Source organism: Leptopilina heterotoma, unplaced genomic scaffold (assembly GCF_015476425.1).
Source record: "Leptopilina heterotoma isolate Lh14 unplaced genomic scaffold, ASM1547642v1 Lhet_292, whole genome shotgun sequence".
Lineage (NCBI taxonomy): Eukaryota > Metazoa > Arthropoda > Insecta > Hymenoptera > Figitidae > Leptopilina > Leptopilina heterotoma.
The window spans coordinates 693157-939560 of record NW_025110997.1 but is presented as its reverse complement, the minus strand read 5'-3'; the positions used below and the strand labels follow the sequence as shown (position 1 = coordinate 939560).

At 25.0% G+C, this 246404-nt stretch overlaps 12 protein-coding genes across 20 annotated transcripts; 7 read left to right on the top strand and 5 right to left on the bottom strand.

Annotated features, from left to right (window-relative positions):
• The first annotated feature begins 5277 nt into the window (after positions 1–5277).
• LOC122504338 (ionotropic receptor 25a) lies at positions 5278–32490 on the top strand. The gene is made up of 7 exons (XM_043615406.1): positions 5278–5411; positions 18474–18792; positions 18890–19527; positions 22799–23025; positions 23353–24194; positions 29011–29340; positions 31412–32490. The coding sequence occupies exons 1-7, from the start codon at positions 5285–5287 to the stop codon at positions 31800–31802; spliced, it is 2874 nt and encodes a 957-aa protein (XP_043471341.1). The 5' UTR covers positions 5278–5284; the 3' UTR covers positions 31803–32490.
• A 2194-nt stretch (positions 32491–34684) lies between these two features.
• On the bottom strand, positions 34685–45952 carry LOC122504371 (hybrid signal transduction histidine kinase G-like). Its single transcript, XM_043615454.1, has 7 exons — positions 45827–45952; positions 44565–44832; positions 44048–44450; positions 42261–42608; positions 41730–42147; positions 38586–39234; positions 34685–36391 (listed from the first exon to the last, which is right to left on the bottom strand). Exons 3-7 carry the CDS (start codon positions 44372–44374, stop codon positions 36331–36333), a joined length of 1803 nt encoding a protein of 600 aa, XP_043471389.1. The 5' UTR covers positions 44375–44450; positions 44565–44832; positions 45827–45952; the 3' UTR covers positions 34685–36330.
• Positions 45953–50604: 4652 nt separating this feature from the next.
• Positions 50605–68584, bottom strand: LOC122504370 (death-inducer obliterator 1). 4 transcript variants are annotated; one of them, XM_043615449.1, is made up of 16 exons: positions 68389–68584; positions 67737–67870; positions 67156–67434; positions 66827–67053; positions 66645–66756; positions 66267–66563; positions 65223–65960; positions 63989–64543; positions 61404–61472; positions 60951–61069; positions 60453–60766; positions 60082–60290; positions 59401–59832; positions 57276–57421; positions 54665–57115; positions 50605–51953 (listed from the first exon to the last, which is right to left on the bottom strand). In XM_043615449.1, exons 2-16 carry the CDS (start codon positions 67858–67860, stop codon positions 50958–50960), a joined length of 7068 nt encoding a protein of 2355 aa, XP_043471384.1. In that variant the 5' UTR covers positions 67861–67870; positions 68389–68584; the 3' UTR covers positions 50605–50957. The 4 variants fall into 4 exon arrangements, with proteins under 4 accessions (XP_043471384.1, XP_043471386.1, XP_043471385.1 ...); XM_043615451.1 differs by having other exon boundaries at positions 60082–60287; XM_043615450.1 differs by having other exon boundaries at positions 66645–66753.
• Positions 68585–69074: 490 nt separating this feature from the next.
• On the top strand, positions 69075–73774 carry LOC122504335 (protein arginine N-methyltransferase 7). Of its 4 annotated transcripts, none has more exons than XM_043615402.1 (10): positions 69075–69117; positions 69639–69815; positions 69947–70096; positions 70355–70576; positions 70868–71103; positions 71173–71302; positions 71401–71627; positions 71976–72534; positions 72624–72784; positions 73037–73774. In XM_043615402.1, exons 1-10 carry the CDS (start codon positions 69094–69096, stop codon positions 73287–73289), a joined length of 2139 nt encoding a protein of 712 aa, XP_043471337.1. In that variant the 5' UTR covers positions 69075–69093; the 3' UTR covers positions 73290–73774. The 4 variants fall into 4 exon arrangements, with proteins under 4 accessions (XP_043471337.1, XP_043471339.1, XP_043471338.1 ...); XM_043615404.1 differs by lacking the exon at positions 69075–69117 and adding an exon at positions 69137–69247; XM_043615403.1 differs by lacking the exon at positions 69075–69117 and adding an exon at positions 69163–69314.
• On the bottom strand, positions 73509–74897 carry LOC122504337 (10 kDa heat shock protein, mitochondrial-like). The gene is made up of 3 exons (XM_043615405.1): positions 74772–74897; positions 74064–74237; positions 73509–73868 (listed from the first exon to the last, which is right to left on the bottom strand). Exons 1-3 carry the CDS (start codon positions 74772–74774, stop codon positions 73725–73727), a joined length of 321 nt encoding a protein of 106 aa, XP_043471340.1. The 5' UTR covers positions 74775–74897; the 3' UTR covers positions 73509–73724.
• A 105-nt stretch (positions 74898–75002) lies between these two features.
• Positions 75003–77783, top strand: LOC122504344 (angio-associated migratory cell protein). The gene is made up of 7 exons (XM_043615415.1): positions 75003–75333; positions 75722–75957; positions 76199–76455; positions 76580–76724; positions 76878–77077; positions 77158–77525; positions 77680–77783. Exons 2-7 carry the CDS (start codon positions 75741–75743, stop codon positions 77747–77749), a joined length of 1257 nt encoding a protein of 418 aa, XP_043471350.1. The 5' UTR covers positions 75003–75333; positions 75722–75740; the 3' UTR covers positions 77750–77783.
• Positions 77784–77873: 90 nt separating this feature from the next.
• Positions 77874–80451, bottom strand: LOC122504347 (UPF0598 protein CG30010). The gene is made up of 4 exons (XM_043615419.1): positions 80043–80451; positions 79711–79759; positions 78384–78607; positions 77874–78222 (listed from the first exon to the last, which is right to left on the bottom strand). Exons 1-4 carry the CDS (start codon positions 80208–80210, stop codon positions 77977–77979), a joined length of 687 nt encoding a protein of 228 aa, XP_043471354.1. The 5' UTR covers positions 80211–80451; the 3' UTR covers positions 77874–77976.
• Positions 80452–80565: 114 nt separating this feature from the next.
• On the top strand, positions 80566–94759 carry LOC122504342 (katanin p80 WD40 repeat-containing subunit B1). 2 transcript variants are annotated; one of them, XM_043615411.1, is made up of 15 exons: positions 80566–80865; positions 81066–81196; positions 82892–83236; positions 83579–83766; positions 84056–84206; positions 84766–84926; positions 85031–85155; positions 85287–85337; positions 85556–86102; positions 88839–89121; positions 89338–89517; positions 90093–90169; positions 90268–90342; positions 93403–93522; positions 93677–94759. In XM_043615411.1, exons 1-15 carry the CDS (start codon positions 80832–80834, stop codon positions 93807–93809), a joined length of 2601 nt encoding a protein of 866 aa, XP_043471346.1. In that variant the 5' UTR covers positions 80566–80831; the 3' UTR covers positions 93810–94759. The 2 variants fall into 2 exon arrangements, with proteins under 2 accessions (XP_043471346.1, XP_043471347.1); XM_043615412.1 differs by lacking the exon at positions 85287–85337 and having other exon boundaries at positions 80567–80865.
• Positions 94012–219012, top strand: LOC122504343 (ATP-binding cassette sub-family G member 1-like). 2 transcript variants are annotated; one of them, XM_043615413.1, is made up of 5 exons: positions 94012–94137; positions 108413–108596; positions 109225–109322; positions 109564–109821; positions 216881–219012. In XM_043615413.1, exon 5 carries the CDS (start codon positions 216998–217000, stop codon positions 218768–218770), a length of 1773 nt encoding a protein of 590 aa, XP_043471348.1. In that variant the 5' UTR covers positions 94012–94137; positions 108413–108596; positions 109225–109322; positions 109564–109821; positions 216881–216997; the 3' UTR covers positions 218771–219012. The 2 variants fall into 2 exon arrangements, with proteins under 2 accessions (XP_043471348.1, XP_043471349.1); XM_043615414.1 differs by lacking the exons at positions 94012–94137; positions 108413–108596; positions 109225–109322; positions 109564–109821 and adding an exon at positions 214333–214412.
• LOC122504346 (protein big brother-like) lies at positions 166846–191998 on the bottom strand. Its single transcript, XM_043615418.1, has 3 exons — positions 191529–191998; positions 186885–187076; positions 166846–168678 (listed from the first exon to the last, which is right to left on the bottom strand). Exons 1-3 carry the CDS (start codon positions 191715–191717, stop codon positions 168313–168315), a joined length of 747 nt encoding a protein of 248 aa, XP_043471353.1. The 5' UTR covers positions 191718–191998; the 3' UTR covers positions 166846–168312.
• LOC122504348 (uncharacterized protein CFAP97D2-like) lies at positions 204922–205888 on the top strand. Its single transcript, XM_043615420.1, has 2 exons — positions 204922–205068; positions 205577–205888. Exons 1-2 carry the CDS (start codon positions 204985–204987, stop codon positions 205793–205795), a joined length of 303 nt encoding a protein of 100 aa, XP_043471355.1. The 5' UTR covers positions 204922–204984; the 3' UTR covers positions 205796–205888.
• LOC122504345 lies at positions 208062–210760 on the top strand. The gene is made up of 4 exons (XM_043615417.1): positions 208062–208214; positions 209108–209308; positions 209676–209855; positions 210283–210760. The coding sequence occupies exons 1-4, from the start codon at positions 208167–208169 to the stop codon at positions 210673–210675; spliced, it is 822 nt and encodes a 273-aa protein (XP_043471352.1). The 5' UTR covers positions 208062–208166; the 3' UTR covers positions 210676–210760.
• Positions 219013–246404: the final 27392 nt, after the last annotated feature.

Below are 246404 nucleotides of genomic sequence, written 5' to 3'. Positions count from 1 at the left end.
AAATATTAAATTTGAAGAAATAAATTTTTAAGTTATTTTACACAAATTTCTTTGTCTGATAGCGTACGGGTCGTGGTGCTACTACTTAAAAATTGAAATAAAATTCTCTATTCTTCAAGATTTAGTAGGGCTCGGTCCCTACTAGAACTAAGGTAATTTTCAGATGATTAGAAATATTAAATTTAGAAGAAATAAATTTTTAATGTATTTTTACACAAATTTCTATTGTCTGATAGCGTACGGGTGGACCTGCTACTACTTAAAAATTGAAATAAATTTCTCTATTCTTCAGAATTGTGTAAGGCTTAGACCCTACTAGAACTCTGGTAATTTTCAGATGATTAGAATTATTAAATTTGGAAGAAATAAATTTTAAATATGTTTTTTATCAAATTTTGATTGTCTGATGGCGTTCGGGTAAGGCTGCTACTACTACAAAATTTAAATAAATTTCTCTATTCTTCAGGATTGTGTAAGGCTTAGACCCTACTAGAAATAAGGTAATTTTCAGATGATTAGAAATATTAAATTTGGAAGAAATAAATTTTTAATGTATTTTTACACAAATTTCTATTGTCTGATAGCGTTTGGGTGGTGGTGCTACTACTTAAAAATTGAAATAAAATTCTCTATTCTTCAGGATTTAGTAGGGCTCGGTCCCTACTAGAACTAAGGTAATTTTCAGATGATTAGAAATATTAAATTTGGAAGAAATAAATTTTTAATGTATTTTTACACAAATTTCTATTGTCTGATAGCGTTTGGGTGGTGGTGCTACTACTTAAAAATTGAAATAAAATTCTCTATTCTTCAGGATTTAGTAGGGCCCGGTCCCTACTAGAACTAAGGTAATTTTCAGATGATTAGAAATATTAAATTTGAAAGAAATAAATTTTTAATGTATTTTTACACAAATTTCTATTGTCTGATAGGGTACGGGTGGTGGTGCTACTACTTAAAAATTGAAATAAAATTCTCTATTCTTCAAGATTTAGTAGGGCTCGGTCCCTACTAGAAATAAGGTAATTTTCAGATGATTAGAAATATTAAATTTGGAAGAAATAAATTTTTAATGTATTTTTACACAAATTTCTATTGTCTGATAGCGTTTGGGTGGTGGTGCTACTACTTAAAAATTGAAATAAAATTCTCTATTCTTCAGGATTTAGTAGGGCTCGGTCCCTACTAGAACTAAGGTAATTTTCAGATGATTAGAAATATTAAATTTGGAAGAAATAAATTTTTAATGTATTTTTACACAAATTTCTATTGTCTGATAGCGTACGGGTGGTGGTGCTACTACTTAAAAATTGAAATAAAATTCTCTATTCTTCAGGATTTAGTAGGGCTCGGTCCCTACTAGAACTAAGTTAATTTTCAGATGATTAGAAATATTAAATTTGGAAGAAATAAATTTTTAATGTATTTTTACACAAATTTCTATTGTCTGATAGCGTTTGGGTGGTGGTGCTACTACTTAAAAATTGAAATAAAATTCTCTATTCTTCAGGATTTAGTAGGGCTCGGTCCCTACTAGAACTAAGGTAATTTTCAGATGATTAGAAATATTAAATTTGGAAGAAATAAATTTTTAATGTATTTTTACACAAATTTCTATTGTCTGATAGCGTACGGGTGGACCTGCTACTACTTAAAAATTGAAATAAAATTCTTTATTTTTCAGGATTTAGTAGGGCTTGGTCCCTACTAGAACTAAGGTAATTTTCAGATGATTAGAAATATTAAATTTGGAAGAAATAAATTTTTAATGTATTTTTACACAAATTTCTATTGTCTGATAGCGTACGGGTGGTGGTGCTACTACTTAAAAATTGAAATAAAATTCTCTATTCATCAGGATTTAGTAGGGCTCGGTCCCTACTAAAACTAAGGTAATTTTCAGATGATTAGAAATATTAAATTTGGAAGAAATAAATTTTTAAGTTATTTTTACACAAATTTCTTTTGTCTGATAGCGTACGGGTCGTGGTGCTACTACTTAAAAATTGAAATAAAATTCTCTATTCTTCAAGATTTAGTAGGGCTCGGTCCCTACTAGAACTAAGGTAATTTTCAGATGATTAGAAATATTAAATTTAGAAGAAATAAATTTTTAATGTATTTTTACACAAATTTCTATTGTCTGATAGCGTACGGGTGGACCTGCTACTACTTAAAAATTGAAATAAATTTCTCTATTATTCAGAATTGTGTAAGGCTTAGACCCTACTAGAACTTTGGTAATTTTCAGATGATTAGAATTATTAAATTTGGAAGAAATAAATTTTTAAAGTATTTTTACACAAATTTCTATTGTCTAATAGCGTACGGGTGGACCTGCTACTACTTAAAAATTGAAATAAATTTCTCTATTATTCAGAATTGTGTAAGGTTTAGACCCTACTAGAACTCTGGTAATTTTCAGATGATTAGAATTATTAAATTTGGAAGAAATAAATTTTAAATATGTTTTTTATCAAATTTTGATTGTCTGATGGCGTTCGGGTAAGGCTGCTACTACTACAAAATTTAAATAAATTTCTCTATTCTTCAGGATTGTGTAAGGCTTTGACCCTACTAGAACTCTGGTAATTTTCAGATGATTAGAATTATTAAATTTGGAAGAAATAAATTTTTAATATATTTTTACACAAATTTCTATTGTCTGATAGCGTACGGGTGGTGGTGCTACTACTTAAAAATTGAAATAAAATTCTCTATTCTTCAGGATTTAGTAGGGCTTGGTCCCTACTAGAACTAAGGTAATTTTTAGATGATTAGAAATATTAAGTTTGGAAGAAATAAATTTTAAATATGTTTTTTATCAAATTTTGATTGTCTGATGGCGTTCGGGTAAGGCTGCTATTACTGCAAAATTTAAATAAATTTCTCTATTCTTCAGGATTGTGTAAGGCTTAGACCCTACTAGAACTCTGGTAATTTTCAGATGATTAGAATTATTAAATTTGGAAGAAATAAATTTTTAATATGTTTTTTATCAAATTTTGATTGTCTGATGGCGTTCGGGTAAGGGTGCTACTACTACAAAATTTAAATAATATTCTCTATTCTTCAAAATTGTGTTGGGCTCAATCCCTACTAGAACTCCGGTAATTTGCAGATGATTAGAATTATTAAATTTCGAAGAAATAAATTTCTAATGTGTTTTTACAGAATTTTGATTGTCTGATAGCGTACGGGTGGACCTGCTACTACTACAAAATTTAAATAAAATTCTCTATTCTTCAGGATTGTGTTGGTCTTAATCCCTACTAGAACTCTGGTAATTTTTAGATGTTTAGAATTATTAAATTTGTAAGAAATAAATTTTTAATGTGTTTTTAGCCAAATTTTGATTGTCTGATAGCTGTCGGGTGTACCTGCTACTATACTTAAAAATTGGAACAAAATTTTCTATTCTTCATGTTTGTGTAAGTCCCACTATTTACTACAATATTGGAGATTTCCCGATGAGAGGAATATTTAAAAATTGAAGAAATAAATTCTAATGTCCTGTTTTAATAAATTCCGATTGTCTGCTGACTAGTGGATTGAATTGAAACTACTTAAAAGTTGAAATAAAATAATCTATCCTTTAGGACTGTATACGGTTCAGTTCCTAAAAAAAATTAGGTGATTTGTCGATAAAAGAATTATTCAAAATTCGAAGAAAAAAATGTTGTTGTCTTTATCAAAAAATTTTGATTGTCTGATGATTTTGATTTTCTTTAGTGCTCAATCGCACTAAATGAGCACAAATTAATGACATAATAAAAATTAATTTTTGTGAAAGTGGTTCAGCCAGCTTCACAAATCTTTTTTATTCTTGTTTTTTGGAAAAGAATTTACGTTTTTACATTTTTTAGACAGTTAGTTCTTTTTAACAAATTCAAATTTCGAGACACAAAATATTTATCTTTATCAAACTGAACTAAAACTTTAATACAACAATTTAATTGTCTAAGGAAAAAAAATAGAAAAAAGAAAACAAGACGTACTACATGAAAGAGCAACTTGAGATTTTTTGGCAGACTTTTTGTGTTAGTATTCGAATAAAAGAAGAAATCAAAAGAAATCCCACTTGGAGGGAATAGGAACGCATCCCAAAGACTTATTTCTCTAAGCCGGATAGTTTCTAGTTGGTCGCTCTCTATAAGGCTGAATGACTCTTGAAGTCTCAAAAAGAGCAGCTGAATGAAAGCTTCAATTCGGGAGACATCGAAGCTTGACTAATTTTTAAAACCGACTACCTTTAGCACTTTATCATACCCATCTACCTTTTTGACTTTTCTACAAGAAAAAAGGAGAACAAAAACAAAAAGATAAATATAAAAACGACACTAAACATCTGTCCTCTTTTTTCATCAATTATAAAGTTTCTGCAAAAAAAAAACTCTTTGAAACTGTTTCAGAGTATTTAAAAAAAAAGATTCAAAACTTTTTTCTCTGCAATATGTTTTTCTTGAAGAAAATTTTAATTTTAAATATCGTTATTCAATTAGGGAAGATCGTATTTTTTTTGCTCTAATTAATTTTAGATTTTACTAAACCAGATTTGGAGAGCATTTTTTGTGATATTTTTGCAATTTGATTCAAAAAAGAACAATCACTTATCTATTATCAAATAAATAATTTTTGTACTTAAATCATATAATTATAACTAATCGTTTATTTGAATTAATTAAATTTTTTTCAGTCTAATTATAATGCAAAAAAAATTGGACAAAGTTTTTCTGTCTTTCTCATTTTATACAATTTCTCAAAAATTCCTAAAGGGGAGGAGACAAAATACTCGCAAACTTAATATATATTATTTGTAAAGTCGAAGGACTCGCGAGGGTTGGTTAAAAGAATATCGCACCAATGCGCGAGCTTATAAAGGCAATTTCTGATCGTGTAAATACAAACACATACAGAGCAAGAGCAAGAGAGAGAGGCAATGAACAAGGTCGAGAAAAGAATGGGAGTGTCACGAAATAAATAAAAAAAAAGGGCAGGAGAAAATACATGCCACTTGGTGAGAATTGATTGGGTCATCCCCGCGGCAACCAATGGACAAACACGATTCGACTAAAGCATCATTCTCGGGGGGAGGGAGAAAAAGAACGAAAGAATGTGAAAAAAAAGACATTTCCAGCCACACTCTTTAGTTTCTTTTTTCAAAGCAACATTCCACACGGTACACCGCACTGCCACCTCCCTATTCTTTTGTTTACTTATCAACACAAGAGTAAAGTACATTTGAACACGCGAACAGTTGGCTACCTCAACGCCTGACGGCGCGATGAGGTGCCTCCGGCTTGCCCTAATCATTTTCGGCCTCTTCTTGTTTACCGGAAGATTGGTCCACGGCCAAAACAACTCACCACCAGTACGACCTACTTCTACCAAGTCGAGGCCAGTCAATCTCTGTAGGTTTTTTAACAACTTTTTTCCCCTCTTTTTATATCAATGAATTTTTCTTCTAAGGAAGATCAAAGCGCTCTTGACACAACTTTTCATATTACATAAAGAAGTACTTTAGTACCACAATTTAAATTAGAGAAAAAAATAAAAATTTTGAAATCATTTGCTTTTTTTCAATTTTACATTTACAATAAACCCCGAAAATATGGTATTTATCAATGTGCTCTCTCAATTTTTCTAAGGATATTAAATTGAGACAAAAAACGAATCAAAACGTTGCTTCGCAACCCTTTTGATTCGTTTTTTGTCTCAATTTGATATCCTTAGAAAAATTGGGCTAAATTTAAATTAGTAAAAATGTTTATGTAAGAGTTATTACAAAGGGTCTATTTTTGAATTAATATTTTCGGTAAAAAAATGTGTCTATATCAAAATCAAATAATTTTTAAAACATTCTAGAAAAATATTTCTTCGATGGATTATTTTAATTCTTGATGGATTAAAGCTTTGCAGATTCTCTCTAAATTTAAATTAGTAAAAATGTTTACTAATTGGAAATAGTTACTGACTTTTTGCTTTTGAATTAGTAAATTTTACTAATAGTGATTTTTACCAATTTATTTATTTATTTAATTATTTATTTTAATAACAATTATTAATTTGAATAATAATTTAGTAGTAAAATTTGCTAATTCAAAAGCAAAAAGTAAGGCACTAATTCAAATTACTAAACATTTTTACTAATTCAAATTTAGAGAGATTATATTAATCTATTTTGGTGTTACAATAATGCCCCATAATTTTCTGTAATACTAATTTGAAATAATGACCGACTTTTTGCTTTTGAATTAGTAAATTTTACGAATAAAATTTCTATTTAGAAATTACTATATAATTACTGTAGAAATTACTATTTATTAGTAAAATTTACTAATTCAATAGCAAAAAGTCAGTCACTAATTAAAATTAGTAAACATTTTTACTAATTAAAATTTATAAAGAAAAAATAAAATTATTATTTAAATCATCAAATACTAAGAGTTAGAGTCAAATTAATAAACATTTTTACTAAATAAAATTTAGAGAGCGACTAATTGCTTCTAAGTAAATAAGAATTTTATTGTTTTCAGCAACAAAATTCCCTTTGCCTCTGAGTGTTTGTAATATAAAAATTAATGAATTTTCAAATAAACTGTTTTACCTTTTTTCAATATTAAAACCATATTAACATTTGGTAATTGTAAATTTAATTTAAATTGTGCAATTTTGTCAAAAAGTGTATCTTCTTCACTTAGAATTTTACTTATTAAAATGTTGACTCCCTACTACCATTTTTGCTACAAATGAATTTTTTATTTGCTTTAAATGAAAATTTTATTAAATAAGCAAAATAAAATTTTTATTTGAACCAAATAAAAAGTTAGATTAATTTGATTAAAATAAATATTTTACTTGTGCCGAATAAAAACTATTTAAAACAAATAGTTTAGTAAGCCATCAGAAAAATATAATTTTATTTAATTTAAATAAATTATTTCCTTGATATAAACTTTTTCTCTTGATGCACTTACAATAATGAGTGAATAAAAATAAAATGTACAATTTTATCAAGTAAATTAATTCAAATGATAAGGAGTAAATTTTACTCATTACGTATTAATAAATTCAAATGCGTCAAGACGCTTCGAATCCTTCCATAGTTCTATTTTTATATCAATTGCTATATTCAAAAAACGTTTTTTCTAATTCTACAAAACAGAATTGTTATTCTTTAATTAATTTTTAATTAAAATTTAATTAATTTTTCAGCTATAAAAATCCTTGAAAATTAAAATCTTACTCTAAGGCAAAGAGTGAGCGAAACAAAATTTGCATCCTAATATAATTTAAAATCAATTATAAGTCGCAAATTTTTTATTTTTAAAATAAATTTTGATTTTTCAAAACATTTTTTGGGCAATCCTATCCGTATTAAAAACTAATTACTCATCATAGTTAAAAACTAACTATTCATCATAATTAAAACGTCGAAATCGTAAATTTAGATTCAAAAACACCAGATTAAGTTTAATCTGATTAAATTATGTTAAATATTAAATCATATTAAAAATATAGACAGTAAGTGGAAAAACTTTTAGAAACAAATTTATTTCCTTTAAAATAAAGATTTTTCTCTTACTGCTATAGATATTGAAAATTTATCTCTGATTTAAATCAACCGTTTTCTGAGTATATGAATTAAAATTCTATTCATTTATAAAATAAAGAAAAAAATGTATTACGTAACAAAAATCACTAATTAATAATTTGTTAATGCATATTATTTAGAAAAGTATTAATTATTTCATATTTAAAAAAGTATTAATTATTATTAGTATATGCATTATGATTTTTAATTATAATTATAACGTTTGGTTTTTTAATTAAATTAACAAAGTTTGATATTAGTAATTTAATATTATTCAAATTTTTATGAATAGTAAAAATTATTAACTTAATAATTATTATAATTTAATTATTTTTATTAATTTTAATAATGAAATTAATAATTAATGATATGAAAGTGTAAACTTTCTTTATAGTTAACTAATTAGCTATAACTACAGTTTAGTAAACATGTAATAGAATTAACAGTAAAAGTCAATTCATTTATTTTTATTTATTATTAAGCTTAATTTTTTTATTTAAGAAATAATTTTAACAAATTTGAAAAATAATTTAACGTTTATTCAATACTCTTTTAGTAAACTTTACTAACTGAATTATCGTCTTTTACTCAGAAAACAGTTTTAAATTAACAGATTTTTTTGTTTTTCTCTAGGAACTAATTATTCATAAATATATTTACGATTTTTCCAAATTTTCCATTCACTTTTTAAAATTTCATGTCTTTTACAGGCTATCACAGTTTTTCAGTTTTTACCTAGAAACGCTATTTAAAGAATTACTTTAATTATCACTGAAAGTAATGAAACAAAGTTTTTTACTCTGCTGAGTAAAAATTGACTATAATTCCTAATTATATGCTCTTTAATTCTTTCTAGTTTTAATTCCAGTTTTAACAAAAATAAAAAAAAATTCTAATTATACTAAAACATGTAACAAACTTTCAAAATTTCTTTCTAAATTTAAAATTAGTAAAAAATAACTATAATTATTATTAAAAATCTTTGCTGAATGTTTGTTTTAATAGTTAGCAAAAAACTAACCAATTCTACTTAAAAAAATAATCAATTCCTATTATTATTACTATTACTTGTTATTTATATTCTCATTATTATTATTATTATTATTAATTTTTTTAAAATTTTTATTATTATTACTATTATTATTATTAAAGTCAATATTGTCATTATTTTATTATCCCTCAGAAGAAAATTTAAAAAAATCGAAATCAAATAAACAAAAAGAAATTAATTATTCCACGCTCATGAGAAAATAATAATGTATTTCATGACAGAAATCGCCTGACCGTCTGACGGCACACTGACCTTTTCTACTGAAATTGTCTCATAAAATTGCTTCACTGCACACAAACGATTTCAGCAATCGTAATTAATTAAACAATAATTGCACAAAAGGTCGACATTTTATACAAAAGTATGAAAGTTGACTAATCACATTGCTCATTATTATTCTGTTCAGTTTACGAATGTCGGAAGTTTTCCTTTACGTGTTCTACGTGGTGTAGGTTGCGTTCACCTAAAGAATATAAAGTAACGAGCATGAGCCATGTGCTGAAACAGCATTTTTGAAATAACTGCTTAAAGGAAATTTATCCAGTGAAGAATAAAAAAAAAAAATTTTTTTCTTAAAGAAAATTTTTTTAATGAGACGAAGCATTCTTTTATTTCAATGGGAAAAAAACAAAAAAATTTTTTGAAAAGAAATAATAATGGTAAGAAAAAAATATCAAATATTAAATGAATTGTTTCAATTCGAAACAATTATTCGAGTGTATAATAATTATAAAATTATAAAATTTATCTGATTTAAAAAATAATTAATACTCAAGCCCCGTAAATAAATAATTAAAAATATGACTGCATTAAATTTTAATCTGATCATTATTATTAAAAATATAAATAAAAATAAATAAAAATAAATAAATTTTGGAAAAAAAATTAAAAACTAAAATTTTACTCTATAAATAAATGAATAAGCAAATTTTTCCACACAATTATTTTTTTCCCATTGAATTGTAGTCACAAACTAAAAGAAATGTACTTTACTCTCATTTCGAGTGCAGAAGAAAAGATCAAAGTGCCAGAAAAGAAATACCTTTGGTTCTCGCGTTAACCTTACAATAAAAAAAGAAAAAAATCAGTGACGCAGAAAAGTGAAGAAAAAAAAAGAATCAAGAGTTCATTTGATCTCACAGGATTAACTGTGCTCAGTGAAACACACCAAAAACACTCCAGAAAGAAATCACATTGTTATCAATTAAATTCAAAACAACTTTTTGTATCACTTTTTTTTCAAATATTATTTTTATTTTATATTTATTATTCCTCTATAAATTTTTCTTTTCAATTTTTTATTTGAAAAAAAAAATTTGCAACTCAATTAAATGAATAATAATTATTTGTTTAAATCTCCTTGTCTCCAGTTTTATTTTTTCTTTGGAAAAAAATTTTGAAATTCAATTAAATTAATAATAATTATTTATCACAATTTATTTGTCTCCAGTTTTATCTTTTTCTTTGTAGAAAATTTCAAGTTCAATTGAATTAATAATAATATTAACTAAATTAATTTAATATTATAATTAACTCAATAAATACTAATAAATAATATATTATTAATTTCAATTAACAATTAATTAACGAACAGAATTTTCACGCAATAATTTTCTTTTTTTGAAATTTATTTCCTACTTAAGTGCTTTCTTTTTTAACATTTCGACCTTCTAACATCGTATTACTCTCGAAACACTGGTCTTAAAATGAAAAAGAAAAAATAAAAAAATAAAAAATAAAGTGGGAGAAGAGAAAGCTCGTAAAGTAAAGGCAGGTTCATTGTAGTTTTTGTTCCAAGAGAAACAGGTCGTTAAGAAATGTCGTTCACTTTTAAAGTCAGGGCTTTTTCTGACAAAAAAAGCCAAGAAAAGAAAAAAGAAAGTATGACTCGTGACACTTTGAACAGTGCAATGTCGAAGTTAAAGAATTCCCTTATATTTTAAAGTTCTCGCCTAAACTTTTCCTTTATTACGCAGAGTCAATTGTTACATTAATTATGTAAAAAAAAATAATTTCTTCTAATTATTTACACTTGAGGAAAATTTCATTTAAATTCAAAATAATTTTTATTAATTTTAATAGAGTTGGCAATTTTTAAATAATTATAATTTAATGATATGACATTAAGAAAAATAATAATAATTTTAAATTAGATCCTTTAGACAGTTCATTAAAAATCTGTAAAGTTTACAACGTTTATAATATTATAATATTGAATAATTGAATGTTTGTTAAAATTAAATTCACGTAAAGAATTTTATCAACAAATTTTTTAATAAATAAATTCTTTTGACAAATTTTAATTAAATTTTTAAGAATAATAATTACATTTTTCGTGGAATTCGATTAAAATTGTATAAAAAAATCATTAAAAACCTGCGATGAATTTTATTATTTATGAAAATAATTAAAATTTTTCTAAAATAATTGAATTTCGGAGAAGAATTTTATTATTTAGGTAAATTTTATCAAAATAATTAAATTATTTCAAAGAAATTTATTAAAAATTTTGTAAATAATTGAATTCCTGTGAAATTTTGCCAAGAATTTTATTAAAATTTAAAAAAAAAATTGAATTTCGAAGAAGAATTTTATTATTTATAAAGATAATTGAAATTTTGACGAGAATTTTTGTTTAATTTTTGAACATAATTGAAATTCTGCGAAGAATTTTTATAACTTTTGAAAATAATTGAATTTAAGGAATTTCAATTTTTTCCAGTACTTTTACTAAAAATCCCTGACTTTTCCCTGATTTCCCTGACTAATTTTACTTTCCCCGACTTTTTCCTGAATTTCCTGACCTTTGGCAACCCTGAATTACATTTTCACAAATTTTTCAATTAAATATGTATTTAAAAATTTAACTACTTTAAAAAAATTTTTCAAAAAACTGACATTTTTGGAATTTTTAATAATTAATGTTTTTTAAAATTCAAATTTTCAAAAATTTCATTCTGAAACCTTTTGAAATTCAATTATTTATGAAAATTGTAGACGAAACTATAGTAAACTTAAATTATTTTTGCAATTTACAAATTAAATTATCAAATAATTCAAGTAAAAATTTTTAAATTATTGAATTCAAATTCAAATTTTCTACAACTTTAAATCGAAACCTTTAGAAATTCAATTATTTATCAAAATTATAAACTCTAGTAAAATTCAATTATTTTCAGATTTTTTAAGTGAAATTATTAAATTCTAATTCAAATTTTCTAAAACTTTAATTTGAAAACTTTTTAAGTTGAATTATTTATAAAAATTGAAAATTTAAATTATTTTTCAAATTTTTTAGTAAAATTTGAAACATTACATTTTTTTCGAATTTTTGAGTAAAATTATTAATATTTCTAAAACTTTAATTTCAAACAATTTTAAATTCAATTATGTATACAAATTGTAAACGCAACACAAGAAAAATTAAATTAATTTTGGAATTTTTAAGAAAAAAATTATTAAAATTATTAAATAATAATTAACAATTCAAAAAAATGTTTTGCACAAAAAATAATAAAAATTCTTCTGTTTACAAATTTTTCTGTTTAAGCTAATTGATCAGAAAAATATTTTACACCTTTTCCAAGCAAAAATGCCTATAAAATTGCTTAGAGAAATATTTTTTTTCTAAATCGTTGATTATAAACGTTGTAAACTCCACTTGGAACCATTATTACGATGTAGACAAGTTAAATAAATAAATAACTTTAATACAATAATAATAATAATAAAAATAATAATTATAAAGAAAATAATAATTATAATAATAAAAATAATAATAATAATAAAACTAATAAAAATAGTAATAACTATTCTTATTAAACAAAATAATAATTGATTGTCAATTATAATAAATTAATTTCAATCAAATTTACGATAGAAATTTATCCTGGAATTTTTCTTTTCAATTTCTAAATTAAATATTTTTTTTCCTTCTTTTTCGAAAACTCATAAAAATTGTATAAATAAATAAACAAATAAATACAAGAATTTGAAACGAAAAAAAATGTAATAAAAGAAAGAAACTTGTGTCCATATACAGATAATGGATATTTGAGGAAAAATGAGAAAGTTGAATAAAATATTAGCAGAAAATAATCAACTTGATGAGAAATTGAAAATGTAAGTGGAAAGGAAGACAGCATAAGCTCTCAAAATGGAAAGACAGAAACGAATATTACAGTACTTGTGGCCGGTAGATGAGACAAAACGAAGGTGAAAATGAGAAATTATAGAAATTTTCCCCTGTAGAAATGAGAAAGTTGAAATTTGAAACGAAGACTTGGTGTGAATAATAACTTGGGAAATTTCAATTATATTTTCTTCTCTGACTTTGAAAAATTATTTAATTTCCGACATTGTTTCTTCAAAATAAAAATTTATTTTTTATTTCTCATTTTTAAAATCACCTCATTATTATTGCTATATCACATTCTTTCGAATACTACTTTTTAAATATAATTTCAATAATAATTATAATATAGAATGTAAATATTATTAAATTTTAATAATAATTATAATATAAAATATAAATATTACTAAATTTTAATAATAATTAAAAAATATAGAATTTAATTATTATTTAACAAAATAATAATATTGAAATATAAAATCAAAGATCCAAAATTTCTTAACGTTCAAATGAACGAAATATTTTTCTTATAAATATATCGAAAAAGTACTGACTAAAGAAAAATTAGAAATGAAATTTAAATATTTTCAAAATTTATAATGCAATTTTTTTATATGTGGTGCAATATTATTAACAATAAAATTTTTATTTGAAGAGAAAATAAATAAATACTTTTTATTTAAACGTTCAGGATTTTATGAATATTAAAATCAATATTTCATTATAATATTTTCATAATAATAAACTCGCTTATGAAATGTCAAGATATTATTATTAATATTATTTAAAGTCAAGATAATGAAATATTTAACGATTTTTTCGAAAGGTTAGAATATTTATTTATTGAAAAAAACCTTGACTTCAGTTAAAAAGAGAAAATTTTCAATTTTCTACCTTCACTTTGCCATTTGAAAAAAAAAATTGCCAGCGATAAGATAATATGGTGAAAGACAAACCATTCTCTCTACTTAAAATGGAATTATAGTTTCGCCTGATCATACACCGAGACTATCTACTTATTTCTCCATATATTCACTTTACATTCCCACAATATTGAAAACCAATATGAAAACAAAAAAATAATTCAAAAATAAAAAAAAAAATTATTAGAATTCATAAACAATTTTTTAATTTAAAATATCATTTAAGATTTAGCTTTCAATTTTTCCAATCATAAATTATTAAATTTAAATACCAAGAAGTTAATCAATTTAAAACGAAAAATAAAAATTTTTTTTATTGGATAAAATTCTGTGTTTAATAAAATTAATTAATCGTAAAAATATTTAATCATAAAATTGTTATAATTCTCTTTCTTTGTAGAAATTATAATTGTTTTGATATATTAATTTTTTAAAAATTCTCTTATTCCAAGCTACAGAATCAATTAAAATACTTTTAATAATTTTGAAGAAAGAAATATTTCTTGATGAATTGTGAAATAAAAGTTTAATTGAAAATTTAATCTTTCAACTGAAAAGTGAACAAAGGAGAAACGCTTTTAATTTTAGTAGTCGTACCTTTCTAAATATTTCCGTGAGGCGATGCTGTGAAAAAAATTCTGATTTTCCATTACTCCCTTTGGCTTTTAAAGAAAATTCTCCCGGAAGCTGCGAAATTGTCGAAGATTTCGTTGTTATCATTATTTCCCCCTCGATGAGTCCAGATAGTCTTTTACATTTCTCTTCTGCTCAGCATCATCCTGAAACAATATAAATGAATTAATAATTTGATTTATAAGAAAATTTTTTCAACTCTTGTACGATAATTCTTTTTCTATTTTTTATCACTAAACTATTATTAGAACACTATTTATTTCTCTATTATTATTTTATCTATTAATGGATAAAATCAATATTTTGTAACAAATTTTAACTTTATGATCACTGATGTAAAAATTTTTAACGGAATTTTTCACTATTTGGGCCTATTTGGAAATTTATTGTCATTTGTCAATTTGGAGGTTAGTTTGATAATTTGGTTAAAACTTTGGAATTATAATTTTTCAAGTTAATTATTTAATTTTAATTTTTGAAAAATGCAATATCTAAAATAACTATTAATAAATATTTATTCATAAATATGGTGTAAAAACGTTAAAAACTAATTCCCAAATGTTTATGCACCTTTGCAGAATACCCAGAATATGCTCCGAAATTCGTAAATATTGGAACTATTTTCCGTTTTATCTCGTCACAATTATTATGAAGTACAATTTTATTTGGAATCAATTATAATCTTTTGTTAATTGTAACACAATTTGATTATTATACTTTGCGAGATTTAATAATAATTAAATAATAAACACGAAAAGTTTTGCCAACACTATCTGACTATCGTCAATTCTCGACGAAAGTTTAAGGTTATGTTCGTACACACAGATGAACACAAAATGGCGCCTTGGAGTACTTCCGGTGTGAAGTTGGCCATTTGTGTATCACGTGATGCGCGCGAATTTCAAAAACGACAAATTTCATCCAATGACAACTGAGTTTCTGATGACAAATTCAAATCTCATTGGAGAAAAAAACTTGAATTCAATTTTTATTTTTGCATTCTTGCCCCATTGTTAACAAATAAAAATACTTGAATAATATTAAAAAAAAGATGCCCCATTGTTAACAAATAAAAATACTTGAATAATATTAAAAAAAAGATTCTACTCTATATATTTTCCACCAGGAAAAACAAAAACCTAAACATAATTATTCTTTTAATAAATTGGAAATAATTCCTGGCATAAATTGACAGGATTTTATCAATTAATTTAAGCAAAAAATAGCCATAGGCAATTTGTAGGTTAATTAAATAATTAAAAAATTTAAGTATTAAAAAACAATACTAATATTATTATGAATAAATTTATAAAATGTGGAGTAAAAACTGAGTACGAAATATACCTTCTGAAAAATGCTCCGAAAGCAGTGTAGAAACTGTTTCCTATTTTTTCCCCGTCACATTTATTACAAAAGGGAATATTACATTTAACGAACAAATTCGATGCTAATAGTAACTGAATTGTGATATTTTTAATTATTAAGCATTTCTGATCTTTATATAATTAATAGGCAAAATTTTATCAGCACACTGAACGCACTGAACTTTCAATAAATTTTTAAGGTTATGTTCGTACAAAAGGATGCGCGGGATGCGCATAAAATGGCGCACAAGTACATTTCCGGTTTGAACCGGAAGTCACGTGACTATTGCAAATTACAAAGCGCGCTATTTTCAAAAACTGTAACTTTCCACCAATCACAAAAAAGAGAAAAACCGGACTTTAAAACATAATCCATAAAATAATTTTTTCGATTTTAATTTTACAGAATAAAACCAAAAAATAGCAAAAAGTATTAAATATAATTCTTTTTTATTATGTCGGAAGCAATTCAGATGTTAATTGCGACAATTATATCCATTTTAGGAAAAATTTTTTTTGACAAAAAGATATAGGATAGATTAATGCTAATTAACTAAAATTTTTTGCAATCGAATGTTTATAATTAAAAAAATATGTAACTACACTAACAATAGTAGCATAATTAGTAATATTTGGCAGAATAATATAAAATATTGAGTAAAAATTGCTTACCATACTTTGCAATGATGCACACAATGCACACCGAGAGCCACGAATGTTGCCCGCTAATTCCTGTTTTATCTCATTTATACTCATTGCAAAATGTAAAATATTACATTAACACATAATTTTATGTTTCCTATAACTTAATTTCGACTCTTTTAATTTTTAAACTTTGATTATCATCATAATTTATGCAAAAGTTTAGCCAGCACACTGACTTTTCCAAACTCTTTTTAGGTTATGCCTAGATGTGCACAAAATGGCGGACGTCACGTGACCTTTGAGAATCACGTGATGCGCGCGGCAATTTTCAAAAACTATAATTTCTCTCCAACCACAAATCAGATTCTGGACAATTAAAACGTCATTGGTTAAAATAATAATTATAGATCTTCTGCTCACTTCAGTTTATTTACATTTTTCATTTTGTTAATAACCTCGAAAGTATAAAATATTTATCCGATTGTTTATATTTTAGTTTGTAATAATTAAAAGGATTAAAAGCGTTTATAATGTTTTATTTACAAAATTTTAGTTTCGGAAGAACGGAAATAATTAATGAAGTGATAATAAATAGATGAAGCAGCAAATATGGTTTTGATCAAAATGGAAATAATCGTGGAAATAATTCAACTGTTGGGTTACTTGTATTCATTGAAATGAAAACATAATTAGTTTTAATAAGTGACAACTATTTTAATTTTAATTGAACTATTTCGCTATTTCTTGAGTTTCTATTTATTTTTATTATTACTTTATTATTAATATGATTTTGATTAAACTGGAAATAATTCAACTGTTGAGCTACTTGTATTCATTGAAAGGAAAAAATAAGTGACACTTTTAATAAGTGACAAGTATTTTAATTTTAGTTGAACTATTTTGCTATTTCTTGAGTTTCTATTTATTTCAATTATCACTACTCAAGTTAATGTGTTATGTTTGCCTCGTAAACTATAAAATTACGACGAATTTTAATAGAAAACTTTCAATTTTTTCTATAACTACAATAATTTTATAAAATTTTTCGAAAATATCAATTATTTAAAAAGATTTTTATAAAATTCATCGCAAGAATTAAATTATTTAAAAGATATTTAACAAAGTTCTTTTCAAGAATTAAATTATTTATATAAATAATATAATTCGTTACCGAAATTCAATTATTTTTATAAACTTGAATAAAATTTGTTGGAAGAATTAAATTATTATTGTCAAAATTTTAAGTTTATTATTTTTAAATAATCAAATTCTTTTCTGAAATTCAATTATTTTAGAAAAATTAAATAAAATTCTTGGAGAAATTTAAGTTATTTTCATAAATAATAAAACTCATCGAAGGATTTTAATTATTTTTGATACAATTTTAATCGAATTCCTCGAAAAATGTAATTATTTTTAAACATTTTATTAAAATTTGTCAAAAAATTCAATTATTTAAAAATTTGGTGATAAAATTCTTTATGAGAATTCAATTTTATCAAACTTTCAATTATTCAATAAATTATTTTTTTTTAATTTAAATAATTGAATTCTTCTAAAATTTTCTAATAAAAATTGATTTACAAATGAATTACCGAATAATCGATTTATTATTTATGAAAATAGTTGAATTCTTGCAATGAATTTTATTACATTTTTTTAAATAATTGGATTTTTTTGAGAAATTTTACTACTTGTAAAAATTTTGAATTCTTGCGAAGGATTTTATTAGGATTTTTGTAAATAATTAACTTTTTTTGAAAAGTTTTTTCATGTTTTGTAATAATATTCTTATAAGTTGTTGAATTTCAAAAAGGTGTGAATTTTAATTCCTACGGAAAAATAATAATGATTAAATATTTATTATTTAAAAAAGAAGTTATTGATGTTTTTGAATAATTTTACAATTAAAGAAATTTTTAAATAAATGTAATAGAACATTTTTTTGGAGTATCTAATATATTTAAGAGTGAATCAGAATATTTTTTAGGGTCAGGGAAAAAGTGAAAATTTTTGTCTGGAAATCATGGAAAAATAAAATAAAATATTTGTGGCAACCCTGAAGTTGTAAAGTATTATGAAGTATCAAGTTTTGCATGTTAAAATAAACTCATTTTTTTTCTTTTTCAAGTAATCATCAATGACGAAGAAAATGATGTGGCCAACAAAAGTGTCACCAGCGCTTTGAATATGCTAAAGGATAAGTATCCTGATTATTTGGGAGAAATCTACATTGTTCTCATAAACAATTCGGATGCTGAAAGTACATTTAATCGTGTTTGCGGAACCTGGAATATGACCCTTTTAGGAGGAAGATCTGGATCTAAAATTCCAGATTTAGTTCTTGATATCACAAAGTCTGGAATGGCAACTGAAACTGTTAACGCAATCACTGCCGCACTTGGTTTACCGACCGTCTCTGGGGAATTCGGTCAAAAGGGAGATCTACGGTAAGTTATTTTATTAAAAACACTTGATAAAAATTAAATTAAATTCACAAAGGCAAAAATATTTAAAATATATCCATTTAAAAAAAAAATGTTCCAGACGATGGAGAGAATTGACAGACGATCAAAAAGGATATTTAATTCAAGTAATGCCACCAGCGGATCTCGTGCCAGAAATTATCAGACAATTGTGTCTAAGAACGATAAATAATCGAGCTTTAGATAATAAATCAATAGACAATGCAATGATCCTGTTTAATAGCGATTTCATAATGGACCATAAGTACAAGAGTCTTCTTCTTAATGTTCCAACGCGTCACGTGATGGTGGATATTGAAAGTGATGTGGACAAGGCACGCGAGCAAATAATACGTCTACGCGATTTGGACATTGTGCACTTCTTTATTTTAGGCAATCAGGAAACAATTTGCATGGCTATGAAAATTGCTGAATCACAAAATTATACAGGACGATTTTATGCATGGTATATGATAACTCTCGATGAATTTATGCCATCCTGTGAGGTCAACAATATCACGATAATGTTCATCAAACCGGAATTTCTCAATAAACCACAATTGTCCGAACTCACTTCGAAAGGACTTCTACCTAAGCCGTTGATAAGCTCCGCCTTTTACTATGATTTGACACGAATCGCCGTTATGGGAATGAAAGCGGCCATCGATGCTGGCGAATGGCCTGCTGTACGAGAGCAAATCATCTGCGAAGAATTTAATGGTAAAAAATATAATTTTTACGAAGAATATTTCTTATTTTTTATGCTATTGGAGAAAAGTGAAATTTTCTTTTGATAACATAATAAATAATAATTGAAGGAAGCGAATTTATCATTCGGTGATTAAATATTAAATTTGAAAGAAGTTAACAATTTTCCCGAATCAATCTACAGAAATAAATTAAATATCTTGAATAAATCTCGATAAGCTCATGGGCTTCAATGTATCGACAGCACAGCTGCTTAATTTGAAAAATATAATTGTTAATTATATAATTGTTAACTTCTTTCAAATTTAATAATAAATAATACATAAATAGAATAAACAGAAATAATACATCATTTGCATTTTAAAATATAACGTAAGCTGAATATTTGTTCTCATATTTCATGCTATTGAAGAAAAGAAAATTTTCCTTAAATTTAATTTACAGGCTTCGCACTCATCTGCTAAAACCTATTCGATACTTTTTTTTACAATTTTTAGCTATTATTTGAATACTTTTTGTAGTTTATTGCCAGTAAAAACTACTTTTCTCGAAAATTTGCACCATTTTAGACCCCCAAATTGTTGAAATAGAAAAATTGATATTTATATTCTTTCAAGTAATCATAAATTTCAGGAATCATCAATTTAACTTGTTTACTAGATATACAATAGAGGAAAACAAATTTTGTTACTAAATTAACTTTATAAATCCAAATTAATGTAATCTAATCAAATTTTAGTCGATTCAAATTATTTTATCAATTATTTATTTTTGTAGTTAAATAATTAAATTCTTCTAAAACTTTCTGACAAGAAGTAATTTGAAAAAGAGTTTTAGTAAAAATTTTAGAAAATAATTGAAGATTAAAAAATTTCCAAAATATTAATTAAAAAAAATATAAATAAAGTTTTCATAATTTTATTAGAAAATTCTACAAAATTATTGAATTTTGGAAGAATTACAGTTGTAATTTTTAGGAATAATTAAATTTCAAAAGGTTTTTAAATCGAAATCTTTTAAAATTTTAATTATTTTAAAAAAGTAAATAAAAACAAGTATTTAAATATTTATTTAACAAAAATGATTGAATTCATCCAAGATTTAAGCAGTTAACAATTTTAAATTATTACAGTTTTGAATAATTTAATTTAGAAATTCTAAATTAATGGGATTTTTAAAAAATTGTAATAATGTTTTATAATATTCAAATATTTAATAATAATTATTTAAATATTATTAAATTATTATTAAACATGTAAATAATTCATTTTTAAAAATTATTAATTTATTATTTTTCTAAAAAACTATTAAAATTTTGAATAATTTTATTAAAAAATTCAAAAATAGAATAAAAATGTCAAAAATTATAGTCGTACATAATTTTTACATAGAAATTATTCAAAATTTTAATTCCTATGGAAAAAATAATAGTAATTTATAAGAATTAAAATATTTATTTAACAAAAATTATTCAAGTTTTGAATAACTTAATTTAAAAATTGTATTTTGAATGAATTACATATATAATTTTTAGAAATAATTAAATTTCCAAAGGTTTTTCAATTGGAAGTATTTAAAATTTTAATTTTTATAGAAAAATAAATAACAATCAGTATTTAAATATTTATTTAACAAAAATTATTGAAATTTAGAAATTCTGAAAAAATGAGAGGTTTTTGAAAAATTTTGTATAATTTTACTGATAACTTACAAAAAATAATTTAATTTTAAAAGAATTGCAGCTGTAATTTTTAGAAAAAATTAAATATCAAAAGTTTTTTCATTAAAATTATTATTTAAAATTTTGATTCTCGTAGAAAAATGAATAACTATAAATATTCAAATATTTATTTAATAACAAAAATTAGGTCTTTGAGAAATTGTAATTAAAATTTTTTGAAAATGGTTGAATTTTCGAAAATATTTTTAAAAATTATAGAATAATAAATATTAATTTAATTTATAAAATTATAAATTTAAAAATAAAATTAGAAAATTTGTCGAATAGTTTTAAAATAAATTTTACCATATTTTAAAGAATTTTTTTTTACTTTTAAAAATTATTTTTTATTTATAATCCTATTCTTGAAGAATTCTAACTTAAAATTTGGAAAATTGAATAATAATTCAATAAAGTATTAATTGATAATTAATAATTAATAATAATTAAACTTAAATAATTAAATTTTACAAAAAACAAAAGTTTTTAATTGAATTTATCAGGAGAACAAGGAAAGAAGTTAATATTCTTACTGAAAATCAAGAAAATGCATAATAAAATTCGTTTGATAACTCTAAATAAAATAAATTTCTTTTTTCCCCATTAAATCGACAAAAACGAGTATGTTTAGTCGTCAAATTTAATTTTTCGATAGCAACTTTTTTACTCAACTCCTTTACAGTCTTAAAGCTATTTTTTTCTACTTTTTTTAATTAATTAACGAGTGCGAAGCCCGCTATTGGAAAAAAGAAAATTTTCTTTTGCATTAAAAAACTAATGTATAATTAAAAATCTTGAAATATAATTTACGAGAAATATATATTTCTCCTCATTTTTTCTGATATATTGAAAAAAAAGAACATTTGCTCGAAATTTAATTTAAGAATTAAGAATTTTTATCGAAAACAAATTAAGAATTAAGAAAAAATATTCTTAACAAATTCTTAACAAATTAAGAATTCCTCCAAATTATTTTTTATGTACGTATAAAAAATTATTTTTATAGATTTTATTTTTAAACAAATTTCCTTTCGATTTCAAAATAAGTCATTTCTTACGTATTTCATTCAGTGAATTCCTCATAATTCTATAAAATTGTATATTTTTCTTACGTCATTAATTTTCACTTTAATAAAAATTACCGTATTTTATCAAAATAATGCGAAAGGTGAATGAACCTATTTTTACCACTTTTAAGAAAAATACCAATTTGAATAAGTATATTTTATCAAAAATTATTTTTACAAAAAAAAGGTATTATATTTTTTAATTTCATTCTAAAGTCCTTGAAAAATAATTATTTCTTTCAAATAATCGATTTGTTCAGTTTATTAATAGAATATTTATTTCACATGTAAATTTAAGTTTTGGAAAAATGTTGAAGAGATTTCTCTTCTACATTTTTGCAAAACGTGAATTTATTAAATTAAATTCTCAAAAATAGAGAATTTAGCAAATTTAAAATCTAATGTCTTCTTCTGTATAAAAAATGTTTGAAAAAAATAAGGTGTAATTTCAAAAGATAAAAAGAGCGATATTAATACGGAAAATAACTTTTTTCAGGCAGCAATGTACCGAAGAGAAACTTGAATCTTTTACCAAAATTAAAGGCAGTGACCGAGAGTAAAAGTTTCACTTCGACCTATGCAAACTTTGTTTGGGGCGAAGAGAACGGTGACCATAAAACGGAATTCAACATGACCGTCAACATTGTAAATATCTACAATAAAATTGTCGTATCTGACGAGCCAGTTGCCACGTGGCCGGCCAATATCGATGAGTCCTTGAAGGTATGTTTATTTAAAAAAAATATATATATATATATTTTTTTTTTCTTTAACACCCAAGTATCGCACGCACACCAAATATCGATTGGTTACATTTTTGTTGACTGACGAACGACATTTACACCTCCTCATTTGCAGTTCACCCTTCGTTCCTGCGTGACCTCCATTTATCAGCATCGATACTGACAATAAAAACACAATGACCATCGATTCGCTGCATTCTTCGTTTTAATTTTTCTGAATTTTTTTTTTATTTGGTTACCAGTGAATTTTTGTTGCCTTAAAATTGTCATTATTTTACAAATTCTTTCGATTGTATTGTAAAAAAAGGTAATAAACGAGGGCCTAATGGCGGGTTTTACGCCACCGAAAAGTTACCGTGTGGTTACGGTCATTCAAAAACCATTTGTGATGTACGATAATGTGTCAAGATCATGGAAGGGCTACTGCATTGATCTACTTGATTATATACGTGAAACGGTACCATTTAATTATACAATTGAAGAAGTTGCCGACAAGGAATATGGAAATATGGATGAGAATGGCAATTGGAATGGAATGATAAAGGAATTAAAGGATGGAAAAGCTGATATTGCACTTGGTACATTGGCAGTTATGGCTGAACGTGAAAATGTTGTTGATTACACTGTGCCTTATTATGATCTCGTTGGTATTACGATTTTAATGCAAAAACCAAAATTAAAATCATCACTATTTAAATTTTTAACCGTATTGGAAACCGACGTTTGGTTATGCATTCTAGCTGCTTATTTTTTCACGAGCTTTTTACTTTGGATTTTCGATAGATTCTCACCTTACAGTTATCAAAATAATCGAGAAAAATATAAGAATAGCTTGGAGAAGAGGGAATTTACGCTAAAGGAATGCCTTTGGTTTTGCATGACATCATTGACACCGCAAGGCGGTGGTGAAGCGCCGAAGAATCTTTCTGGAAGACTTGTCGCCGCAACTTGGTGGCTCTTTGGATTTATCATTATTGCATCGTATACGGCGAATTTGGCTGCGTTTCTCACTGTCTCAAGATTGGAGGTTCCTATTGAATCGCTCGAGCAACTTGCATCACAGTATAAGGTTCAGTATTCGGTCATTGAAAATTCCGGCGCCTACACGTATTTTGAGAGGATGTCAAACATTGAGGATAAATTTTATCAGTAAGTTCAATTTTTTTTTATTTTAAAAATTGATTTTGTAATTTAAAAGTTAAAATTTAAAAATTATTTCTTTGAAAGATAATTGTGTTTCTAAATCTATTTTCTGGCTCAAGTCCGCAACGTTTTTAAAAACGAAAACTTATTTTCTCTTGAACTTTTACAATTATTTCTTTGTAACTCAAAGAGAGAAAGTTAAATTCAAAAATTTGCGATTCTTTTCTAGTTCTTTGTTTTTAAAAGCGTTGTTTCATTCTTATTATCTTTACTTGTAGTTGTTTTTTTTTTGTTGACCTGATAAAAAAGATAATTATTTTTTCATCATCTTCCAAAAACCGAAAAAAATTTTTTACAAAAACCTTAACTTAATTTTATTATTTTCAAACAGATTCTTTTTTTTAAATTCAACTAATTTGTCAAATCTGTTTTAATCGAATTATCCGTTTTTGTGTTCAAAGTTTAATTATAATTAATTTTTAAAAATTTTAGTTTAATTCCAGTTTCAGCAAATTTTCCCAATTCACAAGCAATTTTGAGAAATTATGACAATTTTCCTAATTGGAAAACTTAAATTCGTGTATAATGAGAAATTTGGACAAATTACAGGAATTCAAAATTCAATTAAAATTAAATTGTAAATTTAACATTCGTTCCATTTTTTTCATATACATTCGTATGGAATTTTTTTTATTGATCGAAATAAATAATACACGTCATGTAATGACTAGGAAAAAAAACATATTTTTATGTGGTAACTAAATTTGGAATCGAACTCGAAAATGTCAATAACGTAATGATTTCTAGAAATACCGAGAAAAAAGGAAAATATATATTTAAATTAATTATAAATGACTAAAGAAAAAATATTTACAAAGACACTATAATATTTGGTGGAAAGAAATATTTTTTTCTAACAAGTTGTCAGAAATCTATATTAATAATCGTTGTTGTTTGTTTTTTTGTTTTTAAACTTTTTTTTAATAATTTTTCTTTTCAAATATTTTCAAAACTTATTTTTGAATAAATAAATAAATAAATAAATTTTAATATTAATGTCATGGAAATCATTGAATTTTTTTGCAAAGAATTTTATCCAAAAATTTAAGAATAATTTAATTCTTTTGTGAAATTTTATTTAAATTTTGTTGAAAATAATTTGATTTTTACAAAAAAAATTAAAACAGTTTCTAACGAAGTAAGAAAAAAAATTGAATTATTTCGTGAAATTTTATTGAGAATATTTGAATTTTTGCAAAAATTTTACTATTTCAAAAAATAATTGAATCGTTTCGAAAGATTTATTAAAATTTTAGAAAATAATTGAATTCTTTCGTGAAATTTTATTAAAATTTTGTTGAAAATAATTGAATTTTTGCAAAAAACATTTTACTATTAATAAAAATAATTGAATTCTTCCGAAGAATTTTATTATTTATGAAAATAATTGAATTCTCGCGAAGATTTTTATTAAAATTTTTAAAAATCGTAATTAAATTCTTTTGAAGATTTTCTTTCAATTTTTTTAAAATAATGGAGTTTCTTTAATAATTTTAATCGAAAGTAATTGAATTTTATGAACAATTTCTTTGAAATTTTTCAAATATTATATATAAATATATATATATATTAATATTAATATATATATTAATATTATATATTATTATTATTATTATTATTATTATTATTATTATTATTATTATTATTATTATATTATTATTATTATTATTATTATTATTATATATTATTATTATATATTAATATTATTATATATATATATATTAATATATTTATGTTTCGTAATAATTGAAATTTATTGAACATTTAATTATTGAATTTTATTAAAAATTTGAGAAAATATTTAAATACTTCTCAGAATTTTATTACAATTTTCTAAAATAATTTAATTCATTCAAGGAATTTTATTAAAATATATAGAAAATAATTCAATTCTTTCGAAGAATAGATACTATTAAAGGTTTTGACAATAATTAAATTCTTTCAAAACGTTTCATTAATTTATTGAATATAATCGATTTTCTTAATAATTGTAATTATTAATAATTTTACAATTAAAATTTTATTAAAATTATTTGTAGAAAATTAAACTTTTTTAAACAATTTTATTAGAGTTTTTGTAAATAAATTAAATTCTTTTGAAGAATTTTTTTATGTTTCTTTGAGAAATAATGTAGTTTTTTGAATAATTTTAATTGATAATTTTTTAAACAATTGAATTAAACAACAAATGTTTTTCAACTTTTTAAAATAATCGTACCTGTTAATAATTACAATTAAATATTTCATTTTAGAAGTTTATTAAAATTCTATTGAAGAAAATTGAATTCCTGAAAAGAATTTTATTATTTATAAAAAATAATTTAATTCTTGCGATGAGTTTTACTACTTATAAAAATAATTGAATTATTCCAATGAATTTATTAAAAATTTTTAAAATCATCAGGATTCTTACGAAAAGTTTTTAAAAAATTGAATTGTTTCGAAGGATTTATTATAAATTTAGAAAACAATTGAATTTTTTCGAAAAATATTATTAAAAATTAAAAATATTTGAATTCTTTCATGAAAGTCTGTTAAAAATAATTGAATTTTTGCAACACTATTTAAAAAATATAATTGAATTGTTTTGAAAGATTTATTAAAATTTTAGAAAATAATTGAATTTTTTCGTAAAGTTTTATTAAAATTTAGTTAAAAATAATTGAATTTTTGCAAAGATTATACTATTTAAAAAAATCATTGAATTGTTTCGAAGAATTTATTAAATGTTTAGAAAATAATTGAATTCTTTTGAAAAATTTTATAATGAAGAAAGAAAAAAATTAAATTCTTTCGTGAAATTTTATTGAAAATAATTGAATTGTTTCCAAAGATTTATTCAAATTTTAGAAAATAAGTGAATTCTTTCGTGAAATTTTATAAAATTTTCTTGAGAATAATTGAATTTTTGCAAAAAATTTTACTATTTATAAATTATTATTATAAATAATTCTAGTGAAACATTTTTTTGTCCTTTTTCCAATTTGTAGTTTTTTCCCCCTTTTTTTGTAAATTTAACTATTCATTTAATTCAAAATCGAAACAATTGTAATTTAAAATAAAAAAATTATTAAATTTTTAATGTAATTTAATTTGAAATAATTGAATTTGACTTTCACACTGAATCGCGTGTGTATATAATTTGATTTGTTTAAAGTCAATTTACAAACGAATTTAGTCGATAAATCGTTGTCATTAATTATTAATTTCAACTGCTTTCAATATTTATTTTCTAATAATTGTCATTGTAATTCTAATTATTTTTTTCTAATTCTATTATATTTTTTCTAGTCTTAATTATATTTTTTCTAATTCTAATTTCTTTTTTTTAATTCTAAAATTATATTTCAGATAAAGATGAAAAAGGGAAGATTAAAAAAAAAAGAAAAGAGAAAAAAAGGAATGAGAAATTGTAAATTTGGATTTGAAGAAAAATTTATGGGAACAATCGAATGTGTTTGAGAGAAACGAAGTAGCATGAATAATGGAAGTAAATGAAATAGTTCTATAATGTAAATTTAAAATTAAAAACTAAACTTGAAGGCACAATGCAATATGTATTTAGTGCAAGGAACCAATATATAATATGAAATAGAAGGAAATGTATGTAGTTAACATCGGCAGTTGCAAAGTGTCTCTACTTAGCCCTTGGAAAACTATTGCCACAGTGCTGTGCAAACCCAAAATTTATTCCTCTTACGATAATTGATCAAATTGATTAGTACCTCAAGTTTGTATTATTCACAAAGTGAAGTACCTTAGATATGCAAATTCGCTTACCTCTAATAGTATTGTTTCCAAATTGAGGCTTTATAAACTTCATAAATTACACGCGAAAGCTAATAATTCAAATTTCCATTACAAGTTTAAATTACTGACAAAATTTAACTATAATGTCTTGGAAATTTAACCTTCTTTCTTCGAAATTTTACAGAATAAGCAAAAAAAACAATTTTAATCCCTTTTCTCAAATTCATTGATATTTGTGTCGAATATTTATTTTTGACTAATTGAAAATTCAATGATCTGAAAATTCCATTAAATAGAAATTTGATTAATGAAGATGAGATATATGGGATTCAAAAAAGAATGCCCCGGCAATTTAGATATTCGATAAAAATGAATGCCAGAAAATGTAACCATTTCTGTCAATTTTCTGAAATTCCAATTTCTCATTCCTTCCTTGAGTTGAAAATCAATAAGCAATTGTTATCGATTATAGACATTCTTTCGCATCAAAAGTTCATAGCGAGCTAAAATATTATATAAAATAAAAAAAGAAAATTCCAAAACTTTTTACTTAATAGAAATATTAATTAATATTATTTACCCTTTCTTCTTTTCTACAATCATTAGTTTACCCCATTTTTATTCATTTTTATTCATTTATATCTGCCTCTTGTATTTCTTTTTTTTTTTTTTCATTTTTTGTTATTTAAAAACGTGTGGTTTGATTTTGATGTTGTGTAAACATTACTGTGCACTTTTTCCCCAGTAAATGCAGAAAAAAAACGAGAGTAACCAGAAATGTTTACTCAACAATTTGGTCCAACAAAAATCAACTCAGAATAAATTTCACTTGAAACTTTTTTTTTTTTTTTGAAAAATAAACTTTTGGGAAAATATTCAATATTTTGTAAATATAAAAATTTCAACTCCATTAGGAGGTAAATATTTTTTTCTTTACACAAAAGAAATAATTTTTTGTCATGTATGGAATTTTATTTTTATTAATGAAATAATTTTTTTTTTTGCGATTTAGCATCTGGAAGGACATGAGTTTGAATGACAGTCTCAGCGATTTGGAGAGAGCGAAACTTGCCGTTTGGGATTATCCTGTGAGCGATAAGTACACAAAAATGTTTCAATCAATGAAGGAAGCTAAATTTCCGAAATCCCTTGAAGAAGCTGTTAATCGAGTGAGAAAAGTAAATACGACTAATGAATTCGCTTTAATTGGAGACGCCACTGACATTAAATATTTGACGATAACAAATTGCGATTTGAAACAAGTTGGCGAGGAATTCTCGAGAAAACCATACGCTATTGCCGTTAAACAAGGATCACCTCTGAAGGATCAATTTAACAATGCGTAAGCACCTCCAATTATCGCTAATTATCAAATAATTTGATACTTTAACGCTAATTCGATACGAGTTTAATGTTGAGAGTATCTTTACAAATGAAGGATCAAATAATAAATCTATATTAATAATCGTTGTATTCCGGTAATTTGATAGCAGTTTGAATTATATTTTTTATTTTTTTTTCATTAATTAATTAATTTACTATTATTTTATTTATTTTTGTTTTCTTTTTGAATCTTAATTTTTATAATTTTCTTTTTAATGTTTTGAATTTTAAAATTAATGCAATTCTAATTTAAAGCTTTGAAGATTAAAAAATACCACAAAATAAATTAAACTAGATTGTTTCCAATTAGAAATATTTCTTTTATAATATTGAATCTGAAATAATTGAATTCTTATAAAAAAATTTATCTAAATTTTCAAAATAATTGAATTTTTTGCGAAAAATTTAATTAAAATCTTTAAAAATAAGTTAATTCTCACCAAACAGTTAATTTAAGTAATATTAAAAATATTTAAATTCTTTTAGAAAATTTCATAAAAATTTTTAAATGTAATTTAATTTATGCAAAGAATGTTAGAATTACTTTTTTTAATAATTAAATTCTATTCAGAAATTTTATTACAATTTTTTTTAATAATGTTATTCTTTCAAAAAATGTTATTAATTATGAAAATAATTGAAATTTTGTTAAAAATTTTATTAATTATGAAAAGAATTAAATTTTTAAAAAATATTTATTAAATTTTCTTCTTATAAAAAGTTTTATTGATTTTTTTTATCATTATCAAAATAATTCAATTCCTGCTAAGAATTTTATTAATTACGAAAATAATTCAATTCTCATAATCAATTTTATCAAAATTTTTGTGAAGACTTTTATTAAAATTTATAAAATAATTAAATTCCTGCTAAGAATTTTTATTAATTATGAAAATAATTCAATTCTCATGAATAATGTTATCAAAATTTCTCAAAGTAATTAAATTTCTGCTAAGAATTTTATTAAATTTTTCTAAAATAATTGAATGTTTTCGAGTCATTTAATTAAAATTATATTAAAAATATTTCAATTTTCATGAAGAATTTAATAAAAAAATTTCAATGTAATTGATTTTTTGCAAAAAAATTTGTTATTTTTAGGGAAAAAATCAAATTTTTTTCTTATAAAGAATTTCATTAAAATTTGTCAAAATAAAATTTTTGTGAAGAATTTTATTGAAATTAATTAAAATAATTTAATTCCTGTTAAAAATTGTATAAATTATGAAAATAATTGAAATCTTGCTAAGAATTTTATTAAAATTTTCGAAAATTGAATCTTTTAAAGAATTTTAATTAAAATATTATATTATAACAGTTTTATCAAATTTTTAAAAATAATTGAATTCTTTTGAGAAACTTTATTGAAATTGTACTGAAAATAATTAAATTCCTGCGAAACATTTTATTAAAGTTTTTGAAAACAATAAATAATATTTATTAGTTTGTAAATTAGTTAATAATTGATTTTTTTTAGCTTCGAAGTTGAAATTAATATATTGAAAATAACAAATTTTTTTTAATTTGCATAATAATGAATATTAGTATATTTTAATTTTCACCAATTTATCAGAATTTGAAAATTTTCACAGAGAGCGTTGTTCATCTTTATTTTATTCCCGCTGAATGTGATATAAAAAAAAATCTGCTTTATAAATCACAATCAAGTTTCTTTGCTCAGCAAAAGGCTTTTCCAATATTTCAGGCGAGCGAAGAAAATAAATAGCTCTGATATTATTATTGAAAAGTGAAATATTCCATTGAAACTTTTTAATCAATCTAAAATAACATTGTTTTTCAAACTTTGAAAACAAATATCAAATTAACTTGAGGAAAAACAATTTTCTACTTTTATTAATTATTCTTAAAAATGTATTCAACAATGAAAGGCTAAAAATAATGTTTAAAATATTCCGTTGAATAAAAATTTAATTAATCCAAAAAGAAATGGATTTTATTTATATTTATTTATTTTTTTTTATTTATATTTTTTGAATAATTTAAATAAAAATCTTCAATTTTTTCGACAGAATTTTGGTACTGCTGAACAAGAGAAAATTGGAGAAGCTAAAGGACAAATGGTGGAATCGAAATGAAGAGAAAAAGGTTTGCGGTCGGGACACGGACAGAAATGATGGAATCAGCATTCAAAATATTGGCGGCGTATTCATTGTGATTTTCGTAGGCATTGCATTGGCTTGTCTCACATTGGTGATTGAATTCTATTATTATCGATGTCGTCCCAAGGCAAGAAAGACACAGAATATGGATGTTGCGGAGGAAGTTGCTGCCGCTCATGTTAACGATGCCAGTACAAAAATCAAGTCACTCGAACCAAACGTGAAGCCAATCGCTTTTACCTTGCGGCCAGCTCCCACGCAGGCTTTGCATCTTCAAACTCGATACAGATCGAGATTTTAATTCAAAATCGCGGTTTTCTATATTCACGAGAGAGAGAGAGAGAAAGAAAGAGCATAACGAAATGAAAACAAACCAAAAAGTATTTTTAAAAAAATTCTCGTTATCTATGAAAGCCGATACTTCACGCTTTCAGCAACCCTCAAATCCTATCAGATCGAATATCATGATTGATTATCGACTTTAGATTGAGATTCAAAAAATATATAGAGAACGTAACTCATTTTTTTTGTCTTACGAGTTACACTCATCAATCTTGGATCAATCATTAAATCTTGAGGAAATTCCCATTAAGAGCCACTCGTCTGTTTGGAAAATTAAATTCAAATTTCTGCAACTTGGAAAAATTCTCTCACGAGGCAAGTTTTTTCTTTTTGCAGAGTTAGAAACATCCTTGTAGTTTAAGATATTCTTTTTAAATATTCTTTTTAAATGAAAAATATTTTCCGACGGATTTTAGAAACAAAAATTGTATATTAAAAATCGTAAAAAATGACAAAACTTTTATTATCTCTCTGGAAGAGCAAAAAACTTGAAAAACTAGAAGCAATAATCAGAATTCAAGCGACACAAGTTACGAAAAATGTTCCGTCGTGTCAAACGAATATTTATTTTCATTTTTTTTTTTCCAAAAAGAAATATTGACAATCACTTTTTCCGTAAAATCTGTTTTGCAATTTAAATACGAAATATTTTTACAAAAAAACTTGAAATATTTTTAAATGCAACAAAGAAACGTTAAAATATAAATTAGTTTTTCATTTTGAGACTTGAAGAAATTTTTTCATAATTTCAAAAAAGGAAATTAATTAAATTTGTTTCGCTATTTTAGTATTTTTCAAGAATTTCATTTTTTAATTTAAATTAAAATTTAATTAAAGACGAAAAATCATTTTTAACGAAATGAAAAAATGTTCACAAATTGTGAAATATTTTTCTGTACATTAAAATTAAAACATTACATTAAACATTAAAATTATTAAATTCAAAATTAAAATGATTAGGTAAAATTAATGAATAAATATATTATATAAATAAAAATTGCTATCAATTTAAAAATTCGAATATATCGAAAATAATGGGAATTAGTTGCATAAATTAAAAATTAAATTAGAGTAAATAAGAGAATAATAAAATAATAATAATATATAGGTAATAATAAATAAAAAAAAATAACGATTATCTCTTGAAAGTGATTAACAGAAAAAAATATTCTATAAACATTTTTCTTAATTTCTCTACATTCTCGAATACATAGGTGTAATAAAATTTTATTTCTGTTTGTATATTTGATAACTAATATAATTAATTTTAATAATTTTTCTATCTTGAAAGTTAAACGAATTAATAATAAAATATAAATATATTTCAATTACTTAAATATTAAGATATATTTATATTTATAGTGAGAATAAAATTTTTTTATTTTTATAAGAAAAAAAAACTTAAGACAGGAATATTTTCTAATTTTCTTTTAAATAATCTTTTTTTAAATTAATTTAATTTCTTGACACTAATTATAATAGAAATATTTTTCCATCATTATCAAATAATTAATTAATAGTAATTTATTCCTAATGGTTATTGTTCCGTAATATAATCGAAATTGTTTAAAATTAGCATATTATTATTGTTAACAATAATTATATTAAAAGCAATAAATAAATTTTATTAAAATTTAATTTAATTTATTAATTAAATTTAATATTAAAATTAAACATAATGACGACGTTAATTTAACTATCAATTTACAAAAAAAAAAAATGATTTCTCAATTTTCTGTCAATTGTGCAGTGTGTTTTTAAATAAAAATCCATTAATTCTGTTATTCAAAAAAAAATATAAATATATATATTAAAAAAATCATAATTTTAAAAAGTGATTTAAAAAAGGGCTTAAAAATGAAATTACAACAAAAAATCAAGCCAAGATGTGCCTTGAAAAAAATTAATAACTAGTGTTTTTTCAATTCTTGTAAAAAAAATCACAACTTTCTACCTCTGAAACCGAATTTAAATATTTATAAATAATAAAGAAGGAGATTATTAAAAAAATGCTTATTCTAAATAAAATAGAAAAAGTGAAAAATTTTTAACGAGTTTTAAGAAAACGAATTTCTAATCTTTACTGAAATAAATAATGAAAAATATATTTTTGAAATAGGAAAATATTGTCGTCAATGGAGATGATTGAAATTCAATCAATTATTTATGAATAGTTATTTATTACTATCTGTTCAGTAATAATTGTTATTGATCGGTTTATTATTTTACGATCAATTTTGTCAATCAATTAATATTAATTAAGAACTAAATGTTAATTACTGATTAATAAGTAAATATTAATTAATGATTAATAATTAATTGTTAATTATTAATTAATAACTATTGATTAATTGTTAATTAATAACTATTGATTAATTATTAATTAATAACTATTGATTAATCCTTAAATAATTAATTACTCGTTGAATATATAATTTTTGATCGTAAAATAATAAACTATCAATATCAATAAACTTGGAATTTTTTTGAATATCAAAATTAAATTCCAACGAATACTGAAATTCTATTTAAAAAAAAATTCAAAAAAGAAAAAATAATAATGTAACACTCATTTTGCACTGAGTGAATCTATAAAAACAACTTGATTTGCTGTGTAAAAACTAATTTAACAGAATTAAAATAAATCCACAGTAATAATAATAAGAAAAAATAAATTATAAAAAAAAATTTATCATGTAATCTGAAAGATTTGTGTTTTGCGTATAAAAATGTAACAAAAGAAACCTGTAAATTTTTTTAGTTTTATTTTTAATTTAAAAATTTTTTTACTCATTAAATTTGTAGTGGACGAGGATTGAAAATAAATGAATTAAAAAAAACTTGCAGTGTTTGCTTTGCCTTTATTTGGTCACTTTTCCATTTTTGTGTACAATTGTTTTATTTTTCTGTTCAGAGATTAATTTCTCCTTGCACTTTTTAATTACATTTGTCACAATTTTTTTTTCTATTTTTTGCGGCATTATTTTGCATCTCACTTTATATAATTTATTTATTTTTTTTTATTTCTTTGACTGGATTCCTTTTAAGGAACAACTTTGTAGTGATTCAATCACTCTTTCACCTTTCGCAAGGTCTGTACTTTTACAAATACATTTTTTTTTACACGTACGGTTTTTTTATTATTATTTTTTTTTTTAATTATTTTGCACGGGATAAAAATGACGAAAAATATTAGTTGTAATTTTAACATTTTTGATTCAGTAGATTAACAAATATTACAATTAAAGTTATACATTATGCATTAACTGTTGATACAACTATTTAGTTTATTATATTCAACTATTAACTACTTTCAGCTATTAATGAATTTTTTTAAAAATATTTGTCTATTGCACTGAATCAAGTGTGAAATTTACAGCTAATTAAACGACAATTTCTCCGTTGATTTTTTTTTCAGGAATTTTTTTTTTCATTCTTTTAAAAAGGGAAGCGTAAAGGTAACCAGGAATTTGGGATTAAAGGGGAATTGTGTTAATTTTCTAAGGAGTTAAAAATATAATAGGGGAAAAAATACAATTACAATAATTCATTAGATATAATTACAGAAAATAACAAGGAAAATAGAATAAAACTTTGAGTGCTTTTTTTTACTCTTGTCAGCGTGGTGCAATACTCGTTAAGATCGTATTTTATATTATTTTTATTAATTTTTTTTTTTAGTTTCAATTTTACGTGGAATCAACAGTTTTCATTTATTTTCTTTTTTTAAATTTATTCGATATTAATTTTTAAAAGTTATTTTAAATTCATTAATATTCTGCGCGTGGTGTTTTGAAAAATTTTCTCACGTAACGAAATTTTTTCGAGTGCCATAACGAAAATTAAAAACAAGCAATTATTTTAGTATATAAAATACGTGTGTAATACGCTATTTCTTTTTTTCTTAACAAGAGCGAATCAAAATTTCTCAGCATTCTTTTTTTTTAATAAAACGGAAAAGGAAAAAAATTCGTCAACAATAATTATTAATAATGAATTAAAACAAAAAAAATTAATCACTCCTACTACTTTTTTTTTCTTTTTTTTTTTTTTGTCGACGATTAAAAACAAAATTCTCGTCGGACCGAGGAATTAGATATACTATAATATTTTTTTTTGTATTCTTTTACTCTTTTTTCTTTCTTTCGACAAACAAGTTAATTGATAAATAAATCTTCTAAATTAAACTGTATAGTTACAAGTTTCGTCGTATCCTCTTAATGTTTTCTTGACTTGCTTTTGTTTTTAATATATAACTGCTTTTTTTTTATTATTTCCTACAGGAGGCAAGGGAGGTAACAATGCCATCTTGGATTCATGCATAACAAATTCCACATGCCAAGAGGACCCCCACACGCCAAATAATTACAGTTTTGCCCATTTTTTTCTTTTTTTTTTGTCTTATATTCTGACAAATACATAGCTAAAACATAACTTGCCGGTCATAACATGCGTTTCACAACAGAATTTTACAACCCGTTTTTCTTTTATAAAGTCAACGGGCGTAAAGCTGTGAGTGGTCGATAGCTAAAACTGCTACTATATCTCCTGTTAAACAAAAAAAATTTATATTTATATTTATAATCTAGAATAATAAATAAAATTTCCAATATTCATTGAAGTAGATACCTTTCTTTAGTAAACTCCGATTATTTTTATATTTCGAATTTAAATTCAGATTTATTCTAAATCAATTAAAAGTTAAACAGGCCTCGGATCAAAAAAAGTCGTTCATTTAATTCAGTTCTGACTTCTGTCACAAAAATTTTATTTTGTATTTTTCTGATCTTTCACTGATTTATAAATTTAATTATTCAAAACTTGAATAATTTCGTTAAATAAATATTTAAATACTTCTTGTTTATTTTTAAATGGGAATGGAATTTTAAAAATTTCTATTTAAAACCTTCGGAAACTTAATATTTTCTAAAAATTAAGAATTCTCTTAAAACTCAATTATTTTCTACAATTTTTTAATCAAACTTCTTCTCAAAATCAATTATTTTCAATAATTTTCCGAAAATTCTTAGAGAATTCAATTATTTAAATACAAAAATTCAGTTTTTTATAATAATTATAACTGACCATGTTTTTTAAGTTATTAATTAATTTTCAAAAAATTATAATAAAGAAATTCTTAAAATTAATTTTTTTTAAATATTTTAAAAATTCAATTAAAAAATATTTTAATTTTTGAAGAATTTTAATTACCTATCAATATAAATGTGATTTCTCAAAAATTTTAACAAATCTAAAAAAGTAAATTTAAAAAAATTTTAATTTACTTTGTTCAAAGTTAATTGAATCTTAAAAAATTAAGATAAAAAAATTACAAGAATAAATTTTTTTTTTAATATTGTAATGTAATTTTTCAAAAAGAATTGAATTTCTTAAAAGAATTTTCGTGTAATTTTAAAAAAACTAATTTTTTGAAGAATTTTGATTAAAATTTTTAAACATGATTATAACAATCATGTTTAAAAATTTTAATCAAAATTCTTCAAAAAATTAGTAATATTTTTTATTTAATGTTTTTATTTTATTTAATGTTATTATTTTTTGTATGTATTTGAATTTTTGGAAATTTGTATTTGAAAATATTGAAAATAATTGAATTTTAAAAAATTAGAATGCAAAAATTCTAAGAATTATTTTTTTCAAAAATATTTTAATAGAAATTTTTAGAAGCTAATTTTCATTAATTACCTGCCATTTTTAAATTTACACTTAAAGATTTTTTATTAAAATTTTTGAGAATTTTTTTTAATTAATTTACAATTAAAATTCTTCAAAAGTTGATTTTCAAAATTTTTAAAAAACACTGAAAGAAATCAATTATATTCAATTAAATTTTACAAAATTTCAATTATTGAAACTCTTTTTCATTATAAATTTTGAAAATTTAATTAGAAAAATTATTAAAAAATAATTTTTTAAGATTTGTCTATAATTATTTTTCACACTATATAAAAATCCAAGTAAGTTGCATTTTATACTAAAAATTTTTGCAATATTTGGAAGAAAAGTCGAAAAAGTCGTAATTGTTTATTTTATCTATTAATTCACTATTAATTTTCTACACAATTTTCAATTTTTCTTTTGACTTTCTAATTTTATTTTCCTATCAATTAAAATACGAAAAAAACATTTGTTTCTCTCTTTAAATAAATTTTCTTCATTTATTGATAATTTTTTTTACATCACGATTATTGCAAAATAAATAACATTGAGAACAAAAACGTAAGCAAATATACGTGACAAATCTTCAATATATGAAAATTATTCAACATTTTTATGAGTTTCAAGAAATTGTAAATATTTCAACTTTAAAAAATTTATAAATATTTCATTTTTAGTCATAAAATTTCTTTCTCGAGATTATGAAATACTGATTTTTTTCTCACGAAACGTAGATACTTCAATGTTTACTCAATTTTTCTTTCAAGGAAGTTTAAATAAAAATTAAAAAATAAAAATAATACATTAAAAAGGAAATGATAATTTAAATTATTTGATTTTTTAATATATCGCCTATTTTTATTTCAGGAAACAATATTCTTTTAATTTAGAAACAAATTTTAGGAACTAAAATTAAAGAGTACGATTTAAATAAAATATTTGATAGAAATTGAATTAAAAATTTAAATTATAGAATTAAAAATTTTATTTATAGAATAAAAATTAGATTTATGGAATAAAAATTTGACTAATTCAAAGAATGGAAAAATCGTGAATGAAATACCTTTTTCTCTCATTGTGCAAGAGCAAATTAGATTGAGCCCATCCCAATTGTTCCAAAAAGAAACAATCCTTCTCAGTATCATCAATCTCTTGTTTTGCAGTTTCTTCAACGTCGGACGATGAATAATAAACTCGATCTTGTTCCGACAGGATTCTGCGTTTGACCGGCGATCTAATGGGTTCCGTTTGAATTGATTTGTCGCACTGTCTCACACGAAATTTCAATGTGAGATTCGTCGACACTGACGTTGCCGTTGATGAGACAGCAGCAGTATCGCCCTCGCGATATTCCATGTAAGGACTTTCGCCACCAGGGAGATAGAGTAAATTGCCCGAATCACTGCGTCGATATGCGACACGTTCAAGAGCATCATTCACAGGAAACGTTGTGCCGTCTGCCCAATGGCCATCGTCACGAATTGGACGAAAATGAGTGCGTGCCGATGTCAATAAATCTTCATCGGGCTCCTGAATGCTATTCACCTTTTGAGCGAAACGTGCTTCTTTTCCAATTGTCTCATTATTCTTCGATGGTAAAATTGTATTTTCATTCTTCTCAGGACTTTGATTTGCATTTGTTACAATATCCTTGTCCATACTTCGCCAGCACCATGAGCCATCCAATGTCTCTGACCAAGTGACGTTATAATCTGCAAATTTCCCAAAAAGAAATTTATTTTTAAAAAAACGATGTACAATTGTAATTAATAAACAATTTATGTTCTCATTTACAGAGTTGACACAAAAATTTAATTTTGTCTTTTCCTGACTTTTCCCTGATTTCAAGACAAAATTTTGACTTTTTCTCTGACCCTACACTGAAAAAAAAATTTGACAGAATGTGCTTTATAATCAGGCAACTTTTGCCTACAAACAAACACGCAAAGCAATTGTTTCTTTAAAAAAAGCAATTTTTGCCTTTTTTAAAGGCAAAAATTGCCTTTAATATTTAATATTTAATTCGATACTCAAAAAAATGTTTTATTACATTTATTTAATATTTTTAATATTTAATATTTAATTTGATACTCAAAAAAATGTTTTACTACATTTATTTACGAGTTTCTTTAATTGTAAAATTATTCGAAAACATCAATAACTTCTTTTTTAAATAAATATTTAATCATTATTTTTCCGTAGGAATTAAAATTTTTCAAAACATTCAAATTTAAATCTTTTTGAAATTCAACAACTTATAAGAATATATTATTATTATAAAACAATAAGATATCGATTACTCCGAGTCTTCGACTCGGAGTGATCGCTTTCTTCATGTTTTATAATAATTAAAGAAGACCGAGTTATAAAATCATTATTTTACATTATAATGAGATCGTTACTCTAACTTCTTCAAAATTATTTTCATCATTTCAATACAATTATTATTTTTCAGAATTTTAACTAAAATTCTTCTTTAAATAAATTATTTTTAATAACTTTTTAAAAAAGTTCTTTGAGAATTTTCAAATCCATTTGTTTATAATTCAATTTTACTAACTTTCAATTATTCGGAAATTCCTCAATTAAATATATATTAGAAAAATTAAAACTTCAAGTAATTTAAAAAAAATTCAATTATACTTTTTCAAAAAAATTAATTCTACAGAATTTTTAGCTAAAAGTATGAAAAAAATTCAATTTTCCAAAGATTTTTATTTGAAACCTTTCCAAAATTCAATTATTTCTAAAAAAAAAAATTGCGCTATAATGCTCTTAATATTCAATTATTATTTAAAATTTTAACTGAAATTTATTTTTATTTCAATATTTATTAGAAAATTCTACGAGAATTCAAATATTTAAATAAAAAAATAAATAATTTATTGAATAATTGAAGGTTTCTTAAACATAAATTCTCATGAAGAATTTTATTAAATTAAATTGATAAAAATTGATTAAAAATAAAATCATTTAAATTTTCAAATAAATAAATTCTTTCGACGAATTTTAATAAAATTTTTAAGAATAATTACATTTTTCAAGGAATTCGAATAAAATTCTATTCAAAATAATTGAAATTCTGTGATGAGTTTTATTATTTATGAAAATAATTGAATTCTTAAAAAAATTTCATTATTTATGAAAATAATTGAATCCCTGTAAAAAAATTTTATATATGAAAATAATTGAATTATTGCGAGGAAATTGATAAAAAATTTGTTAATTGAATTCCTATCAATTAAACATTAAATGTTTGCGAAGAATTATATTAAGTTTTTTTAAATAATAATTGAATTCTTTGGAAAACTTTAATAAAATAGTAGGTAGATATTTAAAATCATTGAATTGAGGAAAATTTTTGAAAATAAATGGAATTTTACCAAGAAATTTTATTAAAATTTTTGAAAATAATTGAATTTTGTAGAAGTATTTTTTTTCAATTCTCTGAATATATTTTTATTCTTTCGAGAAACTTTATAAAAAAAATAAAAAATAATTGAATTGGTTTGAAGAAATTTAGAAAAAATTGGTAAGTAATTGAATTCTTGTGAAACTTTTATTAAAATAATGTTTAAATAATAGAATTCTTTTGAAAAATTTTATTAAAATAGATGTTAAGAATAATTAAAATGAGGGAAATTTTTGAAAATAGTTAAAATTTTACAAAGAATTTTATTAAAATTTTTGAAAATAATTGAATTTTAGAGAAAAATTTTATTATTTCTAAAGATAATTGAAATGTGGACGAGAATTTTTTTTAAATTGTTAAACATAATTGAATTTCTACGAAGAATTTTATTTCTTTTAAAAATAATTTAATTTCTGCAATTGTGATTAAAAAACAAAAATTACAGAATGTTTTTGTTCCAAAAGAAACTAAAAATTTTTTAACCAAATAATATTATTGACAAATCAACATTATGAACATTTTTACTTGTATTTTATAAAAATCTTTTAAAACTCTTAATTTGATTTTGAATTAAAAATTGTGATTGATTAATCGAAAAACTATAGAATTTCGAAAGGAAAATATTCTGAGAAAATTGAAATGTATAATTTCGATATTTCAAGCAAATTGTAGTAAAATAAGTGTAATTAATATAATATTATATATTGTAGTTAAAAAGTAGTAGTAATATATATAGTTAATAAACAAAAACATATATTGTAAATGAAAAAAAATCGTCGATTAAGAACAACTCACTTGTATTATTTTTGTTAGCGGTTTCATCAGAACAATCCTTAGTGCCAACTAAATCAAGGTCCCAGGGTATAAGCGGTGAGTCGTCAACGATTGATTCCTGAAATGGTGTGTCCACCACGTGTTCGCTGCTTGAAGTTGAAACAGTAAACGATGTATCATTGCCGTCTGTTGGCCAAAGTGGCTTCGACGGAATGGAGAGAGAAGGTGCTGCCCAGATAGAATCAGTGTCTTGTTTATTGCCAGACGCCGTGTCCCAAAGAGCCTCCAAAGACTCGTCAAACTTTGCCGTCAATTGCGCCAATCGAAGTTTATCCAATTCAATTTCCTGCTCCTTCTCATTCTCCCTATCGCGTTCACGCTCCATCAATTTTACAAATCCAAAACCTTCCTTCTCGTCCTCATGCTGCGATTCAATTGTCTATAATAGTGATAAGAACATTTTTTTGTTACTTCTCTTCTCATTTTCATAATATACAGATTTGATGAAAAAGAATGTTAGAATTAAATTTATAATTTAAAAAATTAGCTTACAATGGACATTTTAGTTTTCTTTTGACGGTTTTTGTTGTTCTTGTTGCCAATTCCATTTCTGTTGTTATTATTATTGTTGTTGTTGTTGTTATTATTATTGATGTTGTTGACAATATTTGGGCCTAAATTCTTGTCCTTTCGGTGCTGAAATTTTTTCGGTGTAGCTGGTTGCAAGGCTGGAAATGCTGCATAATATCGTAGAGCTCTGTCCTGTGGTGTGAGAGTTTCCAATGCTGGTTTCGTTGCGACATCCTTCTCAAGATTCTCCTCGTCTGTTTTTGAAGCGCCTCCTTCTAAATCGCGTAATTTTGCGCACAATTCATCGACTAACGTCTCCACACCACATTTCTGAAAAAAAACCAATTCAATCAATCTTTTTTCATTTCAATATTCAATTTACGGAATTTTTTCAGGGTTGCCACGAAAATTTAATTTTGTTTTTCCCTGCCTTTCCCTGATTTCCAGACTTTTTCCTGACTGATTTTGACTTTTTTTCCTGACCCTGAAGAATATTCTGATTCACTCCAAAAATTGTTAGATACTCAAAAAAAAAAAAATGTTCTATTCCATTTATTTTCGAATTTCTTTAATTGTAAAATTATTCGAAAACATTAATTACTTCTTTTATAAATAAATCGATATCTTCATGTTTTATAATAAATTTAAGATGAGAAAATAATTAATGAATTCTTACAATTATTGAAAATAATTGATTTCTTGCGAAGAACTTTATTTCAATTTTTTTAAATAATTAAATTCTTAAAAGAAGAATTGTATTAAAAATAATTGAATTGTATAGGAAAATTTTATTAGAATTGCAATTTTATTAACTAAATCTTGTAAAGAATTTTGTCAACATTTTTTTAAATAATAGCAGATGATAGAATTTTTTAAAAAATTCTATTTAAATTTTTCGAAATAATTGAATCTCTCAGAACTATTTTTTTTCAATTCTCTGAATATATTTGAATTCTTTGGAGAAATTTCATTAAAAATTAAAAATAATTGAATTGGTGCAAAGAAATTTATAAAAAATTAATAAGAAATATTAAATTCCTGAGAAATTTTTATTTAAATTTTGTTTAAATAATAGAATTCTTTTGGAAAATTTTATTAAAATAGATGTTAAAAATAATTGAAATTTTGACAAGAATTTTATTGAATTTTTTGAAAATAATTGAATTCTGGAGAAGAATTTTATTCAATTTGTAAAGATAATTGAAATATTGACGAGAATTTTTTTTTAAACTTTTGAACACAATTGAATTTATGCAACGAAGTTTATTACTTCTGAAAATAATTAAATTTCTGGAATCAGTTGTTCTTAAAAATTCAAATTGATACTTTTGAATTTCATCTTTTTATAAATATTGTAAACGCAACTATTTTGAAATCCAATTAATTTTGAAATTTTTAAGTAAAATTATTCATTAAATAATTTATAAATAGTAATTTTATGATAGTTCTTCAAGAATTAAGTTTATTTAATATATAATTAAGTTATTTAAATAGAAATTATTGTCATAGAAATAGAAAAAAATTGAAGGTTTTGTATTATAATTCTTGTCAATTTCATAGTTTATGAGGCAAACAAAAAAAACTCAAAAATTCAGAATTTTCTTATAAATTCTAAAAATTTAATTTTTTCCAGTACTTTTAATCAAAATCCCTGACCATTTCTAATTTCCCTGTCTTCACTGACCTGTGGCAATCCTGTTTTTTTTAAATACAGTGGGAGAAAATAAATGGGAGTAACTTGATTTTTTTTTTTTTTTTTTTTTTGGTACCTGATCAGCGGCACTTGCGAGGCATTGAACGACAGCACGTTTTTTCTCTTTATCTTCTTGTAGCGGTAGTCTTGTTTTGGGACGTGCACGGGAACGACGTCCTTTACCTTTACCAGTAACGACAACTTCTCCCGGAGGAGTGAGGGCCGAGTCGGGGTGGCGCAAAAAGCTGAGTATAAAACGCGAGTACGCCACTGGGTCTATTCCCAATTCGTCCAAGCGTGTGTCCAGCCACTGGCGCAACTCCTCCTCGGCCATGGTACCAAAGACCCCACCTCCTCCAGGGGACGCCGCTATCCCGACCAAATGCAGCCCTGGATTCCTCATTCCCTCTTCGGGAGTTTCCTCCAGGTTCTTTTTACTCCCTCGATCTTCGCTACTTCCGGGGTGATCATCCTCTCTTCTACAAAAAACAAAATAAACTCAATTTCTCCCAAAAACGTTTCTTTTCTTCTAACTTCTTTCTTTCTTTTAATTTCTCTTATAATTAGAATTATAATTGTAGAATAAAAATTACCAATTTGTTTGATTGAAATTTCTTGTTCCTGGGAATTCGATTTCTTGAGTGTGACAAATCCAACGCTACCGACTTATGTTGCTACGAATATTTTTTTGTTATTGTTGTTTATTATGAGTGTAACAGTATTATTTTAGTTTATTATTTGGTTCCTTTATCGTAGAATTAGATGTCGGGTTCAGGTGCGCTATTGGTGGAGGTGTCGTCGTTGCGAGGATGACAGGCCTTACAGTGGGATAAACAATATTGCCTCCTTCCCATTTTGACTCTGTTGACCAAATACAAAATTTTATTACGTAAACTTCCATTACATTTCAAAACAAAAAAAAAGAATTATTAATTTTGTATACGTCATTCATACACATCGTTTATAGACCAAAGTACAAAATAAAAAATTATAAATCTCTAAAAATTAAAAATAAAATTTTAAAAAATTTTCAAATCACGTAACATAAAAAAACAAACAATTTTTTTCAAATTAATGCGACCTGCATTTTTGTTTGAAACAATATTTAATAAAAATTCTCGCAAAAGTAAAACCAGTAAAACACTTGTCACGCTTTCAATTCCAATTTATTGTCATTGTTAATTTCCAAATAATCGATAAATTAAACGCCTGACAAAAGAAAATTGGAGAACAAACTTTTTTTACACAATCTTCGCCTACTTGTATTAAATCTTACAAAATAGAAACTTTCTACCTAAATTTAAACATTCTATATATTTATACATATACGTCAAAATAAATAAAAATAAACAATAAATCAAAAAAAAGTAAATAAAATTTCGATTTTGCAAATAAAATAGAAAAAGAAAAATTAGAACAAAATAGATATATAGAGCGAGTAGTAGGAATTTTAAAGTTATCGTGTCACTTGCATGACTCTTACGTCAACAATCCTACTCATTATTGACTGTTTTAGGACATGTCGAAAAAACATGATGAAAACAAGAGAATATGTCAACTATTAAGTTGTGGGAATAATAAAAAAGTGTGTCGATTATGTTTGTTGCATTGACAGAGAAAGATACTTGAACTCGACAGCTGCATAATGCAAATAACCTTGCTGATTGCGTTGTTTCCCCTGAGTCATATATAGAATCTATATAGCAAAACCCAACGACAACTGAACGCGTGTGACGTTGTTAGAAAATATTGAAATTTATTTAACTTTACGTAACACTATTGATTCACTGTGAAAATTCACTTTAATATCAATGACATTGTCAAAAATGAGGGAAATTTTTCTTAATTCAAATACCTGCATATCCCGAGAGATGATTTTTCACCCCGGCCTTCTCTTCACACCTTACTCGATGAAAAACATGGCGGGCCACTCAGGGCCACTGAAATTGGCTTCAACTCCACTTCCACACAATTTTTTTTACCAGGACCGTAACAATCATTACTCTAAATTTCTTTAAATTCATTTCATCCATTTCTTTAAATTATATCGTTTTTTAAATTCATTACACTCTAAATAAATAATCTTTTTTCTACTTAATCGATATATGTTGAAAAAATTAATATTCATTATGATAAAGAAAATTCTATTTTTTAGGTTATGACAGTTTAGCAGAGATAGTTAGAGGTTAGAAACAATTGTCAAAAAAATGGTTAAATTCAACTATTGTTTAAGTTCCAATAAAAAACCATATTTTCTTCACTATCGAGATTATTTCACACATTTACCAAAGGATAGTAAAAATTTAAGAAATTTTTTATTATAAACCCCTTCTCTTATGTCGTTCCTGGATTACGTGTAATTGACGCAAGCGCACTGTTTTACCGCGCACGCGCTTTTTTATTTTACCTTTTTTGTTGAAAAATTGTTTACTTTGTTTAAACTAATTTACATTATTCTAGAAAGCTGTAAATCATAATTATATCATTCTCGTGTCACTTAATTGAGTTGTTATCATTCGAAACGAATAAAATTGATTTTTTAATGTTATAATTTAGTAATCAATTGACTCAAATAGTCAAGTTCCGCCCGCGAAAATTTTTTTAAATCTATTTTTAGTAATTTTGTAAAAACAAAATAAAAATTCAAAAAATAAATTGGTGTCTGTTGTAAAACACAAAATACAAGAACATTAAATTAATATTTGTTTATTACTTTGTTTTAATGCTTATTATTATAATTATGTAAATAAGTCTCATGAAAGTAAAACTAATATATTTACAGTTTTATAATGTCCGATATAATATAGATATCGACTGACTGAAAATAATGATTTTTAAATGCATTTTCCGCTTAGAAAAAGAAATTGAAAATATAATTGCAAATTTTTAAATGAAAATATAAATGTTGTAGGCTTTTTTTTGTAATCTAAATCGAAATCGATTTTTACAATTTTCATTTTACCAAAAAAGTAAAAATTTGTTTTCTATGAAACCTACGACTTTCTAAAATGATACATAATTGACATTATACATTTTTTTTATGATAAGAAATTTGTGCACTTTAACAAAAATCTTAATTTTTAATTTTCTTTTTCAAACCTTGAAATTGATTTATTCTTTATGACAATAAGCATTCTTGCGAGTCGCACTACTGAATTAAAAAAATTTATTTTATTTCTTTTTTGAAAATATTTTTACTAATATTAATTAGCACTTTTCAGTGTTTAATAATTAGTGAATAATTATTATTCGAATATAATGACAATAATTAATATTAATAGTAATTAAAGTACCTAATTTATTAATTAATTATAAATTAATTATTATACTTATTGATTAATAATAAATTAATTGTACTTATTAATTAACAATAAATTAATTATACTTATTGATTAAATATAAATTAATTATACTTATCAATTAATAATAAATTAATTATATTTATTAATTAATAATAAATTAATTTTAATTATTAATTAACAGTAAATTAATTGTATTTATTAATTAACAGAAAATTAATTGTATTTATTAATTCATAATAAAATAATTATGCTTATTAATTAATAATAAGTCAATTATACTTATTGATTAACAATAAATTAAATATACTTATTAATTAACGATAAATTAACTTATATTTCAATTTATTATTAACCGTTGTAATTAATAATACATTTATTATTATTATCAATTAATTAATAAAATTTCACTACTAATTACTACATTTACAAGTGACAATAAAATTAATTATAATAAATTACGTCAAATATATATTTTTTTTATATAAAAAACAATTTTTGTTTCAAAGTAAAATTTATAAATAAGCGAAAGAGTCGAAAACGAATGATTGTAAAAACTATACAAAATTTATTTTATTTACAAAATCTTACACATGACTTGTAAGACAAAATTATACAGATTCAATGTTAAATTTACATTTATAAATATAAAAAAATGAATATTCAGTAGTGCGACTTTTATGAATAATGCCTCTTCTCCCTACCATGTAAAGTGAAATAAAATAATCAAAGAATGCTGGATACCAGAATATTAATGAAAACATACGCACACTATTTTCTTTTTTACATTTAAATTCGTCACATTTTAAAATATTTGATGCAAAAAAGAAACGAAAAATGATCCACTATATCTAAAACATGTAATATTTAATTACTTACATTAAGTGTAATTTATTAATTAATTTAAACATTAATTAATTTATCTCTTGAAAAAAAATATAATCTTGAAAACAGAATTTTTTGAATATTAATTTATTAATTAATAATTGCTCAATAAATTAATACTTGATTAATTATTAACATATAAATGAATAATAATCAATTATTAATTAATTTATAAATTAATAATAATTAATTACTAATTAATTTACATATTAATAATTACAAATTAATAATGAATCAAGTATATTAATTAATTTATGAATTACTATTTAATCAATTATTAATTAAATTATAAATTAATTAATTAATAATTAATTACTTAGTTGAATTTAATATTCGAAAATTGTTGACAATGAATATTTACAAAAATCGACGCAAACCGGAGAACATCTATGGCACCAAGCATCAAGCATTCTTTTTTCTTTAATCGTGAAATAATGATGAATTTTCCGTTATAGAAAGTAAAATGAAATTTTCTTAATAAATGGCTTTTTATATGGAAATTTATCGAATTTTTTGTAATTAGTGTTTACACAATAACTATTCTAATAAATGAAATTTACACAATTCTAATCATTCATACAATGAAACACATTCAATATAGTTTCGTGCCAAAACCAAAATTTTGTTTAAAAAAAAGAGGAAAATGTTTCAGACAACATTAAGAATTTTTTCTTAACTTGGCAATGAGTGCATAAGAGTGATTTTTTTTTAATAAAAAATATTTATCTCACCAGAGAAAAAAAAAATTAATGAACACTGAAAATCACTCTTAACATAACGTATTTTAAAAAGTGCCTTACAATTGAATTATTCAAACTCACACGTTCTTTATTTAACATATATAGCAAATTTTAAAAATGGAAAACAATTTATTATTTTACTTATTAATTATTAATTATTTAATATTCAATAATTATTATTAATTATTATTCTTTAATAATTTTTCTGGAAAAAGGAATATTTTGGTTTCGGCTTGATTCTAAAATTCTTAATTACTCTAGCTTTCACTAATATTAACTAATTACGATATTTGTCTCAAAGAAAAAAATAAAAAAAAAAAAAAAATTGGAAAAACAAAATTGCAAAGCTAGATGAACATATAAAAGAAATATTTCTTAGACACGCCGTTTACTCTATTTACCGTTCGACATAATCACATTTTTTTTTTGTTTTAACAAAACATTATCATAGAAATATTTTGTCTTTTTTTGATATTTACACAGCCAATACAAGTGTGATGCTGTGAACGTTTTTTTCTTCTCTCGATTTAAACTCTCTCTCGCTCGCTCGCTCTCCCTTTCGAAATTTCGTAAAATATTTTACACTTCCTAATTTAGATTATTTACATTCCTTTCTTTGTTTTTTTTTTTGCCTGTGATTATAATATACGGTATTAAGAATCGTACTGCGTGTTTCGATCTTTTTTTTCACTTTGGTATTTACAGAAGAGGTGCTTGGATGCTGTTACAATTAAATACGACGAAAAATTCTACATTTTACAAGCCTTATTGATATCTACTTTTTTTTAATTAAAAACAAATTTTCGAATGAACTTTTTTATCTCTATTTTTAAAGTACGGATAGTATATTTTAATGGTAATTGGTTTTAATCAAATTATTTCTCTTGCAAATTTAATACATTTCTGTGTATTTAAATTTGTCAATTGAAATTTTGTTCATTTATAAATTTTTTCGTTCATTTTTTTCTATTTGTGAATTCATTGCTGAATTTTATTTGTAAATTTTATTAGTGAATATTATTTCAGAAGTTTAATTGTAAATTTTATTTAGTTTTTGTAATTTTGTATTTTTTTTTTTATTGTATTTTTTCGTTAATGAATTTATATTTCGTTATGAAACTGAAGATATCCGCTATTTTCTAGCCGCAACTATTATTAATTGATTTTAGAAAATTTCAAATTTACGCAAAAATTTAGATACATTTTTAATTTTTGCTGTAATTTTTTTAAATAATTTAGTTACGGCTACCTTCCGTTTCATTGCATTTTGTAAATCAAAAAAATTTCCCTCTATAAATACAATTTTTTTTTTGAAAATTAATAAAAAAAAATTTACAATATAAATGAAATTTTGTGTATGATGAAAAAAATGTGCAATTTTTTAAATGATAAATATTTGAATTTGTGATTATAGATTAAATTTCCATCCAAACATTATGAAAAGTTAAAAAGCTTTTCTTTTAATTTCAATTTTCGTATTGAACAATACAATTGAATTCAAATTTAAAAAAAAAATCGAATTTCTACAGCAAATTTTACAATTTCCGAAATCTCAGACTAATCTTCTTTCCTATTTTTTTAAAAATAAATAACATATTTTATTATTATTGAATAAAATATGATTGTTTTTCAATTTAGAAAATAGAGATTTAAAAAATGCAAAGTTTGAAAACTTTGGTAAATTTTTTTTTGCTCGTTTCGTTATGAAACTATGTATTGAAAATAAAATTTTAAAAAAACTATAACAACCTTATAATTTGAAAACAAATATCCGTCTTCCGTTTTTTGACAATTTAACAAGAAAATAGTTAATAAAACAAATTTCATTTAAAAACATTGTTCAGAGACGGAAAAAGTGTTCAAATCATAAGAAAAAAAAATACTCTCGCCATTAATTTTCACACCAGCATCCAGAACACCGAGTTTTGTGTTTCTAAAAGTACGAGAAAATAAAAATTCGCAACTCACACGAATTTTCCAATCGTCAATTCGATTCGCACAACAATAATTTGTAAGTCCTGGGTGGGGGAGAAAAAAAGGAAAAATAAACGAAAAAAAAAATCTACTCCGTAGGTGGTGGTTGACCCCACCTTGATGATTTTGTCCTTGGAATTTTGGAAGGCGTCAAATCATTATCGTTCAGTTTTCGTTTAACACTTAGCACAACACCACTTTTGGGTATGAATTTTGTTGGAAGCGCAGATTTGGAAGGACTCTCGGGTGCCTTTCCCGTTGGTGACAAGAAACTTGGTACTTCATCTTCCTCAAGACCAGGTGGTCGTGGCTGATTGGAAGCGAGACTTGTTTTCAATGCATCACCAATTAACGCTGGATAAGTTATTGTCTTATCATTATTATCAGCAGGCGTTTCAGTCACTGGCGGTGGTACCATTGTAATTTGATTTGTCACGAGTGTTGAAACTGGCGACGGTACAATTGATGGTAGTGTCCCAACAATTGGTATCGTTGAGACAATTGGAATTGCGGGCAACGATGGAATCATTGGCACTGTAGTGGCTGCTGGCGGTGGCGGTGGTAGAGGTGGTGGCATCACCGGCGTTGGTGGCGGGACAATTGTCGGATAAAGTGTCGGCGGTATAACCAGAGGCGGTGTTGTTGGCAATGTTTCACTGGCCAATTGTTCGGCGGCTTTTTTAATCAAATCCAATTCACTCATTGAACTGAGTGTGCTGGTCTTGATTTCCTTGACTGGTGATGATTGCGACTCGGAAGATTTTTCACCGCTGAAACGTGTTGAACTGGTTCCTTTGGGGAAGGAGGAATATTTCTCCGATTTTCCTGTTGATCTTGAAGTGTTCACTGAGGTGAGGAATGATGCACTTGGCTTCGAGGGAAGATAGGGATCGATTTTCGATGTTTCCTGACGTTTCACGTTGGCGAGAATCTCCTGGAGATTCGGTGGAATCGTTATGTCCGAGACTTTATCCAAAATTGGTTGTGTGAATTTCAAACCCTGCGGTGGTGGTGTGAATGATCGCGTGTCCGATGGACTGTACGCGTCGTCGCCTTCATTTGTCTCCGGATCGAGTCCCAGACCCTAAAAATTCATATTCTTTTAGTAAAATTGAATTGGAAAAAACTTAAACAAATTAATTAATAATTATTAAAAGTTATTAATAATAAAAAAAAACAATTGGAAGGCACATGATTGGTATTCTGTTAAACAAAAATCTATTTTGTAAGAAAATAAAACTGATTTTAGGTGTACTTTAATTCTTTTCCAAAAGTTATGTATGTTTTTATTCATTTTTCAAACAAAATATTTACAAATTTTCTTTAAATCCAAAATTTACCATCACAGATGTTTTATATTATTCTACTCTTCAATAAATAAAATATTGTCTTGTATTCTTTTAATTTATAACTTTAACAGAATTAAACGAAATCTAATGAGATTAACGAATTCAATTTTTTTAGTCAGAAAAAAAGAAAAACAATTGAAAAACTTGTAAAACAATTGAATAAAGACAAAGAAATTAAAAACTAATCGAGAATTAAAAATCATAATTGTTAACTTCTTCCTTTAATTAAAAGAATTGAAAATTTCAATTAAAAGAGCAAAATACAGAAATATAAACAAAATTGAAGAACGTTCAATTCGAATTAATTTTTTTAAAAAGTTAAAATCTCTTTCAGTAAAAGAAATAAAAAATAATTAATTAGGGATCATTTCTATCAATAAAACAAAATATTTGTAAGTTTAAAGACTAGTTCAACTCGATGATAAAAAAATTCTGGACAAAATGTAAAATAAATTTACAAAATATTGAATTAACGAAATTTTATGTTCAATAATTGACAAAATTGATAACTTTAGAAAAAATTTTGTATTACTGAATAAAGAACTGAATAAATGAACAAATATAATCAATAATCTCTGAAATTAAAAAAGAAAGAAATTTTTTTAATAAATTAATAAATAAACAGTTGAATGATTAAATAAATAAACAAATAAATATAATCGATAAATTTTCTGAAATTTTAAAATAAATAAATAGATGAATAATAAAATAAACAGTTGAATAAATAAATGAACAAATAAATAGATAAGTAAATAAACTTGACAAGTAATCAAAAATAAACTATTAGAAAAAATTAATGAACAAACTTGTAAGTAAAATTCTCTAATTTAAAAAACATAATCTCTCACTCATAACTGAAACAGTTTTGAGGAAAAGGAAATGGAGGATCGAAAAAATTCGTTTATTTAAACCAAGACGTCAAATAATTAACAAGTCGAAGCCTTGGATGATAAGGGTTGCCACAAAAATTTAACTTTGTTTTTCCCTGACTTTTCCCTGATTTCCAGACATAATTTTGACTTTTTCCCTGACCCTAAAAAAAATTCCAATTCACTCTAAAAATTATTAGATACTCCAAAAAATGTTCTATTACATTTATTTAAGAATTTTTTTAATTGTAAAATTATTCAAAAACATCAATAGTTTTACTTAAAATAAATATTCAATCATTATTATTATTTTTATATTGGAATTAAAATGTTCAAACATTTTAAAAAAATTTTTGAAAATAATTGAAAACTGTTTCAAGTATGTTATTAAAATTTTTTAAATTCCTTAAGATAATTGATTTTATGGGGAGAATTTTGTTGTTTATCAAGATAATTGAATTCTTTTGCAGAATTATTAAAAAAATTTCTTAAATAATTGTTTTTCTGCGACGAACTAAAAGTTATTTATGAAAATATTCTAATTATGGCAACGAATTTTATTATTTTATTGAATAATTAAATGTTTCTTAAAATTGAATTCTTTCGTCAAGTTTTAAAATTTTTAATAATTGCATTTTTCGAGTAATTTATTTAAAATTGTATTAAAAATATTTGAAATTCTGCTATGAAAATAATTGAATTCCTAAATGAAATTTTATTAATTTATAAAAATAATTGAATTTTTTTCGTAGTATTGTAACAACAATTTTTTTTTAATAATTAAATTTTTTGATAAATTTTATGAAAATAGTAAATATTAAAAATCATTGAATTTACGAAAAACTTTTGAAAATAATTGAATATTTGGCGAACAATTTTGCTATTTATAAAGATAATTGAATTCTTGACACGATATTTGTTAAAAATTTTTTAAATAATTGAATTTCTTCGAAGAATTTTAGAACTTTTGAAAAGAATTGAATTCTTGTGATGAAAATTTTATTTTTGAAAATAATTGAATTTTAACAAGAAATTAACAAGAATTTTAAATTTTAACAAGAATTTTTTTTGAATTCCTAAAAATAATTGAATTTCTTCGAAGAATTTTCAGAACTTTTGAAAAGAATTGAATTCTTGTGATGAAAATTTTATTTTTGAAAATAATTGAATTTTAACAAGAATTTTTTTTAAATTCCTAAAAATAATTGAATTTCTTCGAAAAATTTTAGAACTTTTGATAAGAATTGAATTCTTCTGATGAATATTTTTATTTATAAAAATAATTGAGTTTTGACAAGAATTTTTTTTCAAATTCTTAAAAATAATTGAATTTCTTTGAAGAATTTTGTTATTTATCAAGACAATCGCGTTAAAACTTTTGAAATAATTAAATAATATTGAAAAAATTCACTCTTGTCAGAAATAGAAATTTTTTTTGAAGATTTTGTATTTGATTTAACGGTAGTTTCATAGTTTATGAGGCAAACCAAAAAGATACCAAAAATTCAGAACTTTCTTATGAATTCTAAAAATTTAATTTTTTCCAGTACTTTTAATAAATCTTTTAAATATCTCACCGGCAATGTATTTGTCACGTCACCAAGAAATGATGAACTAATATTTTGTATTTGTTGCTTTTGCTCTTCAATCTGACGATTCAGCTCATCCATTTTCCTCTGCAATTCACTGGCATCCTTATTCGTCGACAATAATTCACTCTCATTATCCTTTGAACCATCATCAGCACCAACGACAGCAACATCATCATCATCGTCCTCGTCATCATTAAGATTATCCAAATCCTCATCCATTTCGCCCGGACTGTACGGCTCATCATCATCTTCCTCCTGTGTTTTTGCCGTCAAATCAATTCTCGACGATAATTCAGGAACAATTTTCGAAATAGTTGCACTATCAAGAAGCGTTCTTGACATTCCAATTTGCGCCTTATTCAAACTCTCGAGTGTATGCTGAGTGATGAGTTTACTGTCAGGCAATGAATCGGTGATTCCCTTGTGATGTAATCGAGGCGAAGTGGGTGGCGATGGATTCTTATCCAACGGCGATGGAAGTATCAATGGCGGTGTATAACTACGATCGGGATCTTTCTTCAGGATTTTCGTCGATAACGAAGGTAGTGGAGCGGATGCGATGCGTTTACATTTATTGCGGACAATTATTCCCAGGAGAAGGGGAGGTCGTTGTTCCTCGAAACCGGGACCGTTCAGGGGTAGCAGGACATTTGGTATTTTACTGAGATTTGGAAATGGCATTATGTAGAAATCCTTGATGCTGTTTGAGAAATTTCTCACGACCCCAAGACGACTTCGACTATTCAAGTAACTGTAGAGTGTGATATAGGGAATTTTCTCCTCATCATTAGCGGCTGTTAGACGAATGACAAGAATCTCCTTTGATCCATTTTTCTTCATTTTAGAAATATAATCCCACACCGTATCGGGTCCAATTCTACCCACAACATCAACGGTATCGGGTAAATCTTCCATTAGATCGCGAGAATTACCACTAACTTCTTGTGCTGTGATGAAGAATTTCGCCACATCGGGCATACTGACAAAACCACGCCACACTGTCTGTTGTGGACCTCTCGGTAAATCTACCTCTGGTTCCGGTTCTCTCTCCCTCTCAAAGTCATCATTAATATCAGGCGTTTTTATATTCACCGTTGAACTTGGTTCACGATCCGATAGATCGGAATCGACATCAAGATTAACGAAACCAGTCGTTGTCTCGTCGTCAATATGTCGCCAGAGACGATCCTCAATTGGCGGTTCAACTCTAGGGGGTGTTGTTGTTACCTCCTTCTTCTCGATATCCTTCCTCTCCTCTTCCTTTTTCTCCTTCTCCTTATAATCTTTATGACTCTTGTGACTCTTGCTCTTACTCTTCTTATGCTTCTTCTCCTTGTCACGATCTCGACCCTTTTCTTTATCACGCTCACGATCCCTATCTTTCTCCTTCTTATCCTTGTTCTTTCCCGATTTGCGATCCTTACTCCTCTCACGATCACGACTATGACGATGACGATTTTTACTCCTGTCACGTTTCTTTCCCTTCTCACGATCACGCGAACGATGCTTCTCCTTATCTTTCTTCTCCTCGATTTTCAATTTCTTCAAATCGACAATATCCTCCTTTTTCTTCGTCTCTGTCGAATCGATATTATTCAACACTGTCACAATATCGTTAACGGACGATTTTGAATCAACTGGATCACTGACACGATCGTTTTCAATTACCAATTCGCCTTTATGTGTTTTTACCACTATTGACTTTGCCTGCGCCAAGAGATCCAATTCATTTTTCTTAATCATATCGAGTTGATGTTTTGTTTCTTTCTCACGCCATTCGGCTAATTCTTGACTGGCCATTTCCTCGGGACTTAATCTAACAACTGCGTCGGGCGTTAATGATCTGTCGGCAATCTTTCGGAATAATGTTAAATTCTTTGGGTCCTTGATATTAAAAATGAGACTACGATATTTTGCCTTGTATTTAGTACCTGTGTCCTTGAAATGTTTATATAATTCGAGTTCAATATTGAGGGCAAGGTCCTTGATTTCTTCTTGTGTTAATTTTAAATCATCAGTGGCTTTAACTCGTGCAATCAATGCGTCTGTCATTGTTTTACGTACATTTACGCGTATTGGTTCTGTCTCGGGTTTCTTGGCAAGTGTAATCGGTGATTTTATTGGTTGTTGTTTAACTTGAGTTGGTGTTTTTGGCTCCTGTCGTTTTATCACTTTAGGCGTTACTTGTGCTTTTTGTACCGGTGACGCTGGCGATGGTGATGACAATGGTGTCTTTAATATTGTTTGCCTTAAAATTGGAATTTTTTGCGTTTGTTGTACTTTTATTTTTATTGCTGTTCCCATACTTTCAGGAGGAACTATAACCGTTTTCTTTGCACTTGCGGCTAGAATTGTTTGCTTTGAACCCGGAACTTTAGCGAAAACCATTTTTGGATGTAACTGCATTTTTTCACGTCTCACTGGCGATACTTTTAGCTATAAAAGATAATATTTATTTTAACATTTTAAATATAAACATAAATATTTTTGAAAAAAAATAAGAAAAAACTTTTTATTGGTAATAGCGAATTTTTTATATCCGAAGAATTGTTGAAATTATATTTCTTAACTAAAAGAAGAAAGGAGAAAAAAATACCTGTTTAGGAGAATCTTGCGTTTGAATAGCCGTGACTGTTTTTCCAGCGATTTTAAAAGTATTCAAACTATTTGGTCGAACAATTTCGTAGGATGGATTTTCCTTGAGCCAATTTTTGAGATTTCCCGCCGTCGGAGCTCCGGCACCTTAATTAAAAATTAGAAAATCTATATTAATAATCGTATTCCGGTAATCGGTTCGCAGTTTGAAGGTAGTTGCTGTTTTCTAACTTTTTAAATAATTGTTCTTTTTAAATGTTTAAAATTTTCAATACAATTTCAATACAATTAATTTAATTAATTTCTTCGAAAATTTAAATTATTTTTAAAAATCTTGTTAAAATTCTCCGACAAAATTCAATTATTTTAAAAAATAATTGAATTTTTTCATAGGAGTTCAATTATTTAAAGAACTTTTAATAAAATTCAATTCAAGAATTCAATTATTTTCCGAAATAATGAAATTTTCGCTGAAATTCAAATATTTTAAATACAATTTTAATTAAATTCCAGGGAAAATTCAATTATTTTTAAACATGTTTTTTTAAATTCATCGAAAGAATTCAATAGTATTAATAAATAGTAAATTTTTCACAGGAATTCAATTATTTTAAATACAATTGTATTCAAATTCTTGTCAAAAATTCAATTATTTGTAGAAATAATAAATTTTTTCGCAGGGATTCAATAATGTAAAAAAGTTTTAATAAAATTCTATTAAAGAATTCAATTATTTTCAAAAATAATTAAATTGTCGATGTACTAAAAATCATTGAATTCTTGTAAAATATTTATAAAAAAAATTTGAAAAGAATTCAATTCATTTCAAGAATTTTATCGAAATTTTTTTCAATAATTGAATTCTTTAGAGAAAATGTATTCAAAATTGTATTGAAAATAATTTAATTGTTGGCAAAATTTTTATTAAAATTCTTTAAAATGATTGAATTGTTTTAAAGAATTTATTTCAATTTTCATGGAATTAAAGAAGTTTTTTAAATAATTGAATTTTAAGAAGAATTTCTTTTAAGTTTCGAAAATAAGTGTGTTTCTTATTAATTGTAATTAACGAGTTTCCTATTAAATTTTATTAAAATTATTCATAGAAAATTAAATTCGTTTGAACAATTTTATTAAAGTTTTTGTAAATAATTACATTTTTTTTGAAGAATTTCATTAAATTTCGTAAAAATAATTACATTTTTTAAAGTAATTTTAATTAAAAATTTTGAAAATAATTGAAATTTACAAAGAATTTTATTCAAAACTTTTGAAAACAATTGAATTGTTTAGAAAGATTTTATTACAATTTTTAAAAATAATTGAACCTGTTAGAGAAATTTTATTAAAATTATCTTGAATATAATTGAATTTTTTCTGAGAAATTTTATTAAAATTGTTTTGAAAATAATTGAATTTCTCCGAAACATTTTATTATTTATGAAAATAATTGAATTCTTGCCAAGAATTTTACAAGTTATAAAAAGAATTGAATTGATTCGAAGAATTTTTTATCAAAATTGTTGAAAATAATAAAATTTTTACAAAAACTCTTGAATATAATTGAATTTAAATATTTTTAAAAATAATTATATTCTTTCGAGAAATGTTATTAAAATTGTAAAATTGAAAATAATTAAATTCCTCCGAAACATTATACATATTATTTATGAAAATAATTGAATTTTTCCGAAACATTTTATTATTTATGAATATAATTGAATTTCTCCGAAAAATTTTCTTATTTATGAAAATAATTGAATTCCTTTGTAGAATTTTATAATTTATTAAAATATTTTAATTCTTACGAAGAATTTTCTTATTTGTGAAAATAATTAAATATTTAGAATTCTTACGGATGATTTTACAATTCATAAAAATAATTAAATTGTTTCGAAGGATTTTATCTGAATTTTTGAAAATATAACATTTTTTAATTTACAAAATAATCAGAAATGGAGTACCGAGTTCCCCGCTCTAGCGCGCAAATTATTTGCTAGTTGTAAATAAATTTAAAACCATGAAAAAAAAGAAATTCAGAAAATTGTAAGTTTTCCAAAAAATAAAAAAATAATTAAAAGAAATGGTAAACTTGTAAAAGAAAGAAAACGCTACGGATAATTTACCTGAAAGAACTTTTCCCGTTTTTCGATCGTAAACCATAACTCGAGCATCGACTTTGCCTTTGAGAAAATCTTGTTTCGGCGCTTTTGGCGACGGTGTTGTAGCTGGTTTATCTTTGGTGCATGTTTCTTGAGCGTGTGCCAAAATGCAAGTATCAGAACAATAAATACTGGAATTTCTAGCTTCCTTCTTGCAAACGACACACTGCGTTATTCCAGAGCCTTGAGCTATTTTCTCAGTTGACGGTCCATCGGTGGCGGGCAATTTTTTATTCGGCAATCCACTCGATTTGCCGTCCAATGTTTGGAATAGAGCTTCAGTCGATTTACGTTTCGATACCACTGGCGAAGCATGCTTTACTCTCGTTTCTTCAGCTTTTTTCTTAGCACAATTTGGACACACCCATTCAACTCCCTGCTCCTCCATTTGTTGTCCTGAAAATTAAATAATAATAAATAAATATATAGTTTTTTATTTAATTATTAAAATATTAAATAAATTTTTTTTGTAAACACAATTTTAATTAATAATTTTAATTATTGAAATAAAAAAAATAAAATTAGTTTTGATAGGAAACTTTAGAAAATTATGAAGTTAATGGGAAAATAAAATTGACAAAAAGAATTTGAAGGGGAAAAAATTAACCAAAAAGTGGAATATGAAAATAAAATAGAAAAATTTACCCATAGCTTTGCTGACATTGACGCATTTGCCGTGAAACCAATCCTCGCAAACATCGCAACAAATCATAAAGCGATTATTATGCGGCCTTTTACAAATACACCACAAACGATCTGGATCGTCTTCAGAATCAGAATTATCGCCTTCGTCCTCGAATTCGTCATCTAAATCTACATCTTCCTTCGGAATAAATTCACTTAAACTTGATCTGCTAAAAAGGAGAAAAAAGAAAGAAGGTAATTAATTTGCCAAAAAAAAAGAATTTCTACCAATTTTCTAAATATTTAAAATTCAGATAATTTTAAATCTAAATAAAAAAATTAAGAATCTAAAAAATAATTTTTAGGTTTCATTTTTCTTTTATAAAATTCACCTTGGCTTTTTTTCTTCTTTTACGACGATTATTTCCTTTTGCTGGGGTTTATCACCCATGGCTTGCAATTTTTTACTCCGCGTTGCTGGTGCTTCGATTGGAGGTAAAGTTATAACACGCCCACCACGTATTATTTGAATTGGCTCCTTATCCTCTTTCTTTTTTAATTGATCAAGTTGTTGGGTCGCTTTGAAGGGTTCAACTGTTGCCGTTGCAACAACCTTCACTTCCGTCTGTTGTTTCGGCGATAAAACAGATGAGAATGCCGACGGTGACAAAAGTGGTTCGGAATCTGCTGACTGGTCCAATCCAGACTAAACATTAATTAATTAATTAATCAATACAATATTTGTGTTAGAATTTTCCAATACAGTGAAAAATTAATTTTTTCTATTTAAAAAATAAATAAAAGAAAAACTGAATTTGCTTTTTAGTTAATTAATAATAGTAATAAAAATAAAAATAGTATATTAAGTTGCAAATTAAAAAAAAACTTACAGCCAAATCAACGCCGAGTTCCTCTTGAAGTAACAAAGCTTCAGCCAATAAATCATCCTCGTGTTTTGTCGCCTCCATCTCCAACGTAGCTAGAAGCTGTTCCTCTCCTTCGATTCCGGCTAAAAAAATAAAAAGAAATTGTATAAAATAAAAGAATCAAATATCAAAACAGTACATTTTCTATTCTATAAAAAGATAAATCCCAAAAAAGAAAATACATTCAAATAATTTTAATTCACAAAAAACTTTCCAGTGTTGTTTCTAAAATTACATCCACTATTTACAAAATCAATAACTTATCAAATACCAAGAAAGAAAAAGAAAAAAGAAAACTGTTTACACAAGATTTTGTGTCATAGTAGAAATTCAAATACATTTATTTTTCTTATTAAATTATAATTTATCGATCATTGTAAATGACAAAAGGAAAAATAATACAATAGTGAAACTTACTTTGTTTAGGAACAATATCATTTGGAACATTGGGTTGTTCCATTCGTTGGGAAACTCCCTCAGGTGGAACTGTATTTGGTAAATAACAAAAAATACGAGTTTTGCAAAAATAATCATACAATCAACACTAAAGTGTACAACAACCTTTAATGAAATTTTCAATAATAGAGAATAAGCCAGAGTATTAAACTGAAAGAATATTTATCATTCGTATTTTAGTTGAAAGATGAGTCTGCAAAATTGAGTTATCAAAAATTTTGCTAAACAATAACAAATTTTCAAAATAGAAAATTCCAGAAAAAAAATTTCAAAATAATAATTTTCAAAAAAAAAAATTTCAAATAATAAAAATTTTTAGAAGAAAAATTTTAAATACAAAAAATTCAAAAACAGACAATTTTTCTTTAAAGAAAGAAGAAAATTTTAAATACACAATAATAAGCAATAAATGCGAAAAAGAAAAACAAAAGTTCTCCCACCATCGCACAAAATTGACAAATTCTTCTATTCTCATGCTGTGCTAATTACTTGAAATACAGCATTAAAAGTTTACAGAAGAGATCATTTTCATTAAATAAATTTAAAAATTAGATTTCGCTACTTTTGTCTTACATTAAGATTGAACGTAAAGTCTCTAAAAAAATCTAAAAAGTATATTTTCACATTTTCTAGTTTATTAATTTTGAAAATATACTAAATTTATACTACTAGTAATATTAAAATATATGAAATAATATTAAAATTTAGGTTTGATCTTAAAATTTATTAAATTACGTAATTTCAGGGCTCGGATCGACTTTAAGACCCAAAAAAAGTCGCTTTAGTCACATAAATTCACAACAGCATCGATTTAAGAAACATCAATCAAAATTGTTTTTAAATAATTGAATTTTATTGGGAATTTATATTAAAATAATTGATATATACAAATTATTGAATTAAGAAAGTTTTTGAAAATAATTAAAATTTTGCAATGAATTTCATTAAAATTTTTGAAAATAATTGAATTACTGCGAAGAATTTAATGACTTTTTTAAAAAAATTAATTTTTGCAAAAAAATTTATGCAAATTCTATTTTAAATAATTGAATTAATGTAAACATTTTTTTTTTTTGAAAATAATTGAAATTTTGCCATGATTTTTATTAAAATTTTTGAAAATATTTGAATTCTTGTGATGAATACTATTAATTATGAAAATAATTGAATTTTGCAATGAATTTTATTAAAATTCCTCAAAATAATTGAACTTTGTCGAAGATTATTTTCATTTATTTATAAAGATAATTGACATGTTGACCACAATTTTTTTTAGATTTCTTGAAGATAATAATTGAATTTCTGCGAATAATTTAATTAATTTTTAAAATAATTGAATTTTTGTGATTAATATTGTTATTTATGAAAATAATTGTATTTTGTAATGCATTTTATTAAAGTTTATAAAGATAATTAAAATATTGACGAGAATTAAACTTAAAACATCAATGAAATTAATCTCATTTTTAAGAATTTTAATTTTATTTGTAGAAGATATCAAGATAATTATTATTTTTGAACGAGCACTTTTTTTTGGAACAAACAAAAAAAGTGCTCATTCCAAAATTGACAACTGCTCGCACTAGTTACGAACGATATTTTTCATAACAAGGCGCAAAAAAGTGCCCTTTTTTGCACCGCGTTATCAAAAATATTTTATTTGTAGTTATTTTTATTTGCAATGAGACACAAAAATAATTTTTAATCGTAATAATTATTTTTTAAAGGAAAAAAAATACTAAATTAATCGAATAATCGGTTTGATTATTATTTATTGAAAAATTTATTTTTTCTACTATTTTTTTATAATTTAAAAAAAATTTAATAAAATTGTACGCGAATATTTAATTATTTTCATAAATAACAAAAATTTCACAGAAATTAAATTATTTACAAATTTTTTTTATAAATTTCTTCGCAATAATTCCATTATTTTGATAAATAATAAAAAATTTCTTAAGGAATTGAATTATTTTCATAAAAAATAATTGAAAATTCTAGAAAATAATAAATAAATTAAAATGATAAAAATAATTTTAAAGAAGTTAATTGTTACAGTAACAATTTTCTTAGAATATCAAATAATGATTTTATCACTCGGTCATCTTTAATTATTATAAAACAAGAAGATATCGATTGCTCCGAGTCGAAGACTCGGAGTGATCGATTTTTTCATGTTTTTCAAGAATTTTTTATAAGTTGTTTAATTTCAAAAATGTTTGAAATTTTTTCACAAAAAAGGTCGCATTTTCTTAAAAAAGTCGAAAAAAATCGCACAATCCGAGCCCTGAAATTTTACTCTTTAAGAGAATTTGAAAATTTAGGAAAATTAAATTTAGAAAGTAAATAAATAATTAATTAATAAAATAAATAATTTTTGTAAGATTTATTTTTCTAGTCTTGAAAAAGAAATTTTTGTTTCTAATTATTCATGCAATTAATTTTTTCTACTTTCCTTTTCTTCCAAAATACTCATTCTCAAGAAAGCCAATTTATCAAAACAAACGACATGCAAAAATTAATGAAAAACCAAAAGGAAAACTCACCAGGATCTAATGATGATTGTAATTCCTCGGCCAGAGGAACTTTATCAGGACTTTTTGTTTCTTTTGCAGGTTCACTGACTCCATTGTTATCGTTATTAACTTCCATAGATTCCTCTAAATTTGCTTCATCTAACGAACTTGGATTTAATTTAGTCATCGGTGTTGTATTCAAATCGGGTTCAGTTTCCATTGCCATGGAAGTTTGCAATTGATTTACTTCGTCGACAGTTTTTTCCCCAATTGCCTCAACTGCAACGGGCGAAGTTTTCGGAATCGTCATTGTTTCCGTATTTTTAACAGGAGTCGTCGAAGAGCACGGAGTTAAATGCGTCGGAGTAGTCGTCACCGATTGTGATTGATTAAAAACAGGCGAATTAGAAGTTGACGTCACTGGAGTTGTTGGAGTATTTGCCTCCGATTTTGTCTCATTCCCAACGCTAACACGACGAATAATATCGGGCGTGGAAAATAAAGCTGGTCCCAATGCACAAGCTAATGTCGCCGGCGATTTTCGATTATCCTTCTTTTGATGATGATGATGATGCTTTTTTGCAACTGAAACAAAAATTTACTTCCAAATAAAAACGAAAATTAAAAATTTTTAAATCCAAAATAACTCTCGATTTATGTAATTAAATTTGAAAACTTAAATTATAAAACAATTTCTTTATTTTTAAATAATTGAAAAATTAAATTTTCGAGTAATAATTTTAATATTTTAATAAAATAATAAAGCAAATCAAATACAGTAAAAATATGAAGTAACAAAAATATCGTGAATTAAAAACAAAAAAAATTTCAGTGATGATTAATAGGCAAATAGCAATTAGCAGATAGCAAATAAAAAATAAATGTATTTATTAGTTTGTATTAATTATAAATAAGCCTCATATAACTTTTTTCTTTCTTTTACATTTTTCAATACAACACTCAACAAAAATTGAATCTTTAACAACAATTGGAGAAAGTTTTTATAAAACACACACCGTGATAAAATTTCTCTTTATAAAATCAAAAACAGTTTTTTTAAAACTTTAAATACTAAACTAATTCGAAGAAAAATAAATAAAAAATTATTATGCATTATTAAATAAAAGCTACAGATTAAAATAATCCAATTGTCGTTAAAAACAAATGATAAACAATTATTCTCTCAATATATTCAAACAAAATCGACTTCTATAAAAATATCTACATTATTTATATTTATTATATTTATATCTAAAATATAAACCTTCAGGCGTTCCTTTGACATCTGTCGATTTTCCAATTTCGGCAATTTTCATTTCTTCATTAATCTTTAATAAATTTTCCTGAAGATTGTCAGACTTTTTCTTCTCTTTTTTAACTTCAACACATTTCACTTTAATTGGCGATGTGAAAATTTGTATTTTTTGATTTGGAATTAATGACTGTTGTGGTTGTTGTAGTTGTTGTTGCTGCTGTGATTGTTGTTGCTGCGGCTGTTGTTGTAGTTGTTGCTGCTGTACGGAACTTGATTGTAATATTTGAATCGGTTCTTGGGCATGTAATTGACCGAGTGTTACTATTTTCGGTTGATTACCAGGCGTACTGTGTACTATTGATTTTGGTAATATTGGTATCGTTACTAATTTTCCATCTTTTGTTGTTATTTTCGAACTCGTTGGACTTTGTGTTACTTTGGTTTTTGGTAAAATAAGGGGTGACGTCTTTTTCACTTCGAGTTGTTTCATTTCATTTGATTTCATTAAAATTTGCTTTTGAACGAAAATTATCTTTTGATTTTGATTACGACCCTCGCCTGGTTTCGTCAATATCATATCGCCTTTGATCATATTGGCATTTATTAAATTTGCCTTTACTTGATTTGTCGTTTGCAATGGTTTATGAACAATTGGCGACGTCTCAGGTGTTGCTATTGGCGTTATGCTCTCGTCTTTTTTCTTTCCTCCCATCACTCTCGGTTTCTTTGTCTTTACATGCACTTTTTCTGTAAAGCAATTTTATTTTTGAAAATTAAAAAAAGTGTCGAAATCGAGTAGATTTAAATTAATTTAATCGCTAAACTAAAAATAGTTTTAAATATCAAATTTTGTAAATTATTTATTATTTTTATTATTATTAATTTAATTATTCATTTATATTTATTTTCTTTATATATTTATATTCGTTTATATTTATTTCTCGATTTTTCTTTTTTAGATAAATATTTAATTTACTTTTATTTAATTAAATTTGATTTATATTTAGTGAAAATTTTAGTAAAATTTGTGTACTGTTTTCCTTCTTTTCTTACCGGGTTTTTCCTCTTTTTCGGGACTCTTCATGGCATCGACGGCGGCTGCCATTTCTTTATCGAGTCGCCGCACTTGTTCGGTGTCGAGACGTTTATTTGAGCCTCGTCTCCGGGCGGAGATGCTTCCTCCCCTTGTGGTGAGACCCTTGCGTCCTCCTCTTGCTCTGACGCCACCTCTCCTTGGTCCTCGGGGTCCAAAGTCGGAATCATTGTCCGAAGAATCTGATTCTGAAGATTCAGTCATGTCCAATGAGGAATTGTCGTCCTCAGCATCATCATCATTCGTTTTATGACCACCTGGAAACAAAGATTGCTCGTTAAAATAAAAAATAACTTTTTGTGAGCAAAAAAAAGTTTAAGAATTTGTTTTTCTCTTACTTTTATCTTGAAAAGCGTTCGCATTTCGGGAAGCTGCATTCCCGGCAGTCTTTGGCGTCCCTATGAAAGATGCAGCAGCACTTCTTCTAGGCCGTCCCGTCACAGATTTCTTCTTAATAAGAAAAGGGAAAATTATTTTTTTGAAAACAAATAAGAAAAGGTTTTTCTTTCATCCTACTCACAGTTTTTAAATTTCCAGCTGCAGTTGCAGAAGCGGGACTCACTGCCGGCGATGGAGCAGTTGGAGTCGTAGAGACTGAATGTGATTTTTGAATTGTTTCCGGCGATGCTGTGATTGGTAGAGGATCGACAACTTTAGGTTCCGATGGAGACAATCTTGTTGTGTAACAATGATCCAACTCGATACTGTGTTTCAACGAGTTTTGCCTTTCCTCAACAGTCAACATGTCTAAAAAGTAAAAAAGATGAGAAATTGTATTTAAAATTTGTACTGTATTTAAATTTACAAATTCTATTTTTTGGATAATTAAAATAAAAAAAAATAAATTACCTAACATCGCAGTGACATTTTCACCGAGAATTTGTTTAGCCTCTTCGCTCTGCAAAGCAGTTTCTAATCGTTCCAATTGCTCGGGATCCATTTCCATAAAAGGATCAACGAGTCCTGCTCCCTCAGTACTTGAGGTTGTTGTTGTTGTTGATGTTGTCGTAATTTCCGAAGCTACCGTTGTACGTGGTGGATCAACAGTAAATGTAATATCGCCGTTTTCAGCGTCACCTTCCGTTTGACCCAACTTCACAACACTAACATTCGCATTCGCCTGATTCACTGTAACCCCAAAAAATTTAGGAACAAATTTCTTCACCTCGGAATAAAAATTCTCTTTTTCAAAAAACTTTCCACTAAAACCAAAAAAAAAAAAAATAATAATAAAACTCTTTCCAAAGTTTTTTTAATAAAAAGAAAATATTTTATTGCAAGGTGAAGAAATCGATTGTAATGTAATGACAACGTTCAGTATATTATTTGTTCACCTTTTCTTAAATCAAACAAAAAATTAAAATTTACTCACTCAGGAATAATTGAAAAGTATTAAATTAAATGAATTAAATAGATTAAAATATGCTCACTTATTAAATTTTGCAAAGTCTCTTCGTCAACAGAAATTGTTCCGTCATCGTTAACCATAATAATTAACGTGTCATCTTTTCTTGTAGCATTATCCCGAGGTTCCACGATGATTGAACTAGACATCTTGCACTTTCTAAAATCAAAAATATTTCCCCAAGATTGGCAAGGACAAGAAATAAAAATAATTCAAATAACAATAAAAAAATAAATAGGTTATGAAACTACATATGATCAATAACGAAACTTGTTCATATTTCAAATAAAGAAATAAAGAAATGAAAAAATTATTAATTAACTTTATTCACTTTATTAATCAACACGATAAGGGGGAGTTTTAGAGATAAAAAGGAAAATTTATATCAGACAAGAAAATAATCGTTTTAGCACGTTGCTATCAATCACCTAGATCAACTCTTTCCATAGGTCATGTTAAAATGACACGCGACATTAGGAATGGAAAAAATTTACAATTTCCATTAATTTTACAGGGAGAAATAAACTTTTTGTGGTGAATTAATAGCTGGAATGAAATTGCAATGTATATTCGGTGAAAAATAAACAGAACCGCCAAGAATACCCTGGTGGCCATCTTGTTTGATTCGTTAGGGCCAGCAGCAAGCACACCGATTTAGAAAAATGTTTTTCACTCACCTATGACGCTTGTTCGACCTCGAAAAATGTCGTCAATTCACGAACCTCGTCCAGACGAGGATGTTTTCAGTGGATTTTTTATGAAATTCATCAGCCAATTTGCGGAAAACCGCAACTTTTTCACGGAAACATCGTCATAGACGAGTTTATCGTGCGTGCCGGACGCTGCGCATTAATAACTGCGCATGAAAGTAATACCCGCGCCCAATTACAAGTACACCTTTAATTATCTATTTACTTGTCAATTTTTACACTCAAATTTTATTTACAAACAAGGAAAATATTTATTCCTTAAAAATATATTTACTGTTTATTAAATAATTGATGTTTTTTCACAAAAACAGCAATTGATTTCTTTGTTAGAAAGTGAATAAAAATTAAATTCCATATAAAGCAGAAGAGAATTTTTAAATTGTTCGACCAATCAAAGACGAGGGGAGAATCATGGAATTAATTCTGATTGGTCGTTGGATATTTTTTTCTGCACTCACTCCGTGTGTATTGACCATAAGGGAAGAATATTTACAAGAGATTCTCAACCCTGGAAATACAAATGATAATAATTTATACCAGAGATGCCATTGGGCGGAGGAATTTCATCCCCACTCTTGCACCATTTTACATTTAAGTCAATGTAAAATGGCGCAAGAGTGGGGATGAAATTCCTCCGCCTAATGGCATCTCTGATTTATACAATTTATATTTATGAATATTTATTCGAAAATAAATGTAAGTAGAAAAGATTTTAAATAATGAATTAAATAATATTTGACGGGAAAATGTGTAAAAGAAACAAAAGAGAACTTTCAAGTACGTGATTAAAGAAATTTAGTTCGTTTTGTTAGGTTATGTTCAACATGTGAGTGCGTGTATCGTGCAGTTTTTAGATCTAATTTATAAAATAATTAAATAAAATAATCTGTTAGGTATTTGACATTATTCTGTTTTTATAAATAATATACTTTAAATATTCGTCTTTATGACAAGTATCATTTTTGAAAAGTTGTATATTGTAAACAAAGTGAGTTACTTATGTTTACATTTTTCCAGATTTCGATGTTTTTGTTTTGTTAATTTTTTTCGTTAATTGTTAAACACTTCAAAGAAACAGATTAATTATAATTGAACCCATATTTAGTACGCAATTTGTACATATTTACAAATTATAATTTAACCATTATTTTTTATTTTACTTAATAAAATTTATTTTGCAAACTAAATTTCTGATAAATACCGAATTTTCCTTTCAGAATATTGTAAATTTACAACCAAAAAAGTTTTTACCATTTATGAAAATGAGTGTCTTTACACAATGGTTGAATCCATTGATAGGAATTCTCACTTGGGAGGAAAAGCACTCAGACTATGATTATCATCAGGAAATTGCCAGATCTGCGTTCGCCGATATGTTACATGATGAGGAGAGGGTCAGAAATATTTTTATTTCTAAATAACGATTCACAGAAATAGATCATTTTGGAAATTATTTTATTGTCGCTTTTATATTATAAGTATAAGTATAAATCAATTATTTTTAAAATAAATGTTGAATTTTCAGAATAAAAAATATTATTCTGCTCTCAAATCGGCAATTGATAAAAAGCACAAAAACGGAGAAGAAGCAAATGTTCTGGATATTGGAACTGGAACCGGATTATTGTCAATGATGGCAGCAAAATGTGGTGCTGATTCTGTGATAGCTTGCGAAGTAAATTTATCTTTTTTTATATTTAGTTAATTAATTATTATTAAATATTTCTCAATTTATCTAGCTGCAAAATTATTTTCTCTCTCTAAATTTTATTTTTATTACTATTAAACATGAAGATAACAATCACTCCGAGTCTTCGACTCGGAGCAATTATTATCTTCATGTTTTATAATAATTAAAGATGACCAAGTTTAAAAATCATTACTTATATTTTTAATATTTAAAAAAATGTATTTATTTCTAATTTTATTTCAGACTTTTAAACCAATGGCGCTTTGTGCTGAGAAAATAATCAAAGCCAATGGATTTGACAATATAATAAAATTAATACACAAACCATCGACTGCATTGACTGTTGGCAAAGATGGAGATATTCAAAAACGTCCTAATATTTTGGTAGCCGAAGTATTTGACACGGAATTAATAGGAGAAGGTGCTCTATCAACTTTTCATCATGCCAGTCACGTTTTGCTAGAAGTAAAAAATAGTTCTTTTATATATTCTAAAATTGAAAATTATTTAAAATTTTTAAATATTTAAAATATTAATAAATTGAAAATATTGAAAATAAAATTAGTTAGTAATTAGAAAATACAAAAGTAAATATTAAAGTGACTATATTTTTTGGAGTAATGTAAATTTTTGTGAACATAAAGAAAAATATAATTTATAAAATGTTCATATTCCTGAAAATATAGTCACTATTTCATACTTCGTGTTTAATGAAAAGTAAAACATGTTTTTTGTAGCGAATTTGTCATTTCTTAGGAAAACAGTATCGTTATACCGTCGAAAGGCACAGTTTGGATACAAGTAATTGAAAGTGAATTGGTGAAAAATTGGAATAAATTAAATACTATTCGAGACAATGATGGACGAATTTTATTTGAGACAAATTATTCTTTGAACAAATGTTACGGATCTGCTGTTGTTCAAGATTTACAACTCAGTCGAATATCGCTCGAGAGTTTCAAACCCTTATTACCTCCGCAAAAAATATTTCAGTAAGTTAACTATTTTGCTTAAGCTTTATTTTAAATATTAGAATTAATGAGAATTTATTTTATTTTCAGCTTTGATTGGTCTGGAAAAGTACCTTTGCAATTTGATGAAAAAACTTCCGTTCCTGTGAAACCGATTGCAAATGGTAAAGCGCATGCTGTATTTATGTGGTGGGATATACAAATGGATACAGAAGGAGAGGTATAATGTAATTCAATTTTAATTAATTGAAAAGGAATTAAATTAAATGAAATTAAATTGAAAAGGAAAATTAACGAATAAATTTTTATTTTTCGTAGAATATTCTTAGTTGTGCGCCTGTTTGGGAGCATCCTTTTGTAAAATCTGACGTTGAAAAAGGAATAGATCAGGATTTGTTAACTCGGAAAATACCTTGGCGAGATCATTGGATGCAAGCAATTTATCACTTACCAGCAGAAACTCCAATTCAAATGAATCACGAAGTCAGTCTCATTGGATGTCACGACGAATATTCCTTTTGGTTTAATTTAAAAAACGATCTAGAGTGAGTTTAATAGTCAATTTCAAAAGCAACTAAATTTATTTTACTTTTCGTCACTTCGACTATTAATTAACTTGCATTATTAAAAATATTAATCATAAATTATTTAGTTATCAATTAAAAATAATTATTCACTTGTTAATTATAAATTATTATTTAGTTGTTAACTATAAATTATTTTTTAGTTATTAATTATAAATTATGATTTAGTTATTAATTGTAAATTATAATTTAGTTAAAAATTGTAAATTATTATTTAGTTCTTATTCTTATCTTTACTTTTTAATTCTTTTAATTCTTATTTTTTATAATTTTTGTAAGGTACTAACTTAAAAAAAATTCCGTTTGCAGAGTGAACCCCGAGGACTTTGAAATACCCTCGTGCAATTGTTGTCTGCATTTAGCCTACACGAGAAATCGAATTAGTCAATTAAATGACTCGTGTAGAAATGGAAAATACATTGAAATGCTGAGGAGAAAAATTAATTCCAGCACGACGTGTTTATGCATCTCAGAGGGATCTTTATTAGGTATAATTGCCGCTAAATTTGGCGCAAAGAAAGTAATTGTTTTTGAACCAACTGCAATATCGAGAAGAGCAATGGAGACATTTGTCGAAGCTAATAATTTAACGGACCAAATAGAAATTATCAGTTCGTTGAATGATTTTCCCACGGATAGAAAAATTGATTTCATTATTGGCGAACCATTCTTTTTGACTTCCATTTTGCCCTGGGATAATTTGCGATTCTGGTATATTGGGTCAAAACATTTTCCAAATGTGCCAAAATTTCCAGTGCAAGCGACAATACACGCTGTTCCCATGGAGTTTATAGATTTACAAAAAATCCGCACGTCAATTGGTGATTGCGAAGGTTTCAATTTGTCGATATTCGATGAATTGGTACAGGTATTGTATTTAATTTTTTAACATTTCAATTTATAATGAATTTGTATTAGAGAAAAATAAATAAATAAATTATTAAATTGTGTTTTTAGGATTCTAGTGAAAAAAGTGATTCCCCAGTCGAAGCACAACCTTTATGGGAATATTTTGGAAACGCTCTTAGTTCGCCATTCGAAGTAGCAAATTTTGACTTGGCTGAAAATGTTTTAGAAAAGAATCAAGAATCTCTAACCGGAAATATTAAATTCGAAGTGTAAGTAAATATACTTAAATATTTAGTAAAATTATTAAGAATCTTCTAATTGAATTTAGAATACAGATTCGAAATTTAATAATTAAATTATTTAAATTTAGTAAATTAAATTAGAAAGTAAATTCATTTATAAATAATAAGTTTATAATATAATTGTTTAAAAATTATAACTTAGTTTAAAGTAATTTAAAATAATTATTTATCATTGTTTATCAATACACGTTTATTTATCAAGACTTTTGCTTTATTTAGCGATGGATCGTGCAACGGAATCGCACTATGGATAGATTGGAAACTAGACAATGATATAATTATATCCTCAGGACCGCAAGAAATTATAAAACCAGGCGAACCAATAATTTGGGATCAGCACATAAAGCAAGGTGTTCATTTACTAAAAAATACAAAAATTGTAAAATCCAAAGATACACTTTCCTGGTCTTTTGACTTTAAACCAAAAGAAGGATTCATGAAATTCGAATTTCACGTAAACGAAACGTCTTAATTAATTGTAAGTTGTTTTTTTTTATAAAAAAATATACTTTTAGTTAAAAATAAACGTATTTTTTACACTTCAATTTTTTTCTATATTTAAACATTAAAAACTACATGTTGTTGGTTATTTTTTACAATTTTTTTGCTTTCCTAGTTTTGTATAATACTTTTGTGAGGGAATTTTCATTTTTAAATTACTCATATCATTAAAATGAATAGCTTGAAAATGTTTTAAATGCATAAACTTTGGTTATTTTATTGGTAAAAACTTAATATTTGACAGATTCTCGATTTACAGAGGAATTCATGCATGTCGATTTAATTTTTTTTATATATGAAATTAAAAATAACGCTTACAAAAGAAAAATCATATCTGGACTCTAAAATTTGTTCTTTTCACAAAAGTCTTTTTTTTAAATTTAATATAAACAGAAATTAATTGCAATTAAGATTCTAATTTTGCCAAAATATCCAATTCACGGAAAAGATGAAATTCCTTGCCTTCTTCGAGTGTGACTTTGGTGCCTCCATATTCTGGGAGTAAAACTGTGTCTCCAACTTGAATGCTCAATGGAACGTGGTCTCCTTTCTGGAAAAGAAAATGAACAATACTTTCATTTCTAATTTTTTTTTTTAAATCTTTGTTATTTTCTTTTAATTTAAAACATTTTTTAATTTCTTTTAAATTACAAATATTTTTACTACAAATTTTTAAAAAATTGAATTTAGTTGCAAACGATTAGTTTTTTTTAAACCGAATTAATTAAAATTTAAAGATAGTTACTTCGTTTCGGGAACCTGGACCCACAGCGACTACTCGTCCCTTCAGCACTTTGGCTTGTGCTTTCTCGGGAAGTACAATTCCGCCCTTTGTTTGAGTGATTGCTTCTGATTTTTGAATTAGAACTCTATCGAAAAGAGGAATTAATCTCTTAGCAGCAGCAACACCAGCGGAAGCCTGAAACAGAAAAAGGTAATGAACTTTTTTTTTTACAATACTATACATTGTACTTTGTACTTCCACACACAATTACAAACAAAAAATCTATTAAAATTATCTTCGAGAAATTGGCTTGAATGTAAAATATTCGTGAAAGTGAAACAAAAAATAGTTGAATGTACAATACATATCTATTGAAATTTTCTAAATTTACATAAAAAAAGGAATATTAAACAAAGAATATTCTAGAAACTTGAAAACGTAAATTTTGACACCGATTGCAACATAAATTAGGTTAACTAAATTCTCTTCGACAAAATTAAAAATTATCAAAGGATTTAAAGAAAAAGTACTTTTTCCAAAAAATAAATTGTTTTTATTAATTTTTTAGCAGGTTAGTGTCATTAAATGAACGATTTCTGATATGATGAAAATCATTGACAAATGAGACAATAAAAAATACGATGGACACTGTTTGCTGGTTAATATTTATATAAACTTTCTTTCTTTTTTTAAAGAATAAACATTTTTTTACCGGTAATTTGTACTTACCATTTTGTCACGAGGTAATATAGCTCTTAAAACAGGAAGTTAATTTTTACAACACGTTGAGCACGTTGTATAACCAGAAGCCGCCTTTCAGGGTTGGGAATGTGTATGTGAAGGTAGGTTCATACTTTTTAAGGGGCAATCATAATTTTTCAATACTCTGATTGGTCAATTCTGTTTGTCCACAACTTTTCACAATGGGAAATGTAGATATCTAACTTATCTAATCTTCTACCACATGGGAGTTGGAACTGCACCCTAAAGTGAACTTTTTTTGTAATAATAATAAATAATAATCAGTATATTTCATTATAGTTAATTAACAACATAAATAGCAAGTTTCATACTTCTGGAATCAGGTTTTAATTATCATTAACGTTTAAATTATTAAATTTATAGTGAAGAAGGAAAAATATTTGCCAAAAAACCATGTAGTTCGTGCGAGTGAGATAAACGAAACACACAATTTTCGATTTTTATTATTTATGATATCTTTTTAAGAATACAGTCAAAATTTCGGTACTATTTTATTTTAAAATCTGGATACTTTGTCTCTACTTTGAAGGTATGGTTAATAATTATAATTACATTAATTATTATACGCGGACGAAATTTTTTGAGGTTATTTATTCTTGTAGACGATATTTAGTTTTTTGTTATTCAGTTGACCGGACGAAGTTTAATAACTTCGTAATCTAATATAGTTAAATGTCTCATCAGTAAAATATATTTATTTATTTCTACTTTTACCGAAAGTAAACACAGCCACGCCTTTTGGAATAATTTATTTTTTCTTATTCTTTTTTATTGCTCCGATTCCTACTATTATTTTGATCGTTTTAATTAAACATGATTTAATAGAAATATTCTATTCATTCAATTATTCTATATTCTATTTATTTTAAATTTATATTTTCTCTATAGTTTACTTTAATTTTAAATATTTTTTACAGGCATTGATTGAAGATAAAAATGCATCAAAAAAATACTCCGCCTTTATCGCCTGAAATGGAGCAGGAGATTGACGAAAATGAAGTAATTTATTTAGAAGATTTGGAAGAAATAAATGATGTTGAAGATGCTGACATGGAGGAAATTGAAGATATGGAAGAAAATGAAGAAGGCCAGGGTATCAGTAAAGAAGTTCCAGAGAGAAATGATTCTATCTGCATATTTTCCGGACACACTGGTTCGTTTATTAATTACTATTGTGTAATTTATTTTTATATTTTATATTATATTTATTTATTTTTGTATTTTATTATTATTTGTATTTGTATTCGTATTTATTTTATTCAGTTAATTAACTATTTTATTCTCTTATTCAAAAGTTATTTTATTCAATTAATTAATTATTCTATTCGCTTATTCAAAAGTTATTTTATTCAATTACTTAATTATTCTATTCTCTTACTCAAAATTTATTTTAGGACCGGTATTTTGTGGAGCTTTAAGTAAAGACGAAAATCTGGCAGCAACCGGTGCAGAAGATGACAAGGCATTCGTTTGGAATACAGTCTCGGGTGAAATAATGTTCGAATGCACAGGACACACGGATAGTGTAACATTTGCTGATTTTAATTATGATGATTCGTATCTGGCAACTGGCGATATGAACGGAGTTGTTCAAATTTGGAAAATCAATGACAAACAATGCGTTTGGAATTTCGATATGGGAGATATGAGTGTAAGAAAATATTGTCACTTTGGACTCTCGATAATTCGAACTATTGTTCTTATTTTATTCTATAAAAAAAATAAAATCATTTAAATAAATACAGAAACTATAAAAAAAACATTGATTTTCACAGTGGATGCAGTGGCATTTTGCAGCCAATGTTTTACTTGCCGGATCTGTTCAAGGAGAAATTTACATGTGGAAAATACCAGACGGAGATTGCAGGATTTTACCAGGAAGTGGATCTGGTGTCGAGACAGGAGTATTATTGCCAGACGGTATTATTTTCCTCTTTTAATATTTTCTTTAAAATTATTTAAAATTTTTAATTTATAATTTTAATTTACACTAAAATCGCATTGAACATTCAATTTATCATTTAGTGTTTAATTAATATTTAAAAATTATTGTGAGAATTAAATTTTCCATAGGTAAACGACTCGCAGTTGGATATGAAGATGGATCGATACGCATCGTGGATTTAAAATCAAATTCCATTCTTTTCACCGTATCGCAAAATTTGGGACATACACAAAAAGTAATTGCCCTAGACTGTTACGTTGATAATAATTTAATTCTTTCCGCTGGTATGGATGGAAAAACGATCATTAGTTCTTCACAAACTGGAAAGGTAATTTTAAAACAAAAAAAAAATTAAATACTTTTGTAACAAAAAAGCATAAATGATGACTAAATTAAATTATCACTCAGGTAATAACCGTCCTACAAGATCTTCAAGGAGGTGGCAATTCGAATGACGCGAACGATGAAAGTGCACCGGAGGAAAATCAAGGTAATTGGGCGGAAGCAGTGGCATTCTACAAAGATCCCGAGCATCAAATTGCCGCAACTGGAACTATAAACGGAGAAATTTTCATCTGGGACATTTCCAAGAAAATGATTCGTCACAAAATTGAACAAAAATGTGGAATTAGTAAATTATTATGGAAAGAAGGGAACGCTTTACTATTCGCTGCAAGTTTAGACGGTGTTTTAAGAGTCTTCGATGGAAAATCAGGAGAATGCGTTCGATTATTCATCAGTCACAGTGCAGATATTTTCGACCTGTGTCTCTCGAGGTGAGTAAAAGTTAAATATAAAGATATGATTTTAATATTTTAATTATTTCCTAAAAGGCCTTTATTTATTAAAACAAATGAATTTAATAATTTGAAAATAAATTCAATTCAAAAATGAATTTTCTGAAAAATTAAATAACTGAAAATGTTTCAGGAATGGAAAGAAAATTTTAACCACGTCCGAAGATAAAACAGCGAGAATTTTCGAAATCGATATACATTAATGTAACGAATCAATACAGAAATTTTTTAGGCAAATTCCAGCCGTTTATTAATTATCTATTTATTGTTAAGTTTCGAAAATTATTCAATAGAGCAATTATGGGGAAAATTTCAATCGATTAGAGAAAGTATCAAAATAGAATTTATTAAACTTTATATCAACAATTTTACAATTATACAAAAAATAGTCTAAAGCAGTTTTTTTCAAATCAAAATACAAAAAAGTAAATTACAATTTATAGGAGAGTTTCAGTACTTTATCTTTATACCATTCGGTATCAAGATCGTATTTCTTATTTTGCCATAAGAATTGAGTGGGCCCATTTTCTTCTCCATTATCAAATGAAAAATAAGAACTGAATTCAATTGCTAGACTAGATTTTACAAGGCCAATTCCACCAATAATAATTGGTGCTGGATGATAAACTCTGCCAGTTGTAGGATTCATAAAAATTTTTCTCGGTTCAAAAGGAACCTGAAAAAATAAATTTAACATACTTAGATAGAGATTTATATTGTTATTTAGACGCATAATTATCGACTTTTGACATTTAAATTCTTAAATTTAATAAAAAATCGTGATTAAAATTAATTATGCGCCTGATTATACAAAAAATAGAGAGAAATATTTATTACTGTTAATAGTTCACCAGCGTGAGCGTAACAAAATTGTTCATCTGTATTTTGATGCGATTTGTCAGTTTTCTTATTGATAATGTGGGTAAAAACAATTGGAAGATCGTCACATCTTACGAAATTCCTCTCACGACCACATAATGAAACAAATGGAAAGTCTTGTGAATAACGTCCAGTGTTATTTAATCGCAATCTCCGAAAGAAGAAAACCAAAAATTGTTTATCTGAAATATTCATGTGATTTCTAAAAAAATTCTAAAGAAAACTTAAAAACTTAAAATTTACCGATTTCTCTAGAATACAGTAAATTTACAATTATCAAAAACTAAAGTTTAAACGTTAAAATTTATAAATTTAAAGTTTAAACAATCTTGAAATACAATTTAAAAAAAAACAGTTACACACTTGATATCAAAATTTAGATTTAGAATCAATTTAAGCTTATGGCCTATTTTGATAATCGAATTTTTGTAATTTTTCCACGAATTTTGTTCTCTCCTTTTTTTATATTTTTTAAAAATTAAAACTATTTTATTTTTAATAAATCAAAACTTGTCTGAAATAACATATCTGAATATTGAGGTCCAAATTTACTTAAAATAGAAATATTACAAAGTTTAAATAGTTAATTTAAAATTTGTTAAATGTGATAATTTTATTCATTGCTCAAACATTTTTTAGTAAAATAGTTTTTGTTCGTAATATTTTTCATTCTTAACTTTTTAATTACATTTTTAGTTAAATTTTTAAAAAATTTGTTTTCCTTTTTTTACAATATAAATTTTACAATTAGGTACAATAAAACAAAAATTAGAAATAATTACATAGTTGAAAGTTAAATATATCACTAAATATACTAAAAGAGTTTATATAAGTGTTTAGATTAAATTATTGTTATATCTGTCTTGAGTCTATAGAATCCATTGTTTATAAATTTGTTAACGGTTCACTATTCATAGAGCATTCAAATCACAAAACATTCGTAGAATTTATAACTGTTTTCTTAAGAAAATAATAATATAAAAATAATGTAACAATTGAAAAAAATTGTTTTACTTTTATCTCGTTTGTATTTTTCTACTTTATTATACATGCAAACTGAAGGAAACATTCAAAAAATGTTCTTCTGTACATTTATAATTAATAATTAACAATTAATAATGTTTTCTAGACATTTATGTAATTTTCAAAAAATATTTTAAATAGTTCTAATTTTAATTTCAAAATTGTAAAACAAGGAATTACTGCAAAATATTTGTACTAATTTCCAAAAATATGTCAATGAATAAATTAAGATTTGAAAATAATTTTAATATTCTTACATTACCTTTGAAGCAGGAAGTAAAGTTTTTTATTTTCGTGTCATCGAGAAATAACTGTCAGGCATAGAGAATAATTAGTCATTTGTTATTTGCACACAATTTTTTCGTTTGACAAAATCCAATGTAAAATTTAATAAAATGTAGAATGTAAAATTATAATTTCAAAGGTAAATTTATTACTTAAGTAATTTTATTCAAGTTATTTTTAAATTTCAAAGTCAGGTTTCAAAATGTTTGAAAAATCCCATTCCGGAGTATAAAATTTCCAATAAAAGTAAACATTCGTTTTTCGTAAAAAATTGCTTATAAAATTAAATATTTCTTTTGGAATATTCACCATTCCTTGATGATCGATGTAATAAAAATATTCCCGAATCCTGGGCTCTGGAGATTGCCCTTGAATGTAAGAGCAAAAACGATTCTTCACTCTAACCTCAAAATTTGACAGGAAACCATGTGAAGCACGAATTAATCGTGTATTATACAGTAAATATTTATAAATCATTATGAGAGAATTAAAAAGAAGGTAACAAGAATATGTTTAATTTAAAAAAGTAAAATTTTTCTAGAGACACAACAAATTATTTAATCGACACTTAATCATTTTTTACCATTATATTGAAAATTAAAGGAAGAATAATTTTAACACTGACAGTTTAAAGAAAAGATAACTCTATCTTATTTACTCATTTGCAAGAATATTTTAATTTTACATAATTATTGTTGAACAGCTGACTTTTGTTATTGTTGTTGTTCAATTTTCGATCACGTGACCTTCATTATTTCGTTTCGATATATCTCGATTACTAAATGCCTATGTTCACAGCCAATCTTCCCACACGAGAAAGCAGCTAACTTCAGATAATAAAATACAGAAAGTGAGAAAAATATTGAGTATGCATGTTATCTCAATTTTTGTCAAATTTTCGGATAAAACACGAGTTTTGAGTATTATTTATTGAAAATGTGGTTATATTACTGAACAATTAAGGTGTGTGAGAAATTTGAAGGATTAGAAATGTCACATATAAAGTTGGCAAAGAAAAAATCTTACATCTGTAGACGGACACCAATTGTTGTTACTGCCAAATAAGTCCTTCACTTTAGAGAACTTGATGAGCCAAGAATGGCTTCGTCTACAAGAAAATCCTGGAAACTCCGTAAGTATTTCAAAATCTTCTATGCATTTTTTTAACTTTCTTAATTGTACGTTAGAGAAATTATCATTAACCTATTGTAATTGTTTCACAAGGACTATTATCTTGTTATGAAATCTTCATCATTTAGATCCTTTTAAGAGATGATGAATTTGCTGGAAGGGGAATATTTTGTTTTTATTTTCATATTTTCAATTTTACAGAGGAGTTTGTTGCACATTCGTCGATGGTTAATTGTCTCTCATTGGGGCACAAGTCTGGACGTGTTATGGTTACTGGTGGCGATGACAAAAAAGTGAATCTATGGGCAGTTGGAAAACAGAATTGTATTATGGTAAGATGCTATGTTTCTTTGTAATAAGTTTAAAATTAAAATCGGGAAAATAATTTTCTAAATGTTTGTATCTTTGGAAAAATATTAATATTTATAATTAGTTGCAAATTTGTGATGGTATTTAATTTTTTGATAGTATTTCTAATATTTGGTGACTTTTTCCAAATCGATATTTTCTTATCTAGCTCGTGATTTTATTTTAACAAAAGGATTAAGCAAGTTGGAAAATAAATCTTGATATCGTAAATCGCTTCTTTTGAAATCAATGGTCTTATCTGTAAAATTACCTTTGGGAAATTGTGAAGCAATACTTGTATCAATTTCCTTTTTTTTATCTATTTTGTATAAAAATATTTATATTTTTTCCGTTTTTAAACTACATTCTCTATTTTCAATTTTATTTTCTTCTATTTCTATTTCTTCTTCTATTTTAGAAATTTGCCATTTTTTTCCTTTTTTATTTTCCTGAAAAACATTGAAATTTGTTGTTATTATTTTTCGAAAATGAAATCCCGATATTTTATTGACCATAAAATGGTAAATTTATGTTTTCCTTTTTATGTAAAAATAAATCAATGCACAGCTGTTAATTTAAGAGGAAAAAAATGTTTTAATTGCAGTAAAGCAGAAAAAATGATGCGTTTCTTTTCAAGGAAAACCACTTTTCAAATTTACATTAACATTGACCTCTAAAATCTCAATGTTATGAGTAAACTTTTCCTTAATTAATTCAAATGAGATACAGATACAGATACAGAAACTTGATTTTCATTGAGAAAATTTGTTACTTTTAATTAAATTTCTACAAATATTGGAAAAATGTGTTTTTCCTTTTTGCGAAATTTTGTGGAAAATTTTTTTTTTTCTAATTTTTTCTATAAGTCTTCTCTTGTGTATTGAATTACAATGAGAAAATTTTGCATAATGATGCTTGAAGAGTATAATTTACATAATTTCAAAGAGAAGAATTATTGTTCAAATATTTAAAAAGGAGTATAAACAATTCGTGATTATTTTTATTTTAACGTTTTATTTTCATACACGAGACAAGTATATTTTGAAATATGTCAAATATTGATAAATGAGAATAAGATAATATTCACTGGATTGTTCTTTTTTTATTTATAAATATATAAACTTTTTTTGTCTTAAAACTTTTATTTTCTTTATAAGAAGGCTTTTAATTCTTCAAACAATTTCTATTCTTTACGATGTAATTTTTATTCTTTACAGTGTTATTTTTATTCTTTACAATGCAGTTTTTATTCTTCACAGTATAATTTTTAATCTATAGTATAATTTTCATTCTTTACAATACAATTTTTATTTTTTAAATACAATTTTTATTCTTTACAGTATAATTTTTAGACTTCATAATATAATTTTTCTTCTTTACAATACAATTTTTATTTTTTAAATACAATTTTTATTCTCTACAATCTAATTTTTATTCCTTGAAAAAGTAATTCTTTATTCGAACGGACGTTAAATCATTTTTTATTCTTCTGATAACTATTTAATTTTTTCTCTTTATTAATTTAGTTTTCTTTATTTATTTTTTGTCCTATTAGCCACATGTACATTTTTTTCTTTGTCCTCTTCTATTTTTTGTAATCAACATACATTCTTATTTGGTATGAACTGAATTCTTGTTGCGTTGGTTTGAAATAAAATTTCGTAATTGTGTTTTTACAGAGTTTAAGTGGACACACAACACCAGTGGAATGTGTAAGATTTGGTCAAACTGAAGATTTAGTATGTGCTGGCTCACAAACTGGTGCATTGAAAATTTGGGATTTAGAGCACGCTAAATTATCGCGGACACTCACCGGTCATAAATCAGGAATTCGTTGTATAGATTTTCATCCATATGGCGAATTAGTTACGTCCGGAAGTACTGATACTGCTATCAAATTGTGGGATATCAGAAGAAAAGGTTGTATATTTACTTATAAAGGACACAATCGGACTGTAAATAGTTTAAAATTTAGTCCCGATGGTCAGTGGATTGCAAGCGCCGGCGAAGAGGGAATGGTGAAGGTCAGTATCGAATTCTGAAGGTTAAAAAAATGGAAATGCATTTTTAGTTATTGTATTAATTATGTTTTTAGTTTTATATATTTTTTGTTCTTTTATTCTTTTATATTTTTAGTTTTTTGTATTTTTTGGTTTTTTATACTTTTAGTTTTTATTTTTTATTTGCTTTTTTTATTCTTTTAGTTTTTATTTTTTATTTAGTTTTTTATTCTTTTAGTTCTTTAAATGTTTATTTGGTTTCTTTATTCTTTTAGTTTTTTATATTTCTTTGATTTTTTTGTACTTTTTAGTATTTTTTTTTATTTTTCAGTTATTATTTTTATTTATCTTAAAATTATTTTTCAGCTATGGGATTTAAGGGCAGGTCGGCAATTGAAAGAATTTTCGGGACATAGAGGTTCGGCGACGACTGTTGAATTTCATCCACATGAATTTCTACTGGCTAGTGGAAGTGTCGATAGAATTGTACATTTTTGGGACTTGGAGTCGTTTCAACTTGTGTCGTCAAGTGAACAAAATAATTCTGCTATTCGGTAAGGGAAAAATTATCATCAATATTTTTCTTCTTTTAATTTTAACTCTTAAATCTTAAATCTCTTTAATCTTTTAATTTTTCCTCTATTATCTAAATTCAAGGTTGTTACAGGTTTCTTCATTTTATAAAATTTTAAATCCCCTGTGAAATTTAAATGATTCTACTTCAAAATTCTGTCTGTAAATCAAGGAATTTCCAGGGAAAAACAAATTCAATTTTTTGTGTCAAACCTGAAATTATTTACGCGTCTTTTCTACTTGGAAATTAAAATTTTTTTCTTTTTTCAGTTGTCTTTTCTTCAGTTCTGGAGGTGAATGTCTTTACGTCGGCAGTCAAGACGTTCTAAAAGTTTACGCTTGGGAACCGGCGAGAACTTTGGATACGATTCCAACCGGTTGGGGAAAAGTGCAGGATATTGCAATCGCACAAAATCAACTGGTAATTTGATCTACAAATGACTTTTTTCTATTTTTATTTATTTATATTCAATATTCTCTTTTGAAAAACTATCAATATTTAAATTTTACTTTTACGCCGATTTTTCTATTAATATTATTATTATTATTATTATTTATTTATTTCTTTGACAATACAATACATTGTTTCTTGTCTGTTAAAGCCTCATTCACATTTCACTATTTACATGCCAACAATTAAAACGAAGGGATTTTCCATAATAATATGATAAACTATGATAAACTTCTTTTAAATAAACTACAATTCACTTTCCAAAAGAGAACTGATTTCATTTAATATTTTGCAAATGTCTTTGTCTATTTTTTGATTTAACTTATTCACTATTTTTTTCCTCCATTCTTCTCTTTCACTGCCGTTTCTCCATTTCTTTAGCAATTTTTTTTTCTATTAATAATTTCCTATTATAAACTATTGTATCTTTTATGATAAAAAATTTTTCGAATATAAAAATAAAATTTTAATTCGAATAATTTTCATATGAAAGCAAATATTAAAAATTTACTTTTAAATTTCAAAATAGATTGGCGCAAGTTGTCATATGTCGAGTGTGGTTCTCTACGTTTGTGATATTAAGAAACCAGTACCAGGCGGAGATCTCTCGGGTGGATTATCCTTCAGTCATGGAAATTCACTACGAAAAAGTTTTTCCAAAGAAAAGCCTCCTGACCTAAAAAAACATACGTATGTATCCACAAAAAAAGTAGAAGTAGAAAAATTAAAAAATAGATTTTAAACTTCCTTAGAATAAACTTTTCTGACTAATAATCGAAATGGATTTTTTTCAGCTTGAATGTAAAGACAATTGAAGAAGTCAACGATAAATCCGGAACTGATCCTGAAGATGAAGTGACGTACGCTGAAATACCAAACGTTTCGGATTATCAGGACATTTTTCAACCGAATCGATCACGTGAGTTTTGAATTTTACGAAATTGCACAATTTCTTCCAATGTGTGTTTATCCAGCAAATTGTAAATTGTTCTGCTTATTGTGCTTAATAAATGTTTTTTTGTGAATGAGCATGAGCATGATGTGTTTCAGTGTCTCGCACACCGCCTCCAGAAAAAGAGTTTCTTGATCCCCAAGAAATTGGTAAGTCACTTGTGTCGCACGCTTAGATCTCACGAAAATTCCAAAATATTGTGATTCTTGTTTTTTATGTTTATTTTCAATGTTTAGTCTTGTGTTTGTCTCTTTGTAAATAGAATATTTAGTTCTTAAAATATTTAGCTCTTCAATATTTAGTTCTTACAATACGTAGTTCTAAAAATAATTGTCTTTATCTGAAGAAAACCTTTTTTTTATTTTAGATCCGGCGCAACCGCAAATTTTGAGAAATTTGTCCAGCTCAATGTTAGACTTAAATAATGAGGAAGCGGACGATGAGAGTAAATCGAAATCCCTACCACCACCTCCAGTTTCCACGTTGACAAAATCACTACCGGTACGTGTTCATCCGATAAAATCATCACCTCCTTTACATAGAAATGTGATAACTTCCACGAGTCAAATCAAAGCCAATCTCCAAGCTAATAGTCTGGCTGGCAATAGAAATTCTAAGAATCTTGTACCTATTCCACCGATGAGACAGAGTATCACTCCATTGCCTGGAAAGAAAAGTATTCCGAGTGTCACGAATTCATTGCATACAATTGGTTCGTCGCAACCTCTTGGTCCGCAGAGATCGAATTCAACACTAACACCTCGAGTAGCGCCAATGGCCGCCGTTGCACCTGTGATTGACGATGCAAAATTGAAAAGTCGTGTTCCTAGTCCAGATTCTCCAAAGCAGTACCTGAAGAGACAAAGCAGCTGTAAGGAAGGGGAACAAGGCTATGAGAGCGATTATCCTGTACAGTAAGTAGTTTTTTCTTTTTCTTAAAAAGAAGATCAAAATTAGATGACAATTTAAAGTCGTCAAAAATAAAAGAAATTTTATAGCAATAAAAAACCTGAGGTGAAATTTTACAAAGGAGGAAATACTTAGCAGGGTCGACACAGGTTAGGAATCTCAGGAAAAAGTCAGGGAATTTTAGCAAAAGTACTGGAAAAATATTAAATTTTTAGAATTTCTAAGAAAATTGTTTGCCTTAGAAACTTTGAAATCACCACGAATTTTAATAGAAAACCTTAAATATATTTTTTTTTTCTGACAATTATAATTAAACTTGATAATATTTTAACTAGCAAATTTTAAGCTTGAAACATGCTATTCAATTTATTATTATTATGTAAATTACAAAATTCTTTAATTTTAAATATAACATTTTTGAATACATAATTAGAGAATCAACATTTTTTAAATTAACTTATTAAGTACATAATTATTTTCAAAAATTTTAATAATATTCTTCGCAAGAATTCAGTTATTTTTATAAATAGTAAAATTCTTTACAGGAATTTTCTATCAATAATTTTAATAAAATTTAATAGTAAAATTATTAATTACAATTATTGACAAAATCGATTATATTAAAAAAATTAAAGAAATTTTTCGAAAGAATTCAATTATTGCGAAAACCTTTAATAGTATCTATTCTTCGAAAAAATTAAATTATTTTAAATATTTTAATAAAATTCCTTAAATAAATTAGATTATTTTAATAAATTGTAATAAAATTCTCAGACGAATTTAATTATTTTCTAAAAGTTTTAACAAAATTCAATAATTAAATGTTTAATTTCAAATATTGACAAATACGATTATTTTAAAAACGTGAAAGAAATTCTTCATAAAATTCAATTACATTCAAAATTTTATTGAAATTTAATTAAAATTATTAAAGAAACTCCATTGTTTTTAAAATATTCAAAGAATTTCTACAAATTATTAATTCCTTGAAAAATTTAACTTCTTAATTCCAAAAATAATTTAATTTTACTTTAATTGCGTTTACAATTTTTATAAATAATTGAATTTCAAAAGGTTTTTAATTGAAATTTTGGAAAAATTTGAATTTTAAATAATTTGAATTATAAATTTTGTAGAAGTTAGTGATTTGAAAAATTATTATTGTAATTTTTTTAAAATGATTGAATCTTTGAATACATATTGAATTCAAAAATGTTTTAATAATTAAAATTTAATAAAATTGAATTATAAACAGTAGATTAAAAAATTATTTCTGGTGAACTTTCTTTTTTTCTTTGAATAATTGAATTCTGAGAGAATTTTTTCAAAAGTTTTTAAAAATAATTGATTTAGAAAATATTTTAATTAATAAATTCTAGAGAATAATTGAATTGAAGTTATGGAAATAATTTTTGAGAAATCACAGCAGCAATTTTTATAAATTGTATTTCAAAACTTTTCAAATTAAAATTTTAGATGAATTTGAATTTTAAATCATTTTAATTGAAATTCTGAATAAGCCACTTTTTGAAAAATTTTGTTAAAATTAGTTGAAGTTTTGATTTATTTAATTGAAAATTTTTTTAAAATTGAATTGTGAACAACTGGATTTGAAAATTATTTCAGGTGAATTTCCTTTTTTTTAATACTTTAATTCTCATAGAACTTTCTTAAAAATTACCTGTTTATGCAATAAATAAAGAACTAAATAAAAATGATTTAAAATAATTGATTTTGAGAAGAATTTTAGTTAAAAATTCCAGAAAATAATTGAATTAAAATTATGAAAGTAATTTCGGAGAAGTTATAGAATCAATTGTTATAAATAACTGAATTTGAAAAAGTTTCAAATTTTCCCAGCAATCGTGTTTAGAGATAATTTAGAAAATAAATAAATAATTATTTTGTTGGTATTTAAATAATTTCTTTTGTTTTAATTTTTTAAAACTGAAACAAAAAAATGGAAAATTAGTAAATAAAAAACAACGTAGAAAAAAGCAGTAAACAAAAAAACATTTTGCAATATTCACTTTGAATATCAAATAATTTCTTTAGGTTAGTTATCAAAATTCTTTTAAAATTCTAATTTTAAAATGCCTTTTTACAGTGATTATCAGGTATGAAAATACAATTTACATAAAAATAAACCAACTAATTATATAAGACAATTGAATATTGAAATAAATTATTCATAATTTTTGTAGACTTGAACAAAATTCCATGATTATATCGTAAAAATAGTATACAAGAAAATATTTTTAAAAATATTTAAATTTCTCTTTGGCTTTCAAATGACGAATTTTACTTTTGAAAATTTACATTGAAAGCACTTTAGGGAATAAAATTTTGATTAGAGACGAAAAATTTTTAAGGAACTCTTTCCCAAATTACTGTAGATTCCTTGGTACTTGGAATTCAAGAAATTTTTACTGGTATTTACTAAAAGAAATTTGGACATTCATATGGGATCTTCTGTGGAATTTCTGGTAGTCTAACAATCAAGTCACATTCATATTTATACTTTTTATAAACAATAGTGAAAGAAAATTATTTTTTGTTTGAAAGAAAAAATTTTTTTTTTTTGTTTTAAAGAGATTTATTTTTACAATTATGAAAACTTAATAAATAATTTAACTTCTTTAATTTAAATAACTCTGAATAATTTTATAACAGCAATTATTAATTGTATTCGATCAAAATTGATAATGTGGTTTGTAAAATTGTCTTCTATTTGCTTTTAGGATTAACAATATAAGACACAGTCCCTCGGATCCCGCATTAAATAGGCCTAGTACAGCGCAGTCGAGAACGTCGATAGGTCGAAATTTTGTAAATTCTTCGCCATTATCGGCGCGAAATATTTCGACGACGAGGAAAACAAATAAGGCGCAAGTTGCGCCTAATCAGAAGACAGACACCAGAATCGCTCAATTAAGGCCGACGATAAATAACGTTGAGAAGGAAGAATTCGTTCCGATGACAGCGAATAGGCCTTACGGTTTGGATATGGAAACATTTTTACCGGTGAAAAAATATTCTTTCTTCGATAATTAATTAATTTTGTTCGATAATTTATTAATTTTTCATTCAAGACTCTTTAAATTTTATACTTATAATTTATGAATATTTAAATTTGTTGTTTTTTTGTTTTCTTTTTCTCTTTTCTATTTTTCTTTATTGAAAAACGAAGTCTATGTAAGCGAAATGTATAAATAATTTTGTGTGGGTTTTTTTTTCTAGAATAACTATAAAGAAACATCGGCATTGGTTTATTCGCAAGTTGGAGTTCTCGCTGAAATGTCCGAAGCCGAAGTCCTCAGTAGCATGATGAGAGGACACGAATCCATGATGGCTGTTTTAACAAATAGACATCGCTCGTTACAAATAATTTATTCGCTTTGGCACAATAAAGATCTCAAGGTGAGTGTTGCATTTGTAATTATTTGAATTTCTAAAAATATTTCTAAGAGTAATAGTTTTTTTTCTTAAACCGAAAAAGATTAATATTGTGTTCGAAATTAGTAGAAAAAAAAAAAATTAGTACACATTTGTATAATATTTATGTTCCTAAATTTTCGAACGTTTAAAATGAACGACGATATTTTTTGGTACTTCTGTTAATGTACATCTTTCTGCAAAAAATTATTTTATAACGAAATTTTCAAAGTAAAAATTTAATTTTCATTTTTTTCGTTCTAGTCTATAAATTTTAGAAAATATTTACCCAAAAAAATCTCGTTATTTAAACGATCAAAACTTTAGGGAAATGAATATCTGTAGAAAATATTTTTTTATCTAAACATAAGTTTATCGTTTTCTATTTTTGTCATTTAAATAATTTACTTTCAGTCAAGTCAAAATTCAGCAATAAGGACGATTTTATTTTTTTCAGTTTGAATTCAATTTTTTTTTATTGTCACTAAATATTATTAATTATTAATTTATTTATAAAGAGACAAGGGAAAATTTTATCATTACAAATTTTGTCATTACAGTCTGCAATAGACTCTGCAGTTGCAATGAATGATTTATCAGTAATTGTAGACCTATTAGGAATCCTTACATTAAAATCGTGAGTAGATTTTCATCTTTAATTTTACACTTTTTCATTGTGTATCTACATTTAATAAAAACTTCTCTTAATTAAATTTCTATTCTAATTTTTTAAAGGTCGATTTGGAATCTGGATCTTTGCAATTCTTTTCTGATTCCAATCAAGGATCTTCTTCAAAGTAAATATGAAATGTGAGTAGAAAACTAAATAAATAAGTAGTAGAAGTAGAAAAAAAAGGAAAAAAAAGTAATCGAACAATTTTTATATTTTATATTTTTAAGTAAAATTTATAATAAATAATCAATTTAAAATTAAAAATCAAGTCTTAAATTAAAAATCTGACAGTTCGTGGATCAATGTTTTATAAAAGACAAAAAAATATTTATAAGGTAATAAACTAACAATAGAAAGACTTTTGTTTTCGTTTATGGCCTTGGCACTTTGTGTTTCTTTGAAAAAATATAAAAATTCACGATGCCCAACATAAAAATTGGTAATACGACTCGGAAGTTTGCGGTTTCATATTTTCTTCTTTTGTTTCTCAAGCGCAGCATCCTTTCTCATCTGAAAATAATTTTTTTACGACTATTGTTTGAAATTCAATTTCATATTTACTGTCATCTTTTATTTTCAAACAATTTGTCGATTAAAATTACGAAAATTTTAATTTATTTCAAATTAAATTTAAAATATAATCAGATTTTTAAAATTTTATATTTACTGTCATCTTTTGTTTTCAAACAAATTTAATAAATTTATTTCATTGTATACTCTTTTAAAAAGTCTAGAAATTCCATAACAAAACTTTTTTGCTTTTTTGTTTTCAAACGATTTGTTGATTCAAATTATGAAAACTAATTTATTTAAAGTTAAAATAAAATTAAAATAGAAAAATAAGCTGTATTTGATATTAATATTATTTGAAAATTATCTCTAAAATAATTTACATACGTAAATAAAAAACAATATGATTGAATACATATTAATAATAAATTAACAATTAAAGTCAAAAAAAGAACATCAAAATTGGAATAAAGGGAGAAAGTTGAGAAATAAAATAAGAAAATTATTTTTTATTCAAATAGAAAAGAAAATAGTTATTGTAAACATTTTATCAATGGTATTTATATATTTTAATCTAAAAGTGGATAAGGTTCTCTCCTAAACGCCCCTTTTCTAAGTGAACCCTTTTATAAATGCTTTTCACACCCCGCACGCAAATTCGATGGCAAACAAAGTGGTCCGGTTGAGAGGGTACTTGGATGTAAGATCATAATTTTCATGCAGCATGCCGTATACTATATTCGAAAAGTGTATTTCGTGTCATTTGTGTATGGGAATGGCTAATTTTAACTGCGAATTGATCCACGAACGTTTGTACAGTTGAAAGAAGGGTCGCAATAATTAGCCAAGACAATGAAAGACGCACTGACAGATGCAAATTTGCGTTCGATACTCTTCTTTATATTTTCAAATCTATTGTTCAATATTGAAATTCGAACAGTACGAAGCACACATGACACTCTTTAAATTTCCTCCTTTCGATTTTGAATAATGCAAAAAAAAAACTCATCCCCATTCTGTTTTCAATTTTCTCATAGCTGTCACTTTTAAAAAAAATTGACAAAAATCTTTATTTTCTTTTCGATTTTTTTCGCAATGAAAATAATTTTTACTTAATCTGTTTTTTGATTTTTTCTTAATGAAAATAAAATTAACAAAAAAAAAAAAATTTATTTTTAAATATTTAAAATAAAAATTAACTTTACAAGAACAGAATTATTGTCAAAGTACGATTTTTAATAATGATTTGAAAATGAGTAATAATTTTCAATTTATTTCGCTATTTTGTTTGGAATTGGAATCCCTCTTGAAAGTTGGATAATTATCGTTCGTTCGGCAGCTGTTCTTGTATTTTTTTTTTATTTTTCCTTCTCGAGTTTTTTTTTGCTCTTTTACCTACTGTCCTCGGGAGCATGATTCGAATCGAAGAAGTATATAATTTTGTATTTTGTTTACCCTATTATAATATAATTATATCATACGCTGTAGAATTTGATGGCAGATTCAACGTAGCATGTAAATAGTAAATAGCGATGACTTTAGATGAACAGTTTGGGTTTTTAACCATACTCGTCATTTTTACGCTTCGTTCGTCATGCCATCGTTGTAGGTCTCAGTTAGCTCGTGAGAAAAAAATCCAATGAATGTAAAACTATCGTTTAGACGCGTGCCGTTTATATATTCTCTTCTTGAAAAAGAAAAGGGTTTTCTTCATTCTCTGTCACAATTTCTGAAAATTATTAAATATAAATAATAAATTTTTTTATTATATTAAATAATACATTATTTTATTATATTATTAAATAATAAATTTACTAGTTTTTGAAAGTATGATTATTTTTACACTTTCATAATTCTTATTCTCTTATCTTTGATATTTTTAATCTTGGTTAGTGAAAAGTAGTGAGTAGAAAAATTTTTATCAACTTGGCAAATAAATTTCTGATTTGTGGGAATTTTTTTTCTTTATTTAGTTGAAAATCTCGATTGTTTAGTGATTGGGGAAAAGAAGGCTTCGCACGAAACTGAAGAATTTAGCCCGGGTGGTGATTCGATGCGCTGATTCAAATGGGAGCTGACAAACCCTTTTTTCATCGGCAAAGAGAAACGGAGCGAGCCGAATTTCAGCGTAGTTCGCGTGCCTCGTTATTTATTGTGATCGTTATAACATAATAAGGCCCTGTAGAAAATAATAGTCCGTAACAAGATGGGAGGGCAAATTTTTACTGTCCAGCAAAAGCGTTTCCTTTTATGTTATATTCCGAGTTAGAAAAAATTATCGCCAATGATCCGAATTATCAAGCGTGTTTGATTTTTATTATTTATCTGCCCCCCCTGAAGAAAGTCCCGAGATTTATCGCTTTCGGCGCAAAACGACGAGCATTTGTCCTAAAATGTTAAAATTACGACATTTTTATTTTAGTGACAAAAATATTTTATTGGTATTTTTTTTCTTTGTCGACCGCAGAAATTATTTTCGCAAAAATATATTTATCCAACTCTAAAGGAAGAGCGAACTTTAATTTTTATGTCGATCATAAACAATTTTGTACAAAATAAAATTCTTTCATAATGATAGGGGCGAAATATCTCGAGAATTCTATTTTTTCTATTCAAGGTTCAATTGGAAAACAATTTTTTTATGAATGTTTCGATAATTTATTAATTCGATTATATTTTTTATTCAGGTATGTTACTGTTGGATGTTCTGCCCTGAGACTGATTCTTCGAAATTTTGCGCCAGTTATCAAATCAAATGTGGAAGCGCCTCTGCATACGATCGGCGTTGACGTGTCCCGAGAAGAGCGGTAATTAAATTAATGGATTTTTAAATTTATTATTTTTGTATTTTATTTCTTTTCTATTTTTTTAGTTTTCAATTTGAATTTTTTTTTATTTTCAATTTGACTTTTAGTTACTTCTCAATTTGAATTTATTAAAATAAAAAATTTCCACTTTCAGGTACCACAAATGTCATTCATGTTACGAGAAGCTCATGACAATACGAAGTGTGATATTAAAAAAGATCGCATTGCCAGGAAAATTGGGCGCCTCTTTTCGCGAGCTCGACGAACTGATGAAAACAATCGAGTGACCAAAGTTACGATCATGTTCCACTAAATTAAGTCGCCAAATTATTTTTATTACTCCGAGAAATCTAAGCTGTCGGAGATAAAAGCAAACAAAACAAAAAAAAAGGAAAAAGGAAGGAAAGAAGAAAAATACAACAAGTCTGCCAAGAGATAACGAAGTAACGAAGTCAAATCGCCGTATTCCATTGTGTCTGAGAAAGCATTAAATTCGTTCTCTTCGTCGTCAAATGCCATAAACAAAAAGAACCTACGTCGGCGCTTCGCTACAAAAGAATGAACTTCAGGATAATATTCAACTCGTTTCAAAAGCGATCGTTAAACGTATATACGGTAAGATACAAAAACAACAAAAATTACAAAAAAAAAAACACCATTTCTTCATATATTTATCAAAATATTTTGCTCCGAGCAAATTTTTGGTCTTGCCAATTTTTATTAAAAAAAAGGAAATTTAGTCCTAATTAATTTTTTTGATATCTCGATAGTGATAATATCGTGATAATTTTAACGACTAACTACAAATTTCTCATTTTAGAAAATTAAAATCCCTGTTTTTTTTTAATTATTTATCTCACCAGTAAAATCTCTTGAATCGAACTGAAAAAAACTAAAAATATTACTAAAAAAATATTAAACAATCCTAATAATATGGATAAACATTATACTAAAAAAAAATGATTTTTTATAATGAAAAACTGTTCGTTTCGAGTGATTTTACCTAAATTAGAATATTGCGGCCATAACTTAAATGTTCGGTTAAAAGTTATCAATGAGTCTTGGGCGAAAGGGCAATCTCAATAAGGAAGAAAGACTTTTTTTTATATATATATCTTTTTTGTCGTAAAGCTCTCTTTTTATTTTATTTTAGTCTCGAATTTTTTAACTATTTTAATTTAAATATTTGGCGAACTGTTCGGAACAAAAATTTCGAAAGTTTTTTTTAGCAAAATATTAATTTTAATTTAGGAAAATTAAAAATTTGTTTTTGAAATTTACACTCTAGGGGAATGATTTGAAATTTTATTTCGAATTTAGAAATTTTCTTCGATAGAAATTTTTTTTAAAAATTGAATTAATAAATTTTAATTTCAATGAATAAAATCAATAAAATTTAGTAAAATTAATAAAATTAATAAAAATTGATAAAAATAAACAGAAAATCAATTATTAGAGAATTATGTCGAATAATTGAATAAAATCTTTTTATTAATTAAATTAACGATAAGTTTGTTTTTTATATAATAAATTTTACTATTTGACTGCTAATTTAAAAATTTATCCATGAAGCAATGGCTTCATTATAATTTGTTTAAATTTTAACGTATCGAACAAGGCTTACATTTTTTTATTATATACAATTTTCCAAAAAAGAAATTATCGAGTATTGATAAAAAAAAATTTCAGTGAAAATATCTGAAATAGAAACTTCTTTTTTGAAGACACGCCTGATCGATTCCGAGAGCGAATCAAATTGATCGTTCACGTACGATTCACAATGTCTTTGCTCAAAATATATAATTTTTTTTCTTTTCAACTCCGTATTCGATGATTTTGTCCTGGCTATATCTTTTACCGAACTCTTATTTTTCTTTTTGTCTTTTTTTGCACGCATAATTGTTTGGGTTCGAGTAGAAAATGTCAAATGGAATATAATCGGAGTGAAAGATTTTCTTTCTCGTTTTTTTTTTTTATTATTTTTTATTCCAAGAAGTACTTAAAGTTTTCAGTGCATGTTAATAGTTCGATATTTAAGAAAATGTGATTACTCCAAATTAAAAGGAAATAAAATTAATAATGATCGAATTGAATGATCGATGTGAATGGTAAACAATTGTTAATAATTGAGAATGTAAATTAGAAATATCGAGATATTTGGAGGATTGCATTTTGATCAAATCTTGACGTGTATTTTTAATTAGATTTAACATTAATTATGTGGTAAATTTATTGGCGATTTTCTTTGGCAAAATTCGATTGATATTGGAGGGAATAAATTTCAATTTATTGCAAATTTATAATTTTCCATTTGCAAATTCATTTATAAATTTGTAATTACAAATTCCAAATTTATAAATGAATTTGCAAATAGAAAATTACAAATTTGCAAAATTCTTCTGGTTCGCAGGAGCAAATTTTTGCCGAAGAATAAATCGCGAATATACCTTTAAAAAGTGAAGATCAATATGACATACCTCTTTTCACCAATGCGTGCTAAAAAAATTAACATTGTATAATTAAACCTCGAGAATGATTCCGTCCAATATATTTTTATAAGAGAGAAAAGAAAAGAAAAACGTGTGCATGCAGTTTAATGAGCTTTCTTCCACTCGCTAGATACTGGCCAATCAATATTAAAATGAAAACACTAAAAAAGTTAATTAATGACTGGCAATTATAATAATTGTATAAAAGGAGTTGGAGTCACTGATATGGAAAAAAGAAACTGTTTTCTCCGATCTATCATATAAGTCTGAATTGTTAATGGAAAGGGGAGATACCACATTATTATAATAATTATACTATTAAGAATCATTTTTTTTTCAATTGACAGATTTTTTTCTTCTGTCAAAAAGAAACAATTTGGTATTTTTTTTCTTCTTCATCTCGAGACTGATCGTTAGTAATTTTTTGTAGAAAATTTTTCTCAAGCTTTGTACCACTTTTTTTTCGCGTGTTATATCCAATTTTACTCCTCTTCTCCCAATAATTGGAGTTTAGTTTTTTTCAGCGTATTTTTAACGCGCCACCCAGTGAAAAATAAGGAAAATTTGTATTTTTGATTGTAAGAATGATAATTCTTCGATATTATTTGCGATACAAATAATAAAAGAAATGGTCACAATCGTGTTCTCACTTTCGTACACGAATGAAAAAAATCTGATTAGAAAATTGAAAAAATATATTGAAAAAAATCGACAGTTGTAATAATTGGATTTTTGAAAAAATAGTCCAAACTTCTTTCTAGTTGGAAAAATTATAGAGAAGAAAAAATCATCGTAGAAAAGTTTAATAATCTTGGAGATTTTTTCAGAGATTCAAATTTTCGATAAGAGACAGGATTGTGAAAATGATTTTACGCTATGTAGTTGAGCAATTCGTTTTTTTTCTTTATAAATTCGTTAGTTTAAATCGATATAGAGAAAAAGGTACTAATGGGTCATTAGCAAGGGCCAATCGAGCTTGGTGATGATAAACAGCCTAATATCTTTAACTTCCACACATTTACTGCTTGTATGATACACTTGTATAATAGACGAACATTTCTGGCGAATGTACAACTCCTTGTAGTCGACACAATGTCATATCAATTTTACCTCCGAAAAAGAATAAGAGACGATTAATTATCGTTTTATGTAGGAACTAAAAATTCGCTTTGTAAAAAGTAATAATAATGTTAACTGTCGATACTTTATTATTATGTTTCTTCAATGGAAACCTCTCCCATTAATTCTTCGAAACAATTTTAAGTATTTTTTTTAAATACTTTGAAATTGTGATTATAATTAAATTATAATTAGTCTTCATTTGGTTTTTGAATTTTCATTTTATGGGAAATTTCATCTATTTCATTTCATGTTCATTTATTGATTTTTCGATTTTTTTTGTCTGCACTGTTGATGTTTTTTCTTTCATCTGCTTTCGCACTTCTTCATTATTATCCTTTCGTTTATCTCGATTTTGATGTATTTTTTTTAACTTTTTTCTTTCAGTTTGCTTTTTTCCTTTTTCCCCAATTTTTGTGTTTTCTTTAGGCTTTTCCTGTTATTTGCAGATATTCTTTTCGCATTTCTTCATTTTTATCATTTCGTTTCTCTCAATTTTCTTGTTTTTGTCACTTTTTTCTTTTAATTTGCTTTCTTCCTTTTCCCCAAATTTTTATTTTTTTGGGGTTTTTTTCTATTGTTTTCCGGGCATTATTTTTGCAATTCTTCATTTTTATCCTTTTGTTTATCTCGATTTTGTTGTTTTGTCGCTTTTTTCTTTTATTTTGCTTTTTTCCTTTTCGCACAAGTTTTTGTCATTTTTTTGGTTTTTTTTCCACTGTTTCCATTCATTATTTTTGCATTTCTTCATTTTTATCATTTTGTTTCTCTCGATTTTGTTTTTTGTCGCTTTTTTCTTTCATTGCTTTCTTCATTCTCTCTATTTTTATAGTCTTTTTTCTTTTAGTTTTTTTCTGACGTTGTTGGTTATTTTTTTCGCATTTCTTAATTTTTGTCATTTAGTTTCTTTTAATTTTTTTGAATTTTTATCGCCTTTTTTTATCTTTTCATAAAAAAGCTTTCTTCATTTATCCCTAAATTTAGTCTTTTTTCTTTTGTTTTCGTTTATTTTTTTCGTATTTCTTCATTTCATTACAATTTTTAATTGTAAAAAGTTAAAGTTAAAGTTCTCAAAAAGGCACAAAAATGCCTATCCTTATTTTTAAAATTTAATTTTTTTCAATTTCTTCATTTTCTTCTTTTAAAATTATATTTTTCAACTGTTTCAATTTTTGTTCAAATAAAATAAAAATTAGTTTCTAATAAAAATAAATTTTTGTAAAATTGAAAATTTACCAAATTATTTTGTTTTAATATTTAATTATTTTAAAAAAAATATAATTATTTAATTAATCTTAATATATAATTTTTAATTCATTTAATATTAAATTTTTAAGGAGTCAATAAATAGTAATAAAATAAAAAGTAATAAAAAAGTGACAATAATTATGAGAGGAAAAAATAAAAAACAAAAATTGAGAAAAAAATGAAGAGAGTGAACGAGAAAAAATAAATTCCCTTCGTTTCGAAGGGATTGCGACAATTTTTTATTTAGATGTTTTAGAGATTGTAAAGAGTTATTGACTTTGTTATAGTTGCGAGCATACACAAAATCGAATAGGTATGTATAGTGTGAATCGCAGAGCAAATATTCGACACGATCTTATAATCCGTGAAATATCGCGACCGTTTAAACGAGATACGCGTGGCGTGTGTTTGCATCTGGATTACATATTCATATCGGATTATTCAACGAATGTTCGTGGGTAAAAAAAAGGAAAAGGGGTTCTAAAAACTATAACCGATAACTCTTCGTTTTACTGACAGGAAAAAGGTGCTTATTTTTTTTTCTCTCATTAAAATTGGAATTGAATTTATTTTGATTGGAAAAATAATTTTTTTTAATTAAACTTATTCATTTTTATCAAAAATATGTTTTTTACTTGAAAATGTTTTTTTTAGTTATAAATAATTTTTCTAATTGAAAAAATTTCTTTCTAATTGCAATAAAAAATTAATTCTTCTTTCTTGTAATTAATTTCTTTTTCTTGTGACGAGAATAAAAAAACATGGAAATATTGTCAATGAAAATAGTTTTATTCTCTTTTTCCATTTTGAATTAACCAGCACGAATTTAGTTTCATTTATAGTAAAATAATTCAAAAATATCGAGAACTCTTTCAAGAAGAAGGAGAAGAAGAGATTTGCATCATAAAAGATAAAACCGGATGCGCGAATTTTTATTCTCTCGCAGCTGAAGACAGACGGTTTCGTGTTTTTTTGAAACGAAATTATCGCGTGTTTTTTATTAAAGAAAAGGCTTCCTCATGAAGATCTGGTACCAAAGAGAAAAAAAAAAGAAAAAAGGAATTTCTTCAACTCTATTCAAGTATAATTAGACTACCAAAAAGCCTCTCGACTTATTGGAATTCTTTTTAAACAATTCAATGCACTATTTCGAAAATTGGAGTCAATTCTAAATATAAAACGTAAGTGCTATTTTATGAAAAAAATGAATACCAAAATTATTTCCTAAATTTACATCTATTTCTTCTTTTTTTAGTTTCAAGTCCTGTTTTTTCAACAACAAAAAACGAAGATTCTCAAGAAAGAAGCTGGTATATAAAGAATAATGCTAATGGAGGATGATACTTGGGAGATTTTTGAGAGATAGTGATTACGGATCGCAGCAAGAATGGATGAGAAATCTGTCGTTGGAGGAGAAAAGGGGGAGAAAGAGGGAGAGAGGTAAAAAAATCTCAGGGTAAAAAAATATATATATCGGAACAACAGAATAGCTTTTACGTTGATTCACAAAGGAAAAATGCGGAAGAGGGCGTAGAGATTCACGTATCGCTTTCTCTGCCATGGGATAATCCGCTTATGCAGGTCCAGCCTATGAATCTTCTGACGATGTCGTCGGTGGCATTGTTCTCGCTTTTTGTGAGAAAACAGCATTTTCGTCGCTTGAGGTGACGACAAGAAGGGGACTTAACTTATCTCCGTCACAACAGAAGATCCGCTCCTCTTCAAACTTTTTTTTCCTTCAAGATTCGCCTCGATATTATGTACCGAGTGTCCTTTACAAAATAATCATTGATTTAGTCCTTCAAATACTACTGCACCTGACTCGCAAACATTCACCTTAAATGCGGATAAATTGACTGATTTCGAGGAACTCAAAAATTATTTTTATTTCCCAAGTAAGTTTTCTGTTTCTGAACTGATACATTTTTCTTACTTTTTTATCTTTAAAATCATTTTTAGTTATCTAAAATACTTTAATATTCCAAATTCTTGATATCAGGCTTCGCACTCATATCTATTAAAACCTACTATTTACTACTTTTTGTACGTTATGCTACTGTTTGTGTACTTTTTTTAGATTTTAGCCACCAAAAAGGCAAAAACTACTATTTCTGCTTTTTTAGAAAGAATTTCCACTACTTTAAATTCGCTAATACTAGAAATCAAAAAACTATTCTCAAAAATTATAATCAAATTCTTTAAAATGATTCAATTATTTTCAAAAAATATTCGAAATTCAATTCTTTTCAATATCTATAGTATTTTCATACAATTTTGCAAAAGAATTCAATTATTAAAAAAAAATGGATAAAATTCATCCAAAATTCAATTATTTTAAAAAATTATAATTTCCACAAGAATTCAATTATTTAAATTAAAATTTTCATAATTTTTACATAAATTCAATTCTTTTTAAATATTTTAATAAAATTTTTTGCAATGATTCAATTATTTTCATTAATAATAAAACTCATGGAAGAATTTAAATTATATTTTTAGTATTATTTTAAATTAATTAATCAAAAAATTCAATTATTTAAAATAAAATTTTCATAATATTTATTATATTTCGAATAATTTAAAACAATGTTTATAAAATTCTTATGAAGAATTCAATTATTTTCATTAATAATAAAAATATTCTTCGTTAAAATTCAATTATTTTTGAAAATTTTAATAATATAATTCTTTGTAACTATTCAATTTTTTTCATAAATAATAAATTTCGAAAAAATCAATTATTTAAGAAAATTTTTATACAATTCTTCACAATAATTCAATTACTTTCACTAATAATAACATTTTTCATGGACATTCAATTTTTAAAAATATTTTTAAATTTGATAAAATTTGATAAAATTCTAAGCAAGAATTCAATTATTTTCCTAAACAACAAAACTCATCGAAGAATTTCAATTAGTTTTAATTCTATATTAAATTAATTAATCGAAAAATTCAATTATTTTTAAAAGTAACAAAATTTTCCACAGAAATTCAATTCTTTTTAAACATTTTAATAAATTTTTTCACAGTTATTCACTTATTTTCATAAATAATAAAAATATTCTTCGTTGAAATTAAATTATTTTTGAAAATTTTAATAAAATTCTTTGCATCTATTTAATTATTTTCATAAATAATAAAATTCATCGCGTGATTTCAATTATTTTGAATACAATTTTACAGGAATTGCTAAAAAATGTAATTATTCTTAAAAATTTAATTTCAATTCCTAGAAAAAATCAATTATTTTAAAAATTGTTTTTTTTAAATTCTTTGGAAGAATTCAATTATTTACAAAAATATTAGAATTTTTCCCTAAAATTCAATTATTTTCAAATATTTAAATAAAATTGTTCGAAAGAAATCAATTATTTTAAATACAATTTTAATTAAATTTGTTTGAAATAATTCAATCATTCTTTCAAATTTTAATAAAATTCTTCCCAAGAATTCAATTATTTAAATAAATAATTCTTCGAAATAATCCAATTATTAAAGATAAATAACAAAATTATTCCCGAAAATTCAATTATTTTGAGGCATTTTAATAAAAAATCTTTTGCAAAATTCAATTATTTTCATAAATAACAATATTCATCACAAGAATTCAAATATTTTTAAAAGTATTTTAAATTTATTCTTGGAAATTCAATTATTTAAAAAAATTTTAATAAAACCGTTCGCAAGAAATCAATTTTTTTCATAAATAATAAAATACTTTTTAGGAATTCAATTATTTTTAAAAAAATGTAATAAAATGCCACACAGACATTCAATAATTCTCAAAAATTTTAATAGAATTCTTTGTAAAATTTAATTATTTTTAAAAACTTTTCGCAATTCAATGATTTTTAATATCTTCTATTTTCATAAAATTTCCAAACAGAATTCAATTGTTTAAAAATTTTTTTGTAAAAATCTTCGTAAGAATTTAATTCTTTTCATGAATAATAAAAATTTCTCAGGAATTCAACTATTTGTATTAGAATTTGTGTAAAATTAGTCGAAAGAAATCAATTATTTAAAATTTTTTATAAAATTCTTCGCAAGAATTAAATTGTTTTCATAAATATTTAAATTATTTCATGACTAATAAAATTCATTGCAAGGATTCAATTTTTCATCAGGATGAGAAAGAAGTAAATATTTTTTGATGAAAATTAGGAAAAAGTCAGAAAAATAAAATATAGAATGGAATTTTTGTCAGTTTTGTGAAGTTTCAAAACTAATTTTTTTGGTCATCAAGTTTAATTTTTCGATAGCTACTTTTTTACTACTTTTTTTAGTTTGAAATCTACTTTTTGCTACTTTCTTAAATTTCATTATCGAGTGCGAAGTCTGATATGTATTTTAATTTTTGAAACTGAACTTATTGCTTTAATAGACGAAAATACGTTTCTTTTTGTAGGAAATATTCTCTTTCGTATTCTTTTAATTTCGGAGGCACGAAGAAAGAATATTTATTCTATAACGATTTTTGAGTATTTCGTACGTAGCCAATCACAAAATTCATTTCAAGAGGGGAGTTTATTCACATCGGGTTTTGTCGAGTGTTTCACCCCCTTTTTGTTTGAGGGGGAGAGTAAACGGAACCGCGCCTTCATCCCTTAAAACTAGGGGATGAACTTCGAACCCTTGGTGCTCCCTCGAGCTCGGAGGGTAGTTCCCGTTCGGAGCCAATCGCATTTCGAGCACGCCCCATGACATCATTTATTCACCCCTTGTCGTAATTAGCCAATCTGATCTCTATACGAAATGTCCAGTATAATTCACACCCTTTATATTTTATTCAGAGGACAATATTGTCCTTTGAAATTCGAATTTCGTAGTTTTTTCCTTCTTTCCCTTTGCATTTTTTTTGCAAAGAAAATTTTTTTATATAAAGTCTTTGTTTTCTGTTTCGTTCAGTTTTTTCTCTTTCCTTTGCTTTCTTCTTTTTTAATTTTTATTTTTAAATTTCCATTCTAGAAAAAATTTCCAGTATGAAAGTAATAAGTTCGGTCTCAAATTTTCCGATTCTTTAGAAGCAAAAATGAAAATAGAAAGAATTATAGACAATTTTTCTTTTCGGTGGGGCAATAAAAATTTGTAATTTATAAGGAAGAGAAAAATATCGATACTTTTCTGATATATTCGTCACTTCCGCCTTTCAGTGCTATAACGTTTAAATTATACACATATATATGCATATCTTTTGATTATATACTTTAAATAAATTTCGTTTTGTTAAGGATTATTGTTGGAGTGGATGATCAAGGTTTTTGGTGGTAAAAGCCCGGAAGGAAGGAACGATCAGGCCGATCATTGACATTGCAGGATGCAAGGATAATTCCAGGAGGTCACGCACGCGCCAGATGGATGAAAAGAGCAAAAACGTCTTTCAAACTTTTCAAGAAGTCTGTCAGACTTTTACGGGTGCGCTCCTTCTCTACAGCTGGCAAATACGCGCAACACATCTCGAAAAATTTGTTTCGAAAAACTGCTAGAAATTCCCCCTATTTTTTTCTTTTGACTTGCAATTTAACTTGATTGGCAATTAGTGCGCTCAGCTCTCATTTCATGAATCTGTCACTAGAAAATTAGATACTTCCTTTACGGGGTATATTCTAAAAATTATTTTTTATTTAATTCTAGAGTTTTTCGGATTTTTGGTTCTGAATTTTTAAATTTTGCAGAATTTTCTATATTTTAGAACTAATTTTAATTGTTTTCCAATTATATTAGTAGATATTATATTTTCGAATCATAAACCCGGGAAAAAGGTTTTTTTAATTCAAGGAAATCTGTTTCTTAGACTCGTTTTTTAAGTTTATATTACTTTTTTTAAATTCGAAAATTTGTGGATTTTTCTTTCAAACAAAAAGAGTTTTTGATTCAATGAAAAAATTTTTGATTTAAACAAATTGAAAAAAATGTTGTTTGAATCGAAGAAAATTCTTTAAATCAAAGAAAATTTATTATTGTAAATTTTTTTCTCAAACAAAAAAAGAGTTTTTGATTCAAAGAAAATTTTTTTAAAATTTTGTTTTAATCGAAGAAAATTCTTTAAATCAAAGAAATTTTATCATTGATGTAGAGTCAAAGAAATAATTATTTAATTTAAAAAGGAAAATTTCTTTGATACAAATAAATTTATTGTTTTTGTACCAAATAAATTTTCTTTGAATCCAAGAAATTTTTTCTTTGAAGGAAAGAATTTTTATTATTGATATAGAGTCGAAGAAATAATTTTTTTAATTTAAGGAGAAAAATTTGAAAACAAATAAATTCTTTTTGAATCAAAGGAAAATTAATTCAATCAAATAAATTCTCGCTGAATCAAAGAAATTGCTTTTCATCCAAAGAAATTTTCTTTAAATCAAATAAATTCTCTTTTAACCAAAAAAATTGTTTTTCATTCAAATAAATTTTCTGTGAATAAAATAAATTCTCCTTAAATAAAAAAAAATTGTTTTTCATCCAAAAAAAATTTCTTTGAATCAAATAAATTCTCTTTGAATCAAAGGAAAATTAATTCAATCAAATAAAAATAAATTCTCGTTGAATCAAAGAAATAGTTTTTCATCCGAAGAAATTTTTTTTGAATCAAATAAATTCTCTTTGAATCAAAGGAAAATTAATTTTCAATCGAAAAAGCAAGTCAAAGCAAATGATTTCTTTAAATTTCAACAAAAACTTTTTTCTGGGTGTATTAATATTATTTTTGAAGAATTATTTTCTTTCTCACTAGTTATCAATTATTGGCCAATTAATTAATTTCCACAAATTATAAAATTTTTTCTCAATCCGTTTTTTTTCAATCAGTTATTATTATTTCAAATTTGCTACTTTTTTCCATAATTTAATTAATTAGTTTTTTTATAATTTTTTTTTATAATATTTTCTGATTATGGATTCTTAAAATTCAGATAAAGTAAACAGTAGTTTATTATAAGAAAATTTGAAATTTAAACTGATTTTGAGCAAAACGTCTTATTTTGAGAAAAATGAAAACCTGTTTACGAACCGGTAAAACCAAGAGACCTTACATTTACTTGTTTGGAATAGAATTACACTATCGATATCGAATTATACGCCGTCTTGAATCGATATTTGAGAAAAAAATTGTGCGGTTTTGGCAGGCGCGCTCGGGATGCGAGAACAGATCTTTATTTCATTTATTATTAACCGCCTGAAGGAATATTGTCGAGATTATTAAAAATTGCTTTCAGAAATTAAAATTTTCATATTTAGGAGATTGCAAATTTTTTTATCAATTTTATTTCTTTTATCAATGAATATTTTCTGTAACTTTAAAAAGTAGAAAGCTTTGTTTTGTAGAATCTGAAGGAAATTAATTAATTCACTTAATAATTGATTTGATTGATAATTGATTTTTTTTCCAAAAAGGAATTTTTTGAAAGAAACAAGTAAAATGTTTTCGAATTTATTTTTTTTTATCGCAAAACATTCATTTTTAGAAGATTAAAATTTTTTTGTTAACATTAACGGATTATTTCTAAAACTTTAAAAAATAGATGGTTTCGTTTTGAAAAATTTGCAGGAAATTAATTAATTCAATTAATAATTGATGATTGGTAAATTTTGAAAAGAGTAATACCTATATTTTCGAATTCATTTTTTTATCAGAAATTTTTTTGTATTTACATTAACGGATTATTTCTAAAACTTCAAAAAGCAGAGTTTCGTTTTGCAAAATTTGAAGGAAGTTAATAATTGCTGATTCGTGGTTGAAAATTTTTTTCAAAAAGAGTCTAAGATAAAAATTAAGACTAAAATGCAAAAAAATAATCGATATTAAAAGTAATTTAGTAAAATTAAAAATTCTGAACCAATTTATTATCCAATTATCTACTTCTCATTAACAGTGAAAATTCAGAAATGTAAAAGTCGCAAATAATTATAAATTCAGTAAATTGAAGTTCTGACAAAAATACTAGATTAGAAAATTGTTAGATTGGAAATTTTTTAATTCAAAAACAATGGGAATTAAGAATTCGGAGTAATTTTAAAATTAAGAGCACACAGAATTTGGAAATTCGTGCTGAAGGAAAAATTATTTGGAACTTCTTTATATTCATTAAAAAAAGGGAAGCATGATGATTTTTTTGTGAATCCGATCCTGGAAGGTCTAAGTCTCTTGGGTAACGCCCGAGTAATTCGTGTTGGGCAAAAAGTGCCGCGAAGACGTTGCATCTGCAACGGAGCAATATCCTTTGTGCGGTTTTGCGTTCAGCAGGGATGATTGGCGTGCGATGCGCGACCACTGTCTTTCCGCTTACTGCTGTTTTACTCACCATAGTTTGGTTTACAATCACGCATAACGGACCATAGTTATTTTATATACATATATACACACTCTTGTAAATTTAACAAACCAGGATGTTCCTCTCTCAGTTCATTTCTCATTCAAGTCACTAAAGCAACCGTGTAATTGAGATAAACTTCTTTCTCTCTCTCTTGAGATTTTTCAGAATTTTGTCAGAAATATTTTTTTCCGCCCCTTGGCTTATCGGCTTGCCGAAACGAAACAAATTTCCACAAGTTTTGCCGTTTTAGGAATAATATACCTGCACGTGTTTGGTATTTATTTTTAAGCGTGTCCCTTTTTTTCTTCTTTCTTGAAAATTTTTATAGTTTTCTAATTGGATTTGTCGTTACGCTTCGAATAATTGTCGAGAAGATTTCTTGAAAAAGAAACACGTGCCGAATTTTCTTGATGATATAATAGAAGATTTTGTACTCGGTAGGATCATAATTAATTGAATCCAAATTTACTGTAATTTATAATTTTGTAATTTTTATTTTTCTGAATTTAAATGCATCGTTTTTAATTTTTCTTAATTTTTTTCAAAGTCTTCCAAATCACTATTTTAGGTATTAATTTTAATTTAGTTTTTAATTATTGTCTTATAATTTTCTTGTATTAATTATAATATATTTATTAAATTATAATTAATCCAAATTAATAATTGGTATTTAGAAATAATTATTAAACATTATTATTGACAATAATACATTATTTTTTCTTCATTTTTTCAAAACCTTTTAAACTACTATTTTATTTATCTTAATTTAGTTTTTAATTATTGTCTTATATTTTTCATGTGTTAATTATAATGTTTATTAAATTATAATTAATTAAAATTAATAATTAATTTGTATTAAACAATGAAAAAAAAATTTATTTGATTCAAGTAAATATTTATTAGTTAGTTCAATCAAATAAATTTTTTTCCAGTGTATTATAATATATTATTAATTAATAACTATAATTTAAGTTAATATTTATTATTTAATTAAATTTTTTATTTTAAATTTATGATTGGTTATTTATTATTTGTGAATTAATTATTAATTTTATTTTTTCATTATAGGTGTAATTATTAACAGCATTTATTAAATGGAATAATTTATTATTATTTTTATAATTATTATTAATAATTAATTGATTGATAATTGGGAGTTACTTATTGCTCTTGATTATTAATAATTATTATTGCATAATAATTTAATTTAAATGTTAATTAATTAATTAAATTTTTTTTAATTTTCGAAAATAAGAATATTAATAAAAATTACAAGAATAATATTTTTATTTTCTAAAAATTATTAGATTTAATAAAAAATTATTTTATTTTACTGATAATAATTATTATTTAATAATTTATTGTCAAAATTGTATTATATTATTTTTCATTAAGACTAATTTTTTTCTTTTGATTATTCTTAATTATTATTTTTAGTAATTATTATTATTGTTGTTTTTATTATTATCATTATGCATTATATTTATTATTATTATTTATTTGTTGTTATTATTATTATTATTATTTATTAAATTTTTATTATTATTTATTACATTTATTAATATTTATTACATTTATTAATATTTATTTGTTATTATTATTATTATTATTATTATATTTTATCTACTTAATATAATAACAATATAAAAAATTAATATTTATTTGCATTTTACACGTATTTAAGAGCATTTTTTAATTTTCAATTTGAATTTGCCGCCAAAGGTGTATTTTGTAGCAACCAATCAGATTGCAGGAAGAAGGCAGGAGACGATTTTCCATTCTGCGCAAGCGCGCAGCGTCATTCCCAAAGTTGAGGAAAATGGCGATAGGACGCTTGTGTCGTAATGCCGAATTAATCCAAACATCCCGATGAATCGATAAAGAATCGACTAATTAATGAAATGAGGTATAAATTTACGTTAATTGCTTGTTAATTATCTATAAATATTGCCCTGCAAAATGCATATAGAATGTAATTATTGGTATATTGAATATTCATCCCCGACGCCCCGACATTTCCCCCTCACATATTTTTCTTACATTAAATTCGATCATATCTCCCGCATTTTTCGTGAAAATCATATTAAATTCAAGTAACATGTTACGATAAACATGCAATTGTCATTGATTAAAGTAATTTCGGGTCAGATTGTCGAAAGAAAAAAGACGCCATGGGACGCTTTGCCTTTTTGCGCTCCGGCGACAATGATATTTTTTCTCGATTATTTAGTTTTTTTCTATTTGTACATGTCCGGTGGGCTAAAAAACAAGTATTTGAGTCATAATAATGCAAAATATCATTATCGATTGATATCGGATAGCATCTGATTATTGATTTTTTTTCCATTTACGCCGCCATTTTGTATTCCTATAGATTTTCCCCCCACTCCTCCCATTTTCATTTCCTTGTGCATTCGACGCCATGACAGTCTTGGCAAATGTGTAACATGTGTTGTTGGAAAATTCATTGTTTACAGTTAGATTAACCTCTGAATAATTGGTCTAAATTGTCATTATTTATAAAAATGTTGCAGAAATATCGATGAATAAAAAAAATGCAAAAAGGGGAAACATGAAAAGACGATAGAAAAGTGGATATCAGTGAATTGCAGAAAATTCCTGTCAGAGCTGCGTAAGTTACAAAAATTTTACATTTTTCAGTGAATTTTTCCTACTTTCCTGTAGAAATGTCTTCAACATTTCATTAAAATTATGATCATGAAGAAATTAAATTTTTTATATTATAATTCAATGATAAATCTAAATTCATTACTATTTGGTTTTGACGTTCGGTGTCAACCTAACCTCAAAAACAGTTGTTTTTTTCGTACTGCAAATTAATTACTGTAAATTTTTTTTTTTTCTCTTTCAAGTGAAAATATGAAGGCAGCTTTTGGGAAAGAGAAAATTCAAATATTTTAGAAAAGTGGAGTTAAAAGTGACATGGAGAAGTTTTGGATAGTTGGTATTTCTTTCAACCCTTTGTCAGGGAATCAGCGATTCGTAAGACTGGTTTTCAATAAGAGTACAAAGGAAAAAGAAATGACTAATTGAATTTGTCAACTGATAGCAGTTTTTCATCTCTATCACGTCTATGAATCATCGACCAACGTGGGATCGCCGTTAAACAAGTCAGTGATTTTTTTTACTTAATTTCCTTCCCTACTTGAGAAAGGGAAACTTTTTTAACAAAATAGTGACACAATTGACAAAAGTATTACAGTATTTTTTATTAATACTTCAATAATTTTTTTTCGGTTTTATTGTATTGTTTACAGAATTATGTTTCTGTTTTATGCTACAAAATTTCTTTCAGTATTATTATTTTTCGTTTCAATTAATTTTCATTCTCTCAAAAGCAATAATTAAAAGTTATCATGAAGTTCTAAGTGTTCAAATAAACGACGATATATTTTTATTTCTTGCAATTCTAACGGAGAAAAAATAATTTGTGATATTGAAAAATTAATTCTCAACCAAGTTAATATTTAATTTTGATTATTTTTCTTTTTTGAAAAAAAATATTTAAGCAGAAAAATAATTTCATCTGAACGTTTTAATTTAAATTAATTCAATTAGAAATAAATTTGTAACATTTATTTTTACAATATTTTACATAATATTTTTATCATCACGTCACTATGTTGTTACAAATTTTACCTTACGACTTAAAAATTTGTAAATTGATTTATTTATACATACAAAAGGCGCATTTTTTTAACCAAATTTCTATAAAACTTATTCGATTTCTAAAAATTTGGAAAAAAATAAAATTTCTATAGTCTGTTGAGAGTAAATCTTATTTAGTCGATTTAACTAATCTTTTTTGGTAAAAATATTGTCAACATTGACATGATTAATGTAGCACGTGAGCTGACAATATTTAAAGACAGGAAAACGAGGGAAATAGTCGAAAAATTGTTTATCCTCCCGTTCATTGTATAAGAGTAGGCGACGCGTCAAAATATATATACATCTGCGAACTTTAGGTCCTCGAATCCTCAAGGAGTATAAGAGTATACCTTTGAGACCTTCACTTACGTAGATTCTTAAGGGTCGAACTTTACAAACAAGATTGACAAACAAACTGGGTCAAACGACTTCCGGAATGGCACACGCGTCGGCGACTCAAGTCATTTATCTTATCCAATTTCAACTGCATCTGCAGCCGTTGCTGTACTTTAAAGTTCCCTTCGAGTCACGTGCGTGGATAATTAATACACTTGGAGTGATTTTTTTTTTAAATACATTATTACTACACGTTTTTTTTTCACTTTCTACTAAATATGTGTTTTGATAATCAATTATTTATTTTATTACCAAAACAGAATTAGACAAAATTAACATTATTACACTAAAAAAAATTTATTTGATTCAAATAACCGATTAGTTGACTATTATATCAATTAAATATTTACTTGAACCAAATAATATTTATTAGAGTCAATTACATGGTAATTGAATCAATAATTTCAGTACTTGAAGCAAATACCATTTAATTGGCTCCAATAAATATTATTTGATTCAATTAAATATTTAATTTAATTTAATAATTAATCGGTTATTTGAATCAAATAAATTTTTTTCAGTGTAATAATGTTAATTTTGTCTAATTCGTTTTTGATAAAAAAAAAAATAATTGATTACCAAAACACATATTTAGTAATTTTTTTTCAGTGTATATAGTCAAGCAAAAATTAATTTTTGAATTGAACAGATTAATTTTGATTCAACACATAAGTTTGATTCAATAAAAATTAGGTTTAATTCAATTATAAAATACGTTTAAAATCGAAAAATAATTTTTTAGTTGGCTACTTAGTTTTAGAATTAAAAAAAAATTTTTCTCAGTGTTTATAAAAATCATCTCGCTTTATGTTTCGTCTCTCTAAATTTCTCGTGACAGGATTTAACGCGAGAACTGGCTGTTGACATAAGGTTATAACTCGTAATGACAATTTTTTAGGGCACGTGTTTTAATTCCCTAATTCTCTCGTTTTAATTAAACTCGATGTCGTATTTGTGCAAGAGCTCTTTTGTTTTTCTGACGCACTTTTGTACGCCCTCGCTGAATAACTCATTGTTCTCTATAATCAGCCGTTACCTTTTCTTTTCAATTACATGCAAATTACGTCCCTGTCAACTACCATAAAGCTGTACGTGCCAATTTTCAATTTTTGTTTTGCAATAATTACCGCAATTATTAAAAGAATCACTGAACAGAAAAAAAATTTATTTGATTCAAATGAGAATTAATTTATTTATTATCAAATAAATATTTATTTGAAGAAAATAATTTTTATTCAATTAGTTGAAAGAAAAAATATTTTTCAAATAATTTGAATTGATTGAATCAAATACAATTTTTCTTTAGGGTGAGAAATAAATATTTATTTGAAACTGGAATTCACAGGAATTTTATTATTTACAAATTTATTCGCCATTATTCAATTATTTTCATAAATAATAAAACTTATTGCAGAATTTCAATTATTTCTAGTTCAATTTTAATCGAATTCCTTCAAAGTGTTTAATTGAATTTTTTTTATATTATTTGAAGTTTTTATTTCCTAATATATATTTAATTTAAAATATAAAAAAAATTATTATTATAAAAAATTCGAAAACCCGAATTTCTTAAAATTCAACATTTTTTCTTCCTTTTTATGTCATTTTGCTTCATCATTTTTGTGCTCTTAAAAAACGCTTTACTTATTTAATAGTTTCCACCCTTTAGAAAAAAATCAAAAATTATCAATAATTCGAAAAAACGAATTTCTTAAAATTCAACAATTTTTTCTTCTTTTTTATGGCATTTTGCTTCATTATTTTTGTGCTCTTTAAAACCACTTTAATTATTTAATAGTCTCCACCTTTTGGTAAAAAATCAAGAATTATCAAAAATGCGAAAAACCGAATTTCTTAAAATTCAACATTTTTTCCTCTTTTTTATGTCATTTTGCTTCATTATTTTTGTGCTCTTAAAAAACGCTTTACTTATTTAATAGTCTCCACCTTTTGGTAAAAAATCAAAAATTATCAAAAATTCGAAAACCCGAATTTCTTAAAATTCAACATTTTTTCTTCCTTTTTATGTCATTTTGCTTCATCATTTTTGTGCTCTTAAAAAACGTTTTACTTACTTAATAGTCTCCACCTTTTGGTAAAAAATAAAAATTATCAAAAATTCGAAAAACCGAATTTCTTAAAATTCAACATTTTTTCCTCTTTTTTATGTCATTTTGCTTCATTATTTTTGTGCTCTTAAAAAACGCTTTACTTATTAAATAGTCTCCACCTTTTGGTAAAAAATCAAAAATTATCAAAAATTCGAAAAACCGAATTTCTTAAAATTCAACATTTTTTCTTCCTTTTTATGTCATTTTGCTTCATTATTTTTGTGCTCTTAAAAAACGCTTTACTTATTTAATAGTCTCCACCCTTTGGTAAAAAATCAAAAATTATCAAAAATTCGAAAAACCGAATTTCTTAAAATTCAACATTTTTTCTTCCTTTTTATGTCATTTTGCTTCATTATTTTTGTGCTCTTAAAAAACGCTTTACTTATTTAATAGTCTCCACCCTTTGGTAAAAAATCAAAAATTATCAAAAATTCAAAAACCCGAATTTCTTAAAATTCAACATTTTTTCTTCCTTTTTATGTCATTTTGCTTCATTATTTTTGTGCTCTTTAAAACCACTTTACTTATTTAATAGTCTCCACCTTTTGGTAAAAAATCAAGAATTATCAAAAATTCGAAAAACCGAATTTCTTAAAATTCAACATTTTTTCTTCCTTTTTATGTCATTTTGCTTCATTATTTTTGTGCTCTTAAAAAACGCTTTACTTATTTAATAGTCTCCACCCTTTGGTAAAAAATCAAAAATTATCAAAAATTCGAAAAAATTCAAAAATCCGAATTTCTTAAAATTCAACATTTTTTCTTCTCTTTTATGGGATTTAGCTTCATTATTTTTGTGCTTTTGGAAAATACTTTACTTATTTAATAGTCTCGACTCTTTGGTAAAAAATCAAAAATTCGAAAAAATTCAAAAATCCGATTTTCTTAAAATTCAACATTTTTTCCTCTCTTTTATGGGATTTAGCTTCATTATTTTTGTGCTTTTGGAAAATACTTTACTTATTAAATCGTCTCGACTCTTTGGTAAAAAATCTAAAATTATCAAAAATTCGAAAAAATTCAAAAATCCGATTTTCTTAAAATTCAACATTTTTTTCTCTCTTTTATGGGATTTAGCTTCGTTATTTTTGTGCTTTTGGAAAATACTTTACTTATTTAATAGTCTCGACTCTTTGGTAAAAAATCAAAAATTATCAAAAATTCGAAAAAATTCAAAAATCCGAATTTCTTAAAATTCAACATTTTTTCTTCTCTTTTATGGGATTTAGCTTCATTATTTTTGTGCTTTTGGAAAATACTTTACTTATTTAATAGTCTCGACTCTTTGGTAAAAAATCTAAAATTATCAAAAATTCGAAAAAATTCAAAAATCCGATTTTCTTAAAATTCAACATTTTTTTCTCTCTTTTATGGGATTTAGCTTCGTTATTTTTGTGCTTTTGGAAAATACTTTACTTATTTAATAGTCTCGACTCTTTGGTAAAAAATCAAAAATTATCAAAAATTCGAAAAAATTCAAAAATCCGAATTTCTTAAAATTCAACATTTTTTCTTCCTTTTTATGTCATTTTGCTTCATTATTTTTGTGCTCTTAAAAAACGCTTTACTTATTTAACAGTCTCCACCTTTTGGTAAAAAATCAAAAATTATCAAAAATTCGAAAACCCGAATTTCTTAAAATTCAACATTTTTTCTTCCTTTTTATGTCATTTTGCTTCATTATTTTTGTGCTCTTAAAAACGCTTTACTTATTTAATAGTCTCCACCCTTTGGTAAAAAATCAAAAATTATCAAAAATTCGAAAAACCGAATTTCTTAAAATTCAACATTTTTTCTTCTTTTTTATGTCATTTTGCTTCATTATTTTTGTGCTCTTTAAAACCACTTTACTTATTTAATAGTCTCCACCCTTTGGTAAAAAATCTAAAATTATCAAAAATTTTCAAAATTTCAAAAAACCGAATTTCCTAAAATACAAAATTTTTTCTTCTTTTTTATGGCATTTTGCTTCATTATTTTTGGGCTCTTTAAAAACATTTTACTTATTTAATAGTATTAATTTTTTTGAAAAAGTTTAATTGCGAATTTTTTTTATATTATTTGAAGTTTTTATTTTCTAATATATATTTAATTAAAGAATTTACGAATAATTGTAATTTCGTGAAATTGAATATTGTAAACAAACGGATTTGAAAATTGTCAAATAACTTTTTCGATAATTATTAAAAATAATCGATTTTAAGAAGAATTTTAGTTAAAAATTCTTGAAAATACACCCAGAGAAATAGTATATTTGTCTTAGAACCAACTAGACTTTTTATTTATTTCAAATAAATTTTATTTGTATTAAATAAAATTTTATTTGGCTCAAATATATGTTTTATTTATGTCGAATTAAATTTTTATTTAAAACAAATAAAAATTCTAGTTGGTTCTGAGACAAATATATGTTTATTTAACTCAAATAAAATATATTTGGTTTAAATAATATTTTTCTCTAGGTGTAATAATTGAATTGATAATGATTTTATCACTCGATCATATTTAATTATTATAAAACATGAAGAAATCGATCACTCCGAGTCGTAGGTTCGGAGTTATTGATATCTTCAGTTTTATAGTTATGAAAAATTTAATTTATAGTTTTATGTAAAATGTTCTTTTATTTGACTCGGACTGGTTATAATATTTGTGTCAGTAATTGGTCCGTAATTTTTTATTTTTGGTCTGTAAAGTCCGTATTTTTAAATACTTTTACTGGTTCGAGCCCTGATTCCATTAAATGCATTTCAGTTAAATGACTTTTAAGCTAGAAAAATATTTATTCTTTTCGATAACGTATTTTTTTTTTATTTCCACCTCTCTAAATCTGAATTGGTAAAAATATTTACTAATTTTAATTAGTAACTGATTTTCTGCCCTTGAATTAGTAAATTTTACTAATAAATAGAAATTTCTACCAATTAATTAATAAAATTTACTAATTCAAAAGTAAAAAGTCCAAATTAGTAAACATTTTCACTATAATTCATATTTAGAGAGTGCAGTCTTTTATGAATTTCTTCAAGAAAAATTCTAATATACATACTTCGATAATAGACTTTATATATATATTCTCTTTGTATATTCTCATTTTTGAATTGAGAACGAAATCTCCAGACGTAGACTTAATTATCTAAACATGACGTTGCTCTTGGCTGCGGGAGAATCTCGTCAAAGGAGAACCGGGTGCTCTTTACGAGCTTAGATTAGACCCCTTAGTTCATGAGACGTTAATATTCTGCAACGAGAAGTTAATGGAGCTAGGTGGATGTGCAACGTGACTTTAGTAACTTTAGTCGATAACGAGGTTACAACGAGTTGAGGCAATACAATATTGGACATGAAATAGTATGGGGTTGAAAAAGTCTCTCGACACCCTTTAGGTCCAACACATATAATGTGTATGTATATACATATTGCTTTTGAAAACCGACGAGTAATAAACGTGACGGGGACAAATTATCTCGGACAATTCTCTCCTTCCGTGGCTTCCCTTTTGCTCTCGTCTTTCGCCTCGTCGTTCAATGTTTCAGCCAAAAAGCCCTTCTTCCTTGGAGTGATGGATAGTCGCACCAGGTGATGCACCCTCTCATTTTCGCCACCCCCGTTAACATGATCTCAACTCTACTTTATTTCGATTTAAGTAGTTCGTATTACCGTGACTAATTACTGAAAATTCAAAACTAGTCGACAATAATTGGAGAAGGAAAAAAGGGCAAATGTTGTTGAGAAAATAATTATTAATAGAAATTGATTCTCTTTCTGTATTTTTACGTCAAGGATTATAAACATAATCTAGAATTGTTTACTTCTTAGGAGGGTTGCCATCAGGTCAGGGACTTTAGGAAATTCAGGGAAAAGTCAGGAAAAGTAGAATTGGTCAGGGAAAAGTCAGGGATTTTTATTAAAAGTACTAGGAAATGAGAATGTAAAAATTAAATGTTTAGAATTTATAAGAAAATGATGAATTTTTGTGTTTTATTGTTTGTCTCATAAACTATGGAATTATCACGAACTTAAAAAAAACCTTAATTTTTTTCTATTTCTGACAGTAATTTATTTTAAATAACTTAATTCTATATTGAAGAATTGCCATAAAATTATTATTTATAAGTCATTTAATGAAGTATATTTTTTTGAAAAATTTTAATTTCAGATATGTTGAAATTTGTTTCAATTTTAACAATTTAAAAGTAATTCTTAAAAAAAAAATTGAACTATTTCAATAAATGCTAAAATTCTTCCAGAAATTCAATTATTTTCAAAATTTTTTTTAAAAATTCTCGTCAACATTTTAATTATTTTTATAAATAGCAAAATTCTTCGCCGAAATTCAATTATTTTCAAGAATTTCCCTAAAATTTGTTGTAAAATTCAATTTTTTTTCATAAATAACAATATTTATCACAAGAATTCAATTACTTTCAAAATTAATAAAATTCTTCGCAGAAATTCAATTATTTTCAAAAAATGTAAAAATATTGTTAACATTTCAATTATGTTTATAAATGAATAGCAAAATTTATGCAAAATTCAATTATTTTCATAAATAATAGTATTCATCACAAGAATATAATTATTTTCAAAAAATTTTCTTAAATCAATGATTTTTTCAATATTCTACTATTTTATAAAATTTCCCAATGTCAATTATTTTCATAAATAGCAATATCCATCACAAAAATTCAATTATTTTCAAAAATTTTAATAAAATTCATTGCAAAATTTCAATTATTTTCACGATTGTTTCTTAATTCAATGATTTTTAATATTCTACTATTTTAATAAAATTTCCCAAAAGAATTCAATTATTTAAAAATAATTTTGACAAAGTTCTACACGAATATTTAATTATTTTCTAAAATAATGAAAATTTCACATAGCAATTCAATTATTAAAAATAGAATTTGCATACATTTTTTCGAAAAAATCAATTGTTTGAAACTTTTTTATAAAATTCTTCGCAGTAATTCAAAATATAAAACTCATTGCAGAATTTCAATTATTTTTAATACAATATTTTAATCGAATTCCTCAAAATTCGCGAAAGAATTCAATTATTTAAAAATTTGTTGATAAAATTATTTACAAGAATTCAATTTTAACAAACATTCAATTATCGTAGAATTTTATAATAAAAATTGAGTTAAAAATTAATATCAGCTAAAGTTTTAGATAATAATTGAATTTTTAAAAAGTTACTAATAATTGAAATTTTTAGAAATAATTGAATTTTGTAAATGTTTCAAATTAAAATCTTTGAAAATTAAAAATTTTCATACTTTTAATTAAAAATTCTATGGAACTAATTTTCTTCAAAAAGCTTAATTAATTAACAAATGAATTTGAACTTTCTCAAAAGAATAACTTCATAAAAAATTATTAAATATAATAATTGATTTAAAGAAGAATTTTATTTAAAAATTAAATTAAATTGTAGAAAATAATAATCGAATTGAAATGATGAAAATAATTTTGAAGAAGTTTCAGTAACAATTTTCTTATATTATAATATACACGGAGAAACTTTTAATACCAATAATTCTTAAAACTGGTGAGACATTTTAGTATGTTAGGTTAGATTCAAGGGAAAAACGACATAGGTTATAGAAATTGCTATTGAGACTATCAAAAACACTCATTCAGTATATATTTTACAGTTCTTCATAAGGAAACTAACGAAAATTAGTATGTTGTTTTAGAAAGAAAATAATAATTTTTGCAAAGTTGGGAAAGCCATGAATTAAAAAGAAACACAACAAATTAATTGTCTATAGATACTCATAGAGACGATAGTGATACTTGGATCTGATGGTAGATGGCATTAGTGTATGTCACTGTAACTGTAGGTAAATATATTTAACACGACGTAAGAACCTAACCTATATTATTAACGCACACACGCACACGCAAGTAAAGACACGACGATTGGTCACGGAAACCGAAAGATCGCACGATTCGTTAGAAGTACACAGCTGAATCGTCCTTATATATTAAACGAGTGGAAAAATATGTGCCTTCGAGAGAGAGCATTTTTTAAAATAACTTACTAATCAAATTATGTAAATAAGTATAAGTCGTGAAAAAAATTATGTTATATTGAGGAACAGTTCTTGAATTTAATTTGGCATGAGGAGACATTCACGTTTATTAATAAAAGGTTTTTTTCTTTCATACACGTGTGAATTTCAACTTCGAAAACATTAGGGTTAGTTCGCGACGTCAGGTGATGGTCTCGGTGATGCTCGGGCGAAATCGGTTAAGTCCGCCCGCAGTCCTTCCAAAATTGGTATGCTACGTTAGAATGTCTGTTATATATTCTATCTATATGTGGAAAAAAGGTTAGAATTACCGTATTATTTCACAAACAAAAACTAGCATTTTATTCTTTTCTAAAGAAAAATAAGACTATTTCTAATGCAGATAGTAATTTTTGTACACCGAAGGTTGCTTAATATATAACGAACTTATCATATTTTCGTATTAATGTTGAAATTATTAGCACAACGCACGAAAAATCCTCACATTCTAACGTACTTTTAGAATAAACATAACCAAATATATTTAATATTATAAGAAAAAGTTTCTCCGTGTAAAATAATGATTTCATCACTCGATCAGCTTTAATTATTATAATTATTAGAATTAGAAATTTTAAAAATCTTAGTTCCCATCCAAAAATAATAATGATTAAATATATATTTATATTTATTTTATTTAATGAATCAGAATTTTCTTTAGGGTCAGGAAAAACGACAAAATTTTGTTTGGAAATCAGGGAAAAACAAAATTAAATTTTTATGTCAACTCTGTTTAGGTACCTTTAGTAATTCATTTGGTTCATTTAACAAAAAATTTGATTCTTTTGCAACATACATTTCTTGAAAGTATCAAACTGATACCAAATTGGATCAAATTGATACACTGAAAAAAAATTTAATTGATTCAAATATCCATTTAATTGACTATTATCAATTAAATATTTACTTGAATCAAATAATATTTATTGGAGTCAATTAAATGGTATTTGAACCAATAATTTCAGTATTTGAATCAAATACCATTTAATTGACTCCAATAAATATTATTTGATTCAATTAAATATTTAATGGATAATAGTCAATTAATCGGTTAATTGAATCAATTACATTTTTTTTTCAGTGTACCAAAATGGACCAAATTGATACCAAAAATTTGATTCAATTTATGTTTTGATTCACTTTTTTTGTATCAATTCGTTGCAATTTGATACTTTTCAAGTTACAGTGAAATAAATTGTTTTCTGAGTGAATATTTACAATACAATATTAATAATATTATGGATGCAGAAATAATTTTTTGTTTGACAATAATAGAGTCTGAGTCACATTTTTTCCTTTTATACATTTTCTTTTTCGTTTCATAGAAATGATCCTAAAATGACATTTTAAAAAGTTTGGATAATTTTTCACTTCTATTATCGGCATTTTTCTTTCTTTTTTATTAAAAACGCCTACCATGACCTATTTCGCGAACGATGACTCGTGCCTTCGATTTAATCGTCTCCCATTCGTCCCGCTGTCTCTGCGTATGAGGTTCATAAAAAGCGTCACTTGGGGGTCACGCAGAAAAAGGGATGCTGGGGAGCAAAAAAAATCACGTATAAATGAATTCGATTTTTTTTCTAAGTGAATTTTATTGAAAATTATTATCTGTGTAAACTTATTGAAGTTTTAAATAATTGAATTTATAAACAGAGTTGCGAGCTGACCGGGAATCCGCACTCAGAAAAATGGTTTTTGAAAACCAAGTTAAAAACGCTATTTCACATAGTAAAATATCGAATCGTTATGAGATATAATTAGAAAAACTACCAGTTCTAATATTAAGTACTATTTCATGATTAATAGTGCTATTTGTACATAGTAGAAATTACCATTTTTTAAAAATGGTATCTTGAATTATTTTACATAGTTTTTTTAACTATGACGCGTTAGATGTTTTGCAAAGTGTGTAGTTATTTCAGTTAATGCTTTAAAGTATCTTTTACTAAAGTATACAAAGTATGGAATATTTTTTTAAATACATCAAATACAATTTAAGAAAAGGATAAATTATTATTTACAATACGACAATTATGATGCTAGTAAGTCAAAATAGTATCTTACATAACAAAAACTCTTCATTAAAAAGTGTTTTATAACATTAATGCATATTATTTTATGCCATTAGAAATAACTAAAAATGTGTATTTATAATAGCAGTAAGTTCTACGTGTTGTAGGAGTATATGCTATTTCACATAGTAAAAAAATCAATGAGAAAAATTGCCCCTTAACGTCTGAATATAATAGCTGCAAGACCTTTGTGCTACGAGTGGACCTTACTATTTCACATAGTAAAAGATCTTTTACTATGTGAAATAGTACGGTCCACTCATAGCGCAAGGGTCTCAGACCTACTAAAGCAAGTCAACGCACTGATTCAATGAATAACTGGAATTCTTTTTTTTACATGGTGGACATTACCATTTTACACTGTGAAATTACATGTGTTCACAACACAGTACATTTTGTTTGTAATAGAAAGGGCCATCGGCATAGTTTTTAGTTTTAAAAATAGACTTTCTGTATACCAACGTGTACTGTATACATTCAGTCGTCTCTGAAATCTCCAAACTTAAAGACGTTATTCTTAAAATTATTTTAAATTACAATTTTTATTATTTAAATTTAATAAAACATGCCTAAAAAAGTGAAATAAATGTTTGTCTGAGTACTTTTTGATTAATACATGAACATAGTATAGTGTTGAGTGTTAGCGTCATGACGCCAAAAATATCCTGAAAAACTAAAGGCGCTATCGAATTTAAGGTAAATATTTAAAAATTATCGTACTATTTAATTAATTAATTAAAGTTACAAAAATTGACACTGCTTTCTGAACATGTAACTTGGAACTATTAGTATGTCTGTAGTATAAGATAATTGAATGTGTCCAGTGATAAGAAGTGTATGTATTATATTAATAGTACCTATTTCTCTATTTATAGTTAATGCTTGATTTTGATTAACTTTATCCCGGAAGAACATTGGCTTTGGAAACAAGTTGGAGACCGTTTTGCAATCAAATCTTGCAATTATTGCGAACAAGTCGAGTACCAAAAACTCTGGAAAATCAAACTCTTCTTTTAGGCGTGGATAAACTACCGCCAAGTAAGCAAAAATTAACTGAAATCACGTTTTTATAGAAGCGTAGCCCTTAATTTTTTCTGGTTACGCCTCTGATTTTTTAAAAAATATTTTATATATATTTTATTTAATAAATGCTGACTTTAATTAACTTTACAGACGCTCAAGATGCAGTGGTTTTACACCTTTTGTCTACCATGATCATACCAATACAGATGAAGTACGGATCAACAAACGAAAAGCAAAAAACTAACCAAGGTGCAGCAGTTTAGTTTGGAAAAAGTTTATAAATGGTACAGTTAGTCATTTGAAAACATTGAATACATTGCTAAAAAGTGAATTTAATTTTTAAGATGACGAATTGAAACCATTATAATTAAGTGTATTCATTATTTTAAACTTTTACTATGTATATATTTATTTTAGATTAATAAAAATTATTATTGATGATTTAAATTTAAACTTTTACTTTCAATTTATTAAAGCTTTTGTTTCTAGCAATTTTAATTATTCCACAAAATTACAATCCTTTTTTAAAATAGTGAAAATTTCCATGAATCATTATTCTGAAAGCTATTAAACATACTCTCTAAAACTGAAGTAGTAAAATTTGACTAAGAATCAGTGACTCTATTCTCGCGATTTGAATCAGTGAAATTTCATTGAAGATCAGTTAAAAATGATTGAAATTTCAGTCATTTTTCACTGATTGGACAATTAAAAAATAACTGAAATTTTCAATATGTGTGACAGAAATTTTCAGTAGTTTTTTAATTGTCGAATCAGTAGAAAATGACTGAAATTTCAGTTATTTTTAACTGATTTTCAGTGAAATTCCACTGATTCAGATTTAGAGAGTAACCTTTCTAAATATTTTTGCATTACATTTATAATTATTATATGTAGTGGTATTTACCACGTTACATAATCTCAAGACAATTTTACATTATGTTCAAAGTCATTTAGTACTAGCGTCGTGCAGTATTAAAATAGTGGAGTTTACCATGTGGTTCATCGCGCAGTCATTCATTTAAAATAGTGGAGATTACCATGAGGCATAGTGCGCTAGTCTTTCTCTCATAGTGAAGTTTACCATGATGCATAGCGCGCTAGCCTTTCTCACATAGTAGGCTCAAGTATTTTAAATTGTTATACTTTCTAGGCTGAAAAGTTACCCTTACTATGTAACCAAGTTCCAAAAAATGTTTACATAGTTGGAACTAATATCATTAATAATATCAAATACTTTGATACCATAGTACAAAATACTCAATAAAATATTACACTTTACGATTAACTCAATGTGTCACGAAAATACTATGTGAAATAGTTTCAGCTTCTATTTTTAATAGTAATTTTAACTGAAAATTTTTCTCCGTGCGGGAAAAACCGGGATTTTAAAAATTGACCGGGAAATTTTTTTTGAACCGGGAAAGCGCTTAAAAATACAATAAAATTTCTTATCCTTCTGTCTTAATTTGAATCAGTTAAGAATCGTGGTTTTTAATCAGTGACTGACTTTTTGCTTCTAAATCAGTTATTTTTAACTGATTCAAATTTAGAAAGTTCAGAATGTTGTTCAGCAACAATCTAGGTTGTTAACAGTCCATAAAAAATAATAAAATTGAAAAGAATTTAATTTAAACGTCTTTTTATGACAATTATGATCTCCTGCTAGCTAGTATTCGGCTGTGGATGATACTACTTAAAAGCCCTGATAAATCAGTGAAACATCATAGAAATGCAAAATTAAATATTTGCGACAACACTGAATAAAATAAAAGATTTTTTCCACTTTTCTTTTGCGTCTTAAAGTCGATCCAAGGCCTTCAGTTGATAACAGGTTGTTGTACACACATCGAGTGCATATTTTCTCATTATAAAAATACTTTTGTTGTTCCTCGTGTTAGAGATTTGAGTAGAATGAAAAAGAAACAAACACACGTGTCACACCTAAAGACAGAAACAGTATAGTGTAGAGATTCCCCAATTTTGTAAAAGTTAAAAATGTATCTGTGACTGAAGGAATCCCTCGTAAGAATTCTCAGGATGTGATGCCAATCTCGTAGAAAAGGATTGATGTTTCTCGTAATGTTGAAGGGGGGAAGAAAAAAAAAGCTAAAGGCTGTCGCGTTCATCACGCTTCCGTACAAGCGTCTCTGCAGACATTGGCAGAAGCCGCCTTTCGAAAGTCAAACAAACACATGCGAGCATACGTGCTTTTATTATCGACGAAACTCGGATTTTATTACGATGAGCTTGTTTTGCTTGCCGAGCCTTGTCCGTCGACAACGTTGAATGCACGCTCAACAAACGGGACGTAGTTTCAATCTGCTTTGACGAATGCCGACATTTTTCATTACAGTCGGAAATGTCATCAACAATCATGAAATATGAGCACAATATTATATCTAAAAGCTTACGAAAATTAAATTTTATTTCCTTTTTTTATGGATAACTGCGTTATATATTCTTCACGAAAATAAGAAAATCATCTGCTACTGTATAGGAAGTGATGGGTATTTTTAAATTCTGGGACGAAATTATTGTCGACAATAATTTTAGTTTAATTAATTCTGATCATAACGGGGAAATTTTTGAGTGCATTCGATCGAATTTCTATTTATCCGAATACAAATATCTGATAGAAATTTTTTATTTGAACCAATAATTTTGGGATTTTGAAGCATTTACCATTTAATAGGTCCCTGAAGTTAGCGTCGACGCTGAGGGACGAAAAACAATTTTTTTTCGAGAAACTGAAAAGAAACAAACAATTGTTTTAAAAGTTTTCAATTAAAAAATTGTCCTGGACGTTTTTTTAATTCTCTATGGCGTAGAAAACATGAAATTAGTGCTATTTTCATCTTTAAAAACCCCGAATTATTATAGTTTTAGACGTTGAGCGTCGACGTTAATAGTAAGAATAAAAAAATTATTCTAAAAAATTTTGACAAAATTCTTAGAAACAATTCAATTTAATAAAATTTTTTCAAGCGATTCAATTATTTTCACAACATTTTCAAAATTCAATTATTTTCAATGCCTACTATTTTCATAAACAAATTTTCCAAAACAATTCAATTATTTAAGAAAAAATTTCTATAAAATTGTTTGCAAGCATTCAATTAATTTCATAAATAATAAAATTTTGACAGGAATTCAAGTATTTTGAAAAATTATAATAAAATTCGTTGCAAGAATTCAATTATTTTCATAAATAATAAAACTCATCGTAGGATTTCAATTATAAAATTCTTCTCAAAATTCAATTATTTTTATGAATAATAAAGTTTTTCTCAGGAATTCAATTATTTTTATAAATAATAAATTTTTTCTCAAGAATACAATTATTTTGAACAATTATAATAAAATTCGTTGCAAGCGCATTCAATTAATTTCATAAATAATAAAATTTTCACATGAATTCAATTATTTTAAAACACAATTTTTACAAAATTATTTAAAAAATTTAATTATTTAAAAGACTTTTATAAAATTCTTCTCACGAATTCAATTATTTAAAAAAATTTAATACAATTAACAAAAATTCAATTATTTAAAAGAAATTTAATAAAATTCTTCACAGAAATTCAATTATTTTGATGAATTTTAATAAAATTCGTTGCAGGAAGTCAATTATTTTCATAAATAAATAAAATAATAAAACTCATCGTAGAATTTCAATTATTTTCAATACAATTTTTAATTATAATAAAAAAATTATTCTCAAAAAATTTTAATAAACTGCTTAGAAACAATTCAATAAATTTTAATGAAATTCTTTCAAACGATTCAATTATTATTATTATTATTATTATTAATATTTTCGAAATTAAATTATTTTCAGAAAATTTTGTTATAAAATTCTTCGCAAGCATTCAATTATTTTCATAAATAATAAAATTTTTCACAGGCATTCAATTATTTTAAAACACAATTTTTATAAAAATTTCCGAAAGACATAAATTATTTAAAAGATTTTTTAAAAATTTTTCACAAAAATTCAATTATTTAAAAAAAATTTAATAAAATTCGTTGCAAGAATTCAATTATTTTCATAAATAATAAAATTCATCGCAGAATTTTAATTGTTTTTAATACAATTTTAAATGAATTCCTCAAAAAATGAATTCAATTTTAAGAAATATTCAATTATTTAAAAAATGATTTATTTTTCTATTTAAATAATTGAATTCTCGTAGAATTTTTTACTAAAAATTGATTTTTAGTTAAAATTGTAGGTAACAATTGAAGATTAGAAGCGTTATAGTATGAAAGATTTTTATATTGAAATCTTTGAAAATTTAAATTGTTTTTGTACTTGAATCAAATAATATTTATTGGAGTCAATTAATTGGTATTTGAACCAATAATTTCAGTATTTTAAGCAAATATGAATTAAACCATTTAATTGACTCCAATAAATATTATTTGATTCAATGAAATATTTAATTGATAATAGTAAATTAATTGATTATTTACTTTTTTAAAATTAATTATGGAATACGAATCCTGTAATAGACAAGAATCGATTATTTGAATTAAATAAAATTTCTTTTATATTCTAACAAATGAAGATTTGATAAAATGGATTAAAAATTTGCCGAGGAATTTGTTTTTATCAATTGAATTGCCATCTAGTGGTGACTTTGTCGTTCGTAGGTGGAGAGAAGCATCTCCATATTGAATTTCAAGATTCAAATATAAAAGAAAATAATTTCTTTAAATCAAACCCTGTATTAAATGTGGATTTAAATTTCATAGCTAATTTTCATTTTATTGTCAAATCTGAACTGACCATTTGAAATTCAACATCATAAACGCCCATCTCTCGTGTGCACAGGAAAATTGGCAATATTTTGCAATGGGCAGTAGAGTGAGGTCCAGTTGGGAAGGCGGTCAGTTTGTTGGATTTTGTTGAACATTGGAGAGAATTAGTATGGCACACGTTTGTGCATACCTTAAAATTGTGAGAGTATTTTTTGTTTTGTTTCCTTTAATTTCTAAAAGATGGGAGTAAACATAATTCCGTGGGCGCGTCAACGTGTAACTTGGCAGCTGCATCCGTACTTGATTATTGTTTCGTAATTGATAAAAAGAGCGCTCACCGGGATATCGTCATTCCCCTATAATTCGATCATAAACCCCTTGATGCCCGACAATGTTGACATTTGGTTATTTTGACATCATGCTGAGAGTACTTTTCAAGTGTTACTCGCGAATCCTTGGACGTTGTTGCCATTGCTTTTCGTCGCGACGCTTTACTACCAAGGCCCTTGTGTGTTGTGTCAACCCTTCATTTTTTTTAACAGGGACCACCCGTTGTACAATTCGTTTGCGCCCCTCTGCTTCTTCTCACAAAAATCAAATGGTCCCTTAAACACTTTTTTCTATACTCGAGATTAAAGATTCCTGTACAATCTTCCTTATTCAATTGGGGATTTTTTCTTTCTTTATGAATTTTTTTACTCGTATTTTACTCTTCAATTTTATTAATCTCATTTTTTGTAGGTTTATGTAGTCTTCTTTTAGATTTTTAAAAATTGAATGCAATTTTTGAGAGAGGCTTTTTGATATAATTTGTAGCTACTGAAAGGTATTAAAGATGAAAGTATAGTTATTTTTTTTAATGGATGTTTTATTTGAGAGAATCAAATTCTTTGTTTTCGATAAGAGGTTTTGGTTTTTAGAATGTTAAACGTATAGGCAAAAGAGTTCTCGTAAAACAGACGCGCAGACTTTTTAAAACTGCCTCATCGGCTTTTATATGAGTTCTAATGGAATATGATGTCAAGCGAGGTGCGTCAAGTTCTTGAGCTATAAATTTCGTTGAATTATCGCCGCTTAAACGACTGTGAAATTAGCGGTTGCGTGTCCGCCAATTCTGATGCGCCTCGTGAGTCGTAACTGTCTTCTAGGTGCTAAATTTCACGCGAGACTCCACTTCCCAACTCTTACAGATGCGCTAATTTTTCTCTTTAAATTTTCATTGCGTAAAATACCTTCTTTTTTTTCATGATTAATATTCGAATGTTTTTGTAATATTTTGTTGTACTTGACCGCAGTCAAAAACAAAGTCTGGTTAAAATAACTTGGGCTAAACAAAATTCGAGTTAAAGTACACGGAGAAAAATTTTCAGTTAAAATTATTATTAAAAATAGAAGCTGAAACTATTTCACATAGTATTTTCGTGACACATCGAGTTAATCGTAAAGTGTAATATTTTATTGAGTATTTTGTACTATGGTATCAAAGTATTTGATATTATTAATTATATTAGTTCTAACTATGTAAATATTTTTTGCAACTTGGTTAAATAGTAAAGGTAACTTTTCCGCCTAGAAAATATAACAATTCCAAATACTTAAACCTACTATGAGAGAAAGGCTAGCGCGCTATGCATCATGGTAAACTCCACTATGAGAGAAAGACTAGCGCGCTATGCCTCATGGTAATCTCCACTATTTTAAATGAATGACTGCGCGATGAACCACATGGTAAACTCCACTATTTTAATAGTGCACGACGCTAGTGCTAAATGACTTTGAACATAATGTAAAATTGTCTTCAGACAATTCAGTCGAATTTCACTAAAAATCCGTTAAAAATAACTGAAATTTCAGTCATTTTCTACTGATTCGACAATTAAAAAACTACTGAAAATTTATGTCACACATATTGAAAATTTCAGATATTTTTTAATTGGCCAATCAGTGAAAAATGACTGAAATTTCAATCATTTTTAACTGATCTTCAGTGAAATTTCACTGATTCAAATCGCGAGAATAGAGTCACTGATTCTCAGTCAAATTTCACTAATTCATGGAAATTTTAACTATTTTAAATAAGGATTGTAATTTTGTGGAATAACTGAAATTGCTAGAAACAAAAGTTTTAATAAATTAAAAGTAAAATTTTTAATTTAAATCATCAATAATAATTTTTATTAATCTAAAATAAATATATACACAGCAAAAGTTTAAAATAATGAATACACTTAATTATAATGGTTTCAATTTGTAGTCTTGCGCTTATAATTACACAATTTCAAATTGCTCATTTTTTTACGAAAAAACTGACGTCATCTTAAAAATTAAATTCACTTTTTAGCAATGTATTCAATGTTTTCAAATGACTAACTGTACCATTTATAAACTTTTTCCAAACTAAACTGCTGCACCTTGGTTAGTTTTTCGCTTTTCGTTTGTTGATCCGTACTTCATCTGTATTGGTGTGATCATGGTAGACAAAAGGTGTAAAACCACTGCATCTTGAGCGTCTGTAAAATTAATTAAAGTCAGCATTTATTAAATAAAATATATATAGAATATTCAAATATCCTGTATACAGACATACTAATAGTTCCAAGTTACATGTTCAGAAAGCAGTGTTAATTTGTGTAACTTTAATTAATTAATTAAATATTAACTAATTTAATAGTACTATAATTTTTAAATATTTACCTTAAATTCGATAGCGCCTTTAGTATTTCAGGACATTTTTGGCGTCATGACGCCAACATTCAACACTATACTATATATATGTTCATGTATAAATCAAAAAGTACTTAAAATAACGATTTTTTCGCGAAAAGTTTAATCACTCAAACAAACATTTATTTCACTTTTTAATTTTTTATGCATGTTTTATTAAATTTAAATAATAAAAATTTTAATTTAAAATAATTTTACGAATAACGTCTTTAAGTTTAGAGTTTTCAGAGACGACTGAATGTATACAGTACACGTTGGTATACAGAAAGTCTATTTTTAGAACTAAAAACGATGCTGATGGCCATTTCTATTACAAAAAAAATGTACTGTGTTGTGAACACATGTAATTTCACAGTGTAAAATGGTAATGTCCACCATGTAAAAAAAGAATTTCAGTTATTCATTGAATCAGTGCGTTAACTTGGTTTAGTAGGTCTTAGACCCATGCGCTATGAGTGGACCGTACTATTTCACATAGTAAAAGATCTTTTACTATGTGAAATAGTACGGTCCACTCATAGCGCAAGGGTCTTGCAGCTATTATATTCAGACGTTAAGGGGCAATTTTTCTCCTTGATTTCTTTACTATGTGAAATAGTATAAACTCCTACAACAAGTAGAACTTACTGCTATTATAAATACACATTTTTAGTTATTTCTAATGGCATAAAATAATATGCATTAATGTTATAAAACACTTTTTAATGGAGAGTTTTCGTTATGTAAGATACTATTTTGACTGACTAGCATCATAATTGCCGTATTGTAAATAATATTTTCTCCTTTTCTTAAATTGTATTTGATGTATTTAAAATAATATTCCATACTTTGTATACTTTAGTAAAAGATACTTTAAAGCATTAACTGAAATAACTACACACTTTGCAAAACATCTAACGCGCCATAGTTAAAAAAACTATGTAAAATAATTCAAGATACCATTTTTAAAAAATGGTAATTTCTACTATGTACAAATAGCACTATTAATCATGAAATAGTACTTAATATTAGAACTGGTAGTTTTTTTAATTATATCTCATAATGATTCGATATTTTACTATGTGAAATAGCGTTTTTAACTTGGTTTTCAAAAACCATTTCTCTGCGTGTAACTCAGGCTTCGCACTCATCTACTAAAACCTATTATTCACTACTGTTTTTACGTTATGCTTCTATTTGGGTATTTTTTCTTAGATTTCAGTCAATAAAAGCTACTATTTTTTTTTTTTTTTTGAGAATTTCCACTACTTTAAATTCGCTAATACTAGAAATCAATAAAATATTCTCGAAAATTAAAATCAAATTCTTTAAAAAGATTCCATTATTTTCAAAAAATATTCGAAATTCAATTATTTTTAATATCTAGGTATAGTATTTTCATAAAATTTTGCAATAGAATTAAATTATTTAAAAAGCAATTGGTAAAATTTATCCAAAATTCAATTATTTTCATAAATAATAAAATTCTTTGTTGAAATTCAATTATTTTTGCAAATTTTAATAAAATTCTTTGCAACTTTTCAATTTTTTTCATAAATAATAAATTTCATAGCAGGATTTCAATTATTTTTAATACAATCTTACATTCATTGCACGAAAAATGTAATTTTTCTTAAAAACTCAATTCCATTTCTTCGAAAAAATCAATTATTTAAAGAAATGTTTTTTTAAAATTCTTTGGAAGAATTCAATTATTTTCAAAAATATTAGAATTTTTTACAGGAGTTCAATTATTTTTAAATATTTTAATAAAATTGTTACAAAAGATCAATTATTTTAAACACAATTCTACAGAGATTGCTCAAAAAATGTAATTATTCTTAAAAATTTAATTTCAATTCCTCCAAAAAAAAATTATTTAAAGAAACGTTTTTTTTAAGAAATAGAAATAAAAAAACTATTCTCAAAAATTATAATCAAATTCTTTAAAACGATTCAATTATTTTCAAAAAATATTCGAAATTCAATTATTTTCAATATCTAGTAATTTCATAAAATTTCGCAAAATAATGCAATTATTTAAAAATAAATTGATAAAATTTATCCAAAATTCAATTGTTTTTATAAAATAATAAAATGTACACAGGAGTTCAATTTATTTAGAATATCATCTTCGAAAAAAGTAAATATTTAACAAAACTTGTATACAATTCTTCACAATAGAATAATTTAATTATTTTCACTAATAATAACATTTTTCATGGCAATTCAATTATTTTAAAAAAATTTCAATAAAATTCTAAGCAAGAATAGGAATTCAATTATTTTCAAAAAAATTTAATAAAATGCTTCATAGACATTTAATTATTATCAAAAATTTTAATAGAATTCTTTGTAAAATGTAATTATTTTTAAAAACTTTCCTCAATTCAATGTTTTTCAATATTTACTATTTTCATAAAATTTCCAAACAGAATTTAATTATTTAAAAAAAATTCTGTAAAAATCTTCTTAAAGAATTCAGTTCTTCTCGCATGAATAATAAAAGTTTTTTAGGAATTGAAATTATTTAATTTAGAATTTGCATAAAATTAGTTGAAAGAAATCAATTATTTAAAAAATTTTATAAAATTCTTCGCTAGAATAAAATTATTTTTATAAATATTTAAATTCTTTCATGAATAATAAAATTCGTCGTTGCAGGAATTTAATTTATTATTAGGATAATAAAGAAGTAAATATTTTTGATGAAGATTAGAAAAAAATTTTGAAAATAAAAGTTTAATTTATTTGATAGCTACTTTTTTTACTACTTTTTTTTAGTTTGAACACTTCTTTTTTAAAATAAATATCGAGTGCGAAGTCTGGTAACTAGAATTCTGGTTATTTTATCCAAAATTCCAGTCACTTTAACTAGAATTTTTTTTAGCGTAACCCGTAAAATTTAATTTTTTTGGCAACCCCGAAAATGTTTTTTAAGAGACTTTTGTTTATGGAAGTATTAAATATGTTTGTATCTAAAAATAGGATTTTCTTTTTAGAGGGAATATAGTACAGGAATATTTGTTTTTTATTGTAGGTATATAGAATGGGAATAAAGTAGTTTTGACTTTTTAGTTTGTATTTTCTTCGTCTTTCTTCAATTTGTATATACAATATATGGAGGATATTATGTATTAAAAGATGTGAAAAATTTACTAGTGATGATGATTCAGTAGGTTTTACAAATAAATGTTTGGAATGACAAGTGAAAACGTCAAATTGGATCAAAGCCTCCAATATTTGTGACTTCCGCCAAATTCTATTCACTGGACATTCCGGAGCAGGAAGGTTAAAAGCACATTGGTCGCATACAAATCAGTTCGATTCCTTTTAGACTTTAAAGTCAACTGTCAGATTTATGGGATCATTGGGGTCTCTATATCAAGATGAACATTTTCTTCACATCAATTTTCCCTGAAAAAGAAAAGTTACCAACTTGTGACTTACAAAAAAATTTGTTTCCTCTAAATGTTGATCCTTTCACTCTATATTGTTGCTTAGTTTGTATTAAAATTACCTTTCCTTAAAATTATTTAAGATTAAAATCAATTAAAATCTATCAAAATTGTAGTTTCGCATTCCTAGAATAAAAAATTGTTAATTCTATTCCACAAGGTTAAAATGTCTAATGTAGAGTAAACCATAAGACTTCTATCGCGGTAGGAATGAAACTCAAAAGAAGCCGAGAAAAATAAAATAGATTCACACCTAAAGAAAGGAGAAAAGAACTTCAAACACACTTCTGATAAAAAAGTGACCCTTTCTAACCATGAAAATACTTGAAAGTTTCGCCTTTCGTAAATATCAATAGGAAAAAAATTGGTGTCCACTTACAATCGAAATCTCGTGGTTCCATAATAGATCAATCTAAAATAGCTCCAATAACGCGACAACACTAATAGATTCAATTTCACAAAAATAAGCTTATAGAATCTCGAGAATATTGGCATAACGTTTCGAAGGATAAACAAGTCCCACCTTTTTTTCTTCTTCCACTATAGAGAATATATGATGGAAAAAAGCTAGAAGGAGATATTACAGTACATACGCGATATTCCATACTGAGCTAAGATTAAAAATTCTTTTTCAAAATTTCATCTTCTAATATATCTTTGGGATAGCGCCGGGGAGAAATTGAGAGCGTATAACGATTCAGATTGAGAGAGAGAGAGAGAGGTGGGTATTCAAAGCAAGCTAATCCTCTGATTCCGCTACCACCCAGTCTACAATTCAAGTTTTACCCCTCCCTCCATTCAATTCGAATACTGGAAGCTCTTTGAAGGAATTTGTAACGCTATCCTGTTTGCAGACAAACTCGCCCTACGGCACGTTTCTTCTATGTATTCCAATTCACATAACGCTTTGCTTCTTCAAATATTTTCATATATATAAGTACATGTTATAATATGCCTTTCAGATTTTCGATTTTTGTAAACATGAAAATGATGTATGCTTTTCACACAGAATCAAGAAATAAAAAGAGTTTTGATAAAGCTTAGATTCTTTTCGAACAGTAGCTAATTACGAACTAGCCTTGAACTATACTTCAAAATTGAAAATAATATCAAACGTTTGAATTTGAATATTTGGAACAAAAGATTTGTTGTGTTTATTATTTTGATTTTTGTTTCAAAGTCAAAAATACTCGATACAGTAAAAAGAGGGAGATATTTAGGTTACGGTTTCCAATAATTCGGGCACTCGTACAGTATTATCTTTTTTTTTTCTTGATTGTTCAATAAATGTGAATAGCTATACTTCTAGTGAAAGTGATTGATAGGCATTCGTGGGAGCTGATCCGTATAATTTGCACGCATAAGAGGATATGGCTCACGAGTGTATTGTCCGACTGTCCAGCTTCCCGACCCAAAATTTTGACGGATTCGCTGGTGCGTTTGCGCATTTTTTTTGTAAATCAAGCGAATTTTTGTTACCTGCATTGAAAAATTTTATTTTTATCCAACCCCTCGTCAAATTTTTCATGGCAACAAATGGGTGTCAATGCAACACATCTCTCTTCACTTCCGTTCCGCTTCCTTCAGGAAATAATTCTTTCAATACATCACACAAACAATTTTCCTCACTTACACGTCTTTTTTTTCTATCCATAACGATGTTTTTCTTTTTCAAATGGGGTTTTGTACTTCAAACACAAATAGGTTCAATCGAAATTAGACAAATCTGATAGAAACAAACTAGTATTTTCTATTTCGAATTTAAAACTGATTCTGAAAATGTTTTCTAAAATTGAGATAATGTGTGTGTTATTAGAAGAATTCGCAGAGGATTACATACACATTAAAGTTAAATTTAAATCTTTTTTTGAAAATCGTCTGACAAAAGTGGAATCAAATTGAGAAGAGAACATTTGTCGTATTTGACTTTTTTGGTGCATTTTTGAGGGTGTAAAGCAGGGCGATTGAGGATAAAAGACTTAAATTCTCAATGTCAACAGTTATGCTTTTAAACATGACTTGAAATCGACATGAAAAGAGTGTCCAACTGGGAAAAGTTGAAGAAGAGAGAGGATCGGTTGGCGTGACGGGAAGTCGTTTCCTCAATGGACACCCGTTTCGATCATGATGGTTTACATTGTACAATTTTTATATTATATATATCTCTATCTATAAATGAATTCAACAACACAGTCTTGGACTGAGAAACACACATTTCAAGGCGTAAATTCCATTTGAAAAAAACTACTACCTGCAACAGTACTTTTCACGTCAATTGAAACGTAACATTTGACTCACTACCTTCCATTCACACAGAAATTCAACGGACGTGCAGTATCTCAACAGTACCGACCCTTCGCGGGAGCGCGAATTCATTCGTTCTCCTCTTTTTTACTTCCGATTTTTTCAACTATAGTAACTGCCTTGGGATGTCTAGTGTCAAATTGTCAATTTTTCTTTGTTTGATGTCCTCGTTACGTAAGAAATAAATAGACTAATAAGAAAATGTTATGTTAGGATCTTTGTTAAATTTAGGTTGTATGTAAACTGCTCTAAACTTTATTGCTTAAATTCAGCATTGACTGTTTTAAAAATCCTACCAAAAAGTGGTTTCTTTGTAGAAAAGCTTTTGAGTAATAAAATGGTACATTTATAAAATTTGCAATAGAAACGAATGGTAATTTATTTACCATGTTTTGTTTGTTTGCAAGAAAAAAGTGGAAATAGATATTCGTGGTCTCTAGGGCAGAGAAAGCAAACCCTTTTTTTGGGTGTGAAACGTTAGAGCGATTCAAATATATATAATAGGGTCATAAGCTGATTCCAGAATTGTGATGTTGTGTGGCAATTGACAAATGTCACAGATTTACCAGCAACTAACAATACTTTTCGAAAGGTACGTCACCACGAAATGGGTAAATTTTAGCATTGTATATGGGAAAGGCAAACAGAAAAGGAAAGGGTCAATGTTTTGAGATTTGGATCGCTCCCACCAAGGATTATATTAATGGCACAATGAACAAATATTGTAAATGATAATCAAATATTTAAAAAATTGTTAAAACTTTTATAAGTTTATAAATTGTATTTTTAAGAGCTTTTTTCAAATTGTATTTTCAAGAGATATTTTTGAATTGTATTTTTAAGACCTTTTTTTAAAATTGTATTGTAAGGAAAACTTAAAATGTAAAAAGTTTATAAAAGTTTCTTCTGTTCAAAGTTAACTTTTCTCTGAGCCGTTAGAATTTGAGATTGAATCGTTTAAAGAAAAGAAGGGAGTTTTTTTCTTTCAATATAAAATTGAAGTGTGTTTCTTTCTGTTATTGATACTTGTGCGCCGATTTTGAGCTCGTGTCTCACATAGCGCGAGAAAGCAATATAATAGGCCATCAAGCATTATTTCGAGACTCTCTCGTCGTCACGGTTCCCTTCCCTTTCCTTTTTTTCGTCGTCGTCTTCTTCTTCTTCTTCTTTTTCTTTCGCCTCTACTTGTTTTTGTTCTTCTTTTTCATCTCCATCGCGGAACGGATTCTTTTTCCCTGACAGAGCGCACTCCCGGAAAAAAGTATCCGTTGCGCCTGATGGACGATAAAAATCATCGATCCTCCCACCCGATATACATCTTATGATCTTCACGAGTCTTCAGATCACTACCGGCTCTCTTTGATGTCTCAGCATCTCAGGACTTTAGGATCAGAGACACTTTCGCGAGATGTATTATACACTTGTAGGATTTACAAAATATTATTTACCAATGGAAGCTGATGAATTTTTTTCCTAGTGGAATTTCAAGCTTTTAGATTTGGAATTTAATGCGACAACTCTAGATTTGGGTATTTCATTTCTTTATAGATGCTTTTTCTTGATGTGCATTCTCAAACTGATACAAATATTCCGATTTGTAGCGAATATAAACTTTCTTTAGTATTTTTTTACGATTGAAGTTATTTTTCAAATCAAATCAATCAAACCTAAAGGGATTTTAGGTTCGTATTTCACCGGGAAATTTTCTTTTTCAAAATAATGAAAATGTGACGCTATTCGAACCTTGGACGACAAAAAAAAATTGTAGGTTTTGTTTAGGAATGTATTTATTTGATTGAAGATTCATTTTCAATTACTTAAAGTCAAAGAGAATTTTTATTAATTATTTAGTATGTAAAACAATTGTTTTTGGTTTTAGGAAAATGAATTTTTAGAGTCAAAAAATTTTCTGAACATAACCTATAATTTTTTGTTGCGTAAGATCCCTTTTACCGGGAACCTAAAGCTAAGAAATCACTAATGGTACTATTTTTTAAGACGAGATTTTAAATATCATTTTATTTTAGTAAAGAAATTAATTCTAATACACTAAAGAAAATTTTAAATTGTCTAAGATTATAAATAATTATAGAATTACGAACATCTTGAGATTCAATATGGAGATGCTATTCTTCACCTGCGAACGCCAAAGTCACCACTAGATGGCAGTTCAGTTTCTTCTTGGAATTCTTACTGCCATCTGGTGGTGACCTTGGCGTTCTCAAGTGGAGAAAATTTTATTGATATCTCAATTCAGTCCGAGGCCTAGGAATTAATTTTAAAAAATTCATTTTTTCTTAAATATTAGATTTAATTAATTTTTTTATTGAGAAAAAGAGTATGAAATAAGAAGCTGTTACTTGTAATTTATTGAGTTTTGATAAAAAACGAGTTAAGGTTTTACCGATAAAGATGGAAATTTAGTGTTGCTCACCCCCCAGGGGACACAAAAACGTGTAACACATGTCGACACATGCCGAACAATTTTTTGGGGACGATGGGGTTAGATTCGTTGCGATTTACCCCAAAAGTTGCATTTTTTTTCCTCGTCGATAATAAATCAAAAGGCGTAAAAATCAATTACCACTTATCGCTCGCATTTAGCTGTCTCTCACCCTAGACGAAATTTATACTCGAACCTGTCGTTCACGAAATAATCCTTTTTTTGTCAGGCGTTTTTTTTCTTCATAGAATAAATTTTCACAAAATTTTCGAAATTGATGTGTTAATAAAATTTAAGGGAAAATATAATGAAAATGTAAATTAAAGATATAAAGAGTGAATAGAGTTTTTTTGTTCTCAAAACTGAACTGAATTTTAAACTTAAAGATAAATTTCTGTATTGCTAGAAGTCTCTTTGGAATTAAATCTGAAAATCATAGTCTCAAGGCTAAAATTTAGTCAAAATGGTTGTAATGGTTTTTGGTCAAAAATGGGCTGAGAGTAAGATTTATTTTCTAAAAGTGAAATTTTTTCATTTTTGAAAAAGACTTTTTGTTTTTTATAGAATTTTGTAGAGGGTTAGCATTTTTTTTCCACTGTGCGCATTGTAGGCTTGGGTGAAATGCCTCGCAGGTAACTCTTTCAAAACTTAGTTATTTCTTTTCTCTCATAGAAACCCCCTGATTTTTATGGGCCATCGCCCCGACTGGGACTGTATGGTCTTTATTTTGATTTATTCGACGTTAATACGCTTTGACGCTCAGTGAATCGTGCTCTCTGAGCATGCCCTCGAATGTAATCTTAAAATCAAGTAAATTAAAGCGGTGTTGAAATTTTTTTTCCTTACGCATCAAAGTAGAAGAAAAATTAATAATTCAATTAGTTAGGTCACTATTTTAATTGTCGATAAACTTCACTAGAGTAACACCTAAAAAAGTACCTAAATCCTAAAAAAAATGTATACTAAACCAAAATGTGGATCGAAAAATGAATTAATTTAAATTTTTTGTATCAATTTGATCCAATTTTATATCAATTTGATACTTTCAAGAAATCTCAATTTCTTCTGAGTTTTAAGAATTTAGATTTTGAGTTTTAACAATTTATATTTGATGTTTTAACAATTTAGATTTGATGTTCTAACAATTTAGATTTTTTGTTATAACAGTTCAGATTTGTTGTTCTAAAAGTTTAGATCTGTTGTTCTAACAATTTAGATTTGTTCGGATAACAATAAATCTATTTAAACAACAAGAAATCTGTTTAAACAATAATAAATCTTTTTAAACACCAATAAATATTGCAAAAACAACAAAAGAAATTTGTTAGTCCTACATTTCTTCTTTTTCTGCTAAAATGAATTTTTATCCTCGTAAAAGTTGTGCTACTGGGAAATAAAATAACTCTTTGAATAATTTATCGGATTTTAAAGAATTTAGACAATTTAATGAAATTGATTACGAATATAGTGAAGGGAGATAAAATTTACTCGGGGTTAAAGTATAATTTAGGCGTCGAGACGCAAGCGTATCGACGTCGTTGGCAGCCATTGCATCGTCGCCATGGATACAATGGAGACTAGGAGATGAGGAGAGACCTAAAAGCATATTGATCGTGGACATTAAAAAAGACAAAATTCTAAGTAAAAAATCTATTTTAATTAATCTTGTTCACTCGTTATTTTTTTCTAATCTTATTAACAGTCGGAATAAAGTAATCTCGTTATTAAAAGAAAAATTCTTTTTGATGATATTCATTATTTTGGTCTTTCAAAGTAGAAACTTTTGACTTCAGAAGAAATCTATTCTTTTACTTTACAAAATAAATCTCACGTCAAGACCATTTTTGAGCATAGTTTGTTGCCCAGAGAAATGTAAACAAATTCCTCTGGGTAAAAAACTAGGCTCGTTCCAAAACCGTTCTTAAAAATTTGTTAGAAAGTTTTAAGAACGTTTTTGGAACGAAAATGGTTTTTTGCTCAGAGAGATTGGAACCGTTATAGACTAAAACTAAATTAGAAGCATTTTTGACTGAATTTTAGCCTTGAGAGACTGAGAGTATGATTCTAAGTTCTAAAAGTCACATAATCTTGTTCCAAGTTTAAAAATAGGCCACTTTTGAATCTCTTTGATTTTGTAAATAAAAGGGATATATTTGTAAATTGATTTTTGAATTCTTATCAGTGTTTTTTTAGAAAAGCTTCCTCATTAAGTAGCAAAATTGTATGTTTGCTTTTGTGCATTCTGCATTATAATTAGAATACGTTTGGTTAATTTTTCTTTCTCGTGCTTTCATGAAACATTGGGTATTGTGAAGTGAAAAGAAACGGAAGTTGACAGATATTCTCCTTGCATTTTTTTGAATTGTAACACGAATTGTAGTTGAATGACAAAAGAGCAACGAGTCGAATTCTGCTTTTTCCGTTTTATAATCCTTCTCACACGTGAGCGAAAGGGTTGCCCTCATTGTACGCTATAATTTAGTGTCTGCAAACAGACGGGGCGTCAATGTAAAACATGTGCAAACACATCAAGAACCCGGATTATTCGATGGTGTCATTTCTCTCGATGTGCCTCTCTCTGGGATTTATTTCGAGACGCGTTAAATGGCTTGTTCAATTGAGACGTATACACGTCGTCATCTCTTATATACCTTATATATGCCACCTCTCTCTTATGTATGTGGAAAACATACCTTTTCAATTTTATATTTATGTCTCCCTTATTTGAAAAAAAGTTCAGTTCCTAGTGCTCTCTTTACAAGAATGATGTATTTATAGTTATTTTACTAGGAAAAGTATATTTATTTTTTTTTGGAAATTGATTTTTTGTTAGCAATTTTGGGCGAAGGTGTATTTTCGTGTTTATTATAATATTGTAGGGGAAAAATTATTTTTTATGCAGAAATAGTATATTTTGAGCCAAGTGCGAAAAGAAGTTGTTTTCCGATGAGTACAAGAATTATAAATAATATAATATTATAATATATAATAATAATAATAAGCAGAATTCGACTCGCTACGCTCAAGCAGCAATTTACAAACTCATCGGAAAACATCTTCTTTTCGCATTTTGGTGCACACAAAGTTTAGTAAAAACATCATTTTTCTATTGTTTTAATGAATAAATGTTATTTCTTACGTTATGCAACTATTTGGGTACTTTTTTTTAGATTTCAGCCACTAAAAGCTATTCTCAAAAATTATAATCAAATTCTTTAAAACGATTCAATTGTTTTTAAAAAATATTCGAAATTCAAATATTTTCAATATCTATAACATTTTCATACAATTTCGCAAATGAATTCAATTATTTAAAATACATTTTTCATAATATTTATTATGTTTCCAAAAAATTAATTATTTAAAACAGTGTTTATAAAATTCTTATAAAGAATTTAAATGTTTTCAAAAATAACAAAATTTTTCACAGAAATTCAATTCTTTTTAAACATTTTAATAAAATTTATTGCAATAATTCAATTATTTTCGAAAATTTTAATAAAATTCTTAGCAACTATTCAATTTTTTTATAAATAATAAAATTAATCGCAGCATTTCAATTATTTTTAATACTATTGTACATTAATCGATCAAAAACTGTAATTATTCTTAAAAATTTAATTTCAATTCCTCGAAAAAATCAATTATTTAAAGAAATGTTTTTTTAAATTATTTGGAAGAATTCAATTATTTACAAACATATTAGAATTTTTCACAGGAATTCAATTATTTTCAAATGTTTTAATAAAATTGTTCGAAAGAAATCAATTATTTTAAATATAATTTTAATTAAATTTTTTTGAAATAATTCATTTATTCTTTTAGATTTTAATAAAAATCTTCACAAGAATTTAATTATGTCGATAAATAACAAAATTACTCTCGAAAATTCAATTATTTTGAGGTATTTTAATAAAATTCTTTGCAAAATTCAATTATTTTCATAAATAACAATATTCATCACAAGAATTCAATTATTTTTAAAAGTAATGAATTTCTTCTTAGAAATTCAGTTATTTAAAATAATTGTAATAAAATCGTTCGCAATAATTCAATTATTTTCAGAAATAATAAAATTCTTTGTTGAAATTCAATTATTTTTTAAAATTTTAATAAAATTCTTTGCAACTGTTCAATTTTTTGAATAAAGAATAAATTTCATAGCATGATTTCAATTATTTTAAATAAAATTTTACAGGAATTGCTCAAAAAATGTAATTATTTTTAAAAATTTAATTTCAATTCCTCGAAAAAATCAATTGTTTAAAAAAATGTTTTTTAAAAATTTTTTTGGAAAAATTGAATTATTCACAAAAATATTAGAATTTTTCACAGGAATTCAATTATTTAAAATAGAATTTGCATAAATTTTTTCGAAATAAATCAATTATTTTTAATACAGTTTTAATTAAAGTTTTTTGGAAATAATTCAATTATTCTTTTAGATTTCAATAATATTCTTCCCAAGAATTCAATTACTTACGAAAGAATTCAATTATTTCGATAAATAACAAAATTATTCCCGAAAATTAAACTATTTTGAAGTATTTTAATAAAATTCTTTCAAAGAATTCAATTATTTATAAACAGATTAGAATTTTTCACAGAAATTCAATTATTTTCAAATATTTTAATAAAATTTTTCGAAATAATTCAATTATTTTTAATACAATTTTAATTAAATTCTTTTGAAATAATTGAATTATTCTTGCAGATTTTAATAAAATTCTTCCCAAGAATTCAATTACTTACATAAATAATTCTTTGAAAGAATTCAATTATGTCAATAAATAACAAAATTATTTTCGAAAATTAAATTATTTTGGGGCATTTTAATAAAATTCTTTGCAAAATTCAATTTGATCAACAAATTGACTTATCAAATTTTTAATTAATTGTATTCTTTTGACTAATTTTAATAAAAATTTTAAGAATAAATAAATTTTTCCACGAATTTAATTAAAATTGTATTAAAATTAAAAATAATTGATATTCTGGGAAGAGTTTTATTTTTTATATAAAAATAATTGAATTTTTGCGATGAAATTTATAAAAAAAATTGTAAAAAATTGAATTCAAGTAAAATTTTTATTATTTTCGAAAATAACTGAATTTAGGAGAAGAAGTTTATTACTTATAACGATAATTTAAATTTTGACAAGAATTTTTTTAAATTTATGAAAATAATAAAATTTTTCCGTAGAACTTTATAAAAAATGTGCAAATAATTCAATTCCTGTGAAGTTTGTATTATTTATGAAAATAATTATATGTTTGTGTAGAATTTTATTAAAGTTTTTTTTAAATATTTAAATTCTTTTGGAAAATTTTATGAAAATAGTACAGTACCGTCCGCAATTGTCAGTCCACCCATTTTTAAAGGAATGACAAAAATTTTTTATCATAAAATTCATGAAAACTAAAATTTTTTTTGGTTTATATTTTAAAAGACGATAAAATTTTGAAAAGAATAAGACCTTACAGAAGTCATTTGGCCAAAATTTGTAGAAGATATTCCTAAAAATCGTCATTTTCCATGTTTTACAAAAATTTAAATAACTTCTAAAATAATGAACGCTTTTTAATAATCTTAGGCTTATTTTAAAGGTCTTTTTCTACGGAATAAGAATTACTTATAGGCATTAACCTGTCATTTTTAACTTGGAATAAGCATGACGTCAAAATTAGACAAAAAAGTTGGAAAAATTTGAAATCAATTTTTTGTACTAAAAACTATTCTAGAACATATATAAAACATGATATGGTGTAGATTTTTCAAGAAAATTCAATAAAAATATATGTTTGAGTTTCAAAAATTATTTTTCTTTTAATAATATTATTTCAAATTTTTTGAATTTTTTTGTCCAACTTTGACGTCATGCTTATTCCAAGTTAAAAATTACAGGTTAATGCCTATAAGTAATTCTTATTCTGTAGAAAATGGTCTTTAAAATAAGCCTAAGATTATTAAAAAGCGTTCATTATTTTAGAAGTTATTCAAATTTTTGTAAAACATTAAAAATGACGATTTTTAAGAATATCTTCTACAAATTTTGGCCAAATGACTTCTGTAAGGTCTTATTCTTTTCAAAATTTTATTGTCTTTTAAAATATAAACCAAAAAAAATTTTACTTTTTATGAATTTTATGTTAAAAAATTTTTGTCATTCCTTTGAAAATGGGTGGACTGACAATTTCGGACGGTACTGTAGATATAGTATAAATCATTGAATTAAAGAAAGTTTTTGGAAATAAATCAAATTTTAACAAAAATTCTATTCAAGTTTTTTTAAATAATTGTTTTCTTTAGAAAATATTATTAAAATAATAGATATTAAAAATTATTGAATTGAGGAAAATTTTTTGATATAATTGGAATTTTTGGCAAGAATTTTATTAAAATTTTTGAAAATAATTGAATTTTGGAGGAGAATTTTATTATTTATGATAATTGAAATTTTCACGAGTGTTTTTAAAAATTTTTTTTTTACTTTGGAAATAATTGAATTTTTGTAATAATTAGCTTAATTATATTAAATAGCTTCTCAAAATTTTATTTTTTTTAGTGTTTTTTACTATAAATTTTTCGGTAAATCTATTGTTTTTAATAATTAATTAAATACGTATTAAAAAATTTAACTGATTTCAGAATCAGATTTAGAGTGTAAACATTTTTTTAATAAAGAAAAATTTCTTTAAACGCAGTTTTCGTTAAATTAAAAAAGGTCACGTTCGCAGTATGAAGACAGAATGTACAGAAGATAATTGAGATGTTTTGTCATCTTTACGCGTACGTGACGTGTAATTAAACGTAGACGTGTAGAATTGTAGTCGCGTGGCCCCCCCGTGATCCCTCCTCATGATCCCCCGTGATGTTGGCAATTACCGAAGGCTTAGTATGCAATTGCAGGAGCCGTTGACAGGGAAGTTCTAGCTCTTCTATCGCTCCCCCCCCCACCCCTCATCCCTTCCTCAAACCACCCCCTTTCTGTCCCGTCGTCATGAATACCTACTTCACGGCACGGGGCACGTGTCCCGCCGATTCGATATATTCATATTCCTCATAGGTGTACCGAAGCTGCATGATTTGTGTCGATAATGGAATTCCACGCATAACTCACTACTGTAATAGACACGTGAATTGAATGCCAATAACGCCTTACATATATATTTTAGAGAATATAATTAACCGAGAATTTCAATATAATGTTACATTATATACAGTCATATCTCGATAATTAAATTCTCGATAAGTTCAAATTAATTTTGTGTTCCTTGAAAAAATTTCGTTACTAAAAACATTCCAGGCCTTGGACTGAATTTAGAAATAAATAAAAATAACACTAATAAGAGAATTTGAAATTTTTGAAAATCTTAATTGCTATGGAAAAATAATAATGATTAAATGGCTATTTAAAAATGGTTCTTCGTAAGCGGTTTTAGTCAAAAATGATAACTGAAAGTAAAATTTATTGTTTATATCCTGAGCTAAAATAAATTAGTCAAATCTGAGTTTTAGATTGAAAGTTATATTAAAGATTTCGTTAGTTAATTATATCTATGGAGGAGTTTATGTATTCTCTAGGAGTGTTTATATATTCTAAGAATAAAATTCTTGAGTAAATTTTCTTGTTCTTGGTTCTCATCCCTTTAAACCCTCAGTGTGTCCACACTTGGAACCCTATTTCGTGCCTGAAACCTAATTCAGTAGTATTCCCTGCAGTCTATGTTCATGTATTCGATTCGAATGGATCACTGATCCTCGAAGCTTAGGGCGCATTTTCTCTCGCATACTCAGGTGTCCGCTCCCAAGGGTGTATTTCGCGGATATTCTCATTCGTACAACCCTACACACGATTGTTTGACATTTGTATTACGACAAAATGCACTTCTTTAACTATGAGCCCTCTTCATTTCTCTCTCATTCTCCCTCCCACTCCCTCTAAGTATTTGAAAATACTTTTCGTTATCCAAAAATATCCTATAAGAGTAAAAAAAATTAATAATTACACAATTGAACGTTTTGGTGCAAGAACAAGACGTTGTTGATTTAATTTTAATATTCTGGTTCATCAAGGGGTTCAAATACACAAAAAAGAGATTTTTAGTTAAATTGTAATTTTAATTATTTTATTGTTAATTTGTCAGTTGGAAAGATGAGAAGAATCATACTTTAAGGAAACAATTGTAGGAAACGATTGTAAAATTTTTGGTAAAAAAAAAAATCAACCCCTGAAATTCATGTCTTCTACGCGATCAGCCTTTAAACTCTGATCCCAAATCTACGCTTGGATTATCCCGGCTTAGTTTGGCTTATCCCAATCATTTCTACCCTACCCGCGTTCTTTCTGGTGCCAATTACGTCAAATCAACGTCAGGGAACAATATATAATGTTCGACAACTGGTAGCTGAATTCAAGAAATGAAAAATTTGTAAAAAATTTTACTAATGCTACATCGGGAAAAGTGATTAATTTCTGTTTTATTTTATTAGTCTGGGAATAGTTTTTCCTAATTCTAAATTTAAAAATATATTGAATTTAGATTTTTGTTGATTCAAAGTTGTTCAACAAGTTTGTTTTTTTTTAATCGTGTCTCTAAAATTAATTTACACTATTTTCATGCAATTTTTATTTATAAATTCAATTAATCTTTTTGGATTTTCGACGCTGGGAAAGAAAATGAAAAAAAGGATTAGAAAAAGAAAATGAAAAATAAAAAAAAATAATAAATGGGTGATTTTTCTGAAAGTGCTATTTTTGAAAGCTGTGGATATCAGAACCTATATAGTTAATTTTTCAAAATTTTATGTTGGTTTTAAATAAAAGAAGTATTTAACTTTAAATTTTAATTTTCAAAATTAATTGGGTGCCAGTTTTAGTTTCATAAACAGGATTGCTACAATAATTAAATTTTGTTTTTCCTGATATCCAGACAAAATTTTTATTTTTTCCCTGACCCTGAGAAATTAAAAAAACCAGATTTTGAAAATAGGAAAAATATGAAGCTCTACTAGAGAAGGAGCATCAATATAATCCTTAGGAACACAGTTTTTCTAAGGATATCAAATTGAGACAAAAAAAGAATCAAAATTGTTGCATTGCAACAATATATCAATTTTACAGAATACTTTTTTTTGTAGAGCATACAAAGTAAATACTTCTGACATCTATTTCATTTAAATAAGAAGGGCGAGTTTTTTTTAGATCGGATTCGAAAGTTTAATGTCAAAGTTGATTTGAATATCTGACAATATTCAATTCTTAGTGTTTGATCCCTTGAATGACGATAGGGAATGTTTGCAAGATAGAATAAAAAAGAAAGCGAGAGGAGTTAAGTGGATTAGGGTAATGGATAGTTCGGACTATCCGATTCAATCATGCACGATTGGAGACTTTGATAATGCATTATCATCAGCGAGTGTGAAACGACACACGTTACTCGAACCCCCGCTCTACATTTATAGGGCGCACTATTGAATCAATTTCTCCACCGATAAAATCTTCTCATTAAGGAATTTAAATTTATTTTCACTTTAGACTCCGGAATCTTTAGTTCAACTTATTTGACGAAAGCATTTTTGTTTTCATTTCCATATTTTCGTTTTCAGTTTCATTTTTGTTTTCATTTTCGTTTCTATTTTTAAAATACACTGAATTCATTAAATATTTCATTTAGTTTCGTTCGTACTTTGTATTCTACAAAATTGCCCCATTGTTTAATTGATAAATTTTTAATAGCGAAACAATGAGGAATGTTGAGAGAGCCAGGGGTATTCGAATCTAATTGGTACTAATTTTTTGAAACCTGGCATGATTTTAACGAGGAGAAAGCAAATAAATCGGGGTGGTTATGCGTTTATATACGTCCGGACTCAATCGTTTGGATAATATTGACCCTCTGGCTAGAACGAATGGAACATAATACATCGTAAGGTATATCGTAGTCGAACGCCCCCGCTAGTCTTTATACGCACTGAGCATTCATTCGCATCCCTACATCTATATGTATACACACATTGAGCATTGACAGCCGGTCATTAGACCGTATCGAGAAACGAGACATATATACACCTACGCATTCGATTTCATTTCTAAAAGTCTAATGATTGGTTAGTAGTAGACAGACTGAAACTTGATATGCCTACCTGTTTCCCCAAAAAAGTGGTTTGACTTTGACTGATTGCTTTTGTTCAATAAAAAATACACTTCTTTTCAAAAGCAAACAACAAAATATTTATATTCTCCCTTTCCTCTTTTTGTCGCACATTCGTTTTTTATCTAGTTATGAAGAAAAATCCACTGGAAAAATTGTCTTTGATATTTTCTGTCTCTATGGATTTATTTTGGGACTAAGTTTGTGAGAGAATGAGTTGGGGAGAACTTTTTAGAATGGAATAAGAAGAAATTTTCTCTTAAAATAAGAATAAGTTTATAGTAAGAATAAGTTTCTTTTAGATAGATAGAATAAAAATTAAATCTGTAAGTGAATCTCTGTAAAGAGTTTAGACTCTGACTTTGAATGAGAATGCAAAAAAAAGGGGGAGCTCGTCATTCGGCTTTCATCAGTTTAGCACTTAAATCAATGAAAGGATTCCTGTCATGGCATATGTCGCATCTTCACTTAATCTCCTTTCAAAAGTCCTTGTTGTCGTGACAGAGGATTTCTGTTTTGACTTTTTGTTTCACTCTTTCTATTTTCTATTATATTTATTTCTTGAAAATTCCATTTTTATATCTTTCGTAATACTTTTTCATCTGCTGATTATCGGCTGTGGTTACTTTTTATAAATTGTGAATTAAATTAATTTTTATGACTTAGATAATTTTTGGAATTGTTCTAGTAATATAGTTTAGGACCAGTAAAAAATGTTGTTACTAAGAATTGTTAGAAAACAGAAGAAAAAGTTTAGTCAAAAAATAATTTTTCATCTTCTGCTGATTATCGGCTGTGGTTACTTTTTATAAATTGTGAATTAAATTAATTCTGATGACTCAGATAATTATTGGAATTGTTCTAGTAATAGTATAGGACCAGTAAAAAATGTTTTGACTAACAATTGTTAGTAAACCGTAGAAAAAGTTTGGTCAAAAAATAATTTTTCATCTTCTGCTGATTATCGGCTGTGGTTACTTTTTATGAATTTTTAATTAAATAATTTTTTATGACTCAGATATTTATTGGAATTATTCTAGCAACAGTTTAGGACCAGTAAAAAATTTTGTGACTCAAAATTGTTAATAAACAGAAGATAAAGTTGGCTCAAAAAATAATTTGTCATCTTCTGCTGATTATCGGCTGTGGTTACTTTTTATAAATTGTGAATTAAATTAATTTTTATGACTTAGATAATTTTTGGAATTGTTCTAGTATAATAGTATAGGACCAGTAAAAAATGTTTTGACTAACAATTGTTAGCAAACAAAAGAAAAAGTTTGCTAAAAAAATATTTTTTCATCTTCTGCTGATTATCGGCTGTGGTTACTTTTTATAAATTGTGAATTAAATTAATTTTTATGACTTAGATAATTTTTGGAATTGTTCTAGTATAATAGTATAGGACCAGTAAAAAATGTTTTGACTAACAATTGTTAGCAAACAAAAGAAAAAGTTTGCTAAAAAAATATTTTTTCATCTTCTGCTGATTATCGGCTGTGGTTACTTTTTATAAATTGTGAATTAAATTAATTTTTATGACTTAGATATTTATTGGAATTGTTCTAGTAATAGTATAGGACCAGTAAAAAATGTTTTGACTAACAATTGTTAGCAAACAAAAGAAAAAGTTTGCTAAAAAATAATTTTTTATCTTCTGCTGATTATCGGCTGTGGTTACTTTTTATAAATTGTGAATTAATCTCTGAGGAAGAAAAGTTTTTGGTTTTTAATTCTTATTAGGTTTTTTGTATTTAGAAGTTTAAAAAAATTTTTATAATTGAAGATGTTTTTTTGGGCCATGAATTTTTTTAATTTTTGACTGAAATTTCATAATTATTGACCTGGAAAGTCCTGAAAAAAGCCTGGAATTCTATATTTATCAGTTTGTGGCAACCATGTATAATGTAACATCATAGAAAATATTTTACTTTTAAATTTAATTTCCCAAATGAAGTGGGTGCTGATAAATTGGTGCCAGTTTCAGCTTCATGGTGGTTTTTCCCTTTTGTTTTTTGTGTGACATTTGACAAGTATAGCGAGTGTGTTTCGTATAAAAATTTTGAATTAGCGATTAACCCCTTTTTGAGGTATGACATTGTAAATGGGGATCGATATCGGGAGCGTGATTTCACGGATTTTTACTCGACGCCCCTTTTACATCTGCAACGGGAAGAGCGTAAAATTTAAATAAACGTCTGCGAACACCCCGATCTTGCTACGCCGCGTTAGGTGACATGCTAATCTCCTCCCTATTGCACAAACGAATGAATTATTATACCTCCTTGTCAGGGTAAACCTGTTTCGTGACTTGCGTCCCATCTTATTGTCTCTGGGCAATTTTTCTTTGTTTTTTTTTCTTTTCTGTATAAAATAAAAACGACAAGATGAAAATTTCGGTGGTGTCTTGAAAGACGACTTTTTTTACTGAAATTTTTGTGGAAAAAAGTTTTCATGCGGAAACAGTTACAAATTTTATTGTATAACAAAATTTTTAGATACTTTCGCTATTATTTAGAGAGTCGCTATTATTTTTAGAGAAACATATCGCTGTTTCAGGTGAAGATTTCTTTATGCTTTTTCTTTGCAAATATAGTAAAAGCTAATTTTTTTCCGTGTGGATGAATGTTCATGTTTCACAGCTATAGGTAATAGTTTGAATTTTTTTCGTCACGCCAATGGTGGTCAATGAATTGAAAAAAAAGTGCTTGTAGATCGATCTCTTGACTTGGATGAATTTTTTTTTTATACTGACGTTTATGCATCATCACCTGGATTCATTTTGTCGCGCCCATTTCTTCTCAAAAGGGTTATAAACGGTACAATTTGAAAGCTCATCGAACAGAAAAGATTCAACGAAGCGCGCAATGTTCAGAACATCATTTTTTGAACCCTTCATCGCTTTCGTTGTATTGAGTCGCACATAATCATTTCAAATTGTATATTATGTTTTCGCACCCCATATTATCATTTTTAAATTCTATCCTTTTGGAATTTTGTCACGTTTTCCTTCTCTATTTTGTGTTCTTTCAGTTCTCTCTGAGAATTTAAATTAGTTATAAAAATAACTAATTGTTGGTAAAACCTTGGCTTAAAAATTTGTTTGATTCAAACTCTCTAAACTTGAATTATTAAAAGTGTTTACCTAATTTGAATTAGTGACTGACTTCTTGTTTCTGAATTAGTAAATTTTACTAATAAATGGTAATTAATGAGGCTTCGCACTCATCTACTATTTACTACTTTTTTTAAGTAGGGGAAAAAATATTTTTTATACAGAAATAGTATATTTTGAACCAAGTGCGAAAAGAAGTTGTTTTCAGATGAGTTTGTAATTTGCTGCAAAAAGTCAGCGACTAATACAAATTAGTATAAACATTTGTTACTATGTAATTCGAATTTGGTTTTTATATTAATTTAGAGAGGAAGTAAAATATTTCTAAATTAATTTTTTTACTGTAATTACACGAAGAGGAACACTTGTGATTAAAGGTTTATATATAGTGCATGAAAAATGCGGACATATGCAAAAATCTTGTAGATTAGAGGAACGAGTACTGTATATATGGGGGGAGACAGTGCATGTATTTAAGGGGGGCACCCCATATCTATGCGTAACGGTGTTAATAGTTTTCGTTTAGTCGTATTCGAAAGGGAACACGTGCATAATTATAGTGATTTATAGTTTTTTCCAGTCCGTGGATTACACACGTTGTTTCGTTGTTTTGCATTTGATGAGGGCGGAGTGCCTCAACTTAAAAAAAATAGTCTAGAGAACTTTTAAATTTCACCGATCCACCCCCTTTGATAATTTAATTAAATAATTGAATCTACGCTTTTCATTTTCTAATTATGGTAATTATTAAAATAAAAAACAGTTTAACACCTTATTTCAAAAATGTTTTTAGTTTTTACTGTTGAAATTTTGATTAGCCATATTTTTTTAAATTGTTAATTAGCGATTCAAAATTATTTTCTAAATTTTGTTTTATTAAATATTTTTTTATTATTAAATGAAATGTGAGTCGATTCACAGTTTTTAATATCAAAATGGGGTTTAAAAAAGTATTTCTGAATGGAGTTTGGGAATATTTTTCGTAGTTTAGTTAAAATTGTTTTCTACTTCTTGGAGAGAAAGGGAAAGGGAGAAAAAGGGGAGGTGTCTTTTTTTCGAAGAAAAGGGAAAGGGTCACCTGTTAAACAAACGCTCGTATCATTTTTAAACGAAGCTGGCTCCAATTAGGTAATAAATAGCGTCAATGGACCACCCACCCTTGTCTCAGGATTTTTTTTCTCTCTTCTCTTTTTTTTTTCCTTTAAAGGCCGGTGCAGTGTTCACTCGCCAAATTGACAAGGGCAGTGAATTAATAAAACGACCCTTTGGTCCCTTATTCGACCCGCCGCACAGATGTGCCCCTCCACGAAGGGGTTTTTCTTTTATTTTATTACCCAAGGGTTAATAGAAATACTTTGGAAGCTCGACTCTATTCGGAATACAATTATTATTGCATTCCTCTCTTTTGCTTGTGTATATGTATATATTATTTATTTTTCAAGTTTGGCAAGAAATACTTTTCCCCTTGTGTACGTATGTCATGCTGAAATTAGTTTTACGGGCAGATCATAAAAAATAGAAGACAACAATTTCACTTATAGTTTGGGAAACAGGTAGTTGTAACTCTCAGGTAGTAAAATTTCTATTTCAATTCGATGGGACAGTAAAAGTGGAAATTTTGTTTTATTGCGTAGAAAGTGGAAGTTTTGTTGGTGTACTTTCGATTTTGAAAATGACTTGTGAATGAAGAGAAGGTATCGAGAGATTTTGGGATAGGACAGTAAAGTTGGAGGAAAAGGGAAATTTCATTTTTTTTTATGGAGGTTGGGGTATAATTGAGACATTTTTAGTTTTTTTTTATTCTTTAGAAAAAAATTTTTTTTCGAACAGACAAATTTTTTTGGTTTCAAAACATAAAGAAATGCATTGCAGTTATGACTATAATAACATAATGATAACAATAACCATAATAAAAATATAAATAATAAATAGCAAATGTAAAATATTATTTGTTCCTTATTTATCACCGAATTTGTACAAATTAAAATTTAGGGAGTTTATTTTAATTTTTTAAACGTTTATTTTTTTTTTTTCAGGTGAGTCTTCTTTACATTCGTCAATTATATTTTATACAAATGGGTGAGTTTTTTTATCTTTAAAAAAATTTCTTTCTATGAAATTCGGATTTTACACACTGACGAGAAGTGTTAACATTTCTACGATGAAAATTAAATATTCATAAGACTTTCTTAAAATAAGGAAAAAAACCAAACATTAGGTGTGAAAGCTAATTATCAGCTTTACTGGCTAACAATAATTGCTAATTAAATAATAACTATAGAGTTCAGCTGATGTAGCTAAATTTGTTTCCCAGCTGCAGTGAGTTGGTAGTAAAATTTTTTATTCAGATAAGGGATTAAAATCGACGATAATTTTTCCATCAAGGACATATCAGATAAAGTAGAATTGGTCAGAAAAATCAGGGTAATGTCAGGAATATTTATCAAATGACTGAAAAAATTAAATTTTTAGAATAAATAAAATTCATAAAAATATTACGTACTTGTAAATTATTTTATGAATAATTTTACTTAAATACTTCAAAATTTATTAAATTTTAATAGAGTTGCGTTTAAAATTTATAGATTTATAGAAGAATTTTAGTTAATATTAATAAAATAATTGAATTTTCAAGAAGTTATAAATGATTGCAGAAATACAATTATTTTCAAAAGTAATAAAATTCTTCCCAACAATTCAATTACAATAATAAAATTTTTTAAAAAAATTCTCCTCAAAATTTCAATTATCTTTATAAATAATAAAATTCTTCTCCAAAATTCAATTATTTTCAAAAATTTTAATAAACTTCTTGGGAAAATTTCATTTATTTTCAACAAATTCTTCGCAAAAATTCAATTATGATAAACATTTTTTTAAAATTTTCTTCAAAATTTCAATTATTTTTATAAAAATTTAAATTTTCTTCAAAATTTCAATTATCTTTATAAAAAATTTAAATTTTCTCCGACATTTCAATTATCTTTATAAGTAATAAAATTCTTCTCTAATATCCAATTATTTTCAAAAGTTTTAATAAAATTCTTGTGAAAATTTCAATTTTTTGCAAAAAATTTTACAAGGTTCTTGGGAAAGTTTCAATTATTTTCAACAAATTTTTATCATAAATTCAATTATGATAAAAAATTTTTAAAAATTCTCTTCAAAATTTCACAGGAATTGAATTATTTGCAAATTTTTTATAAAATTCTTCCCAATAAATCAATTATCTCCATAAATTAAAAAAAATTCTCGTCAAAATTTCAATTATCTTTATAAATAATAAAATTCTTCTCTAAAATTCAATTATTTTCAAAAATTTGAATAAAGTTTTTGGTAAAATTTCAATTAAGTATTTCCAACAAATTCTTCGCAAAAATTCAATTATGATCAAAGATTTTTAAAAATTCTCTTCAGAATTTCAATTATCTTTATACATAATAAAATTCTTCTCTAAAATTCAATTATTTTTATAAATTTTTATAATGTTCTTGGGAAAATTTCAATTATTTTCAACAAATTTTTTTTAATTCTATGATTTTCAATATCTACTACCTATTTTAATAAAACTTTACAAAAGAATTCGATTATTTATAAAAATTATTAATATTATTCTACGCAAAAATTTAATTATTTTTAAAAATTACCAGAAAGTTCGTTAAAAGAATTTAGATATTTAAAAATTTGCTGATAAAATTCTTTATTTGAATTCAATTTTAAGAAACGTTCAATTACTCAATAAATTCTTTATTCTTGTATTTAAATAATTAAATTCTCGTAAAATTTTCTAATAAAAATGGATTTAAAAAGGAATTTTAGTTAAAATTTTAGTGAATACTTGAATATTAAAATCCATTATAGCATGCAGTTTTAAAAATAATTGAAATTTGAAAAGGTTTCGAATTAAAATCTTTGAAAATTTGAATTTTTTCATACTTGAAACTAACAATTCGGTGGAATTAATTTTTTTTGAAAAAGTTTAATTGAATTAATGCAATAAATGAATGAATTGAATTTTTTTTTGAAATTATATGAAGTTTTTAGTTTCTAAAATATATTTCATATTACTTGAAGAATTTGTGAATTATCGAAATTTCGTAAAATTGAATTACATATAAACAAACATAGTTTTTTTTTAAAAGTATTACAAAAGTAGATCAAATTGATGCAAAAAGTTTGGATAAATTTTATATTTGATTCATACTTTTGTCATTAATTTGTTGCCATTAGATATAATATGTTAATAGGTTTACAGTTTACATCCATTTGTGGATTTGAAAATTCTTAAAGAACTTTTTCAAAAATTATTAAAAATAATTGATTTTAAGAAGAATTTTAGTTAAAAATTCTAGAAAATAATAATTTAATTGAAATGATAAAAATAATTTTGAACAAGTTATAATTACAATATTCTTATGATATAAAATAATGATTTTATCAGTCGGTCATCTTTAATTATTATTTATAAATATAAAACATGAAGAAATCGATCATTCCGAGTCTTCGACTCGGAGTAATCGATTTCTTCATGTTTTATAATAAAATATTCTTAAAAGTGATGAATTTAAAAAACATTGAATTTGAAATTTTTGAAAATCCTTATTCTTGTGGAAAAATAATAGTAATTAAATATTTATTTAAAAAAAATTATTGATGTTTTGGAATAATTTTTGAATGAAAGAAATTCGTAAATAAATGTCATATAGAACATTTTTTTAAGTATCTAATAATTTTTAGAGTGAATCAGAATATTCTTTAGGGTCAGGAAATAAGTCGAAATTTTGACTGGAAATCAGGGAAAAAGAAAATTAAATTTTTGCGGCAACTCTTTACTGATTTAGGTTAAGAGAGATAGCGGAGGTATTTACTATGTAGCAATCGTATAAATTTTGGTGCATAACTGTACGGGTATAAATTTGACTCCGACTGAAAAGTGAGCAAAAGCTCAAAAATGTCGTTGAGACGAATCAATATGGTGTATACATTTATATAAATGTGTCGAGAGTCGAAATCGAAGTGACGATCAGTCATTTCTCTTGTTGTTGATCAAGTCCCTTATAAGTGCATAGGACGAAGCGAACCGGTAGGAACTGCATTCAACGAAGGCGGTCATCTGTGAAACATATTTAGCTTGTTGGCACACAGAACTCAACGGGACAGCGATACGAGCCCTCTTCTTGTGACTATTGCACGTGTGTGTTTTCTCTAGGGTTAATATGGCTTCATATGAACGTGAACTGCTCTCCTATATATACACATAGAGAGTGACAAGTATCTCAATTTACATTAGTATTCGTTACTTCTTTATCAGTATTTGTGTCTGCGTTTTATTCCTTTAATAACAACAGGTCCTGAACTAGTCAAGCATAGGGGCAAAGCAAATATATATATATGTATATGTGCTTTTTTTTACACATATGGGATAGGAAACAGGCATATTATATCACGCTTAGATAAGCACAACCAAGTGAACAGTTCTCGTGACTCTTTTTACGCTCGTCTTGTCTTTATTACGTTCTTAATTGATTGTGACAATGCTCCGCTTCAATAGTTTACGCATTATGAACTCCTTTAAGTATCTGGTACCTTGATTATTTTGCAATTTATCCTACACTGAAAAAAAAATTTTTTTGTTCAATTCAGATTATTTGGAAAATATTTGCAGGGCTCGTACTAGGTCCGTAAATCCCGTAAAGGTCTATAAATTTGCTTCAAGTCCGTAAAAAATTAGTTTTTTTTGAAAAAGGTCCGTAAAGTCCATAATTTGATTGAAAAAGGACGAAAAGTTAATAAATTGTACGATACAATCTGGAAAATTTTAGAGAAATTACAAATGATTATTATTTTCAAAAATTTTAATAAAATTCTTCGAAGGAATTCTATTATCAAATTTTTTGACAAAATTCTTTGCAACAATTCGATGACTTTCAATACATTAATTTAAAAATTGAAAATATTTAAAAAGAAAAATTATTTAAAAAGTTAAGAAACAAAAAAGTAAAAAACTAGCTTCAAACTGCGAACAATTATTCCAATTTTCAAGTTATATTCAATAAGTTTTTAAATACTTATTTATTTTTCCACAGGAATTAAAATTTGCAATAATAAATAACCCATTTATAACAATATATAAATAAATAAATTTCAAATTTATAACAATTTCTGTAACAAATTCATATTATAACGCATTTAATATTCAATTATTATAATTTAAAATTTTAACTGTAATTTATTTTTAAATCAATTTTATTCTTATTCAAAAATTCTACAAGAATTCAATTATTTAAATAGAAAAATAAATAAATAAAAGAATAAATGATAGTTTCTTAAAATTGAATTTAAATTCTGTAAAGATTCTATTATTTATAAAAATAATTGAATTCTAGCAATGAATTTTATTATTTATAAAATGCAATTGAAATCCTGCAATTTATTTTATTAAATTTTTTTAAATAATTGAATTCCTGGGGAAAATTTTATAATTTGTAAAAATAATTTAATTCTTTTTTTCATTTTATAAAAATTTAAAAGAAAAATTCAAATATTTCGAATGACTTAATTAATTATTTATAAATTTTTTTTTATAAATTTCTTCGCAATAATTCAATTATTTTAAAAAAAATAAAATTTTTACAGGGATTTAGTTATTTTTGTACATAATAAACTTTTTTTTTAGGAACTCAATTATTTTCATAAATAATAAAACTCATTGCAGAATTTCAATTATTTTTATTTTAATAAAATTTTAATCGAATTCCTCGAAAAATGTAATTATTCTTAAAAATTTTATTAATTTGGTTAAAAGAATTCAATTTTAAAAAACATTAAATTATTTTCATAAATCATAAAACTCATCGCAGAATTTCAATTATTTTTAAAATAATTTTAATCGAATTTCTCGAAAAATGCTCATTATTCTTAAAAATTTTGTTAAAAATCGTAAGAAAAATAAAATTCAATTATTTAAAAATTTTTGTTGATAAAATTCTTTGAGAATTGAATTTGAAGAGTTTAGGAATAATTGAAATTTGTAAAATTGAATATTGTAAATAAAAAATTAATAAATGCATTTGAAAATTGTCACAGAACTTTTTCGAAAATTAATTGATTTAAAGAAGAATTTTAGTTAAAAATGCTTGAAAATAATAATTGAATGAAATGATGAGAATAATTTTGAAGAAGTACAATATTCTTATAATAAAAAATAATAATTTTATCAATTTGCATCTTTAATTTTTATAAAACATGAGGAAATCGATTAAATATAATTTTAATTTGAACAATTGCTTGATGGCAATGCATTTATTTGGTTGATTCAAGCAAAATTCGATTGTTTCAAAACAAAATTTATAGATTCAAAGAAATTTTATTCTGAGTGTGTAAAGTTTTGGGGAGAATTCTTCAAAAATTGAATTATGAATGAAATAAAAAAAGGAAGATAAAAAATCTTTTAAAGAAAGCGAAAAAAAATACCGGAAACTTTTTTCTTCTGCTTCTTTTGCATGTCGAGGACTGAAATACATCAGTTAACAATGATCCTTGTAATCTTGAAGCTGTAGTGTATCATTAGAGCACTTTTTTCTTATTGCCCTTGTGATCATTTTAACCCCTCTGAACACGATTATCTTCCTCTTTTTTCGCTCAGGATCCATTAAGAAAATTTTGTGTAAAGAATAAAAGTATATTGTTATTTCTCGTCAGTTTTTTCTTCTAATAATAACAAAAGAAATTGTTATAATTTACACTAATATTGAATTGTTAAAAAATGTACATTACCTAATTGAAAAAAATTAAAATAGATATAAGAAATTAATATAGAAAAAATTAAAATAGATAACAAATTGAAATAAAAAAATAGAAATAGAAAAAAATAGAAAGAGAATTAAAGTAAAAAAAGTTGAAAGTTAAAAAAAATTAAAATGGAAAAAGTTAGAAATAGAAAGAAAATTGAAGTCGAGAAAAATTGAAGTAAAAAAGAAATCGAAAATAGAAAAAAATTTAAATGAAAAAAAATAAATAGAAAATTTAAGCCAAAAAAATTGAAGTAGAAAGGAAATTGAAAGTAGAAAAAAAATTGAAATGGAAAAAAATAGAAATAGAAAGAAAATTGAAGTAGAAAAGAAATTGAAAATAGAAAAATAAAATTTAGAAATTGGAAACAATTTGTTATTTAAATGACATTAAACAATTCAGGAACCTGAGAATCAAAGTTCACCTCCTGAGGCCCCGCGGCGATCAAAAGCCATCGATTATGATTGAAAATAAATCGAAGGCAGATGCGATGAGTGCCTACAGTTCACGACGGGCGATCATTTTTACCCCTCACACATTCAACACCCTCTTAACTTTTGAACAATTCTGTTTTTATAAATACAAAACGATACACGTGAACACATATCTGTTATATTGCGAGAAACGTTAAATAGTTTTATTTTTCTTTTATTGGAAGTCGAGAATTTTTCTGATTTTATCCCCCTCTCTTTTTCATGTCACCCCCACAACTTTGTTCTCCGAACAATTTACAACTTTTGGAAATCAGAGAGCCTCAATTATTTGATAATATGTCAATTTTATTATAAATATCGACATTGATTTATTGAAAATAATTTGTCGTTCTCTCTCTCTAAAATTGAATCAGTTAAAAATTAAAAAAAATTTCTGATTTCATTATTATTATTATTTAACTGACAATTAGTTAAATTTAAAAAAAAAATTATAAAAGTCGGTCGACTTTTTGCTTCTGCACTTAAAAAGTAACTATTTATTTTCATAAATTAGATTATTAATTCAAATTAACAGAGTTGCGATAAAATTCGAGACAAAACGTAAAAGTTACTTATTTATAATAATAATAATATTTATTATAATAATTGTTATAAAATAATGTTATAAATAAATGTGAATATTATTTATAACATTTTTGTACTGTTCTATTATTATTATATTTGTTTACGTAATATTTACACAAATTATTTGCTATTTTTCGTTTTGATTGTTTTATTTTCAATTTATAATTAGTGTTTGTTATAAACCGCAAAATTTGATAAACTCTTCTAATCGCCGGAAGTTGTGAATATCGCGTTGATAATAACATTAATGTTGAAATTCAAACACGTAACCTTTTGGCTAATTTCCGCATTTAAAATTTTAAAATAATTAAAAAAATATCTAAACATGATAGAAAAGGTTTGAAAATTAGAAAGAAGTTGTTGGCAGTTTAGTAAAAATAATCTTTTTATAAAAATTTTTGCTTTTTTTCTTTATTACATTTTTTTAATATTAAACAAATTTGAAAAATATTCGAATAATTTATTTAAGAAAAACAGGAAAATAGGAAAAGGAAGAAAAAAATTTTAGCTATAAACCACAAAAACAAAATTTTAGAACAACGATAAATTTTTTTAGACTAAGTTTGAATGTAGTAAAAGTTTTAATTGAAACAAATAAAAATTTGGTTAATATAGAGAAATTTGTAGCTATTGTAGATGAAGGATTTTTCCCGTGAAGGAAAAAAATGTTGATTTCACAGAAGTTTTTTTTTTCTTTAAAAAAAAATTATCCTATTGCACAATTTTTTTTCTCAATAGATTCTCTATATAGACATAAATTGATAAAATTTTATGGATCGAGTGTTTATTTCTCATCCATCAAGCTCATGGATTAGTGTTCACATGTGTCGAAAGATTCTCTTTTTTTACTTTGCTTTTTATGCTTCTCGTTAAGGGACGATGACTTCATTCAGTGACTTTTCTCACACAAACTGTCAGAGATTCTATACTTTCAAAACAGAAAACATTTTTATGCACTCATGCACAAATAATTCGTTTTTAGGAAAAAAAATAAGAAATCTTATTCTTTTTAAAGAATAGGAAGGCAAAATAGATTACTTGAAAGAATTAGAAATCACAAAATAGAAACATAAATTTTTGATTAGGGTAGTAAATTTTTTATTTTGAGAATTTTCGAACATTTAGGAACTAATAGAATAGACGGTAAAATAAAAAATGAGCATATAAAGAAGAAGGTAATTTCAGAAAAGAATATAAGTGATACGTTACAATTACTTCCTTTCCCAGACACGTTGTTCGTTGTAAGACGATAGCCGAACAAGATGGAATTCTTATAAGAAGCCCTACTCTCTCGAGGTGAAAAAAAATAAGGAACATCGATTTTTTTTTTTTTTTGATGAAAAAATCTTTCCCACGAAATAAATTAATTAAAATGGTTTTGAATTTAGTGTAAAGTTATTAAATTTAGGTTGAAATAAAGTAATTTACTCTAAATTAAAGAAATTAACTATAAAGTTAAGAAATTTACTCTAAAGTAAAGAAATTTACTTAGAAATTTACTCTAATGTAAAGAAATTTATTATAAAGTTAATAAATTTACTTTAAAGATAAAAAAATTTACTCTAGAGCCAGAAAAAAGTTTTTGTTAATTTAAAGGAAATATTTTCTTTTTTTTGAGTCAAATAAATTTTTTTTTGAAATAAGAAAATGCATTTTTAATCGTAGAAACAAATCAAAGCAAATGATTTCTTTAAATCAAGAAAAACCTTTTTCTGGGTGTAAAGAAAAATAATTTACTCTAAAGTAAAGTAATTTACTTAAGAGTAAAGTAATTTACTTAAAAGTAAAATAATTTATTTAAAAGTAAAATAATTTACTCTAAAGATAAAGAAATTTACTCTAAAGCCAGAAAAAAGTTTTTGTTAATTTAAAGGAAATATTTTCTTTTTTTTGAGTCAAATAAATTTTTTTTTGAAATAAGAAAATGCATTTTTAATCGTAGAAACAAATCAAAGCAAATGATTTCTTTAAATCAAGAAAAACCTTTTTCTGGGTGTAAAGAAAAATAATTTACTCTAAAGTAAAGTAATTTACTTAAAAGTAAAGTAATTTACTTAAAAGTAAAATAATTTATTTAAAAGTAAAATAATTTACTCTAAAGATAAAGAAATTTACTCTAAAGCCAGAACAAAGTTTTTGTTAATTTAAAGGAATCATTTTCTTGGAGTTGTTTTGATTCACTCAAAATAAATTTTTCTTTCACGCAGAAAGAGAATTTTTGATTCAAAGAAAATTTCTTCAAATTAAAGTTTTTTTTATTTGAACTTTTCATCGATTGAAACAAATTTTCTTTGAACTCAAGAAATTTGTTCTTCAAATCAAAGAAATTTTATCATTTTTATAGGGTAAAAATAATTCTAAAATTCAAAAAGGAAAATTTCTTTGCAACAAAAATAAATTGTTTTTGAAGCAGGTACATTTTTTAGTTTACTAAAATTTGCTTTAATCAGATCATTTTTTTGAGTGAAATAAATTTTTTTTTTTAAATAAAATAAGGAATTTTTAATCGAAAAAACAAGTCGAAGCAAATGATTTCTTTAAATCGAGAAAAACTTTTTTCTGGCTGTAAAGAAAAGTAATTTACTCTAAAGTAAAGTAATTTACTTAAAATTAAAAATAATTTATCTAAAAGTGAAATAATTTACTCTAAAGTAAAAAAATTTTCTCAAAAGTAAAGTAATTTACTTAAAACTAAAATAATTTACTCTAAAGTAAAGTAATTTACTTAAAAAGTAAAATAATTTATTCAAGAGTAAAGTAAATTACTCAAAAGTAAAATAATTTACTTTAAAGAAAAAAAATTTAGTCTACAAAAATTAAAATGAACGAATATAAAATAAACTATAAACGAAAAATAAAAAAATTAAAAATTGAAAGAATTATTTGGTTAGCAGCAAAAATATTTCTTTCTTTCTTTTTTGTGATATAATTATTTCATATACTTTTCTTTTTCACTTGAAAAAAAAGGAAGAAAGGAAAAATTTAGTAAAATTATGAATGTAAACTTTTAAATGGAAATGAATGTAGATAGAAAAGAAGTGAAATTTTTTTTTGTTAAGTTTTTAATTTTCCAAAATTGTTTACTTAAGGCTTTTTGAAAAAAAAGTGTTTACGTTGCCCGCTGGCTTGTAAGCTACTGTATACTGTAAACTTGAAAGCATTCTTTGCTTTTTTTATTTTAATCCTCTTACATCCGCTAAATCTTTTAAACCCTTTGTCATCCATTTTTACAGTTCAGAGAAGCTGCAGGTATTTTCTTCTAAATATTGCAACCTTGTAACTTCTGAATGAAAAAAATATTGTCTTCACAAGTCAACATATAAATATTGAGTTTGTTTCAAAAGTGCGATGGGAAAATTCGATGCCACCAAATTTTTTTATTTTGTGCATTTATTGCGCACTCTCTAAATCTGCATTAGTAAAAATTTTAACTAATTTGCATTAGTCACTGATTTTTTGCTTTTGAATTAGTAGAAATTTCTATTTATTAGTAAAATTTATTAATAAATTAGTAGAAATTACTATTTATTAGTAAAATTTACTAATAAATTAGTAATTACTATTTATTAGTAAAATCTACTAATTCAAAAGCAGAAAGTCAGTTACTAATTCAAATTAGTAAATATTTTTAGTAATTCTTATTTAGAAAGAAAATTTCTTTTTTAAAGGTTCTTCTATCTTCTTGAATTACATTTATTCCCTTGCTGATAAAATTTTAATTAATTGTTGTCCTTTTTTGTCGTAAAATAAAGGTTTAATTTTGATTTTTCTTTAGGAATAGAAAACTTTTGTTTGAATTGTATCAATTCCAATTGGAATTAAGGGTGCATAGTAATCATTGGAAAAATTTCCACGCTTCAACGCTTGTTTCGTTGCTTATATAAAACGTCCCCTGCAGGTTTCTTGATACTTTAAGTAAACACAGCCACGTGCATCTATTTTAGACACATTTTGTCAAACATTAATTAAAGTCGATTCTCTTGAATTTGTCAGTTTTTCCAGATATCAAATTCGAATCTAATTCGGAGAAAAAAATTAACCAAATTTACTGTTTTTTCGGTACTTTTTTCGCAAGGGTTTTTATAATTTTAGATAATTACAAATATTTATTTATTCATTTAAATATAATCATAAAGTATAAATAAATAATTATAAATATAATTATTTGAATATTTATTATTAAATAAAATAGTAAAGTAAGTATTAGTAAATATTTGTTATAAATTATAATAAATAAATTATTGCAATATAAATTACACAAGAAATAAATGAAGTTAGTACAAGTTGCCGCGCCCGTTTGAAGCTACATATCTTCACGTGACAATGCAATTTAGAAGAAGAAAAAAAATGTAAAGATTTTTAGAAAACGGGCGTATTCTTCGATTTTTCGAACGGGTCGATGAGACATCGACGGGACATTTCTATTTACGAGGAATTCCCGCTATGAAACGAGAAAATCCTTTGTCACCTTTGACTTTTATGTTTCAATACACAGAAGCTGAGGGTGAGAGAGAAAGAGTGAGTGAGAAAAAAAAAATTGATTAATGTGTTCCACGTCCTCTTATATAGAGAGACTTTTTACAATATGTATACCGGCAACATTTGAAATTGTCGTCGATTTTTTTTCTTTTCCTCTTCTTTTTTTGTGTCATGAAGAAATTTTATATGGGCTCAATAGAAAGAAATCAAATACGAGATGCTGAGCGACACACGAGCCTACTTCAAGGAATACACCTGAATCATGATTTCACAAAAAAGGTCAATTCGATAGCAAAAAAAAAGAAAAAAAAGTCATATGTATATAAATGTCAATAATATCGTCTTTCCGGAAATCTTTCACTATGATGTGTATTCCGAGAAAATTCGATATTCTGAATATCATTATTTTATGAGAATTGACTGATTAGCATTTTTTTTTAAATTGAGACGAATTTGATATTTTTGTTTCATTGGAATTAGTTTCTTTTCGTTAATTAGTTAATTTGTTTTTATGATTATAATTTTTATTAGTCAGTTTTTTTTAAATTAGACTAAACTAATTTAAACTAATGGGACTACAGTCTTTCTAAGAATATCAAATTGAGACAAAAAACGTATCAAAACGTTGCAACATTTTGCTACGTTTTCTGTCTCAATTTGATATCCTTAGAAAAGCTGTGACTATTTTTTAAGACGAGATTTTAGATACCAATTTATTTAGTGAAGAAGTCAATTCTAAGACTAAAAAAATTAGGACCTCAAAAATATCGCGAATTAAAATTGAAATACGTTTAAATTAATTGTTAAACTCTCTAAATTTGATTATAAATAATTATAGAATTATGAATAGTGACGAAAATATTGAGATTCAATATGGAGAAGCTTTTCTCCACCTGCGAACGCCAAGGTCACCGCCAGACGGCAGGACAGTTGACAAAATTGAGATTTCTCGCCATCTAGTGGTGATCTTGGCGTTCTCATGTGGAGAAAAACTACCATTTTATTTCTTTGCGAATAGTTTTATTTTATATAATTTTTTTGTCTTTTTCTTGTCACTTTTTTTTAGAAAATAATTTTTTAATGAAATTGTTAATTGATATAAAATTACATTTAATTTTTTTTATTTTAAAAATATTAATTATTCACTACATTTTAAAGAAAAATAATATTTAATTAAGCTAGAAAGTTAGAAAATAATTTTTAATAGATAAAATCAGCGCTAATTTAGCACTTTTTTATATTGAAAAAAATTTATTTGATTCAAATAACTGATTACTTACTATCAAATAAATATTTCTTTAAATCAAAGAGTTTGAACAAAACAAAATTATTTTTTGAAACATTTTATTTTGTCTTTTCCTGATTTTCTGCTTTCACTGATTTCTAAATTCAATTATTCAAAACTTGAATAATTTTGATAAATGAATATTTAAATTTTTTTTATTTGTTTTTCCATGGAAAATGAAATTAAAAAAATTTCAATTTAAAACATTCTGAAATTTAATAATTTCTAAAAGTTACAAAGACTATAATCCTATAAAAATTCAATTATTTTTTACGATTTTTAATTGAACTTCATCTCTAAATCAATTATTGTTTAATAATTTTTCGAAACTTCTTCAAGAATTCAATTATTTAAATTTTAAATACAAAAATTAAATTTTTTTTAATAATTGTACTAACTGCATAATTGTTCATGTTTTCTTTTAAAGTTATTAAATTATAATATTTTCAAAAAATTATAATAAAAAAATTCTTAAAATTAATGTTTTTAAATTGTTTTGAAATAATTTTTGAAAGTTAATTGTTTTTCCATTATATGCAATGAAAATCAGCGCTAATTTAGAACTTTTTTATATTGAAAAAAATTTATTTGATTCAAATAACTGATTATTTATTATTAAATAAATATTTCTTTAAATCAAAGAGTTTGAACAAAAAAAAAAATGATTTTAAGAAACATTTCTTTTTGTTGATAAAATAATTAATATAAATATTAATTAATGTAAATATAATATTAATATAAATATAATTAATATATATATTAATTAATATAAATATAATTAATATCAATATTAATTAATATTACCCAGGGAATAAAACCTTCACCTGAAATAACGATAAGTTTCTCTAGAATAGCCAAACTAATAATTGAAACAATTATAAATTTCGTTAATGTAGGAAAATTTGCAGCTGTTTTGGGTTATATTTTTTCTTACATCATATTAATTTGAATTAATTTTTAATTTAAATTCCTATTCGTTTATTTTATTATTTATCATTTATTTAATTTATTATAAAGTATTTTATTGCAAAGGCATAAATTATAATTATAAATTAATGTTAATAATAGTATTAATAATATTGTTAATAATATTAATAATAATGTTAATAATAATATTAATATTATTATAATAATATATAATATAATAATGATATTAATATTATTATTATTATTATTGAAAAATACGTGAGTAGGAAGGATGTTTGAGGGAAATTTGAAAGAACGTGACAAGTAAATATTTATCACGAAAGAAATTATATTTAATTGATAAACTCTTTACAAATATGTACATATATAACAAAATATGACTAAAATTAACTTAAATAAAAAAAATATTAATAATAAACTGACCTCGTAGATGACTCACGCGAGAGATACTCTTTTTCGCAGTAAGCCTGATTCATAGGTTGTTCGCCGCATTAATGACAAGGCGAAATCAGTATTCTCCGAAGTCTTGTTAACAGGGTCACGCGTTACCGGTTGACAATTTTTTTTATTTATCATAAATCGTCGTCGTTTGCTCATTTTTTTTAATAATCTACGAACCCCTCTTTAAAACATTGTTGTCGCTTTATTTTAAATATTTATTTCGTTTCTCTTTCTCTTCCCCATCTGGACGATTTTTCGACAAATCTCCTCGAATTTTCAAATTTGAAAAAGTCTTTTCAAAGAAAAAAGAAACTTTCTTTCCTTCTTTTTTCAAAGTAAACATTTCTCTTTTTTTTTAAACTGTTCAATTTTTTAATAATAAAAGTAGTAAAATAGTAAAATTTGAGTTTTTTGAAAACTAAAATTTTACTGGAATTTCCGAAACATTTTTGTTTACTACTTTCGTTTATTTATTTTTTAATCAAAATCTTATCATTCAATCAAAGTTGGTATTTTGATTAAAATTTGTAAGGAATTTTAATAATTAAATTTAATTGTAAAGTAATTTTTTAGTTCTTTACGATTGAACTTTTCTTTTTTTGAATGCAAAATTACAACTCTGAGAAAACTGTGTTAGTAGACAACCATAAGCAAGAAAATATGTTTGAATTAAGCAAATTTTGTAAATATAAATAATAATTGTATTCTTCTTCCTTTTTTTCTGCAAGAAAAATTATAGTTTGCAAATTATGTTTGCAAACATAATTCGCATTGAATCGAACTTATTGTAATGTTTAATTATGTTTAAATAAGAACACAGTTTTTTGGTTGATCAAAGATAGTTAGATTCAAACATAGTTTTCTCAATGTAATGAAAGTTGAAAATTCGTAGAATATTTCGAAAGTAATCTCCAGATCCTCAATTTAAAAGTTTGTCCTAAAAAAATGAACTTGTCACCAATATAGAAGCACCAATTTTCACGCGTTTTGACAACGATCACAATATATATTTTTTTTCTAGAAAATAATTTATCGAAAATGAGAATATTTTCATGGAAGATGATATATTAATAGAGAAACCTATGCGGTTCGCGAGGAAAGATTGATGTCTATATATATTAACTCTTTTATGAAAAGAATTTTTTTTGTTTTTTTTTTTTGGTAAAATTGCTTGTTGTAAAATATAATCCGATGAGTAAAAATTTCGCTGTTACTCAAAATCGGAATAATATTGATGGTCACACAACATTGGATGATGGAATTTTGTGTGTGTGACACAGAAATTCAAATTGAAATTCGATGATGATGATGATAATTGAATTTATTGGTGGAAGGTTCAGTAGGCTCGAAGTCTGACCTCCATGTCGGGATCCTGTCTGTGAGTTAGATGAGGTTCAACTGCGCCAGCAGTCGCTGCACCGGTTCCATGATGTGCATGATGACCATGATGATGGTGATGATGGTGATGATGATTTAGATGCGGTGGTTGAACGCCACCACTTCTGTAGGTTCTTTGCTTCTCCTCAAATTCTCGAAGACGTTGATTGTAACGCTCAAGTTGATCCCGAAGTAGTGCATCTTCCTCATTTGCTTTTTCCTCGTCGTATTCCAAACATCCAACGCCGTCTAAACGGTCCAGGTCTAGCCAGCCTCTCCACAAGACGCAGACTCCGTTCATTATTAGATGAGATTTCAAGTGAACCTGCAAGCAAAAAAATATTATTATTATTATTAATATTATTATTATTATACATATTTAATATTAATATTATAATTATAATATTATAATCAGGGTTGCCTCAAGTCAGGGAAAGTAAAATCGGTCAAGGAAAAATCAGGGATTTTTATTAAAAGCACTGGGAAAAATTAAATTTTGAGAATTCATAAGACAATTCTAAATTGTCCCAAAATTTAAAAAATTCTCTTTTAAATTTCAATCATCTTTATAAGTAATAAAATTTTTCTACAAAATTCAATTATTTTCAAAAATTTCAACAAAATTCTTCTCCAAAATTCAATTATTTTAAAAAATTTCAACAAAATTCTTCTCCAAAATTCAATTATTTTCAAAAATTTCAACAAAATTCTTCTCCAAAATTCAATTATTTTCAAAAATTTAAATAAAATTCTTCTCCAAAATTCAATTATTTTCAAAAATTTCAACAAAATTCTTCTCCAAAATTCAATTATTTTCAAAAATTTAAATAAAATTCTTCTCCAAAATTCAATTATTTTCAAAAATTTCAACAAAATTTTTCTTCAAAATTCAATTACTTTAAAAAATTTCAATAAAATTCTTCTCCAAAATTCAATTATTTAAAAAAATTTCAATAAAATTCTTCTTTAAAATTCAATTATTTAAAAAAATTTCAATAAAATTCTTCTTTAAAATTCAATTATTTAAAAAAATTTCAATAAAATTCTTGGCAAAATTTTTGTTATTTTCAAAAATTATCCTCAATTTAATAATTTTTATAATCTACTATTTTAATAAAATTTTCCAAAAGAATTCAAATATTAAAAAAAGATTTTAATAAAATTCTATACATACATTTAATTACATATTTTCATAAATAATAAAAATTCCAAAGAAATTAAATTATTTACAAATGTTTTATAAATTTCTTCCCAATAATTAAACTATTTTCATAAATAATAATTTTTTTTCTACAAGAATTCAATTCTCTTCATAAATAATAAAACTTACCATTGAATTTTTAAATAATTAAATTCTTTTGACGAATTTTAATAAAATTTTTAAGAATAAATTGTATAAAAAATAATTGAAATTCAATGGTAAGTTTTATTATTTATGAAAATAATTGAATCCCTGTAAAAAAATTTATTAAAAAATGAATTTCAGTTTAAATTTTAGATAAGCATTATAGCGTGAATTTATAGAAATAAATTGCATTTTGAAAAAGTTTCAAATTAAAATCTTTGAAAATTTGAATTTTACATACTTTTAACTTACAATTCGGAGGAATTAATTTTTTTGAAAAAGTTTCATTGAATTTTTTTTTTTTTAAATTATTTGAAGTTTTTATTTTCTAAAATATATTTAATATTGAAGAATTTAGCGATTAATCGAAATTCTGTAAAATTGAATTGTAAACAAACAGATTTGAGAATTCTCAAAGACCTTTTTCAAAAATTATTAAACATAATTGATTTAAAGAAGAATTTTAAATAAAAATTCTAGAAAACAATAATTGAATTGAAAAAATGTAAAGAATTTTTGAAGAAGTTATAGTAACAATATTCTTATTTAATTTAAAGAAAACTTTTGTTGTATTCGAAAAATTTTTAGAATTATTTTCTGAAAAATATTTTAATATAATTTTATGTAATTGAAAGTATATTGAAAATAATTGAGTTTTAAAAAATTAGAATAAAAAAGTTGTCTGAATTTCTTTTTTTCATAAATATTTTAACATTATTTTTAGAAGCTAATTTTCATAAATTTTTATTTTTTATTTTACACTTGTAGTTTCTTTGTTTCAAAGAAATTTTGTCTGAATAAAAGAAATAAATTTTTATTTTTCTGTACGAAGAAAATTTTTTTGATTTAAACAACTTTTTTTTTAATTAAACAGATTTTTTTATCTCTAAATTTGAATTAGTAAAAAATTAAAAATGCTTACTAGTTTGGACTTTTTGCTTTTAAATTAGTAAATTTTTTAATAAAAATTAATTTTTAAAATTAGAAAATAAATTAGGAGAAATTACTAATACATATATATATATTAATTTCTACTAATTTATTAGTAAAATTTACGAATTCGAAAGCAAAAAGGCCAAATAAGTAAACAGTTTTCCTAATTCAAATTTAAAGAGTTATTGAATCGAAAGAAAACTTTCCTGGTAGAAAATTGAGATTATAAATTGTTTTGAAAATATTTAATTAGGAAAAAATTTTAATTTATTAATGAAAATCTCCATTCTATGCATAAATTATGTGCGACCGCAAAATTAATGTTGAATTTCGCAATGAAATACGTTTCGTTTTGACATTATATGCACATTAAATTGCAAATGTGCGAATGCAATGGGAAATATTTTATTGTTTTGAGAGTAAAAAATGAAAGATTAATTTTAAAAAGAGAGATGGCGAGAAGTAATAAATTTAATTTGTCTATTGTGTTCGCTCGAATGTGAAATATCATTTTAGAAACAGGTTTCTTTTTCCACTCAAGACGATAGAATTACGTGTTGTTTGGTGATTATTTTTATATTGAAATTTCCAGGATAATTTAGAGATATTACACAACTATCGGTTTTTCTTTTAAACTTTTTTTTCTCTGCATTTTTTTTTTCGTTTTTTTTTTCATTTACCGAGCAACGTTAAAGGCGGATTGAATCACGATCGTTTTAGAGGAGTAAAACGTTGCAATTTCCTCCCACTATTTTGATGCCAGAAGCCTTTTCTGAACCATCCAATTTGCGCCTTAATCGCCTTCTAGAAACGAGAAAAAGTATTCGGCTGCCGACAGAACAAAACCCGAATTGAAATGACGAGAGAAGATTGCAGATTGAAGCACCGACCCGACCCGACGGCAAGGGGAAAAATAATGGGAATTCCAAAGATGAGAATCAGGTTTTTTGTAATTCATGAGGAAAAACATTAATTATTTTATATTTTTTGAAGGTCGGGAAATTAACATAAATGAAAAATTAATTTCTTTCTATTTTTATTCTTTTGAAAAGTTCGCACCGAAGTGAAAATTTATTTGATTCAAATATACGATTACTTTTTTATTATCAAATAAATATTTATTTGTGTTAAATAACTTTTATTTATATCCATTAATTTTTATTATTGTCCAGTAATTTTTATTTATGTTCAGTAATTTTTATTTATGTCTATTAATTTTTATCATTGTCCAGTAACTTTTTTTTATGTTCAGAAATTTTTATTTATGCTCAGTAATTTTTATTTATGTTCAGTAATTTTTATTTACGTCCAGTAATTTTTATTTATGTCAAATAAATAGAATTTGTTTAAAATACTGAAATAAATCATTCACTTTTGTTCAGTCGGGGAAAAATTTATTTGAAAGAATTTATTTGAGATAAATAAAATTTATTTGATTCAAGTAAATATTTATTTGATAATACACAAGTAATCGTTTATTTGAATTAAATATAATTTTTAGTTTTAAATTTAAAATTATAACTTCGTAAAGTTTATATTAAAAATAAAAAGAATTTTATGAAAATAGAAATTTAAATACTGTAATTTAATTGATTGTGCGTATTTCGTCAAGAATTTCTATGGAGAAATTGAATCACCAGGGGAAACAATAATAATCAGAAACTGGAAAGATAGAAATGAGAAATCTTCTGCGAAATAGAGAAACCTGACATTTATCCGCATGGTTCCTTGGAATTCCGAAATGGATAATTATCGAAATGCCCAAATTTAGCCTTTTGAAAGCGCTTTCCGTTGATATTTATTTTTTTCGAATATTTCTATTTCTGGTTCTTATGCTTTCAATAAAATTCTGGGTCATTTGTGACCCATGGGAGATGAATGTTGGTAATAAAAATAAAAATAAAATTTTTAGATGAGACTAAATTTTTTAGTGTTTTGTAATTCTGAATTAGTTGGAAATAACTAATTTTTAGTAAAAATTTGGCTGGGTTTTTGTTTTAGAAATTAGTAAAATACTCTTTAAATTTGAAGTAGTAAAAATTTTTACTAATTTAAATTTGTGACTGATTTTTTGTTCTGGAATAAGTAAATTTTACTAATAAATAGTAATTTCTACTAATTTATTAGTAAAATTTAAGCAAAAATTGTTTTTATTTTGGATTTAGTAATTTCTACTAATTTATTAGTAAAATTCACTAATTCAAAAGCAAAAATTGTTTTCATTTTGGAATTAGTAAGTTTTACTAATTCAAAAGAAAAAAAATTGCAAAATAAGTAATTACTAATAAATTAGTCACTTGACTAATTGAAATAGTTACAAATTTTTTTAGTTATTTTCATATAAAAGTAAATTAAAATAATTGACTTGAAATAACAAAAATAAAACAAATACAGTTAACTAAAATTTTATTTAAATTTATTTTATTTGTTTTCAAAAAAATTAAGATTAAAAATTTATCATTGAAATTGGGAGTAAAAATTTAGATTTTAATAATGGAAATTTTGAAATACATTATTTTTATCAGTTTCGTAATGATGACGAGTGTGGGACTCATTAAAACGTTTTTTTACGTTTTGAGGAAAAATTGCATCTGCCTCGTGTGACGAAATTTTTGCGAACAATGCGATTTTTTTCTGATTATAATTGAACGACGGGATATCGATGTTTTCGGGGAGGGGAAATCTCGAAGAGAAAGACGAAAGGAATCAATAAGTCATACAATTTTGTTGAATATATTTTGTGCGATTGTGATTATTTTGCTTGATGAGTAATAGCTGGACGGTTGGAAATTAAATTATAATTATGAACACTTCACTTTTTTGAAACTCTAAAAATTAACAGTTAAATAACAAATTTTTTGAATATAAAATTAATTTTTTTGAATTTAAATTTTTAGGTAAATTTTACTATTTTCAAATAAATATTTACTTGAATCAAATACAATTTTTATTTAAATTAAATAAATTTTGTTCTCTCTAAATTTTAATTAGTAAAAATTTTTTCTAATTTGAATTAGTGAAGGACTATTTGTCTTTGAATTAGTAAACTTTACTAATGAATCAATAGCATTGACTATTTAGTATAGTAAATAACATATTATTAATTATTATAATATATTTATATAGTAAATAAATAAATTGGTAAATTTTACTACTAAATAGTAATTGCTATTAATTTATATTAGTAAAATTTACTAATTCATAAGCAAAAAGACAGTAACTACATAATTTAAATTAGTGAACATTTTTACTAATTAAAATTTTGAGAATTTGAACTATTAATTTCAGTATTTGAAGCAATTACCATTTAATTGATTCAAATAAAAATTATTTGATTCAAAATTTATTTCATCAAATCTTATTTGATAATAGACAAGTAATCGACTATTTGAATCAAATAAATTTATTTTTCAGTCTATATTTGATTCAAGCATATTATTTTCTCAGTGAAATAAATTAATAAAATTTTTTAATTTACCGATTTCCTCAGGTTATTAAATTGAGACAAGAAACTAACCAAAAATGTTGCGAAGCAACGTTTTGATTCGTTTTTTGTCTCAATTTGATTTCATTAGAAAAACGACGATTTAAATTAAAACCGACAAGTTTCTAAACAAAAAAAAAATGTTTATTTAAAAATTATCTATAATAAAAGATTCTATGACTTAAGGAAAATAGTTTTTATTTGTTGCTTTTAAAAAAATACAATTCTTTGAAACAATAAAATTTCCCTTGCTTCTTTTGATAGGATCGTTTCTAAAATTTCCTTGATTCAAGGAAAACGTGAATAATTATTTTTCGAGAATTTTTTAAGTGCAGAAAGATGTTCTAATTTTTAGAAAATAGATTTCCGATTTTCCTATTTAATATCTTAGGGAAAAATAAAAAAAAACAGGCTTTGTAAGTGAAATAAAGACTTTACGTGACGCAAGACAGGAAGTTACAGTTCGTAAAGCTAGAAAATCGGAGAAACTGCGGCGCCTGGACCACGTTTTTTTTTTTTTTAAATCTATACTCTAGAAAATTTAGAATCTAAAACGTGAATGACATAAGGAATGTAAAAAAAAGCGAGAGAGACCCCTTGCTGACCTTATGGTGTCCTAAAAGCGAGCTAAATGTCCCGATGACGAATGTTCTCTCTTTTTCTCTCTTTCGCTCGCTTTTGTTCTCCTACTGGACCTACCAGAAAAAAGACACTTTGGACACGCCTCTTAGAAACAAAAGCGAAAAATAGCCGTCGTTTGTTTTCGACTCGTCGTCATCGTATAGAGTTGTGGCAAAAAGGTCCCATTCGCGAGTCAAATCTCACCGTTAATAACGCACCAAAACTCCCTCTCTGCATTATATAACCCTTTTTGCTTTCGATTTTTAAAAAGCTTGGAACGAGACTACTGCCGGGAGGTTTTTTTTCACTCTCTCGCTCTCTCTCACTCTTCTTTCTCGACAAATGCAAATGAAGCAGCCAAAGGGTTAACTTGGCTTGACGTTCAGGAACGCGTTACAGTTTAAATATCGTCGCTTATTATGACGATAATGGGTCACGCCTTTACGAGTTTGTTTTTTTACTGTCTCGCGTGAGAAATTTTAAAATCTATACACAGGGAGAAAGAAGGAGAGAAAGAGAGAGAAAGAGGGATTTGTTAAGGGAGAGTTAAAAAGTTGCTCGAAACAAGGTAATTAATTAATTGAATCTGCTTCTTCTTTTCTTTCTGACAATAACCATTATTTACGTTTCTAAATATCTCGAGCAAAAAAGAGGAAGAAGTTTTTTTTTTATTTTTTACTCCTCGGGTGGTAGGACTTTTTGAATTTTTGCGACTGTTTAAAAAGAGGGACTTTTTTTATATTTCTTCCAAATATTTCGACAAAATACTATTTTTTTGGAATAAAGGAAGTTGAATTTAAAAAAAAATTCTTTTTATTTATTATTTTTGAATTATTTTTTAAAGATTATTAAAATTTCAAAATATGTAATTAAAGAGATTTTTAAAAATTGAAATTTCAATTATCCTGACATTCTTCAATTAAATATACCTATTATAAATTAAAAACTTCAAATAATTAAAAAAAATTCCATTAAACTTATTGAGAAAAATTAATTCCATAGAATTCTTAATTAAAAGTATGAAAAGTTCAAATTTTCAAAGATTTTAATTTGAAATTCATTTTTAAATCAATAATTATCAGAAAATTCTACGAGAATATTCAGTTATTTAACTATAAAAATAAATATTTTATTAAACAATTTAAAATTTATCAAAGAAATTAAATTATTTTAATAATCTTTGCTACCATTTTTTTATTAGAATTTAAGTGTTATTTTTAATGCATTTTTAATTAAGTTTTGTTTAAAGAATAAAATTATTTTTAGAAATTTTAATGAAATTCTTTGTGTAACATTTCAATTTTTTTCAAAATAATTTTAATAAAATTGAATTTAAATTTGAATTTTCATAAAGAATTTTATCAACAAATTTTATTAAAAATTTAAAAGTTTTGAAAATAATTGAATTTTAGAGAAAAATGTTAATATTTATAAAGATAATTGAAATTTTGACGAGATTTTTTGTAAATTTTTAAACATAATTGGATTTCTGCGATGAATTTTTTAAAAATTATTTTGAAAAAAATTGAATTGTTACGCAAAGAATTCCATTAAAATTTTTGAAAATAATTTTATTCTTTAAATAAATTTAATTAAAAATGTATTGAAAGTTTCAAAAGAAATTTTAGTTTCAAAAATTTTTTTAATCTAAGTTTTTTTTAATTTCTAATTAAATTTTTTTAAAATTGAAATTTTACAAAATTTTAAATCAAAATCTTTTGAAGTTCATCTACTTATGAAAATTGTAAACGCAATTCTTTTAAAATTGAATTAATTTTTTTTGTCAAATTTTTTTAAAAACTGTTTTGATTTAGAGAAGAAGTTTAGTTAAAATAAAAATAGAATATTTTGGAAGAATTACATGTGTAATTTTTAAAAATAATTAAATTTCCAAAACGTTTGAAATTGAAATTTGAAACACTTTAGTAAATAAAAAAAGAACATGTATTTAAATATTTATTTAATTTTTGTGATAACACTGAATAAAATACACAAATTATTTCAAGAAAATAAATTTTGTTTCAGTGTAGAATAAATGTAGGAAAAATTATTAATATTAACAATTTGTAGTTTTAATTAATTTTTTATAGCTAAACATTTTTGAATTTTTATTAAAATTGGAGTGTTTTTCTAAATGAAATATTTAGTTGAAAAGTTAATTTAAGTGTAAATAAATTTTGCTTTTATGTTGAAGTGAAAAAAAAATTGTTAGATGAAAAAGAAGGAGCTTAAGGAAAGAGCAATTGTTTTTAATGACAATAATTTAAAGATTGACAGGTGTATATTCAGATGTAACACGAGAGAGTGCGAAAAGAAAATACCAACTGTGCACATTCACTTTACGCTGATTTTACCTTTCGTACGGTAATCGTTCATTCAAATCCTATTAACACAAGTTGCAACTCTAAAACGAAGTGAAAATAAAACAGCTGAAATAACAAAAATATTCTCCGCTCTTTTTAATTACAAATCAAAATAGTGGTCATTTTTGCATTAAAATTAGTAGTTGAAAATTATTTTTAAATCTTTTTTTAAAAATAAATTATTTTCATGAAATCATTTTTTCAAAACAGAATATTTTTTAAAATGAAAATAAGTAAAAATAGTGTATTATAAAAATTAAAAAACAATAAAATTCAGCGGAAAATAGAAAGAAAAATAAACAAGTGATTGTAAGTAACAGAAAGGGAAAAAAATAATAAAATAAATAAAATACAAAAATTATACTTTTTGAATAGAATGAAAAAAAACGAAAAAAACATTCATTACATCATACTGAATAGAATTTCCGGCAGATTTACGTCTCTATTGATCGTAGGTCCGTAAAGCATTTTTTTTTTTTTAAAGAGGAGATAAAGAGTATCCCAATATCGTAAAAGATTGAATCTAAATCTGAAAATTGGAATGAGACCTGGCGCGATAAAATCATGGTTTTCACATATTAGACGCGGCTAAAATACCGTTTAGTCAACGGAAGGCTGAGTTTTATGGCGTGAGAGTCATTTTTGTACGACCCAAAACCGATAAAGCCTCACCTGTCCCGTAAAAGGAACAGAAATAGCCCTCTCAAACTCAAAGTCTCCCGCGAGAGTGTCTCTCGTATATATATTTACGTAGGAGAGAAAGAAACATACTCTTTGAGGAGAGGAAGAAAAAAAGAATCTGCGATGGGATAGAAATTAACAGAGACAGAGAGAGAAAGAGAGAAGGGAAAAAATAGTATATAGAGATGAAGATCCTCTCGGCATACGAACAATGATTTAGAACAGACATTAAACGACCGCTAATTTCAGACTGTCTGCTCGCAACTTCCCTTTGAGACGAAAATTTAAACTTTGTTTTGAAATTGGATGTTCTTTAGTTGCAACTTTGTGTATCGAATCAAATAATTGCTTATTGAGAGGAAATTTTGTCTTTTGATATTTTTGTATTGTCTTTCTGGATTATTCTCTTGAAACACGAAGATTCGCTTCACTCTCCAAATTTTAGTTAGTAAAAATGTTTAGTAATTTGAATTAGTACCTGAATTTTTGCTTTCGAATTAGTAAAATTTGCTAATAAATTAGTAGAACTTAGTATTTATTAGTCAAATTTACTATATTGAAAGTAAAAAGTCAGTTACTAATTCAAATTAGTAAACAATTTTACTATTAAAAATATAGAGGGCAATAAAGAAATTAGTACTAATTAGTAATAATTAGAAACAAAAATTAGTACTTGAATTTTTTTCATTTTATAGTATTCGTTTTCTAATATTCTTTCGCGTAATATTCTTACATGGGAAATTATTGAAACTTACACCCAAAAAAATATAGAGTACGAATTTTTTTTTACTGATTTTTTGTCATTTTTCATTAAAATTTTAGTAAAAAAAATTAGAACTAAACGAAATAGTAACTCTCTATAAATTTGAATTAATAAAAATATTTACTACTTTGAATTCGTGACTGACTTTTTGCTTTTTAATTAGTAAGCTTTATTGATAAATTAGTAGAAATATTACTATTTATTAGTTAAATTTACTAACTCAAAAGATAAATGTCAGTCACTAATTCAAATTAGTAAAAAAAATTTACTAATTAAAATTTATAGAGAATATTCTATACTAAAAATTGGTGAATATTTTTGTTAAATTGAATTCTTATTGACTTCATTTTTACTAATTTAGATTAGTAAAAAATATAACCTGAAGATTTTTACTAATTTTCAGTCATCTCTCACTAAAAGATTAGAAACAAAATTTTGGACTACTAAACAAAATAGTAAAATCGTAATAAAAATTGGTGAATATTAATACTAATATGAATTATTAGTGGCTTAACTTTTTCTAATTTGGATTATTAAAAAAAAGAAGAAGAATTTTGTACTAATTTTTAGTCATTTTTTTACTGAAAAATTAGAAAATAACTAATTTTAGTAGAAAATAACTTATTATTAGTAGAAAATAACTAATTATAAGTAAATAACTAACCATGAAATTAGTTAAATTTGACTATAATTTTTTGTAGAGAATAACTACTGTTTAGTTAATAAATAACTAAGAAAATGGTTAATTTTGTATAATTATTAGTGAAAAAAACTAAAAATCAGTAGGCAAATGAATAATTATAAGTAAATAAATAACTAAAATAATAGTCAAATTTGATTAATTATTAGTAGAAAATATCTACTGGTCAAAAAATAATTAACGAAGAAAGTAGTCAAATTAACTAAATATAAGTAAAAAATGACTAATTTTATTAGCAAATAAATAATTAAGAAAATAGTAAAATTTGATTAACTATAAGTAGACAATTGCTAATTAATGGAAAATATCTGATTAGTAGAAAGCAGGCAGGCAACTAATTATTAATAAATAAATATCTAAGAAAATATTAGGCACATTTTGACTATAACCGAATTAAGTTATCTTCACATTTAACTAAAAGTGAATTTATAAAAAAAAATTATATAAAAGTGAACTAATAAAAATTATTTAACAGCATGTGACTGTTACAGAAATCAATGTTAATTTTTTCGACCACTTTTCTCTTAAAATATTAAATAAATTAAGCTAGTTTTTTGTAAATAACTCTAAAATATAATAAAGAAGAGCAGTGATGTGAAAAGTTTTAATAATTCTAAAATAAATTATAAAAAAATACTTTGAAATCGGAAAAGACGAGAAATTGATTAAAAGTGATTTTGAGAACTGATAATTTTAAAGTTATTTTTTAATAAATAATTTTAAAAATATTAAAACTTTTTCACATCACTGCCCTTCTTTATGATATTTTAGAGTTATTCACAAAAAACTAGCTTAATTTATTTAATATTTTAAGAGAAAAGTGGTCGAAAAAATTAACATTGAATTCTGTAACAATCACATGCTGTTAATAATAACTATTTTAGTAAAAATATTACTAATTTAAACAGTGATTAACTACTAATTTAATGGTATAGAATAATTAAATTAGTTATTTTCAACTAATAATTTAAATTTAGAGCTTTAAGTTTGGAATAAAAATAATTTGAAACTAATTTTATTTTTTTCCTCTATTTTGAGAACAGAATTTATCATATTTTCTTTTATTCTTTTATTTCTTATTTTTGAGTACCTGCGTTGTAATTACGACTTGTATATTAATGAATGTACGGCTGATAGGGGTCCCTTTTATCATGCGTGCGTATCTTGCGCAATAATTGCTCTCTGCAGGACTCAATGACAATATAGCGCACGTGTCGTCGGCCTTATTCCTTCGCTTTTCTTTCTCTACTCCTCCACTTTATTGTCGTTTAAAACAAAAAACGATATCCGCGGGATACGCGTGTTCATATTATCGGTCTTTTTTTGATTTTAGAACTAGATTTGTTCTCTACTGCCAGGGAAATATATTTGCTTCGAAATTTTAGTGGGAGACAGAATTTTAAGGGTCTCAGACTTTTACGTTTTATGTTTTTTTTTGCATTATATTATAATAATAATTATATTTTTTTTACTCTACAAAATAATAATTATTATTATATTTTTTATATTTTCGTCAAAATATTTGGTTTTTAATATAAATGATTATTCGACACAATAATTTTATTTCATTGAATCAAGTAAATAAATATTTAAATTTAATAAATAATTTTTGTAAATAAAAGTTACACTCTAAATTTGTCAGTGAGACTAATTCGAATTTATAAACATTTTTACTAATTCGTATTAGTGACTAACTTTTTGCTTTTGAATTAGTAACTTTGACTAATAAATAGTAATTTACTATTAAAATTTACTAATTCTAATACTACTAAAAATTAGTAGAAGTTACTATTTATTAGTAAAATTGACTAATTCAAAAGCAAACTGTCAGTCATTAATTTAAATTAAAAAACATTTTTATTAATAAACAGTAAATTCTACTAATTTATTAATAACATTTACTAATTCAAAAGCAAAAAGTCAGTCACTAATTAAAATTAAAAAACATTTTTACTAATAAATAGTAAATTCTACTAATTTATTAAGAACATTTACTAATTCAAAAGCAAAAAGTCATTCACTAATACCTATTAATAAATATTTTTTAATAATTTAAATTTAGAGAGTAGTGAATTATTTGAGACAATATTGAGCATTTAATTGAATACCCAGAGAAACAATTTAGTTTTCATTTTCAATTTTTTTTGAATTAAATAAAAGTATGTTTGTCTCAAAACCTATACTAAATTATTTATTTATTTTAAATACAAATTTTATTCGATACAAATACATTTTTTTTAAGCAAACAAAAAGTTTAGTAGGCTCCAAGTCTTTTACTTTTATCGGAGTAAAATTTACTACGTTCGGAGTGCAGTTTTATTCGATATATTTTCGAAAAATTTTTTTGCATTAAAAATGAAAAACTTAAATATTTCTAAATAAAAAATTTATTAAATGAAGTATTTTGTGTCTATAGACTATTTTTTAATACTTAACGTATATAATTGTCAAAATAAAATTTGAATTTAAATAACAGATGAATTTCGTTCATTTGAACGTTCAAAAGTTTAAATCAACTTTTTTGTTGCTTTTCTAAATTTTTATTCTTACTCGCTTTTCAAAGAAAAAGCATTATTTCAAAAAAAAAAGTTTAGATTTTTTTTATCAATAGTTGTAGAAGAAATGTGTAAGGAGAAAAAAAAGAAAATTGTCAATAAAAAGACAATTTATTTGAAAGAGAATAAATGAGGGGATTTTCGGTACCTGTGACAAGTTTACATTCATTTGTACATTAATATCAGAACTAAAGCTTTGAGATTGAGAATGAAGCACGATTTTTTGAGCTTTATAGCTGAGCCGGCGGGTCCTTTAAAGTCGAAAACTCCTGCAAATCATTTAAATGGTGGCAACACATCCTGCGGGTCGAAAAAGTGAATCAACGAAACGCTATACTGATTTACGATCCCTTGTGCATTTGACATCTGGTATTTTGAGATTTAAAAGATTTCATCTCTATTTCGAAAACGCTAATTACTCCTAATTGCTTCTACATGAATCTCTTTTTCTCTCGCTCTCTTTCTATTTTTAAAATCTCCCTTAACATATTCATTTTGACATCGATTGTCAAATAAAACTCCCATTAGCACTTCCTGTTGGAAAATTCAGTGATAAATTCTTCTCATTGATTTTTGGAAACTCTGTTTTTCTGAGGGTATCAAATTGAGACAAAAAAAAAATAAATTAAAAGTGTTGCAAGGCTACACTTTTGATTCGTTTTTTGTCTCAATTTGATATCTGCAGAAAAAATGTGAATAAATAAAAATTAGGGAATTAAAAACTGAAGTAAATGAAAATTGTTTCTTTTGGTTTTTTTCTTTTTTTGGGTTTTATTTTGAAAAATGGGAATTATTTTGTGATGTGTATTTTTAGAGGGGTAAGGGGAGAAATAGAATTCTTTTGATGAATATTTGAGATTTGTTGAAACGCGAATTTTCGGGAGCAATGGCGACACACGACGCCCTATCGATCACAATGGCGTTCTGGCGTCGAGGCGTCACCCTTTTTTAGCGCAAGCGCGCGCAAGTCTTTTAGAGAGAAAGTCGATAAACTTTATTCGGTATTGCATTTTTTGAATAGGGTAAGGGCTTACAATTGCAAAGGGTGAATTTTAATTGGATTCCATGTCAAAGAAGTTTTAATATTTTTTTTAACGTTTATTTTGGATTATGGTCTTAAAAGACTTTGATGGTCAAAATAGCTATTTGCGTTTTTAAATTTTGGCACTTGGGGAAAAATTTTATTTTAATAAATTGAATTGTCGAGTTTGCCATAAATGTTATTATCAGCGTTGTTCACAGGTCAGGGAAATCAGGGAATTAATAAAAAAAAGTCAGGGAAAGTATAAATTTCTTATATACATTATTTAGAGAATAATTTTACTTAAAATTTCAAAAAATATTTAAATTTTGCAAGCGTTGCGTTTGCAATTTTGGTAAAAAATTTAATTTTTAGGTTTTCAATTAAAAATTGATGTAAAACTGATTCTTTGTGTAAACAATATTGAAAATAATTGAAGTGAATTTCTTTTAAACTGTTAAGAATAAAATATGACTTAAAAATTCAAAAAATAATTGAATTTTGGAAGAGTTGCGATTGAAATTTTTTATAAATAATTGAATTTAGAAGGTTTTTATATAAAATTATTGTAAAATTTTAATTCTCGTGGGAAAAATATTGACAATAATTCAACTGAATTTCTTCAAATTATTTAGCAAAAAATTTTACTTGAAAATTCAAAAAATAATTGAATTTTGGAAGAGTTGCGTTCGCAATTTTGATAAATAATTGAATTTTTAGGTTTTCAATTTAAAATTATTGTAAAATTTTAATTCTTCTGGAAAAATATTGAAAATATTAAAAGGGAATTTCTTTTATTATTTTGCAAAAATTTGTACTTTAAAATTCAAAGAATAATTAGATTTTGGAAGAGTTGCGTTTGAAATTTTTGTAAAAAATTGAATTTTAGAAGGTTTTGAATTTAAAATTGTTGTAAAAATTTAATTGTTGTGGAAAAAATATTGCCAATAATTAAATTGAATTTCTTTTAAATTGTTGAGCGAACAAATTTATTTAAAAATTAAAAAAATAAATTGAATTTCGTCCGCAATTTTGATAAATAATTGAATTTTTAGGTTTTCAATTTAAAATTTTTGTAAAATTTTAATTCTTGTGGAAAAAATATTGACAATAATTGAATTGAATTTTTTTTTAAATTATTTAGCGAACAATTTTACCTAAAGATTCAAAAATTAATTGAATTTTCGAAGAGTTGCGTTTGAAAGTTTTTATAAATAATTGAATTTTATAAGGTTTTGAATTTAAAATTATCTTAGAATTTTAATATAATTTAATTTAATAAAATTTTAATTCTTGTGGAAAAAATATTGACGATAATTGAATTGAATTTGTTTTAAATTATTTAGCAAAAAATTTTACTTAAAAATTCAGAGAATAATTCAATTTTGAAAGATTTACGTTTAAAATTTTTTATTAATTGAATTTAAGGTTTTGTATTTAAAATTATTGTAAAATTTAAATTCTTGTGCAAAAAAATGTTGACAATAAATGAATTGAATTTCTTTTAAATTATTTAGCAAACAATTTTACTTAAAAATTCAAAGAATAATTGGATTTTGGAAAAGTTGCGTTCGCAATTTTGATAAATAATTGAATTTTCAGTTTTTCAGTTTAAAATTATTGTAAAATTATAATTCTTGTAAAAAAAAATATTGACAATAATTGAACTGAATTTCTTTTAAATTATTTAGTGAAAATTTTTACTTAAAAATTAAAAAAATATTTGAATTTTGGAAGAGTTGCGTTCGAAATTTTGTATAAATAATTGAATTTTAAAAATTTCTGAACAGGATAAGGAAAGAAACATTTAGTGGATGCATTTTCCGCTCGCAATGAAACTACTGTTTTCTATCTACTTTTTGAACAAATTTTCGAAAATACACAAAAAATTCTAGAAATTCTAAACGTTAGCTTTGATCTTCTCTAATTTGTGTAAAGATTTATGTACCAATAGTATCAGACCGGTACAATTTTTTTTTTCTTTGACAAAAGTCTGACTTTCCATGAAATAATCTGAAAATTGTTGGGGGTGTTCGTTTTACAATTTGTGTCAAGAGAGAGATAGAGGAAAATAGAGAGAAACACGTCCCAGATTTTTGGGGACCAGTGTATAGTGGAGCAACCCCCTGCGGTGAAAATCGTAAAGGACCGGAAAAAGAGACACAGTAAAGCAAACAGGACGTTAAAGGACGGTCAAGAAATTGACATCTCAATGATCCAGCACGAAACGGTCATTTTGTTCGGGTGGAAGGTGGATATTTACGAGTTTGTCGTCGTGTCGAAAAATGGCACGCAATATTATTATATACTGTACGGAATACAGAAACGCGCAGCAGTTTTTCAATATAACATACAATTGGAAGTTTGGCCCTTTTTGGGTCAAAACGATTTCTAATTTGCAACGCTCCCATACACAAGGCAATTATTCCAATTTCATCCCTTCTTGAAAAATATAACATTGGAAACGGAAACGAAAAAAATTCAGGCTCGAGAATGAAGTGTGCTGTTTATACATGAATCGTTTGGGCTTTTAGTATCGATTATTTCTTACGAATTGAAGACTAGATTGAAGATTTAATTTTAAGTTTAAAAAAAATAATTTAAAGAGATTTAATTTTATTTTTCAAATTATTTTTATTTTTAAGTTTGTTTTTTCTTCATTTTTTGTTTGTTTGTATTTATTTAACTAAGGACGAGTGTATAAGGCTGGGTGTTATCTACAATTTTTTAAGGATATCAAATTGAGACAAAAAAAGAAATCAAAACGTTGCTTCGCAACATTTTTGATTCGTTTTTTGTCTCAATTTAATATCCTTAAAAAACTGAGTACTCGGGTCAATTTTATAGTGAAAAACTTCAATGACTCCTTATTATTTAAATAGGAAATTGTTACTGGGTACTGGACACCCAGCCTTACACCCAGGGAAAAGATATCTTTTACTCAGAGCCAACTAGACTTTTTTTTGCATCAAATAAATTTTTAAAATTATCGTAAAACTTAAATTGTTTATTGAATTTGCAAATTTTTAAAATTATTGTGAAACTTAAATTGTTAATTGAATTTGTCAATTTTTAAAAATATTTGTAAAAGTTAAATTGTTAATTGAATTTGTAAATTTTTAAAATTATTGTAAAACTTAAATTGTTCATTGAATTTTGGAAGAGTTGCGTTTTAAATTTTTTATAATTAATTGAATTTAGAAGGTTTATAATTTTTGGAGTAAAAATTCGCAGAAAAAGAATCATTTGCTATTAGAAATTATATTTTGATGTTCAAGTTTGTATTACATCCAAAATTGTCAATAAAAACTGGTTTAAAATTTACATAATTAATAATGAACTTTTAATTAAGAAAAGTTTAACACAAATATAACCTAAAATTCGTTTACTTCTTAGGATTAGAAAGTTAGTTCTTCTTTTGGAGGAGAAAATTTATTCGAACAAAGGTTTATTTAAAACAATTTATTTGATTGAAATAAAAATTATTCGATTCAAGTAAATATTTATTTAATACTAGAAATTGTTAGAGCGAAAAAATTTATTAATCTCAACCAAATATTTATTTAAAGTAACTAAATATTTATTTGGGTTGAACAAATTATTTAATATAACCTAAAATTTGGATCTACTCGACAAAATAGATTATTTGATTAAAAAATACACTGATAAAAAAGTTATTTGACTCTAGGTTTACTAAAATCTTTGTTTGATTCGAATAAATTTTTTTTGGTTCAAAGAAAAATTTATTTTTAAATTTAATAATTTTAAACAAAATTTGTTATTTAAAACAAATATTACTTTCACTTAACTCTAGTAAATTATATTTTGTTTAGATAAAACTCTGGGTGTCAATTTTCCCTGGGTGTTAATTAAATAATTAATTATTTAGTTAACTGAAATAAATTATATTTTGTTTTGATAAAATTTTGAGTGTCAATAACTTTCTGGGTGTCTATTCCCCTGGGCGTTAATTTTTTTTTATTATTATAATTTATTATAATTATAATTATGTAGTAATATTATTTAAATTTTTTTATTATAATTAAAATGAAAATTTTCAAGTACCTTGCCATGTTCTTTGTCGAAATCGCACTCTCGTGGATCGCCCCCGTAGTTTCCGGAAGCGACACCAAATACGAGCTGTAAATTCGTGCCAGTCGCTGCAAATGCGATTTCTGTGTGTCCTTCTCGACATCCACTTTGAAAACGGACTTGTCTTTCTTCTAGAGGCCTGTCTCGATAACCAGTGTATTTCACCTGAAAATGGAAAAAAATTAAAAAATTATACTATTATAGTCGAAAATCACGTATAGTAACAATTATTATACGTTTATAGTAATAATATAACTATTATACATTTACAGTCAAATAATTTTATTTATTGAAAACTATATTCCAAGTATTTTTTTTTATTTAAAATTTTCTTAAAACTATATTTTGATTTTCTTATTTGGTATAAAAATCAAAATTATTTTTTAATTGTGTTTAGAAAATTGAAAACGACTCTTGTAAATTAAAGGCAGTACAAATGTATTTATGAATTCTTGGAATCATTAAAAAGGGTTAAGTTAGGTCGGCTGTTTTTGAAAATTGGAAATGAATTTCTCTTTGGCTTCCGATGGAGAAGATAATCCCTTCACTTGTTTTCTGCGGTTACCCCCAACGGGGAATTTTATTATAATCCGAACTCTCTTGTGTTCTTGTGGAAAGAGTTGTTGTTCCATTACGAAGTGAATTTAAAAATGAAATTTTTTCTTTGATTTCGAAGGGAAGCAATTTTTTTGGACAATTTCTTTGGTGGAAAAAATGGACATGAAAATTCGAAAATTTGGGTGAGAGAATAAATTTTGAATATTGTTTTCTTTACTGGTAAAAAATAAATTTTACTTTCAGGTCGCTTTTGAGTAGGATCGTTTGGGTTTGAGGTATTTTTGACTTAATTTTAGCCTTGAAAGTATGATTTTATATCCAAAGGAGATCGAGATTTAATGTACAAGATTGAATTTGTGAAAAGTTTGTATTTAAACCTATTTTTGAGTTCAAAACGAAATTGAGTTAATTTTATGACTTAAAATCACACTTTCGAGGGTTTAGCCTCGAAAATTCATTCAAAAGTGGTTCAACTCTGAACTTATCACTGTTAACTTAAAAGTATCAAATTGCAACGAATACCAGAAATGTGGATAAAGAAAAACTAAAATTGATAGAAAGTTTTATTGTCAATTTGATTCAATTTAGTATCAATTTGATACTTTCAAGAAAAATGTGTAGTCAAGAGTGGGCTAAAAGTAAGACTTATTTTTTACAGTACTCGTTGGGGTAAATACTGCCAACAGTTTTGAAATATGTTTCAAAAAGTTAAAAGTAAAATAAAAGAAATTAGCATTTTTCGTTTCGAATGTCAAATTCTTATTCTTATTCTCTTTCTCAATTTCTCTACAGCGAATAAGTCGCATTGAAAAATAAGAAAATGATTTATAAGAGAAGTTTGTCATTTAAAATTCTTATGGGGTAATGCCTACACCTGTTCAAGACTCAAGCAGGCAGCTTTTGACGACGGTTTATAACTGTTCATTCGCAAAGATAATAATCTCACTGGAATTTTATCATTATCCCTCTGTGTATATTATCCAGGGGAGGAGATTTTCTCTTACCTAGGGAAAAATGAATCTTTTGTTGGCTAGTAATCTTTGCGGTTGGAAAGTCAACCACTACAATGAATATTTGATGACCATATTCGTAATCCTATGAAACACCAGATTTTCAAAACCGCAAAGGTTTCAAGTAATCTATTTTGGGGGAGGGATATTTTATACAAATCTGCCAGTGTGAGGTCCTCTCTCTCTCTTCAAGTTATACAGAAGTTTTGGGTTAAGATTTATTTCACATCTCTCGACGATTAACACTTTTAATGCTTGTTATAATGGTAATGAGGAAGCTAATTTGTAATTAATGATGATTAAGTTTTTATTTATTGTCGGAAGTTGACTTTTGGCAGTAAATATCGGAAATTAATTTTTGACACTCACGGAAAAAAGGTTTTTACCTGGAACAGCTGAAAATTTTATTGTATTAGCGAAATTTTCGGTTGAATCATTTAAGACTTTCGCTGTTCCAGAGAAACTTATGGCTGTTTTAGGCGAAAATTTTTTTGTGATAGTTATTATTATTTAGATAAATGAAAATGGGGATAAAATTGATCAAAATTGATTTCGTGGATTTCTAACTCTTGAATTTTAGAGTTAGAGTGAAAAAAATTCGATTCAAATAAATTCAGGGACTTGAATTATTTATTTGCTTTAAATAAATTTTATTCGCTTTAAATAGACAGGCCTCGGATCAACTATAAGGCGCAAAAAATGTCGCTTTAGTCGATTTAAAGTAGAAAAAAAGTCGAAAAAGTCGTTTATTTATCTATCGTTTTATTTTAAAAATTTCTATTTAAAACCTTCTGAAATTTAATAACTTCTAAAAATTAAGACTGTAATTGTCTTAAAATTCAATTATTTTCTTCAATTTTTATTCAAACTTTTTCTCGAAATCATTTATTTTTAATAATTTTCCGAAAATTCTTAGAAAATTCAATTATTTAAATACAAAAATTCAGTTTTTTTGTAATAATTGTAATTGTCCATGTTTTTTAAGTTATTAATTAATTTTCGACAAAATTATAATAAAGAAATTCTTAAAATTAATTTTTTTGAAATATTTTACAAATAAATTCATAAAAAATAATAGTTTTCTAATTATATACAATTGAAATTTGGTAAATTCTATTAAAGAAATAATTAAATTTTTGAATAATTTTATTTTTTAATATAAACGTGATTTCTCTAAAATTTAAATAAATCTAAAAAAGTAAATTTAAATGTAATTAATTGTAAATGTAATGTTTCGAAAAGAATTGAATTTCTTATAAAAATTTTTGTATAATTTAAAAAAAACTAATTTTTCGAAGAATTTTGATTAAAAATTTCGAAAATGATTGTTATGTTGTTAAAGTGTTAAAAATAATTGTAAAAAATTTTAATGCTATTATTTTTTGTATGTATTTGAATTTTTGGAAATTTGTATTTGAAAATATTGAATAAATAATTGAATTTTAAAAAAATAGAATGCAAAAATTCTAAGAATTATTTTTTTCAAATATATTTTAATATAATTTTTAGAAGATAATTTTCATTAATTTCCATTTTTAAATGTACACTTGAAGATTTTCCATTAAAATTTTTGAGAAATCAATTATTTTCAAAATTGTTAATTTAAAAAAAATCAATTATTTTCAATCAAATTAAAGATTATTTCAATTATTGAAACTCGTTTTAATTTTAAATTTTGAAAATTCAATTAGAAAAAATATTAAAAAATAATTTTTGAAGATTTGTCTATTAGTTATTTTTCACACTATATAAAAATCGAAATAAGTTGCATTTTTATACTAAAAATTATTGCAATATTGTGGAAGAAAAGTCGAAAAAGTCATAATATCCGAGGCCTGAATAGATTTTATGTGCTTTACATACATTTTATTTGCTCTAAATAAAATATTTCTCTGGGTAAATAAATAAATATATATATTTGTATCAAATAAATTTGATTGATTATAGTTGATTATGGTTAATTAATTATAGTTGATTAAATGGCATTTGCTTCAAGTACTGAAATCATTAGTTCAAATACAGTTTATTTGTTTTAAATAAAAATTATTTGATTCATTTAAATATTTATTTACTAATGGACAATCAATCGGTTAATTGAGTCAAAAAAATCCTTCTTTCAGTGTATTAATTTGTGTAAATTAACTAATTAATGATAAATAATTAATAAGAATATTAAATTAAACCATTCATAATAACAATTAATATTGGTTATTTAAATACACCCAAAATAAAAGATACATTTGACTCAGAATCTACAAAACTTTTTATTTGTTTTTTTTTTTATTTTTTCTGTTTCAAATTTTTATTCGTTTTAATTTTACTTGTTTTATTTTATTTGTGTCAAATAATATTTATTATTTTTTATTTGTATTGAAAAGAATTTTTATTTAAACCAAGTATTTAGGAAATTTACTATATAAATTAGGTTTCTATTAAAGAAAATATAAACAAAAAATTTTAGAGAAATCTTCAATTCCTTTGGAAGTGAATTCTTTTTTTATTTTGCTCCAATTTGGGCCCAAAGTTTAGTTTGATTAATTTTGTAAGTACTTAATCGCCAAGGGGTTAAATATCAAGCAATAATTAAGGATAATTATTAATTAATAATTTTGGTAATTTCAGAAAAATGAGTAAATTTTCTGTATGGAAAATAAAAAGTCTGGCTTGAATATAATATCAAAACTTTAGAGATAGAATAAATGGAAAATTAGTCAAGGAATTGATGGTTCTCACAATAGGAAAAATCAAAACAAAGTTTCTGACACACGCCAAGGAACTTTAACAATAGTAACAACAGAGTTTTTCTGCGGATATCAAATTGAGACAAAAAACGAATTAAAAGTGTTGCGAAGCAACGTTTTGATTAATTTTTTGTCTCAATTTGATCAAAATAATTAAAAATAGAAAAAATTTGATATTTACAATAGAAAAACAGAAGCAGTGAATAAATAATAATAAAGTTATGATAAAGTATGATAAAGTATGATAAAGTAATGATAAAGTAGAATTAAGTACAACACAAAAGAGAAAATTTACGAAATAAACTCACCTCGCTTTCGCGACCCAATCTCCGGAAAAGTTCATCACTCTCGAATTTGGCTTTTTGATCGGGAACAACGCGGGGCATCTTGAAGACAAACCTTGGCCGTGGCTGTTCATAGAGTCCCATTCCATCAAATGGTAGGACCCCCAGACCTCCAGCTCCCCCCGCATGCTCACTCATAGTGTGCATCATCATTGGAATAATAACTATTGTTTTTCACTTGTCCAGAGAAAAAAAACTCCTCCCACTTGACGATACACTGACACCCCTACTTTTGTTTTAAGGTAAAAGTAGTAAAATCACGTTTACGTTTTTGTTGCACTTTTTCTTTTTTTTTTAAAGAGTTGAAATTATTTTCTCAATTCGTTTTTTGTTGAGAAGAGAGAAAGAAATTTGTTTCAAGTCGCGGAAGATGAAGAGATATTTGACGTGTATAAGCTTCCGACCGTACTCTGTAACGTCTCGGTGAAGACTAAGGCGTGAAGGTCACCCTCTGTGCAGGTCATTTCCCGGTTACCACGCCCTGGGACCGCCCCATCATCCCCCACCAATATTAGGTACAGTAGTTTTGAACCAATCAGCCTTCCCACTTTCATGGTGAAGTTAGCATTTTTTTTCTGGTTTTGTAGTTTATTTTTGTTTATTATAAATAATTAGATGCGGAAAAATAATATTTTTTGAAGGATTTTAGAAGGGTGGAAATAATTTATTTGGGGGTTGTTTGAAAAAGTTGGATATTTTGGGTTTTTGATTATTTTTTTTGGGGTCATTTTTGGGTTTTTACTTAATAAATTTTGTAAAAATTTATGACTTTTATTATTTTCTTCTTTCGATTTGTTTTTTCGGAATGGAAAAGTTGTTGGCGATAATTTTCGAGAGTTGATGATTTATTTAAACAAAAATTCTGTCACTAATTCCTAATCCATAATTTTTGTTTATTACAAATAATTAGATGCGAAAAAATAATTTTTTTTGAAGAACTTTGGAAGGGTGGAAATGATTTTTTGGGGGTTGTTTGAAAAAGTTGGTTATTTTGGGTTTTTGATTATTTTTTTTGGGTTTTTACTTAATGAATTTTGTAAAAATTTATGACTTTTTTTGTTTTCTTCTTTCGATCTTTGGTTTTTTCGGAATTGAAAAGTTGGTGGCGATAATTTTTGAAAGTTGATGATTTAGAAGCAAAACGTCTGTCCCTAATTATATAGTAATTTTTCTACTGACATTTAGTTAAAAGTAACTGATTGGTAGTTATAAATAATTTATCAGTAGATTTTTTTAACTAATTCAATTACTCAAGTTTAAGGGGACCCGGACCCGACATTTCAACTATAATAGAATATAATTGGAAAAATTTTTTATATTTTTTTCCTGACACTATTTTGATTCAGAAATAAGGTGCAAAAAACAAAAAACATTTTCATGATTTTTTCGGAAATTTAAAAATTTAAAAAAAAATTTTTTTTTGTAACTTTTGACAAAATTAAAATTTCACAAAATCCAAGCCCTTAATTATAAAATGAAGTGTAAGAAACTCATTTAAACAAAAACCATTAAAAAATAATAAAATTTGTGAAAGAAGAAGCATTTTTTTGTAAATTTATGGTTTATAATATTACCATAAACTTATAAAAAATGCTTCTTCTTTCACAAATTTTATTATTTTTTCATGGTTTTTGTTTTAATGAGTTTCTTACACTCCATTTTATAATTAAGGGCATGGATTTTGTGAAATTTTAATTTTAATTTTTTGTAAATTTATGGTTTATGGTATACCATAAACTTATAAAAAATGCTTCTTCTTTCACAAATTTTATTATTTTTTCATGGTTTTTGTTTTAATGAGTTTCTTACACTCCATTTTATAATGGAGTGTTTCTTGTCAATACTACCAGTACTGTTTTTGCTGACAATTGTTTATATATTAGATTGTTTAAAGAAGCTAATTCTCTCTCTAATAGAATTGATTTTTTTTCACACTCAATTAGAAGTTTTTCCACTCAACTGCGTGTATTACTTTCTGAAACTAATTAAGTGTCAAAATATATTTTTTTTTTTGTATATATTAATTTAATTATGAGTACTTTGTACAAAAGGGCATTTTTTTCTTTGTAGCCCGTTTACATGTGAAAATAATAAAAATAATAATTAAGGGCATGGATTTTGTGAAATTTTAATTTTAATTTTTTGTAAATTTATGGTTTATGGTATACCATAAACTTATAAAAAATGCTTCTTCTTTCACAAATTTTATTATTTTTTCATGGTTTTTGTTTTAATGAGTTTCTTACACTCCATTTTATATTTAAGGGCATGGATTTTGTGAAATTTTAATTTTGTCAAAAGTTCAAAAAAAAAATTTTTTTTTTAAATTTGTTAATTTCCGAAAAAATCATGAAATTTTTTTTTTATTTTTTCACCTTATTTCTGAATCAAAATAGTGTCAGAAAAAAATACAACATTTTTTCAATTATATTCTGTTATAGTTGAAATTTCGGGTGCGGGTCCCCTTAACTAATTTTTCAGTTATGTTTTATTGAAAATCAGTTATTGTTTCACTGAAAACTATAGTTATTATTCTAACTGATTCAGAAGCATAAAGTCAATCACTGATTGTCGCAGTTAAAACTATATATGATTTTTAACTGATTCAAATTTGGAGAGTAACTAAAAATTAGTTATCCATATTATATCAAATTAATTTTTTCTGTGAGTTAAACCAAAGTGCTAAATTTTAATTAGTAAAATTCTTCTAAAAAGAGGTAAAATTTCAGTAATATTGATAAAGTTATCTTCATTGACGATTTTTCCGATTTTGATCAGTGACTAATTGTTTGTAAATATTTATTAACTTTTTAGCAGAATTTCACTAATTGTCAGTCATTTAATTTACTAAATGAATTAGTGAAACTGTTTTATCGAGTTTTAATAAAAAAAACCACTTTTAAAATGTTTGAAATAGTAAACATTTTTTATTAATTTTTATTAATTAACTTTTCGGTTTTGAATTAGTAAATTATACTAATAAATAGTAATTTCTACTACATTGTTAGTGAATTATACTAATAAATAGTAATTTCTACTACTTTGTTAGTAAAATTTACTAATTCAAAACAAAAAATCATTTTACTAATAAAGTAGTAGCAATCATTATTTATAAGTAAGATTTACTAATTCAAAAGCAAGTCAGTCACTAATTCAAATTAGTAAACATTTTTACTACTTCAAATTTAAAGTGTAGACAAATAAAATGTTTTTCTAAACCAAATAAAACTTGGTTAACCAAAATCAAATTTTGGTGATCCTATTCAAATTTATTTAAAACAAATAAATAATTTAGTAAGCTCATAGTCAAATATATGAATCTTGCTAATTTTTCACCAAAACTTTGGAAAAAAATTGAAAACTATCAAAATTAGTAATATTTTACTTCACTGTTTTATTTGTATAAAATTGATACCAAATTGGATCAAATTAATACTATTTAGATTAAATTTTGATAATATTGCACGCAGAGAAATGGTTTTTGAAAACCAAGTTAAAAACGCTATTTCACATAGTAAAATATCGAATCATTATGAGATATAATTAAAAAAACTACCAGTTCTAATATTAAGTACTATTTCATGATTAATAGTGCTATTTGTACATAGTAGAAATTACCATTTTTTAAAAATGGTATCTTGAATTATTTTACATAGTTTTTTTAACTATGACGCGTTAGATGTTTTGCAAAGTGTGTAGTTATTTCAGTTAATGCTTTAAAGTATCTTTTACTAAAGTATACAAAGTATGGAATATTATTTTAAATACACCAAATACAATTTAAGAAAAGGAGAAAATATTATTTACAATACGGCAATTATGATGCTAGTCAGTCAAAATAGTATCTTACATAACGAAAACTCTCCATTAAAAAGTGTTTTATAACATTAATGCATATTATTTTATGCCATTAGAAATAACTAAAAATGTGTATTTATAATAGCAGTAAGTTCTACTTGTTGTAGGAGTTTATACTATTTCACATAGTAAAGAAATCAAGGAGAAAAATTGCCCCTTAACGTCTGAATATAATAGCTGCAAGACCCTTGCGCTATGAGTGGACCGTACTATTTCACATAGTAAAAGATCTTTTACTATGTGAAATAGTACGGTCCACTCATAGCGCATGGGTCTAAGACCTACTAAACCAAGTTAACGCACTGATTCAATGAATAACTGAAATTCTTTTTTTACATGGTGGACATTACCATTTTACACTGTGAAATTACATGTGTTCACAACACAGTACATTTTTTTTGTAATAGAAATGGCCATCAGCATCGTTTTTAGTTCTAAAAATAGACTTTCTGTATACCAACGTGTACTGTATACATTCAGTCGTCTCTGAAAACTCTAAACTTAAAGACGTTATTCGTAAAATTATTTTAAATTAAAATTTTTATTATTTAAATTTAATAAAACATGCATAAAAAATTAAAAAGTGAAATAAATGTTTGTTTGAGTGATTAAACTTTTCGCGAAAAAATCGTTATTTTAAGTACTTTTTGATTTATACATGAACATATATATAGTATAGTGTTGAATGTTGGCGTCATGACGCCAAAAATGTCCTGAAATACTAAAGGCGCTATCGAATTTAAGGTAAATATTTAAAAATTATAGTACTATTAAATTAGTTAATATTTAATTAATTAATTAAAGTTACACAAATTAACACTGCTTTCTGAACATGTAACTTGGAACTATTAGTATGTCTGTATACAGGATATTTGAATATTCTATATATATTTTATTTAATAAATGCTGACTTTATTTAATTTTACAGACGCTCAAGATGCAGTGCTTTTACACCTTTTGTCTACCATGATCACACCAATACAGATGAAGTACGGATCAACAAACGAAAAGCGAAAAACTAACCAAGGTGCAGCAGTTTAGTTTGGAAAAAGTTTATAAATGGTACAGTTAGTCATTTGAAAACATTGAATACATTGCTAAAAAGTGAATTTAATTTTTAAGATGACGTCAGTTTTTTCGTAAAAAAATGAGCAATTTGAAATTGTGTAATTATAAGCGCAAGACTACAAATTGAAACCATTATAATTAAGTGTATTCATTATTTTAAACTTTTGCTGTATATATATTTATTTTAGATTAATAAAAATTATTATTGATGATTTAAATTAAAAATTTTACTTTTAATTTATTAAAACTTTTGTTTCTAGCAATTTCAGTTATTCCACAAAATTACAATCCTTATTTAAAATAGTTAAAATTTCCATGAATTAGTGAAATTTGACTGAGAATCAGTGACTCTATTCTCGCGATTTGAATCAGTGAAATTTCACTGAAGATCAGTTAAAAATGATTGAAATTTCAGTCATTTTTCACTGATTGGCCAATTAAAAAATATCTGAAATTTTCAATATGTGTGACATAAATTTTCAGTAGTTTTTTAATTGTCGAATCAGTAGAAAATGACTGAAATTTCAGTTATTTTTAACGGATTTTCAGTGAAATTCGACTGAATTGTCTGAAGACAATTTTACATTATGTTCAAAGTCATTTAGCACTAGCGTCGTGCACTATTAAAATAGTGGAGTTTACCATGTGGTTCATCGCGCAGTCATTCATTTAAAATAGTGGAGATTACCATGAGGCATAGCGCGCTAGTCTTTCTCTCATAGTGGAGTTTACCATGATGCATAGCGCGCTAGCCTTTCTCTCATAGTAGGTTCAAGTATTTGGAATTGTTATATTTTCTTGGCGGAAAAGTTACCTTTACTATTTAACCAAGTTCCAAAAAATATTTACATAGTTGGAACTAATATAATTAATAATATCAAATACTTTGATACCATAGTACAAAATACTTAATAAAATATTACACTTTACGATTAACTCGATGTGTCACGAAAATACTATGTGAAATAGTTTCAGCTTCTATTTTTAATAGTAATTTTAACTGAAAATTTTTCTCCGTGTGGTATTAAATATAAGTAAATAAATAATAAAATAATAAATAAAATTAATACCAATAAATATTTGTACACGGAGAGAGAATATATATTAAATTTTGTAAAAATATTTTCAAATTGGGGAAAAAGTGCGACAAAGCGAAATTTTTGATATAAAAAATACTAAACTTTAAAAAAACATATGTGAAATTTAGTATAATTATATCAAATATCAAGAATATTAATTAAATTCTAATATAACTTTAATAAATTTCACAAAACTTTTTTTAAAGTTTAGTATTTTTTATATCAAAATTTCGCTTTGTCGCACTTTTTCCCCAATTTGAAAATATTTTTACAAAATTTAATATATATTCTCTCTCCGTGTAGGCATCAATTTCTATTGGTATCTTTTATTACTTTAAAATTATTAGTTTAGGAATTAATTTTGACTAATTCATTCATTCATTAAGTGAATTAGTAACAATTTTCATTGATTCTAAATGCAAAAATAACAATGGTATTAAAGAATTGCTAATTCATTTAGTAACACTACTTTTCCGTAATTAGTGAACTTGAACTACTCTCTAAATCTGAATTAGTAAAAATGTTTACTAATTTATTAGTGAAATTTACTAATTCAAATTTAGAGAGTAATAACTAAAACAAGAGTTTTTTTTACTACCAATTACACATTTTTTGCTAAAAACAGTCAAAATTGTTACTAATTCAGATTATAATAGACTCTGCATATCAGAGAAAAATAAATTTTCTATTATTACAAAAGAAATTGTATAAAAATAGATGAAGTTATCAAGGAAATAATAATTAAAATTGCATAATAAATAATAATTAAGTTTTGTCTATTATAATAATTATTTACTTCATGCAGTGACTAAATTTTTACTAATTCTTTAGGGAGTTTATTGTAATTCTTTTAACGTTTATTTATTTTTTTGTTTCAGGTAAGTCATCTTGAGAATTTGGAAAATATTTTATACGAATTGGTGAGTTTTTTCTTTTATTAAAAACAATTTTAGTATGAAATTAGGCTGGTGGCTAATATTTAGCTCTTAATACCAAACATACGTTAGCTGTGAAAACAATTTATTAGCTGTTCTAGCTAATAATAATTGCCATCAAAATAATAACCATTTATTATTTATTAATTTAGCTGTTTAGCTAAATTTTGTTTGTCATTCCCATGATTGCGGTATATAGTACCAATAATTTTTTTCGGATATACAGATAAAAGTCGAGAAAAATAATTTTTCCATCAGGAGACACAATTTTTTGAAGATTTCAAATTAAGATACCAAAAAGTGTATCAAATTGTTGCAATGAGTTATTTTTATGTATTTAATGGTCTCTTTTATAATTTATCAATTTATCTCAATTTATCCTTAACAAAAACTTTAGAAACAAAATTTTGAAGCATAACTAAAACTATTGGTTTATTTTGGAATCGTTTGTTTAATTCACATTGTAAAAAATAAATTTTACTTTAAGTTTACTTTTGACTAAAACCGTTCGGATTATGACAATTTTTGACTAAAGTTTTAGTTTTAGAAAAAGTCATAATCCGAACGGTTTCAGTCAAAAGTGAACTTAAAGTAAAATTTATTTTTAAAAAATAAAAAAAAACTCAATTTATAGTTTTGAATTTAAGAAATGTATATACTTTTCAATCATTTTGATTTTAAGATGTAAACGGTTTCAGATTTTGATTTTTGTGCGTGCAACCAAAGTTTTTATTGAAATGTTTTTTACTTGTTCTATAAAAAGAAAAAAAGTTATTTAAATGAAATAAAACATCTTATCAAACTTCTTTACTCCCTAATTTTTTATCTACATTTTTGGTATCAATTTGTTGCAATTTAATACTTATAACAGTGTAATCAAATGAATTCTAATTATTAAGATAAAAATTTTATTAGAATCAGCAAAACTATTTTAACGTAACAAATTAAAAGTGGGTTAATTAAATAATTTTCAGTGAAATAAACTTTATTCCTAAGTGTATAAGAATGCGACTATAAAATGCAGAGAGTTAAGTATAAGATGAAAGTATGTTTCGCCGATTGGTCAAAATATTTCCAGATGGGGATGAAAAGCTCGTGTCACATCAGACCCCTCTTATATATAGATATATGTATATGTTTATATGTCTCATATGAGATACAAGTATAAAACATCTCTGCCGTGAATCCCCTTTGGGAAGACCTTCATCGGCTCTCTGGAGTGGCCCACAGCTCATCCATTTGAGAGGATCATTGTTAAGGATCTCTACACGATTAAGATCGACGACCCTTATATTGCACGTTACGCGTTACCAACCGAATCCCCATTTATCTCTTACTACCTTTTTTTTCGAGACGCGATGCCGCGCTTATTCTATCAACTTTATACTCAATTTCACAAAGAACTTAATCATCAAGTTTGGAAAATTTGATACATTATACAATCAATAAGTATTTATTTCTTTTCTTGTAATTCTTCTAATATTAGAACTGTTAACTTAAAAGTATCAAATTGCAACGAATTGATACCAAAAATGTGGATTTAATCATAAATTGATCACAATTTTTGGTATCAATTCGATCCACTTTGGTATCAATTTGATAGTTTTAGTTTGGAAATATTATGAAGTTTTTCTAAGGATATCAAATTGAGACAAAAAACGGATCAAAAGTGTTGCGAAACAACATTTTGATTCGTTTTTTGTCTCAATTTGAAATTCTTAGAAAAACTGGTGTATATGTATGTACATTTAGAGAACTGCGGTGACGACGGGTAAATTGAGTTTTAGTAAAATATTATATTATTATATATTATATAATTCATTAATGAATTATAGTTTGAAAATATTTTCAATGAATAACATTTTGAAAATATTTTCAATTAATATTTTGAAAACATTTTCTTTTAATATTTTGAAAAAAGTTTTCTTCTGCACTTATCGTCGCGCATAAAAATGGAAAAATAAAAAAAAAGTATAAAGTCTCTTAGCCTGTTGCCTGACATAGGAAATATTTCTGAAATTGTATACTTTTTGTGCAGTATATGCGTATATGAGAGAAAAAAATTTTTAAGGAAAAATTTTACCCACAAACACAGAGAATATTGTCAATAAATCATCAGCGAAGCAATAATTTCGACCAGAAGGGACTTTGTCAGGTCCTCTAGTCGCATGGCCTCCGACTTTTCGTGAGGATTCACAACCTTAAAGTTGAGTTTATTATCTGTTTTATGACTGTGTCCATTCTTGTGAGATTAGACTATGTTTTCGCTAAAGTTAAATTTACCGGCACTCTCCAGGTTTGTCGAGAATATTCTATAGAAATGATTTAAGAGATTGGTGAAGATAGACTTTTACTTTTATAATTTACACGAGATTTCTTGTTGCTGAAATTTTATAACCCTTTTTCTCTCTCCAAAAGTCACTGTTTGCAGTGTGTAACTGTGATTTTAAAGTTCTGTTAAAGGTATACTGGATTCCTTTTTTTGGTTTTTGCTTTAAAAGCAAAAGGTCCAGACGTTATAGAAAAATTTTATTTGTCCAAGGGCCTACTAATTTTTATTTATTTGGTTTAAATGGAAATTTTATTCCGGACAAATAAAATTTTTACTTGAACCAAGTAAAATTTGTTTCAAATAAATTTTACTTGGTTCAAGTAAAAATTACCTCTGAGTCGAATATATATCTTTTAATTATGAACAAAAAGTTTTGAACGTTCAAATAAACGAAATATTTTTAATTAAAAATATTTTCATAGATTAATAAATACAATAAAAATTATAATACTCAAGTTTTACAATTAGAAACTTTATAATTAACTTGTTTGATAGTGACGCAAAAATTATAGTAATAAAAATTTAATTTGAAGGCGAAATAAATAAATAGACAAATAATTAAATTTATTTAAATCAAATAAATTTCATATTGTTGTTAATTTTACACCCAGAGAAATATTTACTTGAGTGAAACCTAATACTAAACTTGAAAATGAATTAAGATTTTTTTTCTTGTACACCCAGAAAAAAGATATATTTGACTGAAGCCAACTAGACTTTTTTAATTTTTGTTTCACTTTCAAATAAATTTTATTTGGTTTAAATACAATTTTTATTTATGTTGAATAAAATTTTTACTCAAAACAAGTAAATAATTTAGTAGGCACTGAGACAAATATGCACACAAAGAAAATTCTTATTTAAACCAAATATAATTTATTAAAGTTAAATAAAAATATATTTGTTTCAGTCTTTCAGAGCCTACTAAATTATTTATTTGTTTTAAATAATAATTTTATTCGATGTAAATAAAACTTTTACTTCAACCAAATAAAATTTAATTTAACACAAATTAAATTGTATTTGAACTAAATAAAATTTTATTTAAAGCAAATAAAATTGTATTCAAACCAAATAAAATTTATTTACAAAAAATAAAAGTCTAGTTGGCTCTGAGACAAATATTCTTTTATTTAACTCAAATAAATTATATTTAACTTAAATAAAATTTTTCTCTGGGTGTATAAGTTCTGAATAATGTTGAAACGCGAACGAAACTTATTTATTTTTTCTTCGAATAATATTTGCGTTACGTATAAATAATAAATTATAAAGATTTTAAAGGTTTAATTTTTTCATTGCTTTTTATAGCAATCAGTAATTTTTGAAAATATATTTTGTCAAAAAATTTCGTTCATTTGCGAACCATGAGAATTTTTGAATCGTAAAATTTTAATTGATTCAGATTTAGGGAGTAATTTTTGCGACAAAAGTTAAAAACATTTTTACTAATTCGAATTTAGAGAGTATTTGATTCAAATGCAATTTGTTTTCAATAATAATTCAAGAACAATTTAAACAATTTAAACAATTTTTTAGTTTAGTCCTTTCAAAGTGAGATAATTTTAACTCCAGACTAGCAATTTTCTGTTTTCAATTATTATTTAGTGCATAGCGTACTTGTCGTAGACAATTTTTTCTCCTTTTATTTTATATAGATTTTCATTTTTTCCTTCTGCTCGTGAATGAATGTACATAGGGTACAATGAAACATGTCACGTATTCATTACACTTTTAGGGAGAGAATATGTATTATTTACGTTTTCATTTTGATGAATCTATTGAAAGAGTCTATTTAGGGGACGTTTTTTCTTTTACTTTTTTTTTCTTTCTGTCTCTTTTTTTTCTTTTTCTTTTTTTTTGAAGAGGACGTCGTAACACGCTTTCAGGGGTGACATTCTCCGCCTCGTGCAAAACGCTATTGGTCCAGAGAAAACTCCAATCCCATGGATACATTCTCTTTCGTGTGCTTGACACACGAACGGTGGTGGAAATCCACTTCACATGCGTACATAAATCCGTGTATATGAGAATATATGCATTTGTGTGCTTTGTAATCCTTTACCTTAGTTTCTTTTTGTTGACATTGTTGTAAAAAAATTCTATTTAATTAGGACGAAGGAATTAGGAATTAGATTCTATTTTGAAGAATTTAATTTTTTAAATTGGTGCTTTTTATTCTGACAAGCGTCTTGTCTGAATTAGTTATTTTCTACTAATAATTAGTCACATTTGACTATTTTTTTTACCAACAATTAGTTATTTCTACTAATAATAATTAGTTATTTTCTACTAATAATTAGTCACATTTGACTATTTTTTTTACCAACAATTAGTTATTTTCTACTAATAATTCGTTATTTTCTATTAACAATTAGTTATTTTTTTACTAATTGCTGCATAAAATAATTAGCTCAAATTTTACTAACAATTACACGGAAAAAAATTTTTACATAACTACAAATTTCACTATATTATCGCCAAATTTGGAATTGCTTCAATTAATACTTTTGATATTCTAGAGAAATTTATCGCTGTTCCAGGTAAAATTTTTATTCCGTTTAGTTATTTTTTACTATGGCTGCAGCAAAAAAAATTAATAAAAATTTTTTTTATTAAAAAAAGATTTTAATAAAAATTAATCGTTTTAATTAGACATTAAATAAGCCAATTTAATTACTTAGTCAAAATTAAATTCATACGATCAACCACCTTTTAACTCTTAAAAACTTGTGATTTTTATGAAAATTTATTTTCACTTCTTTTGGGAAGCTAAATAAATTTTTTCTTATTTTATACGCCATCTTGGTTACGCCATTTTGGATTTTTAAAAATTGAATGCGAATTAATATTTATAGTTACTCAAAAATTTCCGTTACTTTAAGTCTTTTTTTTTTTTTTAATTGCATCTGTTCGCTGAAGTTCGCGGAATTTTTATATAATTTTTGGCAATTTTTGCCTAAACTTTTAGATTATTTTTTACGTTAAAAAATTATTTAATGCGTTGGTATAGAAATAGTTAAATTGTTAAGAATAAAATTAATAGTTTATTTAAAGAGTAATCTTGAAGGAAAATAGTGTTATAATTTATTATAAAAAATTGGATTATAAATACATTAAAATTTTTTATTTGATTCTAATAATAAATAAATACATAAATAATAAATAGAATAGCTAAGTATTCACCTGTTAATATTATCAAATAAATAATATTTGCTTGAATTAAATAATTTTTATTTAAATCAAATAAATTGCTTTGATCGAATAATTTTAGTATTTCAAGCAAATTTCATTTAATTGACTTAAATAAAAATTGTTTTGCTACAAATAAATATTTATTATTTACAAATAAATATTTATTTGATACAAATAAATATTTTTGTGATACAAATAAATATTTTTTTGATACAAATAAATATTTTTTTAAGAATAGTCAAGTAATCGTTTACTTGAAAAAGATAAATTCTCTTTTAGCTTAGAAATAATATTTTAATTATAAAAAAAACTTAAAATTTGTTCTTTGGAGAATAATTTTCTGAAAAAAAACCTGAAAATTAAAACTGTTTTCTAATAAAGAAAATTCTGTTTAAAAAAAAATGTAAAGAGGAATTAAGTGAAAAATTACTTTTAATTGGAGAATTTTTTTATTTTATTAAATTATGATCTTATTTTCAGAAAATTGTCGTATTAAAATAAAATACCTTAATTTATGACAATTTAGTATTACAATAAGACTCTTGTATTTTATTTGCAATACAATTTTTTGTGGATTATTATTATAATAATATTGTAATTTAATGTTTAAAATTATATTTAATTAAAGTAATTAATTATAATTATGTTAGAATAATAATAAAATAATGAAATCTTATTCTATAATAAGATGTTAATATTTCGAATTAACAAATTCAAATAAATTGGTATAAATATAAATTTAAAATAAAATAACTGAGAATAAATTGGATTAGAAATTTAAAAAAAATGTATCAATTTATTCTTATAAGTTTAGAATATTTTTGACCGTCTATTTATGCGAGTTTTTACGTAAAATCGATTCTCCTGGTTGCCAGAGAGACACACAACAGGACAGTGCGCGTACATCGAATAAACAGTGCAGATTTAATCAAAGTGAATTTCATATTGACACGATGCCGACTAGTGCAACAAAATTTTCTAAACGTGAAATTATTCCCGTTGGATATGAGGAAGCTTATCAGTTTCATCGTATTAAGGTAAGTAGAATATATTTTAATTTCTTGTACGCATCTTAGGAAACATTAAATTCAATAAACGTTAAATGAAACAAAATTTTTTATATATTTTATTTTTTTATATTTTTTTTTATTTTATGTATTTTATTTGAATTAAATAAACGTATATTTGTCTCAGAACCAACTAGACTTTTTATTTGTTTCAAATAAATTTTATTTGGTTTAAATATAAAATTTTCTTTGGCTCGAATATATTTGAGCCAAATAAAATTTTATTTAAACCAAATAAAATTTATTCGAATCAAATAAAAAGTCTATAGTTGGTCCTGAGACAAATATACCCATTTCTCTGGGTATAAATAAAAAATAGTATCAAATGTGTTTGTCACTTTTTATACTATTTATTTTTATTTCTAAATTCAGTCCGAGGTCTGAACAAAAATAAATTATACTTCATTCAAATAAAATTTATCTTTAGGTGAAATAATAATTTTGTTGCTATAATTAATAAAGTATTTTTTTTATACAGGTGCGGCTTGCAACTCCAACAGTGAATATGAATCCTCCCAAAAAACGGCCACACATTTTATTCGATGCAAAAAAATTGCAACTGGAACGTGAAAGACAGGCTCGTATTGTTCGAGAAAATTTTATTTTACTTCAGAAACTCCAAAGTATAATGTATGGTAATGCAAGAAAAAAGTATCCACTGACTCAGAAAAAATCCGCCTGCATAAGAACTCGTTGAGTAGATTTTTATACACGTTGATATGAAAAAGAATAACTTTCGGGAAAATAATTTATAAAATTTATTATATTTGTACTTTTATATAACGATGGTGATGATAATAATCAAAATTAGTAATATAATTATTGCTAATACTAATTGGTAATAATTTTAAAAGTAATAATTTGTAATAACTTTACTAATAATAATTTTTAATAACTTTACTAATAATAATTTATTGTAATAATTTTACAAATAATAATTTGTAATAACTTTACTGATAATAATTTATAATAATTATTACTGATAATAATTTCTAACGTTTCTAAATTATAAAGCGTGGTGTGAAAAAGTGTGAAATTATATTTTCCACTCAATAAACAATTTTACTTACTAAACAATAAGGTTAGAGCTTTAATTTCCTGTTATATAAAACGTTACGAAATTTCTAATTTTCAAAGAAAATTGTCAATGTTGATAAGATCAATTTTTAGAAGTTTGATTCTTGAGATTTTATCTGATATGAATTAAGAGAATTATTATTAATTTTGTGAAAAGGAGAATTGCATTTTGTTGATTAATAAAATAAACTTCAATTAAAATTTTTAAAAAGTCAACTTAAAAGGAATAAATTTAAATTAAAAGAATAAATTTTAATAGAAAAAACAAATTTAAATTGAAAGAATAGATTTTAATAGAAAAAATAAATTAAAATTAAAATATAAATTTTAATAAAAAAGTAAATTCAAATTAAATAAAAATAAAAGTCAATAAAAAAATTAATTTTTAATTAATAAACATTTCTTTTATCATGAAATGGTAAATGATATTTTTATTATTTTAAATTAGTAGTTGCTTTACTAGCCGCTAGAAAGCAGCACGAACTTGTGACTGTGTAAATCGATTTTTCCCACTATGTCGGTAAAACATTTCTCTGACGTGACAAATTTCTTTGCCAGTAATCGTAATTATTAAATGCAACAAAGTTTTTGGGATAATTAATTACCATTGAACTTTATTGTTTTGTTATTAATATTCTGATATTTGTTTTTATAAAATTATTCTTATAATTGAAAATTTTTACATTTTTTCGCATCGAGCGCCTAAAATACGACAAACCTATTTACACGCCTGTATCCCTGCAGTCGGGGATTTTTTTTCTTTATCTTAATGCAAAAATTAAAGATTAAAAAAAGTAATGAAGTACTAATAGAAATTAGTGAAGATAATGCAAAAAAGATCATGTAAATTATCATAATTATAAAAGCAGTATTAAAAAATAAAAAAAGAATAGAAGAAATAGTAATTATAAATGAATAAATAAATATATTTATTTACTTAATTATTTTATTTATTTATATTATTATTTATTATTATTATTATTATTATTATTATTATTATTATTTATATTATTATTATTTATATTATTATTATTATTATTATTATTACCTATTATTATTATTAGTATTATTATTTTTTTACTATTTTTTTTTAGTTATTTTTAGTTATTTATTAATGAATTTATCCTTAATTTAATTAATTCATTGAATTTTTAACAAACTATTTAAATATAAAAAATAGAAATATAAGAAATTTAAAAAAGACCTGATTGTCTAAATTGAACAAAAGAGAATAATAAAACAGTAAAGAAATAAAAATTGTGGAGTATAGATTTTTTTTGATAAAACTGGATATTTGTATTTTATTAATTTATTGAAAGTATATTTTCAGTTTATTTAACATTAATTTTTTTATACTTATTTTATACTTATATTTATATTTTTATTTATAGTTTTTATTTTTATTTATATTGACAGTTATATTTTTAGTTTTATTTATACTTATAATTATTTACCTATTTATAATCAAAATTTCTCCTGATTTCGCGATTAAGACGAAAAGTTAATTTTAGAATTATTCTTGTCATTATGAAGAAGATTGTATCCGGAATTAAAGTTGTATATTGACAAGTGACATTAATAAGATAAATTGTCAAACTTTTTATAAATACGCTTTCTCACTCTCTCGCAGTTATTTTATCAACATTGACCAATATTTGATTATGAATTGTTTTTTTTCTACACGCATTCTCATCAGATGAGAGAGAGAGTATTATTTTTTTATTTAGGAATCTGTTTTGCAGAAAATTTTTTTTCTTTTTCCACATTTCTACGTCATTTTCTCAAATATAAAAGGAATTCCTTGGTTATAATAGCGAAACAAAAAAATGTACTATGCGTTGTAAATGTAAGTTTGAAGTAATTTTTTATCAGTTAATTGTTGATTATTATCCGAGTTGATAAGATAGAATATATAAAAGAAAGGGACATCTCAAAGAATAGCCTTATTTGTTAATTGTTAGCCTATTAATGTGTTTATAATATTTGCAACTATGAAGTCCGCATTATTTTTATTATTTTTAGTCTCGGTTTCTCTTCAAGTAAGTGTAAAAATAGAAATTTGTTTTTCAATTTAGATTTTTTTTTTATTTTTATTAAAAATGGGAAATTATTTTAGCGTGGGTTTGATAATTTTTTGTACAATAAATAATTATGTTATATTATTTTTAATCTCAGTTTCTCTTCAAGTAAGTGTAAAAATAGAAATTAATTTTTTTTTGTTATCTTTATTAAATAAGTAGGAAATTATTTTAGAGTAGTTTTTAATTTTTTTAAATTTTTTTATATGGTAATTATGTTATATTATTTTTAGTTTCAGTTTCTCTTGAAGTAAATAAAAAATAGAAATTAATTTTTTAGAATTAATTTTTTGTTTTTTTTATTATAAATAACAAATTATTTCAATGTGTAGTTTTTAATTTTTTAATACAATAAATAATTGTTATAATATTTTTACTCTCAGCTTCTCTTCAAGTATGAAAAAAACAGATGTTTTTCAATTTTTTTTATTTTTATTGTGAATAGGAAATTTTTTTAATGATGCTTTTATATTTTTTTGTACAATAAATAATTATACTATTTTTAGTCTTATCTTCTCTTGAAGCAAGTGAAGAAATAGAATTTATTTTTTGAATTTGAATTTAATCTTTTTACTTTTATTATAAATAGCAAATTAATTTTATTCCATTTTTGATATTTTTTTTCTATAATAAATTATTTTTAGTCTTAGTTTCTCTTCAAGTAAGTAAAAAATTAGAAATTAGTTTTTGAACAAGAATTTTTAAAATTTTGTTTGAATTTTTTATTATCAGTAGTAAATTAATTAAATTTATTTTTTTTATTTTTTTTGTTTAATTGTATTTTTTATATAACAAAAAATTATTGGTGAATAATTATTAAATAGAATAATTAATTGGATAATTGACATTTCCAGGTGGATTTTGCTTTAAGTACAGTGGAATCTAGAATAGAACAATTAAACGAATTGTGGTACAGGGCACATATTATTTTTAAAAATGTGAAAGAATTCAAAGAAATTGAGGTGGACTCCAGAAGAGATAAGATCAATAATCAGACAATATATTTACTCGAAGAAGTTACAAGTTTAACACAAACGACACATAAACAAATCGAGGTAACAATTTCTGTGAAAGATTTTAATTATTTTCGGTGAGATTGCTTCTATTAGAATTAAAAAAAAAAAATAGTAGAAAAATTAAATTTCGATTTCGATAGTAAAATAAAGTGATTTAAAATCAGGAACAAAATCTATTTTTTATAAAAAAATTAAATCTAAAAAATTGAATAGAATAAATAAAAAAAATCAAATTTAAAAAATTTAAATTTAAAAAAGCGAAAGAGCTCGGCTGGTTTATTTGTTAAATAAATGAAAAATGTAATTTTTTATACAAACTGTATTTTATTCCTGATGAATTTTATAGAATTATTTATATGAATTTTGCTGAATTGTACAGAATTTACGGAATTTTTCGTGTTATCAGGAAGAGGCCGATACATATGCAGCTGAAGATGAAAATATAGATGTAGATTTGTGTTTAGATGCCGCTGTTGATCAATTAAAATACGTAATTGTTTATGATTGCGGTTCCTTTGGAACTTGTCGCAATCGTTCCGAAGTGGAAATAAAAACGATTATTAAAGAATTGATTCAATATATAAAGGTATTGACGTATTTTTTATATTCTTTTATTATTTTTTTAATATAATAATATTAGTTTATAAATTTTGTTCTACTGTACATTTTCTTTTTTTTTCGTATTAATTTTTTGTTTCGTCATTTATTTTTAATTCACAATAAATTAACAGGTGATTTTTTTTATTTGTATTTCTTGTATTTATTTTTATTTATTTTCACATTCAATTATTTATTTTTTTTATTATTATTTGTAAAAGAATAGCAAAATTTTTATTTTTTTGTTATTTGTATTTATTTTTTAGTTTTAATTTATATTTTTATTCTTATTTCATAAATAAATTAAATAAAAATGAATTTATTTTAAGAAAATTAAATGAAAATAAATTTACTTAATTAATTAATGACATAATTTTTGTTTGGTTATTTATTTTAAATTAATAATTAATTCACAGGTGATGGAGGAGACGAAAAGAACTATAATTTACGTGAGAGATGTCGCTTGTCAAAATCTCACTGGTTACGCGCAAGAATTATGTTTATATTGTCGAATTCCACAAATTGAAGTGCAAGTGGTGACATATGAGAAGAAAGTGCAAAGATTCACAAAGAGAGTGTTAACAATTATTGAGCAAATCGTTCAAAGTGTTAATAAATGTCTCAATGATTCGAGCGAAAAAGCTAAAGATAATATCAATAATATTGTAACGGAAACGAAAGAATGTTTCGCTCAACTCTGTAATAATTCCACGACAACAGCACAACCGCCAACAACAACAACAACGGAAGTACCAACATTGGAACCAACAACAGAAGAACCTACAACAGTAGCTCCAAAAAAACCATAAATTTATAAAAAAAAAATCTAAAACAAATCTGAAAGAAATAAAAATAAATTCTAAATAGAAAAATAGAAATGAAAATATTGAAATTAGAAGAAATGTGATTTTTTTAAAACTGTAGTTTTTATTTTTTTAATGTAGTTGATAAATATTTTGAAATATTTTGAAAATGTTGGTTAAATTCAAAGAACAGTGAAATATTTTTGTTATCTTGAAGGAAAATTTAGTATCTGTTGAGAAAAATTTTTTCTTCCTTTCGAAGAATATTTTCCCGATCGAGAAATGTAAAACGATGTTTTATTTGTAATGAATGAAAATAATTTTCGATTCAAGAAAAAATTTCGGCGAAATAGAAAAATAATGTTTTCTGAAATTAAAATAAAATGATCTGTAATTAAAATTGAATTTTCTAAAAATAAAATAAAATTTTCTCAAATTAAAGTTAAATTTTCTCAAATTAAAATTAAATTTTCTAAATTAGAAATAATTTTTCTAAACTTGAAATAATCTATCTAAATTAAAAATAATTTTTCGAAATTTAAAATAATTTTTCGAAATTTAAAATAAAATTGTCTAAAATTAAAATAAAATCGCAGTCGTTCTTTGAATTAATGATAATTTTATATACGTGTGATTTATATATTTGCATCGTAAGAATAAAACTTAGGACTTAAATTATTTTTCGGAAATTTATTTCCTGACTGCATTATCGAAAAAAAAGACGAAAAAGAAATGATTTAACGAACTGAAATTAATACACTTCCCTGATTCTTTATCTCTAATTAAATGATAATTTTTATCTTGTAAATCATCATTGAAAAATATTATCAATATGATAAGGTATATGGCAATGGGAGCTAAAGCCAATAAATCCGTATGCAAGGTAAATATTTCCTTTTTCTTTCTTTTTCTTCTTGTTGCATTAAATCGATTTGTTATTTTCTCGCAGCTATTTAAAAAGCGAATTCCTTCATTGAAACCTTGTGTATGAAAATGAAATTAACAATGATTTTATTTCATTGTAAACAGCTGATATAAAAACATGTTTATAACTGAATAAAATTACTCATCGGGTATATAATTATGTTATAATCCTTATTATAGTAATTTTTTATTGAAAATAATTTGCTCGAATCAAAGTCGGTATTATTCCATAAGCGGTATAATAATTAATTGTTATAAATACAATTAATAGAGAATATAGAAATAAAGTTGAAATTATTGTTTTTATTTGCTGTGACCTGTTTTTGTAATTTGATTAAATAATTCTTTTAATATTTAATCCTTTTAATCCCAAAAAAAATAATTTTTTTGGAAAAAACCTTGAAATTCTTTTAATAATTTAATTATTAAATTATTTAATATTATTTAATAATTTATTATTAGAATAATTATTTAATTTTAGAATTATTATTAACTAATTAATTCACAGAAAAACAATCCTCGCTGATAAACATTTTATCATTTATATTTAGGATAAAACAAATTTTTAAAATAAATTTTAAACAAAAAATAGAAAGTTTATAATACAAAAATAAATGTTAAATAAGTTAGAAAATATTTTTCTTTTTGGAAGGTTGTGTTAAAATTATTTATTTATTAATTTCATTAGATTCTCTATGTGTCTGTATGCAGTATGGAGGAAAAAATTATTGTAATTAAATGTTTATTCTAATTTATTTATGACTGTTTTATTATATTATTTATTTAAATTTATTTAGATTTGAAATTAAAATTATAAAATGACATGAATTGAATTAAATTGAATTATTATTTGAATTTAGTAAATTAGAGTAAAATAAAGTAAACAAAAAATAAAAATAACAAATAAAATTAATTTAATTAGAGTGAATAAAGAAGGAAAATTAAAATTGTAAAATAAAATTAATTCAATTAAAGTAAAGGAAAATAATGTAAATAAATAGAATCAAATTAATAAAATAAAATCAATTAAATTAGAGTAAATACATCAATAAAATTAAAATATCAAAATTAAATAAAATAAAATTATTTACATTGAAATATATTTGCATTGAATTTATTCATAACTATTAATGATACTTTTTTGTCAATGCGACAGAGATAAATATAGATCTCAAAAGGAGAAAGTCTTTTTATAAACACGTGACATTAAAATCATAAAAATGCAAGTGTATTGGAGTGAAAAACTGTTATTTTAATTTATAATCGTAAACTGATTTTCATAGCGCCTTTTTGTTGTAAATAACGATAAAAATTAAAATGTTTAAAATTCTAATTTCATATATATATGTATACATAATGAAGAATTTTACAAAAAAAGGGACAATTAACTTAGATTTATTCCTCACTTGCATGTAATTTTTGTTTCTCTAATAATATATAAATGTAAGTAAAGTTTTTTTTTTAGAATATATCTTTTTTTTTAAATAATATTCATGATTGGCTGTGCAATTAACATTATGTAAATTGACTTTTTTTCCTCCGTTGAATGGAATAATAAAGATTTCATAAATTACAAACTCTATGACACAAAATCTAGTTTCTGCTTTACAATGTTTAGAGAAAATTATCATAAATTTATAATTCCTTCAACATCTCCTTCATAATAATTGTCACTTTTGTTACATTTTATTGTTATTAATTGGTGAGAATGTCATAAATGCGTTAATGAAAAAAAAACTTCACGAGAGAGTTGTAAATTAATTTTAGAATTCATGTAATTTTGTTTTTTTAAACTTTTTATATAAGGTTCTTAATTCTTTTTGTTTACTGTTTTGTATTTGTTTGCATAATATTTATATAATTATGTTTAACAATAAAAATGTATTATATGTTATTATACCATAATTATATTATAATACTAATTTATTATTATGATTTATTTATTTATTTATAATTATTTAAAGTATTATTATAGTTAAAGTAAATAAATAAATAAAATAATTTAAATTAATTGATAAATGCTTTACATCTTAATTAATTTAAATTAATTATAATAATTGTTTAAATCTTTAAATATGTGAAATTGGTTAAATTATTTTTTACAATTGCTTTAATTATTTAAATCAAAAATATATTTAAGTATTCATTTAGAAAAAATAATCCATATTCTTTTTCAGTTTAACAGTTCATATTAACTGTAATATTAATTTATAAATAATTAAATATATTTGATAATATTTTATTTTAATATTAGTGATATATTTAGGCTTGGGAGGGGGGTAAGCAAAGTATCACGCTGTAATCAAATTTGCTGTACTAAACTATAGAATAAGTATCACACAGGGGGGAGGGGGTCTAAATACTTAAAATATCTATCACGTAATACGTGAATGACTTCTTATAAATGGGACAAGCCCGTTGAAACTTGAAATAAATATAAACCATTATTAAATTTAATAATAATTACTTATGAAATTTATTTGAAAAATATTGAAACAATTTAAAATATCTAGATTATTTTTTCCAATCGAATAATTATTTTTCTAATTATTATACATAATTAATAATATATTATTTATTTTATTTTTTACTAAGTAGTGATTTTTTTTAATGGTTGAATTTTCAAACTTATAATTCAGATCGAAAATGTCAATGTCTCCAAGTGATAGCCGGTTAACATCAGATCTTTTTATAAAAATACTTGAATTCTTCCTTAACATTATAAAAACAAATCCATGCGTGTAGAGTCAGTCTGTTGTTAGCTTCCGTGCATAAAAGTTTAAAGAGGATTCTGCTGGTTTTCATCCTTCATAAAACAGGTTTATATATGTTTCACATATTTATAGTGTTTCAATTTTTTTTTCTAATAATTATTATTGATTAGATTTGATCTCATTTAATCATGATTGATTTTATGTCGCAGTGAAAAATGTGAGGAATTTATTAGTATTTTTTGTTGTTATTATTATATTAATCATTAGTATAAAGATTATTTTTTTATATTATTTATGTGGACTAATAATACTTGTAATAATAATAATTTGTTTCAAAATAAATGGGAATGATAATAAAATAATAAAATAATTCGAAAGTCGAAATCTTCTTTCATAATAAAATAAAATAATTATAATAGTGAAAGTAATATGTAATTTTATTTTTATTATTGTTTACTATTATTTTATTGAACTTGACTATTATTTCTTCTTTTTATTATTATTAAAATTATTATTATTATTAAAACTATTATTATTCTTATTATTGTTTTTTTTTAATTTTGTATTATAATTATTTTTCATTATTTTGTAAAGAAAATTAATGTTGTCATTCGTTAATTAACAATTTATTGCTTAGTCGAAAATTGTAGGTAATTTTCATGTAATTCATTTTCCTCATTGATAGAAATAATTTTTTCTTGAAAATTTCTTGAGAAAATTAATTGTTAAGAATTTTTGTTAACGCAGTGATTTTTTGAATTATTTATAGAGTTATTAAAAAAGTGCAAAAATGTTATAATTATTTTTATTAGTATTTTTTGTGTTTTTTGGTAATTAGGATAGTGAAGTGTTTATGTTAATTATGTGTAATATAACGTTGAGGGAAAGGAAGAAGTTTCATATATATCACCTTCACCTTTTTCATTCTTGTTTGATATATTGATGATCGAGGTTTTTAATCTGTCTAAATTTAGTCACATCTTTCGGTTTGTGAATTTTTGCGGAATTGTTAAATATTTATAATTATTTTATTTCCTCGAGGTGAATATTTAAAGAGTGGAAAATTACTGTGTTTGTTTTTTTTCTTTCTGAGGTACAGTTAGTTGATGTTTTGTTTGTAAAATTTAGTTCAATTTTCTATACTGCTGCTGCATTAACAGTTTTTTTAATTTTCTTTTTTTAAAATTTAGATTTTTTTCGAATTTTCAAACAAATTTTATTAACGATTTTTTTGGAGATTTTTTCTAAGATTTTTTCAAATATTTTTGTTCTTCAAAGATTTTATGAAGATTTGATATAGACTTTTTGAAGGTTTTTAAAGATTTTTTCGATTATTTTTTCAAAGTTTTTATAAAGATTTTTTGAAGGTTTTTATAAGATTTTTTTAAAGATTTTTTACGAATATTTTTTCAAAAATTTTATAAAGATTTTTTGAAGGTTTTAAAAAGATTTTTTCGAAGACTTTTGAGAAGATTTTTTCAAAAATTTAATGAAGATTTTATAAAGACTTTTTGGAGATTTTTAAAGGATTTTTTCGAAGATTTTTGCAAAGATTTTTTTAAAGATATTTTTAGAATATTTTTTCAAAGATATTATAAATATGTTATAAAGATTTCTTGAAGTTTTTTTCGTAGACTTTTTTTAAAATTTCTGCAAATGTCTTGATAAAATTAGTTGACATTTTATTTAAAAAATTTAGTTCAATTTCTTTTTGCTGCTACATTACATTTTCTCTCAATTTTTACAAGTTTTTAATTCACTTTGAATAAATTTTTATTTTTATTTGAAATAAAAATTTTTAATGTAAAATTTTCTACTGTTTTTACAGTGAAAATTTAATTTTAATTAAATTATTTCCATCCTAATTTTTAAACAATCTTTAAATCATTTTTTAAAAACTTTTCAAAAATGTTTTAAAAGAGTTGCTTGATAAATTTTTTGTAGAAACAGTTCGTTTTTATCTTAATTTGTATTTTGCAATTAATTTTAATTTTTTTTTGCCTGTAGATTTTTAATTTTTTTTTCAAAAAGTAATTTTTCATACTTTTAATCCACTTAACATTCGTTATTTTTTTTGACACGATTGAAAAATTATTACAAGAATCTTTGCTTTTACAATTGATCATTGTTTTTACTGCGATATGAAACTATTAATTATTGGGTTTTAATTACAATTCCAAATATGTGATATAATTCAGTGTTAGGATCAAAAAACTCGATTTGCGCGTCATTCAAAGTCCTCTGAGTCATTCTCTCTCTCACAGCTGAGCTATGAAAAGATAAATATTATATTAAATAATTTCCGAATAATCTTGATTCCAAAAATTGAATAATAATAATTTTTGTTTCAAATGGATTTTTTCTTGAAGAAATAATTGAATTTTATAGAATGGAAAATATTTCAAGTTAAATTAATATAAAAATTATAAATATAAAATTATGATTATAAAATTACAATAACATGAAGGAAACATTCACTTTTTTTTGCAAAATTGTTTATCATAAATAAAATATATTTAAAGTAGACTGGAAAATCACGTTGGATAGGAATAATTTTGTATTTTTTTCCTTAGATTCATGCTGCTGCTACTGACTGGAACAATTATTTGTAATCGCTGAATCATCGAGTGTCTCGCGATACAAAAATATTCGCAGAATAGAATTCGCAAAAAAAGAAGGAAGGACAAAAAATGAATCACGATGTATTATCATCGACAGCGATTGATATTAATTTCCAAAAAATTAGTTGTTCATTCAAGGAGAATTTTTTGAGGGAAAAAAAATGTGTTCTTCAGGAAGTGAGTGGAAATTTTAAATGTGGTCAATTGACGGCAATAATGGGACCATCAGGCGCTGGTAAATCGACTCTTCTCAATATTCTCACTGGATTTCAAAGAAATTTCGAAGGTAGATTAATATATCAGAGTGAGAAGGGCGAGATAAGTTATAAACATTTTAAGAAGTACTCTCGCTATATTCAGCAGGATGATGCACTGTATTCTTTTTTCACGGTTAGGGAAACGATAACAATAGCTGCTGAGTTGAAATTAGAGAGTAGTATGAGTAGAAGTGTGAAGAGAAAAATAATTGATGATATTCTTAGTTCTTTGGATTTGATGAAGACGAAAGATACGATTTGTGGTAAATTGAGTGGTGGTGAGAGAAAGAGGTTCAGTATTGCCCTTGAAATGTTAAATGATCCTCTAGTCATGTTTCTTGATGAGCCAACAACTGGTCTGGATTCATCGGCAGCAATGCAATGCGCAACTGTATTGAAGAATTTGGCGAAAAATTCGAGAACCATCGTTTGTACGATACATCAGCCGAGTACAACTATTTATGAGATGTTCGATCATGTTTATATGGTTGCTGGGGGACGATGTATTTATCAAGGTGATCCAATGATGATTGTTTCTTATTTTAGTAGTTTTGGACTCACTTGTCCTAAATATCATAATCCTGCTGATTATGCAATGGAGGTGATGTGTAATGAATATGGGGATTTTAATAGAAAATTATCTGTGGGACAGAATTCGGAGATGAAAATGCAAACGTGGAGAAAGAAGCAAGAAGAGAAGATTGAGGGACTTAAGAAGGGGAATGTTGTTAGGACAATGAATCCACCGTCGGAATTTAATAAAACGAGAGTTTTGTTGTTTAGATGTTTTTTGCGATTCTATAAGGATTGGCAATCAACTATGATACGATTTTTCATGTATTTTTTGCTTGGTGTTCTGTTTGGTATGACTTATTATGATTGTGGTTTTAATGCGGAGAAGTTCCCCTCGAATATAGGAATGTTCACGTTAATTGGTATAATTGTGTTTTATTGTAGTTTATTGCCGGCTGTGTTGAAATTACCCTTTGAATTGAGTATCCTAAGGAAGGAAAATTTAAACGATTGGTATAAAATTCGAAGTTATTATGTTGTATTTGTCATTACGAATCTTATATTTCAAGCTGGTTTTGTTGCACTGTTTACTGGTCTGGCTTATGTTTTGAGTAAACAACCAATGGAATTGTTTCGTTTTCTTATGTTTGTAACAATAATGATATTGTTTGCATTTATTGGCGAGTCTATTGGTTTAATTTTGGGTATTATATTTAAACCGGTGGCGGGAATTTTTGGTTGTATTGTCGTTGGTTCATCTCAATTGTCATTTTGTGGTTATTTTATTTATTACAATCATATGTCACCGTTTGTTTATGAATTATGTCAATTTGTTTTTACGCGCTATGTTAGTGAGGGAGTACTCAATAGTGTTTATAGATATGATCGAGAGAAACTTGATTGTCCAAGTGATGTTATTTATTGTCATTTTCGTGATCCTACTATTTTTTTGCGTGAAATTGGTCTTGATGAGCCGAAATTTATCACTGATGCGACGGTATTGGCGAGTCATGCGGCATTTTTCTTTATTGTTGGATATATTTTGTTGAAGAAAAAGGTGTCTAGTATTTGAGTGGTTTTTTTGTGAAACTTTATTTTTTTAATGACTGAAAATTTTGAACGTTTAAATAGACGAGGATATTTTTGTTACTTCCCTTTTGGTTTTTGAATTTTGTTGCAAAATGGTTTGTAAAATTTAAATCTTAAGTATAAACAAATATTTAACTCTACTTATTTTACATAATACATTTTATTATAAATTTACCATAAGTAAATGTTCAACTCACATTATTTTTCACTTGAGTATAAAAAAATCATTCGAAAATATTTAAAAAGAAAAAGAAATTCCTTTATTTGAACGTTCGAAATTTTAGGGAAACAATTTTTTTTACTTTGATTTATATTTATGCTGATTCGTTTTTTATATGTATTCATTTGTGTATATATAAAAGTAGATAGTTCTCAATAAATTGTTAATTTTTTATAATTGTAAATAGTTTTTCGTACATTATTCTAGTTAATGATTTGATATCATTAATATACTTATATAATTAATTAATTATTAAAGGAAGAATACTTATTTAATATTATATTTTATTTAATAATATAAGTATTATATTATTAATTATAATATAATATATTACACATTAGAAAATATTTGACTCTCTAAATCTGATTTCGTAAAGAATACATAATTTTTATTAAATTTCTAACTTAACTTTTTTTTGTAAAAATTAATAAAGAAATAATAGCTATAATTAGTACTAATAAATTGACCATTTGTTAATTAAAAAGTAATTTAAATAAATTATAAAAGTTGTGTTATTTTTAATATGATTATGACATTAAAAAATAGTTTTAATAATTAGTTTTAACAGTTAGTTCAATAGTAAGATAGTTTTTAATAAATTGTTAATTTTTTATCTAATTTAGGGGAAAATATATTGTTTTCACAAATTATAATTCAACGATTTCATAAATAATAACATTTTTTACAGGGATTCAATTATTTTCATAAATAAATACATAATAAAACTCATCGCAATCTTTCAATTATTTTTAATTTTTAATATAAGTTTAAAGGAATTCCTCGAAAAATGTAATTATTCTTAAAAATTTTATTAAAATTCAGCAAAGAAATTCAATTATTTTAAAAACTTTGGCTACAATTTCTTTATCACAATTTAAGTATTATTTTCAATACATTTTCAATTAAATTTCTTCAAAAAATTGAATTATTTTCATAAATAATGAAATTCTTTGTAACAATCAAAATTTTTTCAAAATAATTTTCATAAAATTCTTCGTAGAAATTTAATTAATTTCAAAAATTTGTCGAAATTCAATTATTTTCAATGTCTACTATTTCAATAAAATTTCACAAAAGAATCCAAATTATTTAAAAAGAGATTTTAATAAAATTCGCCTCAAAGAATTCAATTATTTTCAAAAGTATTATAATTCTTCGCAAAAATTCAATTATGTTAAAAAATTTACAAAAATTCTCGTAAAAATTTTTATTATTTTTCTGAAACATAAAATTCCTCTCTGAAATTCAATTATTTTCAAAAATTATAACCAAATTCTTGGCTGAATTTCAATTATTTTTAATACAATTTTCGTCAAATTTCTCGAAAAATGAAATTATTCTTAAAAATTTTATTAAAATTTGTCAAGAGTATTAAATTATTTAAAAATTTTGTTGATGAAATTCTTTATGAAAATTCAATTTTAAGAAACATTCAATTATTTAATAAAATATTTATTTTTGTCGTTAAATAATTGAATTCTCGTAGAATTTTCTAATAAATATTGATTTAAAAATTAATTTCAGTTAAAATTTTAGATTATAATTGAATATTGAAAGCATTATAGCGTGGATTTTTAGAAATAATTGAATTTTCAAAAGGTTTCAAATTAAAATCTTTGAAAATTTGAACTTTTCATACTTTTAATTAAGAATTCTGTAGAATTATTATTTTTTAAAAAGTTTATTGGAATTTTTTTAATTATTCAAAGTTTTTAATTTCTAATATATTTAATTGAGGAATTTTTAGAATAATCGAAATTTCATAAAATTAAATTGTGAACAAAAGAATTTGAAAATTCTCAAGGAACCTGGAAAAATTCCATTTTTTAACGTGGAAAAGCTGGAAAACTCAGGGAATTTGAAAAGAGCAAAAGCGTGGCAACCCTGAATAACCAACTTATTATTAATTACTAATTTTTATTGTACTTTTGAATTGTTCTATAAAAATTAGTAAAAACTAAAAAGTAATTAATTTACTGACAAACTGACTAATATTATACTAATGAAGAAAATAAATATTATTACTTGTATTATTTTAATTAGGATTATCACTAAAAAATCGAATAATAAAAATTGATAATTTTCAATAAATTGTTAAATTTTCATAATATTGTAAATAATATTTTCCTATCATTATTTTTGTGACTATTACTTATTTTTAATATTAATTGGTATTATTTACCATTTTGGAAAATATTTTGATCTCTAAATATGATTTTCTATAAAAATAACTATGAAACTGATTTAGTTTTTTTTTATGGAAATTAGTAAAAAGAAAATCGACTGAAAAATATTAATTTAATCCAAATAAACGATTACTTGATAAATAGAGTATTACAAAATCAAATAAATATTTATCTATAAGTCATAGGTTATTGGAATCAAATAAATTTTTTCTTTCAGTGTATAAATTATTTTAATAAATTCTTTTAAATATATATTTTTACTGGTTTTATTTATAAACGAAGTGAAGTGAAGGAAAAACGACAGATGCAATCTTCAAAATAATTTATTAAAAATGTCGCATACTTGATATTCGAAGAATCGATAATATTTTAATACGTTAATAGTATAATCTTATCAGTAACTATGCGTGTCGTGTGAGCATGTTTTTTTTGGTGATCTGTAAGTTAACATTTAGAGTACAATTTTTTTTTTTTTGTACTTCGATGAGAAGTTATTTTTATCCATTTTTCTTTTTTTCCAGTTAAAAGAAACAATCGTATATTTAGTATAGAACACAGAATCCGAAAGACAAAAATTCGAGTATTTTTTGTTTCTTTCTAAAATCATTTACACACACACAAATTCACATTTCGGAACATTGTTTATATTATTTATTTATTTATATATTTTATAACTACGAAATTTCCAAAGTACAATAATAATTCTATATTTAGGTATTTAATCGGTAAATCTCTATACAAAATCGGGATGAATTTCCAAAAAGTATCGACCCTGTTAAATTTTTTTTGTTTATTTTCACGTGTGTCAATAGCATATTTAGAAAAATATCCTGCATTTTATTTTTCGTACCCTCTGTTGTCTTGGAACAATTGCGATTTTTTTTTGTCTCCCATAATTTGTCTATTTATAGTATTTACAGTTGCAAAAATAAAAGACGTACAATATTTACGCGGTATTTTTACCTTGTTTTTACATAATAATTATGATAATTTAATGTATGAGAAATAAAATTTGATTGGAAATTACAATTTAGGGGGAAATGCATTGTAATTAATAGTAAATGATTTTTTTTTTCTTTTAAACTTTGGTTTTGAAGAAAGAAATTTTTTTTTCTTTCAGGTTTCTGAAAATTTTTTTATTCAATTCTTTAAAGATAATCGAATTTAGAAAAAATTAATTAAATAATTGAAAATTAATTGAAAGTCTGAGAAATTGAATTGAAAATAATTAAATTTGTTAAAGAATTTTATTCGAGATTAAAAGAAATCTAATTTTTAAAGAATTTTAATTTAATTGGTAAGTAATGGAATTTATTGAATTTAAACAAAGAGTAAAAATCGATTATGTTTGTTAGTGTAAAAAGCAACTTTAAAAATAATTTAAATAATGTAAAGTAATAATTAATTAAACATTTAAAATAATTTTATTTCGCTCGAGTTAAATAAAAATTTAAATAGAAAAATATTTTTTTCTAAATCGTTGATTAAAATTGTGAATTTCATCAACAATTTGAAAAATAAAATTTTTGTGCTAACCCTACAATTGTTAATTAAATTTAAATTATTTTTCAATTCAATATAGTTATTTTTGAAAAATATTTATTTAAAAAAAATTTCCTTCATTTGATTTCTGAAAATTTCGCTGAAATAGAAAATAAAAAATTTCTTCGTCCGAAACAGTTTTCTCTACATGTGGAATTTTTTTTTCCTCCCGATTTTCCCCCTAAATTTAAAAATATACACGAAGGTAAAATTTCGTAAATTCAACTTTTATGTAAATTTTTTTTTCGTTTATATTTATTTCCATGTAAAATACATTCGAAGAGTATTCTTTCAGGTAAAGAAAATTAACCACAAAGGGTTTTTTTTCTATTTTGAAATTTTATAGCTTTTTAAAAAACAAAACGTGCTATATGGCTTATGGTTTTTTTTCAAAAAGTAAAACGACATGTGCGTTTTTTTTCATGAAAAATTACATATGTATCTTGTGTTGTCATAATTTGCATGTGTGTGTGTGTGAGTGCATAAAGTTAAGTAAGAGCTTTTGCTGCCTGTTTTATTGTCAGTTTTCACCTGACCTCGCGCCTAACAACACAATTCAGTTGGTCTCGTTAAAATAATACATTATCTCGTTTCTCGCCCTGGCAGTTGTAATTAATTTCAACTTTTTTTTTTTTTGTAGTATTTCGTTATCTATTTTGTCGTTTTTGTGTATGAAGCGAGTTTCTTTTTTTTTTTGTTACTTTTTGAAGATGAGGATAATAATATATGCAAGGGGGCGAAATGTAAAATGAAAATAAGAAAAAATTCTGTATTGTACATGCACGAATGATTAATTCATTGTAACATTAATTATCCGTGGATATTTTATATGAGAATAAAAACATCCTTATTTACACATTTCTCTTAATCGGAGCAAATACGAATATCATTTGCAATAATGAGATTCGTCTATAAAAGTATCGATAAAAAAAAGGAGAGATATAACGGAAATTTTTTAACATCGTTAAACTTAAAATTCATTTTGTTTTTGATATTATTTATTATCGTTTGATAATTTTTTTCTTTTTCACAATTTTTTACTTTTAATAAATTTTTGTTTTCAAGTTTTCTTTTTCTAAGTTTTTATTTATCTGTTTTCATTTTTTAGTTTTTATTTTTTTTTTTATTATCTAGGTTTTATTTGTAATGACTTTTTATTTTTAACAGTTTCTTTATTTGTAATAATTTTTTCGTTTTTAAATTTTTAATAATTTGTTAGTTTTAATAGTTTTAATAGTTTTTTTTTGTTTTCTTTTTAAAGAAATAAAATTGCGTAAATTATATAATAATAAAGCGTATAGTCTCGGCAGTCTTTAGAAGCGTTTGGAACTCACAAGATAAAAGATGATTTATCTATATAATTCTATGTAACGATTGTTTTTTTTTTTCTATATATATTATTTATTTATATATATCTATATTTAATTCAGTCAGTGAGTTCTAAACTTTCTTTTAAACATAATTCCTAATTAAGTACAAAACTACAAGTCAAAGCAGTTGAACAGGACAGTCACTCTTATTGTTTTTTTTTTATTTTTCTTAACGGTTGATGTCTTTTTTTCATTTCGTCGCTGCTTTATTATTATTTTTTTGTTGTTATTATTGTTTTTTATTATTATTATTAAAATACAAAATGATCAAGGGCCAAACGGAGAAATTTTTATTTCAAATTTAACTTTTTTTACTAGAAAAAAATTTGGATAGAACCAAAAAATTAATCAAGTTGAAAATTCGTTTTTATCGAATTATTTAAATTTAACTTATGAAATTATTAAATTTTATCTGATAAAATAATTATCAATAAATTTCAAGAAAAAAATTTTTTTTGTTTTAAATTACCGATTACTTGTCAATTATCAAATAAATATTTACTTCTATCAACAGAATATTTACTTAAGTCAATTGAATGCAATTTGCTTGAATTTACTTGATTCAAATAATTTTTGTTTTAATCAATTATATCGTATTTTCTTATATTACTAAAATTATTGATTCAATTAAATAATTGAATCAAAAAAATTATTTGATTTAAATAAATTTTATTTTGAGAATAGACAAGAATAATAATAATAATAATAATAATAATAATAATAATAATAATAATAATAATAATAATATATTAATTAATAGTAATTTATCAATTTTACATTTTCATTAATAAACATTATTTCTCGTTTTAATTATAATACTAATTCTAATAAAATTAATTATTAATGTTTCGAACACGTTTCGAACGTTCAAAGAACGAAATATTTTTTATGAAGAATATTTTCATAAATTACTGCTTCCAATAAAAACTAAAAACTTGAATTCTACACTTTGTAATTAATTTTTATGACAGTAACTAATTTTTTTAATTACAAAATTATTGTGATAAAAATCGATTTTGAAGAATAAAAAAATAAATTTCGTTTATTGGAACGTTCAAAAACTTTGGAATCATAATAATTAGTGATAAATTAATTATTATTAATTAATATATATGATAAATTAAATATTATTAATAAATATTATTATAATAAATTTAATTAATTAACAGGATTATTATGATAAATTAAAAATTATTGACAAATATTGTTATAATAAATTAAACATTATTAATAAATATTATTATGATATACAGAAAAATCTATGTTATTCAAATATTTACTTGAACCAAATAATTTTAATTTAAGTCAAATAAATATTTACTTGAATCAAATAAATTTATTTGATTCAAATAAATATTTACATGAATGAACTAATTTTTATTTTAATCAATTAAATAGTATTTGCTTCAAATACTAAAATTATTAGTTCAAATACAATTTATTAGATTTCAGTAAAAATTATTTGTTTCAAGGAAATATTTATTTGGTTTAAATAAAAATTGTTTGATTCAATTAAATATTTATTTGGTTTAACTACAAATTATTTAATTTAAGTTAAATGTTTATATGATAATAGACAAGTAATCGGTTGTTTGAATCAAATAAATTTTTCTCCAGTGTAAATTAAATGAATTTAAAATTTTTAATATTTTAAATAATTTGATAAATAGTGAAAAATATTTATCTAATTTAATAATTTGAGAAATAATAATTAAAGAATTTCGTAACAATTATAATTTATATCGTAATTTTTAATTGGTTCAATTTATTAATTGTCGTTAAATTACTAGTTGTCTTTATAATTTTTGAAACTCTATAAAATTTTCTTTCAACATTTTTTTTTCTTTTTTTGGTGTGAGTTTGACATCGTTTTTTGTTTTGAGTGACATTTAAAGTGTAATTTTTTTGCAAATCACAACACTTTTGAAATGATAACATATTGATTGGAAATTTTCAAAACGCATTTTCATCGTAGATATGGTTTACAATTATTTTTAATACATAATAATCGCTTAGTTAGTTTTTTTTCCTCGTAATAATTATATACCTACAACAATCTACAATCTTCAAAATTCATACATAGTTGGCTATTTACAAAGTTCCATCGCGGGTTCGGTATATATCGTAAATCAATTTTTATTACACTTTTTGTTCTCGTTTCTTTCGCAGTTTTCATTAAAAGAATGACTATAATTCATAACGCGAGTCATTTGCATTTACAATATTAACAATCTAATTTTTTTTCCTCTAACTGTTTTGTATATCTTTTCTTTTCACATCTTAAAAAAGTTACTATGTAAGTTTAAATTAATTATAAAGTATATATTGTATACTCAGTGGTGGAAAATTTGTTTGAAGAAAAACAAAATGTTGAGCAAAAAATAGTAATGTGTATTGAGATTTTTATATTTGAATTTCATGGAAGTGAATATTATTGTAGGAATTTTTTTTATTTTATAATGTTGCGGTTTTATTTAATTGGAGTTTGAAAGTATTTTAATTTTCAATTTTGTAAATATATTAATATTATCAATACATTAATAACTTTAATATTATTAATATATTAATATTTTAATATTAAATTACTACTAAATTAGTATTTTAATAATTATTAATATATATTAACGAACTTCGCCCGTTTTCTTTCAAATAAATAAATAAATATTAATTTTTGATTAACTATTATTTGACTATTGTTTTTGGATTAAAATTTATTAAATTAAATTATAATTAAAATTAATTTGGACTAAAAAATCCGTTTGCAATTTAGTTGAAAAAAGATCATTTTTTTGTAAACATAATTTGTTTAGAAATTTCTTTTTTTATTAAATTTAATAATTTAAATTCAATTAATAATTTCAATTTAATTAAAAATTAAAATTCAATTAAAAATTAAATTTAATTAAAAACCGTGCGTTAAACAAATAAAAGAACATTATTTTCAAATGACTATTTGTTTTTCGTAATTTAATGTAAAATAATAGCAAAAGTCATGTAACAAATAGATCTTTTGTGAGAATAATTTGCAAAGAGAGAATTGTTCTCGATTTGGATATTCTGAAAGTGGATGTCACGTGATTCGATCAAGTTATATAAATTCAATGACCCTTTTTTTCATTGTTTATTGATTGACAGTGAATTTAATTCGGTAAACTATTATGTGAAAGTTTTAAAATTTATTCTATTTGCCAGGCATTTGACATTTGACACGTAACACATTCCATTAGTATTTGTTAGTATATTTGAATGCATTCATTTTATACTTGAATTGTAGGGAGAAAAAAAAGAGTATGAAATAATAGGAAAAAGACTGACAGTATTTTTACTTCTGATTTTTATTTTTCCAACTGGAATATGTATATATCGCGTAAATTGTACATTTAACTGGGACACATTGAAGGCGATGTATCAGAATATAAAGTAAAAAATCATAAATCATTTTTTTTCTATATTTCAAAATTTTTCCTCTATCTTTTTTGTATTTTTTTGATTCACTAATTATTTAGCCAGAAATTAGTGGAAATTATCAATTATTTTTTTTATAATTTCTATATTTTTATATTTTTTAATTTTACAATTTCCCTTTTTTTCTATCTGAAGTTTTTTTTTTCTTTTTTTCTTGATTTGTATTCATTCGGAAATGATTAAAAATTAATATTATAAATAATAAGTTATAATCGCTTTTTTACTTTAAGTTTTTTCTGTCTTTTTTTTGTTTTATTTTTTATTCATCCAGAAATTAATAATTAATTTTTAATTATTAACTGATTATTTAATTGACTGTCTTGGTAAAAAATAAAAATTTGTGCACTCGAGTTAAATATTTAAATTAGATTTATCGAGATGAAAGAGATAAATTGTTTAATTGACACAAGGTGAAATATTTGTAAAAAGTATAAAATTCCTGCTTTCTTTTGTATAAAACAATTCCTAAACAATTCTCCAGCTATTGAATTCCATTAATTAAGGATTAAAAATTAAAGTATAAAATTATTTTTAATTATTTCATTCGTATAATTATTATAGTTTTTTGGAATTAGAATTACATACCTACTAATTTTAAAACATAAAAATTTAATTGAGGGCTCGGATCGAAGAACCGACGCTTGTAAACGCACAGAACATTGCGAAGCGTCGGTTCTTCGATTCGAGCCCTTAATTAGTATAATTTATTAGTACATTTTTTAAAAACATTAAATAAAGAGTTATTTTTTTAAAAATAAATTTTAAATTTCAAAATTTTAATATTTTCTTTAATCTATAATATTAATATTTTTATTAATTTTTTAAAAATATTTTAATATAGGTACTTTTATTTTAATTTAATTAATAGTTTAATATTTTATTTTAGTTTATTTAATATTTTGAATTTAATCAGTTTTTTTTATAAATTAATGAAAAAATAACTTTTTATTTAATTCTCCAAAAGAAAATGTTAAAAAAAGATATTTTTAATTAGGTACACATGTAAACTTTTTTTTTTTTTTAATATATATAAATATAAAAATAAAAATAAACTTTAAATATAAAAAGAAGAAATTAAAAATTAGAATTGGACGTTTTGTAAAATATCGTATGTTTGAAAAACAATTGCATCGATTTAAAAAATGGACAAAAGGTCGCAAAAATGGGAATTAAAAAGTGATTAAAACCACTTTGGACGGTCGTCGTCTCCATCATAGACTGCTAATTTTTTGAGTAATGAAATATTCATTGTACAAAGAGGATAGGATTTAAAAAATCTATAATTGAATTGAATTTATGAATATTTTGACAAAAACATTTTTTTCTGTTTTGCCCGTAAAAAAATTTTCAGAAATTTTTTATTACCGTATGTGATACAAAATTGTGTTTAAATATGTTTCATAATGAATTATAAATTAATAATTATTGTTTATAATAATATTAATATTAATAATAATAAAAATAAATAATTACCGCGTGCAATAAGAATTATTAATTGAAATAAAAAAAGAATCGTAATTATAAGCAATATTAATTATTCAGTGAAATATTGATTTTAGCAATGCTCAATGCGGTTTAAATAAAAACGATCTCATTAATTCTGAAAGCAGAGCACTGTAGAATTTCTACAATAATTTAGCATTTACGTCAGTCATTATGCGCAATAAAGGTGGTTTTCTTGAGACACAATATAACGACCCTCTTTAGAATTCTTTAAAAATCCCTCATTATTTCTTTTGAAAGAAAGTGAGAAAACCGACCAAAAAATTTTATATTGCATTTTCCTATTTTTTTCCACCATAATATAGAAATTCAAAAATTTGAATTTAAAAACAAATTCGTTGTATTTGTATCGTGACTTTTGTTCTATTTGTATTTTTTGTTTAAAGTTCTTTTGTTTTTCATTAGACTGTCAGTCTTTACGTTCTTAATTTTTGTGAGAATTTCTTTTCTTTTCTTTTTTTTTTGATTAATTGAAATGAAACGTGTTTGTGAAGAAATAGAAAAAACATTGGAAGTTAGAAGAGAAAAATTGGGTGTAAATTAATAGTTGGGTTTTGTTTTAAGTAGTAGTGATTAATTTTGGTCAGACGGGAACTTTTATTGCAGTTAACTTCAATTCTTGTTAATTTAATTTTTTTAATTTTTTTAATTTTCATTTCAATTATTTTAAATTTTAGTTTTTATTTTTTAGTTGTTATTTAATTATTTTGTCATTAGTGGGATAGAACTTTTCGTCACACTGGTGAAGTTTTGGTGTTAGTAGTGTAGGAATGTTTTAGTCGGACATGTTTAAATTTTCGTATATTTTTCAGTAGAAGATATCGACTTTAGTTAGACACAAATTTGTCTACTTTCAGTAGTAGAGACAGACTTTAGTCAGACACATATTTTTTCGTCAGTTTAACTATTTCGTCAGTGGTATCGGCAGTCAGTTTTAGTATCAGTAGTAGGGGAATGTTTTAGTCAGACATTACAATTTTTTTCTAGTAGTAGACACCGACTTTAGTCAGACTCACAATTTTCCGTTAATTTCACTATTTTACTCGCTATTTCATCAGTGGTATTGACGAGCAGTTTTTGTGTCAGTAGTAGGGGAATGTTTTAGTCAGACATTTTTAAATTTTCCTACTTTTCAGTAGTAGAGACCGACTTTAGTCAGACTCATAATTTTTTCGTTAATTTCACTATTTAGTCCGTGGAATTGGCAGTAAATTTTAGTATCAGTAGTAGGAGATTGTTTTAGTAAGACATTTTTAAATTTGCCCATTTTCAGTAGTAGAGATCTACTTTAGTCAGACATACATTTTTTTCCTTAATTACACTATTTCGTCAAGTGGTATTGACGGGCAGTTTTTGTGGCAGTAGTACAGAAATTTTTTTGTCGGACAATTTTTAAATTTAGGTATTTTTCAATTTTCAGTAGTAGAGATCGATTTTAGTCAGACTCAGACGTATTTTTTTTTTATTGTTATTTTCACTAATTCTTGTGTAGTTTTGATACGACAGTTTTGGTTGGACTATTGGAATTCTTGTGTTCGTATATTTATAGTAAAGATCAGTTATAAGATGCATAACAGGTGTCGATGAATAATAATAATTAATCGAAAATAATCGATAATGTACAAAGATTGTAAAATAAAATCGTAATTGCGAATTGTTAATTTTGATCCGTGAGGTATCGTTTATGATTTTATGCCCGCGAAGGGATGCACTTAATACAGGTCATTATAAATAGGATATTTATTATATATTTACAAGTATAAACATGATGTGCAAGCCGGGATAAAGGCATTAGTTACGTTCACAAATTTTAAACGAAAAATCTCCATCGTTAGAAAAAGTACTCTCTAAATTTGATTTAGTTAAAAATAACTAATTTCCAGTAAAATCTGGGCTGTATTTTCGCATCAGTAATTATAGAAAATTATACTAATTATTAGTAAAAATTTACTAACTATTATTATAAAATTACTAACTATTAGTAAAAAATTACTAACTATTAGTAAAAAGTTACTAATTATTAGTAAAAATTTACTAACTATTAGTATAAAATTACTAACTATTAGTAAAAAGTTACTAACAATTAGTAGAAGATTACTAATTATTAGTAAATAAATAACTAATTACTAGTAGTAGAAAATAATTTATTATTAGTAAATAAATAACTAATTACTAGTAGTAGAAAATAATTCATTATTAGTAAAAAATAACTAATTAGTAAATAAATAACTAAGAAAATGGTTACAGTTGACTAATTGAATAAGTTATCAAAAATTTTAATTATTTTGACAACCTAAAAGTGAATTTAACTAATAGTTAGGTAATAGTTAGTAAATAGTTAATAATTGATTTATTAGTCATTGTGAACTATTTGATTACTAAAAATGTCACTTATTTGAACCAGTATCTCATTTTTTACTACTAAATTACTTATTTTCAACTAATTTTTATTTAGTTATTTATTCAGTTATTAGTTTTATTAGTTTTAATAGTTATTAGTTTTATTTAGTTATTCTTGTTTAGTTTGGTAAACAAAAATTTGTAGAAAAATAACTGGAACTAATTCAAATTTAGAGAGCAGGTAACATTATTTATAATAAAGTAAAAAAGAATTGCTGAGGTAAGTGGAATTTTTTTCTTGAAAATAAAAGGAAAATTTTCACGACACCGATGCCTATCCCGACATAACAAATCGGAGCACAGCTCCGAGAAAAACAACTCGTATATATGTATATTTATGTATATCACATAATTTCTTTTTTTCTCAGACTATCTAATACGTACATTATCGTAGTATTTTCAGAGTCTGATCATTTTCTATATCGATAAACTCGTATTACATCTAAAACGTTTTTTTTTTTAATTTGGTCAGTAGGATTAGTAATTTTCTTTCCTGATTGAACCACGACTTGATACTATTTAGCTAATTGAAAATAAAAAGATATTTAGAAGCTGCATTTTTCAGTGAAGACATTTTTGAACCTAGTTTTCTTTTAAATGCAAGACTATTCCTTTTAATTCATCTCTGATCATTGATTTATTTTAAATTAGAATATTGTACTTCAAATTAATAATAGAATTAAAATTGGAATTTACAATTCTGGAATTAAAATCAGAATTTAGAATTAGAATTTTGAATTTAAATCAGAATTAGAAATAGAAATTAAAATTAGAATTGAAATATTTTAATTTGTATTAGAATTAAAATATTGAAACTAGAATTAGAATTGAGTGAAGAATTAAAATATTTGAAATGGAATTAGAGTTAAAATTGAAATCAGAATTAGAATGGGAATTAAAAAATTTAGAATTAGATTTCGAATATTTTAATTTAAAATTGGATGTAGAATTAAAATTATGAATTTGAATCAGAATTAGAAATAGAAATTAAAATTAGAATTAAAATATTTTAATTATTATTATTATTAGAATTAAAATATTTAAACTAGAATTAGAATTAAGTTCAGATATAAAATATTTGAAATAGAATTAGAGTTAAAATTGAAATCAGAATTAGAATTAGAAGATTCAGAATTAGATTTCGAATATTTTAATTTAAAATTGAATTTAGAATTGAAATATTAGAAATTAGATTTAGAGTTTTAATTAAAATATGTGAATTAGAATTAGAATTAAAACATATGAATTCGAATTTGAATTAAAACTTAAATCAATTTTAGAAGTCGAATAAAAATTAGAATTATATTTAGAATCAAATTTAGAATACTTTAATTAAAATTAAATTAATAATTAAAATATCAGGCTTGGATATAGAATTAGAATTAAAATATTTGAATTAGAATTATTTTAAAATATTCGAGTTCGAATTAGAATTAAATATTAAAATATCTGTTAAATTGAGAAATAAAATAAGAATTAAAATTAAAAAGTAAAATAACAGTTAAATTTAGAAATAGAATTAGAATCCAAATTAAAATAAAAATTAGAATTGTATTTAGAATTAGATGTAAAATATTTGAATCGAAATTAAAATTAAAATTAGAATTAGAATATTCGAATTGTAATTAAAACACAAAGTAGAAATGATTTATAGAGAGTGTGAGAGTGTACAAAGTTAATGAAGGAAAAAAGTTTCACTGAAGTAAATTGAAAAAAAAGTAAATTATGATAAAGTGAAGAGATTAATTACGGAAATAAATTACAGTGATGAAGATAATTCAATTGTTCTGCATATGAATCAAAAGGAATGAGATGTAAAATTATGCAATTTAAATATTATGGTAACAAGTCACAATTCTTTTTCGCTATTATCATCAGTTCAATATATACCTATATTTATATTACAAAGGATTCCGTATGTGATTCACGCAAAGTGAAACAATTTTTCTCGAGTTTTCACCTCGAATAAGTCAATCGATGATCGATTAACGCTTCGTGTATTACATTAAAATTACAAGCTAAACCATTTTATCAATTATCTTCGTAGTTCGTCATTTACGTAACTTCGTACTTGTTAATTTCGTTAATCAATGGAAATTTCAATTTCAATTTTCATATGTCACGCTTTTTGGAATTTCTTAAAATTTTTATTTGTTGCTTTATTTTGAATTTTTTGTGTTTTGTGTAATTTTTGTATTTTTCCTATTTTTTACACTCGGAGAAAAATTATATTTTCTTCTCTAATAAAAATTCCCGTACAGTCGAACCTGTCGGAATGAAACTCTATTTAAAAATATTTTTTTTGTATTCAAGGACCCTAAAGTTCCGAACGTTCATTTGAACGAAATTTTTTTTTTTAAATATAAGGAACTTTTTTCAATAATCTTATTCAGAATAGTAAATAAAACAAATATCAATCAAAAAATTACAAAAATTTTAATATTCGGGGTGCAAAACAACCCCTATGTAAATACCACATATAGGTAATAATAAGAATTATCCAAATCAAGAGAACTTGTTCAGATATTGGAAAACTAAAAACGCAGAAAATTTTCTAAAATTATAAGCAACTAATCCCACCATGCTAGAACCGGCGCTCACACCCCCAAAACCCACCCCTAATTAAATTACACATATAAGTGCCCCAAATAAAGTGAACTTGTTCGGATATTGGAAAACTAAAAACGCTAAAAATTTTCTAAAATTATAAGCTACTAATCCCACCAGGTTAGAACCGGCGCTCACACCCCCAAAACCCACCCCTAATTAAATTACACTTTTAAGTGCCCCAAATCAAGGGAACTTGTTCGGATAATGGAAAACTAAAAACGCAATAAATTTTCTAAAATTATAAGCAACTAATCCCACCATGCTAGAACCGAAGCTCACACCCCCAAAACCCACCCCTAATTAAATTACACATATAAGTGCCCCAAATAAAGTGAACTTGTTCGGATATTGGAAAACTAAAAACGCTAAAAAATTTCTAAAATTATCAGCAACTAATCCCACCAGGTTATAACCGTCGCGCGCACCCCCAAAGCCTACCCCTAATTAAATTACACTTTTAAGTGCCCCAAATCAAGGGAACTTGTTCGGATAATGGAAAACTAAAAACGCAATAAATTTTCTAAAATTATAAGCAACTAATCCCACCATGCTAGAACCGGCGCTCACACCCCCAAAACCCACCCCTAATTAAATAACACATATAAGTGCCCCAAATAAAGTGAACTTGTTCGGATATTGGAAAACTAAAAACGCTAAAAATTTTCTAAAATTATAAGCAACTAATCCCACCAGGTTAGAACCGGCGCTCACACCCCCAAAACCCACCCCTAATTAAATTACACTTTTAAGTGCCCCAAATCAAGGGAACTTGTTCGGATAATGGAAAACTAAAAACGCAATAAATTTTCTAAAATTATAAGCAACTAATCCCACCATGCTAGAACCGGCGCTCACACCCCCAAAACCCACCCCTAATTAAATTACACATATAAGTGCCCCAAATAAAGTGAACTTGTTCGGATATTGAAAAACTAAAAACGCTAAAAATTTTCTAAAATTATAAGCAACTAATCCCACCATGCTAGAACCGGCGCTCACACCCCCAAAACCCACCCCTAATTAAATAACACATATAAGTGCCCCAAATAAAGTGAACTTGTTCGGATATTGGAAAACTAAAAACGCTAAAAAATTTCTAAAATTATAAGCTACTAATCCCACCAGGTTAGAACCGGCGCTCACACCCCCAAAACCCACCCCTAATTAAATTACACTTTTAAGTGCCCCAAATCAAGGGAACTTGTTCGGATAATGGAAAACTAAAAACGCAATAAATTTTCTAAAATTATAAGCAACTAATCCCACCATGCTAGAACCGGCGCTCACACCCCCAAAACCCACCCCTAATTAAATTACACATATAAGTGCCCCAAATAAAGTGAACTTGTTCGGATATTGGAAAACTAAAAACGCTAAAAAATTTCTAAAATTATAAGCAACTAATCCCACCAGGTTAGAACCGGCGCTCACACCCCCAAAACCCACCCCTAATTAAATTACACTTTTAAGTGCCCCAAATCAAGGGAACTTGTTCGGATAATGGAAAACTAAAAACGCAATAAATTTTCTAAAATTATAAGCAACTAATCCCACCATGCTAGAACCGGCGCTCACACCCCCAAAACCCACCCCTAATTAAATTACACATATAAGTGCCCCAAATAAAGTGAACTTGTTCGGATAATGGAAAACTAAAAACGCAATAAATTTTCTAAAATTATAAGCAACTAATCCCACCATGCTAGAACCGGCGCTCACACCCCCAAAACCCACCCCTAATTAAATAACACATATAAGTGCCCCAAATAAAGTGAACTTGTTCGGATATTGGAAAACTAAAAACGCTAAAAATTTTCTAAAATTATAAGCAACTAATCCCACCATGCTAGAACCGGCGCTCACACCCCCAAAACCCACCCCTAATTAAATTAGACATATAAGTGCCCCAAATAAAGTGAACTTGTTCGGATATTAGGAAACTTAAAACGCTAAAAATTTTCTAAAATTATAAGCTACTAAGCCCACCAGGTAAGAACCGGCGCTCACACCCCCAAAACCCACCCCTGATTTAATTACACATATAAGTGCCCCAAATAAAGTGAACTTGTTCGGATATTGGGAAACTTAAAACGCTAAAAATTTTCTAAAATTATAAGCTACTAATCCCACCAGGTAAGAACCGGCGCTTACACCCCCAAAACCCACCCCTGATTTAATTACACATATAAGGGCCCCAAAAAAAGAGAACTTGTTCGCATATTGGAAAACTAAAAACGCAATAAATTTTCTAAAATTATAAGCAACTAATCCCACCATGCTAGAACCGGCGCTCACACCCCCAAAACCCACCCCTAATTAAATTACACATATAAGTTCCCCAAATCAAGGGAACTTGTTCGGATATTGGAAAAATAAAAACGCTAAAAATTTTCTAAAATTATAAGCAACTAATCCCACTAGGTTTGAACCGGCGCTCACACCCTCAAAACCCACCCCTAATTAAATTACACATATAAGTGCCCCAAATAAAGTGAACTTGTTCGGATATTGGAAAACTAAAAACGCTAAAAGTTTTCTAAAATTATAAGCAACTAATACCACCAGGTTAGAACCGGCGCTCACACCCCAAATCCCACCCCTAATTAAATTACATATATAAGTGGGTCAAACCATTTTATTTCGCCTAATGTATTTTTGACCTTTATAAAAAATTTTAATACTTTGGGAAAATATTCGTAGATTGTTTGGGATTACGAAATGCACAATGACTTGTAAAAAATAATTTGATTTGATATAAAAAAAGATGTTATAAATTGGGAGTACATGAAAAAAGGTTACATTGACAGACATTATAAAATATTTAAAAATGGAGAAAACTCTTTAAGAAATATAAAAAAAGCGGCTGATATTTATTTTTAAAGACTGAATTTGTGTTTTGAACACTGAAAGAATCTTTTTTACAATATATGATAAAGCCGAAAGGAAATTTTAGTATTTTATTTTTCAAACGTATAGAACATTCAGGGTTGATATCAACGATTGAAATAATTTTACGAATAGCTTTTAAAGTAACTATATTCAAGAAATTAAAAGTATTATTTCTTATTTTAAATTCGCAATTTTTGAATATTGATAAAAGTATATGAAGAAACAGTAGCAATCAGTAGTGAGTAAACATACTTCTTAACATACACAATTACACACACAGGCAAGACTCATTCGTTCAACTTCGGCAAGTTTTGACAATTCTCATCAATTTTTTCTTTTCATTTCTCGTGCATTTTCATATCAAATTCTTTCAGTGAACTTGATAAAAGTATCAAATAATTTATAATAAACTGTAAAATATGTTATTTAAGTTTCTGTATGAAATGTCAAAAATCGATCATATTTAACAATTTTTTTTGGCGAAGTAATTTAATTTTAGTAAATCAGAATTATTTAAATAATAAGTATTTTAATATTTTAATACTTTTTTAAATTTATCAACTGAGAAATATAAAAAAATCTACCTTAAAAATTAACCATTCTTCATTTTATCGCGATTTTGAATGTTTGTAACTTCGTTGGAGAAAAAACCGATTTATGCCAAATTTTTGGAGAATGTAGATTGAAACATTATCTTTTTGCTGCTAAAATTTCGCGTTGGGTTTGCAGTAGTTTTCAAAAGAGATTGATTACGAAAAAATTGTTTATTTTGAAGGTTACAGACAAGTATTATAACTAACTTGAAGTTGGTTTGCTACTTGCAATAAAAGTCAAATTCAAAATGAAACGATTTTTTTAAATGAAATGTTAATTAAATTATTATAAAGGGAGATTTAGTGGAATTTTTATATCGATTTATTAATTATTAACAAAGGAAAACAACAAACATTATAAAAATGTTGAGTGTCAAGCTAGCGAACATCATTCTTAGTTCATATTAGGGTAGTGAATATAGATCATAGAAGGTCACGTAGTTTTTTCTCGGCCGAAATCTAAGTCCCCTGGACACTCAAAATTCAACTTCTGAATTTAACTATTTTAAATACACATCCTTATAGGATTATGGGTCTTAAGGTATTTTACGAATGATAAAAAAGAAAAAAGTTCTTTTCTTTAAGGTAAAGGTCCCAATTATGGGACAAGTTATAATTTTGTCCCTATTATGAGACAGTATTACAAAAAATAAAATAAATGCAATTAAAATTGGTCATAAGAAATTTCTACTTATTTCAAAAAATTTTACACGTTAAAAGAATAATTATTTGTGTATAGCATTTAAATTAATAAGAAATGTTTATATACAGCAAACATAACCTCAAATATTTTCAGTTTTTTCGCATTAATTTTCTACCAGAAAAATTAGTTTTATAATTATTTATTAAACCAGAATTTGTATATTGTATTTTATTCTTTATAATTAATATTCAAATTATTAAGATAAGTCAATAGAATTCTAATTACTTATTGAATTAAATAAATGTCTCATAATAGGAACATTCATTATGGGACACCCGTACATACAGGAATCATCGTCCCATAATTAGTGCAGTGCAGAGTTTTATAATTTAATTAATATTATTTTTATTTCATGAAAAATAACCATTTTAGGGTCTAAATATTATTCATAACATATCAATCTTTCAATCTATACCCTAATTATTCATATTAACACTCCTGATTCCAAGAAATTTAGTTTAGCTTAAACAGCGTCCCATAATTGGGACTTTTACCTTATAAATAAAATTGTTATTAATTTTTTTCTTTATTAATGTAAAAATCACGAATTACAATCTTCACGTCTCTCGTTTAATGGGCGAATTTTGAGTAACAGAGAACTTCCAGTGAGAAAGTTGTTCATTATGGCCCAAAAAAGTTTTCTGGAAAATCATAGGGTTAATAATTAATTAGTTTTGAAATGGTGAATGTTTAAAGATGCTAGCGACCAAACGTACAGCACGCGTCACTCGCCATAGGCACTCGGGAGTGTTGTTTCATAGGTTATGACCAGTGGCGCGTGGTACACGTTCGGCTCCTAGCAACTTTAAACATTCACCATATCAACACTAATTAATTATTAACCCTATGATTTCCCAGAAAACTTTTTTGGACCATAATGTACAACTCTCTCACTGGAAGTTCTCTGTTACTTAAAATTCGCCCGTTAAACGAGAGCCGTGAAGATTGTACTTCGTGTTTTTTACATTAATAAAGAAAAAAATTAATAACAATTTTATTTATAAAGAAAATAACTTTTTTCTTTTTTTATCATTCGTAGATTACCTTAAGACGCATTTTCTTTTTTGTTTCATTGAAAAATTTTTAAAATTGTCTGAAATATCGCGAGTTGAAGTGAAAAATGTCATTAAATTTACAGTTAAAAAAAAAACAGTTTTTCCAAAATATTTCGAAAACGTTAATAGATACAAAAAAATTTCATGAGAAAAAAAGATGTGCAATGAAATTTCCTACAAGGATGTGTATTTAAAATAGTTAAATTCAGAAGTTGAATTTTGAGTATCTACGATCCAGGCGCTCATTTGTGGATTCGTTTACACGAACACGTTAGTGCCTCTAGAGTGGTGTGCGCGCACACATGCGAATCGCGTAGAAGGTCGAGTTGAGTGGGGATAAGAGAACTTGTAGTGAAAGGCAAGCGAAAGAGATTTTCGTAATTTCGTTTCTGATGCCTTGGCGTGCTCTGAGGAGTGAGGCGGGGCTTCGGATCCGATCGTGTGGCCGAAATGTACCGAGTACAACCGAACGGTGTATTTCACTCCTCTCCGCCGTTGTACTACATATTCGGAACTCTACGCAATATTTTGTTTTGATTAGCTTACGCACAACTCAAAATTTTTATTTTTCAGCAATACGATTCTCCACATAATTAATGTTAAATTTTCTTTTTTCAAATTTTTATTATTTTTCAATATTTAGTTAAGATTTTATTTTTTCTTATTTATCAATTCTGTTTTTAAATTTTTTCTTTTCTAGAAGAAAAATTAGTTTCTAATTTTTTAACAAATAAAAAAGAATATCTACAAAATTTTGATAAGCGAAAAAGTGTTAAATATATTTATATATATATATATATATACATATTTTATATGGATTTTCTGAAAATTAGTCATTTTTTTCACTGATAACCAGTTATTTTTAACTGCTTGTAAAACATAGAGAAATAAGATTAGATTGGGCAAGCTTAACAGTTTTCCATAAACGAATTTTTTTCATTGTTTTTCTATAAAGAGATTATCTTGGCTAATGTTTGACAAATTAAAATTATACAGATTTATTGTTTTTCTAATAAAACAAATTGTTTCATGATTAAAATTAAGAACTAGAAAACAAATCCGTTTTGCGTATTTTTTATTTTCCAATCACAATTTCAATCTCTCTTTCTCTTTCGGCCGTCGCTCGAAGACACGCGCTAATACCAGCCGGGTAGCATTAATGCTTCTAATCTAAAATACGCATTTATAAAATTTTTTTAAATATTATTGAAAATAATCATTAAAAATTCTTCAGAAATCAAAGTTTTCAAAATTATTAATATAATTCTTCAAAAAATTAAATACTTTTTAACATTTTTACTGTTATGCCATTTATTAATTTAAAAAAAAATTATCAATATTTGGTAAAACCTAAAAAATAAACGAAGGGTGCCGAAGGGCCTAGGGTCTTGAAAACTTTTTTACAGACTATTGTGACCTAATAAAACAAATTTATCCAATTTAGGCAAGGATATTACAGTCGGGCCGCAGAACTGTACGGTACCCCAGAAATAACCCCTCCACTTGATTTCAAACTGTACGCTGACGAACTCATCCCCACTATTTAATTTTCAGGACTGTACACTTATATATTTAAGGAGCAAGTTTTCAGAAGTTAATAAATATATTTTTTTTTTAAATCGAGATAAACATAAATTTAAGAATTTAAATATCTCACAAATCGTCATGTCCCTGTTAAATTTAAAAAAAAATTTATTAACAGCGAATTTTCAATTTAAAAACTTTTTGACATAACCAAGTTGACTTTTAATTTTTATGTTTGTTATTAGAACAAATTACCAAAACCTTAAAGTTACTTTATTATGTGAAAATTCAATTAAAAACAGAACGTATTAAATATAAAAACATTGTTACAAATATTAAATATTACAAATTTTTTATTTTGAAATTAACTGAGTGGTTATGTCAGGAAAGTCATTTATTTCGATTTCTCGAAATAATAAGAAAATAGGAATTTATCAAGTTTTGAAAACTTGCTCCTCATTTATCGTCTGGGACTATAATATACATAATTTTAGATTTAAAATTAATTAAAATCATAAAAATATATACTATTCTTAAAATTATAAATGTTAGAAAAATCAACATTTTTTAACCAAATAATGACAAATAAAAACAATAATGAATGATTTAAATAACATAACCTAAAATTTAACAAATGTTTCTAATGAAACTTTAATCGTTTTAAATATTCAAAATTAAATTCTTCACCTTTCCAACAAGACGAATTTAAAATTTAATTTGTTTTTTTAAATTACGAAATTATGACATTGGAATAACTTTTGATTTGACTGTCCGTCAGATTCTTCCTTAAAAGGCAACATTTTCAAATATACGGCACTGAATTTAGTAGCGCCACCGTACACTGTGGAGCACTTAAAAACTAAAGCCAGCGTACACTTCGGCGACAGCGAACAGTTTGAAAGCGTACAGTTCGGAGGCCCGACTGTATTATAAAACATGAAGATAGCTCGATATCTTCATGTTTATAATAATTTAAATTTCTGCAAAATTTAAAAAAATGTAATTATTTACAAAAATTTTAATAAAATCCTTCGTAAGAATTCAACTATTATTAAAAGTAATACAATTTTCTTACATCAATTCAATTATTTAAAAAAATGTAATAAAATTTGTTGCATGAATTCAATTATTTTCATAAATAATAAAATTTTCACAGGATTTCAATTATTTAAAAGATTACTTAAAAGTTAAACAAATTTAATAAAATGAACACAAGCTTCTTGGTAAAACCAACCATCTTGTTAGGTTGTTATTGTTTTCATTTACATTTCACAAAAAGTAACCTCACTTTTTTGTCATTTTTTAATTATATGCAAATCTCAATTTTCTCTCTAAATCTGAATTAGTAGAAATTTTACCTTTTCAATTAGTAGGTTAATATTTTACTAATGAATTAGTAGAATTATCAAATTTTACTAATGAATTATATAGTAGAATTAAACGTGGTGTACACAGTATATCAAGTGACTCGTATTATTTTGAATACTTTTTGTAAGTGTTAAGTGCTAGAAAAGAATTCTTGTGATAAATCTGCTAAGATCGTTTAGATTTTGGTGATATTTAGAGAAATTTTTAATTCTTGAAAAACTATGGAAGTGCTAATAATACAATTTTGATTGTGTTGTCTGTGTAATTGTGATAATTTTTTAATCTGTTTTAAAATGAACTAAATTTTCGTTTAATATTTAATTTTATCTATTTATTCTTTATTTTCTTTGTGTAAATATTAATAAATAATGTGTCTTTAAAAAATATTTAATTCTAAATATTGGTTAAAATTTCTAAGAATAAATATTTTACTAATTCATTTAGTAAGAACTAATGGCGTCTAAATATGCGCATGTGCAAACCTGCACCTTTTGCATTTATCCTTTTACTAATTCAATTAGTAATGACTATTTGAATTAGTAGTTTTCTACTAATTCTAGGTGGACGACTTTTCCCCATTTCAATTAGTAATATTTTACTAAGAATTAGTAGAATCTTACTCTCTAAATCTGAATTAGTAGAATTCTACTAAGAAATAGTAAAATTTGTCTAATTTTTAGTAGTTTTCATGGACGACTTTTCCCCTTTTCAATTAGTAGAATATTACTAATTCTAAGTAAAATTTTACTGAAGTTTTAGTAGAAATTCACTAATTAAAAGTCACTCATTTCACTAAATGAATTAGTAAAACTATTTTATCGACTATTAATAAAACAGTTCTACTAATTGTTAGTAGAAATCTACTAATCAATTAGTAAAATTCACTATTTGTTTTTTGTTAGTAATATATTACTAAATCATTTGGTGGACGACTTTTCACCATTTCATTAGTAACTTTCTACTAATTCAGATTTAGAGAGTACTAATTCAGATTCAGATTCAGAGAGTTGATTATGATTAATATGAAGCATTTTTTTACTGTATCTTGAAATATTCTTTATTGTTTTATTATTCTTCTGGTAAATATTTAAACAATGTTCTTATGTACAAAAGTCTCGTATTTGTTTTAATGGTGTAATGTCAATATTCGGTACTTATTTGCATTTGGCATTATTGTTATTCATAATGGCAAATTTTTTTTAATAAATTAATTTGGCAAATAATTTTGTAAAATCTGTTTATTTAAATGAAAAGTTAGAATAGGGAAGGGTAGGCTACATTGAACCGGGTTTTTTATAAAGTCCAAGAACTAATTAAATGTTACTAATTTTGATCAGGTTTTTGTATCAAAATTAAACTGAAGTACTCCTTTACTTAATACACACGTTACAGACACAAATTATTATCATTAAATAATTAAATCTAATTTTTTTCTAACAAGTTACACTTTTCTTATTTTGAAGGATCTGTGTCTACATTGAACCACCTCTAATAAAACACTGCAATTTACTTCAAAAATAATATTTCCACTTACAAATTGTAAAAAATCTTATTTTTTACTCAAAAAAATAGAAAATTATTGTTAAATAGTTATTATTTGTTTATATAGGAGATTAATATATTTCAATGTCAGGTTAGGTAGCAAAAGTGACAGTTTAAGTTTATCACGTTGACAATTGTGATGAAAGCATGTCTTCCAGTATTTTTCTTACTAATTAGTAGAGCAGACAACTTTACAACTCTTAACATTGAAAATTCTTTGCTTTTTCGGGTGGTTCAATGATGCCGCACTTACTGTATTCACATGACATTCACAACAAAAATTGTTTATAATAAATTTATGTAAGAGTTAAAATTCTTTATCACATCGGAATATTGAAGTTGACACCCAAAGCGAAATAAATCACAAGTTACTAATTTTTCAAACTTCCTATTTAAAAAAAAAACTTGATTATATTTCCACAAAATTTTTTGTTTTGTACGTGAAAAACAGTTTTTTTAGTTTTTCTTTATAAATAATAAACCTACGTGCCCGAAATTTTTGGACATAGTTTGTTTTGGTAAAACTAACTTATATATTAAATAAGAAAAAATTTCACTCAGTCATTTCTCAGAAAATTGAAATGGTTCACTGTTGACGCTAGTTCAATGTAGCCTACTCTCCCCTATCAATTTTATATAAAAATTTAGGAATTTTATTCAATAAGCTAAAATTTATTGCACTAATCTTTCACTTAAAAATTAATTTTTAAATTTAAGGGTAGGCTTTGGGGGTGCGCGCGACGGTTATAACCTGGTGGGATTAGTTGCTGATAATTTTAGAAATTTTTTAGCGTTTTTAGTTTTCCAATATCCGAACAAGTTCACTTTATTTGGGGCACTTATATGTGTAATTTAATTAGGGGTGGGTTTTGGGGGTGTGAGCTTCGGTTCTAGCATGGTGGGATTAGTTGCTTATAATTTTAGAAAATTTATTGCGTTTTTAGTTTTCCATTATCCGAACAAGTTCCCTTGATTTGGGGCACTTAAAAGTGTAATTTAATTAGGGGTGGGTTTTGGGGGTGTGAGCGCCGGTTCTAACCTGGTGGGATTAGTTGCTTATAATTTTAGAAAATTTATTGCGTTTTTAGTTTTCCATTATCCGAACAAGTTCCCTTGATTTGGGGCACTTAAAACTGTAATTTAATTAGGGGTGGGTTTTGGGGGTGTGAGCGCCGGTTCTAACCTGGTGGGATTAGTTGCTTATAATTTTAGAAAATTTATTGCGTTTTTAGTTTTCCATTATCCGAACAAGTTCCCTTGATTTGGGGCACTTATATGTGTAATTTAATTAGGGGTGGGTTTTGGGGGTGTGAGCGCCGGTTCTAACCTGGTGGGATTAGTTGCTTATAATTTTAGAAAATTTATTGCGTTTTTAGTTTTCCAATATGCGAACAAGTTCTCTTTTTTTGGGGCCCTTATATGTGTAATTAAATCAGGGGTGGGTTTTGGGGGTGCGAGCGCCGGTTCTTACCTGGTGGGATTAGTAGCTTATAATTTTAGAAATTTTTTAGCGTTTTTAGTTTTCCAATATCCGAACAAGTTCACTTTATTTGGGGCACTTATATGTGTTATTTAATTAGGGGTGGGTTTTGGGGGTGTGAGCGCCGGTTCTAACCTGGTGGGATTAGTAGCTTATAATTTTAGAAATTTTTTAGCGTTTTTAGTTTTCCAATATCCGAACAAGTTCACTTTATTTGGGGCACTTATATGTGTAATTTAATTAGGGGTGGGTTTTGGGGGTGTGAGCGCCGGTTCTAGCATGGTGGGATTAGTTGCTTATAATTTTAGAAAATTTTCTGCGTTTTTAGTTTTCCAATATCTGAACAAGTTCTCTTGATTTGGATAATTCTTATTATTACCTATATGTGGTATTTACATAGGGGTTGTTTTGCACCCCGAATATTAAAATTTTTGTAATTTTTTGATTGATGTTTGTTTTATTTACTATTCTGAATAAGATTATTGAAAAAAGTTCCTTATATTTAAAAAAAAAAATTTCGTTCAAATGAACGTTCGGAACTTTAGGGTCCTTGTATTCATAATTGTCCAACAAGAATTATTTTAATTTACTTTCGAAATATTGAAAAATATTAGAAAATTAAATTATTAAACAATTTTTTAAGGATTTTTTACTGTAATAAAATTTGAAAAATCGAGTTGCATTTCGACAGGTTTCACTGTAATAAAAATAAAAACAATTATTTTGTTGGATAAATCTTATTTTTGGAATTTTCTAAAAAAGTTTGTTTAAACTAAATAAATATTTATTTGGTTTAAATAATTTGGTTCAGTTTAATAAAGCGTTTAAAAAAAGAATTTAGAAATTTCAAGAAAATTTTTAGTCGAACCGAAAAAATATTTGATAAAAATGCATTTGTTTGTTTTCAACCAAAATTGCTTCAAACAAATTTTTTTCTGAGTTTTTTTTTTTTTATTTTTTTGGTCAAATAAAAATTTAGTTTATTGAATTTTTCCGTGATACGCAATTTTTAATTGAAATTGAATGTTCGATTCTATTTTTTTCACAAGAAACTAACAAGTACGAAGTTGCGGATGATTTATACGTGAAACACAATCAGTTTATCAGCTCAGCGAAAGCGAGTTATTTGAACTTTGCGATAAAGGGGAAGTTATTCTTTTTTATTGT

Coding starts and splice junctions, on each gene's coding strand:
- LOC122504343 (XM_043615413.1), top strand. CDS start 216,998: ATGAATCACGATGTATTATCATCGACAGCGATTGATATTAATTTCCAA.
- LOC122504347 (XM_043615419.1), bottom strand. CDS start 80,210: ATGATTTATAAATATTTACTGTATAATACACGATTAATTCGTGCTTCA. Junction 79,760..80,042: donor ACATCGATCATCAAGGAATG/GTGAATATTCCA, acceptor TATGCCTGACAG/TTATTTCTCGATGACACGAA. Junction 78,608..79,710: donor CTTTACTTCCTGCTTCAAAG/GTAATGTAAGAA, acceptor TGAATATTTCAG/ATAAACAATTTTTGGTTTTC.
- LOC122504335 (XM_043615401.1), top strand. CDS start 69,368: ATGACAAGTATCATTTTTGAAAAGTTGTATATTGTAAACAAA. Junction 71,104..71,172: donor CCTCCGCAAAAAATATTTCA/GTAAGTTAACTA, acceptor TTTTATTTTCAG/CTTTGATTGGTCTGGAAAAG. Junction 71,303..71,400: donor AAATGGATACAGAAGGAGAG/GTATAATGTAAT, acceptor TATTTTTCGTAG/AATATTCTTAGTTGTGCGCC.
- LOC122504371 (XM_043615454.1), bottom strand. CDS start 44,374: ATGAGGAATCCAGGGCTGCATTTGGTCGGGATAGCGGCGTCCCCTGGA. Junction 42,609..44,047: donor TCGCAAGTGCCGCTGATCAG/GTACCAAAAAAA, acceptor GTTTTTTTTCAG/AAATGTGGTGTGGAGACGTT. Junction 39,235..41,729: donor CGCTAACAAAAATAATACAA/GTGAGTTGTTCT, acceptor GGAAATTTGCAG/ATTATAACGTCACTTGGTCA.
- LOC122504338 (XM_043615406.1), top strand. CDS start 5,285: ATGAGGTGCCTCCGGCTTGCCCTAATCATTTTCGGCCTCTTCTTGTTT. Junction 18,793..18,889: donor GGTCAAAAGGGAGATCTACG/GTAAGTTATTTT, acceptor AAAATGTTCCAG/ACGATGGAGAGAATTGACAG. Junction 29,341..31,411: donor AAGGATCAATTTAACAATGC/GTAAGCACCTCC, acceptor TTTTTTCGACAG/AATTTTGGTACTGCTGAACA.
- LOC122504342 (XM_043615411.1), top strand. CDS start 80,832: ATGGCTTCGTCTACAAGAAAATCCTGGAAACTCC. Junction 85,156..85,286: donor TTTTCAACCGAATCGATCAC/GTGAGTTTTGAA, acceptor GATGTGTTTCAG/TGTCTCGCACACCGCCTCCA. Junction 93,523..93,676: donor GACGTGTCCCGAGAAGAGCG/GTAATTAAATTA, acceptor TTCCACTTTCAG/GTACCACAAATGTCATTCAT.
- LOC122504346 (XM_043615418.1), bottom strand. CDS start 191,717: ATGATGATGCACACTATGAGTGAGCATGCGGGGGGAGCTGGAGGTCTG. Junction 187,077..191,528: donor GATTGGGTCGCGAAAGCGAG/GTGAGTTTATTT, acceptor TTCCATTTTCAG/GTGAAATACACTGGTTATCG. Junction 168,679..186,884: donor TCGACAAAGAACATGGCAAG/GTACTTGAAAAT, acceptor TTTTGCTTGCAG/GTTCACTTGAAATCTCATCT.
- LOC122504337 (XM_043615405.1), bottom strand. Junction 73,869..74,063: donor GTCCAGGTTCCCGAAACGAA/GTAACTATCTTT, acceptor TTTCTTTTCCAG/AAAGGAGACCACGTTCCATT.
- LOC122504348 (XM_043615420.1), top strand. CDS start 204,985: ATGCCGACTAGTGCAACAAAATTTTCTAAACGTGAAATTATTCCCGTT. Junction 205,069..205,576: donor ATCAGTTTCATCGTATTAAG/GTAAGTAGAATA, acceptor TTTTTTATACAG/GTGCGGCTTGCAACTCCAAC.
- LOC122504345 (XM_043615417.1), top strand. CDS start 208,167: ATGAAGTCCGCATTATTTTTATTATTTTTAGTCTCGGTTTCTCTTCAA. Junction 209,309..209,675: donor CGACACATAAACAAATCGAG/GTAACAATTTCT, acceptor TCGTGTTATCAG/GAAGAGGCCGATACATATGC. Junction 209,856..210,282: donor AATTGATTCAATATATAAAG/GTATTGACGTAT, acceptor ATTAATTCACAG/GTGATGGAGGAGACGAAAAG.
- LOC122504370 (XM_043615449.1), bottom strand. CDS start 67,860: ATGTCTAGTTCAATCATCGTGGAACCTCGGGATAATGCTACAAGAAAA. Junction 65,961..66,266: donor CGAAAAAGAGGAAAAACCCG/GTAAGAAAAGAA, acceptor ATTGCTTTACAG/AAAAAGTGCATGTAAAGACA. Junction 60,767..60,950: donor AACTCGGCGTTGATTTGGCT/GTAAGTTTTTTT, acceptor ATTAATGTTTAG/TCTGGATTGGACCAGTCAGC.
- LOC122504344 (XM_043615415.1), top strand. CDS start 75,741: ATGCATCAAAAAAATACTCCGCCTTTATCGCCTGAAATGGAGCAGGAG. Junction 75,958..76,198: donor CATATTTTCCGGACACACTG/GTTCGTTTATTA, acceptor AATTTATTTTAG/GACCGGTATTTTGTGGAGCT. Junction 77,078..77,157: donor GTTCTTCACAAACTGGAAAG/GTAATTTTAAAA, acceptor ATTATCACTCAG/GTAATAACCGTCCTACAAGA.